General features: G+C 49.1%; 7 protein-coding genes, 1 non-coding gene and 1 pseudogene across 12 annotated transcripts; 4 read left to right on the top strand and 5 right to left on the bottom strand.

Annotated features, from left to right (window-relative positions):
* Positions 1-31,174: 31,174 nt before the first annotated feature.
* Positions 31,175-31,245, bottom strand: Trnas-gcu (transfer RNA serine (anticodon GCU)). The gene has a single exon. It is a non-coding gene; the product is annotated as a tRNA-Ser (tRNA).
* A 16,623-nt stretch (positions 31,246-47,868) lies between these two features.
* On the top strand, positions 47,869-114,828 carry Wasf2 (WASP family member 2). Of its 4 annotated transcripts, XM_085838875.1 has the most exons (10): positions 47,869-48,044; positions 61,661-61,783; positions 91,191-91,363; positions 100,339-100,473; positions 100,986-101,139; positions 104,411-104,528; positions 105,439-105,569; positions 107,612-107,767; positions 109,474-109,985; positions 110,801-114,828. In XM_085838875.1, exons 3-10 carry the CDS (start codon positions 91,234-91,236, stop codon positions 110,956-110,958), a joined length of 1,494 nt encoding a protein of 497 aa, XP_085695001.1. In that variant the 5' UTR covers positions 47,869-48,044; positions 61,661-61,783; positions 91,191-91,233; the 3' UTR covers positions 110,959-114,828. The 4 variants fall into 4 exon arrangements, with proteins under 4 accessions (XP_085695001.1, XP_021015498.1, XP_021015497.1 ...); XM_021159839.3 differs by lacking the exon at positions 61,661-61,783; XM_021159838.3 differs by lacking the exons at positions 47,869-48,044; positions 61,661-61,783 and adding an exon at positions 90,778-90,822.
* A 10,425-nt stretch (positions 114,829-125,253) lies between these two features.
* On the bottom strand, positions 125,254-127,881 carry Gpr3 (G protein-coupled receptor 3). Its single transcript, XM_021161387.2, has 2 exons — positions 127,806-127,881; positions 125,254-126,739 (listed from the first exon to the last, which is right to left on the bottom strand). The coding sequence occupies exon 2, from the start codon at positions 126,732-126,734 to the stop codon at positions 125,742-125,744; it is 993 nt and encodes a 330-aa protein (XP_021017046.1). The 5' UTR covers positions 126,735-126,739; positions 127,806-127,881; the 3' UTR covers positions 125,254-125,741.
* Positions 127,882-137,210: 9,329 nt separating this feature from the next.
* On the top strand, positions 137,211-140,187 carry Cd164l2 (CD164 molecule like 2). The gene is made up of 5 exons (XM_021161444.3): positions 137,211-137,489; positions 137,894-138,055; positions 138,156-138,227; positions 138,623-138,667; positions 140,039-140,187. The coding sequence occupies exons 1-5, from the start codon at positions 137,402-137,404 to the stop codon at positions 140,185-140,187; spliced, it is 516 nt and encodes a 171-aa protein (XP_021017103.2). The 5' UTR covers positions 137,211-137,401.
* Positions 140,188-150,068: 9,881 nt separating this feature from the next.
* Positions 150,069-158,934, top strand: Fcn3 (ficolin 3). Its single transcript, XM_021161248.1, is given in 7 exon segments — positions 150,069-150,234; positions 154,509-154,575; positions 154,577-154,653; positions 154,721-154,827; positions 154,830-154,857; positions 157,800-157,889; positions 158,909-158,934. Coding segments are annotated over 7 exon segments (561 nt in total).
* A 497-nt stretch (positions 158,935-159,431) lies between these two features.
* Map3k6 (mitogen-activated protein kinase kinase kinase 6) lies at positions 159,432-171,409 on the top strand. 2 transcript variants are annotated; one of them, XM_021160543.3, is made up of 29 exons: positions 159,432-160,138; positions 161,573-161,712; positions 161,809-161,832; positions 162,071-162,261; positions 162,384-162,552; positions 164,084-164,190; positions 164,609-164,779; positions 164,887-164,999; positions 165,367-165,526; positions 165,725-165,887; positions 165,970-166,077; positions 166,175-166,224; positions 166,298-166,393; positions 166,510-166,597; positions 166,676-166,809; positions 167,109-167,236; positions 167,484-167,620; positions 167,889-167,994; positions 168,167-168,324; positions 168,435-168,627; positions 168,713-168,851; positions 169,151-169,307; positions 169,426-169,602; positions 169,844-169,949; positions 170,117-170,279; positions 170,365-170,477; positions 170,561-170,634; positions 170,902-170,978; positions 171,154-171,409. In XM_021160543.3, the coding sequence occupies exons 1-29, from the start codon at positions 159,796-159,798 to the stop codon at positions 171,242-171,244; spliced, it is 3,876 nt and encodes a 1,291-aa protein (XP_021016202.1). In that variant the 5' UTR covers positions 159,432-159,795; the 3' UTR covers positions 171,245-171,409. The 2 variants fall into 2 exon arrangements, with proteins under 2 accessions (XP_021016202.1, XP_085695000.1); XM_085838874.1 differs by lacking the exon at positions 171,154-171,409 and having other exon boundaries at positions 170,902-171,144.
* A 192-nt stretch (positions 171,410-171,601) lies between these two features.
* Sytl1 (synaptotagmin like 1) lies at positions 171,602-181,183 on the bottom strand. The gene is made up of 15 exons (XM_021160832.3): positions 181,038-181,183; positions 179,323-179,551; positions 177,770-177,918; positions 177,465-177,540; positions 177,344-177,389; positions 176,208-176,295; positions 175,891-175,985; positions 175,611-175,724; positions 175,341-175,507; positions 174,982-175,078; positions 174,534-174,692; positions 174,216-174,294; positions 174,015-174,114; positions 171,957-172,162; positions 171,602-171,810 (listed from the first exon to the last, which is right to left on the bottom strand). Exons 2-15 carry the CDS (start codon positions 179,511-179,513, stop codon positions 171,671-171,673), a joined length of 1,707 nt encoding a protein of 568 aa, XP_021016491.1. The 5' UTR covers positions 179,514-179,551; positions 181,038-181,183; the 3' UTR covers positions 171,602-171,670.
* A 2,800-nt stretch (positions 181,184-183,983) lies between these two features.
* Positions 183,984-195,882, bottom strand: Tmem222 (transmembrane protein 222). The gene is made up of 6 exons (XM_021160056.3): positions 195,539-195,882; positions 188,873-188,957; positions 187,681-187,712; positions 186,307-186,403; positions 186,085-186,215; positions 183,984-184,867 (listed from the first exon to the last, which is right to left on the bottom strand). The coding sequence occupies exons 1-6, from the start codon at positions 195,730-195,732 to the stop codon at positions 184,780-184,782; spliced, it is 627 nt and encodes a 208-aa protein (XP_021015715.1). The 5' UTR covers positions 195,733-195,882; the 3' UTR covers positions 183,984-184,779.
* Positions 195,883-198,942: 3,060 nt separating this feature from the next.
* LOC147004202 (developmental pluripotency-associated protein 3 pseudogene) lies at positions 198,943-199,400 on the bottom strand (annotated as a pseudogene).
* Between the last annotated feature and the right edge of the window lie 10,338 nt (positions 199,401-209,738).

The following is a 209,738-nucleotide window of genomic DNA, read 5'->3' as shown; positions in this document are numbered from 1 at the left end:
TCAAATCCATGTCCTCTGCAAGAGCAGTAAGTATTCTCACCAGCAGAGCCATTGCTTGACACATCCCCATTTCTGTCCTATATCCTGTGGCCCCCCAGAGCCGCTTTCTGTCCCCTAAGGAGCCCCATGGTAAGCTCCATGTCCATCTTCTTCCCCTTGGTGCCCTCATCCCACCTCAGGTCCCAGAGCACCGCCCCTAAGTCTGTTCATTTGTCCTGGCTCTCTGGCCATTAGGCCCCAGGGCTCTATCGGGATTCTATGAGGCCAGTCTTTATTTTACTGAGTTAGGTGTCTCTATCTTGGAGTTTGTTGTGTATGTAGTGTGACTAGACTCAGACCTGCCTGCCTTCATCCTTCGAGAGCTGGGATTACAGGCATGTGCCACTACACCCTGCAATATCAATCTTTGAAATGATCCACAAATCTTGTAGGACTGGAGTGCCGTGACTTCCAGGCACAACATGAGTAGTCCCCGCTTCTTCTGTCCATGCCAGGTTTCCCTATCTCCAGCCCCAGTCTGCTCATTTACTGTTAACATACCCATGTGCTTTTGTAGAACCTAAGGTATGACGAGTCACTTCATTGTCCCTTCCTGCCATTCTGAATGCTACTATTTCTTCCCAGCCTAGATTAACAGAAGAACTGTCAGCCTCCCGGACTGGAAGGCTGGTTACTTGTCAGTCCCTGAGCCATGGCAGGCCTGGCTCTCCATTCCTTCATTCCACAGAGTTTCTTGTAGGGTTTTCAGAAGCATGTTTTCCCATGACCCACTTCACAGTGAAGCTCTGCTGAGCGCTTCTCCTCAGCTTTTCTTCCTTGATGACACTCCCAGTGATACCAGGCCACGTTCCATGTGGCTTAGCCTCTCTGCCCCTAGCAACAAGGCCCATGACTTGGGGTCATCGGAGGAACCCGCTGAGAGGCAAACATGCCCCCACCTTCTGGATACCCCTGCCTGGAAGAGGCAGAAGGATTCCCAGGTCACAGTCCCTGAAAACTGCATCTTCTGCTGGATGTGAAAGCCATCTGCTACACGGCCCCCTCCACACAGCCTCACCGTGTAGACCTTGGCCTACCTACTCTGCCTCTTGTGGGGAGGTGACACCACTCTCAAGCTGACAGTCTCCCGTGGAGCTGCCAGTGGGGGCAGGAAGCAGCAAGACCTGCTAAGAGGTCAGGTCAGGGAAGGGGCTTTCCAGAGGAGAAAGCTTTTTAAGAAGCCACGCCTAGGGTGGTGACAGAACTGTGAGTGATTTCTGAAGCAGGAAAGACTTGCGAAGGCCAGAGTGGGAGAGGAGGCAGGAGGAGAAAGTCCAGGTAGGGCTAACTCAGTAGACACATGAGTTTGAGAAGCAGAATGGAAGTGTTCTATCAGAGTGGTGAGAAAGGTGATAGCAAGGGGCAGAGCATCAGAGAGTCCCGGGGAGCTGTGGGCTAGGGGAGCTGGGTGCAGTGGGTCAGCGACAGAATGCTTGCCTACCAGGCAGGAGGTTCAGTTTCCCACAGCAAAGACCAAACACCCCAGGCAGGACAGCTGGGATAGACCAACTCAAAAGAGTTGACTGGTTACTGGGGGGCAGAAAGGGGAGTCTTAGCTCGGGGGAGCTGGCAGATGAAGGGGCTGGGCTGAGTTGGTGTCTCTGGCAGTCAAGGTTCAGTTAGAGGGTAAGGCCTGGTAGGGGTCTTGGGGGGTGCTCAGAGGAATGGTGGGGGGTGGATTATGCAGTAGAAAGGGTTGTTGCTCAGCACAAGATGGATCTTAAGGGGAGGAAAGGTAGTGAAGGGCTATGTGTGTATACAGTTAAGTAAAGGAGCTAGGGTGGAGAGACCCATGAAGGAAGTAGGAGCTTAAAGAGATGATAACAGCAGCCAGCGAGGCTTGGAGGCCAGAGGGCACAGGGGAGGGGCTTGGTGATAATCTAGTGCCCCATGAGAGATGAAAGGAGAGGGAAAGAGGTACTGGGCTGAGGATGTAGCTCCACGGTAGAGCTTCTGCCTAGCTCTTGCAAGCCTTGATCTTCAGTGGGACAAAAGGGGGGAGGGGAATCCGGGTGGGTAGGCTTACTGCTTAGTAAGGGGTAAGGACTCCAAGGTATTTCAGGGACCAGATGTGATAGTTTTGGGGATGGAAAGTTTGTCAGGCCCTAAAATTGCTGAGGAAAGAGCCAGAAGAAACACTCCCCAGGTAAGTGAGCCACTGATGGAAGTCACCAAGTTTGTTCTGTTTTCAGAGGTTGGAGCATCACCAAAGCCAAGGTACCGTACACACCTGGGTTTCAGAACACATCAAAACTGCATGGTTCCTAGCTGGGCCTGGTGCCTCAGACCTTTCCTTGCAGCTACTTGGGAGGCTGATGCAGGAGGATCTCAGGTTTAAGGCCTAAACAGTAAATTCAACCAGGGCTACGCAGAAACCTGTCTCAAAGAAACAAAAATGGAGGAGGCAGAGGTGGCCAGATGACTTACCAGGTAAAGGGATGCCTAGTGGCAAACTGGACAACCTGAGCTCTGTCCCTGAAACTCAGATGGGAAAGGGAGAGAGTGTATTCCCATAAGGGTGTCACAAACACACCATGGTATGTATTAGAGACTGGGGGGCTGGAGAGATGTCAAAATGGTGGAGGTTGAGAACGCTGCTCTTCCATAAGACACTGGTTCAGTTGGGTAGCTCACAACTCCAAGATCTGAAACCCTCACACAAACTACAGACATACCTGCAGACAAGCACCAGTGCACATCACATGCATACACCCTCACACAAACTACAGACATACCTGCAGACAAGCATCAGTGCATGTCACATACATACACACAGTCCATGTAGACAGGAAAAATCTGGTGGTACATGCCTGTAATCCTAGCATCGGGGAGATGGAGGCAGGGACATCTTTGGGGCTAACTGGCCAGCCAGTCAAGCCTACTTGGTGAGTTCCAAGCCAGTGAGAGATGCTGCCTGAAAAAGCAAGATAGCATCTGAAGAGAGACACCTGAGGTGGTTGTCTGGCCCCTAGAAGCAGGAGCACACAAAATAAGAAGTGGGTTGAGGCTGGTGTCCAGCTCAGTGGCAGGATGCCCAGAAGATGGCCCGAGTTCAGTCACTAGCACAGATAGAACAATGAGGACGTTGCCTAGGTGGTTTAGACCTGACCACCATTACTAACACTCTTCCGGGGAATCTGAAATCAAGAAATATCCTCCCGTCATTCACAGACAAGACAGGTTCTCAGTGACCTGCCCCTGGAGTGAGTTGTCCGAGGTCATATAGAAAATGGCACTAGACTGGCCTGAAGACTCCCAAGCCTTTGCTTTTTGGTACAGGCTTAAGGGAAAAAAAAAATCCATTTAGCGCTGGGGACATAGGCAGGCGGGCATAGTGCTTTTGAGGTTAGCATGCATGAGATGGAGCCAGGGTCTGATCCACAGCACAGGCAGGAGGACTCCGCTCACAAAAACTCCACTCACATTAGTCCATCCTAGAATAAAAGGTTTTAAGCCAAAATACAGCTAAGTGATGAGTGGGCTTAGCAAGCTTAAGGCCCTGGGTTCATTCTCCAGTACTACAAAATAAAAGATTTAAGTGGTGTGTGTATCAACTTTCCTGAGCATATTACACATATACATAGTTTCCACAGCAGTGCCACAGGTTTCACTGTGACAGTATAACAGTATCCCATCTTATACACAGGGAGCACAAGGACAGGCAGGGTGTACCTCAGCAGTAGGGCATTTGCTTAGTAACATGCACAAGGCCCTGGATTCAAGAAATATCATTTTAATACCATTTCAGAGCCTGGCAGTGGGGGTGCATGCCTATAATCCCAGCACTTAGGAGGCAGGTAGATTTATTTCTTGTCTTTCTTTTTTTTTTTTTTTTTTTTGGTTTTTTGAGACAGGGTTTCTCTGTATAGCCCTGGCTGTCCTGGAACTCACTTTGTAGACCAGGCTGGCCTCGAACTCAGAAATCCGCCTGCCTCTGCCTCCCGAGTGCTGGGATTAAAGGCGTGCGCCACCATGCCCGGCTTGTCTTTCTTTTTTTGTTTGTTTGTTTGTTTTTGTTTTTTCAAGACAGGGTTTCTCTGTGTAGTCCTGGCTGTCACTCTGTGGATCAGGCTGGCCTCCAACTCAGAAATCCGCCTGCCTCTGCCTCCCAAGCACTGGGATTAAAAGCGTGCACCACCACTCCCTGGCCTGGCAGGCAGATTTCTGAGTTCCAGGCTAGTCTGATCTACAGAGTGAGTTCCAGGACAGGCAGAGCTATATACAAAGAAACCGTTTCGAAAAACAAAACAAACAAACAAAAATTTCGAGAGTAGAAATATAATTCAGCATACTTCTTCCCTGGCATGCACAAAGCCACAGTATAACCTCACACACCACACAAATGAGGTGTGGCACTTGCCCTGAAATCTCCATTCTCAAGAAGATCAAGGCAGTAGGATCAGGAGTTCAAGGTGATCCTTAGCTACATAGGGGTTCAAGGTCAGCCCAGGCAATGTAGTCATGAGAAAGAAATATATGGAAAAGAGGAAAGAAACCTGGGCCAGGGAGGTGGCTCAGGTCAAGGCTCTTGGCACCAAGCCTGACAGCCTAAGCTTGATGCCCGGATCCACATAGTGGAAAGAAAACTAACTCCTGTAAGTTGTCCTCCAACATCTTGGCAGGAAGTACATACCCAAGAAACCCTCAAGCGCAGAGAGGTAATTTGTAAAGACCAGCCAAGCCAGTAAGTCGAGACACCAAAGTTGAGCATCTGGTTCGGGAATATACAGTTCACTGTAGTGTTGGAAAAGAACATGAAAACGGAGAAGCTGAGGTCTTACTCAGTAGACTGCTCACCTAGTGTACCATAAGCAAGGCCCTGAGTTCAGTCTACATCACAAAGGCCTCCCCCAAAATGCTGTGATGGTACCGCTCTAGCCTGTACCTCAGTTCTCCAGACCATTCATTCTGATCAGTGGTCCTCAGCCACCTGTGGAGAAGCCACCTAGATAATGTCAAAATGGCGATGCCTGTGCTCCTTCATGTAGAAGCTGGCCTATAATGGTAGCGTTCAGGAGGTCAGAGGCAGGATGATAGAAAGTACAAGGCCAGCCTGGGCCATTTATGAGACTCTGTTTTTTGTTTGCTTATTTTAAAAATTTTATTTACTTATTTTTATTTATATGAGTAGACTGTAGGTGTCTTCAGACACACCTAAAGGGGGCATCAGATCCCATTACAGATGGTTGTGAGCCACCATGTGGTTGCTGGGAATTGAACTCAGGACTGTCCTGGAACTCACTTTGTAGACCAGGCTGGCCACCAACTCAGAAATCCACCTGCCTCTGCCTCCCAAGTGCTGGGATCAAAGGCGTGTGCCACCACGCCCGGCTTTTTTTTTTTTTTTTTTTTTTTTGTCTTTTTCTTTTTTTAATAAATGCTGCTGGCACTTGATTTATTTACCTGGTGTAGTCTGAGCATGGATTCTCTTTTAAAGATCCTAGAGTATTTTCAGGGTACGGCCAGAGTTGGTCACCTCTAGTTTAGCTATTATCCTAAGCATTTGCGCAAGCATCCACTTGTGCACACAACCCATAAGTAATATGTCATCCAAAGTGTGTCTGCGTGTGCACTGAGCATCCTTCACTCTTTTTTTTTTTTTTTTTTGGTTTTTCGAGACAGGGTTTCTCTGTGTAGCCCTGGCTGCCCTGGCACTCACTCTGTAGACCAGGCTGACCTCGAACTCAGAAATCTGCCTGTCTCTGCCTCCCGAGTGCTGGGATTAAAGGCGTGCGCCACCACGTCCGGCTGCATCCTTCACTCTTGAGCTTCCACTGGCCCAGGCACCTAAGGACACAAGACACAATGGCGAATGAGACAAATGGATGTGTTCCTTTAAGTATACAGTCTGTATGGTGTTGTCTCTTCCTGTGAATGGCAGGGCTTTGGAGCCCTGTAAAGACTGACTGGCAGAGCTTTGGACATGAGAGACTTGCCTTCATGACTGTGTTCTAGTCCACTGTCCAGATGTGACTTAACAGAATGTTATGATACAGAAGCAGGCAGATCTTTCTGTGAGTTCAAAGCCAGCCTCAGCCTGGCCTTTATTCTGAGCTCCAGACCAGCCAATGCTATGACCCTGTCACAAAACAAACATGTGATAAAGAAAGGGACTCTTGCAGTGTGTGCCTGAGTTTAAGCAACAACTATGTGGTGTATGTATGTGAAGGTGTGTTTAATCTGAACTCTGTAAAAATGTGGACAGTGGGGAGGGGGTGACAGGGAAGGGCTGTGCATAAGAACAACACAGATGAGAGAGAGGGAGAGAGAGAGAGAGAGAGAGAGCCCTGTTTCAGTCAGAGCCAGGAGAGCTATGCTTTGGGTATGTGGAGGAGGCACAGCTGGGGCTGGAACTGGAGAGTGGGAGGGAGGAAGGGAGGGAGGGAGGCTGGGGAGCCACATCCTTGATCTCTGTTCTGTTTCAGTAATTCTGGACTTAGTGCTCTGGGTCTCTGTGTGGCTCTGGGTGTCTCTCTCTGTAATGTCAGGATCTTGGCATCTGTTTCTCTTCTGGGTCTTGGGTTAGGAGGCTGATCATGTGACTCTGGGTCTTCACCTCTCCAGCCTACTTGGCTCTGTGTCCCTCTCTATGTCTCTGTCTCTGCCTCCATGTCTGCCTCTGTCCTTCCTTGTCCTTGCCAGGAGGGGGGAGGGGTCCAGTACTCAGAGAGCAGGTGTGGGCTCACTCAGGCAGCAGGGAGTGAAGCCCAGGAGGGCCAAGAGCCAGCAGCCCTGGACAGGAGCACACTCCAAGATACACACCTTCCAAGTGCTCACAAGAACACACAATGAACTGTAAGTACAAGGATGATTCCTAGGGGACTTTTCACAGGAACACACACAGGTACAAAACTAAACGCACAGTACAGTCACTCCCAGAAGCACACAAGGATGCCAGACACTGGCTCACATAGACATGCTTCATGAAAAAGCCTCAGTCAAATCCTCATCTAGACACAGAGAAAACCCTAGAGCCACAAATATGCACAGGGACACAGACCTTGAGGCACACAGACACAAAGGTAGCAGATGCAGGCACCCAGGTCCGCTCAGCACACTCAAAAAAATCCCACCCAGGAATCAGGAGGGAGAAGCACACAGAAGCATAAAGCCTCAAGGGCAGTCAGAGACAGAGGCACACGGAGGCACCCACAAGGGACTTTGGCAGAACAGCCTCAGGTACACACTCCTCCCTCAGGGCTCACTTGGAGCACTTGGAGACACGCCCATAGGTGACAGGGGCTCTAGCGCACCTGGCGCCCTGGGTGCGCCCCCAGGCGCCAGGCGGCCCGAGCGTGCGTGCCCGTGCGTGCGTGCGTGCCCGCCCGTGCGCGCCACCACCTGTGGGAGGAGAGGTGCGCACTGCGCCCCAGGCTGCGGGTTGCACGGTGGGGGGAGCAGTTGCCATGGCGCGCGGAGCGCGGCCGCATACTAATGGGCGGCCACGGGCACTGCCCCCACAGCTGCCCCCCACTGGCCACTCTCTCCTCCTACTCCTTCCTCCAGCTTCCATCGTCACTCGGTCGCGCGCCCTCGGCCCACGCGCTCCTCTCAGATCCTGAGCCCTTGGTCCCGGGACGCTATCGCCTCATCTTTCCCTCCTTGAGGTCCAGCCAGGCCCAATGATGCCAGCCTAGTTCTGCGGGGCTACCTGCCTGGGCGGGCGGGCGGGCGCAGACGCCGAGCGGGCTTTGCAACAGGAAGCACGGGTCAGCCTTGGAAAGAAGGCGGACACCCTTAGGTGGGTCTGGGCAAAAGAGAGACCCAGGCTCTGCAATCTTGTCTTTCCATGCGATCTCGTCAAAGGTCAACACAGTGGCACTCTCCCACTGCTTCCAGCTCCTCTCCAAGCCTCGTGTGACTTTGGGGTTGGGGTTCTTCGTTACCACCACAGCTAGATAGACCTTCTATCTTTCAGGACCTGCTCCTTGGCCCTCCAGTTCAGCCCTAATAGAGTGAAATGGGAACTGAAGAACGCTGAGCCTTGGGTAGTGAGCACACTAGAAAGATTCACACCTCCTGCTGGATTTCAGCCCCAAAGCTGCCCTGACTCTCTACCCAAACTATATTAACTGCCTTGGGGGTGAAAGAAGGCCCCGTAGAGCTGGGGTGCCAGCAGAGGGTTTGCAGGTAGAGGCAGTGAGAGGGGAGCCTGATGGGGGGGGGGCGGGAGACGGTTGCCTAGCAACCCCACAGCTGTCTGTTGACCTAGAAGAAGCTGCGCTGTCTTGACACAGCTGGTGTTTACATGTAACCGAGGCTCTGGCTTAGTGCTTGCTTGGAGCAAAGCTGAGGCAGGGCCCTCGTGGCAGCCTGGTCCCAACCCTGCCTGTCGTGGGCTCCGTGTCTGCCTGCCCTGTTTACACCTCTCCCATCTCAAGGCCATAGGAGAAAGAGAAGTAGAAAGCGGACCTGAGGCTTTGGGAAGGGCAAAGGTACACGCTCAACCCTAAGGCCTTCAACACAGAATAGGGAGAGACTAAGAAAAGCAAACCGCGGGCTTGAGGCGCGGCTCAGCAATGAAGAGCTCTTGATGCTCTTCCAGTGGACAGCAGAGGTACGGTTCCCAGCACCACCCGCGTGGCAGCTCACAACTGCCTGTAATTTCAGCGCCAGGAGATTTAATGCCCTCTTCTGGCCTTGGTGGGCTTGTCTACATATGACAGAGAGAGAAATGCATGTGTACATGCACGTGGTATAAGTATGCACATGGTGCACATACACACAAGCAGGCAACATACACAATTTCAAAATATATAGCTTTAGGAAAGAAAAACAGAAGGCTACCACATGCCAGTGCCACAGAGAACAACCACATACACGGGGACACCTGGTCACAAATCAAGTGCTAGAGGCACATGCTAAGAGGTGATACACGCCTGTAAGTCCTGGCATTTAGGAGGTGGATGCTGTAGGATAAGGTTTCCATGGTCAGCCTCTGTCTTACGGAGGGTTCAAGGCTAGCCTGGACTACATGAGACCCTATCACAAAAAAAGATGCAAAAAAGTGACATGGGAATCCAACCCATCACAGAGATGGCACACACACACACACACACACACACACACACACACACACACACACTACAGGAACACAGTCATTACATGTTTGACACACGGACACGATATACCTGCAAATAGATTGACACCAAAGACAGGCACGGACCATCCAACAGACATACTCAAAGCCAGGGACACACAAATCAAAGGTATCCAGTGCTAACATAGGCAACTCCCACGCCTGCCCAACTTATATAGTGTTTGCAGGGCTGTGTGACAAAAGACAAAAGCCCACATACATAGTCAGCCACGTGTGCTCAGTAGCACACAAGGACACATTCAGCCCTTCAATTGAGTGCCCACAGTGCCCAAGGCAGATAGTGGCACAGGAAGACACACCCAAGAGCCCCAAAGGACCACAGGCCCTGACATGTCCCACCTGAACCTACACATGTACTCAAGGCACAAACAAACATGTGGCAGCCCGGGGTGTGGTGAGAACAGAATTGAGGCTTCTCCCCACCCAAAAGCTGTCCATAGTGACACATCTGCCTTGAAGTTGGAAAGTCCTAGTCCCAGGAACAGGGCTGAATGAAGTCACATGCTGCCAGTGCATCCCTAATCCTCAGCCCTAGGGAACAGGCAGTACCCAGACAGTGCCATCAGTTCCCTCAGGGATCCCCTATCTGGATGAGCACAGGACCCCCTAACCTCTGAAGTCTCTGGACTGACAAAGGAGGGAAGGTCCTGCCCCAGAAACCTGGAGTACGATGGATGGAAGCACATCTCCTTCAAGGACAGCTTCAGACACAAACATATAGAGACACGTATGAGCAAGTGACAGCTTTGGGGCGGGACGCGGCCTGGAGGGCTTCCTGAAAAAGGCGAACCTGGAGTCTGGCTTTGGAGCCTAGAAAAACTAGAAGCAGGAAGGATGAACATATTGGAAAGGGCCTCCTTTCCTTCCCTGTCCCAACCCCACATCCAGCAATTCCTCCTCCCCCAGGGCCCAAGGGGCCGGCTGGGGCCCCACAGTCCCATCAGCCCCAGCAGTGAGCAGAAGGAGGAGAGAGGATATTTTTAGCTTCTCTGCCGCTGACATTTCGCAGCAGGCGACCTGGGGTGAAGCTGAGTGAGTGCTGAAGGCTGGGAGAAGCCGACAGCGCCTTCCCGCCCCCACACACATGCACACAGAGTTGTGCACACGCAGCCATGTCCCCAACACTAGCAATGCCACGTCATGACACAGCTTCAGGTATGCAGTTCCACACTGAGACACACACAGGCATCCGAGAGCAATGATTTGGTTCACATGTCACACATGACAGAAACCTCACCTATCTGGACAGACACAATAAAAAATGTCCATTCGTTGAGCAGGGCAGTGGTGGCCACGCCTTTAATCCCAGCACTCGGGAGGCAGAGGCAGGCGGATTTCTGAGTTCGAGGCCATCCTGGTCTACAAAGTGAGTTCCAGGACAGCCAGGGCTACACAGAGAAACCCTGTCTCGAAAAACAAAACAAAACAAAACAAAACAGTCCACTTGCACACCCAGAACACATATATATTTCTCACACCTAGCTAAGCGCACGCTCAGTCATCGTCCATTCAAGAAGTACGCACTTAGTACCTACTATGAATTGGATATACTATTTATTCTACTCATTCCAGAGACTGAGTAAACCATTAAAATTGTAGTCCTCATAGTCTGAGTCGGTGATAATGGGAGGTTGATGCTAGAAAATAAATATATAATGGTGGTGCAAACCTTTAATCTCAGCACTTGGGAGGCAGAGGCAGGCAGATTTCTGAGTTCGAGGCCAGCCTGGTCTACAAAGTGAGTTCGAGGCCAGCCTGGTCTACAAAGTGAGTTCAAGGACAGCCAGGGCTACACAGAGAAACCCTGTCTCAAAAAACCAAAAAAAAAAAAAAAAAAAAAAAAAAGAATGCTGAGTGCCTGAGAGCTTGTGAGCTGACTCACCAGGTAAAGGAGTTTACACCCAGTCTGCAGGATCCCAGAATCCACATAGTGAAGAGAGAGCACTGATTCCCAACAAGTGACCTCTGACCTCCCCTGTTCCTGATGTCCGAGAGCACACGTGCTAAAAGAATGTAATTATCCTCCTATTTCTCTGTTTGTTTCAGAGACTGGGTCTCTCTATGTGGCCCTGGCTGTCCTTAAACTCACAGAGATCCTCCTGCCTCTGCTTCTCACAGTGCTAGGACTAAAGGCGTGGTCCCGACCTTGCCTACATTAAAAAATATATATATACTGCTGGGTGTAACTCAGTGATAGAGTGCTTAGTTAGCTTGCCCAAGGTGCTACAGTGAATCCACATGTGACAAACGTCCCAAATATAGAACCCTGTGTAAGCAGCTCCCTGATAGTACCCCACAGACCTGCGTGAATGACACCCAGAAGTCAGGAATTTGGGGGGGCTGATGAGATGGCTAGAGGGGAAAAGCACTTCTGAGGAACTGGAGTTGGTTCATTGTATCCCTCAGAAGAAGGAGACGACCAACTCCCAAAGTTATCCTCTGACCTCCATACGGAATGCAGCGACACAGGCACACACCCAAAACACTCAGTAATAAATAGCATACTTGAAAAAGAAATGTAATGACTCACATAGACAATGCATGCCTTCCTCAGAGTCATGTACACCGCCGTATGCATACATAACTGCACGTTTCGCATGTACTCATGCAGTTCCGGGAGACATGTGGACCCAGCCACGCCCACACTTTTGTAGATGGCTTTCCAAATTGTCTACACACACACACACACACACACACAATACACACACAATACACAGCACACAGATTCGCACACAGCCATTCCCAGACTATCACCAACACTCCTGAAGTCTTCCTCCCTCCTATGAGGGAGTCATGTGCTCACGGATGCACACAGAGTCCTTATAGACTCACAACCTCACAGCGCCTCCCCTTTCTTGTGACAAGCGAGGTCAGCACAAGGACAGCATAGGTGTATACCTGTAATGCTGCCCTTAGATGCTAACCCTTCTACCCCTAGGACTTAAGGGTTGGGTTCAGGGAGAAGACACACACACCCCTGAAAAACAGGATGCTCTCAAACACAGTGTGATCTGGTGGCTAATGGTGGTGGCGTGGGAGGGCCCTGCTGCTCAGGTCAATCTCCTGCCTCTTCTCTGTCTCACCCTCCTCCCTCCCTCCTTGCATTCCTCCATCTTCCCTCTCCCACCCTCCCTCTCTAGAAGCCTTTGGTACAGAACCAGGCTCTCCTCTCCGTTAGAAGGTATCACAGCCTTTGCGTGATCAGCAGATGGACTAAAGGCAGAGAGACAGACGGCTCGAGACAACAGTAACAACCAATCCTTTGTTATAACCTGAAGGCTATCTAGCTCGTGGACCACGCTCACAGCTCTCTGCAAGGAGGAGCCCTAGGTTCCAATCCTGGTCCCGTCCTGTGACCCTGGGATCAGTTTGCTGACCTTCCCTGGGTCTCTGCTGCCTCAGTAAAACCGACAGTGCCAGAGAGTGATTCCTGAGGCGATGGCTGGCGTTCTCAGACACTGCGGCAGTTGTATAAGCAGGGAGCAGGGCTGAGAGCCTGGCTTGAGCCATAAAAGCCCCCTCCCTAGAGGCTTTCCCTAGCAGCCCCCACTCCCAAGGCCTGCTGGTTTAGGTTAAAGCACCAGAGACCAACAGCAACCCCTGGTCCCCAACACACATAAACACATATACTCTTCCAAGGTTTAGCCACTTCCTCTGCCCTCTCTGGACCTCTGTATCCAGGCTTGTGTATTTAGGGGCTCGGGTTTGGGCTCTGTGCCACGGAGCCAGTCTATGTGTGCACTGTCTGTCTGTCTGTCCCTCTGCCAACAGCCTTCAGGCGCCAGGAGGGGAGGCAGCAGCAAGGAGGTGGGGGCTGGGAAGGAGGTAGCGTTGACAAGTTCCAATGTCTGGCTTTCCCTCCTGGAAACCCCAAGCTGGGCTGCCCCCCCTCCCTTCCTGTCTCTCTCGCTCAAGCACGTCCCTTCTAAGCCCCTCTCTGCAGACACCCCCAGTGGAACCAAGCCCAGATCTGCTGCCAAGAAGGCCGACATTTCTTAGACTTGCCACGTTAAAGGGGCCCACACAGGCACACACTCAAGTCCTCCCATCCTGTCCTCCTCCCGTGCATGTTCAGGCAACCCGAAGCACACAAAGACATACGGTTGGACACAGCGACCACCTGTGCACACCGGACGTAGGAGCTCATCTGACCTCGGGTGCACAGACAAATACAAACCCAGGCATGGACTCTCTCCCCATGTAAGCTTAGCTCACCACAGCCCCACGTGGTTTCTATCACACAGCCCATATAGACTCATGCATGCAGGCACACACAGGCCCTGCCATCCAGAGAAACAAGTGCAAACCCCAAGCAGTGTCGCCCCGCACAGCGCCACCAATCATCCCCACCACTGCCATCACTGCCGTGCTCTCCCCTAATCTCTCACACAACACAGTCAAATATATACAGACACATGCTGTTCCCCTGTGCCGCCAGCCATCAATAGCCACAGAGATGCTGCGTGCCTACCCCTGGACATTTGGTCCAGCCCACACAGCTCCCCGGTATCTCCCCAGACACAGATTACCAAACCACAGCCTCACACAGCATCTCTTAAAGCAGACATCCCCGCTATGCCTTGTTCATAATTACTTCATTAGTCTCCTGTTGACCGTAACAAGTTCATAGGCACGCCTGACACACCCGGACATGGCACCCACATAGTCAGGCACATGTACCGACCCCCTTGTAAATGCCTGCATTCCTTGCCAGTGAAACAGTACCCACGGGTTTGGGGGTACACACAATTAAACACAGCATTTCTGTGTTCATAGCCAGGATTCAAACTCAGGACATACACAGCTTTCTCTAGTGCTTATTCAAACACACAGTAGCTCTGAGCTGCACAAACACACACACAGCAGAACTTGCACACTTGAGCTGAGTGGTGGTGGTGCGTGCCTTTAATCCCAGCACTCAGGAGGCAGAGGCAGGCAGATCTCTGAGTACACAGAGAAATCCTGTCTTGAGAAAGACAAAAGAAAAAGAAGAAAAAGGAGGAGAAGGGGGGAGGAGGAAGAAGAAGAGGGAGAGGAAGAAGAAGAGGGAGAGGAAGGTGGAGGAGAAGGAAGGTGGAGAAGAAAGAAGAGAAAACAGAGGAGGAGGAGGAAGGAGGAAGGGGAGTATAAGAAGTGGGCAGAGGAGAATTTGTACACTTTAAGGAAATTGATTCACCCCAAAACAATTCTTCAGGGTAGTGTGTGTGTGTGTGTGTGTGTGTGTGTGCGCGCGCACGCGCACACTCGCGCGCTCATGCACACACGTGCATGTCCATGCTCCTACTGGGACCGGCCCAGATAGACATGAACCTCATGGTCACATACTGTAGCCTCCTAGCCCCCAACTGCAGCCTTCTACCTCCCTCCCTTGGCTGGTGAGAGTAGAGAAGAGCTCAGCTCTGGTTCCCTCCCTCCACTGGCTGCCTCTCTCCCTCCCATCTGGCAGAATCAGTCAGCCCTGCCCCAGCTCAGGCTCAGGCAGCCCTGGCTGCTCTGGGCAAACTCGCGGCTGGTTGGTCTCAGCCGCCGATGCCGCAGCAGCAGCAGCAGTGGCGGCAGCAGCAGGGGCGAGAAGGCTTCAGGCGGCTGCCAACGTGGCAGACGGCGGGCAGGGCGGCAGGAAGGAAGCTGCGCCCACTCACTGAGGGGCTGAATGAGCAAGCGATGCAGCTGGGCAGGGGACCTTGTGTGTACAGCTTGGGCTCTGGGCCCACATTGGTCCCATAATGGCTGTGTGACCTTGAGCAACTTGTTCCCCATCTCTGGTCTCGTTTCCCCCTTTAGCAAATGAACAGTCTGGACTGGACAGGTCTTTGTCTGCAATTCAACAAAAGCAACAGGAGGGACATATAGGCTCACTCTGTGGACTCCAGCTTTTTCAGCCCCCAAATAAATATTTCTCACCTTTGTACAGCTGCCTCCATTGACAAATCTTTTTCATTCTGCATTGGTAATTTGGTAATGGCATTTCATTAAAAAGAAAACAGATCCAAGCCGGCATGTTGACTCATGCCTTGTAATCCCAGAATTTAGGAGGCCGAGGCAGGAGGATTGCAACGAGTTCAAGGCCCACCTTTGTTAAATAAGAAGAAAAGGGAATGCTGGAGGGATGGCTCAGAGGTCAGGAGTTCCTAGCACTAATGTGGCAGCTTACAACCACCTGTCACTCCACGTCCTGGGGAGCCCATGTTCTCTCCTAACCTCTGTGGCCACAAGACATGCATATGGTACCCAGGCATAAGTGTAGGAAAACACATACACATAAAATAAATCTGTTTTTAAGAAGTTAAAAGAAAGAGAGAAAAGAAAAGGCAGGTTTGGCCAGCCAGTGCCCAGCAGAGCTGAGAGGAATCAGCCCTCCTGATTCGGTCTTCAGACCCAGCACTGCCTCCCTTATCTTCTCCCTGAGATCCCATGCCCTCACCAAGCACTCAGAGCCATCCCCATTCCCCACCTCTTCACCCTGGGCCCCCACCAGGGCCACCTGACTCTGCCCTGGGGAGTCAGGGTGCAAAGGCCAGACAGGCTCCTACCAACATTCCAGCTGCTGCTGAGAACACAGCTGTCAGCAGGATCCAGAGAGCCAAAAAGCTGCCTCCTAAGCAGGCCCATATTGTCAGCTTCAAAGTGGAGCTGCTGTGGGCTCCTGGGCTGCCCTGGGCCTCTGTTTTTTTCATCCTGATAGCTGCAGTAGATGAGTTCCCAGGACCCTTTCGGCTTGCAGCATTGCCTAGGGAATGAGGGAGGAGAACCACGTTGCAGGGATGTGGCTGGATCTAGGCCCCCAGCCAACGGTGGGGTGCCTGATGTCTGGGAGCCTGGCTCCTGGGTTATCTGCTGGCTGAGGTGGTATCTGCATCTCTGAGGACCCGGGGATAGAGGGGCTCAGCTCTTGTTTGTGGGATGGATGGATAGACAGATGGACAACAGTGAGAAGGGGGGTGGGGAAAAGGCCTACATCTCTGTGGAGTGGTTAACAGGAAAGAGGAAGAGGAGGAAAAGGAGGAGGAGAGGAAGGAGGGGGAGGACGAGGAAGAAGAGGAGGAGGGGAAGAAGAAAAGGAGGAGGAGGAGGAGAGAGAGGAGGAGGAGGGGAAGGAGGGGGAGGAGGAGGCAGAGGAGGAAGGAGAGGAGGAGGGGAGGAGGAGGGGAGAAAAGGAGGAGGGGGAGGAGGAGGGGGAGGAAGAGGGGAGGAAGAGGAGGAGGGGGAAAAAGGCAGAGAGAACCTCCTCCCCCTCCTCCCCATCCCCTGTTTATTTCCTCAGTTTTGTCCTGATGCTCACTCTACCCAGCCCAGTCTACAGGGACCACAAATGTGGGGCAGTTACAGGAGTGTGGAACATCTGTGAGATCATCCTGGGAAGTGTGGAAGAGGACCCAGATGGTCTGTGGTGGCAAAGAAAGGCTGCAATCCCAGCACTTGGGAAGTGAAGGCAGAGTTCAAGGTCATTCTTAGCTACAAAGCTGGTTTTAGATCAGCTTGGGTAACACACGTGTTTCAAAAAGATCTTTTGTTTGTTCCTTTATTTTCCATCTCCCCCCCCCCCACCCCACCCCCCCCGCTCCCAACCCACCCCCACTGCCCCACCCGCCCAGAACGGGGGCTGTGCTCTGTAGACCAGGCTGGCCTCAAACTCACAGAGATCCACCTGCTTCTGCCTCCAGAGTGCTGGGATTAAAGGCATGGGCTGCCTGGGCCCTGCCCATAAATGTTCTTTTTTTTTTTTTTTTTTTTTTTTTTTTTTTAAGAAAGGAAGGGAAGAAGAGAAGAAGCAAAAAGAAATGGCTTCTGTGGGGGAAAAGGAAGAAAGAAAAAAATGGCTTCTGGAATGGAAAGAACAGGTATTAAGATCAGTCTCCAGGGAACATCCATAGCACTTCCTCCTGCGCACATACACACACGCACAATTATCATCCCCATCCTACAGATGGAGAAATCAATGCTCAACAGTTAAGGACAGAGCCAAGTTTTTATACCCAGGCTGGCCTGACTGCAGAGCCAGTGTTTTGTGTGCTAAGCCATGCGGCCTCCTGATGGAACGGATTGCTAATGGTGGCATTTCCAATGGAGGAGCGACAGTGCTCTGGGAAGAGGTTCTGGACAGATGGTTCCCAATTGGGCCCCTGCCTCAGGCTAGCAGAGCAGAGGGTTGTTGGTGCAGGAGAAGCTCACCCACCCCACCCCCCATTCTGCTGTGTGTGGGATGAAGGCAGGTCCCCTCTGGACTCCTCACCATCCCCCGCCAGCCCTTTGGCCTTGCCTGGGTGACCTGCATGAGCTCAGCTTCCCAGCAGCCCTGCGGAGGAGTCAGCCAGGGCAGAGACTGCCTCTGCCCTCGCTGCTTGGCAGTGCCAAAGGAGGCGGGGCTGCAGAGGGGTGTAGCCAACCAGTCCTTCTTCCTGCGCCCCAACTCCTGCACCCCTGGGGTCTTCTGCAGAGGCCCAAACTGGGATGAATGGTGCAGAGCTGGGCACACTGGTCAGGCCCGGGCCTCATTGCTGCAGCCTTGTTGAGTTGCCATTAACAAGTGGCCGGAGGTTGCCGTGTCTCCATGGAGACCAGACAGTCAGTGCAGCTCTGGGGTGAGGGCCGTGATTAGTGAGTGTCAGTTTTGCCAGCCCTGTCCTTCCCACCGCTGCTCAAGACAACAGGCCTGGAGGGTGGAGGGGCGGATTGGGAGGGGGTTCAGAGCCTCACAGGCAGGGGGCATTCAGGCCCAGCCTCAGGTGCTGTGTCTTTGTCTCCCCCAGTGGCTCCTCAGTTCCCCCTCCTCTTGTCGCCTGCCTTCCCTCTTCAATCCATAATCCATCTTACACACAGCCACCAGGGTGAGTTTTTGAAAACACGAGCTGAATCCTGACACTGCCTTCCTTGAGAGCATTCCATGCCTCCTGACACCCTGGAGGCTGAGTTCACTGCCTTTTCCTCTCTCTTCTTTTCTTTTTTCTCTTTCTTTCTTAAAAAAAAAAAAAAGGCGCGGGGTGGGGTGGGGGGAGGAGCTCACGTATCCCAGAATATCCCACACTGTCCTTGAACTGGAAATGCAGCTAGGGACGATCCCTGAACACAGCCTCTAACCTAGAGGCTAGGTAGGAGGTAGGCACTTTAGACTAAAGGCCGGAGACTAAACAAGAACACAGGCATGCCCAGTTTCCATGGTACTGGGGACTGAACTATGTATGGGCTTCGTGCATGGTAGACAAGCACTCCACTAACTGAGCCACAAGTCTTCCACAGATGGTCTCTGAGCATCCTCCTGCGGGTCAAGGAGCCTGCCAGACGGACAAGGTCAAAGGAGCAAGCAAGTTCTCAGCTTCTTTTGGTGGAGGAAGGCAACCTGCCCATCTTGGAAGGTGGAAATGTTAAATAAATATAAGGCGAGAGCTTTGGGCAAGTATGCCATAGGCCTATCTTCTCTTCAGTTGTTGGGAAGCTGGGGCAGGAGGAGGATGAATTCAAGGCCAGTCTGGGTTATATAGTGAGATCTTCCTTAAAAGAGAAAAAAAACAGGGAGACAGGCTGGGTTGAGAGACCAGTGTCAGGGAGGCAGTTTTGGATGTAGGCGTGTGCATATGTACGGAGGTCAGAGGTTACTCTTCAAGTGTCTGTCAATCACTCTCCCTTCATCTTGTCCTCCCCTCCTCCTTAGAATGCTTCAAGAGCATTTGAGTGTCACCCTTGTCATCCAGGGGCCACACTTATCTTCTTCTTATCACGCCAATTGTAGTGTGCTGCTGAAGCTAACACTACCTCATTTTTTGGCACAGGGTTGGTTGCTCTCTGAGCCTGGAGTTTACCAGTTCAAGTCCCGGGGTGCCTCCCATCTTCATTTTTCTCGAAATTATAGACTCATTTTGCTCCTTGTGTGGCAAGCATTTTGTCAATTGAACCATCTCCCCACATCCCACCTTTAAATTATTTATCTGTGTGTGTGTGTGTGTGTGTGTGCCTGTATGAGTTTGTGTGCCCACAGACGCCAGAGGAGAGGGGCATCAGATGCCTTGGAGCAGGAGTTAAGGGAGTTGTGAGCTGCCCAAAATGAGTGCTGGGAGCTGACCGGGTTCCATCTCAAGAGCACTCAGTGCTCCTACCTGCTGAGCCATCTCTGCAGCCCCCATTGTTTATTTATTTAGACATGCTCTCATTATGTATTCCTAGCAGGCCTGGTGCTGCCTACATGGACCAGGATTGCCTCAAATTTATAAACATCTGCCCTGCCTCTGCCTCCCAGATACTGGAACTTAAAGGTATATGATCCACCTGCCTCTGCCTCCTCAGTGCCAGGAGTAAAGGCCTGTGCTACCATGTGTGGCTTGGCAAGCTAGTTGTTGTTGTTGTTAGATTTATTAATTTGTGTGTGTGTGTGTGTGTGTGTGTGTGTCTGTAGATGTATATCACACACGTGCAGGTGCCCAAGGAGACCAGAAAATGGTGTCAGAGCCGGGCGTGGTGGCGCACGCCTTTAATCCCAGCACTCGGGAGGCAGAGGCAGGCGGATTTCTGAGTTCGAGGCCAGCCTGGTCTACAAAGTGAGTGCCAGGACAGCCAGGGCTACACAGAGAAACCCTGTCTCGAAAAACAAAAAAACCAAAAAACGAAAATGGTGTCAGATCCCCTGGAGCTGAAGTGACCTTCCCTTATGAGATGATATAGGAACTGAACTCAAATACTCTGGAAGAACACAGTATGGCACTCACCACTAGAGCTATGGAACCCGTTTGGCTTTAATTATATATGTAGCTGAGGCTAGCCTTGAACTTCTGATCCTCCTACCTCCATCTTCTGAGTGCTGGCATTACAGGTGTACACCACCATGCTCAGCTTACGTGGTGCTGGGGATCAAACCCAGGGCTTCAACAGGCTAGGGAAGCATGCTACCAATCAGCTGCTCCCATAAGGCTGAGGACATTTTGAACAACAGATCCTAATATGGTCCCACCAGTGGGCAGACAGAGACATTCAAGAGAGTGTGTGCCAGGCCCTTCTGGCCTCCTCGGCTTCCTCTCCTGCCTGCCAACCCCTCCTTCACGCTTGCTATCTTGGTTAAGGCCAGGGCTTATCCAAGCGAGGAGGGAAAACAACCAAACCTGAGTTATCATCCCCTCACCCTTCTCCCCAGCGCTGGCTCGCCTCTCCCCTGCAGCCACTGCAGACCTCACCACACCTGTCCCCAACAGGCTCGACCAATCATTTCTTGAATCATAGATCAAGTACCCTGAGTGCCAGGCACTGAGCCACAGCCGGTTTTGTGGATACAACAAAAGGCCAGAGTCCAGTCAGGAAGGGGACAAGTTGGTAGGAGCGGGTGGGGGGCGTGGCTAACCTAGATGTGTGTGTGTGTGTGTGTGTGTGTGTGTGTGTGTGTGTGTGTGAGGTGTCTAGCCGCATTCCAGGAGGACCAGCTGCTCAGTGGGGACCTGAAGGACAAGGAAGTAGCCAAGTATGGTGGGTGGGGGGGCGCGATGTTCCAGGCAGAGGAACAAGTCCACACTTGGGAAGGCAGGAAGTAGGATGGGTCAGAGCTGAACCAGAGGTTGGCGTTGGGGGGTGGGGGTGGGGGTGGGGGTGGGGGTGGGGGTGGGGGTGGGGGTGGGGGGTGTGCTCCCACCAGGAGTATGCTCACATCTTCTCCCCAGCGTGCCCTTCAGCCTCGCCCTTCCGCCCTTCCGGTTCACTCTCCCTGCCGCAGTTAGCATTGGCTTTCTAAAACTGGCAGAATTCTACTCTGCATCCACAATCCTTCAAAGTCCAAGCTTGGTAACACGGCCGGCCCTTGAAACACTCCAAAGGCCCTTCAGCCCACTGCCTTTCCACTCACTCGCTCCTCCCAGCCAGCTTCAGTCCGCCACACCCAAACAGGTCATTTTCTTTGTCTCTGGGCCTTAGGCTAGGTTGTACATTCCTCCTCCACTTATCCTTAAAGCCCCAACACGGATGCCCTCGCCCCCAGGAAGCCTTCCTGATCCTCCTGTTTCTCCTCTCGGCTCTCATACAACAAATTGCAGTTCTGTGCCCTGACTAGAGGAGATCTGGGTCTCAGCAGCTGCCTCAGTGCTTTCCTGTCGTGCGCTTTCTTCTTCTTCTTCTTCTTCTTCTTCTTCTTCTTCTTCTTCTTCTTCTTCTTCTTCTTCTTCTTCTTCTTCTTCTTCTTCTTCTTCTTCTTCTTCTTTTCTTCTTCTTCTTCTTCCTTCTTCTTCTTCTTCTTCTTCTTCTTCTTCTTCTTCTTCCTTCTTCTTCTTCTTCTTCCTTCTTTTCTTCTTCTTCTTCTTCCTTCTTTTCTTCTTCTTCTTCTTCTTCTTCTTCTTCTTCTTCTTCTTCTTCTTCTTCTCCTTCTCCTCCTCCTCCTCCTCCTCCTCCTCCTCACTGTAGCTGTATTCAGACACACCAGAAGAGGGCATCAGATCCCATTATAGATGGTTGTGAGCCCCCATGTCCCATGTGGTTGCTAGGAATTGAACTCAGAACCTCTGGAAGAGCAGTCGGTACTCTTAACTGCTGAGCCATCTCTCCAGTCTAGTCATGATCTTAAAATTTTTTAAATTTATTTTTATTTTGTGTTCATTGGTCTTACGTCCAAGTATGTCTATGTGAAGGTCTCAGATCCCCTGGAACTAGAGTTCCAGACAGATATGAGCCACCATTGGGTGCTGGGACTTGAACCCTGGTCCTGTGGAAGAGCACCCCATGTATAACCACTGAGCCATCTCTTCAGTCCTCCTCCCTACTGATCTTATTTAATTCTTCCAGCTCAGCTTGTGAGGCCAGAGAGCTGGCTCAGCAGTTAAGAACAATAACTGGGGCTGGAGAGATGGCTCAGCAGTTAAGAGAACTGACTGCTCTTCTGAAGGTCCTGAGTTCAATTCCCACCAACCACATGGTGGCTCACAACCACCCGTAGTGAGATCTTTTTTTTTTTTTTTTTTGGTTTTATTCCAGACAGGATTTCTCTGTATAGCCTTGGCTGTCCTGGAACTCACTTTGTAGACCAGGCTGGCCTCGAACTCAGAAATCCACCTGCCTCTGCCTCCCGAGTGCTGGGATTAAAGGCGTGCGCCACCACGCCCGGCCCGTAGTGAGATCTGACGCCCTCTTCTGGTGTGTCTGAAGTCAGCTACAGTGTACTTAGATATAATAACAAATAAATTAAAAACAAAAAACAAAAAAAGGACACTGACTGTTCCTCCAGAGGGCATGCACCCACATGGCAGCTAACAGTGGCCTCAAACTCCAGTTCCAGGGGATCTGTCACGCTTTTCTGTTCTCTGTGGACATATACCCACACACATAATACTCAGAAGCAAAACAGAGCCCTCTCAGCTCGTAAGCACACGAGCATCATCCCTACCCCACTCAGAGGAAACTGAGGCTCGGAAGGCTACCGTAACTGTGCTGGTTCTCACCGGTACTAAGTGGTAGAGCTGGGACTCGAACCCCCCCGGTCAGCTGTTGCCACTGAGACCTGTGGCAAAGTTCTCTCTCATCTTCCACCCAACTAGCAGCACCTGGGAGGGCACATTGAAGTCTCATGCATTCAGGCTCTGAGAGCCTAGGACATGGCTGCACCCAGAGGTTGGTGTGCACATGGACACAGAATAACTAACTTCAGGTAGCATGCTATGGAGAGTTGGGAGAGGGGTTCAAGGACAGGCTCCTATGGCACCCTGAGTGGATCCAGTCATCACCCCTAGTACCTGGCTCCTGAATCGGTGCAAGCCTCCCCCTCCCTGCAAAGATCTATGGTCATTTCCATCTCTTGTCTTTGTTTCTGTTTTTTCTTTTTTTTCTTCAAGACAGGGTTTCTCTGTATAGCCTTGGCTGTCCTGGAACTCACTTTGTAGACCAGGCTGGCCTCGAACTCAGAAATCTCTGCCTCCCGAGTGCTCAGATTAAAGGCGGGTGCCACCACGCCCGGCTCCATCTCTTGTCTAGGAGCTCCTTTGGGATCAGACAGATTCAGTTTGAGCTTTAGTTCTGCCCTTAGATATAGCTGTGTGACCCTGAGTAAGTAGCATCACCTCTCTGAGCCTCCAGTTCTTCAACCTCAGAATGAGCTGTAAAGTACCTGCCCCCCACCCCCAGAACTGCCAAATAGGTCAATAATGTAGCCATTCTTACTGTTTCTCAGCGTCTGTGTGCTGTGCTGAGCTTTGTCGTCTTTTAAAATGTTTTAATGGTTTTATTTATTTATTTATTTATTTATTTATTTGGTTTTTCGAGACAGGGTTTCTCTGTGTAGCCCTGGCTGTCCTGGAACTCACTCTGTAGACCAGGCTAGCCTTGAACTCACCAAAGATCTACCTGCCTGTGTTTCCTAAGTGCTGAGATTTAAGGTGCGTATTACCACCATTCTGCTAACTTATGCTGAGAGAGGAAGCTCCCACTGTGTAGACCAGGTTGACCCAGTACTCACAGAGCATGCCTGCCTTTGGCTTTTGCACGCTAGGATTAAATGTGTGAAGCCCCATGTCTTGGTTATTTCCTTTTAAATTGTGTGCTTATGTGTGTCTGTGTGTGGGTATGTGCACATTTGAATGCAGGTACCCACAAAGACCAAGAGAGTGTGTCGGATCCCCAAGAGATGGGGTTACAGGAGGGTTGTGACACAGGTGCTGGGAACTGAGCTCGGGTCCTCTGTAAGAACGATACAGGCTCCTCACTGCTGAACTCTTCCCAGCCTTGCCCTTTATTTATTTATTAGATGCAGGTTTATTGTGAAGTGGCTCTTGGGCAAGTTTACTGGCCTCAAGGACTGAAGCCAGGGGAGTCTCCATGGGAAGGGAGAGAGGGGAGGGGAAAGGGAAAGAGAGAATGAACATCATACACAGAGAGAGAACAGAAGAAAAGAGAGCCATTTATACATTTTTTTGAACAAAATATTTTGGGATTATTCACTTGTATGTGTATACAGGTGTTTTTGTCTCCATGTGTCTGTATACCTCTGTGTGACTGGTGCCACAAGCTCAGAAGAGGGAGTCTGATCCCCTGGACTGGGAGTTACAGACATGTGAGCCATCATGTGGGTGTTGGGAATTGGACCTGGGTCCTGGAAGATCAGTCAGTGCTCTAACCCCTGAGCCATCTCTCCAGCCCTGATTTATTCTTTTTTTTTTTTTTTTTTTAGTTTTTCCGCCCACTCCTAATTTAAGTTATTGCCCCTTAAGTCCAGGCAGTCAGGGACGTGGGGCCTTAATACTTGGAAAGCTCCCTCCCACCCGCCTCCATTGGTCGTTCCCCCCACAGAATAAGGAGTCAGAGAGGCTAAGAAGAAGTGCCCGGCAGGAGTCCACCCTCTTCTAAAATGGCTCTGGATTCCAAGGATCCCGGAGTCCTTGAGCCAGCTGACAGGGCGTGGGCGTGCCCTTCCCTAGTCCAAACCACACTGCCAGCTAGATTCCTGGGCCTGAGGGGTGGCCAAAGGCAGCTGTTCACCAGGAGGGGGTGCTGAGGAAATCAGTGGGGCAGGGAGAGGGGGTGTAAGAGAAGAAGGGCCTCCAGCACGCTCTTGTAAGAAACAGTGTGTCCTTCTGAGTAACAAGTGCCTGAGAAGGCAGGAACTACCAGCTCCGGTTTAGAGATAAAGGAACCTGTGCTCAGGCTGGAGTGACAGTGACGTTCAAGTCTTCTGTTTACTCGGCTGCCTCTGAGCAGAGCTGGCTGGGTTTCTTCATAGCCCAGAGTCGCACAGCTAGTTCCTAACTTAACTCTCACCACGACGCCCTGGAAGTAATATTATCGTCCCACTTTTCAGGCGAGGAAACAGAGGCATAGCGAAGTTGAGAGGCTTGCCTGAGGTTACACAGCTTATGCGGAACAGAGTCAAACCCCAGCAGCCAGGCTTTGGACTCTATGGTTGGTGCCCATTCCCATTATCTTGGTTAGACGTCCCTATTCTGGCTAGCAGCCCCTGGCCTCAGTCCTCTGCTTGAGAAATGAGACACAGACATGCTCTTTGTGGCCTGTGTTTGGAATGCCAGAAAGAGTCAGTCCTCCAAACTGAAGCTATCTCAGAGCTAAAGAAAGGGCTTGGGACCAGAGCCTGAGCCTGCAGTCACAGGACAGCTAGGCAGGGCCCCGGGGGCTGTTTAGGGAGAGGTCCCTCCAGTTTGTAACTGTATCTGTGGCCTGAGAAGATGGTACTTTCACAGAGCTGAGGCCAGGCCCGCCCCATTCCCCTCCGTTAGCCCAGCTGTGGCTCTTGTCCAAGCTCCCACAGGCGAGCCCCACCTCTCCTCCACCAGGCCAAGCTGCTGTTCTGTGGTCACCTGGACCCAATTTCCTTCTTCCTGCCTCCTCCCATCTCTGGGAAGCAGCACTGGACAGACTGCACTGCCAATTTAAAAAAAAAATCTTCTCCCCCAGGAAGCCATTTCTGTCTCCTCCACAAGCTCCCCTGGGGTCTCCTATACCCCACTCAGAGTCCCCCAGTGCACCTCCCTTTAGCCCCCCCACATCGAGACTCACTTGGATCTTCAATCCAGTTTCCATTTGGTTCCTGGCTGAACACTGGGTCCCTGGCCAGACTTCGAGTTCCCTCCCCCTGGGCGGATCACACCATGCCTTTCTCTCTCTCCCTCCACCCCCAGTGCCTGGCAGACTTGAACCCAGAGCCAGAAAACTGCCCTTCCCCAGGAATCAAAGCTTAACGCTTAGAGGCCTGGAGCTGGTTCAACCTTTCTCCCACCCACTCTTCTGTGTCCAAGAGGCCCAGGAAAGGAAGCCATGGAGCTAAGATCACCCAGACACCGTCCCAGGACTCAAACCTCAGTCTCTTGACTCTCAGGCCCAGGTTCTGACCCTGTACACAGATCAAATATCCAAATCCCTCAGGGCCTCATTTTCAAGCAGGAAACCGGAATAACTCCCAGTGGAGTACTGCCCGAACCCCAGGGGTTAGTCTTGCTCCAGAGGCCACATCTGAAAAAACCCTAAGGAGATCATTAGTCCAACTTCCCTTCGTCTACAAACTGAGACCCAGAAAGCAGAAGTGAGACCTCCTTGGGGGGGGCGGGGCGGGGACATCAAGCGGGGACTACAACTGAGGAACACTGGATTATTCTATGTGACCTTCTTTGATGAATTAAGTTGTGAGGGACTGGGACCTAGATGGAGTCTCTAATAGGCAGACAGACAGGGAGAGGGAAGGGCATGACTAGGTGAATTTCCAAGATGGTGTCTTCTTCACCCTCTTGACCTCAGACAGGCCTGGTGGGCTTCTTCTCTGCCCAGTAGGGCCCCTCTTTTTGTCAGTGTGACAAGTTCAAGGTCAGATCAGGACCTGTTTATCCCAAACTTTCAGACTTATCACCCTCCCTGTTTTGTTTTGTTTTGTTGTGTTCAACCAACCCAAAATTGGGGGAAGACTCCTTAAAGCCCCAGCCCTTGCCAGGGATGGTGGCTCGTTCGTTTCCAGAGCTTGAGAGGCAGAGGCAGGTGGATCTCTGCATTCAAGGCCAGTCTGGTCTACAGAGTAAGTTCCAGAATAGCCAGTCTACATAGAAAAACCCTGTCTTCAAAGAAAAAAACAAAAACAAAACAAAAACAAAAACAAAGAAACGAAAAAAACCAACCAACCAAAACACTCTCAAGGAGAGAGCAGGCTTTAGCTCCTGTAGTCCTCCTCAGTTGGCAGATTTCCCTGCCCTTTAATTCTTTTAATGTCAGAGAAAGGATCAAGACCCCTCCCCCAAACACTAACAGTATCAGCAATTCATTCATTCATTCAACAAACCCATGGACATCTACTAACTCCTGGTTCTGGGCTAGTATTGAGAATAGAGGAATGTAAGATATAGGAATACCGGCTGCGAATGCTGCTCTTTGGTGGGGAGCTGGCTTACCACGAAGGAATGCCTGGATTCAATCTCCAGCGTCCCCAAAATCCAAGCTGGTGGCCCACAACGACAGTCCCAGCCCTTGGAAGGTGGAGGCAGGCAGGGTCAGGAGTTCAAGGTCATTCTCAGCTCTCCCAGGTCAGTTCCAGGCCAGCCAGGGCTCTATGAGGCCTGTCTTAAAACAAAACAACACAAAATTAAAAAAAAAAAAAAGCTGAAACTTAAGGGACAGGAAGGGGCTTCTGGGTACAGGAAATAAGGAAAGGTGTCTTGGTCTGGCTTCTGCTCCATGGGTGATAACTCATCAGGATGTGTATTTAAGGTGTGCATCCTTCTGTACAGACCTTTGCCTTCAAAGTGTTTCTGAGGCCTGGGGCTCACTCTTAGTGGTTAAGAGCACTTCCTGCTCTCCCAGAGGACCCAATGCTAGCTCCCAGCACTGTGTTGGATGGCTCCCAAATGCCTGTAGCTCCGTCTGTCACCCTCTTCTGGCCTCCAGAGGCACCCACACATGTGGCATACATTTATATAAATGCACACACACACATAAATACAAATTAACCACAAACCGGGCTGTGGTGGCGCACGCCTTTAATCCCAGCACTTGGGAGGCAGAGGCAGGCAGATTTCTGAGTTCGAGGCCAGCCTGGTCTACAAAGTGAGTGCCAGGACAGCCAGGGCTACACAGAGAAACCCTGTCTCGAAAAACCAAAAAAAAAAAAAAAAAACAAATCAAGGGCTGGAGATATGGCTCAGCAGTTAAGAGCACTGACTGCTCTTCCAGAGGTCCTGAGTTCAATTCCCAGCAACCACATGGTGACTCCCAACTGTCTGTAATGGAATCTGATGCCCTCTTCTGGTGTGTCTGAAGACAGCGACAGTGTACTCATATACATCAAATAAATAAATAAATCTTTTAAAAAATAAAAATAAAATAAAATCAAGGAGGGAGAGGTGGCATACACCTTTAATCCCAGGACTAGGGAGGCAGAAACAGGCGGATCTCTGAGTTCGAGGCCAACCTGGTCTACAGAGCAAGTTCCAGGACAGCCAGGGCTGCATAAAGTGGTAGAGCATTTACTTAGCAAGCACAAGGCTCTGGGTTCGGTCCACAGCTCCAGGAGTGGGTGGGTGAGACAAAAAACAACAATAAATCATTTCTTTTTTTTTAATTAATTAATTTATTTATTATATGTAAGTACACTGTTGCTGTCAGATCTCGTTACGGATGGTTGTGAGCCACCATGTGGTTGCTGGGATTTGAACTCTGGACCTTTGGAAGAGCAGTCGGGTGCTCTTACCCACTGAGCCATCTCGCCAGCCCAATAAATCATTTCTGAAAGAGTATTTTTGCAAAAACAGTTATAGGAGCCAGGGTATACAGCTCAGGGGATAAGAGTGATTGCCTAGCTTGCACAAGGCTCTGCGTTCCACTTTCAACACTAGAAAGGAAAACAGAAAGAGAGAGAGAGACTGAGAGAGAGAGACAACCATAGAAACTGAACAACTGAGCAGATGAAACACTGAAAACTGGCCAGTTACAGCTGGGAGAAGGACAATTCTAGGATTAAAATGTGTGTGGACAGCCGGGCGTGGTGGCACACGCACTCCTTTAATCCCAGCACTTGGGAGGCAGAGGCAGGCAGATCTCTGAGTTCGAAGCCAGCCTGGTCTACAAAGTGAGTTCCAGGACAGCCAGGGCTACACAGAGAAACCCTGTCTGGAAAAAAGCCAAAAAAAAAAAAAAAAAAAGGGTGTGGACTGTGGGAACTGAGGACCTGATCCTCAGCGGCGGGGGAGGGGGGGGGGGCTTGTTATAGGAGGAGAGGTGCATTCCAAAGCTGGAAGAAGTGAACAGGTGTGAAGAGCAGGAGTAGTTTTTGGCCCCTGCCTCACACTGCACCGACGGCGAGGCACCGTGAATCATGGGTGTAAACGTGATACAGCTGCTACATGACAGCATATGGAGTCAGGCAAGGTGGTGCATGCCGAGTGAGCGTCCTGTCCCAGCTCTCAGGAGGGGAAGGATTATAACGTTGAGGCCAACCCAGGCTAGCTAACAAGATTCCATCTCAAAAACCCAAGGGCTTGGTGATCGGGTAGGAAAGTAAGGGGGTCGGGTGGAGGGAGGAAGGAGGAGAGAAAGAAAGAAAAAGAAGGCATTTGGGAGACCTTTCATGACCTGTGAGACTCAAAGCTTTTTGTCAGTTTCGAGCACGCTAACCACAGTCTGACGCAAGACACAGACCTATTATCATCTCAGTTCTCAGAGACCAAGACAGGAGGATCGTGTGTTTGAGCCTAGCCTGGGCTAAATAACAGCATCCTGGCTCAGAAAAGGAAAAAAAAAAAGAGCCTGGTAATGATATCAAATACCTGAAATTCTAGCACTTGGGAGCCCAGGATAGCTCTGAACTTGTCCTCCTACAAGAGACCCTAGGTCAAAACAACAAACCAGCCAGGTGTTGCCCATGCTCCCAGCACTCGGGAGGCAGAGGCAGTCTGTCTGATCTCTGAGTTCGAGACCAGCCTGATCTACAGAGTGAATTCCAGGACAACCAGGGCCAGAAACACTGTCTCAAAACAACACCAACCATCACCACCAACAACAAATAACAACAAGTGTCTGAGTTCCAGGCCACCTGGTCTACACTAGCAAGTTCCAGGCCAGCCAGGGCTATGTAGTGAAACCCTGGTCTCAAAACAAACAAACAAACAAACAAACAAACAAACAAAAAACCAACAACAAAGAAACAGAAACAGATGAAGCGAAGAGCAGAGGAGTTGGTGCTCCATCCTGAGGGTAGTGGGTCATAAGAAAGGGGATTAAGGTGGGGGAGGGGGGGATAAACAGGCTTCATGACTTCGAGTTACCTTCTCTGCTATGCTCCAGACAGCAAGATATTGCCTAACACCTAAGCACCCAATGCAAAAGGAATCAAAGGAAAACCGGCTCCCTTGCTCAGCAGAGACAGGGCAAGGCTTGGATTCTACCCCTTTGCAACCAGGACGCAGTTTTACAACTTGAAAAGTCACTTAATCCAGGTGCCAGTATGAGGTGGGGCACTGCAGGTGGGGCCTGGCGGTGAGGCCTGTCCTGCAGGGCACGTAGCCCTGGTCTTCCAGGAGCTGCAGTCTGCCAGCTGCCACCCATGCCACAACTCCTCCTCCCACTCCACTGGCTGTGCTCAGCACCTGGACACCCCCTCCTCTTTCCAGTCTTCCTCTCAAGGGAGGAGAGAGCTGGGCAGGGACGGGAGCCACGAGTTTCCTCCACCCACTCCCACACAATAGAACCTGTAACAGATGGAGAAGACAACAGGCACCCAGGTTCCTGCAGGGTCCCCTCCCCTGCCAGGCCTTCAACTCGGTGAAGAAGTGCATGTCTGGGATCCCAGCATTCAGGAGGTAGAAGATGGTGGGTCTCTGTGAGTTCAAGGCCAGCCTGGTCTATATAGGGAGTTCCAGGAAAGACAGGGCCACACAAAGAAACTCTGTCTCGAAAAATCAAAAAAAGAAATAGGGTGAGGATGTACCCTGAGGAGCAGAGCCTTTGCCTAGGGTAGCCCTAGGTTCAATCTCCAACAACACGCGAACTAGACATGGTGGTGCCCACCTTCATCCCCCGCACGCACTTGGAAGACGGAGGCGGAAGGTTCAGAGACTCATGGTCGTCTTTAGGTTATAGACCCAGTTTCAGGGAAAGCCTGGGTTATATGAGACCCACATGATGGAAACAGAGAACTGACCATTTCAGGCTGTCCTCTGCCCTCCACTCAAGTCCTCTGAGGCATGCCACCCAAACAGACTGAATAAATCACATGGAAGTTTAAAAAAAGATTTATTTATTTATTTATCTCTTGTATGTGGGTACACTGTCACTGTCTTCAGACACACCAGAAGAGGGCATCAGATCCCATTGCAGATGATTGTGAGCCACAGTCAGTGCTCGTAACCACTGAGCCATCTCTCCAGCCCCACATGCAATTTTAGTTCTTTTTTTTTTTTTTTTTTTTTGGTTTTTCAAGACAGGGTTTCTCTTTATAGCTCTGGCTGTCCTGGAGCTCACTTTGTAGACCAGGCTGGCCTCGAACTCAGAAATCCGCCTGCCTCTGCCTCCCGAGTGCTGGGATTAAAGGCGTGCGCCACCACGCCCGGCGCAATTTTAGTTCTTTACTCACTCTTTTCTGACTTGAGAAAGCTGTACATTGGCCAGGAATCGAACCTGGGCCTCCCAGGTAGCAGGCAAGAATTCTACCACTGAACCACCAATGCTTCACTCCACATGCAATTATTTATTTATTTATTTATTTATTTATTTATTTATTTATTTTTGGTTTTTCGAGACAGGGTTTCTCTGTGTAGCCCTGGCTGTCCTGGAACTCACTTTGTAGACCAGGCTGGCCTCGAACTCAGACAACCGCCTGCCTCTGCCTCCCGAGCACTGGGATTAAAGGCGTGCGCCACCACGCCCCGCTTCACATGCAATTTTAAAAGAAAGAATACTCCTGGTGTCGGAGGAAGCCTAAGCATTACATATAGGGACAGCTGGGGACCTAAGCAGTCGTTGAGGTCTCGCACCGCCTCTGTGAGATGCTCTGGCTTCATCCATAGTCCAGAAGTGGAGAGACTAAGAGAGGGATCCGCCTGTTTCAAACTCCCACAGCTGGCAGGTGGTAGGGGTGGGGCTGGAGTCCTGTGTCATCTGCTCCCTTCTTTGTACCTCATAGGAGCTTGAGCAGAGGACATGTGGGGCCACGAGGAGAGGGCAGGAGGTGAGGCCAGGTCATGGGTAGCAGGGTTACTTTGGTGAGAAGTACAGTTTTACCCAGAGAGCCATTCAAGGGGTGTGGCTGAAGAGGTGACTGAGTTAGCTGTCTATTTTCAGAAGTGCACTTTATTTATTTATTTTATTTTGAGGTGTGTGTGTCTCAAGACAGGATTTCATTGTGAATCTCTGGCTGTCTTGAAATTTGCTATGTAGACTAGGAACTTACAGAGATCCTCCTGCCTCTGCCTCCCAAGTGATGGGATAAAAGGAATGGGTCACTATGCCCAGTTTAGAGGTGCGTTTTAGAGAAAGACCATCTGGGAGGAACTTGGTACAAAAATCTAATAGAGGGGCTGGAGAGATGGTTCAGCAGTTAAGAGTACCGACTGCTCTTCCAGAGGTCCTGAGTTCAATTCCCAGCAACCACATAGTGGCTCACAACCATCTGTAATGGGATCCTATGCCCTCTTCTGGGGTGTCTGAAGACAGTGACCATGTACCCACATATATGAAATAAAAATGGCCAGAGCAGGGCCGGAGCAAGCGGCACGGGAAAAATTTAAACACACACACACACACACAAAAACAAAAACAAAATAAAACAAAGAAAAAAAACCAAAAATTCAAGAGAAAGAGCAATGCCTGAGGCAGATGAGATGTTTTCCCAGGTAAACGTACTTAGGGCTAAGGGGTAAAGACTTGACCCCATAGGTATGGACCTGTATGGACCCATACTCGCCGCTCCATCTCTCTCCTCTCTCTCTCTCTCCAAACACACATGCCTCTAGGAATAAAAAGATCTGGGCCGGATGGAGCTTAATTGCTGCACTTTGGAGGTGGCGGGAGGAGGAAGGTTCTAGGTCACCCTCCTTCTGCTACACGTGGCCAGCCTGTGCTTATTAAGAGGTGGAGAGGAAGGGGGACACTGGGGAGACACCAAGCAAACATTGAGGTTCCAGTGGGGACCGGTTGGCTCTCGCAAATGAAATGGGGGGAGGAGTGAAAGGTGGTGTCCCTGATGGCTTCCATACTGCGGAAAGAATGTGGTAATTGTTCTTTGCAATAGTTCAGAGTGGGGACCCTCACTCACCCGCCACCTGCCTAGCTCACCCAAGAAGATGCTTCATTCTCCAGACATTCATGCGCATCCCTCAGCCATTTGTGTATGCATTCAGCCAACTTAATGGATCACTGAGTGGATGCTGGCTGCTGGGCTGGGAGCTGGGGAGACATCATTAGCGGTACACTGCTTACAGCCTCGGGTATGGATTGGAAGTCTGGCTTTGCCCTGGCTCGACCTTCAGCTTACTAAGACTTAAGGTGAGTGATGGGACCTTTTGTCATCTGTAAGATGGGGACGTTAATGGCACCTATATGGCTAGAGTGGAGTGAGCACTCGGTGTTAGCTGTCATTGTTTCCTTTTCAGGAAGGAGACAGATCCCAGGACACACTTTAACTGTTTCAGTTCGACAGTGATAAATATTCCAATGAAGCCCGTAGGGACTGGAGGGAAGGACAGGCTTCCTAGAGTGATAAGCAGCTGACCTAGGCTAGCCTGGGCTCCACTGATAGGGAAAGCAGGAGGTCATACGGCTAGAGGCTAGAGGGACAGAGAGGAGGTAGGATGGGGAAAGGATGGGCTGAGCGATCAGGGTTTCTGGCACTTTGCCTCTTTGAACCTCAAAGCAGAGAAGTGGGTTAGGGAGACACACTGCCCCATTTTACAGAAAAGACACTAAGGGCCAGATTGCACAGTGACATAGCAGGTCTGTCTGTGAGGTGGTGGCTTAGGGGGCTGGAAGGAACAGGCCTGAGAGAAGAGGCCTTTGTCCCAGGGCCTGCTGGGATGAGAAAGGCACAAGCTGGAGCTGCAGATGACCACCAGCAGCTGTGGTGGCCAGGACCACATTCCTTCCCCTGGCAGTGGGGCAAGTCCAGGCTTCAGCAGGGGCCTGGAATTCTCTTCTGGTCTTAAACCAAAACAAAAGAAAACAAAACAAAACCAAGGAACTTTAGTCCACATTAAGTTGTGCTGTGACTTCAAACATATACAGCTCTGAACTGTCCTTCCTGGCCCTAGATTCCCACCCCCCACCCCCACCCCGCCCCAAGTCCCCAGGATAAACCTCCCAGCAGTGGGACTTCTGGGAAAGATGAGGAAGTCTGGAGTTGGAGTCCAGACTTTGTGGTGAGTCTTGGCTCAGCTCCTCCAACTTGCTGTGTGACCTCATGCAGGTCATCAGCCCTCTCTGGGTCCACCAAACTGAAGGAAGGGAGGGTGGGATGATATAAGTGGGGTGGGGAGTCCAACAACTGGCTCCAGCCAGCTGCAGCAGCTTTGTCGATCTCCAAGTTGGAGTTCTTGGGCCTGGTTTTTTGGGGGGAGGGGGGGCCGGGGGGCAATTGGTGGTGGTTGCTATTGGTAGTGGTGTCTGGAAGCTGGAGACAGGCAGCCTTTCATCCTTGCTGGCCCAGGGTCTGGGGGCAGGTTGGCAGGCTCCATATCCCGAGATCACGTTTCAAGCAAGAAGGGGCCTTCCTGTGACCTCAGTCGGCCAGCCTTGTCCCTGCCTTCCTCCTCCATCCACACCAGCGAGGAGACAAGCAGCATCCCACCCAAGGTCACTGGCCAGCAAGTGGCTGTCCTTCTGCCTGCCCTTCCCTCCCCTCCCGGTGGAGCCAGCCCCCACCCCCGCAGCAGCTTCCCCCTGCAAAGCCCTGGTCTCCTGGGCCATTAGGAATCTGCCAGGCGAGGCGTGGTCTTCTTCCTCCCTTTTGCTTCTTGGCTTGCTTTCCCAGCTCTGCAAAAGCCTCTGGGTGCGTGTACAGGAACATTCTTCTTTAAAAAAAAAAAAAAAAAAAGAGGAGGGGCTGGGGGGACCTCAAAGAGAGAGAGAGAGAGAGAGAGAGAGAGAGAGAGAGAGAGAGAGAGAGAGAGAGAGAGAGCTCTGGTTTGGGTAGAAAATCAACCGGCTCCTTAATCCTTGCCTGCAACCTCTGCCTTCCCAGCCAGCCTGTTGGCTCTAGGCCCTGGAAAGAAGGCTCGGCTCCAGCAAGAGGCCTAGACCTGTCCCCCGCCCGCCCGCCTGCCCGCCTGCCCGCCTGCCCGCCTGCATCCTTGCCACCTCCTTTTCTTTCTGGGGTCGGTGTGTCTTTTGGAACCTGCAGGGGCTGAGTAGGGCTGAGAAAATGTGGGAGCTGCAGAGGGGGCTGGTGGGAGATCTCACGGCCCTGCCCACTTGGCCATTTTCTCCAGACCAGAGGTTACAGGATCTGGATGGTTCACCCTAGCCCATCCCATCCTTCCTCTTCCTGCTGTCAGTTGTTTCTCTATGAATCACTCACTGGTCTCTTCCCCCAGGGCCGTCACCCATATGTTCCTATCATTGCTGTTGTCTTGTACAGGACTTGTCTGCTCCTGTTCCTCTCTCCTTCTTCTTTTTAGTGAGAGCCATTTACTTTCTTTTTATGTTTGTTTGTTTTTTGTTTTTTTTTTCAAGACAGGGTTTCTCTGTGTAGCCCTGGCTGTCCTGGAACTCACTCTGTAGACCAGGCTGGCCTTGAACTCAGAAATCCGCCTGCCTCTGCCTCCCAAGTGCTGGGGTTAAAGGTGTGCACCATCACTCTCAGCCACCATTTACTTTCATATTCTAAGTCTTCGCTCTTCGGAAGCCTCAGCATGATGGCAGCCAATGCCCTACCCTTTGCTCCAGCTGAGGACGCTTTAATTATGCGGGGTTCCCAAGTCTGCTTCTGTGACTTACGCATGTCTTGAATGAATGAATGCAAACCATAAATAGATCCTCCCCAGATATTCAGAGAAATCTTGCGAAGGGCCATTTGGCAATGGCGCATCCCCGTTAAAGGCCTTTCGTGCCAATGAGGAAGGTGGTGCATGCTTATAATCCCAGTATTCAGGAAGTCATGGAAGTGGGACTGTCCAGAGTTCAAGGTCAGCCTCTACTACATAGCCAGCCAGGGCTATACTAGTAATACCCCTTTCTCAAAAAAAAAAAAAAAAATTCAGGCCAGCTCAGACCTTGGATATGGCACAGTGGATAAGGCTGCTTGCTGCCAAGCCTGATGACTGAGTTCAACTCCCACTTGCTGGAAGACTATGGACCACTCCCATTTATGATAAATGTAACTCAAAACAAAAGCCAAGAGCAACCTTCCATGCGTGCGTGCCCTGCACTCTCACCAACACAAACCTCCATCTCTGCCTCTCTAGGCATCAGCCCTGTGGAGGCTTTCTTTTCCCCAGAAAACCATTTCTCTCTTGCCCCTAGACTTCTGCCAATGCGATTCCCTCTGCCTGCATACTTCTACTTGCTTATGGCTCTCCCATTACCCAAGGAGTGCACAGAGAGTACCATCAAAGCAAGGCGACTTCTCTCTCTCTCTCTCTCTCTCTCTCTCTCTGCTTGTTTATATGTGTGTGCACATGTACTCGAGGACTCAGGTAGGCTAAGCAAACTCTACCACTGAGTGACCCCCCCCCCCCCCACACACACACACGCACACACTTTTTACTTTGTATCTTAAGAGAAAGTTTCATTAAATTGTCTAGGGTAGTGTGAACTCACTCTGTAGCTTGTCCTTGAATTTGCAATCCTCCTGCCTCAGCCATGACCGCTAGGCCTCAGCTGGCCTCGAACCTGCTAGGAGTGCAGGCATTCTCCACTCTGTTGCCTATTTAGTGTGAGTGTGTGTGTGTGTGTGTGTGTGTGTGTCTGGAGCTCAGGAGCTAACTTGCCGGAATCATTTCTCTCCACCCACCACGATGAGCTTAGGGATCAAACGCAGTTCCTCGGATTTGCCAGCTACCTGGCAACCATTGAGTTGTCTCATCTTGCTTCTAATACAGGTTCTAGGTAGCCCAGGATGGTCTCAAATGCGCTATGAAATCCAGGCGGATGACCTTGAACTCTTAACCTTCCTGCCTTCATCCCCGCCCACCCCGGTCACCCCCCACCCCCCCACCCCCACCCCGTGAAGGAATTATAGCACAAGCCACTGAGCCCACTCCCGAGGCTTTCTTCGGGTCTTCTTCGGTATGGCTTCTTTCTCATTAAGAGGCACTCTCAGACAGAGGCTGGCTAGATTGATCCTGGGTCACGGGTGGCCTGCAGAAGCCTCGACAGGAGCAGACAGCAATCTATGCTTATTAAATGAAGAGACTGAGAAAGGAGGTCAAGTTCAGGATTTGGGCTTTTTTGGGTGGGGGGAGGGGGCAGAGGATGGGTGCTGGGGAGTGAACTCAGGTCTTGCTGGGGCTAAGTGCTTTGTCCACGCTATGGCTCTGGGCTATACACCTCAGCTGCATGCAGGATTCTGAAGGCAGGAGGAAAAAAACATAACATGTTTTCACCAAGGGAACAGAGTCAGGACAGACAGACAGATCCCTCTCCCCTCCTCAAGGCATTGAGTGGTGCCAGGAACATATGGGCATCATGTCAACAGCTGTCACTGTTATCTCTTCCTTGAGCCTTTTGGTCACAGTCACATCAGACTTTTTTTGGTTGTTTAATCTGCCATCTTCCTTAGTTCTTACCAAAGCCCAAAGAGCCAGGGATTGGTTGTTGTTCCTTTTGCTAAAGAAATGAGATGGAAACAGGACAAACGGTTTGCTAGGGTTGCCTGCTGGTTAGGTGGCAGGCGCGGGGTTTGAACCCAGGTCTCTCTAACCCTGCCGCCCACCCGTGTTCCCTGCCTGGAGCACCTGCCTGCAGAAGGAGGAAGAGAAGAGGGTGGCACATGGGCATAGTGGGAAGGCAGGGAGGCTCCACCGAGTTGGGGCCTCCGAGGGAAGCAGAGCAGCAGGCAGTTTCTAGGGCTTTCATTTCTGTCTGTCTCTTCCAAGCAGGTGAAAAACCCCACGGAGGGCCCTTCTCTCATTCCCCCTTCCCACCTCCTCCTCCCAGCTGCCTCTTCCCCCACGCTGGGAGGGGGGAGGTCAGGTATGCCGCTGGGGATGCAGGGGGGAGCGGAGTGAGGAGGTAGGGGTGCATCATTCCAGATCCTTCCCCTCTAACACCCCCCTTCCCCATCAAAGGCGCTCAGGGAGGCGAGAGCATTCCAGGTGGAAGGAATGGCGCAAAGGCAGCAGATTAAGGATGTGGAGGCGGGGAACGCCTGTGAGCCAGGCTGGAACCGAGGTTTGGGGCCCCCTGGGATTGCTCAGTGAAGAAGAACTTGCCTGGGGAGAGAGAGAGAGAGAGAGAGAGAGAGAGAGAGAGAGAGAGAGAGAGAGAGAGAGAGAGAGAGAGAGAGAGAGAGAGAGAGGCAGACAGAGAGAGAGAGAGAGGCAGACAGAGAGAGACAAGAGACAGAGAGAAGAGAGAGACAAAGAGAAAGACAGAGTGACAGAGAGGAGGAAGGGAGGGAGAGACAGACGACAGACAGAGAGTGAAACAGAGAGAGACACACACAGAGACAGAGGAGGGGGAGAGAGAGACAGAGAGAGGGAAGGGGGAGAGAGACAGAGAGAGAGAGAGAGACAGGAGGGAGGGAGAGAGAGATAGAGAGAGACTGTGTACCCAGCAAGAGCCAAGGCAGCAAGTGCCCAGGATGCCAGAGGAAGGGGAGCAGCAGGGACTTTCTGGCTCTGATCCTGGTGCTCCCCACCCACTTCCCCACAGATAGGGTTGGGATGTAGGAGGCAGAAGAGGTGACTCTTTTGGGTCCCTCTGTTTTGTAGCTGGCAGTGCTAGTTCTGCATCAGACACAACAAAGAAAGGCTCAAAGCTCTTCAAGAATTCTCACATTGCATCTTTCTCTCCCTCTACAAGATCCATATTAATGTGCTCCATTTTACAGACAAGAAAACTGAGGTATATAACTTAATGGAAATCAGAAAGCATGTTTGGGTTGTCTGGCTAGTTAGTTTTGTGGTTTTGCTCTTTTTGAGACAGAGTCTTTTTTTTTTTTTTTTTTTGGTTTTTTGAGACAGGGTTTCTCTGTATAGCCCTGGCTGTCCTGGAACTCACTTTGTAGACCAGGCTGGCCTCGAACTCAGAAATCCGCCTGCCTCTGCTGGGATTAAAGGCATGCGCCACCACGCCCAGCTTTGAGACAGAGTCTTAACAAAGTAGCCACTGGCCTCAAACACTCCATCCTCTTACCTCAGCCTCCCCGGGGCTGGGATTATAGGTGTCCTGTACCCAGCTCCAGACTGCGTAAGAGGCACATCTAAAAACTGATCTCTGGTCTGTTTCTACAGGTGGCAATTTTGCCTGTCAGATGGATGGGCTGTTCTCCCAAAGGGTTCCTGTCCCCATAGCAACGATGACAGGAAGTCCCGGGTGGACTGCACTTTAGAGTTTGCGCCTGCCTTATTGCCTGAATGCCTAGAAGCTTTATCATCCCTATTTCAGAGATAAGGAAACTGAGGCTCCAAGGATGGGTCTGACCTGGCTGAGATTACAGAGCTCCTAAGCAGCAAAGCTAGCTAGAGTTCTTTTCAACTCTCCCACGGAGGAAGAGGGTCAGTTTCCTGCTCTTCTCCGGAAAGGGCAGTTCCATTGTCCTGTGGTTTTTTGAGACAGGGTCTCACTAGGTGTCAAAGGGTGTGACACCACTTCCAACCAGTTCAAGGACATTTTTTAGAGCTCAGGGAGAGGCGCTGGGTGTGGCCTGGCCACCTGGGAGCTGCTCTAGGCATTAGGTCACTTTGATTCCTTGGGTAGAGAGGGAGGGTTTGGCCACCCTGGGTTCAATCCTAGCTAGTACTTCCTGACTGAATGTCCTGGAGCTAGGCACTTAGCTTCTCTGTTCTTCCTTGGCCTCATGGTTAACATGAGAACAGTAACAGACACATAGACTTGTAGGGACTGAGGTAATACATACGTGTACAGCATTTGCATTCGCATAAACTCAGCATACAGTAAGTGCTGATTAAACATTGGAGAATATTAATATTGCTACTCTATGTAACAAGACCTTTTCACAAAGCAAGTTGCTTAGCTAGCTACATCATCTCCAGAGGAGATGCCAAGGTTCTCATTGGCCAAACAGAGACCCAAATCTTCATTTTTCCTGCAGGGGGCATCACTGCTGACACAGACATATTAACAATTTTTATTTGTGTTTGGGGCAGCATCTCTTTGTGTAACCCAGACTCTCCTAGAACTCCCTGTGTAGACCAGGCAGGCCTCGAACTCACAGACATCAGTCTGCCTGCCTCTGCCTAAGTTGGGGCATCAAAGGCATGCCATACTAGGCCAGATTTGTTGTTTTGATTTGTTTTGGGTTTTTTTGTTGGTTTTTTTTTTTGTTTGTTTGTTTTTTGGTTTTTCGAGACAGGTTTTCTCTGTGTATCCCTGGTTGTCCTGGAACTCACTCTGTAGACCAGGCTGGCCTCGAACTCAGAAATCCACCTGCCTCTGCCTCCTGAGTGCTGGGATTAAAGGTGTGCGCCACCATGCCCGGCTATGATTTGTTGTTTTGAAACAAAGGCTTTCCTAGGATGTCCTTGAATTCCTTATGTAGCTCAGGAGATTCTCCTGCCTCAGCTTCCAAGTACAAGGATTACAATTATGTGGGTTTAATAACCATAAACATTGTCAGATCTGCTATTCCCACCCAATAGCTGCTGATATATGACAATTGCTGTGCTGTTTCAAGTATACTGTTTCCTTTAAATGTTTTTGAGACAAGAGCGCATGCAGTCCAGGGTGATGTCAAAGTCGCCATGCAGCTGAGGACGACTTTAAATTTCTTTTTTTTTTTTAAAGATTTATTTATTTATTATATGTAAGTACACTGTAGCTGTCTTCAGACACTCCAGAAGAGGGCACCAGATCTCGTTACGGATGGTTGTGAGCCACCATGTGGTTGCTGGGATTTGAACTCTGGACCTTCGGAAGAGCAGTCGGGTGCTCTTACCCACTGAGCCATCTCACCAGCCCCTAAATTTCTTTTCTTTTCTTTCTTTTTGGGGTGTGGGGGGGGCAATGATGACAGGGTTACTCTGTGTAGCCCTGGCTGACCTGGAACTTCCTCTGTAGATCAGGCTAGCCTAGAACTCAGAGATCTGCTTGCCTCTGCCTCTTGAGTGCTGGGAATAAAGGTGTGTGCCACCATTACCACCAGGCCAACCTTAAATTTCTAATCCTTTTACCTTCACTTCCTGAACGCTTGGCTCACAGAAGCACCATCACATCGGTAGGCCTAGATTTTTCAAAACCTACTTTAATAAGGGTTTTTTTTTTTTTTTTGGTTTTTTTCGAGACAGGGTCTCTCTGTGTAGTCCTGGCTGTCCTGGCACTCACTTTGTAGACCAGGCTGGCCTTGAACTCAGAAATCCGCCTGCCTCTGCCTCCCGAGTGCTGGGATTAAAGGCGTGCGCCACCACGCCCGGCTAATAAGGGTTTTTAAATGGTTTAACCTCCCTTCTAGCCTACCACCCACCAGAGATAGTAGAAAGGAAAGGTTAAAAGGGCAAAGGGGGATGTGGACCTGTTTAGAAATAATTCTTTGGGGGAGATTCCAATCTGTGTTGTCAGGATATCAGCAGTTCGGTTTACACAAACCAGCGCGGGTAGCTCAGTTCACTCACAAACACCATTCACACACGAATCATCAACAGCAGTTCAAGCCAGAAGAAACCTCCAGGCTCTGCCATTGGTTTGAGGAGTCATAGTCCTCAGTGAAGATCAGTGGCAGCAAAGCCCAAGAAAGAACAGCCAGGCGTGGTGGCGCACGCCTTTAATCCCAGCACTCGGGAGGCAGAGGCAGGCGGATTTCTGAGTTCGAGGCCAGCCTGGTCTACAAAGTGAGTGCCAGGACAGCCAGGGCTACACAGAGAAACCCTGTCTCGAAAAACCAAAAAAAAAAAAAAAAAAAAAAAAGCCCAAGAAAGAGCGGTAAGGTGAACCAATGCCACACTGTTGTCCACTGTCTGCCAGGTTATATTTAGACCCTTTCCAAACATCACATGTTCTCTCAAGTATCTGCTCTAGCAAAACATCCCATGCCCTTTTCCCAGGCAGCGTCCAGAAAAACACCATGTGTCCCTTCTCAGCAAAACATCCTCCCAAGTGTCTGCCTCAGCAAAACCTTTTCCCATAAGACAGTGTCCAGTGTCCAGAAAAACCTCACATGACACAACCGAGTTTTCAAAGAAACTAGAAAATTTCACTTCATACATCTACATTTTTTTTTAGATGTTTTCACAGTGTAGCCCAGGCTAGCCTCAAACTACAGATCTTCCAGCTTCAGCCTCCTAAGTGCTATGATTTCAAACTAAGCCAAATCATACTTATTCTTTATAGCTGTGGGAAATAGAAGTAATAGTAATTAAAAAAATATTTATTTATTTATTTATTATATGTAAGTACACTGCAGCTGTCTTCAGACACACCAGTCAGATCTCCTTATGGATGGTTGTGAGCCACCATGTGGTTGCTGGGACTTGAACTCAGGACCTTCAGAAGAGCAGTGGGGTGCTCTTACCCGCTGAGCCATCTCACCAGCCTGTAATTTTCTTTTTAAAAATTTTTATTTATTTCTTTATTTATATGAGTACACTGTAGCTTGTCTTCAGACACACCAGAAGAGGGCATTAGATTCCATTACAGATGGTTGGGAGCCACCATGTGGTTGCTGGGACTTGAACTCAGGACCTTCAGAAGAGCAGTCAGTGCTCTTAACCCTAAACCATCTCTCCAGCCCAGTAATTTTCTTTTGAGTCAGAGTCTTACTATGTAGCCTGGCTGGCTAGAACTCACTATGTAGACCAGGCTAGCCTCAAACTCAGAGAGATCCATCTGCTTCTAATTCCACACTAGGCCAGAAACAATGAAAACCCTTACTTTCTGTTTACTTTGAAACAAGGTCTCCCTATACAGGCCAAACTAGATTCAAACTTTCCATGTTGTCCAGGTGGGCCTTGAATTCCTGCCATAGTTCTGGGATTGTAAGTTTTGCACCATCAAACCAGGAACAGTGGCACATACCTGTAATGTCAACACTCAGGAGCCTGAGGCAGGGGGATAATAACAGGTTTGAGGCTAATGTGGGCTACATAGTATCAGGCTGCAGAGATGACTTAGTGGTTTAAAGGGCTTGCTGCACTTCCAAAGGACCTGAGTTCCACGGTATGTTGGGGAAGAAGGGCAATTGATAGCTGCCCTTCACTCCAGCTCTGATCTGTATCTTTCAGATAAAGAAACAAACTCTGAGAGGTGAAGTACCCTGCCTAAAGCCATAGCTGGATTTCATGGTACACATCGGTAATCCTAGGACTCAGAAAGCTCAGGTAGGAGGATTGCCTTGAATTTGAGGCCAAACAAAATAAACAACACTGTCAAACAACAACAAGAACCAAATAATAACAAAATTACACATTGAGGACGTTGTCAAGGAATGATTTAGAGCCAGCTTGTGTGGCTGGCTTCAAAGTCTTAAGATCAGAAGGCAACATGGCCTGAGCATAGATATCTGCATCTGCTCTATCTCAATCCATGGTCTGGATCTGTTGCTTCAGACTCACTTCCCTGGATGTGGGGTTGACCAAGCACCATTGACGCAGTACCTTTTTTTTTTTTTTTAAAAAAGATTTATTTATTTATTTTATGTATATGAGTACACTGTAGCTGTACAGATGGTTGTGAGCCTTCATGTGGTTGTTGGGAATTGAATTTTAGGACCTCTGCTCGCTCTGGTCAGCCCCACTTGCTCTGGTCAACTCTGCTTGCTCAGGCCCAAAGATTTATTTATTATAAATAAGTACACTGTAACTGTCTTCAGATGCACCAGAAGAGGGCGTCAGATCTCATTATGGGTGGTTGTGAGCCACCATGTGGTTGCCGGGATTTGAACTCAGGACCTTCAGATGAGCAGTCAGAGCTGGGTGTGGTGGCGCACGCCTTTAATCCCAGCACTGGGGAAGCAGAGGCAGGCGGATTTCTGAGTTCGAGGCCAGCCTGGTCTACAAAGTGAGTTCCAGGACAGCCAGGGCTAAACAGAGAAACCCTGTCTCGAAAAACAAAAAAAAACAAACAAAAAAACCCCGAAAAACAGAAACAAACAGAAGAGCAGTCATTGCTCTTACCCACTGAGCCCTCTCGCCAGCAGTACCTTTTATGTGTCAAACTCCCCAGCACCTGTAAAAGTGACTTTTGCTAGTTGTGGCACACACAGGTAGGAGTTGCTGAAGGTGCAGAGGCAGGAGGATCACAGATTCGAGACCAGCCTGGGCTACATCTTGGGCTGGAGAGATGGCTCAGCGGTTAAGAGCACCAGTTGCTCTTCCAGAGGTCCTGAGTTCAATTCCCAGGAACCACATAGTGGCTCACAACCATCTGTAATGGGATCTGATGCCCTCTTATGGTGTGCCTGAAGACAGCTACAGTGTACTCATAATAAATAAATAAATCTTAAAAAAAAAAAGGAAGAAAAAGCAAACTTCCATTTCCTCATTAAATCATCACCTTAACCTTGTGACCTTCCATCATATCCAATCTTCAGTTCTCCAAAGAGCAGGAGAGGTACAGCAAGGTTTGGTGACTGTTCAAGGTCACTCAAGCCCAGGAGCGGTGGTAAAAGTCAAGGTTCAGACACAAGAGAGTCTACCTTGACGATTCCTTCTTTTAGTGCAGTGCCGAGATTCTAGGAGAACAGCTCCACTTTCAAAGTCAGGTCCCACCCCCATAACATTCTTATTTATTTAGCAACAACAGGATCTGAAGGTCACGTTTCCTCTGCCCTGCCTCCCTGATGTCACTATCCTTGTGGCTTCATTCCTTCTGCACCCCTTGATTTTTGATGTGTTCCACCTTTTCCAGCTTCCAGCTCATTTATGGGCAGACACTCCTCCCTACTGTTTATCCATTCACCCCAGATATCATCATCTACTGAGGGGTACTTCCTCTGACCTGATCCATCCCAACATTCACTCTGGTAAACAGGTTGCTCTCTGCCTTCTTGTTCCCTTCCACGGTGTATTTTCTTTCTTTCTTTCTTTCTTTCTTTCTTTCTTTCTTTCTTTCTTCCTTTCTTTCTTTCTTTCTTTCTTTTTTTGAGACAGGGTTTCTCTGTGTAGCCCTGGTTGTCCTGGAACTCACTTTGTAGACCAGGCTGGCCTCGAACTCAGAAATCTGCCTGCCTCTGCTTCCCAAGTGCTGGGATTAAAGGCATGCCCACCATGCCAGGCCCTCACGGTGTATTTTCATGAGCCTGGTCACTTATTTAAGTCCAAGTTCCATGAGGGTCTGAGTCTGATTTGCTCAACTTTGCAGCTGTCCACTCCCATGGTGCTTTGCAGATTGTAAGTGCTTAGCAGTTTTTAAGCATCTATGTGCTGTGCCTGTGTGTTTGTATGCGTGCATGTGTAATGGCATGTAATGGCATAGACATGCCAAGGCCTATGCATGAACGTTGATTCTCTCTTTCCACCAGGTGGGTTCTGGGGAGTGAATTTCAGTTACCAGGCTTGGCAGCAAGCACTTTTACCTGTTGAACCACCTCAGTAGTTTCTACTGAATGGATGAATCCTTTAATAAACAAATGGTCACTGGGAGCTTTGCCCACCCATTCATTCTGCCATTAATTCACCGAATGCTCACAACTGCACACAACTTTTTTTTTAAGGTTTAATTATTTTCTTTCATGTGCATGTTTGTTTCAACCTAGGCGTGTGCACCAGGTATATGCAGTGCCCTTAGAGGTCAGAAGAGGGTGTCCTAGCCCCCTGGAACTGAAGTTATAGGTAGCTGTGACCCACTTTGTGAGTGCCAGAAATTGAACCTGGATTGTCTGCCAATGGCGAGTGCTCTTAACCACTGAGCCGTGTCTTAGCCCCTTGGTGTCCATGTTTTAGAGAACAAGTCAGTGAGGCATAGAGAGACTGGAAGTGGTGGAGTTCTGTCCCGATCTTAGGTCAGTCTGATCCCAAAGCCTCTGTCATTTACACAGCTGCACTCCTTCACTTCCAACAGTCACAGCGGGGATTTAAACAGTCACATGTCAGACTGAGTGTCCCAATTCAAGCCCAGAAGACACCAATCCAGTAGTCGCTGGGGCCCTGTTGGCTCTGCTTATTTGGCGGTGTCTGCCTTTCTGAAGTCTTGAACTTCAGGGAGGGAAAAGGACTTAGACATACACACCAGAGTGGCCCTCGATGGCCAGACCAAAGCAGTCCTCAATGGCCAGAGCTCAGTTCTAAGAGTGGACAGACCCGAGCAAAGACCTGGGAATGTCCAGTGTGCTGGCAAATGCCTCTAATCCCAGCACTGGGAAAGCAGGGGCAGGGGCAGAGAGGCAGAGAGGCAGAGAGATCCCTGGAAGTTTCAGGCCAGCTTAGCCTACACAGTATTCCAGGACAGCCAAGAGCTACATAATAGAGAGACCCTGTTCCAAAAATAAAAATAAAAATAAAAAAGATCCAGCATCCGGCCACCTCACTGAGGGCCCCAGCGAAATCTTCATTTGGCTTCTGTTTGGGTTATTCATTGACCGGTCATCTCTTTTCTCTTGACTTTTAGAACGCTAGGAACAAGTTGACCACATCTCTGGGGGCACTTTTCTTTTTTTCTTTTGGTTTTTCAAGACAGGGTTTCTCTCTGTAGGGGCTGTCCTAGAACTCACTCTGTAGACTAGGCTGGCCTCGAACTCAAAAATCTGCCTGCCTCTGCCTCCCAAGTGCTGGGATTAAAGGCGTGTGCCACCACTGCCTGGCCACTTTTCCACAAGAATATTGGTCTAGCTGGTTCACAGTGACCAGAGTGAAAGAAACAGTCACCCAGCACCCTTAGGACCATCCTGGCCTGTTAAGGGGATGAGAAAAAAAAAAAAGCCATTTTCAGGTGACAAGATGTCACAGAGTAAGAAATACAGGAATAGATGCTAAGTGATGTAGGTTTGAGTTCTGTGGTCATTTCCAATTAGCTGGGTGGCTGTGGGAAAATTGTATCAAGTATTCAGGGTGTTGTGTGTGTGTGTGTGTATGTTGTATGTGAGGATGTACCAGTGCAGGCCAGAGAATCACCTCAGGTGCTGTTCTTCAGGCAACTTTTACCTTGGTTTTAGTAACTGGCTCTCTCATTGGCCCAGTCTGGAGGAGCAGGCTAGGCTAGGCTGGGCCTGTGAGCTAGAGCTCTGCCTGTCTCTGCCTCCCCAGCTCTATGAAGTCAGTATCGTGCAGCCTATTAGGCTTTGTTTGGAATCTGAGTTCTCAAAAGCAGGTCCTCATTCTTTCAAAGCAGCACTTACTGACTGAGCCGTGTAGTGTCCCCCACCCCATCGCCCTCACACTGTGCACCCTTTTTGAAAGAAAGCAAAGAGCGAGGCAGACCTGGCGGTAACAGAGCCTGCCTAAGATCCATTCTTCGGCAAGAGGCCAATACCTGCTCTACAGAGATGCTCTAGTATACTAAATGTGCTAAACTGGACTCGTCACATTGTCACCCAGCCGCAGCATTTTGTATTCTATAAGCCACTTGGGAGTGTATTCTCAAACTGCCCACCTTCATGGGCTGGGACGTGCCAGGGCCTACTGCATCTATTTTGTAGAACAAAGTGAGAACTAGGTAGGCAGCAGTTGTCCGAAGTTGCAGAGTGAAGTGACAGGTGTTTGGCTCACCTGACAGTGGCCTCTCAGAACTAGCTCCCAATCTCAGGATGCCAGCTTCACCCGAATACCTATCCTTTGGGGTGAGCTGAAGCCTATGACTCACTCGCCCCCACCCGACTTTCGGTCCCGCTTGGGACAAGGCGTGAAGGGACAGAACGATCTGCCACTTGAGGGGTGTCCATAGAAAGTTCATAGGCTCGGCCTGTTCCTTACACAAAAAACAGGCTGGCTCTCTGGACTCTAATAAAAATAAATCGTGTTTCAACACATGTTAGTCGAGGTCTTTCCCTGTCTTAGCAGATATTTTTGTACTTAAACTTGGGCGTCGATGTACCTTTAGTCCCATCTCCACTTGGTTTGTCCTCGCCTCTGTTTACTCCGATTGCGGAAGTCGCTCGGGTGGAGTTCCCGGGACACTACCTTTGAATACGTCTTTTGCGTACTTATTTAATTGGCATTGGATTCAGACCAATGGGATAGCTGGGAGCTCCGGGCGGGTGGGGCAGGGAGCCAATCAGAACGGTTGGCGGGGTGTGGCTGCGTCCCGGGGCGGGGAAATCGCGTAATGGCGGACTCAGGCCGGTGGAGTGCGGCTGGGGGCGTAGCGCGCTGAGGGGGGCGTCCGGCTGAGTAGCAGCCCGGGAAGCAGTGGGCTGGAGCGTTCTCCGTGGGGACGCGGACCGGCTGCCCAGCCCTTCATGTCGCTGAGGGCGACTGCGCGAGGTCAGGTGAGCAACAAGTCCCCCTGGGCGCGCCCGGCTGTGAGACGCGAGCGCCGGCCCGGCCACCCCTGCAAGGGTCCGGGGGCACCCGGTGTCCGCTCTGACCGTCGCTGGTGTGGCTCGTGTGTTGTCAGCGCGGTGGCGACACCTCAGGGGTGGTGGTGACTCAGAGTGCCCTTTGGAGACTAGGGAGGGTCGGCGAAAGTGGCCCTGCCACCAACCCACTGTGTGCTCTTGAGCAAGTCACTTCCGTCTTCGGGCCTCAGTTTACCATTTGTAAATAGACTTCACCGAAGCCTGTGAATTGGGTCTCAGCAACTCCCCGAGCTCCTGGACAAGTTCTTCTCCAGGCTGAGCCTCAGTTTTCATATTTGGACCATAAAGTAATTGAGGTGCTCTTTGGTGGACCCTGGCTGCTAGGCTGGGGGTAGGGACATTGTGGAGGAGTGTGTGAGCGCGCGCACATGTGCACAGAATGAGCCCTAGAAAAAGGAGCCTTGGCTTACGGGCCACTTGTACCAATGCATGGGTGCTACCCAGATCGTGACAGGGGAGGGCTAAATCCTGTGGTCCTTTGAGATGAGGAAATGCTATACAGTCGTTCATAGATTCAGAGATCAGGGGTTACCCTTGGCGTTTAAGCCCAGCACTGAAGAGGAAGAAAGCCAAGGAAAATGTTAATGCCCTACTATGTGCCAAACCTTAGGTCCAAGTGCTTGTTTAGTTTTTCCAGCTGTCCTTGTAAGTTTACTGGTGAGGAAGTCAAGTAGGTTTCAGAGAAGTAACTTGCTCAGGGTGACACCGGAATGTGTGGCGCTTACCAAAGGGAGGGTGTTTCCTCTGGGAAGCACCGGGCGCAGGGATAAGTTAGTGTTCTCTTACAAAGTTTGCTTTGTCATAAATGGAGGGAGGGGTCTAGCCCGGAGAGTTGATTTCACTTTTGGTGTGGAGACAGGCTAGGTCTTGAGCTCAGGATTATTCATTATAAGCCCATCTCCTTTTCTTGCTCTGTGACTAAGGAAGGGCCATTTCTAAGTGTTAAAAATCACTTCGAAGTGTGTCAGAACAGCAGAGGATTCAGTTTGAGTCCCAGGCAGGTGTCACCAATATTTGTTGTATAGAGACTTGAGTTTTGACTCCCGGTGGTGTCATCAGAGTGTCTTTCTCTCCTCTGTACAAAGGCTACATTTTATTGGGAGGGAGAATTTATCCATCTGTTGTATAATTTCTTTGGGTTCCTTGGGGCTAAAGTTTCAGTGGCCTGCCTGTGTTCAAGTGTAGCCTTTCTTTCTTTGTTCTTTCCTTATCTTGCAGATGAGTGAAGGCAGTGGACTTTGAGTAGGAGTAGCTGGGTACCTTAGCCCTTAAGTTTTCCAAACCGCCAGAGCTTTGGGTTAATCAAAATAGCAGGTCCAGCTGTGGGTATTGTTCTCATGTGCCAGTGTTAGGGAGGGAAATCCGAGGAGGAAGTTGCTGAGAAAGAGGGCGTTTCTGAGCCGTGGAGCCAATATGTATTTTCTTTGTTTGAAATTCTAAAACCAGAAAAGCAGCAGCTAGAGGAAGGAAGGAAAGGACTTGCAAGCCTGCTTCCTGTCAGGGAGCTGTAAGGACTGTCCCGAGCCATGTGGGAGGCACCGCTTGCCCAGAAAAAGGCAGTTGAGTTGGCTGGCCTTTGAGAACAGTCTTCTAGATTTTAGAATATAGAATGAAGTAACTTTAGGTCTTAAATCTTCCAGGGTAAACGATTAAGGGACTCTTTATTGACTCATCACTGTTGGTTCGTTGTCCCCATCATACTTCCCAGGCTTTGTCTGAGTTTTAACTGTGATTACAAACTCTGGGTTTTAACATAATCTGACTTTCCTACTAGAGGGTGCAAAGCCACCAGCACTTGAAAAATATGTTTGCCCATTTATTTATATCCATGTTGTCATTTTCTTTTTAATGTTGCTATTTATTTATTTATTTATTTATGAGTCTGGGTCTTCCTATGTAACTCAGGCTTACCTTGATCCCAGTATTTTCCTGCGTCAGACTCCCAAATGTTGGGATTCTAGGCATCAAGCATTAGCATACTCCACTTGGTTTTTGACATTTAAGGTTTTTTGTTTTTTTTTTAAATGGTTGTGAATCACACAACTTATGCAGTGACTTATGTCCTCTGCCAGAGCAACAAGTGCTCTTACCTGCTGAGCCATCTCCTCAGCCCCTTGTGCCTTTTTTTTTTTAATATATTTTATTTTACTTTTAATTGTCTGAATGAGCATTTATCTTTGTGTGAATGTGTGTGACTCTAGTTCCAGAGGATCTGATTCCCTCTTCTGATGTCAGGCAGCCAGCATGTGCACTGCACACGCACACTGCACACACGCACGCGCACACACACACACACACACACACACACTGCGTGCTGCACATGCATACGTGCAAGCAAGATACACAGTAAATATTATACAGAAAAGTTGATTTCAGTGTCTGAAAATAGTGTTGTGTAGAAAACGTTTTTTTCCTGTGATGTAAAACTTTTACTTTAATTAAAATGTAGTCAGTGGGCATTTTCTCTTAGATGCTGAAGTACGCCTTTTAGCTCTCTCTCTGTACTTGTTTTGATAAAGTACAATGATCCCCCCCCCCTTTTTCTGTCTGTGGTTCTGCTAAGCAGACACTCTTTCCAGCTGAATTACATCACCATCCTCATTTATAAATAATAATTTGTAGGTTGTTTGCTCTTTATTTTCTGTAAACTCAAAGATTGGTGTTTGCAGGACTTTAGAGCTGATTTTCCTTCAGGGTGATACTTAGTGTAACGTGGGATAATCGCTAGGAGATGGAATCTGGGTCAAATTTTTTCTTTTTTCCTTTCTGTTTTTCTTGGTGTTTTGAGACAAGGTTTCTTGTAGTACAGGCTTGCCTGGACTTAGCTCTGTAGCTGGGGATGAATTTGAAGTCTTTTTTGCTTGTTGGTTTTATTTTAAAAAGATTTCTAAGTTTGGGTGTTTTGTTTGCATGCATATGTTTGTGCCTGGTCATATGGACACCCGGGAACTGGAGCTACAAACAGTTGAGCAGCCATCTGGGTGCTGGGAACTGAACCGAGGTCCTCTAGAGGAAGGAATGTCTAGTGCTACTAACTGCTATTTCTTCAGCCCCTGACCTTGAACTCTTGATTCTCTACCTCTAGATTTGGGTTTAGAGGCTTGTATAAAAGTAATTCTTGGTGGATTTTCTATGCCATTTTTCCCAAATAAACACAGGATGTTTTCTACATTGCTCTAGCCCCTTTTAGCTCCCAAATAAAGACACAGAAACCTGTTTTTTTTTTTTTTCCCCGTTACAGAAATCCGCCTGCCTCTGCCTCCCGAGTGCTTGGATTAAAGACGTGTACCATCACGCCCAGCTTTTTTTTAAAAAGATTTATTTCATTTATATGAGTACACTGTAACTGTCTTCAAACAGACCAGGAGAGGGCATCAGATCTCATTACAGATGGTTGTGAGCCACCATGTGGTTTCTGGGAATTGAACTCAGGACCTGTGGAAGAGTAGTCGGTGCTCTTAACCACTGAGCCATCTATCTCTCCAGCCCGAGACCTGGTATTTTTATTAACAAACTACAAGCCTAAGCTGGGAAAGTTCTGAGCTATTCTAACCTTCCAATGCTGTCCATTCCCATCCATGTGTCCCTTTACCTTCAATCCGTGTCTTGCCCTGGCTTGCTCTGGTCCGTGTGACCTCACGGAGACTCCCTTAGTGACCTCACGGTGACTCCTTATTTGTTTCCGGCACTTTCCTTTCTTCTTCACTCTCTGGGACCCCCTGACCGGGATTGGAAGTCTCTCCCTATTCTCTTCTCTCAGCTAATTGTCTGATCAGCTCTTTATCAAACCAATCAGGAGGTGATGGAGAAGAATGTTTACAAAACACTGAGACAGGTGATGCTTCATAAAAGCAACATTACCAAAGTCTGGACATACTCCTGCTCTCTGGGGTGCAGAGATCAGCATGGGGGTTACACAGTGCACAAAACCATCCCCCAACAGGCTTGGGCCATTATACCCAGGTTTTGTGTGCTGGGGATCGAAGCCAGGACCTCAGTGCACGCTAGGCAAGTGCTCTACCAACTAAGCCCCATCTTCAGTCATATGCTATGCACTCTTAGTTCTTCTGAGCTACCTCTGCCATAGAATGAAGTTCACTGTTTGACAATGAAGGATTTCTTCTCTTTGTAAGAAACCTCAGGACAACATAGATTTTAAGAACTTTGTTCCACAGACTATGGGACCATTGTGTTTGAAGCCTTTATTCAGTTCGTCCTCCGATTTGAACGGCACCATAGTGTCTGTTAATAGCACTTTGACGGGGATGTAGAGAGGGTGTGGAATGGTGATTGGAAGCTGGGGGTGGAGTAGTTGTGGGATTGGACTAGGGAATAGGCGTGATTATTATCTAGACTACCCACTTCCTTCCATTTCATAAGCGCTGATACTATTGAAAGTAATTGTAAAATAGCGAACCAGCATGTTACATGCTAAGATATGCTTGTGATTCTGCGTAAGTCATCTTAGCATTTGGGAGTTCAAGGACAGCCTGGTGTACAGAGTTGAGTACCAGGACAGCCAGGGCTACACAAACCATGTCTTGAAAAACAAACAAACAAACAAACAAACACCACCACCACCACCACAAACTCAAACCAAGTTAACTGTGTCTTATATTTCTTTTGTGTTTGTAATTCCTAAAGACCAGAGCTTCAAACTGATCATATCAGGATTTTTCATGAAAAATGTGCTTATTAAGTGGCATAGGAGCTCTGATGTCAATACATAATCAGGTTAAGAATTATTTATCTTAGGCTGGAGAGATGACTCAGTGGTTGGGAGCACTGACTGCTCTTCCAGAGGTCCTGAGTTCAATTCCCAGCAACCACATGGTGGCTCACAACCATCTGTAATGGGACCTGATGCCCTCTTCTGGTGTGTCTAAACAGAATGACAGTGTACTCACATACAGGGGAAAAAAAAAAAATATATATATATATATATATATATATATATATATATATATAATTGTTTATCTTTCTAGCTCAATGTTTGAGAGCACTGACTGCTCTTCCCAGAGGACCTGGGTTCAACCCCTGCACTACATGGCAGCTCACAACTGTCTGTAACTCCAAGATCTGACACCTTCACATAGCCATGCATGCAGGCAAAACACCAATGCATATAAAATAAAGGCAAATAAATTATCTGTCATTTAGTGTGTGTGTGTGTGTGTGTGTGTGTGAGAGAGAGAGAGAGAGAGAGAGAGAGAGAGAGATTGAGATTGAGAGAGATGCAGTCGATGCATGTGTGCCACAGAAGGTGTGTGGAGGGTAGAGGACTACTTTGGGGTCAGTTCTCTCCTTTCATCTGGTATCCAGGGGTTGAACTCAAGGTTGTCAGGTTGTGAAGTTTTTACTTGTTGAGCCTATTGATACATCATTGATAGATTACATTGTAACTGCTTGATAATATTTTTTGGTGAGTTTTGTGCTGGCAGTAACATGAATTGAGTATGTTAAAAGATGGTTCAGACCTGGCAGTGGTGGCACACACTTTTAATCCCAGCACTTGGGAGGCAGAGGCAGGCGGATTTCTGAATTCGAGGCCAGCCTGGTCTACAGAGTGAGTTCCAGGACAGCCAGTGCCACAGAGGAACCCTGTCTCCAAAATCAACAACACTTGCCTTTGACTAGATTTTGAGTGCTGGGATTACAGATGTGAACCACTGGGGTTACAGATGTGGACCACTGGGGTTACAGATGTGGACCACTGGGATTACAGATGTGGACCACGTGACTGGCCAGCTGAAGCTTATTTTTATTAGCCTGGTTGAGTGGGATGACAGGTGATAATTGGGGAATAGGTAGAAATGAATAATTTTGGGGAATTTGGGTTAGGGAGGAAGACTCCTGGGCACCAGTGATGCCAAAGGAAGACATGGAAAGTTGTAGGTTGAGGGCTCAGTGGTTAATTATTGTTCTTACAGAGGAACTGAGTTCCCAGCACCCACACATCAGGTGGCTTACAGCCAGCTCCAGGGAACTGAGATCTCTGGTCTCTGGGCACCTGCACGTATGTGTACATACCCACATGCAAATAGACACATAGACATAGTTTAAAATAATAAAAACAAAATAAAATAAATAGGGGAAAGTTGTAGTTTGAATGGGTCTCCAGCATAACATGAGAAAGAATTGATGGTCCGTCGCTTTTGGTTGACTAAAGAATTGAAAGGTTCCTCAGGGAAGGAGGCTATGCCATTGGATGCTTTAGAGCTGATCTCAGCCATTTTCTGCTTTAGGAAAGGCTCATTGACTACCCTCCCCCCTTCGTCAAACCATTAATCAGAGTCAAAACTTAGACAACAAAAGCTACTTAATCCTGAGAACAGGGAAGAGCATACCAATTAGTTATCCAGTACTAAATGGTCAGCTCTGAGAATCAAATCCAAACAAGTAACAAGTCAGAGCACACACTGACACACACATACACACAAAAATGAGGGGAAAAGGCCATGAATTCAAAAGGGAACAAAGCACAAGTAGATACATTGAAGGTTTGGAGGGAGGAAAGGAGAGGGGGACATGATGTAATTATATTATTATTTAAAAAAATTGTTTTACTCCCAATCCCAAGTCAGACAAGTTAGAAAATTCCTTTCCCTTACTGTGAGTTGCTGCTGCTTTTTGTTCTTCCTTCTTTTCCTCCTCTTTTTTCCAAGATAGGTTTTTCTGTAGCCCCAGGTGTCCTGGAACTCAGAGAGATTCTATTGCAAGTGTCTCCCAAGTGCTCTGATCAAAGGCATGCGCCATCACACCTGGCTTACTATGTGCTTCTTAAGGATAGGGCTTAATGTTATTCTCTCTCTCTCTAATGGAAATGAACCCAGGACCTCCTATATGCTAGGCAAGTGCCACACTATTGAGCCACATCCCCAGCATTTTTTAATTTTTAATTTTTCTCGATACAGGGTCTCACTATGTAGTTCTGAACTTTCTGGAACTCACTAGACCAGGCTGGCCTCAAATGCACATAGATCCGTCTGGTCTCCTAAGTGCTGGGATTTTAGGCATGCCACCAGCTTTGTTGTTCTTTTTTTTGTTTGTTTGTTTAAGATTTATTTATTTAGCCGGGCGGTGGTGGCGCACGCCTTTAATCCCAGCACTTGGGAGGCAGAGGCAGGCGGATTTCTGAGTTCGAGGCCAGCCTGGTCTACAAAGTGAGTTCCAGGACAACCAGGGCTATACAGAGAAACCCTGTCTCGAAAAACCAAAAAAAAAAAAAAAAAAAAAAAAGATTTATTTATTTATTATATGTAAGTACACTGTAGCTGTCTTCAGACACCCCAGAAGAGGGCATTAGATCTCATTACAGTTGCTGGTATTTGAACTCACAACCTTCAGAAGAGCAGTCGGTGCTCTTGATCGCTGAGCCATCTCTCCAGCCCTTGTTGTTCATTTTTGTGTGGTCAATGTATAACATACCATATACGCTTAATAAATGCTAATAATACCTCTGTTTTATCCTCTGTGTGTGTGTGTGTGCGCGCGCGCATGTGCGTGCACTCGTGGGGTAGTGGTGGTGGAGGTGGTGGTGTTAGTTTTGTTTTTGAGACAGGATCTCACTCTTTAGCCCAGGCCGTCTTGAGTTCACTGTGTCTGGCTTCCCTAACTTCATTTGTGTGGGTTTCTCTCGGTTTTATTTCATGGTCAGGTCAGCTTTAAACAGTCTCCTGTTTGCTACCCACTGCCAGTACTGTTGTGATATCTCCCCCCACCCCCAAATGTGATACCCAGAAATATCTCTAGACGTTGTTACACAGACACTGGAGAGCCAGAATGCCTCAGCCCCAGTTGGAAACCACTGAGTTAGCAGGGTGGCTCGATGGCCTGAAGAAGGAAGTGTGTGCAGACAGCCTGAGATGGATGCTCGGCTTTTGTTCCTTCTTTCTGATTATAGGTCTCCTGTCTTTCGATGAGAAGAGAAATTGAGGGAAATCAGGAAATGACAACTTTAAAATAGCCACATTATTTTTATTCTGTTCAGATTTTATTTTATTAAGTTAAGATATATTGGAGCAGTACAGAGAGCTGAATTATTTATGCAGATCTATGTAAATTCAATTTCTTATCACTGATTAAGATCAGATGGAGTAAAGAGCTAGCAGACCATGACTTTCATGAATGAAAGACTCAGAAAAGCTTCAGTCCTAAAGATTAACTAGAATTGCCTTTTAAAAAACCTGCTAGAACTGGTTAGGATTCTTCTTAACTGAAGTTTGAGTTTTCTGGCTAAGGTCTATCTTTTGCTGTCCTTGTTTAGATACTTTATAACTCTAAACCACAGGTTTAAGGTCTTCCTGGGTAAATAAAGCCTCTTGCTACCACACCTGAAGACCCAATGAAAAGGCTTCATTTCTGTTGCTAGAGTGAAATAATACCCTGACAAAGCGACTGAGGGGGAAAGGCTTCCGTTTTGCTCATAATTCTAGCTCATAATCCATTAAGGCAGGACTTGGAAGCAGCTATCACATCGCAGGCAAGAGCAGAGAGAGGTGCATGCATTCTCCTGATGCTTAGCTCAGTTCTCTTCACGGTCTGGGACCCAGAGCCAGGGAATGGTGCCGCCCACAGTGGGCTGAGTCTTTCCACATCAATGAACGTAATCAGAACAATCTTACAGACATGCCTACAGGTTATCCTAATCTAGACAGTTTTACTGACATTTTCTTCTGAGGTGACTCGACATGTTAAGTTGACAATTAAAACTAACCACAAGACTCTCATATGAGAGAGAACTAACTCCTGCAAGTTGTGCTCTGACTTCCACACACACAAATACATTTCATTTAAATAATAAAAAAAAATACTGCTGGGCGATGATGGCACACACCTTTAATTCCAGCATTTGGGAGGCAGAGGCAGGAGAATCTCTGAGTTGAAGACCAATCTGGTCTACAAGAGAGAGTTCCAGGACAGCCAAGGCTTCACAGAAAGGCCCTGTCTTGAAAAATCAAAAACAACAGCAAAAAGATTTATGTATTTTACGTTTTGATACAGTATGTGTATGCTGGTGCTCATGAAGGTCAGAAGAGGGTATCAGATCACCACCTGGACTTGGAGTTACAGATAATTGTGAGCTACCATGTAGGCTCTGGGTCCTCTGTGAGAGCAGCAGATGCTCTAGACTGCTGAGTCCTTACTCCAGTTCTCTAAATAAATAAATAAGTAATATATTATTTATATATATATATATATATACACATATTTTGAGACTGAGTTTCTCTGGATCTGCCTCTGTAGACCAGAGTAGCCTCAAACTCACAGAGATCCACCTTCCTCTGTCCCCTGAGTGCTGGGATTAAAGGCATACATATACCACCACTGTCCAACACTAAGCTGTTTTGGTTTATTTTTTTAAAGATTTATTTACTTATTTTATGAGTACACTGTTGCTGTCTTCAGACACACCAGAAGAGGGCATCAGATCCCATTACAGATGGTTGTGAGCCACCATGTGGTTGCTGGGAATTGAACTCAGGATCTCTGGAAGAACAGTCAGTGCTCTTAACCGCTGAGCCATCTCCAGCCCTAAGCCATTTTTTAAGGGTAAGTTTTTTAAAATAAAAATATCTGGACATGATGGTGCATCCCTTCAGTGTCAGCACTCGGGAAACAAAACCAGGCAGAGCTCTGTGAGTTCTAAGCCAGCCAGGGTGACACAGTGAAGACCCTGCCTCTGAGTAAATAAACACATAAACATTTAAACAAATAATTGTCTTCCACATTTTTAGTTTTGTGGTGTGGGCATGTGTGTGCTGTAGAGCATCTATGGAGGCCATAGGCCGACTTGCAAGATTCTGTTTTCTTGTACCGTGTGGCTCTAGGGATGGAAGTCAGGCTTGCTGGGCTTGGGGGAAGCACGTTTGCCCCAGCCGTGCCCTTTAGCCTGCACTTGGGAGCCGGTACACAGGAAGCCGCACACTGCTGGGAATCTAAAGTCAGGCACGCTTGCCAAGAGCGAGGGCTTGCAGCGCTCCCTTCATCCGCACGGCTTGCAGCCGACACCGCCATCTATAAAGTCTGTGTTCAAGACATGTGCAATTCAGAGACAGGAGAGGTGGCTTGGAAATTAAAGAGTGCTTATTGCTCTTCCAGAGGACCCCAGTTCAGTTACCATCACACTGTCTGTAACTCTAGCCCCAGAGAATCTGATCCCTTCTAGTGTCTTTGAGTATTTGTACACACTCACAGATTCATACACGTGAATAAAAGTTAAAAAAAATACCATAAGAAGAAAAGGCACAAAATTGAGTAACAACAACAAAAAACCCACCCCCAAACATCTGATGTCTTAAGTACGATTATGATTGTGTGTTGGGCCGCTTCCGTAGCTATCCTGGGACTGTAGGTTGGACTCATTGCTCTACAGTAGAATAACATTAGCATCGCTTCTATCTTAGTCACCACTAAGGTAAAGTTGAATGAATGTTTTCTCCTGTTTCATTTGAACTTATGAATGGTACTCTAGAGAATTCAAATGTATAGTCATGAATAGTATCTCAGAATAGTTACCATTTATGCAAATGAAACACACTTCTTAACTTAGAAACCAAACAGAATTGAATTAGAAAAGAGAAGAATAGAAGCAAGGACTGCAGAGGGAATGCTGCTCAGATACAGACGTGTCCTAGAACAGCCCTGCCTCACACCAGGGGCGTTAGGTACCTAAAGATAAGCCACTTGACGTTGACAGGAAAGGCTGGTAAGCTCTGCTGATGATATTTACTTTCAAGCTCTGTCTGGTCTTCCTTCTCTGGTAACACACAGGAAAACCTGAGCTGTACTCTCTTAGTTGTAAGATTAATTCCAGTTGAATAAGATTAGGCTTCTTATTTTTAGGATATAGATGCCATGTTTTCAGAGGGTTATGGTTCATTTTAGTTTCAGTTTGAGTGTATGCATACCTATTTATTATACACATATATCTTATATAACTTACGCTAGTTTAAGCTCTGTAGTTGGCACAATCAACTGACAACAGTTCCTTCACTCTCCAGTGTTTAGAGTTGCCTTCTCCCCAAGATGCCGTTGTTCTAGCAAGTATCAAAAGATACTTTCCTTCTCCTCTTCCTCCTCCTCTTTTTCTTTTTCCTCTCTGTCTTCCTCTTTTCTCCCCCCCCCTTCTTTCTTGGTGCTTGTATTGATCTAGAGCCTCATTTACGCTAGGCAAGCGCTTCACTACTGTCCTATATCCTTAGCCCTCTGTTTTGCCTCTTCACCTTGAGACAGGGTCTCCCTAAGTCTCCTAGGCCTCGGACTCACTCTGTAACCCGTCTGACCTTGCACTTGCCTCAGTTCTGCCTCTGCTTTCCAGGGAGTTGGGATTAAGGCCTGAACCATCAGGCCTGGCTTCAAAACAGAGCTTGAGAAGCTGTTTAACTCTTTAGGAGATTTTGGGTCCTACATACTTAATGGTGTTCCCTTCCATTCACATTAGGAATTGTAGATTCCTAAAATCAAAATTGGGTTTTGGGCCAGCCGTGGTGGCGCACACCTTTAATCCCAGCACTTGGGAGGCAGAGGCAGACGATTTCTGAATCCGAGGCCAGCCTGGTCTACAGAGTGAGTTCCAGGACAGCCAGGGCTACACAGAGAAACCCTGTCCAAAAAAAAAAAAAGAAAGAAAGAAAGAAAGAAAACTGGATTTTGCTAAGTAGAAGACGAACTTTGTTCCAATCTGGCTTGCAAGCCGCCTCAGCTTCATGGATGATAATCTGCAGTGCTGAGCTCCCAGCATATTCTGGTATGGTCAGTCCCCAGCATCTGAGATAAACTGTTAGTAGCTACTTTTTATATTTTTATATTTTATAAAAAGATAATATCAGTTCAGAAATAAACTTTTAAGAATTTATTTTTAACTTATATACATTGATATTTTGCTTGCATGCATGTCTAGTTATGGAAAGTTGTGAACTGCCATGTGGTTGCTGGGGATTGAACCCAGGTCTGCTGGAAGAGCAGCCAGCTCTTAAACATTGAGCCATCTCTCCAGTCTCAGCAGTAAACGTTTAAAAAGCCACTCTGCTCATGAATAGGAAGCTTTAGACTGAAATGTGCCCAAGCCTTTCCTTTCTTTCTGGAGATTGGGTCCCCTGTAACTCAGGCTGGCTTAGAACTCACTCCGGAGCTGAGGATGCCTACAGTTTCGGTCCTTCCACCTCTATCCTCTATTACAGGAATGAGCTCAGTTTGTATGGTTTGGTTTTTATTGTTGTTGTTTGAGAGGGTCAGGCTAAGTTGCCTTGTGCTATCCTGAAACTCAGTGTGTATGTAGCTCAGGATGATTTTGAATTCTTCATTTTCCTGTCTGGGTAACTGAGATAATTAGCATGTTCCACCATGCCTGGCTCTCGGCTGATGGACTTATTTATCTATTATTATCATCATTGGTCTTTTTGGTTTTGTTTGGTTTTGTTTTGTTTTTGTGAAAGTCTCACTTTGTAGACCAAACTGGCTTTCAAGAGATTTGGCTAGCTCTGCTGGGATTAAAAGTGTGTTCCACCATGCCGGCTCTTTATTTTTAGGTTTTGAGAGAGTTTTGTGTAGCCCATCCTGAACTTATACTCAACAGTGTAGCAAAAGATGTCCTTGAAATTTCTGATCCTTCAGCCTCTACCTGCCAGGTACTAGGGTTGCAGGTGTATGCCACCCTGAGACTTCCCACCTCATTTTATATTTCTACTTCTCAGAGTTTGCCAGTTGGTAGGAGGTAGTAGTACTAGCCTAACACACAAACAGGTGGCTCTCTGAGTTTGAGGCCAGCCTGGTTTTGGAGTGAGTTCTAGGTCATCATAGGCTACAGAGTGAGGCTCTGTCTCAAAAAACAAAGTGCAAACTAACAGCAGCATAAGGAATATAGATCTTGAGCCAGGTCTGGTAGGTCATGCCTATGGTTCTAACACTTGGGACAGATAGGTAGGAAGGTTGCTGCGAGTTCAAGGCCTGCCTGGGCTATAGAATGAAATCTCTCCTACAGCCCCCCAAAATCTACTGAGGTTTGTATGTAGTTTCTTACAGCTTCTCTTAGCCTGTTTGCTCATCTGTAAAATGTAGAGTATATTTCAGAGAAATATTTGGAGGATTAAATGATGCACTCCTTCGTCCAGTGCTTAGTAACTTAACAGTTGCTAACCATAAATTAAGGAATGGCATATTCGGTTAGGCACAGCATCTGTCTAGCCCAGAATTACACTTTTGTTTTTTTTTTGGTTTTTTTTTTTTTTTTTTTTTTTGGTTTTTCGAGACAGGGTTTCTCTGTATAGCCCTGGCTGTCCTGGAACTCACTTTGTAGACCAGGCTGGCCTCGAACTCAGAAATCCGCCTGCCTCTGCCTCCCAAGTGCTGGGATTAAAGGCGTGTGCCACCACCGCCCGGCCACTTTTGTTTTTTTAATCATACAAAAAGTATAGTTAGGATTAGCAATTTAGACAATTTCAGTTTTGCTGGCACCACCCAAAGGAACTCATTGGCTGTACCTTCCTTCCACCAGGCCTGCAGGTTGTTAATCATGGCTACTTCAGTTTCTTTACAGCCTACTTGGTCTGGTGCCTGCCAGCCCTGACCTTCATGAACAGAGTGCTTCATTCTCTTCTGTCTGCTGCTTCTCACAGACTTGGTGGTCAGTGGACCTTATGGTGATCACGGTCAGTCTTTCGCCTGAGTGTGCTCTTCTGAGGATGTTTGGAGCCGCGTTGTCTTGGCCTGCTTTAACGTGGGCGTAGCAGTCAGTGTCTTTCAGTCCTTTCTCCTTTGTGTTCACTGTCTCTGCTCTGGCTCTGACTTTGGGATGAGGGTGGGGACGGCAGAAACATCCTTATTTTTCTTTGGTGCTACTTTGGTGCAAAGGGAGGATTTCTAGGTAATGCTTTACTCTAGGGCACTGGTTCTCAACCTTCCCAATGCTGTGACCTGTAAAAAAGAGTATAAGCCGGGCGTGGTGGTGCATGTCTTTAATCCCAGCACTCAGGAGGCAGAGGCAGGCGATTTCTCAGTTCGAGGCCAGCCTGGTCTACAGAGTGAGTGCCAGGACAGCCACGACTACACAGAGAAACCCTGTCTCGAAAAACCAAAAAAAAAAAAAAAAAAGATTATAAATTCTAGCTGGCTCATATCTAAAAGGTCCAGAATTCACCACTTTACTTATAAGCTATAAGCCTAGATTGGGCAGATTTTGGTGCTATTCTAAGTTATGTCCCAGCCATGTGTCCTTGTTACTGTCTGGCCACGTGCTCACGGTCCATCTTCTCTCGTGGCAGCTTCCTTTTCTCTCCTTGTCCTTCCTTCTCATCAGCCAGGTAACTGAAAGCCTGCCGACCTCTACCTATTGTCCAGTCACCCTGCGTCTTTTTTTGCCCTGTTAACTTGGGGAGCAAGATTCACACAACAAAAGCTGGTGCACATGAGACTTTTCTCATGTGTATGGGGAAACCATGAAATTATTTTTGCTGCTGCTTTATAACTGTAATTTTGCTACTGTTATGAGTTGTAATGTAAATCTCTGTTTTCCAGTGGTGTCAGGCAACCCCTGAGACAGGGACTTTGGATGCACAGGTTGAGAACTGCTGCTCTCAGGCTTTGTGGGGGAGGAATGAAAATGCCACTTTCAAAATTTAAGGCCTTGTTGCCTAAAATTCATGATTTCTCATAGGAATTTGTTTGGAAATGTTATCTGTGAATTTATACTGCCTTTGGATTTTAGTTTTCTTTTATTCTACATTCCCCACTTCAGCAGTGAGTTTAATTGTTTTAAATTCAGGATTGGGACATAAAGTGTTATATTTTATTGGGTCTAGTACAAGCAATGACTACTAAATATAAACACATTATATTAGAGTTTTTCTCTTCTCATAGTAGTCCTTCAGGTGATCATAGATAAGAGCCAAAAGCCCGGCACTTTGGCTTCTAGGAGTTTAAGGCTAACATAGGCTGCATGGATGACATCCTGCTTCAGACACAAATACAAAGAGAAAGAGAGCGGGAAGAAGGAATGGAGAGAGGAAAAGAAAAGAGTTAAAAAATGTGATTGTCTGGGCTGGTGAGATGGCTCAGTGGGTAAGAGCACCCGACTGCTCTTCCGAAGGTCCAGAGTTCAAATCCCAGCAACCACATGGTGGCTCACAACCATCCGTAACGAGATCTGGCGCCCTCTTCTGGAGTGTCTGAGGACAGCTACAGTGTACTTACATATAATAAATAAATAAATCTTTAAAAAAAAAAATGTGATTGTCTTATGGTTATACTCCTAAGCCTACTATAACAGAATTTGAAAATTTTGCACTACCAAGCATGGTGGTTCATGCTTGTGTCCTGCCAATTCCAGCATTCAGAAGCCTAAAGCCAGAATATTGTGGATTCAAGACCAGCCCTGGGGTATATGGTAAGACTATACCTCAAAAACTTGTTTGGATTTAAACAGCAAATATGACACAGTGAAAACATTGTTTTTTGACTTTTGTTTTGTAACTTTTAAGATTTGGTGTAGAAATGTCTGCCATTGGATCGCTTTGCTTCATGTTAAAGTCGCTTGTAGATATGTCTGTCTGTCTTTTTAACAATCCTGCCTTTACCAAAGCGCCTGCCCTTTGTTCTTTTCAGTTATCTTTTGAGACAGTGTCTATTTTACCTTTTCTGTGTGGCGAGCACACTGCACATTCTATTCTAGGTACAGACACTCTGTGGTTTGTACAAGGAAGAAGAATGTGCCTGTGTTTCCTGGGCTTCCATAATAACATCCAGCATTTTTCTGGCTTTTTGTAGCTGTATTCAGGGTAGAAATGAGGGACTTTAAGACCCTTTCCTGTGTTCGACAGCTAGCTTTAGAGCTCATCTTCTGATAATTATAGTTTAGACTATTTTTCCATTCCTGCATTACCTTGATTATCTACATGGAGACTATTTCCCACAATTCTGTACACATCCAACCTTGGGCATTTGTAGTTCTCTCTAGTACTATAGATCCCAAACTATAGTTTCAATAGTTTATAGATTATTTATTTAGATTTATTTATTAGCTTTATGTATGTGAGCGCACTGTTGCTCTCTTTAGACCTGGAGTAATCAGTCTCTTTTCCAAGTTCTTCCACCAGAAAGCAACAGGGCCAACCTTGTGGTGCTGTAGTCAGAATATTAGGGAATGTACGTAAAGCTTTAGAGCAGCACCCAGCAGGCACCACCTGAGTTTGTCATTGTCAACCTTTCTTGCAGGTATCTTGAAGTCTTAAACTTAGACTTTCATGTCTGTTTGGGTTTGTTTTGATACAGTGTCATAATCACTTGTAACTTCATATTCCTGCCTTCCTCTCTCTCTCTCTCTCTCTCTCTTCTTTTTTTTTTTTTTTTTTTTTGAGACAGGGTTTCTCTGTGTAGCCCTGGCTGTCCAGGAACTCACTTTGTAGACCAGGTGGCCTCAAACTCAGAAATCCACCTGCCTCTGCCTCCCGAGTACTGGAATTAAAGGTGTGTGCCACCACACCCGACTCTCTCTCTTTCTCTCTCTCTTTCTCTCTCTCTTTTTAAGATTTTTTTTTTTTTTTATGTATATGAATACACTGTGGCTGTCTTCAGACACACCAGAAGAGGGCATCAGATCTCATTACAAGTGGTTGTGAGCCACCATGTGGTTGCTGGGAATTGAACTCAGGACCTCTGGAAGATCATTCAGTGCTCTTAACGGCTGAGCCATCTCTCTAGCCCTAGATCTTCTGTTTTATTATTACAAGCCTCTAATTTGCCCTGCTGGCTTGGAACTTGCCATGCAGACCAGGCAGGCCTCAAACTTGTAGTGATTCTCCTATGTCTGCCTCCTAAAAACTAAAATTATAGACATATATTGGCACTCCTAGCTTAGATATATATGTGCATGTGTATGTGTTTGCCTGTGTGTATTGGGCAGGGGGTGTTAAGTAGGGTCTCATGTAGCCCAGCTTGGTCTTGAACTTGCTGTGTGATCCTCCTACCTCCATTTCCCACACACTGGGATTGTAAATTTTCATCCAAGGGCCCAACTCTAGGTCATAGTATGTATTGTTTGGTATATGTAAGTGTGTGCACCCTCAGACATGTGTGGAGTCCAGAGGGTTGATGTCAGAATGGCTTCTCCTGTTGCTCTCTCTCAGCTTCTGAGATGGGGCTGGGGTTATAAATACGCCCTGCCACAGCCAGCGTTGTGTGGGCGCTGAGGTCCTTCTGAACGCAGACCCTCGTTCTCGCACAGTAAACCTTTTCTTCACTAAGCATCTCTCCAGCCCCTTCATTTTTTAAAATTATGAATTGTGATAGGTCAGTCTCAAATGGTCCTTGGGGATCATTTGTTTACACATCTTTAGAGCAGGCACTATGTCAAAACATTTCTAATTATTTATTTTTATTTATGTGCATTGGTATTTTGCCTCCATGCATGTCTATGTGAGGGTGTCAGGTCCCTTGGAACTGGAGTTATAGACAGCTATTAGCCACCATGTGGGGCTGGAATTGAATCCAGGTCCTCTGAAAGAGCAGTCTATGCTCTTAATCCTGAGCCATCTCTCCAGCCCTATGTCAAAACATTTTCTCTCTCTTCTCTTCTCTTCTCTTCTCTTCTCTTCTCTTCTCTTCTCTTCTCTTCTCTCTTCTTTTTTCTTTTTTCTTTTTTTTTGTTTTTCGAGACAGGGTTTCTCTGTATAGTCTTGGCTGTCCTGGAACTCACTCTGTAAACCAGGCTGGCCTCAAACTCAGAAATCCACTGCCTCTGCCTTCCAAGTGCTGGGATTAAAGGCGTGCACCACCACTGCCTGGCTCATTTTCTATTTTCTAATTAAAAGAAAAAATATTTGCTGCTTTCAGTAGATAAGAGTTTGATTCTTAGCACTGCAACAACAAAAATAAAAGTCCCCGAATGAAAACAAACAGGAATCCACCTTACTTGGCTGAGGTTTGGCTCCGTAGCAGTAGAATGCTTGCCTGGCAGGCCTGACACCATGAATTACATCTGCCAGAGCTATAAAACAAACAACAATCCCATTCCTGCTTTCCTGTCTCTGTGTCTCAGTGTACCTTGACTGATTAATTGATTGATGCTTGTGACAGCATGGATGTGGAGGTCAGGATAACTCTCAGAAGTCATTTCTCTCTTTGCCACGTGGATTCTAGGTCTTGGACCTATGAGAAGCTCTTCAGGTTGACTGCTAGCTCTTTTTGAAATAATTGTGGAAGTCTTTGCTAGCATCCCTTGCTTTCTATGTGATACGGTGCCCCAGATTTATCCTGTACATTTCCTACAATTTCCCTAAAAACTCTGGATTCTTTTAGTCGGATATTATGTATGGTGCACAATGTACTAGCTTCTGTGTTTTGACAGTAGCGCAGCTGAAGGCTGGTGAAGTTCAGTAGTTTAATCAAGGTCACATAGATTAGACGCCGGGTTATGCCTTGTAAGATGGACATTTGCCTCTCAGCTCTGTGCCATTGCCATTCCCCCTCCATTCTGGTACCTACTTTCTAGAGCAAATGATGTAACTCCATTTCAGCTGCTACTCTAGCCATCAGAGCAAGACAGATCATCATTTGAGTTACTATCAAACCGTGTTAATGTGGGCTGACTGGGAGAAAACTTAGAGCGGTGTATGTCCCTTTTATATATATTCAGCTGTTATTATGCTATTATGTCTGGTAAGTGAAGCTAGGCTAATAGTGTTACAGGTTATTTTGTTAGGTAAAGGGTCTTATATTTGGCTCAATGAATAACTGAGAATGATATACCCTTTAACCTATGTAAATTAGACTCTTACAATGCTTAAAAACAGTTTATTAAACATTTTTTCCTATAATTATTTATTGTTTTCATAGACTTTTTGTTATTGGAATGCAGAGGTAAACTTAAGATCAGACCAGAATTTGTCCCGATTTAAACGTGTGTAGTCTATACTACTGTACTAATAAAGTGTTGCCGACAGAATTCAGAGGAGCTTAGGAAGAGCATGTGAGCGTGAGGAGTTGCACCTAACAGTACTTGAGCTGAGTAGCAGGGGTTTAGAGAAAGCTCCTTCCCTATGCTGTGCAGCAGCACCACCCTAGGCCTCACTCAGACACAGCCCTGGATGGGGAGGCACAAGGACCCAGGTGTGTGAGGCCTCACTGCGTTGCCTGGTGACACTGTGGCCCAGAGTAAAAACACTTGACCTCTCTGGACCTTTATTTGTTTATTTATTTAGAGACAGGTTTTTTTATTTTTATTTTTTATTTTTTATTTTTTTTTTCCCCTCGAGACAGGGTTTCTCTGTGTAGTCCTGGCTGCCCTGGAACTCACTTTGTAGACCAGGCTGGCCCCGAACTCAGAAATCCGCCTGCCTCTGTCTCCCAAGTGCTGGGATTAAAGGCGTGCACCACCACTGCCCGGCTGGCCCGTTATTTAAAAAGTGTATTTTATGTGTATGGGTATTTTGAATGCATGTGTGTCTGTGTACCAGTTGTGCCTTGTATACATGAAAGCCAGAAGTATGTTGGGTCTCCTGGAACTGGAGTTACAGATTATGTGAGCCACCGTGTGTGTGTGTGTGTGTGTGTGTGTGTGTGTTGGGAATTAAACTCAGGGCCTCTGGAAGAGGTGCTCTTAACCATTGAGCTATGTCTGGTCTTTAATTTATTAATCTATAGTGAGGTAGCTAAAATGGCAACAGTAATACATGTTGTTTTAAAACCTCACCCTTGCCAGGTGTGGTGGTACAGGCCTTTAATCCCAGCATTCAGGAGTCAGAGGCAGGCAGATTTCTGGGTTCCAGGCCAACTTGGTCTACATAGAGAGACCATGTCTCAAAATCAAAACAACAGGTCTGAAGAGATGGCTCGACAGAGGCAGAAGCAGGAGAATCTCTGTGAGTTCAAGGTCAGCCTGCTTACAGAGCTAGTTCCAGGACAGTCAAGGCTTCTTCATAAAGACATCTTGTCTTGAAAAACCAAAAAAAAAAAAAAAAAAGTGTTTCTATTTTATGTTTATGGGTTTATGGGTTTCTTGCCTGTATTCATGCTTGTGCGCCTGGTGCTTTCAGAGGTTCAGGGGGCCCTGGAACTAGAGTTACAATGACTATCAACCGTTATGTGGGTGCTGGGAATTGAACCCAGGTCCTCTGGAAGAGCAAGCTGTGTTCTTAACTGCTGAGCCACTTTTCTAGCCTTTGGTTCACTTTTTTTTTGTTTTTTTGTTTTTTTTTTTTTGTTTTTGTTTTTTTGAGACAGGGTTTATAGCCCTGGCTGTCCTGGAACTCACTCTATAGACCAGGCTGGCCTTGAACTCAGAAATCTGCCTGCCTCTGCCTCCTGAGTGCTGGGATTAAAGGTGTGCACCACCACGCCTGGCTGAAATCTAAAAATTTTTTAAGAAAGCAAGAGAAAATACTATTAGTAACTCTACTGGAAGCATTGATGTAAACCAAGATGAACACCCTAAAAGGATACTTGGCAAATTCAGGGTTAATATGTGACAAGGCATGACTATTTTTAATTATAATTGTATTTTATTTGCCATAGATATTTGCTAATACAGTACCGATGCTTTTGTTTTTCTCTTGCCAATAGAAGTCAGGTCTTTACCTAATACATTTCATATTTTTTCTTTTCTCGATTCTGTTAATTTATTTGCTGTATATCAGACCACTTGGGAAATATTCCTTGTCAAACTCTATTTCCTCTAAGTCTGAAAAATACCAGCAGGAATTTTTATAACACTTGTCCTGTTTTTTAAAATATTGGCGGCATTTAAAACCATAAATTCTAAAACATCTTTATTAACATGATTTCTATAAGGAATGGAGCTGGGAAAGTCATCGGTATTACTAGATTGGCAGAGAATTAATACTATTGCCATCTTCTTATAGATGTTTGGAAATAACCTTACTGTGTGGTCATGGGACTGTGTTAATGCTTGTTGGAGAGGGTCATGGCAGTCTGGGACCCAGCGTATGTGTCCTGTCCCATTCATCGGTCAGCCTTGGAGTGCTGACTGCTGTTGTAATTACTGTTATTTCAGTAGTGCTCTGCTAAAGGGAACCCTATTAGATGTTGACTCTCACTAAGAAAGTAATAGTATTTTTTGGCCAACCGCTAAACAAGCTTTCAAATTATTCTAGTACAAAGTACACTAAATTAAAAATAACATTATTTAAGGCTCCTGAGTGTTTGCCTGCATGTATGCATGTGCATCTGGTACCTGAGGAGGCCAGAAGAGGATATCCAATGGCTGTGAGCTGCCGTGTGGGTGCCGGGAAACTGTGGAGTTATCTCTCCAGACCCAGTTTTTGTTTTTGTTTTTTAAAGACAGTGACCTGGCTGGCTCGGGACTCACAAAAATCTGCCTGGCATTGCCTCCTGAGTTGGGATTAAAGGCATGTGTCACCATGATTGGCTGGTTTTGGTGCTTTGGGTCAGGGTCTAGTGTAGCACAGGCTGGCTTCTAAATCTGTATGTAGTTGTGAATGTCCTTGAGCTTCTGCTCTTCCTGCCCACTTTACAGGCAGCACAGGCCGCACAGCTGCCTAGTCATTGTGAGTGCTCCCTGTTTCGGTCTTAGTTCTTTAATATCCTGAGCCATCACAGGTACACATTTCCAGTTTGCCTTCTTGTTGGGTTTTAATACGGCTTAGGTTTGGTCATATGGCTTTACCTGTTGTTGAAAGAGACCAGTCTTCTGGTTAATTACTGGGAGGCGGCCACTACACATTGTCACATTCCATAATCTTCCAGCTTTCAGAGGTGCACTTGGTCTCAGTGTTTAGTAAAAATTAAAAAGTCATTTATTGAAAAAAATTGGGGATACCAAGCCTCATTAGTTACTAGGAAAGCACAGATTGAAACTGATAATGTTGGTTCATCATATTGTCAGAAAATTAAAAACAAAAAATATTACCAAAACGACTGGGTACTACTACTGCTGCTACTGTTTCTCCTTCTTCCTCTTCTTCCTCCTCTTCCTCCTCCTCCTCCTCCTCTTCTCCCTCCTCCTCCTCCTCCTCCTCCTCCTCTTCCTCCTCCTCCTTCTTCTTCTTCCTCTTCTTCCTCCTCCTCTTCTTCTTCTTCCTCTTCCTCCTCCTCCTCTTTGCTTTTTCAGGCAGGGTTCTCTGTGTAGCTTTGGCTGCACTGGCGCTTGCTCTGAGACCAGGCTGATCTCACACTCGTAGAGATTCGCCTGCCTCTGCCTCCCAAGTATTGGGATTACAGGCGTGCACTCCACTGTCCGGCTCTCCTCTCCTCTTCTCTTCTCTTCTCTTCTCTTCTCTTCTCTTCTCTTCTCTTCTCTTCTCTTCTCTTCTCTTCTCTTCTCTTCTCTTTCTTTCTTTCTTCATCCTAGTGTCTGGAGGTCAGAGGATAACTCACAGGAATAGGTTTTCCTCCTCCTCCATGTGGGTCCTGGAGATTGTCACTGTCCCAAGGAGTCCTGTTTATACCATTTATCTTCCACAGGTCTTGTCTCAGTACATGTTTGGCCTCAACATGTACATTTGTCTCAGCTGACATCAGTCTGTCAATCAGCCTGAGTCCAAGAAAGTGACAAGAAACTACATCACACCACCAAAGGCTTTTTGTCGTGTTTCTTTCTATGGGGTCCTGACAAATATAAGTTAACTGCACGATATAAGGTGGACCAATACATGTGTGTTGTTAACGAAAAAAATCCCTCATCACATGTCCTCTCACGTTTGTTTTAACAGAACATCCTTTCACCTGTGTCTGCTTCAGCTAAATGAATAAGCCACCTTTTGAGCTGGGCGGTGGTTGCACACGCCTTTGATCCCAGCGCTTGGGAGGCAGAGGCAGGCGGGTCTACAGAGTGAGTTCCAGGACAGCCAGGGCTACACAGAAACCCTGTCTCGAAAAAACAAAAAACAAACAAACAAAAAAAGCCGCCTTTCTTTCTACAGACTGTGGAGCCCTCTGTCATCTCTTGCAGTTCTCCCTTCCTGTTACATAGATCCTTTCAATCAGAACTGCTTCTGCCTCCGTCTTCCACCCTTCCTGTAGCACATTCTGCACACTGCTGCCAAAGAGAGCTCTCTAAATCTGATCATGTTACTCTCTGCTCTCAATTTTACATGGCTCCCAGTAGCCTTCAGAACACTCGTAAGTGCAATAGCCTCCTGTGTCTCTGTTTCTGTCCGGCCTGTTAGGCTCATCCCTCAGTACTTCCTGTATTCAGCCCCGCCAAGCTGTTTGCTGTTCCTGGAACATTGCTTCTGCACTTGCTGCTCTGTCCACCTGAAATTAAAGATACCTTCCCTCCCTTTCTCATCCCATAATCTCAGAAATCTAGAGGCTGAGATGGAAGGATCAAGAATTTGAAGTTTATTATGGGCGTGGTGGTGCACACTTTTAATCCCAGGATTTAAGGTGGATAGATCTCTGGGTTGGAGGCTAACTTGCCATGCTTATTGAGTCTGGGGCAGCCAGAGCCACATAATAGTTCCTGTCTCAAAAACACAAACCAGTGAGAGAACGCACAAATGGCAGATGGTGGGATCCGTGTCGTTTTACATAACCCCGCCGTGCAGTGTGCTCCTAGTGTTGCCATTCATGGATCGTGTACTTGTTTGTATGCTGGCCAGCCTTGTCTCTGTTTGTAGAGGAAGGGGTGAGGGAGGTAAAGGCTAGTGAAGGAAGGTGGAGCGAGATTGGAAAGGCAGGCAGGGGAGAGTACTGCGAGGAGGAAAAGCAAGGCAGGAAGGAAGGGTTTGGTGTTTTATTAATATTTCACACCAAGTCCCTGGAGAGTTTACAACATCGTGGATTCCCCTGCAGCATAGTCGTGGGCTCTCACGACTTGCCCTCTTCTGCCCTTCCTTGGCCTTATGGAAGTTGTTTTCCCTCCTGATGATATAGCACTATCATGTGTTTGTCATGTTAGGAGCTTTGAGGAACATGGATAAAATGGAAGTGTGGAAGAGGCAGACCGATCATATTGGTTGCCTTGGGGGCAGAGAGTGTCTGTAAGACAGGATTTCTCTGTGAGTTCTGGCTGTCGTAGACCTCACTATGTAGACCAAGCTGGCCTTGAACTTAGAGATCCATATACCTTTGCTTTTTGAGTGCCTATCAAAAGTAGGTGTAGCCAAAAAAAAAAAAATTGAGTACCATTTGCGTACAAAAAAAAAAAATTGAGTACCATTTGCCTACCAAAAAAAAAAATAAAAGTATGTGTATCACTTTTAGAAACCTAGCTGGCTTCTAATTTTTAACTACTTTTCCCACTGTGTCCCCGATTGGGCACTCCATCACTATCTAGGTGTCTCATGACTGACTGTCTCATAAGCTGGGAAGCTGTTGGTATCTTACTTTGTTTTGTTTGAGACAGGGTCTTTCTACATCGCCCTGACACTCCGGAAACTCACTATGTGGACCAGGCTACCTTTGAACTCATAGAGGTCCACCTGGCTCTGCTTCAAAAATGCTAGGAGTGAAGGTGTTTACCACAATTCCAGGCTGCCGCTATACATTTAATAGAAGTTAGTGTTGGGGGTTTTAGCTCCTTTGGTAGAGTGCTTGACTAGTATTCTAGAAGCTGCTGAGTTTGATCTCTAGTACCATATAAATGGGACCTGTAGGGGCAAAAGGTTTAAGAGTTCAAAGCCATCTTTGGCTACATAGCAAATTCAAAGTTAACCCTAGGTTGCAGGAGACTCTTTCCTAATAACAACATAAAAACCCCACAAAAGGGCTTGGAGAGATGGCTCAGCGGGTAAGAGCACCAACTGTTCTTCCACAGGTCCTGAGTTCAATTCCCAGCAACCACATGGTGGCTCACAACCATCTGTAATGGAATCTGATGCCCTGTTCTGGTGTGTCTAACAAGAGTGACAGTGTACTCACATAAATAAATAAATCTTAAAAACACACCCACACAAAACCTAAAACAAATGTTGGGTGTGGTTATGCAAGCCTTTAATCCCAGAACTCAGAGGCAGAGGTAGAGGCAGGTGGATCTCTTGCGTTGGAGGCCAGTGTGGCATACAGAGTGAGTTCTAGGATGGCTAGGGCTATGGAGAGAGAACTTGTCTTGAAAAACAAAACCTAAAAGAGACTCTGCTTTGTGTTATGAAGGTTGGCTCTTTTCCCTCAGAGTTGTAGGAGCAGCAGTCCTGACATTATCCACATCCTTATCTCTGTGGGAGTTAGGGCCCAAGAGCCTCATTCATTTGCTCTCTTCAATTTCTGCTCATTTTTCTGCTTCCTAATACAGTTGCAGGTGCTAAGACTAAGGGTGAGTAACACTGCCAGCCTCAGAGAACCTCTCAGGTTATCAGCACAGCAAGTAAGAAAGGCAGTGATTGTAACGCAGTGTGATGGTCTGCTGGGGAAAGGTATAGGGAGACTTAGAGAACCAAGGTGGATCTAAGCCTGGTGGGGCAAACCTCTAATCAGAGTCACTCAGAAAGCTGAGGCTGGAAGATTGAAAGTTCAAGGCCTGTATGGGTTGAAGATGGAGTTTAGACTAGCCTAGACTACTTAGCAAGACCCTGTCTTAGAAGGGAAGAAAGGGCGAAGGGTATAGCTCTGGGGCAGAGAGCTTGCCATATGCTCACAAGGTTTAATCTCTAGTTCTAAGATGAAAGCGGAGAGCAGCAGAAGGGCACGGGGTGGGGTGGGGGGAGGACGTCAGTCTTCTTGGCCTAAGGAGAAGCTTCTCTTGTGCTTCATCTCAGAAGACCACAGACCTCAGCAAAGAATGAAGAACATGGTGTAACCGGTAGCCAGTGGCACGGTCTGTGGGGCTACAGACAGGGGGAATTTAGATGAGGCAGGAACAGGATATGAGGTCTGAGCCATGTAAAACAGCTGTGTTGTGAGTAATCTTTTCTGCTTTCCCAGATAAAGCCGGTATTATTAATAAGCACATTCTCTCTGTATTAGATGACAACAGGGTCTCACTGTATAGCCCGGGCTGCCTAGAATTTGCTAAGTAGACCAGGCTACCCTTGAACTTGCAGTGACCCTCTAGTCCGTGTTTTCCAAGTGCTGGGATAGAAGGCATGAACCATTTCAACTAGCCTACTATTGTATCTTGAGCAACTGAGTTTTACCATGTTTTATTTCTTCGATTTGCTCATTTTATGATTCATATATTTGGAGCCCTCTTAATTTTCGGGTGATTTGCTCTGAGGATTGTGCTAAATCCTACATTCAGGCTTTGTAGAATGGATGATACGTACCTTTTAGGGCTGCTCGGAAAGACTTAAATGACCTTCAAAGGCTAATGTCAGGGCCCCACGTCAGTGTCACAGCAACTCATGCATGCATGGAGAGTGAAAAAGGGAACTTAATTATGGAGGAGGGAATTGTAACCCTGCTTGAATGGGTAGTTGAAAGTCCTGGGCCCGCCCCGTAGCCTCAGAAAAGGACTTTCTTACATTTTCTGCCAAGAGGTCATAGGGAGAGCCCACATAAATACAACCGTCCCTGAGCCATATGCAGGCCCGTCTTATTTTACTTGTACAGGTGCAGAATAGGTTCACCAAATAGTATTCTGATCTCCTTTGAACAGAAGCTGGCATCTTATTGTCTTGCACAGAATCAATCCCTTTAAAGTATGGAACATGGCAATTTTAGGTCAGCAGGCATTTAAAGACACCTTTTAACTTTCAAGAGCTGCCTAATAAGATATATTTTGGACAGAAAAACCAGTGTTATCAAGATGAAACTTGAGCCATTGAAATTTTGAATAGGGCTTAGTTTTTGGCTGCTGATGTCCCTTTATCTGTGAAATTTCTTTTAACACTGCCGTTCTCTGGGGTGCTGTGGTCGTCATCAGGTTTCAAGGCCCCATCCTACAAGCTGACGTTTGGAAACTTTTAAGTCTATTACAGTGATTGAGCAGAGGTCGGAGGATGGTTTGACGTCACTGTTCAGGGCTGGAGAGACGGCTCATCCATTCACAGCACTTGCTGCTCCTTTGGAGGACTTGGGTTCCAGTCCTGCTACCCACATGGTAGCTCACAACTTCAATACTGTTCCATCAGATCTGAGGCTCTCTTCTCAAGCACATATGTGGTATACACACACACATGAAGGCAATATACTCATATGCAGAAAAATTTTAAAAAGTATTGATTATCGTCTTCCACCATTGTGGGTCAGGTTATCAGGCTTGGTGGCAAGCCATCTTCACCTACTGAACTATCCTGTCAACCCTCAAACGTTTAAAAACAGGGTCTCATAGCTCAAGCTGGCCACAGACTCCTGACCATCCCCCTTTCTAAGTGCATGTATTGGACCCAAGATCAAGTTTGTTCATTTCTTTTTTTGTATGATGCTCTTCCCTCTCTGTTCTAATTGATGTTCTTTCAAAAATTATTGGAGCCCATTTTCAAAGCAGTTCCTAGACTTAGCTATATACAGTTTATTTACTGTTGCTTAACAGGGGAGTGTCAAAGCCAATGAGCCAGATGGATGCTCAGAGAAAGTGTGGGGATGGCAGACGTGAGGGGCCAGAGCCCTGAGAATAAGAGCGCGCCCGGGGCTGTCCCAGGAGGGCTTGGTGAGGACAGAGTAGAACTTAGGAACTGTAGAGCACTGGACCATTGCATTCTGGTGACAGAGTTTATATTGGATTGTCTTTCCAGGTGACATCGCTGTGGATTGGAATGCTACAGAATTAATCTTTTGGCTTTTTGTCCCACTTAAGCGCTGGAATTATAATTAGGCCTTCTGAAGGAATAAACTATTCCTGCCAAAAATGTTTGTGGTTAAAACTGCAACAAAATGCAGTAGAGTACAGCATTACACACACGTGCATATGTTTTTTTTTTTTTTCGAGACAGGGTTTCTCTGAGCCCTGGCTGTCCTGGAACTCACTTTGTAGACCAGGCTGGCCTCGAACTCGGAAATCCGCCTGCCTCTGCCTCCCGAGTGCTGGGATTAAAGGCATGCGCCACTATGCCCGGCGCATATGTTTTAAAAGAGAGACGTTTTTACATTTTTCCAAAGTCAGAGGTTAATTTAAAATATTAATGCTGAAAAGATTAATTCGATATATTAAATGCAGTAGGCGAGAATACACGTACATACTGCGATTGTTCCCTTTTTACAGTTACAGTAATTGGATTATATTTAATGAGCTGTTTACATTTAGTAATTTAAAAAGACATCTTTCCAGTAGCCCTATAAGAGACCAGGGAAAACAAATTTCTGACATTACTTTCTTGACTTGGGTGAAAACAACTGTTTTTTAGAAAAAAAGTTGCAAGAATTTTATTTAAAAATATACTTACATAGTTTAGGAGAATTACCCAGAGGAATAGGTTTTGAATCATTGTTTTTTTTTTTTTTTTAAAAAAAAAACCAAAAAATGGGCGTGGTGGCGCACACCTTTGATCCCAGCACTTGGGAGGCAGAGACAGGTGGATTTCGGAGTTCGAGGCCAGCCTGGTCTACAAAGTGAGTTCCAGGACTGCCAGGGCTATACAGAGAAACCCTGTCACAAAAAAACAAAAAACAACAACAAAAAAAGATGAAGGGTTAGATGCTTTTTAAAGAAGTCCGTGGTGGAACAGTGTGATACACTGAGCAGTGAACAGAGACCGAAGCTTAAAGGGATTCACTGGGACCCTGTAGATAAAAGTGCCAGCCAGCAATCACAGCCCGAGTGCCCAGCTCTCCAGAAACTGGAGGGGGTTTTGGTTTGGTTTGTGTTTTTTTTTTTTTTTTTTGAAAGCAGTGGCATCTAAATGTGTCATCTGAGGCTGGCACGTTAAATGAGCCAGTGTTTATGTTGTTTAAAGTGAGAGATGTGAAGCCCCTGAGCAGCTGGCTAAAATTGGGTGCAGAGAGAGAGAGAGCGGTGTGTTATTCTCATTAACACCACTTCCGTTCTAGGATAAATATGTCAGGAAGCTTTCCTGTGCTAGCGTGCAGTCTGATTTTTAAGGGGGAGGAACCTAGTCTGGAGCTTGGGGCACTTTCCTGAGATGAGAAATTCAAGTATATTTGTTTGTTGTATGGATTTTGTGAGGAGTTAGCTTTGTGTTAGGGGAAAAGCGTGAACTTTGAACCTGCGTATCTTTTAAATGTTTGTTTGCATGTTTGTTTTTCAAGACGTGATTTCTCTGTGTGGCTCTGGCTGTCCTGGAACTCCCTCTGTAGACCAGGCTGGTCTAAAAAACTCAGAGATCTACCTGCCTCTGCCTTCTGAGTACTGGGATTAAAGGAGTGCGCCACCACCGCCCAGTGGGCCTGGGCTTCTTTTTATTCTGTTTGTGTTTAGCCCAGGCTGACTGAAAGCTCCAGCTCCCCTGCCTGCAGCTCTTTACACGAAGATTATAGGCATAAACCACGGGGCTGACTCTGGACCTGAGATTAAAAGCTCTCTGGGTTGGCTATGATGGTATACACTGTAAATCCTCACATTAAGAGCTGTCTATCTGGGATGTATGGTGGTCAGTCCTTCAGTCCTCAAACTGGGGGTGGAGGATAGAGCTGGGCAAATCTGTGAATTTTAGGCTAGCCAGGGCTACATGGTAAAACCCTGTCCAAAACCAAAACAATCAAAAAATAAAAAACCTGTCTATTCTGGGGGGCATGAGTGGCAAAGGTGAGCATGGCATGCATATGATATGTCTTGGCTTGTATACTAACGAAAAGTATTCATCATAAAAATGCTTAGAAGGGGGCTGGAGAGATGGCTCAGCGATTAAGAGCACTAACTGCTCTTCCAATCTGATGTCCTCTTCTGGTGTGTCTGAAGACAGCGACAGTGTACTTATTTATATGTGTGTGTGTGTGTATAAATAATACATAATCTTATATATAATAATAATAATAATATTTGAAAAACAACAAAAAAACCTGCTTAGCAGGGTGTGGTGGCACACGTCTTTGAACTGAGCATTTAGAAAGCACAGTCAAGCGGTCTATGAGTTTGAGGCTAGAATACCAATTTTAAAATTATATAACATTTCAAGAAGATACCATTTATAACTAAAAGAAGTAGAATAAAAATCAGCTAGTAGAAATAGATGCAGAGGCAGGAGGATCTCTGTGAGTTTGAGACCAGCCTGGTCTACGGAATGGGTCCAGGACAGCCAGGGTTATACAATTGAAACCTCATCTCAAAAACAAAACAAAGAAGAGGCATATAAAAAAGACTTTTAAAAATGCACGTGTATGTGTTTATATGTGTGTATTGTATGTGTGTGTGAGCCCGAGGAGGCCAGAAGAGGGTGTAGGATCCCCTGGATGTAGAATTTTCGGGTGGTTGTGAGACCTTTTCCAGGGGTTGAGCTGAACCTGGACTCTGCTTCTTTAGCAGCTATCTTTCCAGCCCCACACTTCATCCATTCTCAGATGTGTCCTTTGGGGCACATTTGATTGTTGACTCTTGGTACGTTTTGCCCTTAGTAGTCTCAGAGTTGTTGAAGTACATAGTACAAGTCCTCTGAAAGTGACCTTTCTATATTTTCCGTACTTTATTCTAGGATGAAATTTGAAGCTGTTGTGTAATGTATTGCCTGTTTGTTTGTGATTTTGCCACAGGGTTTTGCTGTGTAACACAGACTGGCCTTGAATTCAGGACCTTCTTCCCTCAGCCTCCTCTGTGCTGTAACCTCAGGAGCACACACAGTACTGTGTCCTCTCAGCTCCTTCTATTCTTTTTTTTTTTTTTTTTTTTTAAAGATTTATTTATTATTTATTGTATGTAAGTACACTGTAGCTGTCTTCAGACACTCCAGAAGAGGGAGCCAGATCTCGTTACGGATGGTTGTGAGCCACCATGTGGTTGCTGGGATTTGAACTCTGTACCTTCGGAAGAGCAGTCGGGTGCTCTTACCCACTGAGCCATCTCACCAGCCCAGCTCCTTCTATTCTTATTCCCTTAAGGGTGTTACATTTATTTGTTTATTATTCTCTGTGTGTTTGGCACAGGTGTAGAAGTCAGGATAACTTGCAGAACTTGGGTATCTCCTTCATGGTGATTTCAGGCAACAAATTCAAGTCGTTAGACTTGGTGGTAAGACTCATTACCTAGCTGGGCAGTGGTGGCGCACACCTGTAATCCCAGCACTTGGGAGGCAGAGGCAGGCAGATTTCTGAGTTCGAGGCCAGCCTGGTCTGCAGAGTTCCAGGACAGCTAGGGCTATACAGAGAAACCCTGTCTGGAAAAACAAAACAAAAAGACCTGGTGAGCCATATTGTTGGTCTTTCTTAGTTAATTTTGTGTCTGTGTATGTATATGCATATGAATACAGGTACCCTCACAGGATATATTGTTGGGTCCATTGGAGCTGAGTTACAGAGAGTTGTGAGCTGGAAATCAAACCTGGGTCCTTTGTAAGAACACTGAGCCATCTCCTCAGCCACAGAAGTTAGCCATTCTTCCACTACCACCATACTCCTTCTACTGCTGTTGGCATTTGAGTGATCTATTCTGTGTATACACTCTGCCTTTTTCTGAGGTAGGGTCTCTGTGTAGTTTTCACTGGCCTGGAGTTCTCTGTGTAGACCAGGCTGGCCAAAAATTCGAGATCTGTCTGCGTCTGCCTCCAGACTGTGAGGATCAAAGGTATGTGCCGCCTTACCTGGCTATTTTAATTGTGTGTGTGCACGTGGGTGTGCTCATGCATGTGTGCATGTATTCATATGGGGAGGTACATCTGCACTTTTGTGCATGCAAAGCACAAAGGGCAACCTTAAGAATGCTGCTCTGCAGCCGGGCGGTGGTGGCGCACTCCTCTAATCCCAGCACTCAGGAGGCAGAGGCAGGCGGATTTCTGAGTTTGAGGCCAGCCTGGTCTACAGAGTGAGTTCCAGGACAGCCAGGGCTACACAGAGAAACCCTGTCTCGGAAAAACAAAAACAAAAGCAAACAAACAAACAAAAAAGAATGCTGCCCTGCTCTTTTGAGACATGATCTCAGTTTGCTTAGAGCTCCCCATTAGGCTAGATTGGCTGGCCAGTTAGCCCCAGGAATCCTCCTGTCTCTGCATTCCTATCACTGGGATATTACTGGGATGCAGCTGTGCTGTCTGTCACACTGGCTTCTATATGAATGCTGGGGTCTGAGCTGTCCCAACCTGGCATCATACGTTGTAGATCTATCTTTTATTTTTCTTCAGAATAATTTTACAGAATAGGAATCATTAATTTATCAGGTTAGGAAACAGACTGCGAGGTTAGACCAGCTTGCCAGAATATCAGAGGTAAATGTGATGGCGGTCGATGGGTCTCACGCCTGGCTCTTAAAGCTTCTGTTCCTGCAGCTTTGCCCAGGGCTCATTAGGTTTGGTTACTAAGAAGTAAACTGAAGGTAGAAAGGAATTTATTTTTTTTCATCTGCTCGAGATCCTGGCCTTCTAACCCCCGTGTTTTGAGTGATGACTAGACCTTGTGAGAAGTAGATGTCCAGCAGCCCTTTGCTGACTCTGAGTCAGTTGCTGGTGGCTTGGCTCTTTGTGACAGATGAATATGTGACAGTTTTCCAGGAATGAATTCTTGTTGCGGGATGGCAGAATAGAATCATTGGTATGAACGTGCATGGCAGTTTGCTCCATGATTCTGCTCCCTGTTGCTCGGCTGTAGCTGAGATTGCTAGGTCTCTCCCCTGTCTCCCGGTGTACAGTCACTCTCCAGACTGCTGCCTCTGCTTGCTCCATGACCACACGGTGTGTTTGTGGATTGCCCTGAGCTGTCAGCAAAACATTTTGCTGAATTTTATTTTTTGTTGTTGCGCTGCAGCCTTCTTTTCCGTGGCCTTTCTCAGTTGTGTGAAGTCAGTTACTTTTTTGGCTGTTCATTTCCAGAGAGGGAACAGTTACTGCATCGAGAAGCTCAAAACCCAAAGTGAGACATCACGGAGATGAGACTGAGTCGTTAGACAGTTGGTCAGCTGAGGGAGATCCTGCAGCTGATGGGCAGCAGAGCAGCTCTGATGAGCTCCTCCCTTTTTCATCCCCCACACCACGGCATCCAGCCCACCAGCGGGCACTTCAGTGCCTTGTGTAGAGGAGTTTGACCTCCATTCATCCTCACTTCTACTGCATGAGCCAAGGATTGTAGTACCTACCATACTATCTGTCCCCAGAGTTAGGGAAGCAAGATGGGATAAGCATTGTATGAAAGCCAGCTGTGGGCTGTGGATGTCAGGGAGTTGGTGGGAAGCACGAGGCTGTGGGGGATGCCAGTCTCCAGCACCACATAAACTGGACATGGTGGCACGTCCTGGAATCTGGGAGGTGGAGGCAGGAAGATTACAAATTCAAGATCATGTGCAATTCTATCTCTCCAATGCTGAGATTCAGAGAGCTCTTTGGTCCACCCAGCTTGTTTTGTCATTGTTGGAGAACTCAGATCCTTGTGCTTGGACTTTAAAGCCAAGCCCTCTCTCCAGCCCTTAGTTATGGCATTTTCATACATGTGTGTAATGTACCTTGATCATAATTCACTTCTACACGTGTGTGTAATATATCTTGATCATATTCACTTCCACTTTCTTCCTTTCCCAAGTGAATTGATTGCCTCCCTATTTCTAATTAATCCTCCCACTACTTAAATGTCTCAAATTTTATTTTACTCTGGCATGATGGTGCATGCCTTTAATCCCAGCACATGGGAGGCAGAGGCAGGAGTTCCAGGACAGCCAGGGCTACACAGAGAAACCCTGTCTCGAAAACCAAAATAAAATAAAATAAAATAAAATAAAAAGGCAGAGGCAGGAGAATCTGAGCTCCAGGCCAGCCAAGACTATATTGAGAGACACCTTGTCTCTCCAAAAAAAAGTCTTTAAACGTTTATTTTGGGTGGGTGGGGCTTGTGTGTGTCATGGCACACATGTGGGAGTGTATGGCCTCCAGCGCAGACAATAGTTGTGGGGCTCCAGCCCCTGTTGGTATGAGTCCAAGAATGCACAGATGGGTCATTCCGGAAATGAGCATCCCATATCACTCCCTGCTTCCGCTGGCGCTTTTTTTTAAAAAGATTTATTTATTTATTTATTATACGTAATACACTGTAGCTGTCTTCAGACACTCCAGAAGAGGGAGTCAGATCTCGTTACGCATGGTTGTGAACCATCATGTGGTTGCTGGGATTTGAACTCCAGACCTTCAGAAGAGCAGTCGGGTGCTCTTACTCACTTCCGCTGGCTCTTGCACTCTTTCTTAAACAGGGTTCTCTGATCATTGATGGGGAGCTTGTGTAATTTAATGTTTAATTGATGATGACAGCTGAAAGAAATCCGGTCTCTACGAATGTTAGGAAAAAGACTCTTCTGTTGATGAGGGAAATTATTCATTATATATTTATTTAATTAAGGCTAATTTAGGGCCTGGCATGGTGGCATATAACTTTAATCCCATCACTCAGGACAGAGACAGATGGATCTCTGTGAGTTCAGGCCAGCCTGCTCTATCTACATAGTGGATTTCAGGCCAGCCAGGACTACATAGTAAAACCCTGTATCAAAAACCAAAACAACCAGCACTCGGGAGGCAGAGGCAGGCGGATTTCTGAGTTCGAGGCCAGCCTGGTCTACAGAGTGAGTTCCAGGACAGCCAGAGCTATACAGAGAAACCCTGTCTCGAAAAACCTCAACAAACAAACAAACAAAAAGGTGCTAATTTAGGTGGTGGGTAGCTTTCAGCATTTCAAATCATACCATTTTGTCAGTATGAATATTACTGGAAATTACCATTAGGTTAGAAAAGTAAAGCAAACGTTCTGTTTGTAGCTGAAAATCGTTAGTGACAGTATTCTTTAGCTTTTGATGTCCAGGTGGCTTCATAAAAAGGAATTGGGCCAAAATAGAGACAAGAGATACTCTATGATTAAGTCTTCTTTGCAATTAAAAAAATAAAAATCAAAAGAAAAAAGAGAACTAAATGTTTTTTTCTCAGAGCTGAGAATATGTCTTAGTTCCATATAGCATCTCTTGAGCTTTTTTCGTTTTGTTTTGTTTTGTTTTTGAATGCATTATCTTTTGAGAAACCAGGTGGGTCCTGCTCTCCTGGAAATAGAGCCTAATATGGTCACTTATGGGGGAAATGTCTAGAAAAAAATTAAATTTGAAGGAGATAATCCTCTGATCTTCATTTCAAGAGCGAAGCTGTGACGAAAGCTTGAAGAGTAGTAAGGTAAGGATGAGAGAGAGGTGGACTCGCCCCCAAAGAGTAACAGAAAGTTGGGGAATTAGCAAGGATGAATGGCCGGCCCCTGGATGTACAGTGCGCTCAAGGAGTGTGCTACTGCAGTTTAGAAATCCTGTTTCCTAGGTGTCTGAGAGCCAAATTGAAACAGGAAGCTTCTTCAGGTTGACTGCAGTTAGGCCAGAGGACATTGCTTTATTGAGTTGGAAATTTCTCTTAGTTTAGCGCAGGAGCTCTCTTGCTTGGCTCGCATAGGCGTGTTTTCTCTGTCCACTGCAGAACCTTTCTGTCCTGCCATCTCTCTTGGACATTGTTTCAGTCACCCAGCCTGATTTGTCAGTAGTGCCCTGTGTTTGGAAAGAGTGGTTATATTTGTCAGCTCAGCCCCACCCTGTGTTTCAGTGGGAAGTGGGTGTGTGCCTTAGCCTTTGAGGGAGTTTTCTTCCCTGTCCTCACTTCACTGTATGGGGGCTGCTGCAGTCAACAGCTGTGCTTTTTGAGAGCGAGGGGAGAAGCAGCCTCACAGTTAAACACAGGTGTGAATCACCTGGGTGCTGGGTACCAAACTCAGGTCCTTTGGAAGAGCAGCAAATGCTCTTAACCACAAAGCCAGCTCTCCTGTCCACGGTCACACTGTAAATGTTTGATTGTACCAGTCTAGACTATGCTGCTGAGACTGTGTAGTCTTGAAGTCAGGTGCTTATTCAACTTCAGTGAACATTGGTTTTGGAGGGAATGGGTGGGCATTGAGAACAAAGTCTCGGGTAGCCAAGGATGGCCTTGGATTCTCTGTCTTCTGTGTTACAGGCCTGTGCCCATACTTAGCTATTCAAAATATTAAATCTGATGAAATGCACAATTTTAAGTAAGGAAATTTGAAATTTGCCTTTTGCAAGAGGAAACTACAGAGTGAACTTGTTTACCCCCTTTCAAAGCACTGGTAACTGGGCAGTGAGGAAAGTTGAAGTGAAAGCAGAAGTTGCCATTGCCCAGACCCAGTGTCCCCACATGTTCCTGTCCCTTCTTCTGCTGATCGTTTTAAAGAGGAACTACCTTGGGAAGCATTTTCTTTGTGAGGGTTATGGCTGTGACTCCTGTATGCTTGCCTTTTGAATGCGATCATAGAAACCTGCAGGTGTCATCAATTGTTTGTTTGTTTATTATAAACAGCTCAAAATGACTATCCTTGCATTCTGGGCAGGCATATATCTTTTCTCAGTGTGAACAGGACTGCGGAATGTGCAGTACAGACCATGGCTGCTGCTGCTTCTCATGGGCAGCATCCTTCCACCCCATAACTACCCAATGATGTTGGCAACAAGATTGTAGAAGTTCAGGAAGCAAAAGTTGGGCTTTTTCCTGGGCTAATGTGGTATGCATATATTCCATGCTAAACTCTACTGTGCATACTTGAAGAATTCCATCATTTGAGGGAGATCTGAAAGACCCTGTCATCCAGCTTCACTTTCAAAATATAAATCCCATCATGGTGCCAACATCCAGACTGGTTGGTATACTGCCAGTCCAGGGCTAGAGAGGGATGTGTGAGATTTTTTTTCCTTTTTTTGTGTGTGTGTTTGGATTTATTCCCTTAGGCTGAAATCTGTTAGAGGTGAATATGGGGTTGCTTCTGGGTCTGATTTGGATATTTGGAACTGGTCCAAAGATACATCTTTCCTTTGGGCTTCTTCAGGTATAATTCTCTCATATTGGTCTGGGACCCCCCCCTCCCAGAGTATAAATAACTTAACCTCAGTATTCTCTCTGGATTATTCTTTGGGCCAATTGTGTATCTATTACATGGGTCTTGGTAACTGGCAAAATCTCGACTTGTTTTACCTTGTGTTTAGAACACAAGTGGATGTTTCCCAAGTGAGGAGGTTGTGACAGCTTAGAAGCAAATCCATATATTTTAGAAGTTACTGTGTTGCCCAGGCTAGCCTTGAGTGCTCCGTGATGCTTGCTGCCGCAACCTCCTGTGTACTGGCCTTGGACGTTTCTCAAAGATCACTTAGCTTAGTTGGTTTTGCAGTTGAGGAGACTGAAACCTGGTGAGAATGACAAACTCTTTTTTTTTTTTTCCTGATAGTGGTGATGGTGGTGTCTGCGGTGGGTGTAGGTGCTGGTGCTGGTACTGTAGACCAAACCTAGGGCCTCAGATACATGCTAGGCAAGTGCTTTAACACTTTACTGCTGAACTATATCCCTAGCATCTACATCTTTGAGAGATTTTGGGGCCTTTAGCAGAGGAGAGCAGCCAAGATAGTCCTGGTGCTTAATCTGTGGTGTAGGAGGGAGCATACAGCTTTGGGAGGGACAGGCATGAAGCTGAAGGAGTAAGGAGGACACCTGCCTAGCCAACTTCATCAGCCAAATCACCCTGGCATCAGTGAGGAGACAGACAGATGTTGCAGCCTTTCTGCCCTCACATGCTGCATCCCTGATTGAGAAAGTGCTGTGAAGGCGCAGTTGGACCCCTCACCTCTTTTCTTCCTTCTGTGAGGCTGGGGATGAACCCAAGCCCTTTGACATACTTTTTTTTTTTTTTTAATCTAAAAAATGTAGGTGTATGAGGGTTTTGCCTGCATGTATGTTAGTACACCTGCATGTATATCTGTGCCTGGTGCCCTTGGAATACAGAAGAGGGCATCAGATCTCCTGGAACTGGAGTTACAGATGGTTATGAGCCTCTATGTGGGTGCTGGGAATTCAACTCAAGTCCTCTGGAAGAACAGCCAGGTCTTAATTGCTGACCCATCTCTCCACCCCCTAAATTTAGTTTTTCATTATGTATGAGGATGTAGGTGGGCATGTGTATATGTGCATCTGCAGATGATGATGTCCACAAAGTCGAGAGAAAGGTGTTGGATGGTTGTGAGTTGCCTTATGTGGATGCCAGGAACAGATTTTAGATTCGCATACAAGAACCGTAGATGCTCTTAACCTCTGGCCATCTTCCCAGCCCAGCTTTGTACACACTTGACCCCACCCGCCTCCCAGTACCTTCTTGTATTTTAGGATTTCCTCCCTCAACATGCCTGACAGTTGCTCGTGCACAGGCTGGGAAGACTCACAGTTTTATGCAAAGAGAAGCCATTCTGCTATAGAGCTGCGCTAGTTATAAAGAACTAGATAAATTGAAATTTACTTCTCTGTAACTTTTATGTTTTTGACAGTTCTAACTCATTTTCTATTTAACACTCTCAAGATAAGACCTCACATCCTGAGATTAGCAGCCATTGTGATATTATGTAATTTTCCTAATCAAAAGTAATATATGACTAAAGGGCTGGAGAGAGGGCTCAGTGGGTAAGAGCTCTTGCTATGCTGCATCAGGACCAGGGCTCAGATCTCCAGCACCCTTGTAAACCAGCCAAGGCTTGGCCACACATGCATGTAGCCCCATCAGTGGGGCGGAGACAGGATCTAGGATGTTCCCTGCCCACCTAGGCTAGCTATAAGCAGCAAGCTTCAGGTTCAGGGAGAGACTGTCTGCAGAGAATACGGTGAATGTTACAGAGGAAGACCTCTGTGCCCTCCTTTAGCTTGTATGTACATGCACACACTTCCTCTTATAGCTCACAAACACACAACCCCCAGTTAAAAAATTAACATAGGACTGGGACACACATTGACTGATTCTATGAAAAACAAGGCCGGGCGTGGTGGCGCACGCCTTTAATCCCAGCACTCGGGAGGCAGAGGCAGGCGGATTTCTGAGTTCGAGGCCAGCCTGGTCTACAAAGTGAGCTCCAGGACAGCCAGGGCTATACAGAGAAACCCTGTCTCGAAAAACCAAAAAAAAAAAAAAAAAAAAAAAGAAAAACAAGGCATTCCACTCCTTTCCTGTATTTAGAACTTTAAACTTTTTTTTTAATGATGTTGGGGATCAAACCCAGGGCCTAGTGCACACTAGCCAAGTACTTCACCTCTGAGCTATACCCTCAGCCTTCATAACTTCTTTTCCTTTTTCTTTTTCCTTTTCTTTTTCTTTTTCTTTTCTATAACTTCTTTTTCTTAATTTTTTTGGTTCTCCTTACTTTGTTTATATTTCCCTCCAGCACTAGCATTTAGGGTTTGATGGCACCTTTTACTAAAGGAGCAACCACCCTTGTTATCACTTTGTGTCTATAGCCTATAGACCAGGATGGGGGGGACGAGCAGGTGGGGCTGATGGGCTGGACTCATCCTGCAGCCCTCTGGGTTCTCAAGCAGTGTTAGCTGGGATATGGTGGGTCTCCAGCCTTCTGCCTGGGGATAGCCTTTGCTTCCGTAGTTTTCGACACCCAGTGTTCTCCGAGTTTCCCATAAAGCCGTGCTTCTGCTGTTGGAGGAGCTGACTTAACCAGAGCCCACGAGAGAATGAGAGGCTAATGCCACGGGGCACCTGCTGTGTGTGAGAGACTAACTTCTCCAGGGCGTCCACAGTGGCACTCCTTATGTACAGTCTGGAAGAAAATTGAGGAAACAGTCGCTCTAATCATTCCCTTTGTTCCATGGTTCAGATGAGGAGCACAGTGGGGAGAGACTGGAGGAGAGAGGATTGTATTTCAGGAGGTCTGAGCGTATAGCTAGGGGCAACTTCGGGGGGGGAAACCCATCAAATTCATTGAAGTCCAGGGTTTCATCTTTAAATTTTTTATGTGAATGTTGCATTCAACTATGTAATCTGTCCACGGTTTAAAGTGTTTTTAAATATTTATCAATGAATAGAGTTCATTCAACAGGAAGATTTGCCTATGACCTATGGAACTACACATACCTATCCATCCCTTACAGCTCTGTAGAGGGAGTTTTGGATACATTTTTTAGTGTCTATAGGAAAATTGTTGAAGATAACAATTATGAGGTATCAGAGTCAAGAGACCAACTCATGTGTCCTGACTCCACAAGCCATGTATTTCTGCAGTTAGAAATGACATGGAGAGTCTAAAGGCTGCAGTCTGCTGGCTATTTCTAAGTTTATCATTCAAATGTAGGGTTTTTTTCTTTTGTCAAATTACAAGTGTGTTTCAGGTTATACATAATTTCATACTTCTCCCATAGAAGACAACCAGTCCTTGGTTATCTAAAAGAAAAAGGAGCATTTGGTACAGGTACTTCTATACGGCAGGGTGTCTTGTCTCTCTTTGGTGTCTCTGAAAAAAATCTCCTTTCTATCCCCCATATTTATTTTACTTTTATCTTTATTTTCTCTATGTGGGTGTTTGGCCTGCATGTGTGTCTGTGCACTGTGTGAGTACAATGCCCTCAGAGGCCAGAAGAAGGTGGGTTCTGGGACTCGAACCCCTGTCTGTTCTGAGGTTTTTCTCCAGCCCCAGAAATGGTTTTTTTTTGTGTGTGTGTGTTGAAGCAGGGTTTTTCTATCTAGCCTTGGCTGTCTCGGAACTTGTTATGTAGACCAGGCTGGCCTCTAACACACACAGAGAGACTACTGCCTTGCCTCCCAAGTGCTGAGACTAAAGGCATAGGCCCCCATACCTGGTCAAAACAAAAACAAAAGAAATAGCACATTTGTTTTTCTTGATGGATATTAACATTTTTTCCCATTCTCTGTCTTTTTTTTTTTTTTTTTTTGAAACAGAATTTCTCTGTATAGCCCTGGCTGTACTGGAACTCACTCTGTAGACCAGGCTGGCCTCGAACTCAGAAATCCGCTTGCCTCTGTCTCCCGAGTGCTGGGATTAAAGGCGTGTGCCACCACACCCGGCCCTAGACTCTTTATACCATGTTGTAGATTCACTAATCACTGTGTGTTAAGTGTAGGGGTGCATCGAGTACTTAGTACTGTTGGCTTTAAGTAGAAGAGTTAAACTGGAAAGTCTGGAGGGAGGGAGTTAGTGTTAAAAACCTCTCGGGTCCAAGGAGGATCCTAGCAGAGAAATGGAATGGGAGTCATGTCCTAAGACAATGGACAAGAATTTAGGAAACACCTCTGCACCCCAAAGATAGGCACAGCTGCCTCACAGCGACGACCAACCGTTAGAGAGGTTCAAAGTTAGAAGCAAACAGCTGGTTCTTTTAGTTCCTATGTTGTTGCTCTTGGTGACAGGAAATCTTGTTCCCCAGGCTGCTGGCTTCCTGTTTTATTTTTACTTGTAGCAGATCAGAATGTCCATAACAAGGAGCAGCCTGTTCCAAAAGGCTCCACTGCCTCTCTGTGTATTTGTTAGTTTGGGGTTTTGTTTCATTTTGCTGCAACAATGTGTTGGTTTGCTTTTAATCTCTGTAGTGATTAGCTTGTAGTAAGGGTTTTGGATTTGCAGGCAGCTTGTCTGGTGATAAGCTGATGTTTTAGGATTTGATGTGAGTAAACTTGATGATGATCATTCTTCCTCCTCCTCCTTTTCTTTCTCTTCTTCCTCTTCCTCCTCCTCCTCTTCTTTGGAATTTATAGTTGAGTTTCTGTAGTTGTTTCTGTGCCTTTTCATTTGATGTAAGGTAGCACAAAGGCTTTTATGACATTTTAGATTTTTTTATGGTTTTCTTTCTTTTTTTTTTAAAGATTTATTTATTTTATATGAAAGTACACTGTAACTGTCTTCAGATGCACCAGAAAAGGGCATCAGATTTCATTATGGATGGTTGTGAGCTACCATGTGGTTACTGGGATTTGAACTCAGGACCTCTGGAAAAGCAGTCAGTGCTCTTAACCACTGAGCCATCTCTCCAGCCCTCTTTAAGGTTTTCTAAGATGTAAAAACATGACCTGTCCACTATGACTTGACTGTTCTAGTCATACCCACCTTGTTGAGAATAAAACCTTCTCCCAATGTTTGTCAGTAGTGGCACTCAAGAGGCAGAGGTAGGTAGATCTCCGAGTTCAAGACCAACCTTGTCTACAGAGTGAGTTCCAGGACAGCTCAGACTACACAGAGAAACCTGGTCTGGGAGGAAAAAGACTTCTCCTAAACTAGTAATGTAGGAATTTGGTAATCGAAATCTAAAGTGATAGCTCCATATAAGCCTGAGGTGCTGGTGTGTCTGGGGAAGGGCCATCAGGATAAAAAGCAGCAATAGGAGGGTGTCTGCGTCTGTCCCAGACACACCCTGCTGCTGCTCCTGGCCTTTGACTCCAGGAGAGGAACACTGGGTAGAAGCAAGGGCTGGGATCTGAAAGCACAGTTGGCTTAGCGCTCCGTTTGACATATTGAACATGTAAATTTTTCCTTGATTTTTCCTTCATTCTGTCAATTTACAGACTAAACTTTGGTAGTGTTAATAGATCCTGGCAGCTAGTATTTAGTTGTACATTAACAGTCACCCATCCAGGAAGACCTAGAGAGAGAAAGTATAGCCAGGAACTTACCAGTGGGATGGATCACTGTTGGCAGCTGACGTCATTGTGGAGATTACCAGACAAAGGCAAATCTGCTCAGTTTGACCTTACACTCTGTTTAGCTGAGAATGGCCATAACCTTCTCATACTCCTGCCTCCTCTGTCCTCCAAATGCTGGGATTACATAGTGTCCTCCAAATGGTGTATCACCATGTCCAGTTTATGACATGTTAGGGCGGGGTGTCAGACCTACATCTGTGTGTGCTAGGCAAGTACTGCCATACCAGCTGGGTTGCATCCTCTTGCCACAGAGGTTATCTTTTGTTTTTGAGCCTTGTAGCTGTTGGCCTAGAATCTGATTTCTGTTGTTGTGGATCCCTGTGGCTGCTATTTTCTGATCATGCTTCCTTTCCTGGAGGGTTCTTGCTGGTTAGAGCAGCAATTGCTGCCTTCATGACGTCACCAGTTCAGAATTTCTAAACTTTAAGCAAGACTTCTTAGTAAGCCCTGAGAAGACAATGAGCTGCCTGGACTAGAACATGGGGGTGGGGTCGGGGGGAAGGTTTTTAAAAACCTGTTTCAGATCAGAGCAACAGCACAAGAGAGAAGGAGGAGACTCACATAGCCCCGTGTGCCTGGGATCTGTGGTTGAGTACTGTTTTCCTGTTCTTTGCCTTTTAGGTTTTTTTTCATCATTGAGAACCTCGCCTGAAGCAGGTCCACTATGCCGTTAGTAACCAGGAACATCGAGCCAAGGCACCTGTGCCGTCAGACGTTGCCTAGCGATACAAGCGAGCTGGAATGCAGGACCAACATCACCCTGGCAAATGTCATCCGACAGCTGGGCAGCCTGAGTGAGTGCCTCGCAGAGCCTGTGCTTTGCCCTCAGGGGTCGTTGGTGCTCTTTATTTAGTTTCCCTCTCCTCCATGTTCCTATTTCTCCCCCATCCGCTTTCCCTAGGTAATGCAAAAATATATCCCCTGTTCCCTGCTCCAAGAAGGGCTCCTTTTTTGGTGCCTCTTCTTCCCTTCTACCCTCTCTTCATCTACCACCACCCCTCTAGCTTCTACCTTCCCTCCACCTGCTTCAAAAGGAATCTGCAGGACGGATGGCAGGAAGGGCTGCAGCAGAAACTGCAGACGCAGTGACAGAGCAGAATTCTCTGTGTGTGAAGTGGGAGGTTCACAGAGCAGTGTCTTGGGTCGAGGAATGCTCCTGTAATTAGACGATCTGTTCCGTGTGGAAGCCTCACGTGCGCCAATAGTCTAGCTACCCAACACCCCACCGCGATCTTCCCAAAGGGAAGTCAAAGCAAGCGTGTTCTCAGCGATTCTGGCTGACGCCTCATCCCTGATACACATTTAATTGTGCTGCAGGCCCCCAGGTCCAAGATCAGGGCACAAATTACTTCTGCAGTCTCCAGAGTATCGGGAGAGTTCTGAGCTTTGTGAGCACACGGTGTGAGCACACGGTGTGAGCACACGGTGTGAGCACACGGTGTGAACGTACAGTGACACACAGGGTAGCTGGAGCCATTCTTCTCTATATGTAAAATTTCTTTAATTGGCTGTATTAATGAGACTGCCTTGGGAAGGTTATTTGCGTGTGGTTTGGATTCCGTTCTGAATCAAGCTGACTCTGTTTCCTTGAAGCTGAGGTGTGGGAGAGGCAGATGTTGGGACCAGCCCTGCATTTGCCTAGTGCTGCCCCAGCTCCCATAAGCACCTCTGTGGAAATGCCACTTTAGTGATCCTCCTTAGCAAAGGCACTTTGTGTAAATTATTTCTGACACTCACCCCTCCTGTCACATCACTGCCCCTAGAGAAGGCAGAGGACTATCAGAAGCTTGCATTCCCCTCCGGCGTGATAGGCCCTACCTTTAAAGTAGGAGCCAAGGAGGCAGAGCTGTGTGACCAGGTGATGTATGGAGTCTGAGACTCCTAAGCCTTCACCTAGCATAGGACCTGTGTCAGTTGATCCAGGGCTTAGTGAGCCTGGATGGGGCATCAAAGAGAATAAACCCATTGGCAGTGCCTGTCGCACACAAAGACCCTGACGGCAGCACAGCAGCAGAGCTGTAGCTGGCAGTGCAGCAGGAGGAAGCTGCAGAGGCTTTGTGCTTCTGTCACCCCAGAAGGCCAAGTGCATAGAAGCCAGCCATACACTGGTTCCTTCTCCACAGGACAAAGAATGTCCAGCTGCTGCTGCTGCTGCTGCAGCTCCTGCCCCCTCCGAGGTGTTCCCAGCTTTAATGGAGGCTGTTGTGGACTTTGTCCGCTTGTGAGCAAACGCCTTCTATCATGACGTTGATCTGAGAGCCAGGGTTCACGCTGACCTAAGGACTGAGTTGCTCGTATTAGGGCACTAACTTACCCTTCACTTACCACAGTGGCAGGGACTGGATGAGTCTTACATGTGGATAATGCTGGAATGACACAGAAATGAGAGGACAGGAGGTGGCCCCTGACTTCTGGGAGCTCAGAATCTACCAAAGGAGATTGGAAAAAATACATTTTGAGGGCACAATGGAAAGAGGGTGAGAGGGGAACTCAAATATGTTGATTGCCTGTTTTATGCCAGTTTTCAGTGAGGTGTTGATATAACTTTATTTAATCTTGTCAGTTAGAGGAAGCTGTGTTCCCGTTTTTCAGATGAACAAATGAAAGCTTAAAGGCATGAAATAACTTTCCTAAAGAGAGGCCTGTAAGACTCAAGTTCAGTTAGTTCTTCCTTGGTTTTGTATTTACTTATCCTAAGGCTCCGCCCCAGGGCGTTGCGTTGTGCGAGCTAAGCACACGCCCAGCGTCAACTGTGAACCTTTAATTTAGCTAAGAGTTTATTTGCAGGCCGGGCGTGGTGGCACACGCCTTTAATCCCAGCACTCGGGAGGCAGAGGCAGGCGGATTTCTGAGTTCAAGGCCAGCCTGGTCTACAAAGTGAGTCCCAGGACAGCCAGGGCTACACAGAGAAACCCTGTCTCAAAAAAAAAAAAAAAAAAAAAAAAAGAAAGAGTTTATTTGCTCTATCACCAGTTCTGTTCATGCCCTAGTTGAGATCTTTGTTGACTTACCTAAAATATTTTTAATTACATTGAGGTAATAAATTAACTTATTTTTTAAGACAGGATCTCATTATATAGCTCAGACTGGCCTCAAATTTGTGACCCATCTGCCTCAGCTCCCGAGTGCTAACGCTGTGATTCTCAGAGGATCTGTTGTCCATGCCTCTCTCTGGCCTTCTCCAGTGTCTGCTTAGCTCTGTCCTGTCTACCAGCAGTGGTGGGCTTAAAACACATGACTCACTTTTCCTGTATTCAATTCTGAGCTTTGAAACTTTGTGAGACAGGTGTCATTGTGTAGCTCAGGCTGGCCATGAGCCTTCCAGATGCTAGAGTATCATTCCTGCTTCTAACTTGGGATTTGTTTGTTCATTGATACAAAGTTTCCTGTACTTTGGGTTGCCCTTTATCCAGTGGATAACCTAGACAGTTTTAAAAAGATGTCATTAGTTTGTCAACAATGTTTTCCTGCTCCTCCTCTGTCACTACCACCGAGCTATAGCCACACACCTTTTATTTTTACCTTTTTAATTTGGAGACAGAATCCTGCTAAGTTGCCGTGGCTTACCTTGGTCTCAGCCTCCCAGATAGCTAGGATTGTAGATGTGTGCCGCTGGCCTAGCTTAATAAATGTTTGAAAAGCACATTTAAAAAAAAAATCCTTATGGAATAATATAAGCTCTTTGGCCTAGCGTAAGGTCCTATCTTCCTTTCTGCTCTTACCTTCTGTAATCCATTTTTTCCCATTTTACAATACTCAAATAAAAATCCTTTTAAAATAGAGACGGGAGGGCCAGTGAGATGACCCAATGAGTAAGGTTGCTGTTGCCAAGCCAAGCAGCCTGAGTCCAGTCCTGGAGCCCACATGGTAGAGAGAACCAACTCTCAAAGGTTATCTTGTGACCTCCAGGGGCAGGACTCCCTGCCTTTGCCTCCTAGTGCTGGGATTGAAGGCTTATACTACCATGCCTGTCTTCTAGACCTTCTTTAATGCTTCTACTCCATCGTCATCAGTGTGGGGTGTTGCCCTGGTCCTACGGCTAACAGTTGAACCTGGTTATTACTTGTTTCTATTCCTGCAAAACCCCATAATACAAATTATCTGTGTTCTTTTTACTAAATTGCATTTAATTACTAGAATGTGTTTTATTTATTTCTTGACAACTTTATACATGTATACAGTGTATCTTGATGCATCTCAACCATGCCCCAGATTACCCCTTCCACTCTCCCCAGGGACCCCTAGCACATCCCACAGATCAAGCTGGCCTCAGACTCACAGAGACTGCCCTGCTCCTGCCTCCCAAGGGCTGGGATTAAAGACATTCGCCACCATGCCCATCACCACCATGCCCAGCCTCAGCTTGCACTTTAGACCAGTATTGTGCCCATCCAGGAGGGTGGAACCCAACTTGAACCTGTAGGAAATGGTGTTTATAGGTTTCTGGCATTGGGTAGAGGGTGGGACTGCCTGTGCAGAGCCCTGGAACTCTCACTCAGATTTCAACAAGAACAGATGCACCTTTTTTTTTTGGTTTTTTGTTTTGGTTTTTTTGTTGTTGCTGTTTTGTTTTGGTTTTACGAGACAGGGTTTCTCTGTGTAGCCCTGGCTGTCCTGGAACTCACTCTGTAGCCCAGGCTGGCCTCCAACTCAGAAATCCGCCTGCCTCTGCCTCCCAAGTGCTAGGATTAAAGGTGTGCGCCACCACGCCCGGCCAGATGCACCTTTTAAAAAATGAGTTTCACTAGTTTTTGCTTCCACATAACATTTCACTTGAAGAATTTTGCTGAGAGGCAGCTGAGGGAACCTCCTGAAGACTATTCTGAAACCTTTTGGCGAACTGTGGTATCTGTTAATGGCTGTCCTGATAGATACGGGTCTGTCCTGGTGCTGTCTGGATGAGTGAGGTTCACCTTTGGACCAGGCACTTTCTTTTCCTTTCCTTTTATTTCCTGTCCTTTTAATTACTTAAATTGATTTATTTTAGATTTTATTTTATATGTATATGTGTTTTGCCTGCATGTTTGTCTGTGCACCACGTGTGTACAGTGCTCATTCATAGAGGTCATCAGTGTCAGAACCTCTGGAACTGCAATTACAAATGCTTGTTACCTGCCACATGAGTGCTGGGGATTAAACCCGGGTCTCTCAGAAGAGCAGCCAGGGCTCTAACCACTGAGCTTCTCTCCAGTCATTATTTGTTAATTTGAATAGAGACAGCCTCATGTAGGCCTGGCTGGCATCAAACTTATCATCTAACCCAAGGGTGAGCTTGAATTTCTGATCCTCTTACCTTCATCTCCCAATTGTAGGAATACCAGCATATACTATTACAGTGCAGTGTTGGAGAGCAAACCCAGGGCTTTGTGCATGCTACACCATCACTGTGCCAACAGAATAAATCTCTGGCTCTGACTCTGTCTCTTTGAAGTATCATACTTCTGTTTCCAGAAATTGCAGTAGTTTTTTTTTACATCTGAAGAATAGGAACTATCAAATCTGATTGGAATTACAGTTAAAATTTATTCTAAGGATGTGACTATGGCAAACAGGTTAGGTCTACATCTTCCACTGTCCTTCACTGCTGATGTCCTGCTGCAGGTCAGTGCTCTTACCCGCTGAGCCATCTCACCAGCCCCAGAAGCTGTTCTGTAGATTAAAGTGAACGTTATCGTTCTGAATTGGGTTTGGGAGCGTCCTCTAAGCGTGGGATTTAGGGTATTTAATAGGCATTTGGTTTTGTGACCAGGTCTTGCTATCATTCCTGGGCTTCACCGGGACTCATTGGCCCACGTGAAGCCTCTCAGGGCTTGGGGAGGCCTCACACTGGCTTAAATAGTTGAACTCTGAAAAATTGTCTCCATGGCTGAGCAGCAGTATAAGAGAGAAGTTCACTGTGACAACTTAGATTGCTAGCTTATTTAATCTAATAGTATGATGGGAGGATATAATCACAGTCCCCAGTTTACAGGTGAGACTAAATCTGATTGTGACTGCCCAAGAAGTACCCAGTGTAAAAGTTAGTTCCTGGGTCTACGTCCCAGTCCCATGCTCCTAGAAATAAGACTAGACTCAAAATATATTTACAAATACCTTGGCCATATGGCCAGACTCTTTAACTAGAATCAGAATTTAAGATAATCCACTGCTCTTTCCATTATTTTAATCTACATTTTGCCATGTGGCCGGTTACCTGAGCTCAGGTACTGGGCATCCATCTCTGATCTTCTGCCTCAGCTCTACCCCAGAATGCTTTGTCCTCCCAGGTGTCTCATCTCCATTTCCTGTCTAAGCCATAGGCCATAGGCTTTTTAATTGACAGGTGATGCATCCATACAATATTCAACAGTACAACACAGGAGAGATGGCTTGACTATTAAGAGTACTTGTTCTGCCGGGCATGGTGGCGCACGCCTTTAATCCCAGCACTCGGGAGGCAGAGGCAGGCGGATTTCTGAGTTCAAGGCCAGCCTGGTCTACAGAGTGAGTTCCAGGACAGCCAGGGATACACAGAGAAACCCTGTCTCGAAAAACCAAAAAAAAAAAAAAGAGTACTTGTTCCAGGCTGCAGAGATGGCTCAGTGGTTAAGAGCACTGGCTGTTCTTCCAGAGGTCCTGAGTTCAATTCCTAGCACCCACACGGTGTCACACAACCATCTCTAATGAGATATGATGCCCTCTTCTTGTGTGTCTAAAGACAGCTACAGTGTACTTCTATACATAAAATAAATAAATCTTAAGGGAAAAAAAAAATAAGAGTACTTGTTGTACTCGATCTGTGGTACATGTATCTCAGAACCCCAAAGCAGAGGCGGATGGGTCTTTCTGAGTCTGAGGCCAGACAAAGCTACATAGAAATTACAGAGTCAGGACTCTTGTAATTCTTTTATTGGAGAGGAAGGTTTGTTTTTTCAAGACAAAGTTTCTCTGGATAATCTTGGCTGTCCTGGAATTCTCTGTAGACCAGGCTGGCCTCGAACTCAGATCCACATACTTCTGCCTCCCAAGTGCTGGGATTAAAGTTGCGTGCCACCAGTGCCCAGCCAACACTTATAGTTCTTAGACCAAAGTTTGGTTTCCTACACCTGCATGGTGGCTACAACTTCCTGTAACTCCAGTTTCACGGGATCTGGCACCCTCATCTGTCCTCTGTGGGCAACCACACACACATGTGCATACTAACAAACAAAAACACGCATTTATGTAGATAGGAATAAATATTAAGAAGAAGTACTGCGGCATAATAGAGCTGCAGCCTTGGCTGGGTATAGTGATACACAAGTCATCTCAGTGGTGAGGAAGAGAAGGATGAGATCATGGCAAGATTAAGGCCAGCCTGGTCTACTAAGTGAATTTGAAACCAGCCAGGGGACGTAGTGAGGCAGTGTCTAAAAATAAAGAGCTGAGCTCTAACAGTCTGGGGCTTCTGACTTGAGGTCTGCTGCTCTTTCCATTTTCCATAGTGTGATTCTGAGTCGCCCAGGGCCTGACCTGACATGGGAAGGCCTTCACCTGCCTCATTCGCTCTTCAAAACTGGAAGGAAGAGGCCAGGCAGTGCTGGTGCACGCCTTTACTCCAGCCTGGTCTACAGAGCACAGCAAGGGCCACACAGAGAAGCCCTGCCTCAGAAAGGGGAAAGGAAAGCTAAACACACACGCCTTTAATCCCAGCTCTTGGAAGTCAGAGGCAGGCGGATCTCTGGGTTCAAAGGCACCTTGTCCGGTGGCTCTGGAGAGCAGCTTGGGAGTGATGAGGAACAAGCAGGTGTCCGTGATCCGTACACTGTATGAGGAATTACTTCAGTAGAACATCAAACCAAGATGAAGATATCTCTAACTTATCTATCTCTGACGCAGGAATGTAGGACTTCTCCTGGTGAGGAGGTCACTTTATGTTTTCTAACTCAAAGATCTTGTCTGCACAGAAAGTTCCAAGCCAGCCAGTGCTCCATAGTGAGACCCTGTCTCAAAATAATAATAATAATAATAATAATAATAATAATAATAATAATAATAATAAATTTTGTATATTGAGGTCTTTTGTGAGATTTTTACCTGATGCCCACTGTCACAAGCCCTTCTACTGTGGAACCGAAAATCTCAGTCTTCTCTGGGAGACAGAAAGATGGGTTAACTTGTATTTTTCTCTTTTCCGCCAGAGCAGTTGAATTTTTTTTTTTGTTTTTGTTTTTTTTTTTTTGGTTTTTTTTTTTGGTTTTTCGAGACAGGGTTTCTCTGTATAGCCCTGGCTGTCCTGGAACTCACTTTGTAGACCAGGCTGGCCTCGAACTCAGAAATCCGCCTGCCTCTGCCTCCCGAGTGCTGGGATTAAAGGCGTGCGCCACCACGCCCAGCGCAGTTGAATTTTTAATTTTTTTTTTTTTTTGAGACAGAGTTTCACTATGTAGTCCAGGCTGGCCTCGAACAAACAGCCTCCCCCTTGGCCTCCCAAGTGCTAAGATTACAGGTGGGAGCCACCACCATTGGCTGTTTTTAAGGTTGGTCCATTTCCCATGCATAATCCTGCGTTATTTCTTTGCTTTTGTTTCCAGACACAATTTTTCTTTACTTGGTGGAGCAGGAGCACTGCTGTATTATCAACATATCAAACAGGACCTTCTGCCTGCAGAGCAGTGACGCAGCATGTTGGCCTCTTTTGAGTCCTTTGAGCTCAGGAATTCCTCTTCACTGTTGCTGCATGGGAACATGTAGTATGCAGAATTAGGAACTCCTCCTTGACTTATTAAATGCACCACCAGTAGCTGCCAGGGCACAAGTTAACTGCAGTTTACTCTGAGGGTGTGGTTTTGCCCTTCCAGGCTAGGTTAGCCTAATTCCCCCTTAAATATGTACTAAGCTTAGAAGCTAAGGGGGAAAAAAGAGACCTTACTTTAACTAAGTCTCAAACTCGTCAGGTTGGGCAGTCGTTTATGTCTGCCTTCCCTTTGTGAGTAAGCATCCGAGGTGTGGTGACTTACCCGTCATACCTCTTCCCATCCCTTGTGGCTCAGAATAACAGTGTGGAGGTAGTCCACATTGCTGTTTCTTTGGCTACAAATTCTCCTTGCATTCAGGGTTGAAAGTACAGAACTCTTTTCTTATTCTAAAAAGTGAGACCTTGTGGAAAAAGACCAGTGGTGTCTTGTTTTTCAGGGAGGGCTTGAATATCTCAGCTTTTCGCTTGTTCCCTGGGGTGTGGATTTGAAGGATTGTAACCTGGAGCAAAGACTTTGAAAGCTGTGGGTTAGAGAATGTAAGGTGACCTTTTCACCCTTAGAAGAAGTTTGGCATCTCTGTGTGGGGCGGGGAAATTCAGGCCCCTTATAGAGATACCCACATCTTGGTTTTCAGTGGGCTTTTGAAATTCAACTGAGGACGCAATTTAGTGTATTAAGCATGGACGCCTGGCTGTTGCTCTAACTTTCAGGCTGCTCTCAGAGCCGGTTTACAAGGTGCTTTACAGAACAGGAGGGTGAGAGCCAAGGACAAATGTTTGCATACGCTGGCTGCTTTTCCGGGACTAACTTGTTGACATTGCACCTTTTGATTTTGTTGAACCTGCTTTGAATTTCATGTTTGTTCAGAATTTGCCAAAGGGGTTCTATTAGTTATGGACTATATATGCACAGAGTGACCAGGCTATGGAAACTGTCTCTTTCTCCAAGAACAAGCATGTGTGTGTGCGTTTGGTGGACGATACACTCTTTAGTCTTTGGGCTGGTTCCTCTCGCTCTGTGCACTGGTGACTTGCTCTGTCTGCCCTTTCTAGGTAAGTATGCAGAGGACATTTTCGGAGAGATTTGTACCCAGGCAAGCGCCTTTGCCTCCCGAGTAAACTCCCTTGCTGAGCGGGTTGACCGAGTACAAGTTAAAGTCACTCAGCTGGATCCCAAGGAAGAAGAAGGTAAGGAGGCTTAGCCAGAGCTGCAGGCTCTGCTGAGCAGTGCCTGAGAATCCTGCCCCGGTTTGTTAAAAAGCAAGAGGAGAGATCAGAGAGACTGATACATGTCTACTTGGAAGCGACATAGGCCTAGGCGGTGTAAAGAAGCCTTTTCCCTTTTCCCACACAGCACATTCCCTCCCTTCCATCCCCAGCCCCTGTTCTCACGTCTCCTTTCCCTCAGTGATATTTTGCTACCATAAAAGTACCTGGAAGACTCATTTCACCCAAGGAGAGGCCTGCAAGATCTGGCCACATAGTAAACCTTTGTGTTGCTTCATCTGTTCAGTCATGAAATGGCTGGGCTGCTGACAGCCTCGTGGGGCTTCCCCAGAGGGGGAAGGAAAAAAAAAAAAACCTGGCTGCAGCCGTCTGCAGCCAAGAAAGGCAGCAGCTGAGGCGTCTCCGACGGTGTGACTCAGTGTTTGCTCAAATAGCCTGCCGTCCATTTTCTAACGCCTTCCATCTTCTCTCAGTGTCACTACAAGGAATCAACAGTCGGAAGGCCTTCAGAAGTTCTACCACCCAAGACCAGAAGCTCTTTGACAGGGACTCTCTCCCGGTGCCCGTCTTAGAGACCTATAACAGCTGTGACGCTCCTCCCCCTCTTAACAATCTCAGTCCTTACAGGTAACTGTGCGTGCGCGCGCGTTCTCTCTCTCTCTCTCTCTCTCTCTCTCTCTGTGTGTGTGTGTGTGTGATTAAAAACTACATTGTCTAAAATCTCTAAAGATAATATCTATATCAGAGAAGAGAATACTGTTGAACTTCCTGTCCACCCCAGCAGAGACAGTTCACTCTTGTTTGGTCTCTGACGGTCACGCCGCATCTCCTGTGTACTGAAAGTTTGCTGTACCATTGATGCTGCAAAGTTTAATTTGGGAAAAGTAAGTCCATCTGGATCCCATCCAAGGAATTTAGTTATTACAGAAGCAAGAGGACTTGTTAGCAGGCAGTCCTGCACACAGATTCCCAAGGGCCACATTCTAACCGGGTTTCCACTTTCTCAGAAAACTAAATTACCAGATGTTTGGGCAAGTTAGTGGGACCAGCCTCATACTGGCTGCTGGGGGGGGGGGGGGGAGAGGTGTGGGGTGTGAATCACAGTGTGGGGAGTATCGGTGTCCTTCCACGTGAGTGCTAGTCCCTTCATTTTGAACACCCTTTGGATGGTTTCTTCTGTAAGGACCAGCTCTGTTGTAGGTAGACATGGGAAAGGAAGATGGTAGGCTTAAAGACAACCTAGAGTCCTCCCCTCTGGCAATTTGCTAATGTTGTCATCTTGAACAGACCAACTGAGCAGGAGTAGAAAGGGAATATTTATCTTGCTTGTATCCATATAAAGTAGTTACCGGTAGCTAGACGTGGGTGCTGGCGGTCAGACATGGGTACACTGAAGAGCAGTGTGTGTGTGTACCTCTTGAATTCAAGGACACTGGTCTGACCAGAGAGCCCCAAATAGGAGCTTGGTAGCGTCTCACAGAGATCAAGAAGAATATCTGCCCTTTGTCCTAGTAAAGGATATGGAGTCTTGCTTGCCCCAGGGCTGTCACTCTTTAGTCTGAGTTTGGGGATAGTGTGTGACAGAAAGGGTTGACATACCTCATAGTACTGAAAGCGATATGATACAGTGTTTGACAAATAATATTGAGATGTTTCATCTTTCTGGAAACTGTAGTTTCTTTTTTAGATACTAATACTGCCAGAATTAGTATCTCCTTCCTCTCAGTTATCTGGACCTGGCCTAACAGAAACAAGCAGTGGTGTCTCTAACCCAGAGCAAGATATAGTTAATATAAAAATGTCGCTGTCAGGGCCTGGAGAGACAGTTCAACCCTTAAGAACATCTGCTGCTATTGCAAGTTCAGCTCCCAGCACTTAGAGCAGACAACTCACAACCGTCAGTAACTCTAGCTTCGTGTGCTCTCCCACCCCCTTCTGGCCTTTATGGGCACCCACATACATATGTGCACAGAGACACGCATACACATACATTAAATGAAAATAAAATAAATCTAAAGCATGTTTTAAAAGGAACTACAAATGGTTGGTCTAGACACCTGTGCCCTCGGTGGTGGTTGATATGGAGTTTGAAAGGCAAGGGAATTGTCTTTCAGAAGTTTTGGTTGGTTGGTTGGTTGGTTGGTTGGTTTGCTCTGTGTGTGTGTGTGTGTGTGTGTGTGTGTGTGAAGTCCTGGGTGTCCTAGAGCTTATATATACACCAGGCTGTCTTAAGACCATCCTTTGTGTGTAGTTATTTTTTTTTAAAGATTTATTTATTATTATATCTAAATACACTGTAGCTGTCTTCAGAAGAGGGCGTCAGATCTCATTGCGGGTGGTTGTGAGCCACCATGTGGTTGCTGGGATTTGAACTCAGGACCTTCGGAAGAGCAGTCGGTGCTCTTAACCACTGAGCCATCTCTCCAGCCCCGTGTGTAGTTCTTTTTTTGTGTGATACATTCTCTCCACATAGTGTAGGCTGGCCTTGAACTCTGACGCTTCTCTCTGCCTTCTGAGTGCCAGGACTATAGACATGCACCTCCACTCCTGGCTTCCAGTTCCTTGTTTTAGAAGAATAATAACCCTGTCCCCTGAAGCACGTACTTTCTGAACAGTGGAAGTTTCACCACACCAAAGTAGAAGATTCTAGTCAGGCCCAGGGCGCATGGTGAACAGTCGTTACTCAGTAGCTCACTCTGCCCTATGCACTGCGGACCCACAAAGACCCTGTGGTCTGTTGGTGTTTGAGACAGAGTTTCTTTTTTTTTTGTTTGTTTTTTTTTGTTTGTTTGTTTTTTCGAGACAGGGTTTCTCTGTGTAGCCCTGGCTGTCCTGGAACTCACTTTGTAGACCAGGCTGGCCTCGAACTCAGAAATCCGCCTGCCTCTGCCTCCCGAGTGCTGGGATTAAAGGCGTGCGCCACCACGCCCAGCTCTGAGACAGTTTCTTTATGTAGTCATGGCTGTCCTGTCTCTGTCTGTCTCTCTCTCTGAGTGTCTCTCACACACACACCCCCCCCCATGCCTTGAACTCAGAGATTTGTTGCCAGCCCCTGCCTCCCGATGGACCTTGTGGTTTTAAAACAGCTGGCCGTTTGCGTCAGTGGGTCTCCTTGCAGTAATACTGAACAAGGGAGCAGGGAGTAGCAGTGTGCTTAGTTCCTTATCTGTGTGGACAAGAGCAACTGTACACAGAGACACTTAGGTAGAAAAGACCTGGGGCTGGTGAGATGGCTCAGCAGGTAAGTGCAATAACTGCTCTTCTGGAGGTCCTAAGTTCAAATCCCAGCAACCACATGGTGGCTCACAACCACCCGCAATGCTACAGTGTACTTATCTATAATAGTAAAATCTTAGAAAAGACCAGCAGGGCGTGATGGCACACTTGGGAAGCAGGCGGATTTCTGAGTTTGAGGCCAGCCTGGTTTACAAAGTGAGTTACAGGATAGCCAGGGCTATACAGAGAAAACCTGTCCCGAAAAACCAAAAAAACAAAACAAAACCAAAAAAAAAAACCAAAAGACCTTAGTGCTTTCTACAGAGTCCTGGGGAATGGGTAGAGAAGAGGAATCAACAGCAGAAGTCTTCTTAGAGATAAACAGTATTCAGATATCTCTGTCATAGTCAACTGTGCAGGTGATTAGAAAGAATCAGAATTCTGGCCAATCTAACCTTTTCTTCCCCCTGACCATGCAGATTCCTGCATGAGAACTAAAGATATGGCCAAGGTTTGTAAGGAGTTAGGGCCATTGAGAATCTGGTGTGGGAGCAGAAACATACAATTGATTCGAAGGTGTCCTGACTCCTTACAAACTGCTAACTGGTCGGTGTTGGAATGTTGGATTTGGTTGGGAGCTCATCTCTCTACTGACAGCTACTTGTCTTCATTTTTATCCCAGGGATGATGGAAAAGAGGCACTCAAATTCTACACCAACCCCTCATACTTCTTTGATCTTTGGAAGGAGAAGATGCTGCAGGACACCAAGGATATCATGAAAGAGAAGAGAAAGCATAGGGTGAGGGGAAGGGACCTCTGTGCTATACATCAGTAGGCACCGTTGTAGAGGGGGATAAAAAGGAAGCCGGTCTTATGTGAAGTCATTCCAAGTGACCGCTTGCTCGGGTGCCAGGTAAAACTCTTAAAAAAAAAAAAAAAGAATGTGTCCACACCAAATACCACCAAGATGAAAGTATAAATCACACCAAAAATATGTGTGTTCCCGGCACTGTGTAACAACTGAGAATATTTGGGCTGAGCTTTAGAAGTGGGCTTTTCTGTTCACCAGTTATTTTTCTTGCAATCTGCACCGGACTCTGCGGGACACCCAGCTAGCCTGGTCCCAGCCAGCACAGTCTTTCTCAGACACGCACCAGGTGACCCCTTCACTGCTGCGTGGGCAGGGCCAGGACTGCTGGGTAGGCTCCTGGTGCTGTGTGACCTGCCAGCTTTGACCTAGCAATCCCATTAGCATGGCTGTCAGCAGACCCAGGAGAGTGCCAGAGGCTAGTGCGGCTGCAGCAGCTGGAAAATCCTTCATTGGTTGTTTTGTTTTTAACTGTTTCCTTCTATCTGCTCCAGATCTCTGGAGCTGTCGGTCGGTCTTCACCTGTTGACTGACCTTTGTGGCACGACAAATAACAAATAATTATAGATGTGAAACAATTCCCCCTACCCACCCCCAGAGGTAGCTGCTGTTTCCTGTTAGAGGTGCTTGTGTGTGAGCCTGAGCAGTGCTCTGCCTGGGAGGTGCTGTGAACTGGACGGCCTAGGTCACTGCAGACCTGGTAGTTCTGTAAATCCTGCTGTTATCCTGTGTTGTCTAGGCAAATCATCTCACAAGTGTGTGTCCATGAGGATGGGTAGAATTTTAATGAAGCACTTTGGAAAATGTTTTACAAAGGCTTTTCTGTTCCTTTTCATTATAGAAAGAAAAGAAAGATAATCCAAATAGAGGGAATGTGAACCCACGTAAAATCAAGACACGCAAGGAAGAGTGGGAGAAGATGAAAATGGGACAAGAGTTTGTGGAGTCCAAGGAGAAGCTGGGGCCTTCTGGGTAGGTGATGCTGTGTCACTTCTCTGGAGCAGCTGGGACCCTTGGGACAAAAGGCTCTGGCACCATCTGAAGTCTGGCTGTAGTGTTTAGGCTAATACACCGTTAATCGGTCAAGAGACTGCGATTTAAATGAGGTGACTAGGCTGGTCTGACAGGGAAGGCCATGGTTTCTAATGATGATACTCTGCCAGAAGCCAGTACACCTGCAGGTCTCAGAGGAAAGTGGTCTTGGAAGCCCTCTCCCTCCAGAACACACATGAAGGTTGTGCTGAAGAGCTGGGCTGGGCACGGGAGGTGCAGCACAGGCAAGCTATGCAGGTTCCCAGAACAAATTCTCAGCCAGGCTTGGAAGAGGGGTAGCCAAAAGACTGAATGCAGACCTCAGAGTCAGTATGGGAAAGGTTGCTGGGCCACTGTGGAGACAGATATATCTCTCTGAAAAAGTGGGAGATGGCATCCTGACCCATTTCCCAATACCAAGTCACGCTGGAGGTTTAAAGAGGCAGAATGGTTTTAAAATCTAGTTTGATGCTTATCCTGATGTCTGACCCCTGTGACATTCAAAGCCAAGTCACCATGACTACCTGGTGTGAGAGTCACCCTGGCTTTTCCTCTAAATTCATTGCTCCTGGCAGTCAGAGATGTGCACAGCCCATACTGGGCGCTGAGTACTGATAAAAGGGAAGAGCTCTTGATTTTATAATAACTACCATGGAAATCTTGACACATGTGACACTTGTTCTTCCTGGATTCAGAGGTTTGTTTCATAAGCATAGGAAGATGGTGGAAATGAACCTTTCTACAGAAAAAACAGTAGTAAAGGGGCCTTCATTGATCTGTCCAGTAGGGGGCCATTTTGTTCCCCAGTCCCATCCTGTTTTGATAGGCACATGGCATAGGATTAGTGACTCCTATGGCCATAAATGCCAACTGTCAAAAGTGTATGTCTGATTTTGAGGCTTGGGTGGTGAAGATGAGGAGCTAGCCTCCCTCCACCCCTTTCATCCACCCCCCCACACACACCTTCCTGAAGGTTTGGAATTGGTGTGTGGCTAGGCTATATCATCTGACTTATTTACGTGCCCGAAATTCTGATCCTGGGACCTGTTGGGTGAGCTCTGTAGGACCCAGCAGTGGCAGAGAGGAGAGGAAGAGGGGCAGGGTGGGCCAGTTTTGCTAGTTGGTGCCCATGGGCTTGAGCTAATGTGGAGGTTCCCTGCCTCGTGTGCGCACGTGTATGAAGGTTTAGTGTTCATCCAGAGCCAGTTCACCAGTTCAGGGCCTAAGGCGCTGAGGAATGGGTTTCCATGCAGCCAGCTCTAAAACAATGCTTATTTTTTCCCCCCTTTCTTTCATTATTTTCAAGACAGGGTTTCTCTGTGTAGCCCTGGCTGTCCTGGAACTCACTCTATAGACCAGGCTGACCTTGAACTCAGCTATCCCCTGCTTCTGCCTCCTGAGTTCTGGGATTAAAGGTGTCCACCGCTGCCCAGGCTTCCAGCATCCTGCTTTAAGCAGAAGCTCATGTGATAAAGGATGTGGTAGAGACCGTCATGACTGCCTCATGGCAGCCTGCACTCGTCCTTGGCTTGCTTCTGCAGTCAAATCCTTTTTAGCCTTTCACACTCCAGGGGCTTGTCTACCTCAGAACCAGGCTGCCAGTCACGTGTTTGTAACTAACCTGTGGGGTTTGGCTTCATTCTTTGTCGTCTTAAATAGACAAGATCTCACTGTATGACCCTGGCTGGCATGGAACTTAGGGTGGCCTCAAAGTCTCAAAACTTACCTATCTTTGCTTTCCCTGTGCTGAGGCTAAAGCCGCACACCACCATTCCTAGCCTAAAGTATAGTCTTGGTGTAACAGGAAACACATGGAATCTCCTCGTTTTGCTCCACCCTAATAACCTTTGTGTCAGATGCACTTACGTGGTATCTATTAGTAAGGAAAGGAGAGCACTCAAGCTCTGCACGTTTAAGCACGCTTTGGCACTTTGGATGGACCTCGATTCTTTACAAGACAACTGACATTGGTATGTCGTCAGGTATTCGTCCGCCTTGGTGTACCAGAATGGCAGCATTGGCTCTGTTGAAAATGTGGATGCGGCCAGCTACCCACCACCACCACAGTCGGACTCTGCCTCCTCGCCTTCCCCTTCATTCTCTGAAGACAACTTGCCTCCCCCGCCAGCAGAATTCAGGTAAATGGTAGAACCTCTTCCATCCATCCTGGGTAGTAAAGCACTCGAGAACAAAGGAAGAGCCGGGCGTGGTGGCGCATGCCTTTAATCCCAGCACTCGGGCAGAGGCAGGTGGATCTCTGAGTTGAGGACAGCCAGGGCTAAACCGAGAAACCCTGTGTCAAAAAAAAAAAAAAAAAGAAAGAAATTAAAAAAAAAAGAACAAAGTAAGAGTTCACTAAAGTGACTTGAGGCAAGAGTGTGCAGGTAGGAATACCATTTATGAAGTACTGGCAGAGTTGTTGTTACCCCATATTAGGTACACATCAGCTTTCATAAAGGCGAGAGGTGGGAGGTGGGGAGACCTTGTAGACAGCTGCTTCAGCTCACTCAGTGTACCCTAAAGGATGAGCCAAGTGTGGTGGCCAACACGAGTCATCCTAGCACTTGGGGGCAGAAGGATAAGAGATTTAAGGCCAGCCTAGACTACATAGTGGCAGGGGGTGGGGGACAGCACACCAAGGGAAAGGGGAAATACAGACTATGTGACTTCCAGTCTGTCCCTTGGAGGTGTGTGCAATGGGGTCTTCTCCCTTCAAAATCACTTCTTGCTCATGCCTTGTCAAGGTGTAGTGAGGCTTAAAGGTCTGTGGAAAACTTCTGATTGGGTGTTGCTTCTGCTGCTATTGCTGTTTTTCCTCCTCCTCTTCCTCCTCCTCCTCCTCTTGAGATGGGGTCTCTTTATATAGCCCTGGCTGTCCTAGAACTCTCTATGTAGGGAGACTAAGCTAGCCTCAAACTCACGTAGATCCACTGCCTCGGTCTCTGGAATACTGGGATTAAAGGCTTGAGACAACACTTCTGCGTAGTAAGGTGCTTTTCTAAGCAGTAGCTCTCAGTGCAGGGCAGATGTGAAGGTTCACAAGAAAACTCTCATCTTTACATTGTTACCTCAGATCTTGAAGTTGGAACCTCACAGATCTGACCCCTAAAGTGAGCCTTCGCCCTCTTTCAAACCTGGGTCAAGAGTTAGCCAGGAGTTGGGAGTCGTGGTTCATGCCTTTAATCTCAGCATTCAGGAGGCAGAAGCAGGCCAATTTCTGTGAGTTGAGGCCAGTCAGAACTGCATAGTGAGACCCTGTCTCAAGCAAACAAAGCTGAGCGTGTTAGTTCAGGCCCATAATTTTAGTACTTGGGAGGCTAAGGCAGGAATGTCATGTGTTCTAGGCCCACCTGGACTACATAAGGCCCTGTCTCCAACTCCAAGTGGACATTTGCCCCTACCAAATTCAGTAGCATTCATAGAGTAAGAAACAGAGCCCAGTGGATGATGAAGGCTTGAATTTTTATTCTAGCTCTTTCATGTATGTATTTAGGTCTAGCTAGAGGTTTACACTGACAGCCACCCATGGGACACTCTCCAGGAGGGTTCAAGGAGCCATCTCCTGAAAAGATTAAAGGGGACCTGAACTGCTGCTGTCTCTGCCAGTCTTCCTGACAGGGTGCTCAGTCGTTTCCTTCAGTCTCCAGTTGTATTCCCTTCTACTGGAAGGTTGCCCTCAGTGCCTACCTATTCCTTGGTGATCTGTTTTGGCCATTTCCATCAGTCTGAGGCAGAGCGAAATGGGAGTCAACTAAGAAGGGCCTGAGCTTATAGAAGAGCTTGCCTCTGGGCAGGGGTTGGCACTGTGGTTATGATGGTAAATCTTGTCCCTTTGGCCTTTCAGCTACCCTGCAGACAACCAAAGAGGATCTGTCTTGGCTGGACCCAAAAGAACCAGCATGGTCAGCCCAAGCCATCCACCCCCAGCTCCTCCTCTGAGCTCTCCGCCAGGTCCCAAGCCTGGCTTCGCTCCTCCACCTGCCCCTCCACCTCCACCTCCCATGAGTGTGCCACCTCCACTACCATCGATAGGATTCGGGTCTCCTGGGACCCCTCCACCCCCATCACCTCCATCTTTCCCTCCTCACCCTGATTTTGCTGCTCCTCCACCACCTCCCCCACCACCAGCAGCTGACTACCCAATGCCACCACCTCCTTTGTCCCAACCTTCTGGAGGTGCTCCTCCGCCTCCTCCTCCCCCTCCCCCTCCAGGGCCCCCGCCTCTCCCCTTCAGTGGTGCCGATGGTCAGCCTGCTGCACCACCACCACCACCCCCTTCTGAGGCCACCAAGCCCAAGTCTTCATTGCCTGCTGTGAGTGACGCGCGTAGTGACCTGCTTTCTGCCATCCGCCAAGGTAAAGCCAGGGTTGGGTCTGAGGACACGTACCCTTAGCTGAGATGCTGGGGCAGGGGCTTGACCCTTTCAAGGAAACCGCTTTCGCAGGCAGCCGAGAGATTAGACCTCCAGGTCAGGGTAGGACTTCCCTTAAAGACGCTGGGATTGAGCGTTCTTTCTATATTTGTTGATTGTGAATTATTTTTTAAGCTGGGACCCTAGAATTCCTTGAAGTAAGCACGTTATGTGTGTTTACATACATCTTCTTGGGAAAAGATCCCCAGATGAAAATGAGTCACTGTCCCGTCGGCCAACTTTTCAGCCAGACTCGGTTGCAGCTGTCTTCTCTGCTCCACTGCTGTGTCCTCCCTCTCTGCTCTCTGATCCCTCCCTGCCTGCTCCCATTTCTTCCTATCTTTTTCTTTCTTTTCTCTCCTTCCCTTCTCTTCTTCCAGCCACCAATCTTCCCCCTCCCTCCTTTCCCCCCTCTCCCTGCCCCCCTCCTGTCACTCATTGGGATCAGATTTGATCGGAGGGTTAGGTGTGGTTTGTTCTGTTGGTAATCCTCCAAGCCCCACTGTAGCTAGGGCTGAGCACTTGCCTGATGGTGGTACTCTAACTTCAGAAGCCTCAGTGCTCACAGCCAGGCAGGACAGCGGGCTTCCTTTCAGAGATGCTGATCCCACAGGACCTGTCTTTCCTTTTTTTTTCCCCTTGCTTCTTCAGGAATCCATCTTTCTCTGTCCTTTATACTCCTGTCCTGATGATACTCAGTCCCAGAGGGTTGTGGGACTAGGGCTGTGCTTCCTGCCTAACCTGCTCCTCTCCCTCCAGGCTTTCAGCTGCGAAGGGTTGAAGAGCAACGGGAGCAAGAGAAGCGTGATGTGGTGGGCAATGATGTGGCCACCATCCTGTCCCGTCGGATCGCTGTTGAGTACAGCGACTCGGAAGATGATTCTTCTGAATTTGATGAAGACGACTGGTCGGATTAACTCGGCCTGCTGCCCACATTCCTCTTTCTAGTCCTCCCACCTGCCTTCCTCCATACAAACTACCAGTCTCATGGGGGGAAGAAAGCAAGGGACAAAGAACTGCAAGGGGCCAAAGCCAAAGATCTATTCGAGTGCTTCCTTCAAATGACCATGTACTTCTTCCCCATGCCTGCCTGTGGGCTCCTGAGGGTCCCCTCAGGAGCTGACCCCTCTTTCCACTTGACAGGAAGGGAGAACCCTACAGAATCCCTTCGTTTGGGTTTCAACTGGAGATAGTGCCTTCTTCCCCTGATAACCATTTTAACCCATGGCCTTCCTCAAAACCCTTTCATTTAGCTACTTCAAATAATGTTAGCCACCTCCTGTCTCACAGCAGTGGGTACAGCCTGTGTGGGCGCAGGTGGTCCCTTTTCTGTGCCCTGACAAGTAGACTGGCACACCCCTGCCCCACACTCAGCCTTCTGCAGCAGGTAGGCTTGCTTCTGTTAGCTCTGCCTGGATGCCTTTGTTCCAGAAGGCATGGGGCCTCTAAAGACTCTCACCAGTGATGCACTTCTGGAGACTGAGGGTGCGGCCTTCCTCCCGTGCTCTCTCTAGATGAGTGTCGGGTCTGGGTGTCCTTTGCATGCCCCTCCTCACCCCAGGTGCCTTAAGACTGCACAGCCCAGTTCTAACCTGATATTCATGACCAAACTAGCCCTGACACTCAGGGACCTGGACCTCTGCTGACTGTCAGGAGCAAAACTTGAAGGTTTTGCCTGGCACCGCAGGACTGGAAGAGAGAGGAACATGTTCAGGATACTGAGGCCAGGATGAGAAGTGACTCTCTCAAGGTCACACAGACAGTGATAGAACAAGAGCCCAGGCTTCCTGTTTCCAAGTCACCTGTGTTTCCTGGGACCAAATAATGAGCACCTGCTGGAGTCTGGGCAGAGCAGCCTGGCTCCCTTCTACCCCAGAGCTCCCAAATGCCGGGCTTGCATTTGGAGGGTTCATGGCCTGTGCAGGGTGGGGGTGGGGGCTCTCCAGTGCAGCTTTAACTGCAGCCTCTCTGGTAACCGTTTATTTCCCCTTTCTGTCTGCAGCCAGTCATGTGGCATGGGAGCTGTGCTGGGGAGGCAGTGTAGAGAGGAGCTGTGGGGCAGCCAGCCTTGGCAGGTGCTGTTTGCAGTTCACTGCAGCTCCCTCCCTCTTTTGTTTCCTCAATTTAAGCAGAGGTTGTGCCAGCTGTAGAAACTTCAGTCCCTCAGGCTGGCAGCCGCTGCAGGTACCTGCCTGGGGGGGGGGGGGGGGTGGCGGCCATGGAGAAGGCTGAGAGGCAGAAGGACACGGGGTCTTCATGCCTCGCCACCTTGCTGTCCATGGTGATGCTGACCCACCCCCTTTACCTCCCTTCCCAGAACTGATACGCGGGGTGCTATTATTCAGGAAAAAAAAACTGAGCAGCTCTGGCCAGCAGCAAGGTTTCTTCTCTACTGCCCCAACTATTGTGTGGCCTCTTGTGCTGAAATCGGCTTCTCTGGCTTCAGAGCCTGAAACAAAGAGAAACAGGATCTGTCTCTACCCAGCACAGCAAATGGTTGTAGTAATTGCCAAAGCCCTCATAAACCCCTCCGGCTTGAGGAGAGTGCAATCATGGCTCTGCCGCCTGCACTTGCTGGGTTCCTCCCCTCTGCCTCCTTTCTTGAACTCAGAGGTAGGGACTAAGCACCAGGTGCCAGCAGGCCCTCCTGCTGTGGCTACTCCAGAGTGCTCTGTCCTCTCCATGTGTCCATGTCCTGCCCCCCCACCCCGACCCCCCCCCCCCCAAATCCAGTGTCTGGCACAGGGTTTGGCAGTCAACTCCATGCTGTGCATGTTTCCCACCCCGTGCCTTAGAAGCTGAAGGTGCTTTCATCAGAACCTTAAAATGGCTGTTGATGGTACCCTGGCTGCAGCCCAGCGGGGGCTGGAGAGGCAGGGGAGGGCAGTGGTCCTTCCAAATAGAAGTCCTGGGGCCTGGCCAGGCCAGGGTTTGGGCCTAATGGTTTTTACTAAATTACTCCCCTCCTGCTCTCCGAGAAAGGGGAGCCAGAGCCGCTCGCTCACTGTGGTTCTGTTCCGACCTTGAAGGGGCGGTATTGGCCTGGCTTCTGGAATGGACAGAGTCCACCAGGAAAGACTGGGGGCGGGAGGAGCTGGGGAGGGGCCCTGTCTGTGGAAGGTAGGATTAGATCATTAGCTCAGTGACCTCCTAGGGTTTCGATGTGCTGTGTTCTCATCCTACAGCTGGTTTGGTAATGATCTGCAAGTCCCGGAGAGCAACAGCACAGCTCCGCCTGACGCTCTCATTAAAATCCATGCAGCCAAGCTCTGCGCTTTGTAGCAGCCGGCCTTGCAGAGACTCCTCAGCTTGGGGGGCTGGGGACCCAGTCAGCTGAGAGGTCCTCTAGGCTCTACTTAGGCATATGTGTACCCCCCAGGAAAAAAAATTTTTAAGCATGCTTCTTAAACATGCTTCTTTAAACCTAGAGCCCTTTAAAATAATAAAGGACCCAGTACAGGTGGGTGTGTTTGTGGAATCCTATAAGCCAAGAATACCAAGTTTAGTGACTATTTAAACTGGGCTGAGGCTGGTAAGACTATAAAGCAGTGGCCCATAAGGACTCTTAAGCGTGAGGCCAAGGAGCCACGGCCCTTCCCAGTCTGCCTGGCCCAGGGGGGCTGCCCCCATTCCTGGAGCCCAGGGGCCCAGCTTGCAATTGCTAGTGTCAGGAGTGACTTGTAGCTTTGCCTTGGTTGTGAGATGATTTCATTCCAGGGGAGGGGGCGGGGGATCCCTTGGAGGCTCAGAGCAGCTGGCCCAAGCTGCAGCTCCTCTCCAGTGGAGGCTTGAATGCCCTCAGAAACGACCCTGGCCAATGTCACCGCAGAGCTGAGGCGGTGTTGTCAGGGCTAATGTGAAATCTCTTCCCGTGGCGCCGATCCTCTGACTCTATAGCGCCAGCTTGGACAGATTGAGGTCTCTGTGGCTTTGGTGACCCTGCTTAAGCATTCCCACCGTGTCCCTGTTCTGCGCTAGCACTGCCTCCTGCTGCAGCCCCTGACTTGACCTCAGGGCCTGGGGAGGGAAGCACCTTGCCAGGGCCAGGCGCTCCAACTCAGATGTGTCAGCCTCTGGGGGAAGGGGGGATTAAGCTTTGAGCTTGGCTGGTGCCCATTTGACCTGGGACAGGTGTTACCCAGAGAGGTGCTTCTCCTGTGTTTCCTGCCTCCTAGGGCCTCCGTGAGGGCTGAGAGCAGTTCTGCTCCTGTATTAACTTGCTTCAGTTAACTGACTTGAGAAACTAACCAATTTTTACTTCCTGCCTAGAATGACGTACACATAGGAGAGAAAGCTATCATGTTCCCAAAGTGCCTTGTTTTCTCTGATATAAATATATTTATAAGGACATATTCCAGTAGGTTCTTGGTGTTTCCCATATCAAGATTTCTGCGAGCTAATGCATAGAGGGAATACTGTCTAAAAATAGACCCTTTCCTCCCAGAGGTTGGGAGGGGGGACCTGAGCAGTGGAGTGAAGCCACACCCCACAATTTTTTATTTATTTGTTTATTTTTAGATAGGGTTTCAGGTAGACGTGCAGGCCTTGACCTTACTATATAGCTGAAGATGGCCTTGACCTCCTGACCCCTGCCTCAGCCATGCCTGGCTAGGACAGCCAAATTGTTGTTTCAAGTCTGCTTTCACTTGCTTCCCTGCCGGGCTTATTGTGTGTACCGCATTTGTACTCCCAATAACCTGAAGATTCCATGTAACTATTATGTACGCGCATGAATACTTTAAATGCCAACCTTTTCAATCATTTGATAAAGTCTTTGTAGTCACTCAGTCACCTCTGGTGTCTCTGTGTGTGTGTGTGTGTGTGTGAGTGTTTTGTGGGAGAAGGAATCGTAAGCAATTCTGCAGGCCACAGGTGGGTGAGGGACTCTGTAAGGGGTCCAGCATGGGTGGGCTTCAAAGGCAGGAGGCCTCTGGCTAGTTTGTAGGCACAGGTCCCCTTCTGTGAGGACAGCCCTAGAGCTGGCTGCCCACAGCTCCTTGCACCAGGCAGGAGAGGCGCACACTGAATGCTGATGCCGCCTTCCAACATCTGGCCGGCATCTTGTCTGCCTCACAGACCCAAGCAACTTACCTTAAATAGAACCGTTCACAATGGAATCCGATAAAAAGGTTTTGGACTGCTCCAAGCCCCATCTCTTGCCTGCCTGAGGAAGACTGAGGGGGCTGGGTTTGCATCCTGACCCCTCCAAAATGACCTACCCAGGAAGCAACGGTTGTTGGAAGCACAGCTGCTGTGGGTTACTGTCCCCAGGGGTAATTTATGAGAAGACACCCAGATCCAGGCCCAATAGACACAGTGGGATGGCCCGGGGAGACGACAGGGAGCAGAGTCGCGGGCGCCATGGGCCGTGGGTCACCACGCCTGCTGTTCACAGAGTCACCCACGGGCATCACGGGAGAGGGGGCAGAAGTTTTTGAATTGTCAGCAAGTGCTGCGCCAGCCACTCTGAGCTCATCGCTGGAGGTGGGGTGCCGGGGAGGGGGCACAGAACCCCTCGCTCCCCTCCCGCGCGGCCTGTGTTTAGTCAGCACTTGGCCGCCAGAGCTGGTGACTGACAGGCAGCCAGACGCCCGCCCTGGCAGAAGACAAAATGGTGTCGGAGCCGCCCTTGGAGGAACCGGAGGGAAGGAGTGTGGTTCTGGGAAACTAGAGGCCTGTGCCTGGATGCTGTCTCCACTGCTGCCACACAGGGAAGGAAGCCCTGACACTGTGCGAGTCGCTTCGCCTCCTGGAACTAGGGGAAAATGGACATTTACAGAGCTCCCACTACCTGCTATAGGCAGCACATGCTAAGTGTGCGAGGTCCCCGGTGGACAAGAGAGGTGCTTTGAGCTGCCTAACCCTGCCTGCTGCTATGCCATTTACCCTGCTCAACAATCCACCCCGCAGCAGGCTGAGGAGTGCCAGTGTCTAAGGTTTCTGCTCTTAAGATCTTACCTGCCTCACCTACCCCGCCAGCGCTCAGTTTTACAGGTGCACTAACAGGTGAGGGTATTTTTTGTTCTTTGGACTCAAGCAAGCTTGACTGAGGTTCCAGCCATCTTTGACCTTTGGGGCAGAAGGAACCTGTGCCCTTGACTACTTGGGAACAACACGGGTTCCCTACGTCTGGGCAGGTACACCCTGCCCTGTTCACACATGCATGGGTTCACGTACACGCATTTGTCTAATAAGTAGCCTACAGTTCAGGCCCAGAAAGCACACTTAGACACTGTGTACAGAGCTCTGCTCTTATGCAAAACAAGGACACAAGTCAGCACACAGCTACAGGAGCAGGCATAATTGCAAGCACATCTAAGAGGCCTCCTGAGCCATGGTGCTGGCTGGCTGCCTCGGCCAGCTGCTCACTGCCCCCTCCTGGCCACCTTTCCACCAGGGCAACCTGGCACCATTTCCTGAAGTTCTGCTCAGGGTGATTGGCAACCAGTTCTCACCTAGATTATGGAATCGGGAGCAGTTTCTGGGCCTCCCTTCCCCCAGGCCCAGGGTGTGGGGCCCCAGAGGAAGCTCTTCAGGGCTTAAGGACACAGACAGCCTGAACAGCCTGAGCAATCCAAGTAGAATTGCCCTCCTGTGTGACAGCATGGCGATACCCTCCCACTCCACTCCAGGGAGCAGCCACCCCCCCCCCCGCCCTGCCCTAGTGTGTGCCCCACCCAGTACTCACCCTCCCTCTCTCTCTTCTCTCTCTCTCACACACACACAACACACACACACAAAAGGTTCAGAGGTATAGGCTTCCACGCTGCCCAGGCTGGAGCTGCTCCAGCTCGAAGCTCCCTGCTTTCCGGTCTGGACTTGAACTTCCTTTATTCAGCAAGGCATTGAGCCTGACTCTAGGTGCAGCCATTCCACTGTGGTGTTCCAGTCGGTGTCTTTGCAGTTGATAATGCTCCCAGATGTACACCCGGGTAGAGCACATCTGTAAAGGGGTCAGTGGCTTCCTCAGGACAGACTTGAAAGCCTTTGGTTCCTGTTGTACAGATGTGGAAAGGCACAGAAGGGTTTTGCGGCATGAAGGGCTTTGCGGCGTGCCCAGCACCACACAGCCAACTGGCATCCGTTGTCAAAATAGAAACCTTAGTGATGCTCAAGAGAACACAGCACCTTATGAGGTTGGGCCCAGAGATAAGGAGACTGGAGCGGAGCGGCAGAGTCGGGAGCTCCTTTTCTTCAGAAAATACTCACAGGGTCCCTTTGGCTGTCTGAAGACTTGGGGGAAGCTCGGAGGAGGTTCTAGAAGTGGACCCTCAGCAGGGAGGCTGGGGACAATGCATCTTGAAAGCTGTGCGGATTTCTCCGTTGCTTCCTCCTGCACAGGGTAAATCCCTGACTTGCTTTTATGCAGAGGCATGAGACAAGCCAAAGGAGCCTCTCCCTAGCCCATGGCTGCTTGCTTGCCCATCTACGTATGCACGCATGAGTGAGGTGTGCCCATAGGCCTGGAGTACCAGCAGTGTGTGCGCTCACCTGAGTTCATTTATGCATGCCTCGAGTAGTGCATCTGAGCTCACGCACAGGTTTAGTATCCATGACTGTGGTTAGTTGGTTTATGTGGCTATTTATTTATTTTGAGACAGGGTCTCTGTAGTCCAGGCTGGCCTCAAACTACTGGTGAGCTTTTTGCCCCAGCCTCCTAAGTGTTAAAATTCTAGGTATCAGCCACTGTGACACAATGCGCCCCCCCCCTTTCTTTTTTTTAAGACAGGGTTTCTCTGTGCAGTCCTGGCTGACCTGGAACTCACTCTGTAGATCAGGCTGGCCTGGAATTCAGAGATCTGCCTGCCTCTGCTTCCTGAGTGCTGGGATTAAAGGAGTGCACCACCACAGCCTGGGCTATTAAAACAACAACAACAGAAATGGGGATTGAACCCCAGGCTTTGCTGTAGCCTCAGGCCCTGTGTGTGAGCTTATATACATAAACAGTGCCTGTGGGCTGGGTGACTCAGCAGTTAAGAGCACTTGCTGCTCTTGCAGAGGCCTGGAGTTGTGTGATTCCTAGGACCCAACTCGGGCACCTAGCACCATCCCATAATTCAGCTGCAGGGAATCTGAGGGCACCCACACTCCCTCGGGGAAAGTGCTTGCCTAGAATACATCAATCCCAGTTCAATCCCTAATACCATAACAAAACCAGGTTTGCTGGTCCACGCCTGCCATTCCAGCACTTGGGAGATGGAGAAGAGAATCCGAAGTTTAATGTCGTCCTTGGCTGTGTAGTGAGTTCAAGGGCAGCCTGGACTACCCTGAGACTCTGTCTAAAGTAAAAATCAATCAATGATTTCTGCATGTCTGACCGGCGACTTAGTGAACAGGTAAGGTTTTGCTTGAGTGTGTGCTCAGTGCAGTTGGCACATTGAATCCACTTGGGAATATACAAGGGTTCCCCTGCCTTGGTGTGGAGAGCTGGGTGGAACCTGTCTACATATGCTCACCCCGTGGTGTGTATGTGTGTGTGTACAGGAATGGCTTTGTGTGGCTGTCCATGTAAAGTAGAAATGCCCTGTGAGAAAGTATGATGTCGTCAGTCCACCCACCCTGGTATATGTGGTGCTCTGATGGGCTGGAGGCAGAGCCCTGTCTCGTGTCCCCCCTCCCCACAGCAGGTACACAATTCCCTGGACCCATCCTGCTCAGCCAATTTGCAGCCTTGCTTTCAGCTCCCAAGAAGGCCTGCAGCAAAGTCAAGGGGCTGGTGGCCAATTAGTGAGGGGGTTAATCAGGGACCTGGGGACCCCCCAGGGGGTAGGAGGCTGAAGGCAGCCATGGGGTTGACAGAAGCAGGAGCTGCCTGTCATAAGGTTGGGGGAGGGGACAAAGAGGAGGTGGGGGCCTGTCGGTGCTGCAGAGGTGTGCCCATGGATTCCTGATTGCTGACCACTAACAGCAGGAAGCGTGTGTGTGTGTGTGTGTGTGTGTGTGTGTGTGTGTGTACTGTGTGTGAAGTGGTATGTAGATGCATGCAAGTCCTTGAATGTGGCCCTATATGCAATTATGTTAAAATGGCTATGAATATCACCTATTTACATTTTTGTAGGTACATATATGTGTATTTAAAAGTGTGCAGTGGTGTGCAAATGGGTTTGCTTATACAAACAAACCTGTATGTATGTATGTACTGTATACACATGTGTGCAAGAATATAGGTGAGTGTTCCAGCATGCACCCCTGTAACATAAAGTTCATATGTATAATGTTGTATCTAGTGTGCAGATCAAGTGTGCCTGCACAAGTGTGCAAATGCACCCAGGGATGGATATATGCACGGTTTCATGTGTCTCTGAACAGTCAAGTGTCTGGTTCCCACATGTGTGCCCATGTGTATGTGTCTGTGTATGCAGAGATCTTGGCATGGAGTGAGCTGGGGAATGGCAGGCTCCAGGCTGCAGGAGGGAATCTGACAGACGAGGCTTGCTGCAGCCCCCGGCCCTGGGAGCCTGTTTTCCAGCCTGCGGAAGCTGTGAGCCCGTGAACTCATCTTATATTAATAGCTGCTGTCTCCTCACTTATTGCAAGGGAGAGGCGGTCACGGCCCCTGCGGGGCGCAGCACTCAAGGCTGCCCCCACCTCCCACAAGGACCAGGGCTCAGCCCAGCTAGAAGAGAGCCCCTGGTTTTTCCTTCAGTTCAGAGAGCCCCTCTCCTGGCCAGGAAGATAAGAAAGCTGGCGGCTGGGAGGCTTAGTAACCCTCTCCAGACATACAGGCGCATGGATACACACACACACACACACACACACACACACACACCAGGCTGAGCAGCCCAGGGCCTACCTAGCTCCAGAGGAGACTGAGGGAGACAGGAGGCTCAGTATGAAGGGGAGACTCAGCCCTGCTCTCAAGGGCTCTTAGAGGCCCTCTGCCTAAGAGGAAGCTCAGCTTTCTGAGTTCCTGGTCTGAGGAGAGTCATGACCTTGTCTTCAGGAGCCTCTAGTTCTGAGGAGGAGACAGATGTACTCTGATGAGCCTTCAGCTTAAAAGGAAATGTGTGTCCCTGCTGTCAGGGACCCTCTGTTGGAGACAGCATACAGCATGGCCTTCAGGAGGCCTGCTCTGACTTTACCTCTCCTTTATGCTCGGTGGCTCCAGGGGACCAGAAGGAAGGTTTATTGTATAAATTGTTTCTTCTTAAGCTCAACAGGACCCAACAAGGGGTTCCCTGGGGAAGAGTTCCTGGGCGGTAGGGGTAACTGACCTGTCTTTGGAAAGGGGAAAAAAAAAAATCCAAAGAAGCTGGGCGGTGGTGGTGTACGCCTTTAATCCCAGCACTCAGGAGGCAGAGGAAGGCAGATTTCTGAGTTTGAGGCCAGCCTGGTCTACAAAAGTGAGTTCCAGGACAGCCAGGGCTACACAGAGAAACCCTGTCTTTAAAAAAAAAAAAAAAAAAAAAAAATCCAAAGAAAGGAAGACCAGTCTAGTCCACTGCACACACAGGCTCTCCCAAATGCCACAGATCGATCGCTACACTGCCCCCAAACAGAGCAAGAAACTCAGCTGAGGGCCAACACAGACTCCTAGACAAAGGATGGGAGGAGGTTCCTGTGAGCCCGAGCCGGGAGCGTGCAATGAGGATGCACGGGGTCCAGCTGTATGGACCTAGAACAGAAAACGATCTGGGAGAGGCTCCACTGGGATCCAGGGGACTCAGCATGAAGATGCTTTCCGTACAGCGCCACTTCTGAGGGTAAGGTTCAATCTGGAGAAACCAGCTTCACCCTAGCACCCGCACAGGGCCTTCCTACCCCACATGCCTGGCCAACTTTTTTTGACTTGCTCCCAAAACTTACTTCCTAAATCAGTCAAGAAAGAGATTTGGAGGCAGATGTGGCCTGGGTTCAAATCCCAGCTCAATTGACCATAAACGTGACCTTTCTGGGAGGACGTTCTTTCTTTCTTAAGTTGTTGGAGAGTTTCCCGTAGCACAGGCTGGCCTCAAACGCCACATGTAACCTCAGATGACCTGGTGATCATCTCGTCTCCACCTCCCAGATCGTTCAATTACAAGTGTGTGTCTCCAAACCACTTAGTTTGATGGTAGAACCAAGCATGGGGTAAGAGGCAGAGCAGCTAGGGGCCGACTACCCCTCCCCAGACACATACCAGCACAAGCACACACTAGGGATTGAACCTTTGTGCATGTGGGACAAAGACTCTGCCAACAGAACTATAACCCCAGCCTCCAGGAAGGCTTTTGTTTTACTTTCATCTTAAAATTACTCATCTATTCTCTTTCCCAATTTTCTTAATAACTTTTTTTTTTAAAGATTTATTTATTTATATGTAAGTACACTGTAGCTGTCTTCAGACATTCCAGAAGAGGGCGTCAGATCTCGTTACGGATGGTTGTGAGCCACCATGTGGTTGCTGGGATTTGAACTCTGGACCTTCGGAAGAGCAGTCGGGTGCTCTTACCCACTGAGCCATCTCACCAGCCCCCCCCCCAATTTTCTTTTTTTTTTTTTTTTTTTGGTTTTTCGAGACAGGGTTTCTCTTTATAGCTCTGGCTGTCCTGGAGCTCACTTTGTAGACCAGGCTGGCCTCGAACTCAGAAATCCGCCTGCCTCTGCCTCCCGAGTGCTGGGATTAAAGGCGTGCGCCACCACGCCCGGCTTCAATTTTCTTTTTATTCAAGGTTTCAGTCATTAACACTGCAGGGTTGAATTTGTTTTTCTTTTTTAAATAACTGTATATAATTTATTTATTTCATGTATGTGAGTACACTGTCACTGTCTTCAGACACACCAGAAGAGGGCATCAGATCCCATTACAGATGATTGTGAGCCACCATGTGGTTGCTGGGAATTGCACTCAGGACCTCTGGAAGAGCAGTCAGTGCCCTTGACCGCTGAGCCATCTCTCCAGCCCACTTTATATTTGGAAATATTTTATTTTTAATTGTTTGTACGTATGGCTACCTGTGTATGGGCATGTGCCTGTGTGAGCACAGATGTTGGTGGAGGTCTGAAGAGGGCGTTGGATCCCATGAAGCTGGAGTTTCTGGCAGTTGCGCCCTGCCCAATGTGAGTCCTGAGAAGCGAGCTCAGTTCCTTTGTGAGAGCAGTATGTGCTCTTAACTGCTTACGTCATCTCTTCAGCCCTGACTGTAATGATTGGAAACCTTTTTCTAGTTCCTCTACTAGACATTAAGCTATCTGCAAGAACATCAGGGAGTAGGTGATAGCTTGTTACTATCAGAGTTTCTGTAGCCTAGAGAAACCTGGAACTTGCAATCCTCCTGCCTCAGTAACTGGAATTACATAGCACTTTGGGATTTACAAGTCTGTGTCAAGGTGCTCAGGTGCTCAACTTATTCACAAAGCCTTCTTTCACCTCTTTTGTGTTTTTTGTTTGTCTGTTTTTTGAAACAAAGTCTCTCTCTTTTTTTTTAAAGATTTATTTAGGGGCTGGAGAGATGGCTCAGCGGGTAAGAGCACTGACTGCTCTTCCAAAGGTCCTGAGTTCAAATCCCAACAACCACATGGTGGTTCACAACCATCCGTAGTAAGATATGACACCCTCTTCTGGTCTGTCAGCTACAGTGTACTTACATATAATAATAAATAAAATTTTAAAAAGTAGTTAAAAAAAGATTTATTATTTATTTATTATATGTAAGTACACTGTAGCTGTCTTCAGACACACCAGAAGAGGGCATCATATGTTACTACAGATGGTTGTGAGCCACCATGTGGTTGCTGGGATTTGAACTCATGACCTTTGGAAGAGCATTCAGTGCTCTTACCTGCTGAGCCATCTCTCCAGCCCTTTTTTGTTAGAGAGACAGGGTTTCTCTATATAGCCCTGGCTGTCCTGGAACTTACTCTGTAGACCAGGCTGGCCCTCGAACTCAGAAATCCGCCTGTCTCTGTCTCCCAAGGGCTGGGATTAAAGGCGTGTGCCACAGAGTCTCATGTTGCCCAGGATAGCCTTGAACTTACAATGTAGTTTTGGCCAGCCTCGAACCCCGGGTCTTCTGCTTTAATGTCTCAGTGCTGGGAATAGACACGCCATTACATCCAGCATCCATCTTCTTCAAGCATGGAGCATCTGTGCCCTGCTGCTGATGCTGAGGCGCTAGTCTATGAACTGTTTGGCTTCCAGTTTGGCTTGGAGCAGGAGCTTGCCCAGTGAAGAGCTCCTCCCAGGGACCTTCCAAAAAAAAAGGTGAGGAGAGAGGACAGTCAAGGCTCTGCCTGAGCTAGTAGGTATCCCTCACTGTGTGCCTGCGAGTTGGACCCTGGAGCCTCTGTTAGAGAGGGGTCTTGAACTCCAGGAAAAAGAGCAGGAACTTGGGAAATGGAGATAGAACTGTGGTCCCAGCAGACCTGACGCAACTGAATCTGACCAAGCTGCTCATCTTGGGGCCTCAGTTTCTCTAGCTGTGTGATGGTAGAACTGTAACGTAGGCAGAAATGTTCTCATGAGATGGACCGTTCCTTCAGGCTGACCTAGTCAGAGCATGCATACGTAGGTATGTACGGGCGTACATATGTGTGTATATATTCTTGAAATAGAGCCTTACATAGCTGGCTAGCCTCAAATTTGCTATGAGCTGAAGCTGGCCTTTGACTTCTGATTCTCCTTCCTCTCCTCCCCTAGTGTTGAGATAAGACACGCACTGCCACCGTTGTTTGCCTTTCTATGTTATGTGAATGAGTGTCTTGTCTACATGTGTATCTGTCCCCAGCAGAGGGTGCTGGATCCCCTGGAACTGGAGTAACAGGCAGTCCTGAGCCCCCATGTGGGTGGTGGGAATTGAACCCAGGTCCTCTGTAGAAGCAGCCAGTGCTCTTAACTCTTGTTTCTCCACCCTCGCTACGGTGTTGCTAGGGTTTAAGTGCCTTAGGCTGGAATTGAGCTTAATGTGTAGCTGAGGGTGGCCTGGTACCTCATGATCCTCTGGCTTCTGCCTGTCCAACACAGAGAATGCAGACGTGTACAGCCCCAGCTCAGAGCTTCCCTTGACGCTGCCTCTGCTCTTGCGGTGAGCACAGGCTTCCTCCCTTCCTAAGCCCCTGCAGTTCAAGTCTCCAGTTGCGACACTGTTGCGAACACGAGCTCTCCAATGTGGCCACCTCCCAAAAGTGGGCCACTGATCCCAAGGACATAAGGCAAGGTCCAGAAGGTTCTGAGCTCCAGGGTAGGAAAAAAAAAACAACAAAAAAAAAAAAACCAAAAAAACCAACAACAACAGGAAAAGTCATTGTCCAGGAGACTGAGCACAGATTTTTGGAAACAGATGTTCCAGGTTTGAATCCTATCTTGTATTTCTAGCTGTATGACCTCAGCAGTTTTCTCATACATTTATGGTGGAGACCAGATAGCCTGTGCCATCCATCCTAGCTAGGCATGTACCCTTAGCACAATGTAGCCCAGAGCAAACAGTGGAAGGAAGCTATTGCTGTGAAGGGAACTTGCATGGTACAAACATGTTCTGCATACCTAAGCCCTGATCTGTCTACTGTGGACAAGCTGTGGGGCCATTCAAACTAAGAGGAGTATCCTGGTTCTTGTCCCTGGGTAGGGAGGTTCTTGCAAGTTGATACCCAGGATTTGGTCCAAGGGATACTGACTTCCCAGATACCTTACGGGGTCCTACTATCCTGGCTCAACTCCACACTATGCAAATGCACAAACACAAGCATTTATCCAAAAAACATTTTTTTATTGAGTAGGGTTGGGGACTGAACAGGAATGCACTGGGGGCCATAACCCGATTGGCAGAGGGGTGGGGGTACTGGCTCTTGTCCCGCCTCCTCTCGGGCACCTCAGGGTAAGGCCTGGCCCCCAGGCCATGGCTGTGGCGCTGAAAGCCAGGCTGGAGTGAGAGATGGGGGTGCACTTTACAATCCCGACTGCCTTGCCGGGTTGCAATTCCCCCAAATGGCCACCAGAGGGAAGCCGGGCCTCAGCGCAGAGGAATTCTCGGTTGCTCAGGTGATGGCTTCTTAAAAAAATAAAAAACCAGAGGCTGGTGAGTTCCCCCTGCAAACCCGAGCAGTGCGGGCCTGGGGAGGAGGCTCTGGTTTCTATGATTTCTCTGATAAAAAATAAGCAAAAATAACAAAATACGTGGTTTCTCTTTTTCCATCCCACCCCTTCAGAAACTGAGGTCAGAAATGGGGTCATGGAGGCTGAGGATACCCTGGTATGAGCTAGATTTCTAGGTGTGGGTCTCTTTTTTTCCCCCCTTACCACCCATAAGTAAATTTATAAATAAATAAATAATAAATAAATAAATAAACCTTCTTTGTATGTCCACATATATAGAGATAAATCTTTCTCTCATCTAGGCAACTAAGTGATTAACCTCTGACTCTGGAGCTTCGAAATTCAAAAGCGACATGATCAAGGTCAAGTTTCTGGGAAGGAAGATCAAGGACTTGGAATGGTACTGTAAAATTCCCAGCCTTCTGGAACTGCAAACCACTTGGGCTGTGAGACATTTCCGAGTGGGACCCTGACCATCTGGAACATTCTAGAGCCATGCGGTCAGTTGGGGTGGGCCCCCACAGGAATCTTGAATTCGATCCTAAAACACCCAATGTCCTAGAACTCCAGAACCAGCTGGGTCTTAAGGGCGTGGAGCTGGGGATGGGAACTAAGCCCTGGTGGACCTAACACTCTGGAGTTCTATAGTAGTCAAAGCCACAGGTTCACCACAGGTTCACCAGGATGAAACTAGACATCACTAGGGGACCGGGACCGGAATGGAATCTTGGAAGTGGAACAGCAGCAGCAGATGGCCCACAGCACCTTCTGCACGTCTTGGTTGCGGAAGGCGTAGATGACAGGGTTGATCATGGAGTTGTAGGTGGCTGGGAGCAGGGTAAGATAGGTGTAGAGACGGGGAGAGTTGGCATCTCCCAGGAGGCAGTAGACAGTGAAGGGCAACCAACAGGCAGCAAAGGCGCCAAGCACCACGGCCAATGTGGCGATGCCCTTGCGGGTGGCCACGTAGTGAGAGGCAGGCAGCAGGTGTCGTTGGAGGGCGATCTGCTGGGCATGGCGGCAGACGATGCGGCAGATCTGGGCATAGAGCTGCAACATGATGCCAAACACCATGAAGAAGGCGATGGCCAGAACCACCAGATGGTTCTTGGAGAGTGGATAGACCACACCACACGTGGTCAGGCCATCCCGGCAGTTCCAGGCCAGCACGGGAACCAGCCCCAGGCCCAGGGCACCCACCCACACCAAGGCCAGCATCACATAGGTCCGAGTTACCGTTGTCTCTGAGTAGTAAGTGAGAGCGTTGTACAGGGAAAGGTAGCGGTCAACGGTAATGGCCAGGAGGCTGCCGATGCTGGCAGTGAAGGCCATTGCTAGCACGCCGACCAGCATCAAGCTCATCTCTGGTGAGCCAATGCAGAAGTCAGCCGCAAAGTGCAGGACCAGGCCCAGGCCTGCCAGCAGGTCTGCTACGGCCAAGCTACCCACCAGCAGGAACATGGGGGCGCGGAAGGCAGGAGTGCCCACAATGATGGCCACCACCAACGCGTTCTCGCAGGACACCAGGGTGCCTGAGATGCACAGCACCACATCCCAGGCCCTGGGAGAGGGCAGCAGTGTAGCTGGGCCTGTGGGTTCCTCTACTGGGTCCACGCTGCTCACGTTCACACTGCCTGAGCCAGCTGAGAACCAGGCCATAGAGCTTCCTGCACCCCACATCATGGTACCTGTAGAAGAAAGTTCCTATGAGATGCTGGCAGGCCCGTATCCTGACAGGAGGCCCTTGGAGAAAAGAAACCTGTCAGGATAACAGGTAGGGTACCGATGTCCTGCACACCCCACACCCCCAATTCATGTCCTGTGGTTTTTGTCCTCTGATGCCTCCAGGCCTCTAACCAGGGGTCTCTTTTTTCCCGATGGTCCCTTTTCGGTGTCCCTTCACCCTCCCCTCCATTCCTCTAAGTCCTAAAGACCTCTTGGCCACACGTGGTGAAAGAAGTGAATCAAAGCTTACCATAAGTGAATGGGGGAAGCACAGGATTTAAGGTGTGCCCTCAATAGGCTCATGAATAGGGGAGGGAAACACGTCAAGAAGAAGAGCAGTCAGCTCCCTCCCACCAGACACGATGACTTGGTTCCTGAAGCTCCCAGACCCCTCACGATTCACAGCACTGCCAGCCTCAAGCTCCACCCCCAGGCAAAGCCGGTGCAGCTTCTTGCCAGCCCCCACTCGACATTCCCAGGGTAACACCTGGGAACTCATTTCCCCTACACTCTCTCCCAGACTTCTGACTCCGGACAGACACCCCACACACACTGCCCCCTTCTTCCTCCTAACCACTGGGTCTCCCTAGCAGACACCCCCTGGTGGAAGCCGGATTCCTGAGTCAGACCCCTCCTTCTGCCCGGACACCTGGATCTTGGGCCTGACTCCGCCTCCTGCCTTGGACAGCCGAAGCCCCAAATAAGACACCACCCGCTACTCAGACGTCTAGGTGCCCGCCCCAGACGCCTCCTGTTCTCCCAACCTCAGATGACCGCCCGTCCCTCCAGGGCCTCAGGTCCTGCAGGAATGCTCACCCTTTGCCGGGTCATCCCATCATACCACTCGAGCACCCGAACACTTGGTGAGCTGCCTGCTTATGCAGACTCTGCTCATCCAGAGTCCCAGGTACGACCCCCCCCCCCCCCCCCCGACCCTGAGCAGGAGCAAGCAGCCTTCTGCCGGCCCGGCGCCCCTGCACGCTGTGTCCTCCCAGACTCCGGGTACCCGCGGCAGGGCCCACTACTCACCGGTGGCTCAGGACCGGGTGCGGCCGGGCCGCGGGGAGCCTCCACTCAGGTTCAGGCAGAGCAAGGTGTGCGCGGACCCCAAGAAGCCCCCGCGGCCGCGGGAGACGCGGCGTGAGTCACCCCGCCCCGCCCCGCCCCCGGCCACCGGTTTGGTGACGTCAGAAGCCCAGCAGGCCAATGGGCGCTGCGCGCTGGAGCGCAGCGCGTGCTGCGCGGCATAGTAATGAGGCCTCGCGCCGCCCGCTCCCCCATTCATAAAAAGTGACCGTGGCCGCGGCCCCGCCCCCTCCGGAGCCGGCTCTCTGTCCTTGACGCGGCGCCCTCTGCGGGTCGGGGGTTTTGGGGACACTAGTGGGAGAGCCTTAAAAGAGACACGGGAGGTCACAGAGGATGTGGAGAGAGGTCAAGGGATTGGGATAGTCTGCGGGGGTGATAAGTACCTTCGGTGGCAGAAACGAGCTGACATAAGACAGGTGATGGAGCGAAATGGGCGTCCCCGGTGAGGATGACAGGCTCTGCCTCTGATAGGGCCCTGAGGTGACGGTGACAGGAGCACGAGGGAGCAGGGAGGTGGGTGGCTGTGACGATATGAGCACGGTGACAGGATCTTGGAGGATGGCGGCTGTGGGACGTTGACGGTAGCGGTGTGTAGGCCTCCTCAGGACAGCCACAGCATTGTCAGGATGACTGCAGCATGATGGAGCTCGGGGACCCTAGGGTGACAGAAGTGGTGACAAGGCTTTGGAGATGAGTGTGCAGGTGAAGGGACTTCAGGTCACTGTGACCCCGTTAAGTGCTATAAAGGACTGAGGTGATAAAGCTAAATAATGAGGGCTGTGGGGTCCTGAAGTAAAGACCAAATGACTTGTGTGTGGGCCCCAGAGTGAGGGAACAGGGTAGGAAGTCTGACTGGATGGCGACCCAGCAGGTAAGTTGCTGTCAGGACAGGTCCCGTGATGTTGGGGTTGGAATAAGGAGCTGGGTGACGTCACTCATGTGGGCCCAATAGAGTCCTCTCTGCATGGGAGGGTGCGCCTGGCAAGATTTCAAAACCTCAATTATTTATTCAAGGATCTGAAAAGCCAGCGCGAGGGCTGGGGGGGGGGGGTGTCACTTCCCCGAAGCAGCAGGAGATAGGGAGCCGGGAAGAACTTGGAAGCAGAAGGACTCGGCAGCTCCGTGCTCAGAGCAGCCTTCCCGAGCACCCGGCTTAGGTACCCCAGGGGGTGGGGCAGAAAGAAAACTTCCTCTTTCCTAGACCTGCCTGCTCCCTCCCTAGGGAAATGCCCCATCAGATCTAACCCTAGGCACCAGCTCTGTCCTCTCTCCCTTTGATCGTCTCTGGAATGTTCAAGACTTTAGGAGGGTGATGGGAGTCAGGGGTCAGATGTCGGTCTGAGGCTGAGAAAAGGAAGAAGGCCAGGAGTCAGGGAATACGTCATAGCCTCACAGAGATGACAGAGCGTGGGCTGGAGACTGGCAGGGTTTGGGCGGGATATGGGGGTTCAGCTGGTAGAGGAGGTTAGGCTTCCAAGCCTAATCCACGTTTCCGAACCCGTGTGACTTTGAGGCCCAGTTAGGCCCTCTGAAGCTGTTTTTTCATGTCTAAACTGCTGGGGACTGTTGGGGGCAGTTGGCCGGTTAGCAGCACGGGCTGTATATTGGCTGTCAATGGTGTATCTGGCCAGTAGAGGATGTCAGGGAAACACAGGAGGGCACAAAGAAAATGAAGAGTGGTCACAGGCGGCTCTGCCTTTGTGGGACCAGGCTAGATGAGGCTCTCCCGCTGCAGGCTCCTATGGGCAAGATCCCTCAGAGCTCTCCTTTTAGCCATTTCATCCATCAATGGGCTTCCTGACCGGTCACAAATGACCAACCAACCTTCCCCTGTCCTTCCCTCCTCTCTTTGTTATCTTCTCAGGTGTGCAGAACTCCTGCAACAAAATACTCTCCCTAGTTCCCTTTTACTGTTTGCTTGGAGTCTGAGGCTGTCCTACTGTAGGATAAGGCATGTGACAATAATGACTAGGTTTGGTTTGTGCTAGGGACAGTGCCTGATATATAATTGGTATTCAATTACAATTATCTGTTGGATGATGAAACCTTACAGGAACAGTGGAAGAGAGGGAAACAAAGGGGGCAGAGGCGCATGCCTTGAATCCCAGCACTGGGGAGGCAGATCTTGTGAGTTTGAGGCCAGTCTTGTCTACAGAGTGAGTTCCAGGTCAGCCAGGGCTATGCAGAGAGACCTTGTCTCAAAACAAAAACACTCAAGTCTGAGACTGGAGCGATAACTCAATAGTTAAAAGTATGTGTGGCTCTTCCAGAGGACCCAAGGTTGGCTCCCAGAAGCCATGCAGAACCTCACTCATATTCAAAAAAACAACACAGGACAGCCAGGGCTACACAGAGAAACCCTGTCTCAAAAAACCAAAAACAAAACAAAACAAAACCAAAAACCAACCAACCAAACAAACAAACAAAAAACACCCGGTGGTGGTGACGCACACCTTTAATCCCAGCACTCGAAAAAAAAATTTGTCAGGCAATAGTGGTGCACGCCTTTGATCAAGCAGATCTCTTGAGTTCCAGGCCAGCATTGGCTACACAGAAAAACACTGTCTTGAAAAAACAAAGAAGCAAACAAACAAAAATTGAAAATACTCATATATACGTAAAATAATAAATATATAAACAAATTAAAAATAAACAAACCCAGAAAGAGACACAGAAAGAACGGTAGTCCTGATGGGGATATGTCCAACGAGAGGGCAACGGCAGCACAGAACAACAGCACCCAAGACTTGGATGTCCACTCCTCTCCATTCTGAGCCAAGTCAGAGCTCTGGTCTCAGAGATGGGAGCTGGAACAAGGTGCTAGGGCATTGGGATCCAAGTATAGATGAGAGACACCTCTGCTTCTGAGCAGCTGTGTATAGTCAGGGTTCTCAAGAAGGGACTTTGTTGTGATGACTTACAGTCTGTAGTCCAACTACCCCAACAACGGCCAGCTGTGAAGGGAAGTCCAAGGATCTAGTAGTTGCTCAGTCCCACGAGGCTAGTTGTTTCAGCTGGTCTTCTGTAGAAGTAGATTCCAACAGATGCGCTAGCAAGTAAATGCAAGCAGGTAAAGAAAAGCGAATCTTTTTCCAATGTCCTTATGGAGGTCTCCAGCAGAAGGTGTGGCCCAGATTAAAGGTGTGTGCCACCATGCCTGGATCTGAGACTTGTTTTGTCCCAGGCTGACCTTGAACTCCTTGCCTTAGTCTCCTGGCATTAAAGGTGTGTACTACCTTGACTGGGCCTAAGCTTTTCATAGCCACTATGCCTCAAGAGATCTCCATGCCAAGATCCAGGTCAGAAACTTGTATCTTCCAGCATCAAGATCTGGATCACAGGTGAGCCCTCCAATTCTGGATTGTAGTTCATTCCAGATATAGTCAAGGTGACAACCAGGAATAGCCATTACAGGCCATTTGGGAGTTTATTGATCTGCTGGTGAGAATTAGCCAGCAGGGATCGGGACACATTCCTGTAATCTCAGCTCTTGGGAGGTAAAAAAGATCAGGAGTTTGGGGTCACCCTGACTCATGAGACCCTGTGCCAAAATAAAAACAAACTGTCTTATTGCTGTAGATCAAGTCTTCAAAGATGCTCTTGTTGTCAGCCCAACACTGGCCTTGACTTTTCCATTCTGTCCTCCCTACAGCTGTGTGTGTGTGTGTATGTGTGTGTGGTGTGTGTGTGTGTGTGGTGTGTGGTGTGTGGTATGGTGTGTGTATGTGTGTGTGGTGTGGTGTGTGTGTGTGCATGTGGTGTGATGTGTGTATGTGTATGTGGTGTGGTGTATGTGTGGTGTGTGTGTGTGTGTGTGGTGTGTGTGGTATGTGGGTGTGGTGTGGTGTGTGTGTGTGCATGTGGTGTGATGTGTGTGCGTGTGGTGTGGTGTGTGTGTGTGTGGTGTGGTGTGTGTGTGTGTGGTATGTGTGTGTGTGTGTTTAACATGGAGTTTCTCTGTGTATCCCTTACTACTCACTCTGTAGACCAGGCTGCCCTTGAACTCAGAGATCCACCTGCCTTTGCCTCCTGAGTGCTGGGATTAAAGGTGTACACACACACACACACCACTCAGCAGCTTTTTTTTAAAAAGGATTTCTATGGGCTGGAAAGATGGCTCAACAGTTAAGAGCACTGACTGTTCTTCCAGAGGGTCCTGAGTTCCAGCAACCACATGGTGGTTCACAACAATTTTCAGCAACCACATGGTGTAATGGGATCTGATGCCCTCTTCTGGTGTGTCTGAATGCACCTACAGTGTACTCATAAGTAAATCTTTTTTTTTTTTTTAATAAGCATGTGCTACCATAGCACTGTGCCTCATTTATTTATTTATTTTTTTAAGAATTTTTTTTTTATTATTATATGTAAGTACACTGTAGCTGTCTTCAGACACTCCAGAAGAGGGCACCAGATCTCGTTACGGATGGTTGTGAGCCACCATGTGGTTGCTGGGATTTGAACTCTGGACCATTGGAAGAGCAGTCGGGTGCTCTTACCCACTGAGCCATCTCACCAGCCCCCCCCCCTTTTTTTTTTTTTTTTAAGGATTTTTATTTTTACTTGTGAGTATGTATGTATTTCTATGTGGAGTGTATGCCATGAATGTACTCACACAGGCCAGAAGGTGGTATCAAATCCCTTAGAGCAGAGTTATATATGTGGTTGTGAGCTTTCTGAAATGGGTACTAGGTCCTTTAACAGAGCAGTAAGTGCTCATAACTGTGGAGCCATTTCTCCAGCACTCACCCCCCCATCCCTGACCCCAGCTGTTTGCTTGAGATCTCCAGTTGATATGGGCCATATCCTGCAATCTGTTTTTGGATTGATTTTTCTTTATAGGATAATTATAAACTCCACCCAAGCAAGTTGTGTCCCTCCACAGTGCCCCCATCACTAAAACAGGTTCCGAATCTAAGTATAAAGACGACATCCTGAGTAGTCTTGGACGTTTGGGTTAATTTTCTTCAAATTTCCGTCTTAGTGACAGTTACCAACCTACAGTGAGGACATTAGTGACCAGTTGTTTCTACTGAAGTAAGCAGATGGTCAGGGGCTTCCTTATTGCACGTCACCACGTTCTTCATGGGGAAGGTTGCCTCTCACTGCCAGGGAGGGAGAGTGGGAAAGTTTTTCTAACGTGAGAACCCTTGGAGGCTCAGACTGAGTAAGGCCATAGATTTTAACATATGTGCTCTCTCAGGTGCCAAAGAGTACGGGAGGGAGGGAGGGAGGGAGGGAGAGAGAGAGAGAGAAACAGAGAGACAAAGACAGAGGGACAGAACGAGAGGAGACATCCTATAGCCCAAACTGGCCTCAGACTTGTGGTAGGAGTCCTCTCTGGCTAAGATTATAGGTGTGAGCCATTATGTCTGGCTGGGGTCACCTCTTCTCCTCTGCTCTCTCCTCCCCAGACCTTTTGTCCACGGGAAGTGCAGCTCTACGTGCCCACACACACACACACACACACACACAAACACGTGCCAATTTCTCCCACCAACAACCCTACAAAGTTAAGGGGCAGAGCCCACATTTCATGGAGGTCAAGGGACTTTTCCAAAACTACACTGCAAGTGGTAGAACTGGATGAGATAGCAGCCTCACCCCCAAAGGGGCAGCTCACTGACAGACTTGCAGTTCCTCATGTGGCCACCAGATGGCTGTGCGCCTTCCTGCCAGGTGAAACTTTTTTTTTTTTTTCTTTTGAGCCAGGGTCTCAAGCAGCCAAGGCTGACCTCCATCTCCACGTCCAGAGTGCTGTTGTTACAGGCATTCTCCATCACACGTGGTCTTATGTGGTGAAGGGACGAGACCCAGGATTCCTGCATGCTAAACAAGTACCCCCCCCCCCCACACACACACACACATACAGTGGAGCATGTAGACCAGGGAACAAATGGGTAGTTAATTATGCATGGATGCTCGCTCGGAAGGAGAGCAGGCATGGGCATGGAGAATAACTAGGAGAGGTCTTGCCGGCAGAGAGGTTAAGAACTGAGTCACTTGAGGGAACAGGTGAATTTGAGTTTCCTGCACAGGACACAGCAAGTGGACAGTCCCTCCAGGAGGGGAAGCCTGTGAGGACCAGAGAGGGGGCTGATAAACAGAAGAGACAAGCGAGTGCAGGGGCTGAGCCCAGAAGGCATCAGGAGAGACTCAGTGGGTGATAGAGGGCCGTGAGCTGGAAGGCACTGGGGTTGAGGGGTCACAGGGCCTGGGCAGTTCTGCTTCCAAGGATCATTCTTAGTTGGGGCCCAAAGGATTCCTTAGCTAGACAGATGGAGCCACGGGTAGAGAGCTGGATAAGGCAAGAAGAATGACTTGTTATCTCAGAAGTGAGATGACTGGGAAAACCCTCCACAAGCAAGATACTGCCAGAGTCAGGAATCCAAGGGTTCTGCATGGGGTGGAGGTTGGGGGGGGGGGGTCAGCGAACAAGCTGCTAACTGGAGGAGATGTGGACATCTGTGTGAGGGCCAGCTCAGGGAGGGGCTGTAGGCTAGGGCCCAGGAGTCATGGGACATTGAGTCTGAGGATTTTGGAGTTTTGGTTTTCTGTTTTGTTTTGCTTTTTTGAGACAGGGTTTCTCTGGCCCCTGGCTATCCTGGAACTCGCTCTGTGTACATCAGGCCTCGAACTCAGAGATCTGGCTGCCTCTGCCTCCTGAGTGCTAGGATTAAAGGCTTGTGCTACCACTGCCCTGCTGAGTCTGAGGATTTGAACTCGGGGCAAGAGCCAGGGTGAAAACAAAACACTGAGATCCAACCTGGGTGATTGACAGAGAGGAGCACAGAAACTGGGGCTTTCCCGTGTGGATGACAGGAAATAGAGGCCTAATAGTACTCAGATGGAGGTGCACAGGAAACAGACCCCCCACCCCCACCCCCACCCAGTCCTAGCTGAGGTATAACTTCCCCTGAGCAGCTGCCAATTAAAGATGACAGACAGCTCCTGTCGTGGGGCAGTTGTGGACATTAGCTAAGTAGCTCTGATTAGAATATATTTTACATCTCCATGGTAGCAGGGGGTTATGGGGACTGGAGAGTTGGCTCTGTGATTAAGAGCAGTGGTTACTCTTCCCAAGGAGTCAGAATTGATCTCCCAACACCCACACAGAGGCTCACACCCCCTTTATAAATCTTTTTGCTGCTGTTTTGAGACAGGAGTTCTCTATGTAGCTGTCTTGGAACTTCCTATGGAGACCAGGCTGGCTCAGACTTACAGAGATCTGTGTCCTTCTCACATGTTTGGATTGAAGGCATGTGCTACCATGCCCAGCTGATCTTCTATAACTCCAATTCCAGGGGATCCAGTACCCTCTTCTGGCCTCTGAGGGCACCAGGTGCATACATGGTACACAGACATAAATGCAGATTTAACACTTGTATCCCTATAACAAAGTAAATTTTTACTTTTTAATTAAAAATGGGAGGGGTGCTGATTTTCAGTTATGGGTGTGGTAGCTGCGGTAGCCGGGACTGGTGTGGAGGTGGAGATTTAGAGATTTCTTGGTTACTGTTGTCGCTATGAGGTTCAAATTCAGGGCCATGCAATGCTAAGCAAGCGCTTTATTGCTGAGCTACATCTCCAGCCCTTGTTTGGAAAGGTGCAGGACAGGGTCTCATTGATGTAGCCCAAGTTGGCTTAAAATCTACAACCCTCCTGCCCCAGCCTCCCAAGTACTGGGGGACAGATATCTGCTCCTTTGGTGATATTATTATTATTATTTTAATGTATATGAGTGGATATTTTACCTGAATATATGTCTGTGTACCACTTTCATGCCTGGTGTCTGTGGAGACCAGAGTGTCATGCTGGATCCCCTGGAACTAGAGTTACAGGTATTTGTGGGCCACCCTATGGACCTAGAATCAAACGTAGATTTGGAAGAGCAGCCAGTGCTTCTCATTACTATGCCATCTCTCCAGCCCCGCCCCCCACCTCTTTGTTGTTTTGAGGCATAGTCTTGCTGTCATCCTGGCTATCCTGGAACTATCCTGTAGATCAGGTTGTCCCCAAAATTCACAGAGATCTGACTATCTCTGTCTCTGGAGTGCTGGGATTAAAGGTATGTGTCACTATGCCAGGTTAACACCTTTCTCCCACCTCCCAGGTTTTAAGGCAAGGGTTCTTTAGCCTAGGTTGGCTCTCTCTCTGTAGCAAAGGTCAACCTTGAACTTCTAATTCTTCTGTTTCTACCACCCAAGCGCTGGGACTGCACAAGGTACCAGGCTGGTTAGTGCTAGAGATGAATCCTGGGCTAGGCATGCCAGTCAAGCATCCTACCAAATGAACCACATCCCTCGCCTTACTCAGTGGCTTTTAAGTGGGACCTGACAGCAGAAGAATAGCCAAGATGATCACAGGAGAGGGCAGACTAAGGGTCAGGACTAAGAGGGCCACACCGGATTAAGAAGTTGGCGGAGGAAAGGGGGATATCTGAAAAGGGACTGAGAATCGGCTGTGCCAGGACAGGAGAGTGACCACGAGGCAGATCCCCCAAAGGCTCAGTGATCTAGTAATGGCACCACTTATGACCCAGAGATGTGATGAGCTGGAGGCAGGACGGCATGGTGTTCCCACGGCTGGGAATAGCCAGCCAAAGGTGAGGTGTAGCTGAGTCCCGGCCCAGCCTTCAACAGACCAGAGGGTGTGTATTATGTGGTATAGCAAGAATCGAGTTCCAAATTAACCACTGTGGGTTCAGACGGCTCACTCGCCTCACCTGTGAGACAGGGTTAAAAACAATCTCTAGGGGTTGGAGAGATGGCTCAGAGGTTAGAGCAACTGGCTGCTCTCCCAGAGCTCCTGAGTTTCGTTCCCAGCACCCACAGTGTCTCACAACCATCTGTAATGGGATCCGATGCCCTCTTCTGGTGTGTCTGGAGACAGTGACAGTGTACTTATATACATAAAATGAACAAATAAATCTTAACCAAAAAAAAAAAATAATAATAAATCTTTAGGGTTTATAGTGGGCTCTCAACCTCCTTAACGCTGGGACCCTTTAATACATCTTGTGGCGACCTCCCAACCATAAAATTATTTTGTAATTTTGCTACTGTCGTGAATCATAATGTAAATAATGTTTTTGAAATAGAGGCTCACCTAAGGGGGTCCCGGCCCATAGGTCGAGTTAGGTGGTGGCATAGGCCTTTAATCTCAGCTCTGGTCTACAATAATGAGTTCCGGGACAGTCAGAGCTACACAAGTGATTCCCTAAAAACTCACCAAAACGTAGTTGCTATGTTGACAAGGCCTGTTCTCACAGAGATCCTCCCGCCTTGAAGCTGCCCCTCAAGGACCAGGTGGCACGAGTCTTAAACCCATCCCTTTTGTTCAGGCCCCGCCTTAAATCGCTCTACCTGGACCCTCCCAGAGGTCTCATCCTCTAGCCACGCCCACAAGGCAACCACGCTCCAGCCTGGCCACGCCTCCGCTGCCCAGGTTTGGCTCTGGCTAGCTGGGCGAGTGGAGTCAAGAAAGGACGCAACACCACACCAGCTGTCCGCCGACCCCCAGTCCCGGCCCCCGCGCCCATGGCCGCACCCGGACCCCGCGCCTTGCGTGCTGCTCTCTGCGGCGGTTGTTGTTGCCTTCTCCTGTGTGCCCAGCTGGTTCTAGCTGGTAATGCTGAGCAGGATCTGACCAGGGGTCCAGGCAGGTGGAAGGTGTAGCTCACTTTAGCTGCTTCTTCCAGCACAGTAGGCTTGTCAAGGGAGGGAACGTTTTTGACCTCTGCAGGACTCCAGGGCTGTGTTGAGACCATAGTGCCTATTTAGAGGTTCCAGGTGTGGGGGACTAGGAGCCTTAGCTGAGTGTGGAAGAGGTCACCCCTGGGAACTTCAGGAGTGTGTATGGAAAGAGGTTGGGGGTTGGGGGAGGGCAGCTGGGTGAGTTTAAGCAGGGCTGGGGGGAGCTCCAGACCTGTGCTGAGGTGCGAGTCGTCGCTGTAGTGGGAGATGTATTGCAGCCTGGCACCTGGCTTTCTGCCGCTTTCTGCCCATTTGCACCCCCCCCCCCACTCTCAGGTAAAGGAGCTCGTGGCTTTGGGCGGGGAGCCCTGCTCCGCCTGGACGTTTGGCCTACTACCCAAGGGGGCTGCAAACACCTGGGACACTGTGAACACTGTGTGGACAGAACCCACAACTTCTCGATTTGTGTCTGGCAGCAATGTGGGCCAGAGGAGCCAGGTATGTAGTTGAGCCCTCCTTGGGAACATCCTCTTGTCTATACGGCACCACCACTCCCAACTTTCTCTCCAAACCCCTTCTCTGTTTCTTCTCCCACCAGGACACTGTGTGGCCCAAGCTGAAGTGGTCAAGGAGGGTTGCTCAATCTATAATCACTCAGAGTCATGCCCAGGTAAGCGAAGGGAGGGGAGTGAGGTGTCCCCAGCCACAGTCTCTCAGGAAGTAGACTGCACCCATGAACTGTTGACTTCTCCGTCAGGAACCGTTGTATCATGCCCTGGCTGGTATCTTGGCCTATAATTTGGTCCAGCATGCCCAGGAGCTTGTGGGAGCTAGCACCCTCTGCTGAGGAGGTCTTTGGAGTGGAGGGGTCTTCCTGAAGCAAGTGACATTAGAGACCAGCCTTGTAGATAGAGCACAGCTAGGGGAGGAGACCGGCTGACCAGGCTTAAATGGGGTAGGGGTGTGATCGGAACAGGAAGTGGGTCCAGCTACTGGCCCAGGCTCAGGATTGGGATTCCTGATAGCAAGGAGAGGGGTTTTATTGTGGATGCCCTGTCTCCTCAGCTTCCCGTCATCATTCCACAGAGGAACCGAAGCCAAGTACCACAGGTAGGGTCCTCCCCGGGGAATGGGGACAGGGCAGCTGCAGAAGGAGAGGCAGCTTGAGGCACGGACACTGAGGGCCCATAACCTCAGTCCTCCGAGTTCTCTCCCAGTGCGTTTTGACACCTGGAAGGTGGGTTGACTGGATTCTTCCCTCCCAGTGCCACAAGGGCTTCTGAGTCTGTGGAAGGCCCATTAAGCATCTGACACATGGAAAGCAGTCAGAAAAGGGCAGCTTCCCTCCCCACCGGTTCTGGGAACTCAGGGTGACCCCCCCCCTCCAGAGCTGAGGAGGTGTGGCTTCAGCTGCCCTCCTTGACCACCTGCTGCAAGCTGAGGTCTCCACAGTGGGTTCCCAGCAGAGCTGGGAAGGAACCCCATCTGTCTCTAGGTCCCCGCACTCCTGCTCCGAGGCCTGGAGGTCACTAAACTTAGTCAGGATGGCTGAAGAGGCTCTTGGTTAATTAAAGCCGGAAACTGATCTTAAGGAATAAATTATTGATGGCTCAGCTCCCTCAGCCTGAGCCCCAGATCTGCCGTGCCCAGCTCACGGCTTCCCTTTCTCTCCTCTGCCCCCAGCACCCTCCTCTGCAGCTCTAGGCCTCAGCCAGCACAGCCATCCTTCCATTTCCTGTTCTTAGATTCTGCACCGTCCACGTCCTCTGGAAAGGGGACCCTGTTCCCATTTGGGCCCCTTGTCCCAGAATGATTTTCCCCTCCCCAGTGGTTTCCTGCCCTGGGCACCTGGCCCAGGGCCTGAAATCAAATCCCTGGTCAGAATTGATGGGTAATGTGGTACAGCTGGTAACCACTGACGCCTAGACTACCGACTGCAGCGCTGTGACCCTGCCCTACAAAAGGGGAAGGGCAGGGAGCCAGCCAGGTCTGGCCCATAGTGTTCACGTGCCTGCTCAGTAGGGTGCTGGCCTTTCCTCTGGTCCTTCCTTTCTTGGTGACGATTCCAAGCTTAGAAGTCCAAAGGACTGTGCCTGTTTCATCTGTGCTTCAAGCCCTTAGCTGGAAGGGGGTTTGGTGGCTGAGCTTCAGGTCCATCCTTCCTCTACTGAGCTAGTAAGGGACAGGGAGGGTACAGGAGCACTTGGTCACTGTTGGTCCCATGTAACCAGGAGGCACAGAGAGGGTGTGTGTGTGTGTGTGTTTGTGTCTGTGTGTTACTGTGGGGACTGAGCCCAAGGCCTCACTACACAAGCTAAGAGGGCTTCACCACTCAACTGCATCTCCCAGCCCCTAATTGGACTCCAGAGCATGTTAGCCTAGGCCAGGGTCTTGAGGGCTTAAAGCCTCAAGGCATCAGTTGAGGGATGAGTCTGGGATCTCCATGGCCTGTTGTGACCTCCACTCTGCCTCATTCTGCAGGGAGTTCCCCCATCCCTGAAGACCACAGCCCAGGTTTTGATGGAGCTAGCTTTATTGGGGGCATCGTGCTGGTACTGAGCCTGCAAGCGACAGCTTTCTTTGTGCTTCGCTTCCTCAAGGCCAAGGAGAGCACTTACCAGACACTGTGAGTACAGGGCCAGCAGAGTCTGGCTGCATTCCCTACACCTCCTGCCTGGCAACTGTCTTCCATGGGGTGGTCCTAAGGACAGTGACTCCCCTCCAACCATCCCCCTACCCCCACCCATGGGAGCCATGCCTCCTCTCTCTATCTGAGGTTATCCCTGCCAGATGTTGGGTGGGACCTGAGTTCAGTGTCTGAGAATCCAGCTGAGCCTTTGTGTCTTTATCTCCTCATGCTGCCAGCAGGGAAGAGAACCAGTAGGTGACAGCCCCAGGCCAGTCCTCCTCCCGCTGCAGCCCTGGGCAGCAGCTAGGGCCGTGTGTGCACAGTGTGGTTTTTCTCTCTGAGGAAGGGGCTGGGCGAGGCTTCTGTGTGCCTGCTGTGTGCTGTGGGACCAGTTGTGCAGCCTGCATTCAAGTGTTTGTTCTTCCAGCTGTGCTGCCTGCTCTCTGGAAAGTGGGGTGCGGGATCCTCGCCTCTGAGTGTTCTCTCTGTCTGGCCTCCACAGAATCTGACCCCAGTGGTCCTGGCTCCACCTTGAAGGGACAGAGGACCACTTGGTTGCCTTATGGGCACTGGGGGTGGGACAAATATTGGCCACCAGTTTCTGGTCCCTGTAGGCACAAGGGCACCACGCAGGCTTAGTGCTGATGGCTGACATTTCCTGTCCTGGGTCTGGTACCTGCAGCTGAGAGCACCCTCCATCCACCTCGTGTCTCATCCAGCCTGCTGGGCCCCCTGAGCTGCTGCCTCTGCCCACCAACCCACTCTGTAGTCTCCCCTCAAATAAAGGACCTGTTTCCACCCTATGATTCCTGACCTATGTCTTGGGCTACATGTGAATCGGATGGGGTGAGGGAGGAATGTCTGTCTAGTATTGTTGTGATCCCTCCCCTCTTTAAGATATTTTCAAGGTGGGGGAGAGCAGCAAGATGGCCCACTGGGTAAAGGGACTTGCTGTGTAACCCTGACGACCTGAGTCTAATCCCTAGAACCCACAGAGTGGAAAGAGAAAACACCGGCTCGTGCAAGTTGTCCCCTAACCGTCACACGTGTATGTGTCAGAGCCCCAAACAAATACTAAAAATATTAAAATTTTAAACAGATATTTAAGCTGGGCAGTGGTGGTGCACGCTTTTAATCCCAGCACTTGGGAGACAGAGGCAGGTGGATTTCTGAGTTCGAGACCAGCCTGGTCTACAGAGTGAATTCCAGGACAGCCAAGGCTATACAAAGAAACCCTGTCTTGAAAACCAAAAAAAAAAAAAAAAAAAGATATTTTTAAGCTAGGTCTTGGGAGTCAGGTGTGTGTGGGGGGGTGTATCTAGCAGTCAGGAGTTCAAGGCCAGCCACAGCTTCTAAGATAGCCGTGCCTACATAAGGCTCTGCCTCAAAAGAAAAAAAAAGTAATTTATTTTCAAGCCAGGCATTGTGTGTGGTGCATACCTGTCATGTCAGCCTTTGGTAGGAAAAGTAGGAGGGCCAGGTCATCGTCACAGTTATGGCGAGGAAGCAAGCGACTGAGTGCAAGGCTAGCCCACGTCACACAAGACCTTGTCTCAAAATATCAAAACCAGCCCAACAAAAAAGGAATTTCATCTGGGATATCTTTTTCTCAGGTTAATTTTAGTTTTATATGAGTGTGTTCGTGTGTGTGTGTGTGTGTGTGTGTGGTGTGTGTAATTGTATCTGTCTGTGGCATGAGTGCTTGGCATGGGGCTAATGTATCCGTGTGTAGTGCATGTGGGCATGCAGGAGTCACAGAAGGATGCTGGGTGTCTCCTCTGTTTTTCTTTACTGCTGTGAGGCAGGGTCTCTCACTGTGCTGGAAGCTTGACTTTTTTTGGCTAGCTGGTTGACCAGATAACCTCTTGGAACCTGGCTCTGTCTGCTCCCCTCTGCCCTGAGGGTAGCTCAGCCACTCCTTGCTCCTAACAGGAGACACCACCTAGGGCTGGGGATGTGACTCAGTGGGTAAAAACCATTTCTGTGTAAACAGGAGACCCTGAGTTTGAACCTCCAGCTGCTGGAGAGGCTGGGCTGGTGTTGGAGTCTGAGATTCCTGACTCTAGCCTGAGCAGAACATCAGGATTCCCTTCTGGAAGCCTCTTTCATCCCTAAAGTTAAGCATCTGCCCTAAGGCCGGGCGGCGGGGGTGGGGGGGTGGGGGGGGCAGGACTCTCGAGACTCTGGCAGGCAGAAGGCCTCTCAGACTGATGACAGTTCTGGGACTAAACTTGCTGCCAGGTCTGTATTTGGGTCTTATTTAGAACATTCCGTCCTAGCTGGGCTAGGAGGTTGCAGACTCAGCCAGTGCCAACTGAAGCAAGGAACTTCACAGCTCTGGGCCTCAGTTTCCTTATCTGTAAAGTGGGACGGCACCTTGGTTAGATGTGGAAAGGCACAGAGCAGGTGGTAGGCTTCCAGGAACACAGTGGTCTCTGCCTTCGAATCCCATGCTCCCAAGGGGGCCTCTGGTTGCTACTTGGCCTTGGGGTTAATCTGCTACCCACGTATGGAGTCACCAGCCACATGTCCAGCTGCTCTCGCTGCCCCACCTCTGTCCGCTCAGGCACCAGCATCCCCTTTGCGGGTTCTCTAGTTCTCTCCGGTTTCTGGGCATCTGGTTCTCCAAGCCCCCAAGCTTGCTTCCTTCTGCCGTACCATAGACCTTGCCTGAGCTTATTCTGCACGATTGCTTCCCCGCGTCTGCCTCACTGATCAAAGGCTGTCTTTTCATTTAAAAGCAGCAAATGTCTCTGATTGGAAATAAAGGACTAGACATTTACAGTGAGAATGAGAGAAGCGGCAGAGGTGACTCTGTGGTTAAGAATGTTTACCGCTGGGCTGGTGAGATGGCTCAGTGGGTAAGAGCACCCGACTGCTCTTCCGAAGGTCCAGAGTTCAAATCCCAGCAACCACATGGTGGCTCACAACCATCCGTAACGAGATCTGGCGCCCTCTTCTGGAGTGTGTGAAGACAGCTACAGTGTACTTACATATAATAAATAAATAAATCTTAAAAAAAAAAAAAAAAAAAGAATGTTTACCGCTCTTGTAGGGGACCTGTTTGGTTCCCAGCACCCACATCAGGGGGCTCAAAACCGCCTGGGACTCTGGCTCCAGGAAATGTTCTATTCTAAACAACTCAGGACCTGCCCTCATGTACACATAATTAAAATTTTTAAAAAACTGGGCCGTGGTGGCGCACCCCTTTAGTTCCAGCACTCGGGAGGCAGAGGCAGGCAGATTTCTGAGTTCGAGGCCAGCCTGGTCTACAGAGTGAGTTCCAGGACAGCCAGCGCTATACAGAGAAACCCTGTCTCAAAAAAAAGGGAGCTGGAGAGATTGCTCAGTGGTTAAGGCTCTTCCAGAGGGCCCAGGTTCAAATCCCAGCATGCACAGAGCAACTCACAACTTTATTTTATTTTATTTATTTTATTTTATTTTATTCTAAGATCTGACACTTGCAAATAGACAATACACGCAGGCAAATGCACATAAAATGAAGGTAAATAAATCAAAAGTTTAGAAAATTGAAATTACAGGAAAAAAAATTGTTTTTTGTTTGTTTTCAGACAGGCTTTCTCTCTGTGTATCCCTGACTGGCTTGGAGCTTACTATGTAGACCAGGCTGGCCTCAGATTCACACAGACATTTCTCTGCCTCATGAGTGCTGGAACTAAAGGCTTGTGCACCATGCCAAATCCAAAATAAAATCTCAAAGAAAAAAAAGTTGGAGGGCTGGAGAGATGGCTCAGAGGTTAAGAGCACTGACTGCTCTTCCAGAGGTCCTGCGTTCAATTCCCAGCAACCACATGGTGGCTCACAACCATCTGTAATGGGATCCGATGCCCTCTTCTGGTATGTCTGAAGACAGCTACAATGTATTTGTACTGGCTATTTTTGTGTCAACTTGACACAGCTGGAGTTATCACAGAGAAAGGAGCTTCAGTTGAGGAAATGCCTCCATGAGATCCAACTGTAAGGCATTTTCTCAATTAGTGATCAAGGGGGAAAGGCCCCTTGTGGGTGGGACCATCCCTGGGCTGGTAGTCTTGGGTTCTATAAGAGAGTAGGCTGAGCAAGCCAGGCAAGGCAAGACAGTAAAGAACACCCCTCCATGGCCTCTGTATCAGCTCCTGCTCCCTAACCTGTCTGAGTTCCAGTCCTGACTTCCTTTGGTGATGAACAGCAGCATGGAAGTGTAAGCTGAATAAACCCTTTCCTCCCCAACTTGCTTCTTGGTCATGGTGTTTGTGCAGGAATAGAAACCCTGACTAAGACAAATTGGTACCAGCAGAGTGGGGTATTCCTGTGACAACCTGACCATGTTTTGAGGAGGACTGTGGAAGGACTTTGGAACTTTGGGCTTGAAGATCCATTTGTTGTTAAGAGATCTGTCAGATGTTGTGTAGGAGCTTGGAAGATAATGTTGAGAACAGTGCAGAAGATGGAGGTCTGGTTTGTGAAATTTCAGAGGGAAAATTAAAGACTCTTTTTAGGGCCATTGTTACTTTTGTTGTGAAGATTTTGTGGTTCTGGTTAGCTGGGGCTGAAGAATCAGCTGTGATTAACAAGATACCAGAACTACTAAAGCAAAAACTTTGCATTACTGGGACTATTGATGCTGGTTAGCTGGAGCTAAGAAATTAGCGGTGATTAAGAAGAGACCAGCATCGTTAAGGTGACATCTTCTGGGAAGTGTTTTCTGAAAGCACAAAGAGGCTGTGTTCCAGAGATAGGCAAGGTTGTACTCCTTCTGCAGCGGAACTTGGTAATGTGTAAGGGTCACCCAGGTGGTACTGGTTTTGAAGGCATGAAGGGGTCATGCAGAGCAGCTGAGGCTCGGCACTGTGAGGAGAGGCCATGGAAGGCCATTGGTGAAGGTGCAGCCTCAGTTGTAATTGAAGGCCCAGGACTGAAGGGGTCATGCAGTGTTTTGGAGATGCCAGTACCATGAGATGACCACCAAGAGCGGCAGCAGCAGTGGAGTACAGGCATCTGGAGCCCAGAGGACGATGTGTGTGCTACAAAGGGCATGGCTGGAGAAGTGACCCAAGCCCTTGGAGGAGCCCAGAAGATCGTGAGTTGGATCCCAGACGTTGGACAGTTGGAGATTGATTTTTGCTTTGATTGTGACTGTGCCCTGATATTTTCCCTCTTGAAGGAAGACACTGTTTTAGTGGCGCCCACAGTTAAGAGACTTTTAATGGTAAAGAGACTTTGGATTTTAAAAGAGATGGATATTTTAAAGAGATTGAAAATTTAAGAATATGTAAAGACTGTGGGACTTTTAAAGTTATTTAGATCTTGGGGATGAATAAGAATGTAAGGGTTGAGGCTTACTAGTGATGTGTTTGTGTGTCAAGTTGACAAGGGGTCAATTGTACTGGCTATTTTTGTGTCAACTTGACACAGCTGGAGTTATCACAGAGAAAGGAGCTTCAGTTGAGGAAATGCCTCCATGAGATCCAACTGTAAGGCATTTTCTCAATTAGTGATCAAGGGGGAAAGGCCCCTTGTGGGTGGGACCATCCCAGTCTTGGGTTCTATAAGAGAGTAGGCTGAGCAAGCCAGGCAAGACAAGCCAGTAAAGAACATCCCTCCATGGCCTCTGTATCAGCTCCTGCTCCCTGACCTGTCTGAGTTCCAGTTCTGACTTCCTTTGGTGATGAACAGCAGCATGGAAGTGTAAGCTGAATAAACCCTTTCCTCCCCAACTTGCTTCTTGGTCATGGTGTTTGTGCAGGAATAGAAACCCTGACTAAGACAGTATTCATATACATAAAATAAATAAATAAATAAATAAATCTAAAAAAGTTGGAGTCAGGCCCCTCCCCCATCTTACCACACTGCATCAGTGATCAGATCGCCCTGACTGCTGCTCTCAAGGTCACCCCAAGGCTGAAGGTCCCTCTGAGGCTGAGCTCCAGAATCGCCATCTGGTTTCTCCCTGTGGTAATGAAGCATGTCCACGCTGGCAAATTGAAACTCCTTGATGACCACAGAGCTGGGAACACTGCTGTCAATCATACAGGGAAAGGAGGCAGCGTGGAGGGATGAGCCCCAGCCCCGACGTGCAGATTGTAGGTGTGGAGAAGAGGAAGAACAAATCTGCTTCCATCCGCCCATGTGGGTTCATTGTACTGACAACTTTACATGCCATCGCGGACGATGGGGAAGCCAGATGGAAACACACAGTGAGAAGAATCCCAAATCCCAAGCCTCAGTGCTAGGTGGGGCTGGGTGGGGTGACTGAGTCTGTAATATAAGCAGAAGATGAGGAGTTCAAGTCCAGCCTTGGCTACATGAGGCTTTGTCTTATAAAAGCTTGATTTCAATCACTAAGATTCATATGGTTGACCTTTGACTTCCACACATAAGATATGGCACATACACTCACAAACAAAGAAAGAAATGGGGGCTGGAGAGATGGCTCAGCGGTTAAGAGCACTGACTGCTCTTCCAGAAATCCTGGGTTCAATTCTCAGCAACTACATGGTGGCTCACAACCATCTGTAATGGGATCTAATGCCTTGTTCTGGTGTGTCTGAAGTCAGCAACAGTGTATTCATACAAATTAAAGAAATTGAAGAATAAAAGAGGAGAAGAAGGAGAAGAAGGGGGAGAAGAAGAAAAGAAGAAGAGGAGGAGGAGGAGGAGGAAGAGAAAAAGGAAGGAAAGGAAAGGAAAGGAAAGGAGAGGAAAGGAAAGGAAGGATGGAGAGATGGCTCAGTTGTTAAGAGCACTGACTGTTCTTCCACAGGTCCAGGTTCAGTTCCCAGCAACCACATGGCAGCTCACAACTGTCTGTAACTCCAGTTCCAGAGGATCCAACACCCTTGCACACACATGCAGGCAGAACACCAATGCACATAAAAATAAATAAATCTTTTGTTTTAAAGAAAGAAATATAAAAATAAAGCCAGATGAAGTGCATACTTGTAATCATGGTTCTCAAGAGGCTGGGGAAGAAGATTGCTGGGACTTTAAGGCCAGCTCAAGTTGCAAAGTGTCACTCTGTCTCAAAAACAAGACAACAAGCCATCCAGTAAGTGGTGCATGTCTTTAATCCCAGCACTCAGAAGGGGAAGGCAGAGAGCAGAGGGCAGAGGGCAGAGGGCAGGAGGGCAGAGGCAGGCAGATCTTTGTAATTTCAAGACCAGCCTGATCTACAGATCAAGTTCCAACCCAAGACTATATGTAGAAACCCTGTCTCAGAACAAAATAATAAAGCAGTGTGGTTTGAATGAGAATGGTTCCCAGGGGCTCATACATTTGAATGCTTGGTCTGCCTTTGGAATTGTTGGGGAAGGTTTAGGAGGAGTAAGTAGCCTTGTTGGAGGAGGCGTGTCACTGGAGGTGGGCTTTGAGGTTTCAAAAGCCCAAACCATTCCCAGGTAGCTCTTGCTTTCTGTCTCTTACCAGAGTTCCTAGGTGAGCGTTCAGCCTCTGCTCTGGCGCCATGCCTGTGTACCTGCTGCCATAGTTGCTGCCATGATGATCATGAACTCCAACCCCTGTAACACCCCCCCCCAATTAAATGCTTTCTTTTATAAGTTGCTCTGGTCATGGTGTCTCTCACAGCAAATGAAAAGTAAGACCCCCTTCCCTTGGCCCCTCCCCGGATATAGCTTCGGTTAGCAGTGTATTCCAGACCTTTCTTTGGGGATTTATAACCTATGTACCCATGTTGAGCATTTTTATAGTACAAAGTGGGTCCGTGCTGTTCTGTGGTCGCAGCTTTCTCACAGATCAGATGCATCCTGGGATGTGTCCAGATGGCCATAATTGGTTTGCCTGGATCCCATTAATGGTTGCTAGGATCATTTCCATATTGACTCCTACGCAGCCGTGTTCAGGCCTGTGCGTACAGAGCTTCGCACTGCTGTGGGAAGGCTTGGGTGAGATGGATCCCTAGAGGGAGAACTGTAGAATCTCAGGGCATCCTTCTCAGGGATCCATCTATCCCATAGAGGAGCTCTGGCACCCTGACACCTCATTGCCCCTCTGCTGTCCCCACACTACCCTCATAGGACAAGCCCTCCAGAGGGTTTGCTGAATAAGATGACGCATGCCCCCCACCCTTCTCCCCATCCCCTGATGCTCTCCTCAGGCCTTACCTCTCACCGCTGGACCAGGCCTGCTGCCTCTAGGCACCCTCACCACTCACTGGATTTGCTTATGCTAACAGCTGTTTCCAGAGCTCCAGGAGACTCAAAAGGGACCAACCGGCCACGTCCCTGAGGGTACTTCTTTCTCTGGGTGGGGTGGGGGTTTTTGCACAGGGTGAGGCTGCAAGTTCTGTGGCCCTGGCCCTGTGGTACAGCAAAATCATGGCTTCTCTCTGAGGCACATGTTTTTGTTTCCTTTTGTTTCTGAGACAGGGCTTCACTATGTAGCCATGGCTGGCCCTGACCTAGAACTCACTTGGTAAACTGGGCTGGCCCCAGAGATTCAGAGATCTGCCTGCCTCTGCCTCACCTGTGCTGGGATTAAAGGTTTCCATCACCACGCCTAAGGAGAGCCTCTTTCTTTTTCTCCCTTGTTCATGTGTATGTACACATGTGTGTGCATTTGCAAATGCTGGGATTGAAACCCAGGCCTCAGGAATACCCAGCACATGCTCTGTAATCAAACCATCCCTGGGCCTGCCGGAGAGATGGCTCAGCGGCTAAGAGCGCTGACTGCGACTCCAGAGGTCCTGAGTTCAATTCCCAGCAACTCCATGGTAGCTCACAACCATAGATCTGATCTGATGCCCACTTCTGTCATGCAGGCATGTATATAGAATATTCCTATACATACATACATACATACATACATACATACATCTTAAAACAAGAACAAAAACAAAACAACAAAACCTACCCATTTAGCCAGTGCTTTGTAGCAGGACCCATGATTAGGAGTAGAGTAGGGGAGTCTCAGGAGATGAAAAAGTCAGTATCGTGCTTGCCGTGTGAACATAAAGACCTGAGCTTGGATCCTCTGCTCTCACATAAAAGGCAAGTGTGCCCTGGCCAATGGTGTGAACACCTTTAATCCCAGCACTCAGGAGGCAGAGGGCAGACAGATCTCTGTGAGTTCAAGGCCAGTCTGATCTACACAGGGAGTCCCACATCAACTAGGGCTATGTAACCGAAACCATGTCTCAAAAATAAGTTAATGAATAAAATGTGTTTTAAGTCATGTAGAGAGTGATCAAGGAAGATATTCAATACTGACCTCTAGCCTCTGCATCATGAGTGAACACACACACACACACACACACACACACACACACACACACACGACTAAGAGTGACATTTGAATGCAACAGATAACCCATAAATGGTGGCCACTATTAACAGTGTTCACAAGGACCACACGATAGAGACAGCAACAGGGCTGGACCTTCACTGTGAGGCAGAGCTACACAAGGCAATACCAATTCTCTGGGGCCTGAGGGAGGAAATGCCCCAAACCCTGCTGGCTCCAGTTGAGGTGGTGTGCCCCTGGGAGACAATGGGGAGAAGTCTTGCTTCAAGTTATTTCCCCCACAGCCTGGTCCATCTATGCTGGCACCCTCCTCTAGTAGACCCCACAAGATGGGCCTACTATGGGCCCTACTGTTCTAGCTGCTCCTATTTGAAGGGCTGCCTGCCTGAGGGCCCAGGGTCACCCCAGCTGCCCAATTAGGGTCCTACAAATGCTCATCACATCAACCACTCATTCTCTCCTCATCTCAAGAAGCAGGGTGAGAGAGTTTGGTAATCTGGCCTTTTCATGTAAATTTATGTAAATAGGATATAAATATCACAACATATGTAAATAGGATATAAATACCACAGAACCTCAGCATCTCAGGAGGTCCTGATATCTAGAATCTAGGAGGTAGAGGGAATGGCAGAAAAGTATGGAGGAGATATGTTCGCCCTGTGCCCATTGGCCCTGTGTTTCCATGTAGAACCCAGGGAGCTGGAGCTGGAAGCCAGCAAAGTGGTCCCCCTGCCCAGTTATTCAGGGGTCCCAAGAAGTCCTAGAGAGAAGAGATCTGTAGGTTCTCAAGGTAAGGGATGCCAGGGACCTGGCAGAGAGGGCCCTCGAGGTAGCCTGTGGAGGCTGGATGTGGCTGTTTGGGTAAAAATGGCTCTGATAGCCGGGCGTGGTGGCACACGCCTTTAATCCCAGCACTCGGGAGGCAGAGGCAGGCGGATTTCTGAGTTCGAGGCCAGCCTGGTCTACAAAGTGAGTGCCAGGACATCCAGGGCTACACAGAGAAACCCTGTCTCGAAAAAACAAAACAAAACAAAACAAAACAAAACAAAACAAAACAAACAAACAAAAAAAGAATGGCTCTGATAGGCTCCTATATTTAAATGCTTAGTTATTAAGGAGTGGCACTATTTAAGAAGGATTAAGAGGTGTGGCCTTATTAGAGGAGGTGTGTCACTGGGGGTGGGTCTGAAGTTTCAAACACCCAACTCTGTCTTCCCTCTGCATGCCTTTGTGTGTATCTTTCTGTCTTAGGATCAGGATGGAGCCCGAAACTACTTCTCCAGCAGCATCCCTGCCTCTGTGACGTCATGCTCCCCACTATGGTGATTGTGGACTAAACCTCTGAAACTGTAAACAATCCCCTAGTTAAATGATTCTCTATAGGAGTTGCCTTCATGCCCAGCACTTAGGAGGCAGAGGCAGGTGGATCTCTGTGGGGTCAAGGCCAGCCTGGTCTACAGAGTGAGTTCTGGGACAGCCAGGGATACACAGAAAAGCCTGTCTCAACAAACAAACAAACAAACAAACAGGAAAGGTAGTCATGGTCATTGTGTCCCCTCCCAGCGATAGAACACTGACTAAGACACTGGGGTGCAGGTGCTGAGTGTGGACAACGACGACGTGGGAACCGCCTCTGCACCAGGCTCCAAGTGGGAGAGTGCCCAGGATGCTGGGGTGTACCAGGTAGATTGCATTGTTCATGTTTTAGTTCAGACGACTGTGAGGCTCAGAAAGGAACAATTGCTTGTTCCCAATACAGAGCCAGAAAAGGATGCTAATAGGTGAGAACACCAAATTCTGTTTCCTCCTTTTCCTTCTTCTTCTCCTCCTCCTCCTCTTCTTCCTTCTTCTCCTTCTCTTCCTCTTCTTCCTTCTTCTCCTTCTCTTCCTTTTGTCTTGAGCACTGGGCAGGACACAGGACATCTGCCTCTGGAATTCCAGGGCTACCTTGGCTCCCTAGGCAAGCTGGATCCCAAGGGAGAGCCTACCCTCTGATTTTGCTTTTTGCACAGACTAGGGCTGGGCCCTCTCAGCTACTTAGGGCTGTAAGTGCCCTCGGAGGGGCCAGCGTTGGAAGGAGTGGTAAGAATTTGAAGGAGCGGGGGCTGGAGAGGTGGCCCAGTGGTTAAGAGCATGGGCTGCTCTTCCAGAGGTCCTGAGTTCAATTCCCAGCAACCACATGGTGGCTCACAGCCATCTGTAATGAGATCTGACACCCTTTTCTGGTGTGTCTGAAGACAGCTACAGTGTACTCATAGACATAAAATAAATAAATCTTAAAAATGATAATAATTTGGAGAAGGGCTGGCTCTGCCCCATGCTGGCTCATGGGGCCTCCCTTAGGGTACTCAGACCTCAGAGTCAGTAGACACCTGGTCCTTATCTCTGGGCAGGATATCAGCCACCTGCTCTGCCACTAAGAGGCTAAGGAGGCGTCCATGGGAGTGAGGAACTTGGAATCAGGCCAGACGGGGATGGTGGAAGTTTCCAGGCACGTAAGCCTCTCCTCATGGCTCTACAGAGCGCACCTCTTCCCCAGCTCCCAGGATCTGAGAGGACTGCTCGGTCCTATACTTTTTGCAGAATCTGGGTGGAGGCTTTTGGGAAACAACTTGGGGGCCTTTCTCAATCCATCCCCCCTCTCCCAGGTGTCAAGAACTCTTTCAGTCTTTCCCATTTTTTGGACACTCCAGGGGGTAAGAAAAAAAAGAGGCAACAGGCAAAGCCCCGTGGTGACTTCTCTCTAACTCCCTAGGGGGAGCCAGAGTCCACTGAAGCCAGGCATACCAGACAGGACAGCCCCTACAGGGCCAGAAGTCTGAGAAGGCTTCATGGAGGGGGTGTTATTCGGAAGAAAGTAAAGGCTCTGTGAACATTCTCTAGGCCTGTGAGTGCAGAGTACTTCACAGGTAGAAACAAAGGCGAGCAGGAGGAGGTGGGAGAGAAGAAAGGCTAAGGAAAGTAAGCTGGGGGTCGTGGGAGAGCCAAACATGAACCCAGAATCTTTGCAAAAGCCAGTTCATAGAGGACATTGCATTACTGATATGGAGGGCAAAGGGGAGCCATGGAAGAATTTTAGGCAGAAAAGGGTCTGGGTCAGACTTAGTTTTAGAAAGATAAGTCAAGGGGCTGGAGAGATGGCTCAGCAGTTAAAAGCACGGGCTGCTCTTCTAGAGGTCCTGAGTTCAATTCCCAGCAACCCCACATGGGGTGACTCACAACCATCTGTAATGGGATCCAGTGCCCTCTTCTGGTGTGTCTGAAGACAGCTACAGTGTACTTATATACATAAAATAAATTAATTAAAAATAAGAGAAAGAGCCGGGCGTGGTGGCGCACGCCTTTAATCCCAGCACTCGGGAGGCAGAGGCAGGCGGATTTCTGAGTTCGAGGCCAGCCTGGTCTACAAAGTGAGTGCCAGGACAGCCAGGGCTACACAGAGAAACCCTGTCTCGAAAAACCAAAAAAAAAAAATAAGAGAAAGATAAGCGAGATGTGGAAGTGCTTGCCTATAACCCTAACACTTGGGAGGCAGGGGGCAGAGGTATTGAAATTAGGGGCCCGGAGTGGGCACAGGGAGGCCCTGTCTCAATAACAAGTGGCATGGGGTTGGAGAGTGACTTTATGGTTAAAAGCAAGCACTGACTGCAGAGCGCCCCCACTGGATGGCTCATAACTGCCCCTACCTCCAGCTGCAGCAGATCTGACGTGCTAGAGTCCTCGAGCATCTGTGCTCACATGCACACACTGATGCACACACTTTCTCTCTGTTAGACACATGACACCCATACTCACGTGTATACACACACACTCTCTCTCTACTCTCTCCCTCTCTCACCTATTTTTAATCTAAAAACACAACAAAACAACAACAGGCTGCACCCTAGAAGAGACACTGGATGGGGCAAGGCAGAAGGTGGAGACAGAGGTTAGGAATGGACAAGGCAGAAGACTGTGGGAAGTGACATCCATGGTATTGGACATATGTCATCTGAAAGATACTGGAAGAGCAGCAAGCACCACCCCCACCCCACCCCCATAAGATTTCTCTGCATAGCGATGGAACTTGCTCTATAGACCAGGCTGGCCTCCAACTCCCAGAGATCCCATCTCCTGAGTGCTGGGATTGGGGAGCTTGCCACCACCACTGGGCTGTCCCTAAGAGCAGAACTCCAGAGCTGGAGGACTGCTTGACTTGGGAGAGGAAGAAAAGGCCACAGGAAAAGGCTAGGAATCCAGCTTAGGCCTCTGGGGGCAACATCGATGCTTTAAATATCTTGCTGCTGCTTCTTCTTCTTCTTCTTCTTCTTCTTCTTCTTCTTCTTCTTCTTCTTCTTCTTCTCCTCCTCCTCCTCCTCCTTCTCCTCCTCCTCCTCCTCTTCCTCCTCCTGCTCCTCTTCCTCCTCCTTCTTCTGTAAGTATATATATACTATAGCTGTACAGATGTTTGTGAGCCTTCATGTGGTTGATGGGAATTGGACCTCTGCTTGCTCCAGTCAGCCCTACTCACTCAGGTCATCAGCTCACCTCTGCTCACTCAGTCCCTGCTTGCTCCAGTCCAAAGATTTATTTATTATAATACATAAGTACACTGTAGCTGTCTTCAGACGCCAGAAGAGGGCATCCGATCTCACTACGGGTGGTTGTGAGCCACCATGTGGTTGCTGGGATTTGAACTTGAACTCAAGACCTTCAGAAGAGCAATCAGTGCTCTTACCCAGTGAGCCATTTCGCCAGTCCCTAATATCTTGGTTCTTAACCTGCAAATTAAATGGGTAACTGGTGACAGTATATATATATATATATATATATATATATATATATATATATATATATATTCATTCCAATCTTCCCTGGAGCTTACGAGATTTTTGTCATGAGTGTCAACAAAAGTTAATGAAGAAATTGGATTTATCATTTATTATTCATAGGCTAAACTCACTCAGAGGAGTCACATTTGAGCCGTAAGTCCCCTCCCCCCAATGCAAAGAGAAGGGAAGGGTCCAGCCAGCCCTCACACCCATCCAGCTCCTAGCTGCACTTCCCTGGCTTCCCCTGCCCCAGGTCAGTTTGGATTGGCAGCAGGTGCAGGGGTGGATTTCTTCCGGTCTGTGGATTTCTTCCACTCCTGGCTGCTACAGAGCAGTGGGGAGACAGGAGTCTGAGTTCTGGCATGGGAATGAGAATTTACACGAGCTTCCTCGGGAGGGTGAATTCCCAGAGAGAGGGCTGGACCAGCCCAAATCCCTACCATCTCAGTCTCCTCTTCCTCCCAGGTATCTGGGAAGGTCCTGTAGAGTCGGAAGACTTCAGCAGTAGCTGCGTCTTTGTTTATTATGCTACCTTCTGCCTCCTCGGGGAGGAGGAGCGCTGGAAGAGTGCAAGCTGGGAAAATTCTCAGAGGGCACTGCAGGTGAGTGGCCTACAGGGGGTCTTGGTATAACTTTAATTTTTTTATTTTTTTTAATCTTATTTTTAATGATTTCTTTTTACTGTTTTAACCCATTTTTTGTAACCCACCAGAGGTAGTGGAAAATAAAGGAAACGGGAGAAATGGACCTATTTAGAAAGGTTTTTTGGAACAACAGATGTCTGTGTTATCTGGAAATCAGCAGTTTAGTTCATAGGTCAGCAGGCAGCGATGGCTTGATCCACTAGCAAACACCTCACAGACACACCAGCAGGCCAGGTCAGTACAGTCAAGTTAGCAACGGTGGTGACACGAACTAGTGAGACAGCCAGGCCTCAGCCTCAGCTCCAGTCAGCAAGAACGACACTGGGAGAAGTTCTCAACTGTGCCTCTCTCAGGAAAGCCAAGATCACCAAAGACTCAAGACACACAAGCAGTGTACAGCTTAGCTCTATACAGAGCTCTAGCTCTGTCTCCATCACTCCGTGGCGTCCTATTTATACCCTCCAAACATCACGTGTCCTCCATATGCCTTGTCTAGCCTCAGCACATGCATCCAGTCAGCCCCAGTCCTTGGAAGCAACAAACAAACTGCAGCACACACACCACAAGAGTTTTGGTGTGTTTCTCTTTATGGATTCCGACAAAGGCAGTTCAACTACACAGTATAAGGCAGACCAATACATGCACGTTGTTAGCAAAAAAATCCTTCATCACGTGCCTTTTCACATTCTTGCTTTAGCAGAACATCCTCTCTCCTGTGTCTGCTTCAGCGAAACGTTCCTTCCCGAGTCTGCCTTAGTTAGCCTTTCACACCTGTGTCCACTCCACTTTAACAAACTGTTCCTTCACGTGTTTGCCAGGAGCAAAACACCATCCGACCGACCTTTCAAAGAACCCATAAGTTTCCACTTCACCCAGGGATTTGGGGGGGGCAGTGGCAGAGGAACAGGAAGGCTGGCTATTCTCTATATTGGCCCAACATTCATGAAGGAGCTCAGGTAACTACTTCTCTTCTGTGGGCCTCAGTTTCTTTTTTTTTTTTTTTTTGGTTTTTCGAGACAGGGTTTCTCTGTGTAGCCCTGGCTGTCCTGGCACTCACTTTGTAGACCAGGCTGGCCTCGAACTCAGAAATCCACCTGCCTCTGCCTCCCGAGTGCTGGGATTAAAGGTGTGCGCCACCATGCCCGGCTGGGCCTCAGTTTCCTCATCAGAGAAATGGCAGTCTTGAGACAGGGGGCAGGGGGCCAGAGGGAAAGACTTCGGTTCTGGAGAGGAACAGCTTCCAAGTGCAGAGTTACTGTGTATTTACTGTGGGTCTCTGGGCACAGCATCAGTTTTGCCTTACACAAAATTGATGGGGTGGTGCACGCAGTGCAGGGGTGGGGGCACACAGTGCAGGGGCTAGGGGGTACGCAGTGCAGGGGTGGGGGAATGCAGTGCAGTGCTGGGGGGCATGCAGTGCAGGGGTGGGGGGCATGTAGTGCAGGGGTGGGGGGAATGCAGTGCTGGGGGGCATGCAGTTCAGGGGTGGGGGGTGCATTGCAATGCTGGGGGGCACACAGTGCAGGGGTGGAGGAATGCAGTACAGGGGTAGGGGCACACAGTGCAGGGGCTGGGGGGCACAGTGCAGGGGTGGGGGAATGCAGTGCAGTGCTAGGGGGCATGCAGTTCAGGGGTGGGGGGTGCATTGCAATGCTGGGGGGGCACACAGTGCAGGGGTGGAGGAATGCAGTACAGGGGTGGGGGCACACAGTGCAGGGGCTGGGGGCACACAGTGCAGGGGTGGGGGAATGCAGAGCAGTGCTGGGGGGCATGCAGTGCAGGGGTGAGGGAATGCAGTGCAGTGCTGGGGGGGCATGCAGTGTAGGGGTGGGGCTGTTATCTGCCGCTTTGGTGTGTGTGCACCAGTGTGGTCTGCTCCAGGAGAGGAACCGGCAGACTTCTTTCAGAGAAGAAACGAGTGTTAGGAGATAACTGAAAGGGGAAGTGGTTATGGTGGGGTGCCTCTAAAGAGCCCCCTTTCCTGCCCAGGCCCAAGAAGTTCCTCTCAGCTCTCCCTGGCAATGTTGCCCAGGCTGCTTGCTGGGACTGAGAGTAGACAAAGGGACTGGAGAGAAGCTGGGAACTCTGGAGGGGATAAGACTTGGATCAAGGGGGGAGAGTGTAGGGGTCTTTCGGGATAGCATTTGAAATGTAAATGAAGAAAATATCTAATTAAAAAAAAAAAAAGACTTGGTGGGCGTGGTGGTGCACACCTTTAATCCCAGCACTCGGGAGGCAGAGGCAGGCGGATTTCTGAGTTCAAGGCCAGCCTGGTCTTCAAAGTGAGTTCCAGGACAGCCAGGGATATACAGAGAAACCCTGTCTTGAAAAAAACAAAAAAACAAAAAGACTTGGGTCAAACTGATGGCTTGGAACATCAAAGTCCCACTTCCACTGTGACTAGCTGAATGACCATAGACAAACAAACCAACAAAAATTGGCTCCCTAGTGCTGTTGGCTCTCATGGGGCCTGATAACATTCACCTCATCACTGATTGGAGGCTGCCTTGGGGTAATATCTGTAAGGGCTTCAGGCATTCTGTAGGGTGCTAAGGTGTCTTCCACTCCTTGCTGCAGGGGACTCTCATCTTCCACAGTGGGAAGACTTTTTTTTTAAAAAAGATTAATTTATTATTACATGTAACTACACTGTAGCTGTCTTCAGACACATCAGAAGAGGGCGTCAGATCTCATTACGGATGGTTGTGAGCCACCATGTGGTTGCTGGGATTTGAACTCAGGACCTTCAGGAGAGCAGTCAGTGCCCTTAACCGCTGAGCTACCTCTCCAGCCCAGTGGAAAGACTTCTACCACTGATGGTGCAGACCCTTATTCAAGATGGGACAACTGTGCAGTAACTGTCCTTGGTGCTGGGTTGTACAGATCCTGCAACTGAACCAATCTCAAGGGGCATTACGCTGCATCTGAGGCCACTGCCCACATGTATGGCATTGACTGGACCTCAGAAAAAGGCGTGGGTCACTCCTCCTGTGGGATTACACATAATGCTTTGCTAGAGCACTCGATTGTCAGTATCGTTGTCACTCCTTACAGCTTCCATCCCTTGGCCACCTCACTGCCCACTGCCTCTGCTTCCGGGGCCACTTTACAAATCTTTTCTTACTCAGGAGAAAACCTATAGAAAACGGGGCAGGGACACAAGTTTCACTTTTATTCAAGGAAGAACTTCTAATCAGGAAGATGAAGGGTCGGACTTCTCAGGGCTTCAGACCCTAGAAGGATGCAAGATAATGCTAGGAGGGCAGTGAGGTGAGAGATTCAACCACCCACTCGCAATCCTCCTGGGCCCCCAAGCCCAAAGTGGATGCCTCTGAGGACAGCTTTCTCTCACCCGGTGTTTGCTGGTTGGTTGGTTTTGTGAGACAGGGTTTCACTCCGCAGCCCTGGCTGTCCTGGAAACTCTGTAGACAAAGTTGGCCTTGAACTCACAGAGATTCACATGCCTCTGCCTCCTGAGTGCTGGGGTTAAAGACATGTGCCATCACCACTTGGCTCCCATTTGTTTCTTGTTAAGTGTGTTTTCTACCCAAACGTCGGTAATGGGCCACATTCTCCCTGTCTGTTGCTCGCCTATCCCATTGGTTCAAACCTAGGAAGATACATTTATTTTTTTCCTCTCATGAGACAAGAAGGCCGTGAAACAGAGGCTTCCTACCGTTTGTTGTTGAACGGCCCATTTGTCCAAAGCCCCAACAGATAATTTTATAAGCAGTTTTAGTTTTATTTCATGTGCATCTTTTGCCTGTAATTATATATGTGCACCATGTATGTGCTGGGTGCCTGTGCAGGTCAGGAGAGTGCCTGGGTTTACAGTTACAGATGATGGTGAGCCACCATGTGGGTGCTGGGAACCAAACCAGGGCCCTCCGAAAGAGGAGCAAGTGGTCTTAACAGCTGTGCTGTCTCTCAAGCCCAAGCCCCACCATAATAAACGACTATGAAACATGGCCCTAACCTCAGAGTCTCAAAGTCTCGTTTCTAATTTCAGGGCCCTCTAAGGTTTATAGCAACTAGATTCGTACTAGGACGTTGTTAATGGTTCTTGGTGAATTTGAAGCTGGGATACCCTTGTAACCCAAAAAGTGGAGACTTCTGGAGTTCCTTCAAAGGGTAGATAGGAAGCTTACCGTAGAAATGCTTTTCAGCTCCACGGTCAAGTTTTGGGTAGACCAATAAGGTCCACAAGGTTTCACTGCAAGCGAGGCTCTGAGGAAAGCGCTTGTCAACATTCTGACCCCTACCAGCAGGAACATTACATGTGCCGCCTACACAGTGTTTTGCTCCCCCGTCCTTCCCCCGCCCAGTGTCCATTCATTTACCAGATCCCAGCAGGGCGGGGCTGTCCTGTTTCCTATCCCTGGCCTGGGCACACGTCTTACGAGCGCCTGCAGTAAGCAGTCAACAGTGTTTGGCCCGAATAGGGGCACAGGCTGTTCCGGAAGTGGACAGTGTCAGAGGTTCTAGCTGGAGAGGAGGGAGGGAGAGCCGCTGGGGAGCCTCATTGCCCCAGGGCCGAGGGTGGAGCCTTTCCCAGTCGGGAAAGGGCTGGGCCCAGCCTACATGTGAGGGCAGGACCGAGTGACTGCCAGCGCTCCCTTGAGAAGTCTGGGTGTAGCACGCTGCCGGTTGACTTCCCAGGACTCTTCTGTGACCTGTGAGCCGAGGATTACTGGGTACCCCAGATTCCCAGAACCCAGTCCTGGATTGCAGATCTGTAAGGACCGTGAAAGATTGAGCAAAGAAGTCTTTCTGGACTTAAGAGTTCCGGAACAGGACGTCCAGCCCATCTCCGGATTCCGACTGGATCCACACCTTCAGCCTCGTGCCCTGTCCCGGGTTCCCCGCGCCCGGGGCCCCGCGCTTGAGCGCCCCCGCATGGCGGGGCCATGTCCTGGGGCCGGGGTTCTAGAACGGGCGGGCAGCTGCTGGCAGGACCCGCTGGCGGAGGCGCTGAGCCGGGGCCGCTCGTCTCCTGCGGTCACGGGTCGGGGCTGCGTGCGGAGCCGGCCTCTCAGGGTGGTCTACGTGCTGACCCGGGAACCGGGGCCCGGGGTGGAGCCCGGGTCGGGAACCGAGGCAGAGCCGCTGCCGCTGCGATGCCTGCGCGATGCCTGCGCTCAGCTCCAGGGCACACGGCCACCCCCGCAGCTGTGCAGCCTACCCTTTGCGACGCTGGCGCTAGGCGACACCGCTGCGCTGGACTCCTTCTACAACGCGGGTGAGCGACTCGGGGCGGGGCTTGAGCCTGGGCGGGCCAAGGGGCGGAGCTTTAGAACCCTGACGGGGCGGGTGTGCGTACCAGGTCTAGGGAATTTACGGTAAACTAAAGCCGGACTTGAGACAAGGCAGTAACAACAGGGCATTTAGTGGATTATGGATGTGATGGGGCTTGAGACTGGATCTGGGAATTCAGGCCTGGCTCCGGAGTTTAAGTATCTTTCGGTGAGCGTGGTGCCAAGCAGGTGGGGCGGAGCAGGCGAACTCTAAGGGCGGGGCTGGGGACGGGCGGAGCTGAGGGAGGGGCAGAGCTGCGGTTCTCTGCCTAAGCTGGAGAACTCTTTTTTTCAGGATGATCTCACGTTGGACTTTTGAGGGTGAATCAGGCCTGAGACGGAAGTTCTGTCTATGGCAAGGGGCCATCTCTGCAAGATTGGGGTTGATAAATCCTAGAATTACTACATCCCACATGGGGCTAAAGGGGCGGGAAAGGAAGTGCTTAGGCAACTCTTTGGGGCTAGATTATAGGAGAAAGGGATTGTATTTGGAGACTAGGAGTCAAAAGAAAATGGGCGGGGCAGGGGTGGGTCTAGAGGAGACACAGGGAGTCCAAGGGTGAGGTTGGAAGATCGTTTATTCCTCTCTTTCCCACCTACCCGGATGCTCCACCTCATCCCTATTTGTTTATCTCTGAGTCAGAGAGCCGTGTATCCTGGACATCTGCTAAATTGTAGCTTAAAAATGAAGGCTGACCCGGTCAGACCACAGATAAAGTGGAATCATCAGCATTGACTCATACAGTCCCTTCCTTGCGGACATTGTCACTTAAAGATGGCTGGATACAGTAAGCTACACAAACACACATCAAAGCACGACGTTGTCTTCACACACGATGATGCAGATCACCCTCAGGACCTTGGCTTCAAGACTGGAGAGATGGTGCTGAGGTTAGGAGCACTTGCTGCTCTTCCAGAGGACCCGAGGTTCCCAGCATGCACACGGGGTGCTCACAACCACCTGTAACTTTATCTCCAGAGGATCCTGATGCCGCTTTCTATCATACACTCACACCAACACACACATACATATAAATAAAACAAGAGAGAGAGAGGAGAGAGAGAGACAGAGAAAGAGACAGAGCATGGGACTTCTTTTTGCAAAGTTCCTGTCTCCTACATCACCTGGAAGTGCCCAGCTGGAGCATCCCCGTTTATCTTCTTCCTGGGACTTCCAGGCTCTCAGTGGGATGAAGGTCCCTGGGCATCTTCTGTAACACCACCAATAAGAGCATTATGAAAACCTCGAGGAAGCTCTCTAGAGCAGCACCGACTTTGGCATGAGGTGCAGGCAAGGCATTTGATGTGGCATGCATCTCCAGGCTCCTTCGCCACTGAGCTGGGCTTCCACGCTCAGGCCTACACTTCTGTGTTCACAGATGTAGTGGTGCTGGAGGTGAGCAGCTCCCTGGCACAGCCTTCCTTGTTCTACCACCTCGGCGTGCGTGAGAGCTTCAGCATGACCAACAACGTGCTCCTCTGTTCCCAGGCAGAGCTCCCTGATCTGCAGGCCCTTCGTGTAAGTGGCCAGGGGGCTGGGGGGCTGGGAAGACAGGTGCAGGGTTGGGGTGAGGCCACCCCAGAATGCCAGTATCTGATTGTCTGCCTCCTGCAGGAGGATGTTTTCCAGAAGAACTCGGTGAGCAGAATCTACCCCTCATGCCAACGTTATAACCTCTGACCCCTACTAACCTTCCTAGCCTCCTCATTTGTCTCTGACATCAGTGTGACCCTCAGCACCATGTAGCATCCTTTTGTGACGTGCGGCTCTTTTCTTCTATTCCTATCTTCACCAGTACTAACCGCCAGTCCGTCCGTCTCTAACCCTGTGCTGACCTATGTGTGACCGCTACTAATTGCTGCCTTCTTCCCACCAGGATTGTGTTGGCAGCTACACACTGATTCCTTATGTGGTGACAGCCACTGGCCGGGTCTTATGTGGCGATGCAGGCCTCCTGAGGGGCATAGCAGATGGGCTAGTACAGGCTGGGGCGGGCACTGAAGCCCTCCTCACTCCCCTGGTGGGCCGGCTTGTCCGTCTGTTGGAGGCTACACCCACAGACTCTTGGTAATGGGGCTCACGGGGAGGGGGGTACCAGGTAGAGAATGATGAAGGTAAAGTGTGCTGGGGCTGAGGGGCAGGCTCATCTCTCTCTCTCTCTTTCTCTCTCTCCTGGTCTTGGGTATCAGCGGCTATTTCCGGGAGACTATTCGTCAGGATATCCGGCAGGCTCGGGAGCGATTCAGTGGGCAGCAGCTGAGGCAGGAACTGGCTCGCCTGCAGCGGAGGCTGGACAGCGTGGAGCTGCTGAGCCCTGACATTGTCATGAATCTGCTGCTGTCATACCGCGATGTCCAGGTGTGTGGCGTTCGGAGAGGCCATGACATAGGATATGACTCCAGCACTCAAGTGCTTGTGTCAGGAAGGGCAGGAGTCCGAGGTCATCCTGTTTACAAGCAAGTCTGAGGCCAGTCTGAGCTTCAAGGAATCCTGTGTGTAAACCTAAGAAAGAGACCATTGTATGACAGATAGATACAAGTGCAGCTCCTGGCTGAGCCTCGCTAGTGGCTTTAAGTAAATTGTCTGAGCCTCAATTTTCTTTTTTTTTTTTTTTTTTTTTTGTTTTTGTTTTTTGGTTTTTCGAGACAGGGTTTCTCTGTGTAGCCCTGGCTATCCTGGCACTCACTTTGTAGACCAGGCTGGCCTCGAACTCAGAAATCCGCCTGCCTCTGCCTCCCGAGTGCTGGGATTAAAGGCGTGCGCCACCACGCCCGGCTTTTTTTTTTTATAAAGATTCATTTATTTATTATATTTAAGTACACTGTAGCTGCCTTCAGACACTCCAGAAGAGGGCACCAGATCTCGTTACGGATGGTAGTTAGCCACCATGTGGTTGCTGGGATTTGAACTCTGGACCTTTGGAAGAGCAGTCGGGTGCTCTTACCCACTGAGCCATCTCACCAGCCCGCCTCAATTTTCTTATTTGTTTCATCATCATCATTATTTTTTAAACATGGTCTCATTGTGCATTCCTGGCTGGCCTGGAACTCAATATGTAGACCAGGCTGACCTACATATCCACCTGTTTCTTCCTTCTAAGCCTTGGACTAAAGGCATGTGCCACCACACCTGGATTTATTGTTTGTTTGTTTTTAAAGATGCATTTTATTTTTTTAATTGTGTGTATATATGTGTGTGTGAGTTAGGGTTTGTACCTTGTGTGTGCAGTTACCTGTGGGAGACAGGAGAGAGTGTTGGATCTTTTGGGACTGGAGTTAAAAGAGGTTTTGAACTTCCTGTTGTGAGTTCTGGACCCCGAACTGCAGTCTTCTGGAAGAGCAGCCAGCGCTCTTAACTGCTGCTAGTTATCTCTTCAGCCCACATTTCCTTCTTTTTGAGGGATGATGTGGTCATTGCCTCACAGGGCATTGGTGAGGTTAGAAACACCCAATGTGGGATGCATAGTGGGTTTTCCAGGAAGGTGTGGTCTGTAAATCTGCTTGGCCGGAGGGAGGTGTGCAAAGTCTTCAGGTTGTGGGTAGTAGAAATTTCCTTCAAACTGGCAGTAGTTACCTCTGCCTTAAATCCCAGCACTCAGTAAGCAGAGGCAGGCAGACATCTGAGAGTTCAAGGGTAGTCTGGTCTACAGAGTGAATTCCAGGACACCCAGGGCTATGTAGAGAAACCTCATCTCAAAAACAAGCAGAAAAGTGATTTCTGCTGGCAGTGATGGTGCGGGTCTTTAATCCCAGCACTCTGGAGGCAGAAGCAGGTGGATCTATGAGTTTGAGGCCAGCCTGGTCTACAGAGAGAGTTCTAGGGCAGCTCGGGCTACCGATCTTTCCTATTGTCAAGGGCTCATTGAGTTGCTGCACGTTGTCTCCCACAGGACTACTCGGCCATCATTGAGCTGGTGGAGACGCTGCAGGCTTTGCCCACCTGTGATGTGGCTGAACAGCACAATGTCTGCTTTCACTACACATTTGCCCTCAACAGGTGGGTAGTGGGGCATGGCTTGGGTCAGAGTCTTGGAAGTCTCTGTGACCTGCCGAGCAAGAGCGCTGCAGTCTGGAACCACTGCTCCTCGGGTATCTTGCTAACCTGGGTCCTAATGTCACAAGGTTCCTGTTGGTCTGGGCTAAGGATGCATGGTGGGGACAGAGGAGGTGGGATCCCCTTGATAGGGTCATAGCTGTCCAAGGTCGCTACTCCTTAGAGTTGGTTGCAACTAGAAATCCCTTCCATCTGGAGTCACTAATTCTAGAGATCAATGCTTCCCGGGGTTAGTGTTAATTTGAGGCTCATTAATAGTAAGACCCCAGAAGGGTCCCTTCCGTTTATAGTCTATTGGGTCCCAGGACTGGGTGGGTCAGAGCCATCAGACAAGTCTTCAGTGAATGCTCCTCTGCCTTAGGAGGAACAGGCCTGGGGACCGGGAGAAAGCCCTGGCTGTCCTGCTGCCATTGGTGAAGTATGAAGGTCCCGTGGCTCCGGATCTGTACTGCATGTGTGGTCGTATCTACAAGGACATGTTCTTCAGCTCTGGCTTCCAAAATGCCGGGCACCTGGAGCAGGCCTATCACTGGTAATTCACATAAGAGCGTGTGTAGAGAGAGGGCTTAGCGATGGGGCTGAAGGGTGGGGTTGCGGGCATCCATTCAGCCTGGCATCCCCTGCCCGACCCGACTCCAGGTACCGCAAGGCGTTTGATGTGGAGCCCAGCCTGCACTCAGGCATCAACGCAGCTGTTCTCCTCATTGCAGCCGGGCAGCATTTTGAAGACTCTGAGGAGCTCCGGCTGATTGGTGAGGCCTGCTGTTAGCCCACGGCACCCTGCACAGGCTCCAGAGGGCAAGGAAAGGGCCCTGGGCGGGAAAAAGCACTGACTCAAAGTGGGCTTCGAGACTGATCGGTGCCTGAGGTCTGAGGTCTCAGGAGCCTTTGAATGCCTCTCTTCCCAAGCCCACACTTCCGGTTGTCACACTTTATCCCACATCTATTTGTGCCCTAGCTCTCCCCTGTGCTAGGCTCTTAGTGCCGAGATCTTGCCACACCTACCAGATCTACATTCATATCCACACTCCTGTGCGTGAGGGCCACAGTGGGACCCACACTTGAGCCTTACTCACTCTGGGACCTACACTCAATTGAGCCCACACCACCCTCCCCCAGGCATGAAGCTGGGCTGCCTGCTAGCCCGCAAAGGCTGTGTGGAGAAGATGCAGTACTACTGGGATGTGGGATTCTACCTGGGAGCCCAGATTCTTGCCAACGACCCCATCCAGGTGGTGCTGGCTGCAGAGCAACTGTACAAGCTTAATGCCCCCATATGGTAGGCAGCCCCTTCTTCAGCCCTGCACCCATGCCCGTTGGCACCCCTCCCCAAGCCATGACCTCAGTACTTTGACATCACTACGATAGATAGACAGTGCCCGTGTTCCCCTCTGTTCGTGGTATGTGATGCCCGTATCCTGACTATATGCAGCCGGCTCCTAGGCTGAGCTGAGGCCAAGGCTGTCTGTGCATTTAGGTACTTGGTCTCCGTGATGGAGACTTTCCTACTGTACCAGCATTTCAGACCCACACCAGAGCCCTCGGGAGGACCCCCGCTTCGAGCTCACTTCTGGCTCCACTTCCTGCTACAATCCTGCCAGCCTTTCAAGATGGCTCCTCCTCAGGAGGACCAGTGCCTGGTGAGGGCAGTGGGGCCTAAGGACCCAGGGGCCCAGGGACATGCACATTATGACCGATCCCTTTCCCCGCTACTGCTTACAGGTACTGGTGCTGGAGATAAACAAGGTCCTGCTGCCTGCCAGGCTTGAGATTCAGGGAACAGACCCCATGAGCGCAGTGACCCTAAGTTTGCTGGAGCCAGAGACTCAGGTGAGCTTTGAGACCCATTACTCACTGATCCGCATTTCTTTCTCCTATCCTCTCTAGTCCCAGCGCCTCCACAACCTCCACCCCTTTCTTCTCACAGGAGGATCCTTCCAGCTGGACCTTCCCAGTCACCTCCATCTGTGGGATCAGGTGAGAGGCTGAACCTTCCGGCAAGCTCCTGTGCCACCAAGCCTGGCATTCAGTGACCTCTTTTCTTCCCTAGCACCTCCAAGCTGGACCAGCGCTGCTGCTTCCTGTACGCACTTCCTCCGGCCCAGGACATCCAGTTGTGCTTTCCCAGTGTGGAGCGCTGCCAGCGGTGTGCTCAACCATTCTGAGTTGGGGCTGGGATGCCCAGGGGACGGAACGGACCAGGTGCTCCTGGGGGATGGTTCCTGGCCAGATCGCCCCTTCCAGCTGTTTTCCCCTCTTCAGGTTCTGTGGCCTAATTCAGGTCTTGGTGATGAATCCAGATTCCTCGGTGCCTACTGAGGAGGCAGAAGGCGCAAGGGAGGTGCTGGAGGTGAGGCTGCAGAAATGGGGGTTGGAGGAGAGCGAGGGGTGAAGGGTCCCTGCTAAATGTGTGCTCTGGGTTCCACAGTTTGATTATGAATACTCGGAGACGGGTGAGCGGCTGGTGCTGGGCAGAGGCACGTATGGGGTGGTGTATGCTGGCCGAGACAGGCACACGAGGGTACGAATCGCCATCAAGGAGATCCCAGAGAGAGATAGCAGGTGGGGTGTATTGGTTGACAAAGGTCTGGGGGCTCGGGAGGGTAGATGCAAACAGGGTAAGCATGTGTGTGTGTGTGTGTGTGTCTGTCTGTCTGTCTGTTGAGGAAATGTGAGGACTGACTGATTGTGGGCATGGAAAGAGCTGTTTAATGGCTGAACTAGGGGTGGTGGCCCTTATAGTAGATAAGAGAGGTCTGCGGGCGGGGGTGTTGGATCTGGGGGCATGGTCTCATGGTACAGGACCGTGGGAGGTTATCTCTGCTCACATCTACCCATTGCTCTCTCCTCGACACTCCCAGATTCTCTCAGCCTCTGCATGAAGAGATCGCTCTTCACAAACGACTTCGTCATAAGAATATTGTGCGTTATCTGGGCTCAGCCAGCCAGGACGGCTACCTCAAGATCTTCATGGAGGAAGTGCCTGGAGGTACCAGCCCTGAGTGGGAGGGGAGTGAAACCTGAGGTGTGGGGTGTGGGAATGGAGCCAGACCAGGGTGGCAAACCCTGAGGGGAAATGAACTCTAGCGTGTGTGGGTGTCACCTAGAATTAGCTGACAGGGCTCACTGGGTGATGGAAGACTGGGTCATGGGAATGGGTGTGTTTGGGCTTTGATCAGAGGTAGGTAGGTAGAGTAAGCAGACATCAATTATAAACTTGGTTTGTCTCTGCCCAGGCAGCCTGTCCTCCTTGCTTAGGTCAGTGTGGGGACCCCTAAAGGACAACGAGAGCACTATTAGCTTCTATACACGTCAGATCCTACAAGGACTCAGCTACCTCCATGAGAACCGCATCGTTCACAGAGATATCAAGGTCAGCCCTGTGGCTGCTCCGGGTGTGTGGAGACACAGTACCAAACTGAAGCTGGCAGTAATGGCCGGAGAGAGCACACCTTTGCAGAGGGTGGGGGACCTATCAAAGAGGTCCCTTAAAGGCGAAAAAGTCACGTCTGTGGAAGATCAGACACGAGCTCCTATATACTCATAGAGGCTCAGGATGTAATATCAGGAGATTTGGGGGTCTCGGGATGGGGGGGGTCTGGTTTATAGCAGAGCCCAATCCCAGTGTCCTCTTCAATCAGGGAGACAATGTTCTGATCAACACCTTCAGCGGGCTGCTCAAGATTTCTGACTTTGGCACCTCTAAGCGGCTAGCAGGCATCACACCGTGCACGGAGACTTTCACAGGTAATGGATGACGATATAGCGTCAGGCCAGAACCCTCCTGATGGTTGAACGCCATACAGCCTAGCATGAAGGATGGAAGCTTGGCAGGTGACAGGGCCTAGGTGTGCAGATGGCCAGTGGATGATGGAGACATGGAAGCCTACCCTGCATCGTTGTTCTATTCGTGGTCTAGGGACTCTGCAGTATATGGCCCCAGAAATCATCGACCAGGGCCCGCGAGGATATGGGAAGGCAGCTGACATCTGGTCTCTGGGCTGCACTGTAATCGAGATGGCCACAGGTCGACCGCCCTTCCATGAACTAGGGAGCCCTCAGGCTGCGATGTTTCAGGCGAGTCTCTCTGGGGTGTGGCCTACGGAGGGTGGGCGGAGCTAGATGGGGCCTTCAGCACCTCTGATCTGATCGTGGGGTTATCTATCCTATCTGCCCCACCTCCGCAGGTGGGCATGTACAAGGTACATCCACCCGTGCCCGGTTCCCTGTCAGCTGAGGCCCAAGCCTTCCTCCTCCGAACTTTTGAGCCGGATCCCCGCCTCCGAGCCAGTGCCCAAGAGCTGCTGGGAGACTCCTTCCTTCAGCCAGGGAAGAGGAGCCGCAGCCCTGGCTCCCCTCGGCATACTCCCAGGCCCTCAGGTGCTATGAGGGTGGAGGGGGGCAACCTAGTGAAGGGGAGAGGGGCTGACGAGGCGAAAAGACTAACAGCTTGTTCCTCCCTCAGGCGCCCTTTCCGGTGCTTCCAGTCCTTCAGCTGACTCAGCCACACAGTCTCAGACATTCCCAAGGCCCCAGGCACCCTCTCAGCACCCACCCAGCCCCCCAAAGCGCTGCCTTAGTTATGGGGACACCAGTCAGCTCCGGTGAGCGCCTAGGGTCCTGGAGTGGGTTCTCTTCACCTATTTTTGCCGTTGTATTAATTTCCTCCAGAAAAAGGCCTCCCTGGGTCGCAAACACCCTGACCACTTCCAAGGACCGTATCTACTACCTCCTGCCCTCTCCCAGATGCCGGGGGCATTCACTCTGCCAACCCCCAGATGGGCTTAATTTCTATTATCCCCGTGAAGTAGGCATAAAAGAGCCAAGATTCAAACCCTGCAACATCGGTGGTTGGTTGCACGGCGTTGCCCACCCTCCATCTAATGCCCCTCATTGTGCCCAGTGTGCCCGAGGAGCCCGCTGCCGAGGAACCCGCGTCCCCAGAAGAGAGTTCAGGCTTGAGTCTGCTGCACCAGGAGAGCAAGCGCCGGGCCATGCTGGCTGCGGTGCTGGAACAGGAGGTGCCCACACTAGCAGAGAATCTCCTGGAACAGGAACAGGTGGGCGGCCCGCCCCAGCGCCCCCTGGTGGTTGAGCTGGGATAAGGATTTATAGTCCACCGGCGAGCATCTCTGTCGACTGCGGATGCGAACATCCACGGACGTCCCCTCTTTTTAGGATTCTCGACTCAGCAAGAATCATGTGGAACTTCTGCTTCGGTGCCTTGGGGCACAAATCCACACTCCTAACCGCCGGCAGCTGGCCCAGGAGCTGCGGGCCCTGCAAGCTCAGCTGCGGGCCCAAAGCCTGGGCCCTGCGCTTTTGAAGGGGCCGCTCTTCGCCTTTCCAGATGCGGTGAGGAAGCTATCTCGAAGTTAGGGCTGTGCAGTAACAGGCCGTGAGCAAGATCTTGATGTTCCAGGATTCTATGACTTCCAGGAAGACGCATGTCCAGTCCTGGCTTCCCCGTCCCACCCTTGACCCCAAGTCCGCCCACCTCTTTTAGACTGCAGCCGACTTTCTAGGGCTTTGCAACTCAAGCCCCACCTCTGTTTGAGATTCAACTGTCTCAACCGCGCCTTCCTTCCCTCCCCAGGTGAAGCAGATCCTCCGCAGACGCCAGATCCGCCCACACTGGATGTTCGTGTTGGACTCGCTGCTCAGCCGTGCAGTCCGGGCGGCGCTGGCGGTGCTGGACGCGGGTAGGTGGGGTTGGATCCCGCCGGCCGGCCGGCCGGGGCGGGGTGTGTGGCCCTGGGGGCGTGGCGAACATAAAATTGGTAGTTAGCGGCCCTCCCTTCTCCCTGGCCGTCTGGGGTCCTAAACGGGCGCCGCGCCCACCTGGAGCTCAGTCTACTCAAATTGGTAGAGGCGGAGAAGAAAGCGGTCTCACCGAGGTCAGAAGAGTGGAGTAAAGAGGAGTCCCAGCAGAAACCTCAGGAGAGCCAGGCACTGCAGAGCCAGCTCCCACCAGAGCAGGGATCCCCATCGTTGATGGTGCAGTTGGGCCTTTTGCGAGCCGAGACTGACAGGTGAAGCCTTTTGGAATCACCCGGATATACTGCAGAGGCTTCAATCTGCAGGCCCTTCCATTCTACCACCCCTACCTTCCCACAGGCTTCGGGACCTTCTGGCTGAGAAGGAACGTGAGTGCCAGGCCCTGGTGCAACAGGCCCTGAATCGGGTGCATGCAGAGACCAGGAAGTATGCCCCAGCTTCAGAGACCCCAGGTGAGCCGACTTGACTGGGAAATGGTGAAGGTATGGCCACAGAGAACACCTTTGCCCTCCCTCATCACCTGCCTTTTTGACAGCCACTCTCCCGAAGGACCAGAACCTGGTGCGGTGGCTACAGGAACTGAGTGTAGATCCAGCCACTATCCAAACGGTGAGTGAGTGTGAGCTGGCTCCCGCCACCCACCCACCAAAGGCATCTCCTCTGTCTTCCAGCTATTCAAATTTTCTCACTGCTGCAAAGATGCTCAATACTGGAAGAACCCTTAGTATGCACCTCTCATTATAGGGATGGGGAAACTCAGGCCACAAGGGGGCCGCCTGCCTGAGAGTTCTGTTAGAAGCAAGAACCCGAGTTTCTAGTTGTATTTCTGTGCAGCTTGATCTTACCCTGTTTCTGTGGTTCTCGGTTCATAACCAGCTCCTGAGTCATAGCTTCACCCTTCAAACCCTGCTCACCTGTGCCACTCAAGATGATCTAGTCTACACCAGAATCAGGTATGTCTTGGGCCTTCTAGGGATGAGTCATATAGCACCTGCTAGCAATATCAGGACATCCCCTGCCCTGTGGGTCTGGCCTGCCTTTGATTCCTCCCTGAAAACCATAATGGTTCCTAAAGAGAGAGCATGGGCTGCCTTCTGGCTGAATTACATTGATCCCTGATGTCCCCAGGGGAGGGATGGTATGCCGAATTTGGAGAGCCATTTTGGCACAGCGAGCAGGAGCCACATCGGTCACCCCAGGACTCCGGGACGCTGAGTGATGACATCAAAGGACATAGACATGGATGGATGAACAGAGAAGACACAAACAGCTTTGGTCACACCTGTCCTAGAACCCAGGAGCAACTACAGGGACCAGGCCCAACCCCAATGGGTAGAACTGACTAGGGAGGCACCCAAAGGACACTACATACAATCATAGACTATTAAACAGAACACTTGTTACCATGCTTGTCTTGGCAACTTCAGAAGGGTGTTGGGGGGGGGGAATGGGGAGCGTCCATGAAAAGCCCCTTGAGGTCTCCATGTCTGAGTGACCCTTTTTCATTTCCTGGGCTCTTTCAAGCTAATGCCTTACTACCCAGACTTCATACCCAGTTAAACAGTCAGTAGCTCTGTAAACAGACTTTATTGATTCCGGCCATGGGTGTGCTTTAGGTGGGGGTCCACAGAGGGGTTTGACAAGGCTATGCCCTGGGGACCAGGTTGGTTCTGAGGGGCAGAAGGCCATCCACCCACTCACAGGGCCGCTCCAGGAGTGTCTGCCACAGCTGCTTCTCCTCCGGTGTGGAATCCATCCAGGGCACCTGAAGCCCATAACTACTGCCTGGATGTGGGTGAGCCAAAGTGGAGGCTACTGTTACCTTGGAGACCTCGGGTCCCAAGAGCAACTTTCTGGTCCCAGATTATGCATTGTGCCCAAGCATCCCGAACCTCCCAGCTTGGCTCCCCTCAAGGGCCTGCTCTGCTCACCGGTACCAAGGCTGAGGCGTGTGCCCCCCAGCTGGCGACTGGCCAGGGCCCCATGGTCCCACAGGGAGAGCTCGGCACAGGCCTGGCGTAGGTCAGCAGGCCCGAAGCCATCATAAACCATGGTGTGGTTGAACACAGGGCTGAGACTTCTTCGAACCACTCTTGTGCGTTGGCGGCTGGCCCGACTGTCATCAGGCAGCACTGAGCTGCGACAGGGTAATAAAGGAGGGCTGGTCTTAGGCAATCACCCCCTGACACTCCCTCCCTGAGCCAGCCAGATACCATGTCCTGTCCTTTCATATGGCCGTGTTCCCTGGCCTTTCCCTGGCCCCGGCCTGAGATCAGGTCTCTAGCCCTCTTACACCAATCTTTTCTTAAGGCTTCCTACTTGAAGCTGATAACTGTTCGCAGGATTCTAGAGAGAAGTCTCTGAAATGCAATTCTGCTATTTTCTGGCCCAATAACCTTCAGTATTCCCTGCCCTCCCCTTTAGTTTCCAAAGCCCTGACCACTCTGCAGAGTAGAATAATATTACTCTGATATAGAGTAACAGAAAGGAAGCCAGGACGGGAGCCCCACTCAGAGCGCTCTACTCTGTTTCACTCTGGAGGGTGAGGTAACAACACCTGAAGCACCCAGAAACACTTTTAGAGGTTCTGTAAAGACTTACTTTGAAAACCACAGAGCTGGGGTGTAGCTTAGTGGTAGAACTTTAGGGTGACTGAAGCATTACGGTCAGTCCCCAGCATGTTAAAAGACAACTACCATCACCAACCATTGACTCACAAGTTCAGAGCCAAGCCCCATAGCTTGTCCCTCCAAGAGTTCCAAGGAGGACCCTTGTGGCCTTTGCATCATAGTGCGCATAGTAGGTGCACAGCCTCCGCAGACTGCAGCCTATGCTGGCTAATGTCAACTTGACACAAACTTGAGCAGTGGAACCTCCCTAAGGCTGTGGTCCTTTAAGACAGTTCCTCATGTTGTGGTGACCCCCCCCCAACCATGAAATTATTTCATTGCTACTTTGTAACTGTAATTTTGTTACTGTTATGACTTGTACTGTAAATATCTGATGTTTGCCACCCACAGGTTGAGAACCACTGAGCTAGAGTCCTCTGAGAGGAGCGAATAAGCTAAGCAAATGCCTCCGTAAGATGGGTCGTGTTGTGGCCAAGCCTGTAGAGCATTTCATTAAGTACTGATTGAGCAAGGCTAAGCAAGCCTTGGAGAGCAGCCCTCCTCTGTGGCTTCTGCATCAGCTCCTGCCTTCAGGTTCCTGCTTGAGTCCCTGTTTGAGTTCCTGCCCTGGCTTCCTTCAGTGATGGACTACAGTGTGGAACTGTAGAACCCTTTCCTCCCCACCCTGCTTTCTGTTCGTGGTGTTTCATCAAAGTAATAGAAACCCTAACCACATAGAGCCCCTTAGTTCCCCGACTCAGATTTTGTTGTTACACAAGGTCTCCTCTGTGGCTTCTGCACTATGTAGCTTGGGCTGACCTGGAACTAGCAATGTAGACCAGGCTGGCCTGGAACTCAGAGACACACCTGCCTTTGCCTCCCCAGTGCTGGGACTAAAAATGCACGCCACCACCAGGCAGTGGTGACGCATGTCTTTAATCCCAGCACTCGGGAGGCAGAGGCAGGTAGATTTCTGAGTTCGAGGCCAGCCTGGTCCACAGAGTGAGTTCCAGGACAGTCAGGGCTACACAGAGAAACCCTGTCTCGGGAAAACAAAACAAAACAAAACAAAAACAAAAACAGGCCACTGTGCCTAGCCTAAGCTTTTATTTTGAGACAGGGATCTTGTGTATCTCATGTAACCTTAATGACCTTGAACTGATCCTCCCGCCTCCAATCCTAGTTTATGTAGGTTGTCAGGGATCAACCCAGAGCCTCTTTCATGATAAGCCAGCAACTCCACCAACGGATACCCAGCCCCAGCCCCCAACTCCAATCCCCTGCCTGGCTCATCACCTCTGCCACGCTAATCTTGGTTGGGGGGACAGGTGGGTCAGAGGTCAAGAGCAGAAGAGACTGATGCCTTAGGCGGCCTCTCACCATTGAATGTAAGTGTCCAGGGATCCTGGTCGCAGTGGTATGAGGCTCTGAGCTTCCTTTACCCAGAAGTGTAACTCCCCACTCTGAGGCTGTCCTCCTCCTGTGGGGACACTCCAGTTCAGACTACCACCTCACAGAGCAGGTGGGTCTCCCACCTCTCGGGGCCAGTCCAACTTAAGCTCTCACTTGGCAGTCACTTACCCTCTGAGCCGGCAGGGACATACTTAAGGGACAGAGACAGCAGTCCACGGCTGGGAAGCTCATCTGGAGATGGAGGAACCTGAAAAGGCGGGGAGTGGGTGTGTCAGGAGAGAAACAGGATCATATGTGAGAAGGGTGTTGGGGACAGGGCCTCTACTGAGGAGTCCAATGGCAATGCTCCCCAGAAGAGGTGCCCTGGCTGGCAAGCCTGGCCTAATGGTATCAGTATGAGGCTAAGTGAGGCTCTGCAAACCGGTCCGTTGGGTGTTTGGTCCAGTGGGCCTGTGGGAATATCAGTGACTGCACACCAGCCCTTACCCGAGGCTGCAGGGGGAGCCAGGTAGCCTCAGAGTCCCAGTTCCACGTGTCTAGGGGCACTTCTACTTCTCCCAGAAAGATGTTACGACCCAGACTTTCGCGGTGCCACACGGACAGGCTCAGCACGCGGCCTGGGAGATCAGCCTGCTGGACAGAGTGCTGGGGACAGGAGGTGAGTTTCAGAGGCATGCCCTGGCGTCGCTGTGGCTCACCTGTTAGCCGGAGATGGTCTCCCCAGGTTCCTTTCCAGGATGGACTCCTGAGGCAGGGTTAACTGGGGTCCTAGCACAAGTTGTGGGGCTTCGGATTGCGCTAACCACTAGCTGTCTTGGCATTACTCTCCTGGGGCCGTCAGGGAAATTAAGTAACCTGGCAGCCTCTGCCACTCACCCCACTGAAAATGGTACCCTGTTCATTTGCAGGGATGACAAAACCCTTGATGCCTCACCCGCAGAGTCTCATTGAAGATCGGGTTCAGATTCCGTTTCTTCACTGAAGTCTTGCGCTTGCTCTGCTTATCCGGGAGGAGGTAGCTTTTCACGTAGCTGGGCAAGGGATGTGAAGGCTGGAGGTAAGGCCCTTCCAGAGCTTTGTCCAGCTCTGGGGTCTTCCCTAGTCACCATCCAGAACACAGCGCCCGGGTGAATGTTAATTAACAGGTATCCAATTTAAGACACCTCCCAATCATATTGTTGCGCCCATTTTGAAGAAGAGAAAACTGAGCCCGGAAGCAGTTAAGTGGTAGGCTGGGTGATGGAGCCCCGCCGCTCAGGCCCCCTGCAGCCCACCTGTGACGTAGGCACTCACGGATCAGAGCGGCGTCGCCGGGCAGCAGCCAGGCCCTGGCACTGGATCACCTGTACTCGCAGCTCAGAGGTTCCAGGCTCATAGCGCAGCGAGAAGAGCACCGAGCCTCGCACCTGCACCGTGCCTGCCTCTGCCTCCCCGGATAGGCTCATCAGGCTGCCGCTCAGCTGTGGGCGGGGCGAGTGGATGATCAGGGTCCCCTTAGGGAAGCTTCCTACAATGGGGTTTGCCTGGGCTCTCCCTGCTCCCAGCCCCTCCCTAGCTCTTCACCGTAGAGGAATTGAGGCTGGACACAGAGGAGCTGCTGCTGAGCATGCGGTCAAGAGAGGGGCCGAGCCCCGGGGCCTCTTCTCCATTCTCCAGGATCTTGGAGGTTGCTTTGGACTGGAGAGGGGAGAAGCGACAGGGGCGCCCTCTTACTTCCCTGGACCTTGCAGGGGAGTGGGGGTAGGGGGTCATTCACCGACGGTTCCCACCCCCAGGGCAGGTACACTCTCAGTCTGGAATCCGCTCCCGGTCTTGAGAACAGCCACTGGCTACTCCCGCCTACCTGGGCTGGAGTTGGCCGGGACTCCTGCTCCGCCTTCGGCTCAGGATCCAGCTCTGGGTCCGCCTCTGCCACCTGCACACCCCCTTCGCCAGGGGCTGGAATGGGGTACAAGTTGCTGAAAGAGCCCCTCTCCTATCTGTCCCTAAGCAAATCTGGAGGGTTCACCTGTCAGCTTCAGGCCCCAGGGGTGAACTAGAGTTGTCCCCGAAGGCCAAGTCGGGGTCCCAGGAAGAAGAGGAAGGTGGACAAGATGGTTGTGGGGGAGGTCGTTAAAAATGGCCTCTGATCCCCTCAACCTCTTAGGTTCCCCAGCTTACCCTGCAGCTCATCTTCCTGGTCCTGGGGCTCCTCCTCCTGACCTTCGGAAGCCTTTGAGGGTACATATGGTGAGGACAAATCTGGCCCCTGAGGAAAGCAGAGGGTAGAGGTCACGGTGGGGGTTAATGAGAAAGGGACCAAGGGTTATGCTGGGGTCAGAGGTCAAAGACTCCAGCCTGCTCACCTCACTCGGTGTTGGAGTAGGGCTGCCTCAGGGCAGGGCTACCTACCAGCTGCAGGACCAGTCAAGCCTGTACTTCACACCCTGGCATCCCAGGCCTGTCTCTCCTGCCGGGCCTGCCTGACTCCTAGGCTCAGCTGGTGGGGGCCCCAACATCTGAGTCCCTGGCCTCACCTGCCTCAGTCCAACCCCACCTTTTTTTTTTTTTTTGGTAGTAAGCTGGCGTCACACCTTGTGTGTGGTTGACAATGACCTTGGACTCCTGTTTCTACCTCCTGAGAAGCAGGATCGAAGGTGTTCACCACCATGCCGGGTTTATGTGGTGGCTGGGGACCAAACCTAGAGCGTCATGCGTGTTAAGCCAACACTCTATCAACTGAGCTACATCCTTTGTGTTTGTTTTTCAAGGCGGCGTAGGGCAGGGTTCCCTGTGTAGCCCTGGCTTTCTGAAACTCTAGAGTTGTTAAAAATTGGAGGCTGGCCTCAAACTCACAGAGATCCACCTGTCTCTGCCTCCCAAGTGCTGGGATTAAAGGGGCAACCCGCCCCATGACCAGGCCCTGCGTGTATCCTTATTCTTTGGTTTTGTTGTTTATTTAGACTTATTTGTTTTATGTAAGTACAACACACCAAAAGAGAGCATCGGATCCCACTACAGATGGTTGTGAGCCACCATGTGGTTGCTGGGAATTGAACTCAGGACCTTCGGAAGAGCAGTTAGTACTCTTTCCCCACTGAGCCATCTCTCCAGCCTCTACATCCTTATTCTTATGAGCTGGAATTACAAATGCCAGCTAGGTGCAGGTTGAGCAAGAAGCTGGTGAAGCCCAGGGACAGAAGAGACTTGTCCAGGTCTCCTGATCCCCGTAGCGTAGCGGGGTTCCTTCACCAGCACATTCACCCCCATTCGGAACCACAGTGCCCTTGCTATTAACTGAGTCTCTGGGTACTCACTTGGGTCTCAGTGTTTCTCTCTGGAGCTGCCACCTCTATGGAGACCCTGGAAGGAGGGAGCCAGAGTTTTCAGGGCTGGGCAGCTGCCCATCCCCCGCTCCTCTATGTGCTGCCTCCTCACCTGGACTCCGGCTCTCCTTCAATGGTGTCTTCCCCAGCAGCCTCTGCTTCACCATCACTCCCCAGAGCCTGGTCCCCTGGGCTCAGGTGAGAGATTCTGTGAGCCTGCGTTCTCAGGAAGCCCCATACTGGCCATGACCCACACGATACATAGATGCCCTTCCACCTCCTAGAGCCCGCAGACAGGCAGGGCCACTCAGACATTCGGTATGGGGGCAGCCAGGACTTGACCCCAGTCCTGCCCATTTATGATCTGCTCCCTTGGTTTCCCGGGCTCGCCCTCCCTGCCTTAGGGTCTCCTCTCACCCTTCGGGCTCTTCTTCCTTCGGATAGAAGCCCGGACGAGGTCAGAACCAAAATGGGCGTGATGGTGCCTCTGGGAACGGGCTTCTTGGAACCAGTCCCCTGTCAGAATCTTCAGCTGCCAGGGGTCTGCCAGGGAGGCCCGGAGCTTGCTAGATGACAGTAGAGGACACAGCTGTCACAACTCAACTAACCAACATTCCTGGTACCTGCTCTGGACCGAGGACCAGGGAGTCAACAGCAAATCACACTGGACCCTTGTCCGGGAGCCACTCAAACTACTAAGGAGACAGGATCAGGAGACAGAATCCAGACTGGACAAGCTGAGTGATGGAGGGAAGGGCTCTGTGGGGATGAATCCAGGAAGACTCCCCAGAGGCGCTGACATGTGTACCATTTTTTCTTCTTCTTCTTCTTCTTTTTTTTTTTTTTTTAAGATTTATTTACTATATCTTCAGACACACCAGAAGATGGGATCAGATCTTATTATGGGTGGTTGGGAGCCAACCTGTGGTTGCTGGGATTTGAACTTAGAACCTTCGGAAGAGCAGTCAGTGCTCTTAACCGCTGAGCCATCTCTCCAGCCCAGTGAACCATTTCTTGAAGGAATAACTTGGGATTCTCCAGGTTGAGCAGCATAGTAATCGCTGTTCATCAAGTGGTTATCGTGGGCCATGCCTGATAGTTTATTTTGCACGTTACGTGTCACGTGTGCATGGTATGCATGCCTGTATGCTCCCATGTATGTGGTCACACGCATGTGGAGGTCAGAGACTGAACTTGCTCATCTTCAGCTCTCTCCATCCTATATACTGAGGCAAGGTCTCTCACTTAAGCTCCAAACTCAGTGCTTTCGTGAGTCTAGCTAGCCAGCTTGCTCCAGCAATTCCCTAGCACCATTGCCGGAGTGCTGGGGCAGTGAGTGGGCCACTTTACCCCTGGCATTTATGTGGGTGCTGGAGATATGAACTCCATTTCTCAAGCCTATGCAGCAAGCGTTTTACCCACGGAACCATCTCCCTGACCCCTTAGCTGATGTTTCAGGGGAGAAAGGGGAGGTTCAAGGTCAAAGTAGCTGCCCAAGGTTACACAGCTGTCACTCTTGAGGTCCTCTGCCACTTCTGCTCCTCTGGGGAGACGAAATATCTTCGTCTTGGAAGTCAAAAGTATTCAGGGATTAGGGGACACTCTCGTGGCTATAGCAGGTTTATGTATATCTGGGAGCTGCCAGGAACCGATCAGGGTGACCTATGGGCACACTTAAAGGCTTTGACACTAGGTTCTAAGGGCTGAGGGAGAGTCCAGAAGGGTAGTACTAAGGACAGGCAGTATCTGTCCAACAAAGTATCCTGTCCCAAGGTGGCGGACAGAGTAGAAAAACCCAAAGACAGGGAGGCTAGGGAGGGACCTGTCACAGGTTTGAGAGAAGTGAAGAGCTCTGAGCTAGCCAAGGTCAATGGAGACCAAAAGGTAGCGCCAAGAACCACCCAGACCCAACCACCAGCATCCAAGGACCCTGAATCCCTTCCTTCTATCTGATGGCTGTCCCGTCTCACCTGACCCGCCCTTCCTCCAGCTGGCGCAGGTGGGCATCTCGTTTGAGGACATCAGAGATGGCCTCCTGTTCCTCCTCTGTCAGGAAGCTGAGGTCCAGCAACCCCTCAGCTTCAGATCCTGGTCCATGTGCCATGGGGAGGGAGGGCAGGGCCCAAAGCCTCTCCTGAGATGGGTGGCCTCTCTGGGGCATCAGCTGGGGTTGTGCCCCAGCTGGGCATATGTAGCTTCCTGTGGATAAACCAAGGGCTGATTGGTATCTCTCAAATGTGCAGCTCACATCCTGAAGCCAGCTGTCGACTGTCTCCCAAGCGTATGCAGGAGTAATAAAGACCAAGCAAAGGAAGGCCAGGTCAAGGTGAGGTGGGGTGTAAGTGATGCACTGCAAGAGATGCACATATGCGCATGCTCCTAAGGATGAATGTCAGAGTATTGCAAGACAGTACACACTGATACACGTACCCACTGTTCTACACACATTCCAGATACCTAGACAAAGACAGTTACATGCACGCACACCCCCACGAAGGGACTGTGCACACATACCCAGAGACCTATGCCCAAGAGCTGTGCAGCACAGTAATTCTTAACCCTGCGCACAGTATGCCCATAAACCTGCACGAAGTATGCCCACTTTGAGGACAAGTATGCACTCACATACAAGAATAAGTCCCTGCGTATCCACAGGTCTCTCTGGATCTCCTCACACACTACCCGTCTAACCTGCTGCATACTACTAGAAACTCAGGATAGCTCACTCCCCTCAAAGCCAATATTTTGCACACAACATAACCTGAGTCTTAATAAAATGCAAAAATATACCTGCATAAACATGTGGATGCATGCACAGCCCTCTCCACCGCTCATGTTTATCCTCTACCCAGCCTGCCTCTGCCCTTGCCTCCCTCCACCCTGCCCTGGCCCATTTGGCCTTCCTGTCTGAGGCAACCTCCTCCCCAACCCTCACCCCAACTTCCTCCCCCGACTCCTGTAGCACCCAGTTCCACTGAGGCTACCTGCCTGAGATTCCTCCCCACCAGCCCTTTCTCTCTCTCGTGACTTTCTCTGAACTACTGTACTTGAGGTGCTGGTATCAAGCTAGCTTGGGACTTTTCTATGGCGGGGTGTATGAGCATCGCCGTGTCCTGTTGTCCTGCTGCGTTAGTAGACATGTCTGCAAGCCAAGGTAAAACAGAGCATCTGTCCCTGAGTGCTGTGTCGCCTTATGATACTACAGAGTCTTACAGGAGTGTCGCTGCTGTGGGCAGTGACTTGCTGGGAGCCAGTGCCGTGTGGGTATGTGCATTTCTTCCTGTGTGGTCAGCCAGCCCAGGCTGGCTGGCTTGTGGTGTGTACGTTAGTACCCCCGGGGACCACCAGATATGGGAGTGAAGGTGGAAGACATTTGGCAAAACTGCCTGGCTTTGTCTTACAGGTTGGCTTGGTCTGGGCTGTGGGCCTATACAAGGCCAGGATCTCTCTACCTCAAGTTGTATCTCTTTCAGAGGTAGATTAAGCATCAGGTGTCCCTTGCCCTGTACTAACACTGTGGGACAGGGACCCTTTAGTGATTGAAAGTTAGTATGTGTATCTGGGCAGGCCAGAGTCATAATCTTGCTTACACCTCACCCCCACTCCGCCCAAACTCCTGAGGTACCAGAATGTGGTCAGGACACCAGGTGGCAGTGCCTGTCCCTTAGACCACTGGGTGTGTTACCTGTAAGGGTCCAGTAGGGAAGACAACTTCAAAGGCGACTCCAGCTCTCCAGGAAGACAGTTCAGAGACTAGAAAGGCTGTGGGGACTAAAGCTGACTCGCCCAGCAGCTGCTGCCCCAGTCCCGAGGAGGTGGAGGAGGAGGAGGAGGAGGAGGAGGAGACACCTCAGCAGGGCCTGGTGCAAAACCGGGCCTGGACTGCAGCTCCTCAGGGTGCACTGGGTGCACCCATGACAGCTGTCAGAGAACCCAGGGCCAGTTTTGTGGGCCCCTGTGGTTGGGCCTGACTGTACTATATGTACCAGACTTACCCAGGAACTAAAGCAAACCTCACCTACAGGGCTAGCTCGGGGCCTTGGTTGGTCCATCTGTGGAATGGGTAGCAGAGAGTTGCTAGACAATTGCTTTGAAAGCAGAGTTAGAAACTTCTAAGAACCGTGGTAACGGGAGAATTGTAGAGTTGCCAGTAGGCAGCCTTGGATGAGGCCCAGATCTAGTACTGTGTGGTCTTGAGCGGGTTCCCTAACCTCTCTTGATCTGAGCAGTAATTTCCTTCCATGTAAACTGGAGAGTAGAACCTGAAGAGAAGCACAGGTGCCTGGCACAGCTAGCATGTGGCAGCAGGTGACCCCTCCCCAACAGATCAACGCTCACAGCCACTCCAGCCCCTCTGACCATCCATGTTCACAGACAGAACAGCTATTTGACTCATTTGTCACCCTGGGCCCCTTCCATCTGAAGGGCCCTGGCTCATCGGCTGAGAAGCCCATCTTGCTCAGGAGACCCTTTGGGTCTTATGAGTACACAGATTTGGGGACAATGATCTTCTTAGCCATCTACATCTGGACTTAGGCCCTGAAAGCTGCTTCTAAGTCTTTTCTTTTTTAGATTTATGTATGTGCATATATGCCCTGACTCATAAATGTATGTGAAACACATGAGCACCTGACACACAAAGGAGCCACAGGAGGTGTCAGTCTCTGGAACTGGAGTTACAGATGACTGTGAGCTGCTATGTGGGTGTTTGGGATCCCAGGTCCTCGGCAAAAGGTGCTTTTAGGTGCTGAGTCATCTCTTCAGCACCCTCCCCCTCCCCACAGACAGGGTTTCTCTGTAGCTTTGGCTGTCCTGGAACTTGCTTTGTAGATCAGGCTGGTCTCCAACTCAGAGTCCACCTTAAAGGTATGCACGACCACCACCTGGCCTTCAGCCCGTTTTTGAAATAACTTTTTACGCTTTCTCAGTGTGCATACTGTGTTGTGCATGTGGAGGTCGGAGGACCCTGAAGGAGTCAGTTTGTCCTTCCACTTTTTAGTTCTAGGGGCTGAACTTAAGCTTATCAGCCTTGGTGGTTAAGTGCCTTCCCCTCCTCGGAGCCATGCATGCTTTTGGCCCTCAAGCTTGCTTGCTTCAAAATGTTTTTATTATTTTGTGTATGGCTGTTCTGCCTATTGTGCATTAGATGTGTGTCTGCCACGTGTGGAGGCCAGAAGAGGGCACTGGATCCCTTGAACCAGGGTACCAGATGGGATGAGGTACTATGTGGGAGTTGGGAGTCATACCTGCAACCGTGGCAGAACATGCAACTCCTGAGGCATTTTGTCCAGTCCCAGGCCTCTCTTGTTTAATTGATGGTTGTGAGGCACCATGTTGGGACTGGGGGTTCCCCATCCCCTGGAAGAACAGCCTGGGCTCCCAATCTCTGAGCTCTGACTCTCTGACTCTCACCCTCACTTGTTCGTCTGTCTTATTTTCAGTTTCTTTTTCCTTATCTAAATTGGTTAATAAATCATTTTTAGGCTGGTGCACACCTCTAAATCCCAGCACTTGGGAGGCAGAGGCAGGCAAATCTCTGTATTCAAAGCTGACCTCGTCTATACAGCAAGTTCTAGGACAGCCAGAGCTACGCAGAGGTCTCAAAAAAAAGAAAGGAAGAAAGGAAGAAAGGAAGAAAGGAAGAAAGGAAGAAAGAAAGAAAGAAAGAAAGAAAGAAAGAAAGAAAGAAAGAACATTCCTAGGTTTCTCCCACTGAGTGAACTCCCTAGATTCTTAGAAAGTGCATGTGCAAGGATGGAGGCAGCCCCACTTACATGCATGCTCTCCACTGGTGTCCCCTGTAAATGGTCATCCATCAAGTCTCTCCCACAAGAAGGATGGCAAACAGCATGCTTCTCCTTCCTCAGAGGCACATCTGCTGCCCTCGTCCCACCTCTGGGCACCCCTGGAAGGTAGGTATCCAATGCTGCTGGTCTTCAGGCCCAAGTGTCCCTTCTAGGGTGAGGCTCTGCTGGCTTTTGGGCCACTCTTGCTTCCGCAGAGCTTGGACAAGCACCATGGGTGCTTATTTCTTCAAAGTCACGTGAGACTGATAGCGACTGCCTTACTCGGCTGGCTGTCAGCAGGTTACATAACAGCACTCTGTAATCGGGCTGAGCGCTGGGGACAGAACCCAAGGCCACTCTGTCAGAGTCAAGCACTGTCTGAAAACAGCCTTTAAGCTGGGCCCTGGTGGGATGCAAAGGATCAGAGGCCAGTGCATACTGGGAGGTGGTGAGAACACAAGAGTGCTGGGAGCCACAGGAAGAGGCACCAAAGAGCAAGCTGACCAGTGACATGGCTATGGGGCAAATGACATGGAGGTCAATATGGCTTCCACACAGAGCAGGCCATGGGCTGTCTTTCCTCCTGGCTTACCCCAATGCCAAGTTTTTCCCAGCAGGGAAGATGAGAATCCTTCTGGAAGGGAGTTTGGAACATAGACCAGGAGTGGCAGGGACTTCCCACAGCCTGTGCAGTGGCAGAATTTACAAGTACTGCTGATGTACCCATAAGCTCTAGCTGGAAAGACTCAGGCGTGGTGTTAGCAGCCAGATCTCTTTGCTCCGAGTCCCCAGGGATATATGAGCTCAAGGAATCAGGGCACACAGAAGAAAATGACAGACACCACTTAGACTTAAAACTTTATTTCCTGCCAGGGAGCCCCTTATAAAGGAGCCTGCGGACCAGGGGGAGGCTGCACAGGGCCCATTGTAGCAACTGGAAGCAGACCCAGCCGATCAGGGGTACCAGCTGCTCTGACAAGTTGCTCACATTTTGGACCTAAAGGGTTCTATCCCCAGCACGAGGCCTCCTGGGCTGGAAACAAGTGGGATTCACGTTACCTAATTTACAGAGGACCCACTCTGCACGTAAGTGCATTCAGCCCTTGCTAGCCAGGGCCCACATTAGCGGTGATGAGGCACACACTGTGCTGGTGTGGCAGAAAGAACATAGCCAGCCCTCCCAGTCCATTCGAGGCCAGCAGAGAAGGTTCCAAGTCTCTTGGCGTGCAGCACTTCTCATAACACATGCCCTACTTTGAAACACAACCACCAGCCAGCAAACAGCTTCAAATCCAGCTCTGAACACTGCTTTGCCTCGTGGGTTCTTGTCCTCACTGTGCCCTGGGCATGGGAAGAGTAGTCCAGTGATGGTGGCAGGAGATGGTCTAAGGGAAGGAAGGCCTTCCCAGGATGGCACTGGGAATGCCATAAGGGTGAGGTCTCAGGCCCAGGGAGAAAGGACAAGGAGGCTCTAAGTGACCTCATCAGGTGTTCAGCATCAGCACTTCTGTCCCAAGTCCTGACCCTACTTCCAACCCAGGAGGCAACGCTGCCTGAGGGGTGGGGAATAAAAGAATTGGGACCAAAAGGGGTCAGGAGCTTCCTCGGGGGGTCTGGTAGGCTTAGACCATCTGAAAGTTATCACCGCAGATTGAAGACGAGACTGACGGTCAGGATAATGCCGAGGAGAAGGACAAAGGGCAGCCAGGTCTTCACAAAGGCTCCAACACTGACAGGGGAGAAGAACACAGGGTCAGGTGAGTAGGGGTATGGCCCAGAACTCCTCCTTCCCCAACGCTGACAGCATTTAGGTTCTTAGGGCCTCCTGGAACTTATCCTTCGACTTGGCCAGTCAAGGGACGGGGCCTGGCCTGATGAATACTATGGAAGCCATTAAAGAAGCCAACAGGCTGGGCCTCACTGATCTACAAGCACTCCTGACCACAAAGTTCCAGCTGAGCGTGGGATCCACTGGGGTGGTAATGAAGGTCAGTTCACAGACATGGCTACTCATAGGATAGGAGCTGATCAGGGCCTGACCTCAACCCCAGCTCTGCCTCAGGCCTGTGTTCTGTCCTTTTCTGGGGGTCTCTAAAGCTTTAGGGGCACAGAAGTCCCGAGTTTCCCTTCCAGAAGGTCTTGATAAGTATAATTAAGAACAAAGCTGGGGAAGGGCTGGCGAGATGGCTCAGCAGTTGGGGCAATGACTACTCTTCCAGAGGACAGGGGTTCAAATCCATCCACATGGGAAGCCTACAACTCTAATTTCAAGATCTGACATTCTACATAGGCACATATAAAATAAAGGTAAATATTTAAGAAAACAAAACCCCCCCCAAAAACAAAGTTAGAGTGGGGGACCAGCTCAAGTGTAATAAGATGTTTTCTGTTTTGTTTTGGAGACAGGCTGGCCTTCAACTCAGAAATCCTCCAAGTGCTGAGATTAAAAGTGTGCCCCACCGCATCCAGCATGTGAGATGGTTTCTAAGTCTGGGGTCTGCTGTGGGATACTGGGAATTCACCCAACCTGAGTTCTTACTGTGGGCTGGTCCTGAGGCTGTGGCTTCAAAAGTCTCCCTGGACTGTGAGCCCAACTGACAAAGCAGGCAGGGGCAGGAACCTATGGAGGTGGGTAACACTATCCAAGAGGATCCACGCTCCTCTAGATCCACGCTCGCCCTTCCCTAGAAGCTAGAACCACTGCAGTTCTTTCCCAGGGTCAGCTGCAGCCCAGAGCAGCGAACCAGAACCCAGCAGTGAGCAGTGACAAGCCAGCAGGGAACCCACGTGAGGGAGGCAGGACTCTGCTCTCCACCAGGAACTCAGTTGCTCTATGACCTCAGTTTCCAACTGTCCCTAGTGACCAAGGGACTCCAGTGACAGACAGCCTTTCCAAGATCCTTGGGAGAGTGGCCAGAGCAGGCCTGCAGGCTGAAGACCACTCACCTGACATACTTCCCATAAATGAGGCAGAAGCAGCAGAGCGTCACCATGTTCCAGTTGGTGCTGTTGTTGTAATGCATCAGGTTCAGGGCTAAAGCCACGTGGGAGTGGCAGTTGTCACAGCAGAGATTGTGCTGGAGACACAAGAGCAGCTGGGTCAGGGTGGGGTAGGGTGGGGTGGGGTGGGGTGGGGCATACGGACCCCCTGAGCCCAGCCCCACCTACCATGCGGTGCTTATACTCTTCAGAGGCATCGTGCACAGCCGTGTCCCAGGCGTTGGGCCCACTCGCATACACCTGTCCCGGGTCCAATTTCCAGAACCTGAAGGGAAGGGGGATGTTCTGGGCTCAGCCCCTTTGCAGCTTTCAACTTTATAAATGCTCTCTGTGCGGGGTGCCCAAGGCTGTGGGCGACAGGGGAAACCAGGTCCAGGTCTAGCTGTGTGGCTACTTCTTCCCAATTGAAACATTCTCTTCTGGAGGGAAGAGCGGAGCTCCTGAAACTCAGGAAGTAAAAAGTCATAGGGCTCAGGAAACTCCCGAAGCAAGTCTCAAGGCCCTTGCCAGGGTTCTCTAAGTTGTAACTGTAAATTCAGGGAGGGTCTCAAAGCTTGATTTGGGTACAACCCGTGTCCGACCTGAGGTGAACCGTCTATTCACATCTTCCCAGGAAGAGATACATCAGCAGACAACAACCAGGCAAGACCAGAGTGTGGTGGTCTGCATGTCTGTCCCCCTATTCTGTTGACATCTTAACACCTGAGGAACTCCCTTTGTGGGTGGGGAGGCCTAAGAGACCCTCATTCCTTTCTTCACGTGTCGGTCCCACAAGCCATGTCATGTACCAGCACCTCATCTTGGCCCTCCTAATCTCCAAAGATGTGACACTTTTGTTGTTGATGAGCCACCCACTCAATGGCATTTGTCATGGCAACTTGAGTGGATGAGAACAGGACACACCTGAGCCTGGGCTGATGGAAGAGGGTTAGGTCGCACTGGCAGCTGTGGGAACAGCTGGAACAAGGTGGGGAGCATAAACTGTACCGTGTGTCCCAGAAGTAAGTGGCTGAGCAATCCTGGAGGGTTCAGGAGAAAACAAGGTGACAGGGACAAGACTGGCAGGAGATGCAGACCTGAATGTCACCCTTACATGGTTGGAGGTTGCTTTCCTGCCTTCCAAACAGAAAGATGCAACGGCGCACCAAGCAGCCTCCTATTCCTAAATGGTCCACTTCTATCCCTCCTATGGAGTCTGGTCTCCATAACCTGATCCAGGACAGCCAGGGCCATACTGAGAGGCCCTGTCTCGATATGTATAGGAGATGATATCTCTGGGGTGTCTGTCCCAAGGGGAGGGGAGGAAGCACTCCCGGCTACAGGGAGACAGACTGGGCTATAAGACCAGCTCTGGTGCTTCCTAACTGTGTCACCTTGCCCAAGATCCAATAGGCTTCAAGATGAGACCTAGACAGGGACTGACTCTAGGTGTTTGGTACAGGGCACTCAGGGTGCTGGCTCCTGCTGTGCTTCACAGGGCCTGGCCTGTAGCTCTGAGCAGGAGGAGCTTGGCCCTGACTAGGCACAAAGGCATTCACTTACTTGGCAGGCTTTCCGAAGGCCATGTTGTCTTCCTGTTGAGATACAAGAGCAGAAGTCAGTAGAGAAACTACATCCAGTCTGCTAACAACCCCGGATCAGTGGCTGAAGAGCAGTGACTTAGAAGGGGATGGCAGAGCCGCAACACAGTGCTTCTCTGGCCCTCTCCTGGCCCTCAGGGCAGACTCTGGGCTTTCACCATGGCCAGGTCTCCTTCATGTGCAAGATCAACACTCTGATCTCTCAGCACCGCAGTGAGAGGCTGCTGGACCACAGAACTTTCTCATGAGGAGGAGACTGTGGGGAGTCCTAGACTCTTTAGGCAACACACAACCCAGAAATATTATCTCTCTATGTATTGAGACAGAGTCTCTCAGTATAGCCCTGGCTGTCCTGGAACTGTCTATGGAGATCAGGCTGGCCCTGAACTCATTGTCTCTGCCTCCTGAGTGCTGGGACTAAAGGTGTGAGCTATTCTGCCCAGCTTTCTTTTGTTTTGTTGAAGCAGGGTCTAGCTCTGTACACAACATTGACCTGGAACTCACTACACAGCTCAGGCTAGCCATGAACTCTTGGCACTCCTCCTGCCTCAGATTCCCAATCCTGGGATTAGAGGCATGGCCTGTTATGTTTAGCTAGTCAATGTATTAAGTGCATAGCAATAGGTCTTGTCCTGTTAGGATGGTACTAACAATTACTAACATAAAGAGGCCATGTTGTCACCTCTTCAGCTCCAGCCACCTGAAAACAGGCAAATGCAAGAGCTCATCCTGAAAGAGTCCCCTGGACTAGTGTCCGTCCATCCCCATGAAGCAGATTTGAGAACACAGTGCTCCATTCTAAAATCCCCACCATGGGAACTATGTCAGCCTCCCCTGTCCCCCAACAATGGCTCCCACCTTCTGAAGGTCCAGAGATGTGGTTCCGGGATGGTCTGACTCCACTCTTGATCTAACCCCTACCCATGTCTTGGTACCCAGGGATGGGCACAGAGGGCTGAACCAGTTACTTAAGATTCCTCTGGCCACACTGCCCTCCTGGCCTGTCCTGGAGGCAAGAGAAGGAAACGGGTCAAACACTGGAGAGGGGCAGAAGGCTAGGGCCCGGGTGAGAGTTATGTGTGATATCCTGGGCCCAGGCCAGCCTTCTATGTGAGCCTGGAGTCTCTCCAGGACAGAACAAACTGGGGACTCACCGAAACAAAGTAGGGGCCAGCGAAGTCCCGAATGACCCCTGTAGATGTGCAGATGCCCATGTGGCCAATGATAGGGAAAAACCACCTGCAGAAGACAGCAGCAAAGGACAGAGCTCAGGTCTGCCATCCAGAAATGCATGTCAAACAGTGAGTCATAGCAGGGAGGTCCCCGGGGCCACCACTGAAAGGACACCAACACCACGTGCAGCACCGTGCAGCACCGGGTGCAGAGCAGCCGGATCTCACTGGGAAGAGAAACCAGCTCTCTCACGGAAGAATGTCAGGCTGTGTAAGCTATGCCTCCGCAGCTCTATTCTGAGGATGTACAAACACACACATTGTCCCCTCAGTGCCTGCTTAGCATATACAAGGACCTGGGTTTGAACCCCAGCACCGCAAAAGGCAAAAATCCTGACTGAACTGTGCTCTTAAAAGGTGTGCTTTGAATCCCAGCACTTGGGAGGCAGAGGCAGGCTAATTTCTGAGTTCGAGGCCAGCCTGGTCTACAGAGTGCGTTCCAGGACAGCCAGGGCTACACAGAGAAACTCAGTCTCGAAAAACCAAAAAAAAAAAAAAAAAAAGCGTACTTTGATTGGGGCTGGAGAGATGGGTCAGTGGTTAAGAGCACTGACTGCTCTTCTAGGGGACCTGGATTTGGATTCAATCCCCAACCCCCCACATGGCAGCTCACAACCATCTGGCCTCTATAGGCACCAGGCAGATGTATTGCACAGACATATATGCAAGCAAAACACCCATACACATAAAATGAAAAAAAAAAAAGTATACTTTTTTGTTATACGTAAATTATCTCAAAGTGTATTTTAAAAAAAGACAACAAAACCCAACTGAGCTGGACACAGCTGGTATATGTCTGTGATCCCAGCACTTGCCTTGTCTACATAGTGAGATCTTGTCTCAAAAACAAAAACAAAAACAAAACAAAAACACAAAAAAACCCAAAATGGGGGGGCTGGCAAGATGGCTCAGTGGTTAAGAGCAGTGACTGCTCTTCCGAAGATCCCGAGTTCAAATCCCAGCAACCACATGGTGGCTCACAACCATCCGTTATGAAATCTGATGCCCTCTTCTGGAGTGTCTGAAGACAGCTACAGTGTACTTACATATAATAAATAAATAAATCTTTTTTTTTTTTAAACAAAGAGTCTTTTTTTTTTTAAATTTATTTATTTATTATATGTAAGTACACTGTAGCTGTCTTCAGACACTCCAGAAGAGGGCGCCAGATCTCGTTACGGATGGTTGTGAGCCACCATGTGGTTGCTGGGATTTGAACTCTGGACCTTTGGAAGAGCAGTCGGGTGCTCTTACCCACTGAGCCATCTTACCAGCCCCAATAAATAAATAAATCTTAAAAAAAAACCAAAAAAACCCAAACCCTAAAAACAATGGGACTGGAGAGATGGCTTAGCCATTAAGAGTACTTGCTGTTCTTGCAGAAGACCTGGGTTCAGTTCCCAGTATCCATCCACATCGTAGCTCAAAGCTACGTCACTCCAATTCCACAGGATGTGACACCCTATTCTGACCTCCGTGGGCACCAGGCATGCATTCAGTGTGCCTATATACATGCAGACAAAACACCCATAGGCACAAAATAACATTCTTTAAAAACAATCCCCACTGCTCTCTCTCTCTCTCTCTCTCTCTCTCACACACACACACACACACAGAGAGAGAGAGAGAGAGAGAGAGAGAGAGAGAGAGAGAGCAGTCGTATGTAACAAGGAAAAGCACACTGCTGCTATATGACACAGAGTCTCAAGAGTGTGTGCCTGGAAAAAAGCCTTACCCAAGAGTATAAAATATAGTACTGTTTGTGTTCCAGAAGCCAAGACAAACCTATGGCTATTGAACTGGGGCTGGCAAATGGCTCAGCGGTGAGAGTGCCTGCCACCATGCCTGATGACCCATGACCCCTGGGACTCACATAGAAGGGGAAAACGACTCCATAAAGCTGTCCTCTGACCTCCACATGTGTACTGTGACACACTCACTCCTGTATATATACACACACATTAATAATAAAATGAAGGAAATTTCACATGTTATTTATGTGTCTGCATGTGGACATGTATGGACACTCACAAGCACTGGACCCCACTGGGGCTGTCAGCCACCTGACACAGGTGCTGGGTCCTCTTTTTTTTTTTTTTAAGATTTATTTATTTATTATATGTAAGTACACTGTAGCTGTCTTCAGACACTCCAGAAGAGGGAGTCAGATCTCGTTACGGATGGTGGTGAGCCACCATGTGGTTGCTGGGATTTGAACTCCGGACCTTCGGAAGAGCAGTCGGGTGCTCTTACCCACTGAGCCATCTCACCAGCCGGCTGGGTCCTCTTAACAGTGTAGGTCTGCTGCTGAACTGTTTCTCCAGCCCCGTAAGTTGAAAAAGAAAGAAAACCATAAAAGCTTCCCTGAGCTGCATGCTTAAGATTTTTGTACCTTATAACATGGAAGTAACCCTTTAAGAACGAAGTTTAACAGCAGGGCAGGATATGTAGGGCTGGTAAGATGGCTCAGGAGGTAAGTAAGGTGCTTGGTACACAGCCCAAAGAGTGAGGGGGCAGTGGTCAAGAAGGCAGGAGGAGGCCAGTGTGGAGGCTACTGCTCCAGTCCCAGCCCCATTTCAATAGCCAACTGACTAGAGAATCATAGGTAATTCTCTGCTGAGCTTTTTGCCAGCCCCAGTTCAAAAGCCCTAAGTTTGTCTTGTCTCTAAAGGAAGAGATTTTCTTTTTTTCAAGATTAATCTTTACTTATGTAAATACTTGTGTAATCTGTGTGTGCAGTGTGGGGCATGAGTACAGGTGCCTGCAGAGGCCAAAAGAAGGCATCTGATCCCCTGCAGCAGGAGTTCTGAGTTGTAACCACAGGATGCTGTGCTGGGAACGGAATCTAGGTCCTCTGCAAGAGCAGTGTGGGCTGTTAACCACTGAGCCAGCTCTCCAGCTTGTCCCGAGGCTTTAAGAGCTTTAAGAGTCAGATCCCTGCAAGCTCTCCCCCCCTCCCCCATCACAATCCCAGCTTCACACACAACCAGTCATTGATGGAACTCCAGACCCATCACCCTGCTTTATTCTCTTCATCATATCCATGCACGAAAGCCCATCAACTGCTCATTTCTCCTCACTAAATCCTTACACTCCATGAGAACACAGACTGTGTCCCCTTTACTGTCATAGCTTCTAAGATGGTGCCTGGCTCAGCACATAGTTCCAAACTCCCTATGTATCTGTCAGCAGAACGAGGGACAAATGATCCACCGTATTTAAGAGTAGAGGGGTGTAGCTGGGTAGAAGGACTATGTTCCAATATTCTATAGCATAGTAAGGTAACTGTAACTGACAATTAATTGCTGATTTCAAAAGAGCCAAGAGAGGGTGCCGAATCTCTCCACCCAGAGACCTGAGAGCCGAGGTAACGGATACACGGTTCGCTCTGATCTGATCCTTACATCCCGCCTGTGTATGTGTGTGCATGCACCCTGGGCCCTGGAGTGTGTGGAGGATAAAGACAGACAGCCTTGGGTGCTGCTTTGCCTTCTGCCTTGTGACAGGATCTCATTGCTCTGTACTCCAGGTTAGCTGCCTATGAACTTTTGGGAAGTCTCCCGTGTCTGCCATGTCACCCCAGGACCACTCCCATGCCCGCCTCTGCTGAGTTCTGGGGACTTGAACTCAGGTCCTCATGTTTGTGAGGCAAGCACTGTGCACACCCACTTAACTGGAATACTGGAAAGTCACATTGTCTTCAACGTACATTAGGTTGCTCTATATGAGAAGTCAGCAGAGGGAGGTGGATCTCTCTGAGTTCAAGGCCAGCCTGGTCTACATAGTGAGTTCCCGAGCAGCCAGGACTATATAGAGAGACCCTGTCTCAAAACCAAGAGGAAAAAAAAAAAAAAAAGAGTACAGTCGGGTTGTGCTTGTTTCAGATGTAGCTCTGAGCAGGCTAGAGCAGTTTCTTCATTTCCACCTTTCTGCAGAGCAGCGAGTACTTTGCGGAGGGGCTACTGCTCACAGTCTATGTAGAACGATGCTGCTCACATGTGGGGTGCTCAGTGATGTTGAGGTGCTTGATGAACAGTTGCTACCTGACTGGCAGAGGGTAAGCAGCTGAGGACCCACAGCAAACATAGGACAGACACGAAGAACTGTGGGAAACAACTCCTCTGGCTTCTCAGAACCCAGTCAGCTCTTCCTGATCCAGACTCCTCCCTCCGCCATGAGCAGTACTGTCTACATCACGGCTGCTGATGGCCGATGGAACTGGGGATGAAGGACGGAGAGACAACACTAAAGTCTGTGCCTAGCAAAGCCCTGGGGAAGCAAGTCTGGATGCAGCTTGTCAGCTCCCCAAAGACAAGCTCCCAAGCCAGGCTAACTGCTGTCTCTGCTGACCCAGGACAAAGCGGTCCTCAGTAAAGGTTTAGTGAATGCATTAGCTCATGCTGGAGTTTCATGCCTCAATCTCTGCTTCCAGATACTGAGACAGGTTGATGTAAGGACTGCATGACAGTGTGCAAGAAATGTTTAGCTGTTTTTATTACTAGCAGCAGCAGCTATCACTAAGAGGTGGATAGGTCATGGACTCAGTTTCCACCTCTGATCTCCCTGTCATAGACATGAGAGTTATCTCCTCTGCCCCTACATCTGCACACACCTTTAGCAACATCACATAACTATGCCATTACAAAAGTTAATTTGCGGGCTGGTGAGATGGCTCAGTGGGTAAGAGCACCCGACTGCTCTTTCCGAAGGTCCGAAGTTCAAATCCCAGCAACCACATGGTGGCTCACCACCATCCGTAACGAGATCTGACTCCCTCTTCTGGAGTGTCTGAAGACAGCTACAGTGTACTTACATATAATAAATAAATAAATAAATAAATAAATAAAAAGTTAATTTGCCCTGTCCCTTCTGCTAAGGGGCGAGTCCTCTGCCAGGAACAGTCTTACTCATGTTGGTCCTGTGGACACAGATCTGAAGAGAACTGAGACACCAGCTACTTCTAGCCTAGACAATGGGGAACCGTGTCTCTCCACCTCTTGTTGCTTCCATTTATTTCTCAACAGAGGACTGTGACACAATATTCCTGAAAATTAGGGGTTGCAAATGGTTCAGTATATGAAGGCACCTGTTGCCAAATCTGAAGACCTGAACTTGACTCACACACAGCAGGGGACAACTGACTCCTGAATGACGTCCTCTGCCAGCCACAGTGCTCCTACATACACAAGGTAATCTTTAAGACGAAATGAGGAAAAAGCCAACACGGCCAGCATGACTGGATTCCACACAAACCACACGGCCACCTGAGTACCCAGCCGCTTTCACAGTGACAGCCCATTCTCTTCACAGCTCTCCTCCACATCTGGAGTTCTCCTGTCCGTCTGTTACTTATTTACCCTCTACTGCTCCCATCAACACCTGGGAACAAGCGGCACACCCTGCCGAGGCACACCTGTAGTCCCAGAACACAGAAGGCAGGGGGAACAGGGGTTCAAAGACAGGTTGGGCTACGAAATAAATACCAGACCAGCCTAGGCTACACATATCAAGCTCTTGCCTCAGTCAAAACCAATAAAATAAATAAACACAAAATCAAAAGATTAAAATGATTTTAAGATCAGAAACATTTGATACTAAAAATATTCCTTCTCCACCAACTTGGCTCTGTTTGCTTGTTTGAGATTGGGTCTCACTATGCATGCCTGGCTGGCCTGGAATTCCTACCATATAGTTCAGGCTGCCCTCCAACTCACAGACATCTGCTTGCCTCTGCCTCCAAGTGCGACGGTTAAAGATATGGATCACCGTGCCTGGTGGCTGATTTTGATAGAGGAAAAAGAAAAAAGCACCTCCTCCTCAGGTGAGAGATAGGATGCCACAGCTGAAGGATGAGTTACAGAGTCGGTGAACTTAACTGGCTTCTGAATATATTCTTGCTGGGACAGTAAACCGACCAAGACAATGTTACAAGGAACTCGGCTTCACCATGGGGGAAGGGGATTTCTACTTCAGAAAATAAAGCTTGTAAACTGTCCAGACTGTTAGGATTAAGGTAGGAGGGTTGTAAGCTGCGTTTTTCCACTGGGAGGCAGACACCTAGATCGCTGAGACTGCTTTGCAACTCAGATGATGTAGGGGGCAACACGCTAGCACGGACCTCCCAATGCTGACATTCCACGAACCAGTGTGGCTTCAATCAAACTCTCACTTCTGTTTCTAAAGGCGAAACGTCTTGTGTATAACGGACGACAAGTACGCGCTCGTTTGCTCAATGAGTGAAAAAACAAAAACAAAAACCAACGGGGAATGAATGACGATGCCCCTTCAGACAATGATTACGGGTCTTTTCTCTACGCCTGCAGCTTAAGGGCGTGCTAGTGACCAGATCTTTGCTGCTGATCTACACTTCTCCTTCTCCCCAGTTAGACCTGGGGGAACCAGGGCCGGAACTATGCCCCACATCCAAGGGGACCGCGCACCTCATAGGTGACGAGGGCTCTAGGGGACTGGGGGCTAGCCTGGCCCGGAGTACGGGTTGTTGCAAGTCTGGGGAAAAAAAGCTAGCATGGCACCCCGGAGGATGCTCGGGCCCTCGGCGACTTCGCGCTGACAACGGAAGACACTCACGTGAGCACCGGGATGGGTGTCCACACCACGCAGTAGGGGAAGCGGCTCCGCTCCACGTCCATGACGACGCCACCGGACCCGTGGTACTGCTTCATGTCCGTCTCGGCCCCCGTCGGCGTTTCTACTTCCGCCATCCGAGGAGGGGGCGGCGGCGGCTGTAACAGAAGCGGAGAACTCCCTTCCGCTTCCGCCATCCCGCGCGCGTCCCGCTCGGGAAGGCCGATTGCGCCGCCGCTCGCCCCTGTGTCGTCACTTCCGGGAGGCGGGGTGTCCGCTCGGTCGATCTTCCCCCTGGGAATTGGAGCCTTGTCCTTCTGGGCCTGGCTAGTTTAGCCTCTTTCCCGTGTTTGTAACGGAGCATTTCCGTGGACCTCAGGAAGCTCTCAGTCGAGCCCCGGGAACCCACAACCAACCGCGGTTCCGTATGCCGGCACGTGATGTAGGCACTCTTTATTGATCACTTCTTAGGTGCCAAGCATGTGATATTCATTGGTACTACTGTCTATAAACTGATTAGACGTACAAATTTAGTTGTTTCCCCCAGGTAACAAATCAGAAACGAAGGCTCTTAGAAATGAAGTGAGCAACGATTCAAACACAAGTCTTTGTAGATTTCCTTTGTCCTTTTTAGTCTGTGGCATGAGTTACATAATAGTCTGTTACATGATGGTGTGAAAAGGAAGGTCAAACTAAAATCTTGGTGTGTATGGGAGACACATCCACTTGGTGTGTATGGGAGGGAGCAGCTTTGGGCCTGGGGAGGGCACGGATGCAGAAGTGCCAAGACAGGAAACTTGAGGTCACTATGTGCAGTAGAGAATATCATCCAAGACTTATCTAAATCTCTTTATTGTTCTTGTTTTGGGGCCTATGTTTGTTTTTGTTTTGAAACAGGGTCTCACTCTGTAGCCCTGTCTGTCACTATGTAGACCAGGCTGACCTTGAACTCTTTTTTTTTTTTTTTTTTTTTTTTTTTGGTTTTTCGTGACAGGGTTTCTCTGTATAGCCCTGGCTGTCCTGGAACTCACTTTGTAGACTAGGCTGGCCTCGAACTCAGAAATCTGCCTGCCTCTGCCTCCCGAGTGCTGGGATTAAAGGCGTGCGCCACCACGACCGGCGACCTTGAACTCTTAACTCTGCCTCCCAAGTGCTGGGATTAAAAGGGTACATCACTAAGCCAGGTCCTTTTTTGCTTCATAGAAAACTCGGCAGTTAGCGCTTGTCTAAGATCACACTCAAGAACACAAAGTGGCCAGGCTCCAGTCTTGGAATCTTTTGATTTTCAGAGGGATAATCAGAGAGACATGGAAGTGGAATGTTATGCGGTGAGGAGTGGGTGGGATGGGTTTGGAAGACAAGAAGGGAACCAGGCTATAGGAAGGTGTAAGAAAAATGAGGCAGAGAGGCAAACAGATTGTTTCAACAGGCTGAGACTGAGACTGCTTTATTGGAACAGCGGGCTGGAGGGGATATATATATATATATATATTACAGCTCCTCTTTTTTTTTTTCCTTTTTTTTTTTTTTTTTTTTTGTGGTTTGACTGGGACCAGAGTAGGGGTTGTTTTCCATACTCAGGCATATTGTTTCTGCAGGTGAAGCAGACCTGTCAGACTGGGGCTATGCACTTCTTTCTGGCTAGAAGCTATGGCTTAGTACAGCTAGATTCAATTCCTCATCACCTAAAGCTATTAGCCAACAGAAGGTGTGGACAAATGTTTAGGGAAGGCGAAAGCTATGCCTTTGAGAAGGTCTGCTTCCATGAAATGAGTCTCCTTTAATAGTAACTTGCCAAAAGCCTGCGGTCCTGATACTATTTTTTGGGGTTTTTTTTGTTTGTTTGTTTTTTCGAGACAGGGTTTCTCTGTGTAGCCCTGGCTGTCCTGGAACTCACTCTGTAGACCAGGCTGGCCTCGAACTCAGAAATTCGCCCTGCCTCTGCCTCTCAAGTGCTGGGATTAAAGGCATGTGCCACCACACCGGGCGATCCCGATACTTAAATGCATTAAAAAAGAAAAAAAATCTGTTCTGTGGAAATCCAAAGGTCTTGACTACATCATACATCAGGTAGTGCAGTTGCTACTACTGCAGAGCAGAGCAGACCCTCCGAGAACTGTGCATCTACGAATGTTTTTTAAATGTTTCTCGACTTTAAATATCTTTTAAACATCTCATTAGTATCCTAGCTGAAGCTAATTCTAATCCACTCAAAATTCTTTGAGCATTTTTTGTACCTCTTTCATGAATGACCCCATGTAGTGTGATCCCTGAAGGGCAGCAATCAGCCTCCAGGACAATTCGGAATAGATTAAGGGTCCTTTAAATAATTGTCAGATGAGTAAATCACATTAGTTCTTGACCCAATCGCAGTAATTGTCTAATTCTTCTGTTCGTCTTTGATATTATTTTTTTGGTTTTTTTTTTTTTTTTTTTTTTTTTTTTTTTTTTTTGGTTTTTCGAGACAGGGTTTCTCTGTGTAGTCGTGGCTGTCCTGGAACTCACTCTGTAGCCCAGGCTGGCCTCGAACTCAGAAATCCGCCTGCCTCTGCCTCCCAAGTGCTGGGATTAAAGGCGTGCGCCACCACGCCCGGCTATTTTTTTGTTTTTAAAGATTTATTTATTATTATATCTAAGTACACTGTAGCTGTCTTCAGACACACCAGAAGAGGGCATCAGATCCCATTACGGATGGTTGTGAGCCATCATGTGGTTGCTGGGATTTGAACTCAGGACCTCTGGAAGAGCCGTCAGTGCTCTTAATCGAGCCATCTCTCCAGCGCCATCTTTGATATTCTTTTACCAACACTGGCAACTTGTATGCCTTTTAATCATTGATTGTATGTATGGTTGAGCACACAACCAAAATAAGTCTCAGAGGGTCTGCCACGAAGTTGGCAGAATTAGCAAAATGCATTTAATCGGACAGACCGCAGTGGCTTCTCTTTACACTTAGTGTAAGATACAAATATATACCATGCTTTCACTCACAAGGCTCTGTAGCTTCATATTTCCTCACTACACTACGGATACCCTAGCATCTGATCAGTTCCTTCCACAAGTGTTATCCCTTCACACTGAGGAGTATGTCACACACCCCATCCCTGCCTTTATTTATTTATTTATTTATTTATTTATTTATTTTTAAGATTTCCCAGCACCAGGAAAAAATCAATCTTAAAAAACAAACAAGCTGGGTGTTGTGGCGCATGCCTTTAATCCCAGCACTCGGGAGGCAGAGGCAGGCAGATTTTGGAGTTCGAGGCCAGCCTGGTCTACAGAGTGAGTTCCAGGACAGCCAGAGCTATACAGAGAAACCCTGTCTCAAAAAAAATCAAAAAACAAACAAACAAACAAAAAGACAAACAATAGCTTTCACATCATCGATAGCAAGGACAGTGTACAATTTAAACTGACTGCCCTAATTCATCCTCAGAAGGATCCCATCTTTGATAACGGCAGGCATCTGAATGGCTCCCTGTCCCCTTTAAACCCATTTCCCTCAAGCCTTTTTTTTTTTGTCTCTGCTCAATCCAAACAAATCTTCCCATTCTTGCTGTAGGATCTTTCAGCACGGACAACAGTGTGCAGACCCTTCTCTTGGGAAAGGCACTTTGAACTTCCCTCAAGATTTTTTTCACTATTTTTCTCCACAGGGACACTCACCATCCACAATCCAGAGACATAGGCTGTGCGGATGATGTGCTGACCGCTTGGCACTGCGGATCAGGGTTAGTTTTATCATGACCTTTACCAGTGTTTCTGGTTATAGGACTTCTGTATCATCAGATGAGTCCTCTTCATCTTTTCTCTGAAGAGTTTCTGGGCTCTCAGCTGGGTCGACTTTCTCTGATAGCTCCTCCATGGCGATGGATAGAAGCCTCAAAAACTGGCTCCGAACAAAGTTGTTTGGTCTTTGAAAAGACCATCCCTGACTTTAATATACTCTGCTACCCACTTAAACTAACTTCCACTTATTCTTCCAGACTTAGATGCGATGTCATTTCCTCAGCCAGCCAATTTTTGGCTTCCAGTCTGAATAAGAAAGTCCCTGTCAATCTCTTCTTGAACGCCCCTTTTCATCAGAGCGCACTTAGAATAATATATTGTTTCCTCGACCAACTGGGAACCCATTACAGGAACGGTTGTCTTCCATTTCTGTAAACCGAGTGCCTAGCTAGTATAGTGCATAGTGTTGTTTTTTTTTTTAACCAAAGTTCACTAAACCAGATTCGTATAACAAATACTTACAGGCTTGGCATAATATTTTGGTAACAGATTGTCTGAGCAAAGGGACCTAGCTTATCATTTGCTACTTCCTTGTGCTCCTAGCCCTTTTAAGGGGTTCCTAAAGGCTGTTGGGCATAGTGCTTTAGTACTGTGCACCGAGAGAACCCTAGCTTGCTTCCTACAGCATGCATTATCTGTGCTTTGCATTCGGTAGCTACAGAAGCCAGGACACAAAGGTCGTGTAGCTGGATAGAGAAGCCAGCTCCATCACTGACTCCTGTGAGGTTTTGTCTCCCAGGCTTGGCTTCCACTACCACCCCCTCGCAGCGCCCCTCCTCTCGTAAACATCACCTCGGTTCTCACCCAGGGCTCCCTGGCCTGTGTCCTTCCCTCCTCTGCCTGTCTCCCTTTCCCCCCCCAAGCCAGATGGATAATCTCCATCAAAGACTATCTCTGCCTCCCAGGCTCAGAGGATCACAGCGGGGCCTGGAAGAAGCTCCTCTTACACGGAGAGTTTGTTTGAGGATTGATGGGGTTCAGAGCCACCCCTCCCCCAACACATACACTACCGAAAATAGGAATGACCATCTGGATCCATTTATGGGGCTGCCTGGGGGAGGGGCGGATGGGATGGCAGAGTGGAAACTGTCAGGCTGGTAAACCTTAGAGGCTAAGATGCTGCTTGATAGAAGACTAAGCCTAGGGCGCTCCCTCTCCTGGTGCGAGTCTCCTCAGCTGACTCCACGTAGGACTCCCCAGGGCTCACAAGCCTCCTCCCTTGGGACATTTCAGTCACTCTGGCATCCAAAGTTCTCCCTCGGCTGATCCCAGATTTCCTTTCCAGACTCACCTCTGTGTCCTTGTGATTTTATGGCGCTGGCCTCCCCGTACCTTATACCTCCTGTCCTTGCTTATGCCATTTGGTAATCAGGAATGCCCTTTGCCTCCCTGTCCTGCACCGCGTTCAAGGTTTCAGCCTAATGCTTCCCCTGTGCTTCCAGAGCAGGAAGGCTGTTTCCACCTATTGAATATTCATGTGTACTTGCATTAGCATTAGCTGTTTACGGGGCTGTCTCCCCCTGGAGATTGTAAACTCCTTGAGAGAGGGACTGACTGGATCTATTGGTCCCTAAAGTCAGCTGGGAGAGAGGGCTGGTTCAAGGACTGCCCCAGGAGTTATTTGTTGACCATATATGGTCTCCTTTCTGGGGAAGCTGCATCTCAGACAGTAAACCTGCAAAGGTGACATGGGACAGAGCCAGGGACTGCCATGGCTGCTGGTTGGAGGGTCTCCTGGACCACATCCATGGTGTGGTGGTGCACCAGCGAGCAGTGTGTTTGATTTTGTGGATTTTTCAGTCTTTCTGTTCAGCTCCATCATCGCACCTTGCCTCCTAGAGACTGGATGCATTTCTTTCTCCCTCTCACCTCTCCTTCTCCCTGTTTCCCCCTCTCTTCCTCTCCCTCCCCCCTCCTTTTTTCACCTTGCCATCCCCATTCGGGCTGTGAAACTTTCCACAACTGAGAGGGGACTGAAGGGGGCCAGTCATTTAATGACGAAACCATTTGGCAACTAAGTCTCTGACTCTTCAGCTATCATAGCACAACTTCCTATTCTCCCCCCTTGTATAGGCAAATGTACCCCAGAGAGGTTATAGATTGTATAGCTAGGGCCAGAACCTAAGTCTCCTACTTCAGGATGAATAGCAAAGCATAGCATTAAACCTGTGGACCCGGGAGATGGCCAGTGGGGTTAGAGTCTGAGGCCTAGCTGTCAGGAGCTATTGAAAGCAACCGAAAGCAACGGAAATAGAGCATCAGTGTCCTCCTACCTGCAGGAGGGAACAGCTGGAGTATTATAGCTCATTAGGTGTAGTTCCTCTGTAGCATAGACGAAGCCATGGATTCAGCCCCTGTAAAACTGGGTATGGAGCTGGGTGGGGTGGTGCGCACCTTTAATCCCAGCACTCTGGAGGGAGATGCAGAAGGATCTCTGGAGTTTGGGGCCAGCTTGGTCTACATATTGCGTTCTAGATAACCAGGACTGAAAAGAGGAACCTATCTCAAAAAACAAAAAACAAACAACAAAAAATACTGGGCATAGTGACACAAGCCTGCAATCTCAGTACCAGAAGATCTTGACTCTAACAAAAGAAAGAAAGAAAGAAAGAAAGAAAGAAAGAAAGAAAGAAAGAAAGAAAGAAAGGAAGAAAGGAAGGAAAGAAGAAAGAAAGAAAGGAAGGAAGAAAGGAAGAAAGAAAGGAATAAAGAAAGAAAGAAAGAGGTTGTATCTTATGCCATCGTTCTCTGGTTGTCCTGGAACTTGAGGAGACTCCCCTGCACCTCTGGGCCATGAAGGCATTTCTCCTTTCTCTGTGATAACTCCAGCCTGTGTCAAGTTGACACACAAAACCAGCCAGTACAAGGATTCAATGCTAATCAGCAGTGATTAAAACTGTATGCCATTAGTGAAAAACCCTTACCCACCTATTTGCTCACCATCATTTAGGGCCTCCTTACAATGAAGGAAGATAACCAGATAACAGTCTCCATTTTAAACAAAAAAAAAAAAACAAAAAAACAAAAAAACGAGCCGGGCGTGGTGGCGCACGCCTTTAATCCCAGCACTCGGGAGGCAGAGGCAGGCGGATTTCTGAGTTCGAGGCCAGCCTGGTCTACAAAGTGAGCTCCAGGACAGCCAGGACTACACAGAGAAACCCTGTCTCGAAAAAAAACAAAAAAAAACCAAAAAAACAGTCTCCATTTTGCTGCAAGAATACATCCAAAGAGTTTGGCAGGGGTTGGGTGGGAAGTGTACAAGATGGACTTGTCTGAGGTATAAGCACAGATTGGAGTCCAAGCCACATTTGCCTGTCTCTACCAGAAAGGGAGAATGACAAGAACAGAGAGAGTAAACTGAAACGGGAAACTACCGTTTACTAGGACTAGGACTTATTCTCCTTTAAAGAAATGTGGCAGCAGAGGGCAGAGCAGTCCTTAGAGCGGGATGCCTTCTGTAGCATTTGGCCTGAGTCTGGATAGAGGGCACCTAGGCATCTTGAACTCAGAAATCCGCCTGCCTCTGCCTCTGCCTGCTGAGATTAAAGGCGTGCGCCACCACATCCAGCTTGAAGCAGCCTTTTGTCAGGGATTGTTACTAAGACTTTGTGGGCTTGTTCCTTTGAAGGATTCTCAGAGCCTTTCTGTAACTTAGTCTGGAGACCTGTCTGGCAAACCAGAAGTTCTCCCAGGGCTGAGAATTGCTTAGTTGGTGGTTCCTTCTAGACAATCAGATAAGAGGTTTTGGTATGCGGAAGTTGACTTACTAAAAGTGCTTTTTGTGCAACAATAAAAAGCATAAAAAAACACTTCCAGGAAGCTGGGGGTCAGTCTAAGAGGGGCATCCCTGCTGCTTTAGAAGCCTAAGCTCACCCTGCAGTGTCTCTTTCCAATCTTCCTGCCTTAACCCTGAATACCAACAGCCTTCCCTCTGCCCCGTGTCCATGCTGATATCCTGAGGCCTGAGCCTGACACACGGTGGGGGACACCAAATGAACAGTGTCTAAGAGGATCTTGTTTCCCATTGAAGGCCAATGCTCAGGGGCCAAATACAATCCCCTAACTTGCTATTCCACAACTTCCAGATAATCTGGAAGCTCTGAGCTGGCAGGAACAGTCAGGAACCAGGAACGAGGTCTATTGTGTGCATTCTTATTGAGCTAGTGGCCAGCCCAATGCCAGGCATACCGAAAAGCTGAAACACATATCAGGAGTACTAACATAAGAAAATGTTGTAGTGTTTTAGTGAAGATAAAAAACCAGGGCCTTGGGCATGCTAAGGCAATGACTTAACATTTTTGTTATTTTGCCTGTATGTATATCTGTGCACCGTGTGTGTGCTTAGTGTCCTTAGAGGCCAGAAGAGCACATTGGATCCCCTGGAACTGGAGTTACAGATGGTTCTGAGCCACCACATGGGGGCTGGGAGTGAGATCGAGTTCCTGAAAGAGGAATTCACCAACTGCTGAGCCATCTCTCCAGTCCCTAGAAGATGACTCAAGGAACTTAACCAGGAACCAGAGATCAGGGATTTTGCCCCGGCGGCCATTGCTTCATCCGCTATGTGGCCTGGGGCCACTCACTCTTTTCCTCCTCGTTCTCTTTGGAATTCATTGTCTATGCTCATATAGTTTGAATATGGCCAGATTATTGTTCTCACCTCTGGCTTCACCATAGATTGCTGGGCTCCACTTCAGCCAAATCAATACAGAAGCTCTGGGAAATATTTAAAATTTTTAAATATTTAAATATTTAAAAGACCCTAAGCAGTCCTGATTATGGCCAGGCCTGAGACTCACTGAACTAAGAAACTCTTAGGTTCTGCAACCACATTTTGGCATCACCTGTACGGAGACCATGGTAGCTCTCTGGGGCTACACCTGCCCACACATCAGTTTGTGATGTCTGCTTTGCTGTGTCTTTCCACCAAGCGGGCTTATCTGAACCTCCAGGCTGTCTTATCAGCAGGGCCAGTGAGGGCTTTGGAAGAATCACATGTGTGCAGTGCTTTAAAAATGGAACTCCACCGATCTTCCTATCCTGTCTTTATACTTTTGTCCTTTCCAGAACCACACAGCTGGAATTGTAAAACGCGTCACCTTTCCTGATTTAGCTGTGCATTTATTTCATGCACATTAAAATATTTTATACGTATCATGGGTGCTTTGTCTGCACAGGTCTATGCACCACATGTGAGCCTGGAACCCTCTGAGGCCAGAATAGGGCTTGGGATCTCCTGGGTCTGTACAGATGGTGTAGGGCTGGCTTGTGTGTATTAGGTGCTGAACCTGGCCAGTCTTCTGGAAGAGCAGCCAGTGCTCTGAACTGATGTGCCGTGTCTCCAGCCCCTCCCACTTTTATTTATTTTTTTTTCCTGAGATGGGATAGATCCTGTATCTGCTGACCTTGAACACTGAACTCCTGGCACGCTCCGTTTCCTTGCTAGTGGGACCACAGGTGCCAGCCACAGCACATGGCCAGATCTGTTACCTCTCTTGTTTGTTATTTACAGAGATTTGCCTGCCTCTCTGCCTCTGCATCTTGAGTACTGAGGTTAAAGGCTTGCCATGCCTGCCCACACCCACACCCCCGTGGGGGGGGCTTCAGGGAGATTCCATTGAATGGTTGTAGCTGCTTGTAACTAGTTTATCCTCTGACCTTTGGAAGTACTCTCTGGGAGATTGCAGGGTAGACAATCATGAACCAAACACCTATAAACATCCAGGCATGTGGTTTTTGCACAGATGATTTTGCCTCATTTTGGTGAATGCCAAGAAGTTCATCTGGTTTAATCCCAGCACTTGGGAGGCAGAGGCAGGCAGATTTCTGAGGTCGAGGCCAGCCTGGTCTACATCGTGAGTTCCAGGACAGCCAGGGCTACACAGAGAAACCCTGTCTCGAGAAACCCTGTCTCAAAAAACCAAAGCCAAAACCAAACAAAACAAAAAAAGAAGTTCTTCTGGACGGTGTAGTAGACTACGTTTGGCTTTGTAAGAACTGCATTCTCTCCCTAAAAGTGAGTGTATTACTTAAGTGTTGTGGTAGCCATCGCTTATAATCTCAGCATGTGGGAGACTGAAATAGAAGGCTCATAAAGCTGGGCTACATAAAGTTCCAAGCCAGCTTAGGCTGTGTAGAAGGACCCTGCTTCTGATTATAATTTTGCCTTTTTAGGAGCAATGGACCAAGCTACAGATGCCCCACATCCTTGCTAGCCTTTCCTATTGCCGGCTGTTTCAGCCCTCCTGACAGATGTGGAGGGTTTTCTGTTATTTTGCTATTCTGTAGGGACACGTTGACTTTTTAAAGATGTAATGACTGTTGACTGGTTTTTAAGACAGGATCTAAGATGCACTGGCTAGCCTGGAACTCTGTATATGGACCAGGGTAGCCTCAAACTCAGAGATCCTCCTGCCTCTGAGTCTGCCTCCCCCCCCAAGACAGGGTTTTTCTGTATAGCCCTGGCTGTCCTAGAACTCACTCTGTAGACCAGGCTGCCCTTGAACTCAGAAATCCACCTGCCTCTGTCTCCCAAGTGTTAGGATTAAAGGCATGAGCCACCACTGCCTGGCTGCCTCTGCCTTTTTAGTATTGGTATTAAAGGCATGTACCACCACACACATGTCATATTAACTATCATTTAACAATGTTTATCTTTGGTGAGGGTTTTTGTTTGCTTGTTTGTTTGTTTTTAGGGGTGGCATGGGGTTTGAGACAGGCTCTATTATTTGGCTCTGGCTCTCAGGCTAGCTTCGAACTCACAGAGATCTACCTACCTCATCCTTCTAAGTATTAGTCTTAAGGTATGTGCCACCATGCTTGGCCTCCCTCTCTCCCCGCTCTCTCTCTCCTCTCTCTGTGTATAGACAGGGTTTCTCTATGTAGCCCTGGCTGTTCTGGTACTTGCTCTGTAGACCAGGCTGACCTCAAATTTCTCAGAGATCTGCCTGCTACCATGCCTGTCAGATTAGATATATGTATAGAAAAAGGAGTCTGATCCCCAGTATTGTGAGTTGACAGCCACCCTGTAGGTGCTGTGAGCTGAACCCAGGTCTTATGGAAGACAGACAGTACTCTTAAGCACTGAGCCACCACTCCAGCTCCTGTATATATCTTTGAGTTCGCCCCGGGAACACCTTTGAGACAAAGTCTTGTAGCTCAGGCTGGCCTTGAACTCCTGACTCTTGCTATTACCCCCAGCTGCTGAGACTACAGGTATGAATGTCCTACCACGCCCGGCTCAGAACAGATGAGCTCTTTGGAGCGGAGTGTGACGGCTCACGCTTACAATTTCAGTACTTCAACTTGCTGAGAGTACCAGGCTGGCCTGGGCTACAGTGAGACCATCTCAAGAGATAAAACAAAAATAGCAAGTTGGGCTCAGTGGTATATACCTGTAATTCCAGTACTTGGGAGGTCAAGGCCAGCCTAGGCTATAAGAGACCCTGTCTCAAAATGTAGGACCTGCGTGTTTCAGACCCAAATAGTGTTTTGGCACGATTGCCTCATAATCTTTGGTTTGAGTCTGCATTCACTAACAGCGCCCTTTGCTGAGCCCAAGTTTTTAAGTTGGATGAAGTCTTACTACTGACTGTATCCATTGGCCTTACTTTTGATGTTACGTCTAAAACCTCAGAACAGAACTCAAGCTCACATGGCTTTTCTTGTTGTTTTCTACCTGTCTCACTCGGTTGGACAGTTGGGCAGATGTATGTGAAACCCAGAAGATGGCATCAGATTCCCTGGAGCTGGAGTCTGGGCTTCTGAGCTGCCCAAGGAGGACGCAGGGAACCTGCAGGAAGTGCTCCTAACTGATGAGCCACCTCTACCCCAATTGCCAAAGACAAAAAAAAAAGGGTAGCCAAGAGGTGGCAGTGGTGCATTCCTTTAATCCCAGCAGAGGCAGACAGATCTGAGTTTGAGGCCAGCCTGGTCTACAGAGTGAGTTCCAGGACAGCCAGGGCTACACAGAGAAACCTTGTCTTTTTTTAAAAAAAGATTTATTTTAGGTATTGAGTCCACCGTTGCTGTCTTCAGACACACCAGAAGGGGGCATAAGATCCCATTACAGATGGTTGTGAGTCACCATGTGGTTGCTGGGATTTGAACTCAGGACCTCTGGAAGAGTAGTTAGTGCTCTTAACTGCTGAGCCATCTCTCCAGCCCCAAGAACCCCCGTCTTGAAAAACCAAACCAACAACCAATCAAAAAAAGCAAAACATAAAGAAGTGTGCATGCACTTTGGGAAGAGTGAGACTACTCTCTGTGGCGGTGTAAGAAAGGGATGTGTCGGAGGAAGTATTTGTCTGGATCTGTACAGGGCAATAGTAAAAACAGTACTGGCTCATTCACAGTGACACACATGTCACAGTGCTATGGTGGCCCTGTGACATGGGTCTTGACGGTGCTAACTTTATCCACAGCTCATCCATCAACGCTGGGCTATTAAGAAAAGAAGCCTGATTGGAGGAGAGAGCTCACTGGGTTTTTTCCTTTTTGTCTCTGCACTCTGGTTACTGGGAGGTGGGTCACTTCCCTCTGTCCCTTGTCCCACCAGGTGTTTGCCTTGCCACACACACGCTGAAAGGCAATGGGACCAGTTGACCATCACCTATGAAACCATAAACCAAAATAAACCATCCCGGGTTTAAGTTGATTTTTCTCAGGTATTTTTGTCATAGCATTGAAAAAATGACCAATATGTAGGCAAGCACAAGGTACATAGAACAGAGACCTAGCCAGGGAGAGAGGCACACGGAACTCGCTGCGCTTTTGGTTTCTGCGCACAGTACACATGTGCATTGTGTGCACGCACACATACATGTTGTATAGTCAGAGGCTGATGTTGGGTGTCCTCTTCTACTGCCCTTGGGTTTGGTCTTTTTATGGGACCTGGGGCTTATTGGCTCAGCTGGACTTCTGACTAGCAAAGGAACTTCCTGTCTCTGCAACCCCAGCCCTGGAATTACAGTTGCATCTGGGTCCTCATGGATCTTATCAAGTCATCCCATGGCCCCGCAACTTTCCATAACCCTAAAACTATTCTAGGAAAAAAATGGTTAAAGCCATCAACTAAGAGGAGAAAAAAGGAGCACCAATGGTAAAGAAAAGGAGGCTACTGGTAAAACTGAAGACTTTCTTCCTCACTGAGCACGGTGGCGCTTAATCCCAGCACCAGGGAAGCAGAGGCTTGTGGATCTGGGTGTTCGAAGCCAGCCTCTGGTCTATATTATGAATTCCAACATAGCTTCTCATTCACTCACTTTACTTTTTTTTGTTTTTGGTTTTTTGAGACAGGGTTTCTCTGTACAGCTCTGGCTGTCCTGGAACTCACGTTGTAGACCAGGCTGGCCTGGAACTCAGAAATCTGCCTGCCTCTGCCTCCCTAGTGGCATGGGCTACCACTGCCTGGCTTAACTACCAGGGTCTAGGTGTTTGTCTACACATATATGTAGTGCCCACCACGAGGCCAGGAGAGAATGTTGGGTCCCCTGGAACTGGAGTTACAGAGAGTTGATATGTATGCTAGGGACAGAACTTAGGTTCTCTGCAAGAACAAATGCTTATAACTGTTCCTATCCTCTTGGTAAATTCTAATGGCTCCTTGTCATGGGAGCAAGCTCTAGTCTCTCACTGAGGATACAGATCGTCCCCTCCAGCCCACTATCTCTACCCCCTCCCCCCCCCCCCCCCCGCACCCCAATCCATCACTTCAGATCTCCAAACACAACCCTGCATTGCACTTCCTTGCCCTGGGACACTGCACCTCTCTTGCAGTCTGGAAACACCTTGAAGTTTGTGGAGACTTTATTTGGGAACACAGGGTCTTTGTCTAGACCTGATGAGGCACAGTCAGCTATCCCAGCTTGGCTCTTCCCACAGCTACAAAGATTCTTTGTTATTATTGTTTGTTTTTTTGAGACAGGGTTTCTCTGTGTAGCTCTGGCTGTCCTGGAACTCACTCTGTAGACCAGGTTGGCCTCGAACTCAGCCACAAAGATTCTTAAGTTTCACAGTAGAACTGTTCTTGTGGCACTAGCAACCCCTAAACTGTATCAAAGGACCTTACAGTGCCCTGGTAGGGTGCGACAGCAAAGAGGAATGTTTTAAGTCTACTGGCCACTACGAGAACAGCCAGCTTGAGGAAGTCTGCAGTCTAATTATGAGACTACATCACACTGCTTTTGACGATACCCTTTCAAGAAGCTGGGTTTTAGCTGGCTTTAGTAACAATACCTGTAACCCAGCACTGGGGAGGCAGCTGTATCTCTAAGTTCAAGGTTCCTGTTCTACCAGGACAGCCAGAGCTACATAATACAGTGGCCCTGTCTCAAAAACAAATTTGGGGGCTGGAGAGATGGCTCAGTGGTTAAGAGCACTGACTGCTCTTCCAGAGGTCCTGAGTTCAATTCCC

This window comes from Mus caroli, unplaced genomic scaffold (genome assembly GCF_978045245.1).
Source record: "Mus caroli unplaced genomic scaffold, Mus_caroli_1 scaffold_6, whole genome shotgun sequence".
NCBI lineage: Eukaryota > Metazoa > Chordata > Mammalia > Rodentia > Muridae > Mus > Mus caroli.
This window is presented reverse-complemented; position numbering and strand designations above follow the sequence as displayed.

Bases quoted from the DNA above. Each gene is read 5' to 3' on its own strand.
- Wasf2 (XM_021159839.3), top strand. From the start codon at position 91,234: ATGCCGTTAGTAACCAGGAACATCGAGCCAAGGCACCTGTGCCGTCAG. The intron at 91,364-100,338 runs GTGAGTGCCTCG...TGCCCTTTCTAG, and splicing joins CCGACAGCTGGGCAGCCTGA to GTAAGTATGCAGAGGACATT. The intron at 104,529-105,438 runs GTGAGGGGAAGG...TTTTCATTATAG, and splicing joins AAGAGAAGAGAAAGCATAGG to AAAGAAAAGAAAGATAATCC.
- Gpr3 (XM_021161387.2), bottom strand. From the start codon at position 126,734: ATGATGTGGGGTGCAGGAAGCTCTATGGCCTGGTTCTCAGCTGGCTCA.
- Cd164l2 (XM_021161444.3), top strand. From the start codon at position 137,402: ATGGCCGCACCCGGACCCCGCGCCTTGCGTGCTGCTCTCTGCGGCGGT. The intron at 137,490-137,893 runs GTAATGCTGAGC...CCCCACTCTCAG, and splicing joins TGCCCAGCTGGTTCTAGCTG to GTAAAGGAGCTCGTGGCTTT. The intron at 138,668-140,038 runs GTAGGGTCCTCC...CTCATTCTGCAG, and splicing joins ACCGAAGCCAAGTACCACAG to GGAGTTCCCCCATCCCTGAA.
- Map3k6 (XM_085838874.1), top strand. From the start codon at position 159,796: ATGGCGGGGCCATGTCCTGGGGCCGGGGTTCTAGAACGGGCGGGCAGC. The intron at 169,950-170,116 runs GTAGGTGGGGTT...TCAAATTGGTAG, and splicing joins GCTGGCGGTGCTGGACGCGG to AGGCGGAGAAGAAAGCGGTC. The intron at 170,280-170,364 runs GTGAAGCCTTTT...ACCTTCCCACAG, and splicing joins TTGCGAGCCGAGACTGACAG to GCTTCGGGACCTTCTGGCTG.
- Sytl1 (XM_021160832.3), bottom strand. From the start codon at position 179,513: ATGCCCCAGAGAGGCCACCCATCTCAGGAGAGGCTTTGGGCCCTGCCC. The intron at 174,693-174,981 runs GTGAGGCATCAA...TCCTGTCCCCAG, and splicing joins TCTTCAATGAGACTCTGCGG to CACTCTGTCCAGCAGGCTGA. The intron at 172,163-174,014 runs GTGAGAGGCCGC...ACCCTGTCGCAG, and splicing joins CTGGACACTTACATTCAATG to CTCAGTGCTGCCTGATGACA.
- Tmem222 (XM_021160056.3), bottom strand. From the start codon at position 195,732: ATGGCGGAAGCGGAAGGGAGTTCTCCGCTTCTGTTACAGCCGCCGCCG. The intron at 187,713-188,872 runs GTGAGTCCCCAG...GTATCTCAACAG, and splicing joins CTGGCCCCTACTTTGTTTCG to GAAGACAACATGGCCTTCGG. The intron at 186,404-187,680 runs GTAAGTGAATGC...CCTTCCCTTCAG, and splicing joins GCCTTCGGAAAGCCTGCCAA to GTTCTGGAAATTGGACCCGG.